Raw genomic sequence first — 288,358 nt, 5'->3', positions numbered from 1 at the left:
GCGTTGGAGAGGGTGCAGAAGAGGTTCACCAGGATGCTGCCTGGATTAGAGGGCAGGTGCTATAAGGAGAGGTTGGACAAATTTTGGTGTTTTCTCTAGAGCGGTGGAGGCTGAGGCGAGACCTGATAGGGGTTTATAAGATTATGAGAGGCATAGATAGAGTAGACAGTATTGTTTCTCAGGGTTGAAGTGTCTAATACTAGAGGATGTGCATTTAAGGTGAGAGGGGTAAGTTCAAAGGAGATATGTGGATCAAGTTTTTTTTACACAGAGAGCGGTGGATGCCTGGAATGTGCTGCCAGGGTTGGTGGTGGAGGTAGATACGATAGAGATGTTTAAGAGACTCTTAGATAGGCACATGAATGTCCAGAGAATGGCGGGATATGGGCATTGAGTAGGCAGGAAGGATTAGTTTAGTTAGGCATTTAATTACTAGTTTAATTAGTTTAGCACAACATGGTGGGCCAAAGGGTCTGTTCTGTGCTGTATTGTTCTATGTTCTGTGTCTCTGTTAGTATTTGGTGACACCAAGATTGTTCCAGAATTGTTACAATGTCAGCTTCCACCTGACAATGCAGAAAATTGCCCAGAAATGTCCTGTCCTGGCTGATTATTGTCCAGTGATACATCCTTGATTATCAGCCAGTGACAGAAGCTGTTGATTCTGCTCTTGTGCCATTTACCACCAACGTTCTCCCTGGAGCTCAGCTTGGCTGTGTCCAGGACCGACCAGCTCCAGACCTCACTGTGGCTTTGGTCCAAACATGGACAGAGGAGCCCACCTGTAGAGGTGAGGTAAGAAAGACTGCACTGCATTTGACCGAATGTAGCGGTAAGGAGGCCTGGTAAGGCTGGTCAATGGGCATCAAAGTGAAAACACTTCAGTGGTTGGAGTCATATCTTGCACAATGCAAGATCATTATGACTGGTGGTCAATCATCCCTGCCCCTGGACATCACCGCAGGAGTCTTTCAGGGCAGAGTCCTGTGCCCAACCATCTGCAGCAGCTTCATCAGTGACCTTCCTTCCATCAAAAGTGGGGATGCTGCACAATGTTCATTTTGATTCAGGCTTCTCAGGAAAAGAAGCAGCCCATGGTTTGTGTGGGCCAATAAGTGCCAAACACATTCATGCCAGTCAACTGCCTGCAATGACCATCTCCAACAAGAAAGAATCCTTGACGTTAATGACATTACCGTTGTGTTCCCCTCGCCAACATCCGGGCGTCACCATCCGTTAAAATATGGATGGTGACGCCACAGAATTACGGTAAGACGTGGCCAGGATCTGGGTGCCCTGCAGCGACGGACTCACCTCCTCATACCCGGCTAATGCAAAGGTCCGTGGTGAGTTGGAGCAGTTTCCTCTTGCTCTGATGAGTTCAGCCCCAACAACGTGTGACTGGACACTGTGGAAGACCAACTGGTTCACTTCGTTGCCGTCCCAACCACTACCCAAATACATCCCATTTACTCCTTCTACCACCAGTGCACAGTCGATATAAAGCACTGTAGATTCACACCAAGGCTTCTCTGACAACACTTTCCAAACCTACAGACTTTACCAGCAAGAAGAACAAAGGAAGCAGGCTCCTGGGAACACCACACCTCCGAGTTCCATCGCTCTAGCAGATCATTGTTACTTCAAATTATATCACTGCTGGGTCTAAGTCCTGCAACTCTCTACCCAATGAACCTCATGGGAGCTCCTTCATTAGACACACTGCACCCGTTCAAGAAGGAAGCTCAGCATCATCTTCTCAAGGGGGCTAGGGCTGGGCAGTAGATGCTGGCCTTGTCTTCAACTCCGAATCCCATTATCTTGGATGGTGATGGAGTTGGGTTCAGCCTAAACTGGCAGAGGGAGCACCATTAGGATGGAGCATGATAGAACATAGACGAAGCTGTGGAGGACAGAGGGACATAAAAAGCATCTCGGTAGAGAAAAGAACAACCACAGGGGAAATGGAGACGGAGCTGTGGCTGGGGAGCTGCAGGGACAAGTTCCCAAATGGGAGTAAGATGTAAATGGCAATAACAGAAACTCAGGGCTGCAGTAATATACTAGGGAGGGTGCCTTTAAGATCAGGAATGTATCACGTGGTACTCTGTCGTACTCAGGCACTGCAGTTGAGAGTTACTGCCTTCAATGAGGGATATTCTGTTTATTGTTACCTCAGTCTCTTTGCTTAAGCATGGAGCCACACAAAAGAAGCCTACGGGCATTACAAAGGGGAGGACTTGGAACTTAATTTTCCCCGTCCACACAGTATTTAGAAGTGGCAGGAAAGGAAAGTGGGAGGGTCAAAGTCGAGTTTATTGCCACATGCACAAGTACGCGTGTGCACGGGTACAGTGAAAAACCCACTTGCAGCAGCATCACATCAGAGCATCACATAAGCACAGTTGTGTGAGAGTTGGCTGGATGCCGTTACAGTCCTGGAGAGGGGTGATGTACTTGAAGGTTCATAGAAATATTCTGCTCAGAATAGAGGAGAGCAGAGGAGCCTTACACTGCTGGATACTGTAGGCCCCAAATAGTGGGGTGATATAGGGCAGGAAATTTACACTCAAATTTCAGAAAAAGCTAATTATACTGATAATGGAGACTTCAATTATCTATAAATAGCCTGGGAAATTACAGTGTTACAGGCAGTGCTTTGGCTGGGTTAGGTTTAGGGTTATGACATAAGGGTCTTTGACCTGAAACATTAATCCTGTTTCTCTCTCCACAGATGCTGCCTTACCTGCTGAGGATCCTTTGTATTTTCTGTTTCATTACAACTTGTAAAGCTTTGCTGTGATGAGGAGCCTCCGACACGAATCACTGACAGTTTCTCTCTCCACAGACGCTGCCTGACCTGCTGAGTGTTTGCAGCATTTTTTGTTTATAGTTGAGCCTTTGCTCAGCTTGTCACTGGCACTTCATCAGAAGCCGGGACTGTGGTTTTGGTGGAGATGGGTCATAAGACCAGAAGCACCGGCCAAATGGCTCTCACTGTAACCAGCAATAATTCAGTTTGAAATGAAGTGAGACTTGAATTTCATTTGTCTTTAAGGACCTGCTCCACGGCCAGTTGACTACTTCTGAAACAAAGTCACGGTTGTGATGCAGGAATTAACACCCTCCCTCGGTCCTGCCTGGAGTCTTGTGCTCCAGGTCACAGAGCCATGTTATACAGTATGGAAACAGGCCCTTCAGCCCAAGTCATTCATGCCAACCAGGTGAACTAGTTCCATTTGCCTGCATTTGGCCCATATCATCTAAACCTTTCCTATTCAAATGTCCTTTGAACATTGTAACTGTACCCGCCTCTATCGCTTCCTTTGGCAGAGTGTTCCACATACTCACCACCCTCTGTGTGAAGAACTTACCCCTCAGGTCCCCTTTCAATCCTTCCCCCTCACCCAAATCCTACCCCCCATCAAGTTTTAGACTCCCCTACTCTGAGACAAAGACCGTGACCATCCATTTTATCCATGTCCCACAGGTGTATCCCATACGAGAGGACAGTGAACACCACAGGTGACCCAGGAAAACAAAGGACTGGATTCTAAATGTTCCCGGTTATAAGGTGTTCAGTGGAGGTGAGGAAGGGAAGGTAGGAGGGAGAGAGGCAGTATTGATTGAGAATATTGTTTTGAGAGAGAGAGAGAGAGAGAGAGAGAGAGAGAGAGAGAATGTCTCAAGGAGAGAATATGTTTGTTTAGAGTTAAGAAACAGAGAACTACTGGAACTGTTCTATAAATCACCTACCTGTGGGAAGGTTATTGAGGAGTAAATTCCCAAGAAAGTTGCAGAGATATTCAAAAGCCATAGAGCGGTGATAATGGGAGACCTCAACAGTGCAAATGTAGACAATGATAGCAATAAGGGCTGAAGAGGGGGAGGAATTTCTCAAGGGTGTTCAGGAGAATTCAGTTGATTGGGTCCAATGAGGAAGGTGGCATTGCAGGACTTGGGGACATCAGCCAAGCCCGGTGGAGCAAGTACCAGTGGGGGAACATCTAGGAAAGAGTGATCATAATATCCTGCTTAGAATATCTGTGGAAAATGGTATAGATCATTCTAATCTAAAAGTAATCAACTGGAGAAGGGACAAATTCAATAGCGTGAGAACAGATCTGGCCCGGAACTATTACTCATCAATGCGAGGTACTTAAGATGGAGATGTTTCAGTTACAGTTTCCCTCGAGGGAAAAGAGCAGGGAAATTAAAGCAGAGCTGACCAAAGAGATAGAGAGTAAGAGAGGAATAAGACAGATGCCAGGCTGTTACTAGAAGTGGGAACCTGAATGATTACAGGAAGTTCCGAGGGGAAGTGAGAAAGGAAATGAGATAAGCAAAGTGAAGATGAGGGATGTCTAACTACAACGATAAAAAGGAATCCAAAAATGTTTCACGAGGCTCATAAACAGAGATGGGGGGACCCAGAAGGAAATCTACACAAGGAGGGCAAGGGCACGGCTGAGGCCCCGACTGAGTACTTTAGTCTGCGCCGAGGAGGAAAATGCTGCAGGAGTCTTGGTGAAGACAAATGTCGTTAAAGTATTGGGTGGGCTAACAACTGATGAAGAGGAGGTACTGGAAAGGCACGCAGCATTGGGGTGGATAAAGCACCTACATATTGTATCTCAAGATTAGTTTAATCTCTGTAATGGGGAAGGTTCTACCAACAATAATCAAGGACAGAATTAGCAGTCACTTGCACAAGCACGGGTTTGTTAAGGGCAAAATTCCATGGGGTGGAGTAGTAGGGATGTGCAGCAGAGAAACAGACCCTTTGGCCCATTATGTCCATGCCAACCCTTTTGACCATCTACACTAATCCCATTTGCCCGCATTAGGACCGTATCTATGCCTTGCCTCGTCATGCGTCTGTTTAAATGTCGTAATTGTATCTGACGCCCCCTCGTCCAGCAGTGCGTTCCAGACATCAACCATTCTGTGTAAACAAAACCTCAAATCCCCTTTAAGACACCTGGCTCTCACCTTAAACCTATGCCCTCTTGTATCTGATATCCCTTCCATGGGGAAAAGATTCTATCTCCATTATCTTTGCCTCTCATAACCTTATATATTTCTCTAAGTCACCCCTCAGCCTCTTTTTCTCCTAGATTCTAGACTGGTTCCCACAGATTGGGAGGTAGGAAAGGCAACACCACTACTAATGAAAGGAGAGGGAGAGAACACAGAACCACAAGCCGGTTAACCTGATATTGACAGCAGGGAAAATGTTACAGTCACTGCTACAGGAAAACAATGACAGGACCAGGCAGAGTTGAAATGGATTCATGAAATTCACGTTTGACAAATCTGTTGGAAATGCTTGAGACTGTAACTTAGGGAGGAGATAGAAGTGATGGGGTGTGGTTGGACTTCCAGAAAACCCTTAGTAACGTGGTTTGCAGAATAAAATCGTCAGCCAAAATTCGCATGCACAGTATTATGGGCAGAAATAGGAGACTAGGAATAATTGGATCAGTTTTGGGTCAGGAGGCTGTGAACGGTGGGATACAAAGGGGTCAATTCTGGGGCCCCAGGTGTTCACAGTCTATATCAGTGATCTGATGAGGGAATCAAGTGTAATATACCCAGGTGTGGTGATGATACTAACCTGGGTGGGGGTGCGGGCTGTGAGGAGGATGCAGCGGGGCTTCGTGGGGATACGGACAGGATAAGTGAATGGGCAAGGACATGGCGGATGGAGTATGTGAGGTGATCCACTTTGGGAGAACAATAGAGAGGTGGAGTATTTTTAAATGGTGAGAGATTGCAAGGTGTTGGTGTTCAGAGGGATCTGGTGTCACTCTGACTCCCCCACCCCCTGCCCCTACCTGTTAAGAGTCTAACCTTTCTCAGTTCTGATGAAAGGGCATTGACCTGAGATAATGAAAGGAACTGAGACAACGAGACCAACTGAAGGGAATGCGCTCCCTGTACTGTGTGGGACTTCACAGACACGTAAAGTATCCAAGATGACTGCAGAAAGAGCCTCCAGCTGCAGCAGCCTGATCTCCAGCCTTTGGAGCTGGAGCAGGAGTTGGAATCATTGTCTGAGATCTACGTGGGTTGCGTGTGAAGGGAGATGATTACACCACAACGTAAGAGTTGTCAGACAGACAGGGAATGGTTCATCACCAGGAAGACTCGGAAGAGCAGGTAGGTAGTCCAAGAGCCCTTCTCACTCACCAGTAGATTTTCCCTGGACCAACAAACCGTCTGCTGGAGGAACTCAGTGGGTCAGTCAGCGTCTGTGGGAGGAAAGGAATTGTCGATGTTTTGGGTTGAAACCCTGCATCAGGAGGATTTCAACCCAAAATGTTGATAATTCACCTCCCCCCACAGATGCTGCTCGACCCACTGAGTTCCTCCAGCAGATGGTTTGTTGCTCCAGGTTTCAGTCTCCTGTGTCTCCATAGACTTTTCCTGTTGGGTTTGGGTGAGGGTGATGATTCCTCATGGAAGTGCAGCCAGAGCCAGGATCATGGCACCACGACAGGCTCCGCTGCACAGGAGGGGAGGGAGAAATGGTGATCATGGATTCAGGAGTTAGGGAGGCAGCTGGGAATTTTGTGGCCATAGATATGACTCCAGGATGGTTTGTTCCCTCCCAGGAGCCAGGGTCAAAGGTTTCAGAGCACCTGAAGGGACAGGGGGTTGCTGGAAGGGAAGAACCAGGAGTGTGGTCCACATTGGTATCACTGGCACAGGTAGAAGGAGGGGTGAGCTCCTGTAATTTCAGCTCAGATGGAAGGTAAAAAGCAGGAGATCAAAGTGGGAAGCTCAGGATTACTCCCTGTGCCACGTGAGAGTACGTACAGAAGTAGGAGGGTAGAGCAGATGAGTGTGTGGTGGGAGAGATTGCGGGAAGGGAGGGGGCTTTTGATTTCTAAGACATTGGGACAGTTTCTGGGGCAGTTGGGATGTGTACAAGTCGGATGGCCACACCTCAGTAGGACTGGGACCAATATCCGCAGGGGGTACAGTCACTAGTTCTTTAAACTAACTTGGCAGGGGGATGGGAACCTGAGGAGAATCAGAAGGTGGGGGGGGGGGGGTGTAGAAGTTAGGAATGTTCTGAGTAAAATAAATAGGCAGCAGAAACTGAGGCAGAGGAGAAATGTTAAACCGCAAATTTAAAGGCATTATATTTAAGTGACGAATTTAACAGCATGGATAATCGTCAATGATCTCAATGGCTTTACAGAGGCGTGACTGCAGATTGACCAAACCCGGGGGCCAAGTATTCCAGGCTGTTTATCATTTATAATGAACAGCAAAAAGGAATTAATCCGATTTTTTTTTCACTTTCCTAGTTCTGGTGAAAGGTCTTTGACCAGTTACAGACACTGCCTGACCTACTGAGTGTTTCCAGCATTTTCTCTTTCTATTTAAGAAAAAGAAAAGGAGCCAGGCAGTGCTTTAATGAGGGATGGCATTTGTACTGTAGTTAGATGGGATCTTGGCTCAGCAGAGGGTGATGTGGAGTTGGAATCAATCTCAGTAGGGTGCAGAAGAGATTGTTGTTACAAACATACGAACAGTAGCAGTGATGCAGGGAATGGTAAGAGTTAGGAAATTAGAGGTGCCTGTAACAAGATAATACAGAGATCATGGGCGACTTTGGTAAATTGGTAAATTTTATTATTGTCACGTGTACTGAGGTACATTGAAAAACCTTGTTTTGCATGCCATCCATACAGATTATTTCATCACATCAGTACATGGTAAAACAATAAGGGAATGCAGAATAAAGTGCTACAGTTACGGAGAAAGTGCAGCGCAGGCAGACAATAAGGTGCAAGGTCATAACGAGGTAGATGGTGAGGTCAAGAATCCATCTTATACTAGGGGACCGTTCATTAGTCTTATAACAGCTGTCGTTGAGCCTGATGGTACGTGCTTTCAGGCTTTTGTATCTTCTGCCCGATGGGAGGGGGGGAGAAGAGACAATGTCTGGGGTGCGTTGTGTCTTTGATTATGCTGGCTGCTTTACCGAGGCAGCGGGAAGTGTAGACAGAGTCCATGGAGGGGAGGCTGGTTTCTGTGATGTGCTGGGCTGTGTCCACAACTCTCTGCAGTTTCTTGTGGTCCCGGGCAGAGCAGTTGCTATACCAAGCCGTGATGCATCCGGATAGGATGCTTTCTATGGTGCATCAGTAAAAATTGGTGAGGGTTAAAGGGGACATGCCAAATCTCTTTAGCCTCCTGAGGAAGAAGAGGCCAGGTGAGCTTTCTTGGCCATGGCGTCTACGTGGTTGGACCAGGGCACGCTATTGGTGATGTTCACTCTACAGCACAGAAACAGGCCCTTCGGCCTGAATTGTCCACGTATGTTTCTCCCCTCTCACCCTAAACTTGTTAAGTTTTAGACTCCCCTACCCTGGGAAAAAGGCTGTGACCATTCACCTTATCAAGGTCCTCATGGTTTTATATTCCGCTATAAGGACAACCCTCAGCTTCCTACGCTCCAGGGAAAAAAGCCCCAACCAATCCAGCCTCTCCTTATAACTCAAGCCCTCCAGTTTCAGTAACATCCTTGGGAATCTTTTCTGCACGCTTTCTAACTTAATGGCATCCTTCCTATAGCTGGGCGATCACAACTACACACAATACTCCAGGTGTGGTCTCACTAACACCTTGTGCAGATGTAACATAATGTCCCAACTCCTGTACTCCGTGCTCTCACCGATGAAGGCTAGCGTGTCAAATGTCTTCTTCAACACCCTGTCTACCTGTGTCATCACTTTCAGGGAACGATGTACCTGTACCTCTGTCTCCCTGTTCTACAACACCCTTCAGGGCCCTCTCACTCACTGTGCATATCCTGCCCTTGTTTAAAATGACCAAAATGCAACACTTTGCATTTGTCCGAGTTAAATTCCATCTGTCATTCCTTGGCCAAATTTCCCGGTTGATCTAGATCCTGTTGTAACGTTGGACAACCTCCTGCACTGCCACTATACCATCAATTTTGGTGTCATCTGCAAACGTACTAACCACGCCACCTACATCCTCGTCCGAATCGTTAATATAGATAACAAACAACAGTGGCCTTGCTGATGTCCATGTCGACAATGTCTACTGCCCTGCCTTCATCAGACCTCTTGGGCACCTCTTCAAAAACCTCAATTCAATTTCTGAGACATGATTTCCCACGCACAAAGCCATGCTGACTGTCCCTAATCAGTCCTTGCCTTTCCAAATGCAGGTAGATCCTGCCTCTCAGAATCCCCTCCAGTAACTTCTCCACCACTGACATTCAGCTCACTGGCCTGTAGTTCCCTGGCTTGTCCTTGCAGCCCTTCTTAAATAAAGGCACAGCATTAGACACCCTCCAGTCTTCCGGTACCTCGCCCTTGACTGATGATGATAAAATATAACTGCAAGGTCCCCAGCAATTTCTTACGTAGCTTCCAACAATGGCCTAGGATACACTTGTTCAGGCCCTGGATATTTATTCACCTTTATGTGCTTTAAGACTGCCATCATCTCCTCTTTTGTAATGTGGATATGTGTCTAGACATCACTGTTCTCTTCCCTGAATTACCTAGCTTCCATGAGCTTCTCCACAGTAAATACAGATGAGAAGTATTCATTTAAGACCTCATCCATCATTGACAACCACAGTTGTCCTTAAGGGACCTAATCTCTCCCTAGTTACCATTTTTCTCTTAACATACTTGTAGAACTCTACAGGTTTTCCTTCACCCGATCTGCCAAGGATATCTTGTGTCCACTTTTTGCCCTCCTGATTTCCTTCTTGTGTACTCCTACATCCCTTGTACCTCAAGGCATTTGCTTGATCCCAGCTGCCTGTACCTGATCCATGCCTCCTTCCTTTTCTTGACCAGAGCCTCCTCGGTGTCCCTCATCAGCCAGGGTTCCCTACCCCTGCCAGCCTCGCCCTTCACTCTAACAGGAACATGGTGGCCCTGAGCTCTCCCCATCTCACTTTTAAAAGCCTCCCATTTGCCAGACATCCCTTTATCTGCAAACGGCCTCTCCCAATCAACCTTTTCAAGTTCATGTCTAATGCCACTAAAATTAGCCTTACCCCAATGTAGAACTTGTGGACCAATTTATCTTTTTCCATAACTATTTTAAAACTAATAGAATTATGATCACTGGTCCCAAAGTGCTCCCCCACTCGCACTTCAGTCACTTGCCCTGCCCCATCTCCCAATAGGAGGTCCAATTTTGCCCCCTCTTTGGTAGGACCATGTATATATTACTAGAGAAAACTTTTATGGACACATTTAACAAATCTAAATATAGAAAGGGAGAATCAGATTTTTACTAACAAAGTAGGGGATGAATGGCTGGAATGCAAGGTGGTATATTGAACAACTGATTGGGGAACCAGCTACTTTAGCTCCAGTACTGAGCAACAAGAAAAAGTTATGAGTGGGAAAGAGTGACAAACGCTTACAGTAAATTCAGTATGAAACCAAGACTTTCAATCTAAAACAAGGGAAGCAATAAGTACTGAGGAGTGTGCCAGATCAGAGCCTTACATCAAAGAGACAAACAATGGCTGGCATTTAAAGACATAATATACGATTTGCAACAAATATACATCCCTTTAAGGTGTAAAAAAAACACAACTGGAAAAGAGATACTACTGTGGATTGCAGAAGAAATTAAAGATCGTGTTGCAATGGTGTGAAATGAAAGGGAAGGGCGTACAAAATGGCAGGAAAACAAAGGATTAGGAGTGTTTTAGGGTTCAGTCAAAGGAGCCCAAGAAATTGAGAAGGAAAGTGAAACTAGAACGTAGGAGTGAACCAGCATGAAAGGGAAAAGCAGGCTGTGAGGTCTGTGAACAGTGAGTGCAAATGTAGGTTTCTGACAGAGAGAGAAGGGGGGGGGGTTTATGATGGGCAACAAGGAAGTGGTGAAGGGGTTGAACAAATCCTTGCTGTCTGTCTTCACCAAGGACACAGTCCCAGGGCTGGGATGAGGAGAGGGGGGAATCTTTGGACGGTGAGGAACCTCAGTCACTGAGTTCATTACAAAAAGTCCCACATTTCTGGATATTGAGGGAACTTTGGGTTTAGTGCGGGGAAGTGGGTCACCCGGGATCCCGATGAGTGGGTCAGCAGGCGAGGGGCCGAATGTCCTCCTGCACCCCCTTCCCCCCCCCGATCCCTCCCGACGGCCCTTTGGATGAGCGATCTGTCAATCACAGAGCCAACCAATGGAAGCAGAGGGCGGGGTAAACGATTGGCCAGTGAGGGACGGCGGGGCCTCACCTGCCCGTACAGGTGAATCAGCAGCGGCCGCTGACACCCGAGCACCTGCGACTGTGTCCCTTCTCCTGCCCGGCCGGCGGAACCGCTGCACTCGGGCTGTTGGATCAACGCGGGGTGGAGTGTCCGCGCTTGAGGCTCTGGGACAGTCCTGGGACACATAGCCGAGGAGTCGCATTCACTGGCTGCAGACCCCGGGGAAGGTAGGACAACACTTTACATGAAGATCGCAGGTGTTCAACCGGAAACCAGGCTCTTCACTCCAGATATAGAAACCCATGAAGGTCTGATGTGTGGGCTGGCTTTGTAGATTAGAAAACTACACTAAAATATCCGACAGTCAGCAAGCAATTGCTGCAGATTCCGGCAGCCTGCAGTGTCGTGCGTCGCCAGCAACAATGGCTAAATCCCCAGTGGGAAAGTGATCAACCCCCAGATCCTGAGATTGGTCGCAGAGAGGGGACGGACGGAGTGTCCAAAATTCCATGAATTCTAGAATGGTTGCCCCAGATGACAAAGGGGTAAATGTAACCCCTCTATTCAAAGGAGGAGGGAGAGAAAACAGGTTAACTACAGGTCAGTTAACCTGATATCAATCAAAGGGAAGCTTCTGGAACGTTCTTAAAGAAGTGGTAACAGGGCACTTAGAAAACAATGACAGAATGGAGCAGAGTCCATCTGGATTAATGAGAGGCAAATTGTGTCTTTTGAGCTTGATGAAGACGAGCCAGTGTATGGGGTATATATTCAAAAGGCCTTTGTTGTGAGATGTTAAACAAATTAGGGCACATGACCTGGGTGTGATACACTAGTACGGATTGTTGCCAATGGGCAAAACCAGAGCAGGTTATTTTGGGTTGGGGAGCTAGGATTAATGAGGCTGCCTCAAGGATTGGTTCCAGGGCTCCAACTCACAACCTGGGTCAGTGATTGGATGAGGGGATCGAATGTAATATATCCGAATGTACCGATGGCACAAAGCTGTGTTTGAGGCATTAGGGGGATAGAGACCCACCAAGTGAACAGGCGGGGACACTGCAGTTTAATGTAACGTGAAAACAGAGTCATAGAGCAATACAGCACAGATACAGGCCCTTCGGCCCAACCAGTCCATGCCGACCACGGTGCCTACCCAGCTAGTCCCAATTTCCTGCGTTCGGCCCATATCCCTCCAGGCCCCACCAAGTGCTTCTTAAATGATACTGTTGTACCTGCCTCACCCACTTCCTCTGGCTGCTCATTTCATACACTCACCACCCTCTGCGTGAAAAAGTTGCCCCCCAAGTCCCTTTTAAATCTTTCCCCTCTCACCCTCAATCTACTACCTGTAGTTTTGTTCTCCCCTACCCTGGGGAACAGACTGTTACCGTCCACCTTATCTATGCCGCTCATAATTTTAAACACTTCTTAAGGTCGCCCCTCATTCTCTTACGTTCCAAGGAATAAAGACCCAGCCTGGCCGACCTCTCCCTATAACTCAGGCCCTCGGCTCCTGGCAACATCCTCATCGATCTTCTCTGCACTCTTTCCAGTTTAACCACGTCTTTCCCATGACAGGGCGACCAAAACTGTACACAGTGCTCCAAGTGCAGCCTTACCAACGACTGATACAACTGCAACATAATGTCCCAACTCCTACGCTCAGTGCCCTGACTGATGAAGGTCAGTGTGCTGAATGCCTTTTTCACCACCCTATCTACCTGTGACGCTGATTTCAACGAAGTATGCACATGTACCCCTGCGTCCTTCTGTTCCATTGCACTAGTGCCCCACCATTCATAGTACAAGTCCTACGCTGGTTTGACTTTCCAAAATGTGTCACCTCACACTTACCTGTATCGAAATCTATTTGCCACTCCTCGGACTATTTCCCTAACTGATCAAGATTGCCCTGTAATCTATAGTAAACTTCTCCATTATCAACAACACCTCCTAATTACATGTCATCTGCAAACTTACTGATCAAGCATTCAAATCATTTGCATAAATAAGGAATAACAAGGATCCCAACACCAACCCCTGCGGCACACCACTAGTCACCGGCCTCCATCCCGAGAAACAACCTTCAACCACCACCCTCTGCTTCCTACCTCCGAGCCAAATTTGAATCCACCTAACTAGCTCTCCCTGGATTCCCAGGGACATAACCTTCCAGAGCAGCTTGCCATGTGGGACCTTGTTGAAGGCCTTGCTAAAGTCCATATAGATAATATCCACTGCCCTACCCTCAGCTACCCTTTTGGTTACCTCTTCAAAAAAAACTAAAAGATTCATCCCACGCGCAAAGCCAAGCTGACTCCTAATAAGACCCTGTCTATCCAAATGCTGGTAGATCCTGTTCCTCAGAATTCCCTCCAGTAACTTCCCCACCACTGACATCAGGCTGACCGGCTGGTAGTTCCCTGGCTTATCCTTGCTACCCTTCTTAAACAACGGAACGACATTAACCACCTTCCAGTGTTCGGGAACTTCACCAGTGGCTAAGGATGAAACAAATATCTCCACAAAGGGCTCCTCAAATTCTTCTCTAGCTTCCCACAAAGTCCGAGGATGCACTCAGTGGGGCCCTGGGGATTTATCCACCTTCATGTGCCATAAGGCTGCAAATATCTCCTCCCTAGTGATATAAAAGTTCTCCAAACCATCTCCACTTGTTTCCCTTATCTCTTGAGCAACCATGATTTCCTCGTCAGTAAACACTGAGGAGAAATATTCGTTAAAAATCCTGTGGCTCAAAGGTGGCCCTGCTGACCTCTAAGGGGACCTACTCTCTCCCTGGCCACTCTTTTAGTACAGCTAATATAGCTGAGAGATCATCCACTTTGGTTCAAAAAATCTTTGTTAATTGGTGAGAGACTGGAAGTTGCTGGTGTTCAGAGAGACCTGGAGGCTCGTTTGTTGTCTGTTCAAACTCAGAGGCTGATAGATTTTTGCAAATTGAAGGATGTGGGTTTGGTGCAGAAAGGCGTGCGGGGCCGAGTGGCCTACTTCTGTTCCTGTCACTAACGTACTCCCGTGATTCTGTGTGGTAGGGAGTGTCAGTTATAATGACTCAGCAATATATTTGTAACTCAGGACCGTGTGTGAGGTGATGGTGGTGACCAGAGAGCTCGGCTGTACCAGGTGGTTTGTCCCTTTCCTAGTGTTGGTGTCATTCTCTGTCAGTGTGCTGAGGTGTGTAGTTGGAAGGCTGTGGGGACACCTTAGTTATGCTGCTGTCTCTCATAATGTTGAGTGACCAATGTTGTGCTCCTTTCCCAGGAGTTCTTTTGGGAACAGTCCCTCTACTGGTCCTGTCCAGTAGTTCTGTTGGGACCCATCTCTGTGCTGGTTTTATCCCTATAGTTCTGTCGGGACCTGTCTCTGTGCTGGTCCTATCCCAGTAGCTCTATTGGGGCCCCTCTCTCTGCTGGTCCTGTCCCAGTAGCTCTGTTGGGACCTGTCTCTGTTCTGGTCCTGTCCCAGTAGTTCTGTCGGAGCCCCTCTCTCTGTTCGTCCTGTCCCGGTAGCTCTGTTGGGACCCATCCCTGTACTGATGTTGTCCCAGTACCTCTGCTGGGACTGTCTGTGAATCTGCCCATTCCTTTGAGTTTCTGAAAGGCAGTGATGCTCTCAGTGGGGAGAATTATTCAGCGACATATTGTTGTGGAGACTCTGTGGGTTCCCCTGTGAGTAATCCAGAGCATCTGCCAAAACCCTTGTGTTAAACCTACACATCTATTACAAATGTGTTTGCTCTGAGGTGGAGTTGCTGTTTTTGGAGCAGCACTGCACTGTGGTGGCTACGTAAGGAGTAGGAGCAGGGCTGGGTCCGTTCACCCTCCATGTCATCCAACAAGTCTACGGCTGATCAGCTACACAGAAACTAGCCTCCTCTCCGTGGACTCTACAATTCCATGGTCTACAATTCCCGCTGCCTCGGGAAAGCAGTCAACATAATCAAAGACCCCTCGCACCCCTGACATTCTCTCTTCTTCCCCCTCCCATTGGGCAGAAGATATAAAAGCTTGAAATCATGTACCACCAGGCTCAAGGACAGCTTCTATCCCGCTGTTATTGGACCATTGAATGGACCTCTTGAATGACAAAGATGAACTCTTCATCTCACAATCTATCTCGTCATGGACCTTGCACCTTATTGTCTGCCTGCACTGCACCTTCTCTGTAACCGTAACACTATATTCTACGTTCTGTTATCGCTTTTCCCTTGTATTTCCCTGAAGCACTGATGTAAGGAATGATCTGTCTGGATGGCACGCAAACAAAGCTTTTCATTGTATCCCGGTACATGTGACAATAATCAACCAACTATCAACTACCTCAACGTTGCCCTGCCCTTTTCCCATCTCGTTGAAACTAATGGGTGTCAGATTTGAATGCAGTCAATGACTGAACGTCCACAGCCCTCTGTGGAAGGGGCCTCAAATGATTCACCACCTCCTGAGTGAATCACTTTCTCTACATCAGTCATAAATGGTCTCTCCTTTGTTCCGTGTCCCACTGGTTCGGGACTCCTCAGTCAGGGGAAGCACCTTCCCCACATCTACCCAGTGATGCCCTCTAACAATGTTCTATTTTCCAACAGGATTGCCTTTCATTTTTCTAAACTCTGGAGAATATGGGTCTTGTTCACTCAATCTCTCCTCACAGGGCAAACCTGCCATCCCTGAAACCCGCTTGGTGGATCTTTGCTGGCCTCACCCATTCACTAAAGGAGATCAGACCGTACACATAACACTCCAGCTGTGGTCTCAGGGCTCTGTATAGTTGTACAAGACATCTTAACTCCTGTAATCAAATCCTCCAGCAATTAAGGTCAACTTGCCTCTCGGTTTCCTAACAGCTGCTGCATCGACACCTCGATAGTCTCAGTGACGTGCAGACAGAAGGAAGGGGGAAATGGTCACTTGAAGAAGGCTCAGACATTTGAATGAGCTGTTATGGCCTGGGATGTCTTCACACCGTGGAGATGTCTACAAATGTATCACAGCATCCCGGGGGCTTCTGGTTAAATGCTCCTGTCTGACACTACAGTGAAGGTTTGGGAGTTGTTCATGTGCTACGGCTGGCGTTTCCAAATGCCCAAAGCATCATAACAATTCACAACCCAGATGGGTGGGCAGGGTGATTCTGCCAATCACAGCCATGCCAACCAAAACACAGCTATTGGGAACAATCCATTCCCAGCTCAGTAACTGTGTAGCATCGTGTCCGTCCAGGAAATTCTGATCTGTGTTGCTTTCTACCTCAACAATGTCCTGTGTAAATCTGTACTTGCTGCTGATTCACCTTTACATGGTGAAGTACGTCCTTTGCATGTCTGTTCTCCAAGGCCACAGCACCTAAACTGGGTCAACTGGGTCAACACACCAGCACATGGGGCTGCCTAGGGTCCTTGGTTACAGGGACACAGGGCAGCATAAATGTCACACAGTGGTTGCTGCCTGAAGGTTTAAGCAGTTGCTGAGTTTAGATTGTATCTGGCAGATCGTGCGGTTAGTAAGCATTAACACTGTGGGCTTGCTGCAGCTGACAAATTGAACTAGGGGCTCAGAGCTCGCTGTGCAAGTGCTGGGGTACATGATGTGGCAGTGCAGCGGGTGGTGCAGCTGCCTCACATCTCCAGCAACCCTTGGGTGCTGTCTGTGTGGAGTTTGCCTGTTCTCCCTGTGACCATGTGGGTTTCCTCTGGGTGCTCCCGTTTCCTCCCACATCCCAGTGATGTGCTGGAAGGTTAATTGGCTGAACGCCAAACCCATTCCTTCCGCTCTGAACCATCTCCTTCCCCCTCCCTACCACAAACACAGGGCTCCCTCCCCCCTCCACCCTCCACCCATTCCCTCCTCCCAGACCCAGGTCCTCACCTACTAATCCCATTGCCACTGCCTCTTCAGGATCTCCATCACTGATCCTTCGGGGATGTCCTGACGGTGATCTGTGTGCTGCACCTTGCTCAACAACTGCTGGGAATCCCAAGTATCGGGACCCTTTGGCCCAACTGGTCCATGCTGACCAAGATGCCCATCCAAGCTCGTCCCATTTGCCAGTGTTTGGGAATACATTAAATACAAAAGAATCAGAATCAGGTTTATTACCACTGACGTATGTCATGAAATTTGTTGTCTTGCGGCAGCAGTACATTGCAAGATGTAAAAATTACTGTAAGTTACCAAAAATAAATAAATAAATAGTGCAAAAGAGGAATAAAGAGGTGGTGTTCATGCTCTGTTCAGAAATCAGAGCAGAAGAAGCTGTTCCTGAATCGTTGGGTATGGGTCTTCAGGCTCCTGTACCTCCTCCCCGACGGTAGTAACGAGAAGAGAGCATGTCCTGGATGGTGAGTATCCTTAGTTATGGATGCCGCCTTCTTGAGGCACCTGCTCTTGAAGATGTCCTCGATGGTGGAGAGCGTTGTGCCCGTGATGGAGCTGGCTGAGTCTACAACCCTCTGCAGCCTCGTGCGATCCTGCGCATTGGAGCCTCCGTACCAGGTGGTGATGCAACCAGTCAGAATGCTCCCCACTGTACATCTATAGAAATTTGCAAGAGCCTTCGGTGACATACCAAATCTCCTCAAACTCCTAATGAAGTAGAGCCGCTGGCATGCCTTCTTCATGATCACATCAATGTGTTGGGCCCAGGATAGCTCGTCTGAGATGTTGATGCCCAGGAACTTGAAGCTGCTCGCCCCTTCCACCGCTGACCCCTCAATGAGGACTGGTGTGTGTTCTGCCGACTTCCCCTTCCTGAAGTCCACAGTCAATTCCTTGTTCTTGCTGACGTCGAGTGCGATGTTGTTGTTGCGACACCACACAACCAGTCGAAGGTGAGAGGAAGTGCAGACGCACTCACTTCCAGTGTCTGCAGAGGGAGGGGCAGAATTAGTCACCAGAGTGCCTGGAGAGCCGTGTGACAGTGAGGGCCAGTTCGATGCTCTTCACTCTGTCAGCAGCTCTGCTCGAGCAACTCGTTCCATCTCAAACCAGCAACAGAAGCACATTGATAGTCTTGCCTTTGACAGGCTGCACGGTAGCAATTGGGCTACTGTTGTACGATCGGAGTGAAAGGGCGATGGTGGAGGGTTGACTCTCAGGCTGGAGACCTGCGACCAGTGGAGACTCGTGCTGCTGGGATCAGTGCCGGGTCCTTCATTGTTCGTTGCATACATTAAAGATTTGGGAAAAAAATGTAAGTGGTCTGATTAATAAGTTTGCAGATGACACCAGAATTGGTGGTATAGTGGACAGTGAAGAAGGTTGTCTAAGAATACAACAGGATCTGGATCAGCCAGGAAAATGGGTAAGGGAATGGCAGCTGGAATTTAACTCGGACAAGTGTGAGGTGATGCATTTTGGGAAGTTAAACCAGGCCAGGACGTAGACAGTGAATGACAGGGCCCTTGGGGGGGTGTTACTGAACAGCGAGACCTTGGAGTACAAGTACATCGTTCAATGAAAGTGGTGAGACAGGTAGATGTGGTGAAGAAGGCGTATGGTCTGTTTGCCTTCATCAGCCGAGACATTGAGTACAGGAGTTGGGAAGGGGTGTTACTGTTGTACAAATCGTTGGTTAGGCCACTCTTGGAGTATTGCATGCAGTTCTGGTCACCACACTATAGGAAGGGTGTGATTAAGGTAGAGAGCATGTAGAAAAGATTCACAGGAATGTTACTGGGACTGGAGGGCTCGAGTTATAAGGGGCGATTGGATGGGCTGGGACTGTTTTCCTTGGAGCGAAGGAGGCTGAGGGGTGACCTTATAGAGGTTTATAAAACCATGAGGGGCACAGATAGGGTAAATAGTCACACTTTTCCCTAGGGTAGGGGGGTCTAAAACTAGAGAGCATAGGTTTAAAGTGTGAGGGGAAAGATTTAAAGGGGGCCTGAGGGGCAAGTTTTTCCACACAGAGGGCGGTGGGTGTGTGGAACGAGCTGCCAGAGGTTGAGGCAGGGACAATTACAACGTTTTAGAGACATTTGGGCAGGTCTATGGATAGGAAAGGTTTGGAGGGATTAGTGTAGTTATCATGGTTGGCATGGACGAGTTGGGCTGAAGTGCCGTATAAGTCTGTGAATCCACATAGGGCAGTGAAGCTCTGTGACGTTTGCTAGCCTGAGCTGTCCAGGCTTAGCCCTGGACCTTGTGTGGGCCAAAGCCCTCTCCCTAGCCCTCCCCTTACCCGTAGCCACAGAGATTGTGGTTGCCCACCCCCTCACTGTCCCAGTGCCGTCCTGTAGATGCCCGCCCCTTCACTGCCCACTATTCTCAGAGCCCCTGCCCACACACCTACCCCTGCACAGAGCCCCAGCCTGTGACATTCACTCCCTGTAGAACCATGCCGAGAATTACAGCAGATTTTTCAGCACAGGAGCAGGCTTGTTGGTATTCTACACCGTCCTCAAACCCCACACCCCCACACCCCTCAGCACTCTCACACCCTCCACCCTCCCTCCCTTTCTCCTGTGCTCATCAAGATTCAAATACATGAAATTAAGCTCAGTGAATTTCACTGAGGGAACTGGCTCCACATTCTCACCACCAGGCAGATAAGAAGTCTCTCCTGACCTTGGATTCATTGTTGGTTTTATTTGTGGCTAGGACACAGGGCTGCCCCCATGTTTAAAGGCTATCTCCAGTTCTTCCCCGTCAAAGAGACCTTTGACAGGGCAAGCCTTGGGAGACAGCATGGGCATCTGGGCCACTCACTGTTGCAAAAACACTCATATATTGCAATTATGAACCTTGTTTTATGAAGTAATTAACAACAAGGGGAAAATACAACTTGCACGTCCCTTCTGCTGCTTGAGACCCCTGGCAATGGCAAATAATGTCTTCAATAGCCCTTAATACCACTCATGACCACATTTCAAAAGGGAAGTCCACTCAATTGATCCAAGAAACAAACAGTTCTCAAGCAAAACGGTGTTCTCACAATTCCTTTTGCTGTTCTGGAGTCCTGGCAACAGCAAATGTAAAGTACCTTTTCTATTTCTGACCCTTGGTACCACTCACAATCCCAGTTCAAAGGTGAAGTCATCTCCGTCAGTGGAAAATCTACTTTTATACACATGACTAAATATCCTTCTGTTATGCAATAAGCTCTGTCACATGACATCTCACGAGCACAACCTTTAAGCTGTTTAGCACATTAACCATTGTCACATAGGTGGCTTTTAACAATGTTAGTTCCACATGTCACAAAGTGTTAATAAAGTGAATAGTCACATTCTTTTCCCCAGGGTAGAGGAAAACTAGAGGGCATTGGTTTAAAGTGAGAGGGGGAAGGTTTAAAAGGGAGCTGAGGAGCAACTTTTTCACACAGAGGGTGGTGAGTGTATGGAACGAGCTGCCAGAGGAAGTGGTTGAGGCGGGTACAATTATGATATTTAAAAGGCATTTGGACAGGTGCATGGATAGGAAAGGTTCGGGGGAATATGGTTCAAATACGGGTAAATGGAATTAGCCTAGATGGGCATCTTGGTGGGGCATGGACAAGTTGGGACGAAGGGCCTGTTTCCTTGCTGTATAGCTCTACAACTCCAGAATTTAGTGGAGTGTGCAATATCACTATCTTAAACCGATGAAAAAGTTCCTGCAAACTTGCCACATCAAAACACACTTACTTATTACAGTGTAAATCCTTCTTCTGCGCCTTTGTCAGGGTTTCCTCATCCTCGTTGTGACACTGAAGCACCCAGAGGTAGTTCTGCAATTATTATTCAGACATATATTAAAAGTGAGGAACTGTTCATATGTCTTCCAGGCTCCCTGAGTACGGACTTGCTGCAGGAACCCACGGACATTTCCAGCCCATAACTGAGGTGCAGGTTGACTTCCACTTTATCTCTGAAGCCTCTTCCTTGAAGCACAGCACTCCTTCTGGTGACAGTGCTCCCACTATACGGGAAGGTAAGGAGTTCCAGATTCAGACCCAGCGACGGAGGACCAGTGATGTATCTCCAAGTCAGGCTGGTGTGTGATTTGGTGTGGGGGGGGGGGGGGGGGGGGGGTGGGTGTGATTCTGCAGGTGGTGGTGTTCCCATGTGCCCACTGCCCTTATCCTTGGTGGGAGAGGTGGTGGGTTTGGGAGGCGCTGTCAGAGTAGCCTGGGTGAGTGACTGCAGTGTAGTTTGTAGACGGTGCATCCTGCCGCCACTAGGTGTTGGTGGTGGAGAAGGTGAGTGTGTAGGGTGCTGGATGGGGTGCCTATCCAGTCGGCTTCTGCGCCCTGGATGGTGTCAAACTACCCGAGAGCTGTTGGAGCAGTTCTCATTCAGGCAAGTCGAGAGTATTCCCTCACACTGCCGAACTGTGCCTTGTCGAGGGTGGAATGGCCCTTGGGATGTCACTCAGCAGGGGATATCACTTTTGTAGCTACACTATTCATTGACTGGTCCAGTTGGCTGCTCCCTCCCCCCACCCCTGAGCAGAGAGCTGGGTCTCTGCAGAGGTGAGACTGGGCCAGCAGTAGCTGGTGAGAATTCTCCCCGTGAGAGAGGGTAGTTTTTGGCACTAAATGTTACTGCTGCTTACCAGCCAGGTCTCTGTCCCAGTGTCTGGAGGCAACAGCTGCTTCAGCTCTGAAGAATGGAACTGAACGTTGCACAGTTGTCGGTCTGATGAAGGGTCTTGTGCTGAAACAGAACCTCTCTGTCACAGCTCCAGACTGACGTCCTGTTTCAGCAACTGTCCTTAGCCCCAGTAATTCAACACCTTAAACTTTGGTACAATTGTTGGTAAACGGAGTGGTCTGCAGTGGGGTGTGTGACGGGGGGTGTACAGTGGGGTGTGTGACGGGTGGATGTACAGTGGGGTGTGTGACGGGGGTGTACAGTGGGGTGTGTGATGGGTGGATGTACAGTGGGGTGTGTGACAGGGGTGTACAGTGGGGTGTGTGACGGGGGTGTACAGTAGTGTGTGTGATGGGTGGATGTACAGTGGGGTGTGTGACGGGGGTGTACAGTGGGGTGTGTGATGGAGGGTGTACAGTGGGGTGTGTGACGGGGTGTACAGTGGGGTGTGTGAGGGGGGTGTACAGTGGGGTGTGTGATGGGTGGATGTACAGTGGGGTGTGTGACGGGTGTACAGTGGGGTGTGTGACGGGTGTACAGTGGGGTGTGTGACGGGGGGTGTACAGTGGGGTGTGTGACGGGGGGTGTACAGTGGGGTGTGTGACGGGGGTGTACAGTGGGGTGTGTGATGGGTGGATGTACAGTGGGGTGTGTGACGGGTGTACAGTGGGGTGTGTGACGGGGGTGTACAGTAGGGTGTGTGATGGGTGGATGTACAGTGGGGTGTGTGATGGGTGGATGTACAGTGGGGTGTGTGACGGGGGTGTACAGTGGGGTGTGTGACGGGGGTGTACAGTAGTGTGTGTGATGGGTGGATGTACAGTGGGGTGTGTGACGGGGGTGTACAGTGGGGTGTGTGACGGGGGTGTACAGTAGGGTGTGTGATGGGTGGATGTACAGTGGGGTGTGTGACGGGGGTGTACAGTGGGGTGTGTGACGGGGGTGTACAGTGGGGTGTGTGACAGGTGGGTGTACAGTGGAGGGTGTGACGGAGCAGTGTACAGTGGGGGGTGTGAAGGGAGTGTGTAAGCAGCAGTGACCAGTAAGGAGTGTGAAAATGGAGCAGTGTGCAGTGGGTTGCATGTGTGAAAGGAATGTGTGTAAACAGTGGGTGGCCCAGTGACACAGCAGGTAGAGCCACTGCCTCACAGCTCCAGCGACCCGGGTTCAATCCCGACCTTGGGTGCTGTCTGTGTGGAGTTTGCACGTTCTCCCTGTGACCGCGGGGGTTTCCCCCGAGTGCTCCACTGTCCTCTCACATCCCAAGGGTAGGTTAATTGGCTGCTATGAATTGGTGAAGGTCAGAATCTGAGGGGGTTGATGGGAATGTGGGAAAAGTATAATGGGATGAATGTTGGATTCATGTCACTGCTGGTCGGTACAGACTCAGTGGGCCGAAGGGCCTGTGCGCGCGCTTCATGACTCTAATAGACCCGTGTGCAGCAGGGAGTGTGAATGGAGGGTGTAAGGAGAGTGTGTGTAAACAGCAGTGTGCAGCAGGGAGTGTGTACAGAGCAGTGAACGGCAGTACTTTCCACTCCAGCAGCGGCACAATGTAACTGTCAGTTCTAGACTGTTCCTTGCTGGTGGCAGCTGTTGGCCCTTCCCTCTGCCTTGGGTGTGCGGTTTACCTTCCTGTAGGATGCCGTCTGTCCGCTCCTCAGTGCACTGCCTGGATCTGCTCCTCTGCAGCGTGTAGCTGACGTTACACGGATGGACTGAGGCTCCAGCCGTGCGGTTGATGTGGTTTGTGTGTTTTCCCCTGCCAGATGTTGCCGGCGCTGGATCAGATCTTCGCTCTGGACCGCAGCTGGATACGCACCTCCCTGTGGAGTGCGGTCATCGGCCTGCTCCTGGCCGCCTTCATCAAGGTCATCTTGGACTTTGCCGCTCTGCTCAGGAACTTCCATGAGAATTCCAACAAGCTGAAGTGCTTCGGCAGCCCTCCAAAGCGCAACTGGTTCATGGGACACCTGGGAATGGTAGGGAGCGTGGAGCTTCGCCACGTCTTGGAATGCCAGAGTAGCAATGATGGATCGTTATCCTTCCCCTCACCACCGGGGACCAGTCAGTGAGGGTTCAGGGGAGCCACCACAGGTCCCAGGCATTGACACACTGCCCGGGACATCGCCTCCTGCCGAGAGTCTCTCTGGGAACGGGCATGGGTCATTGGGTCCGTGATCTAATCTAAGGATATGGTCACCTCTCCGGGCTTGGCTGGGGTGAGTAGGGCATTGCGCCTCCAAGCTAATCCCTGGGATTGCTCCTGTAAACCAGGATGGCTGAGGCACCTCCAAGGTCAGGAGGGAGCAGGAATAACATTCTAGGAAATAACGAGAGGGAGTCCCACCCTCGGGATCTCCAAGAGTTCTTGGTGGGACCCAGCTGCAGGTCAGGGTTGGAAACGTTCCTCACACACACAGTACGGAGCTGGTTAGCACCCCAGTCAATGTGCGCTTCACCCATAAGGCCAACAAACACTCCCTCCTGTTCCGGACATTTTATTCAGATTGTGATCGATTCAAGTGTGAGTGTTCCAATTGATTAAGAATTTGATAGCTATGTGCAGAGATGATTTATCCTGAATGTTCCCCCTCTCTCCATTTGGGATCAGTTTGTTTGAGCAGGGGAAGGGGGGAAGGAATGATGGAGGAAGGGAGGAGGGACTGAGGGATGAGAAGTTTAAAGGGGAAGGAGGATGGGGGAAGGATGGAGGGAGGGAAGGGGAGAAAGACTCTCCTGCCAGGTTTAACCCCCACTTTGCTCTTTCATGATAACCAGAGTCTGCAGTGGATTGTGCCAAAGGCTGCTCACTGATTGGCCTTTGCTCTGCTTCTTGCACCCAATGAAAAGCTCTAGAGAGGGTCACTGTGCTCAGAGGTTCATCATGTTGGAGGTTCAAAGTGCTCGTGAGATTGGGATCGGTGCTGGGGTCAGTTTGGGATGCAGGTGGGGAAGGATGATTGTGGAGTGACATTGAGGTCAGTCACTGCTGGGGCTGTATGTGAAGGTCCTGGACTCTCCGGGTGCTGAACTTCACGTTGACGAGTGGAAGTGACCCTGCGTGCTTTCCTTTAATGCAGGGCAGCTCTTGTACACCAACTCCCACACGATCTTCACAGAGCGAGGTCTTGGTCCAGAGTTACGGGGGCCCCATTCAACAGACTAGACCCTGCTGCAGGGACTCTGGGCACAGTGGGGGGGAGGGGGGGCATTCCCGTAGGTGGGCACAGAAACCAATGTCCTGTCTTCTGCCTTTCCCCACACCCCCAGCCTCTTCCTCAGTGGGAAGAGCAGACAGACAGGAGGGGAGGCATGAGAGTGCCAGCAAGGAGCCTCAGAGGTAAGGCGGATGAACTGAGAGCGTGGATCAGTACGCGGGTTCATCACATTGTGGCATCATGGAAATGAGGGAATGAAGGAAATGGCAGCTGTGTTGTGGGGTACAGGTTACTTCATCCCTCTGAGGTGCAAATGGGGAAGAGAGGAAAAGATGCCATTAAGAGTACAGTAAAGACAGGAAGATGTTGCCAGTTATAGAGACTGAGTTATAGAGAGAGGTTGAACAGGTTGTGATTTTGTTCACTGGAGCATAGGTGGTCTTATACAACTGCATAAGATCATGAGGGGCTTAGATAGGGTGAATGCGCACAGTCTTTTTCCCAAGGTTGGGGAATCGAGAACTAGAGGGCATAGGTTTAAGGTGAGAGGGGAGAGATTTAATAGGAACCTGAGGGGCAACTTTTTCACCCAGAGTGGTCAGTATATGGAATGAGCTGCCAGAGGAAGCGGTTGAGGCAGGTACATGAACAACATTTAAAAGGTACTTGGACAGGAACATGGAAAGGAAAGGTTTAGAGGGATATGGGCCAAACGCGGGTGTATGGGAGTAGCTTGCTGGGGACCATGGTCGGCATGGGCGAGTTGGGCCGAAGGGCCTGTTTCCATGCTGTACGACTCTATGACTCTCCTATGTCTGTGTGCTCTCTGGCCTCTGCGCAGGTTGTTGCTTGCTGTGTCCTGCTTCTAATCTGGCCTCTTGTTTCTTTGCTCTTCCGGAGGTAGGTTAATCCAGATGAGGAAGGAATGCAAACGATTACACAGCTGGTGTTAAAGTTCCCACTCGTCATGAAGACCCGATTTGGACCCCTGATACACTTAATGCATCTGTTTCACCCCGATTACATTAAACCTGTCCTCCTGGCCTCAGGTATTCCAGCAATTTGGGCAGTGTCATCATTGGCTGGTTATTTAGTGGTGAATTTAGACAATTACCTTCCTGCAGTGTGTTTTACTGAAGACACAAATGGTCAAAGGTGCATCCGAAATGGAAACAGAAAATGCTGGGAACACTCAGCAGGTCAGATGGCATCTGTAGAGAGAGAAACGGGGTTAATGATTCAGGTTAAAGGCAGAACCAGGGAAGAGAGGAAGGTTTCGGAAAGGAGGAGCGGTGGATGGACAAAGGGAATGTCTGTGACCGCGTGAGGACAGGGTTGCTGTGGGGATAAGTTATGGAGAACGTCTGGTCAGTGGGTTAATAGGGGCAGTTAGAGTGAGGAACAAAAGCTGCGAGATGTGGGCAGTTAGAGAGAGAGAGAGAGAGAATACCGAGAGAGGAAGAGGGAAGGATGCCACAGGTAGGTCTGTGGGACATACCCAGGAGGTCAGGCTGTGCCAGCAGAGAGGGGGAGGGGGAAAACAGAGAAGGCAGTTACTGTGTAGAGAGAAATGGGGATAATGTTTCAGGGTGAAGACCCTTCATAAGAGCAGGGCTCTGCTGAAAGGTCCAGGACCTGAAAAACTACCACTGTTTCTCTCTCCACAGACGCTGCCTGACCTGCTGAGTGTTTCCAGAATTCTCTCTATTTCTTTCAGATTCCCAGCATGTGCAGTTTTTTGATTTCCAAAGGTCCATCAGTGTGTCTGTCCCAGGGTTACCACTAGACCGATGCCCAGTTCTGTCCACGCACCCAGTGACAGTGATACTTCTGGCCACATGCAGAGGTCAACTCAACTTGTCCAAGGGCATTGGCACAAGAGTAGGGGTGAGCAGGAGGCACAGATAGGTGGCCAGATCAATCGAAGCTGGTGACGGTGACTGGGCTCACAGAGACGCGTGCTTGAAATTGAGACGTCTCTATCTCCAGTCATGGGACCTGATAGGACTGAAGGAGGTCGGTGAGCTCATTGTACCTGGGCAGGTATTGTGCATGCTAATTGGATGTTGCGCTGGATTAGCTGAAGCCCCAGGGACAGATTTTTACTGTGTTGCTCAGGTGAAATCTATCCGACCAGGTCCCTGTTACAGAACCCGTCCAACATTTGTCTGTGGGCTTCTCCTACAGCCTCAGGGCTTTGTTCAGTCACCTTGCCACCTGACCCACACTTACCTCTCTCTCAACTCCATCAAATCCTTTGGAGCTGGAAGCCCCTGCTCCCATGGAGTGACTTTACTGTCGTACTTCTTGAACGTTTACAGAGGGGGACGTGATGATGTCACCCCGGTCTATTGACTAGGAAGAGAACAGAAAGGGCAGAGAGTCAGGGCACTGTCAGACCAAGGGCTCTCACTGCCCAGTGTTACCCTCGTCATTGACCAATTCTGCTGTCTACATTGAAAGGTCATTGTGTGGTCCAGATGTGAGGAAGAGGAGGTGACCTGTCCCCCTTCTCCAGTGACTGAGGCCCCTCTAATGGGCATTGAGGGGAAGGGCCAGTGTAAGGGAGGCATGGATTAGCCCAGGCACAGTGACCGCTCCACACCTTGTGTGTGCCTCCTTGGTCAGGTCTTCTCCCCCTCGCTGTGTCTGCTCACAGCACGGTTCTCCGTGCTCCCGCTGCCTTCCTTGTTGTTAACTGTCTGCCTGCTCTGTTGTCTTTGTGAAAGCAGCCCGTGTTTACATGTGGAGTTCTCCGTACATCTGGGGGGAGGGTAGAGTATTGTCTGATCGTGACCTTTGTTACCCGTGGAGTGGGTCACACCAGGAAGGTAGAGAAAGATCCCACCCAGCTTCCTGCTGCCTCAGAGCCCTCTCTCCTGACTGCGTCACTCCCTCTGTTTCCCTCCTAATTTTCCTCTTTTTCCTTCTCTCTCTCTCTCTTCTCTCCTCCATTCTATCTTGCCTTGTTGCAGTCTTTTTTCTCAATCTGCCTGTCTCTGTTTCCCCTTTATCTCTCTGTGTGACACAGCTGTGGACACTGTGGACATGTCTTTGCCTTGGCATCTTCCTCTAGCCTGTGATCTTCAGTGAAAGGCAGCCCCGGTACGCCCCCGCGTGAATGTTGTCTCTGGCTGGTTTGGGATAACGCTTTAGCGCCGGCTTCTGAATAGGCTGAAGTGGTCACCTCCCACCCCCTCGGTCACCACTCTTCCACCTCTACCCCAACAATATGGTCTTCCTGGATAGTGCAGTCTCTGCCAATACCTTGGGCAGCTCCTCATCACCTCTCCAATCAGCCCTTTAACTGAATATCTTAAAATGGTAATGAGCTCAAAGCTTCTGTTTTATTATCTTTTTTGGTTCTTTAGAGATGAGAGTTAAACTCCCTCATGCCACAGATGGTCTTAATTGACAAACTGGTCAAAGTACAAGCTTGGAATTTGAGAAATGACTTATTTTCAAGAGGGAAGCCAAGATCCAAATATCTTTGGTGACCTTTTGTTACTGGAAATACTTGGAACATTTTATACAATATTTTTTATCTGCAGCTAATCTGCATCTCTGAGGATGATCCTCCTCTTCCCCCAGCCCACGAAGTAAGGATCCCACCCTCACCCTGCCCCCTGCCTGGAGCAGTCGGTCACTGTAGGCGGTTTCCCGTCACTTCCCGCATCCTAGAGCGGTTGTCCCTCTCCTGTTGAAGGGATGTGAGGAAGTTGGTCAGAGTCAGGCCTGGTCTATGGGGCCCGTCAGTGGGTGCAGCTTGTGGGACGATGCTCAGGCGGTCTGGAGCCTGTAAGTGGGTGAGACTCGGCTTCTGGTTCCCCACTCCCACCGTTCACTGCCTGTCACCCACTGCTGTGTGGGTGGGCGCCCGTGCCTCGCAGGGAAAGACTCTGACAGAACTGGTAACCCCTCATACCTACTCTGCCACTCAAACAGGTCAGAGCCGATCTTGTATTTAAGGTATTTATTTATCAGTCACATGTACATCGAAACGCACGTCTTTTTGCGTTACTGAGAATGTGCTGGGGGCAGCCCACAAGTGTCGCCATGCTTCTGGTGCCAACATAGCATGCCCTCAGCTCCTAACCCATACGCCTTTGGAATGTGGGAGGAAACCAGAGCACCCGGAGGAAGCCCACGCAGTCACGGGGAGAATGTACAAACTCCTTACAGACAGCGGTGGAATTTAACCCGGGTCGCTGGCGTTGTAATAATGTCACGTTAACCGCTACACTACCGTGCCTGCATCACTCAGCATCACTCTCCTGTATCCCTAGATTGCCTTCATACTCAGGAATCTACCCACCTCTGCCTTGAATATATTCAATAACTTAGCATCTTGGGTAAAGAATTGCAAAGCTTAACCACCCTCTGGGTGAAGTAATTTCCTCTCATCTGTCCCAAATGGTCGGCCCCTTATTCTGAGTCCGTGACCACCCCCTCCTCTCTCTGTTCTGTGCCAGCCAGGGGAAACCCCAGCTCCACATCTACCCTGTCAAGCCCTGTTAGAACTCTGCGCGTTGGCTCTGAGCACTCTCAATGTGAGATTCATGCCTCAACCATTGGCTGAATAAGGTCACATCTGCACAGGAATTTGCACATTTCACGGCTCAGTCTAAGCTCTGGCCAGTAGCCAAGTAGAGAAACTCCCAACACTCCCCTGTTTGGATGCACTTACATAAACAACTCCTCCCACATTCCAAAGACGTACAGGTTAGGAAGTTGTGGGCGTGCTACGTTGGGGCCGGAAGCGTGGCGACACTTGCGGGCTGCCCCCAGAACACTCTACGCAAAAGATGCATTTCACTGGGTGTTTCGATGTACATGTGACTAATAAAGAAATCTTATCTTATCTCAGTAGGTGGGAACTCCGCCTTATACCTGCAACATCTCTTGTACTAACTTAACAAGTAATCCCATTATCCAACTCATTCCCAAGAGCCTTGAATCAATCTGTTCCCACTCTCTATCCCTGTATCAGTCACAGATTGGCCCATTCTGAACTCTACATAACCAGGAATAAAAACTGATTTCCCTGGGTAGGGTGGGATTGGGAGTTGCGTCTGATCGTTAATCGAGGTGTCAGCGACATGACCCCAGTGCCTCTGTACCCTGTGTCGTTCCACACTCACCCTGCCTTTCTCATTCCAGTTCCTGCATTAAATATTAATCCACTTTCCCTTAAAAGATGCAGCAGTCTCTGCCTGAACCTGTGACAAATCATTCTGTGCTCCACGAAAATCTCTTCCCCTCTGGGTTGTTTAACTTGTGATTTTTACTGACTGTCCAGTGGTCCAACAGGGGAACCTCTTTACCCATTCACTTGTCTGTGAGCAGGGTCTTTGCCTTGGATACAAGCAACATCTCCACCCCAGGACAGTGAGCAGGGAGACCTGGAGACTAACCCAAATACTGCCAGCATTGAATTTTTATTTTAGCACTAACCCCATATCCCATGATTTCCTTAATATTCAAAAATCTATCTCTGTCCAGTAAATACTCAGTAGCTAAACCTTCACAGTCTACTTGCATGGAAAATTCCAAACTTCACTACCCTCTGAGTGAAGCAATCCTTTTCATCTCAGTCCTGAATGGCCGGCCTTGTATTTTGACACCGTAATACCCCAGCCAGAGGAAACATCAAAAACATCAACTCCGTAGCTACCCTGACATTCCCTGAGGAGCAGTCAGCTGGACCTGTGGAATATTGTGAGGTCTATAAGTAATTAGCTTGTTTAGTGAGAGGCACTGAGTGTTGATGGAGGAGTTTGGGATCAGGTACAAGCCTTTGGTAAATATCCTTCTTCTCAACACTTACCTAATCAGTTCCCAGATTCTGATTGAGGCTGGCCTTTCTTAAACTTGGATCAGCACTTCCTAGTCCCAATCGTGCTTTTTGCTGTGGCTTGGTGTTTCTAACTTGTCTCGTGCTTTCTAATCTGGTCCACGTTTTCTGATTGGGTTGGCAGGGCCTAATTAACGTTTCGCAGACCTGTGTCCGCACCTCCTAACTTGGGACATACTTTTCATTTGTCACATTTGATTTTTGACCGCATGCTGAGATTTTCTGTTTGAATTAATTTTATTTTCTGTTGGTTATTTCAGGATTTCACAAAAAGTTCATTCTGAAATATCAGGCCTGTCGTGTTGATTTTATTCTCATTCTTTTATTTCTTCCTGAAGCTTTTCATCAGAATTACCGCCTGCCTTGTGATTATATCTGATCTGTGAACATTACACCATGGTATTAGGTTACCTGTTGTTGATGTTTCACTCTGCAGTAATCAATCCTCCCTGGGATCATTGTGGATTTAACATGCTTGTGATTCTTTGGTTAACTTATCTCTTTCTTACTCCCATTGGCTTTGTTGCATTAGATCCGCAGTACAGAGGAAGGGCTGAACATGGTTAATGAAATCGTCAAACGTTACGTGACCTGTTGTGTCACCTGGTTTGGACCCATCCATCCAATAGTCAGGGTCTTTCATCCAACGTATGTCAAGTGTATCCTGCTAGCATCAGGTAGAGCAGCTTAACACTGAGAAAATCACTGGGTTTAATTTACTTTCTCCTTAAGTGCTGTGTCATTATTTCTGTCCAGGATCATAGGAGCGTAAATCACGTTTCAGGTTGGTCATCCTGCGTCAGTTCTGACGACAGGTCATCGACCTGAAACATTAACCCAGTTTCTCCCTCCACTGACCTGACCCCAGTATTCTGCCTTTTATTTCAGATCTCTGGCATCTGCAGTATTTTGTTTTTCAATTCTCGATTCCGTGAGGGACAGTCAGAGACTGCTCAGCCCGTTGAGATTCAAAGTACTGCTCTCTGCAAAAATTCATTCAGGCAGTCTCGTACTCAAGCTCTTCTCCTGCAATTCGGCAATTTTCTCCTCAAATGTCTGCCCACCTTTTTGAGGGCCACGATTGCATTGATCCTCTTTGATAATGAATTCCAGACCCCAACTACTCACCGAGTGCAGGGGGACGTGGGGGAGGATATTTTCCCCCTATCACCCTTCGTCCTTTTACCTACCTGTAACTTTGTGCCCTCTCTTGCCCCCCAGACATCTCTGTGACAGAGAGAGGCTTGATTGATGATCCAACCCGACCTTCCACAGAGAATCTCCCTTGTGGCGTGTCACACAGGAGGGCACAGGGCACAAGTGTGCAATGAAAACCATCCGGAATGACTATCCGATCTCTCACCCAAAAGTAAAGCTTGCAGGATTTGACCTGGCATGTAAAATATTCATCACCCTAAATCAGATCCAAATGGGGCATGGTTGCTATGATTTGGCAGTTCTACAGGACGACCCTGAAAACCCTGGTCAGGCTGTGGACCTCGGGACTCGGGTACAGAAATTGAACTGTGACTCCACAGAGATGCTCCTGTTCCCTCTCAATAGTGGATAACCAGCCTTGAACTGGATTTGGAATTGTTGCTTTAAGTCAGTCATACAGAAGAGAGCGAATGCACCTCTACACTTCCACCAATTCTGCCTTGAACCCTTTCATCAACCCAAGTGCTACAGGAGCGGTCCCAGCTTCTTCTGCCTATCCCTGATCCCACTCCAGGAAATCCCTCCGGCACCTGGATCCAGGTCCTTCACCCCCACCCACTGCAGCTGCCCAGAACCATGGGCAACGTTCTGCCCTACTTTAATTGCTGAATGTCCTGCCACCTTCAAAGCTTTGTGCAGGGGTGTGTGATCCATCAGCCCATCTAGAGTCGTGCCTTTCCTCACATCTTGGAACGTGTCGCTGCCTCTGGCACACTTCCAGGTTTTGTGACGTCTGCATCACTGAGCTGCACACCCAGGTCCAAGTGCTGATCCTTGGGGACCATCCAAACCTGGATGGAAACAGGTCACCCTCGATCCTGACGCACTGCCTAAGAAGACAGGTGCATATCTTCCTCCAGTCCGAGAAACAACCAGTCACAACTCTCCGTTTCCTGTGTCTGAACTAATTTCAAATCCACACCCTCCTTATTACATGGCGTAGAGGAGGTTGTACGTGAAGAGGCAATTGGAAACACACGTGAAGGGGTTGACATGGAGATGGGGTAGAAACTGATTGGACAGCTTTGAGAGTCAGAGCAAGTACAATGGCCAAAAGCATCACCTCCAGCTGTGTAAATCTACTGAACTACCTTACCTGAGATTTGTGACAGGGAACTAACATTTTTCCATAAAAAGAATTACTGGAGATTTGCAAATAAACTCCTTAACAGTAGCTTAACACACTATCTTAAGAAAATGGCAGCAGCACTCAGCAGGTCAGTCTGCAAGTTTTTTTGATTTTTTTTTCCCCCTTTATTTAATTTCCTTTTGTATTAGCTTATCTCCCCTGCCAGGCTACTGTGTTCCCAGCCAAGGAGAATACTGCCAGGGCAGTGCTGGGGGCAATGTGAATGTGTACTGTCCCTCTATGGAGCAGTTTGCTTTCGGGAAGTTCTGGCCTCGGCAACTAGTAGCTGACAAGTGGCTGGATGCACCAACACGTGATTCAGCTTAGAGAAACATTTACCAGGGCCAACCTGTGGATGCGCAGTAAACATGAATCAAGTAATTCTGCATCAAATTAACAAACTATCTTCTACCAGTGCTTAAAGTTTATTACAAAAGGTAACAACTGAGATGTGAGGTTCAATGTTTAACTAATGCAGAACTGAGCCTCTTAGCCCATTGGTTCATTGAACTCTGGTCCAAGGATCAAAGAATTATTTGCCTGTTTATCTGCAGGATCAGAACTGAGTGTTTATTGAGCATGAATGTCAGGGATCCTACAGTGCAGATATTATCCACCAAATAGCCTCGTGTACTGTGTCATTCTGTGAGACTGAGTTTGAGGCGAGGACACTTGCTCTGACATTATGCCATCTCATTGGTCCTGAACTTCCACGAGAAAACATCTTGCGCAGGACCCGTGACCGGACCTCTTGTAGGCTTTACAGAAGAAACCCTGGCGCCTGTGGGTCTGCGATCTGCTGATCTCACCACTGATCTCACTCCCCTGCCTGCTCTCTGTAGACACTCATCCTCTCTTTCAAGTTTAGTTTGAAAGCCATGATTGAATCCCATTCCTGTGCATTCCCAATGCCAAACACTCGGCATATAAAAAGAAAGAACTTCCTCACGTTGCTTTTGGTTCATGACCCTTCCACCAATGGCAACAGTTTCCCTCTCTGTGCTGTCGAGGCCCATATCTCCTCTCCACCTTCTCTGCTCCGAGGGGAACAATTCTAACCTCGTGATTAAAAATTCCTCATCCCTGGAATGTGTAAACCTTTTCTGCACCCTCTCTGGGACTTTCACATTCTTCTTGAACTCCAGTGACCAGAATTGGATGCAATACTTGGGCTGTGGCCAAACAAATGTTCTGTAGAAGTTATGACCAGCAGAATGTCACACTGGTTAACGCTGGGATTAAATCATTGCAATCGGTAAACATCTTGTCCTTTGTGAATTGAAACTTGGTAGGCAGAATGGGAACAGGCTCTTTGCATCTCAGTCCCATTTCCCATGAACAACTGGACCCATTATGGACTCTATCCCAACTATTTAATCCTCTCAAGAATCCTTACACAAATTTTTCCATGTCCCAGCCCCAAAATATCCAATGCATATCCCAAAATATATCTCACCTCTTGCCCAGGACAAAGCTGCTGTTCTCAGAAGCAGTTCAACTCTGGATGGATGTGACGTCGAGAATTCGATGTCCTGTTACCGGTTCACTGTTGTTGCACCACAGGCTGACTGGTGAGCACTGGATCTGCACTAACAGGGTCGCCCTGCTCTCTCCCACTCCCAACACTGTCACTGCAGCTGAAGGGATATCAGATCGCTGCTCGACGCCAGCCTAATTATCCACCCCACCCAGTCGCTACTTGAGTTTCCCAGTATAACCTCTAAACTTCCCTCCCTGCCGTACCTCTGTAGCCAAGGTGAGAGATTCTGATATAATAAAAGGGATGTGGGAGAGATGATGTTGCTTGTGGGAATGAGACCTCCGCTGCACTGTGGGGAAGCAGTGAGAATGAAAGGTCTGGGGTTGGGACACCAGGAATGTCTCGGTATCGCAGCTGCTGGACAGTGTCTGTTGTGGAAGAGATAAGTCACTAGCATCTGTGGTGATCCCACTTTCCCATCACTCTGACCATTCTCCCTCTGTGGCAGCTTTGGTAGGAGCGACCACCACACAGTCCTGTGGAAGCAAAATCCCGTCAGTTCACCCTCCATAAGGCACGACCATTGTGTTCATTGGGATAGATGGCAAACTGGCTGGAGTCATCCTTGGAGAAGGATGGTGGCTGTGGTTTGTGGAGGGCAATCATCGCAGACCCAGGAACACTGCAGCTCATCCTCAAGGCCCAGCCATCTCCAGCCTCTGCGAGGTAGGGTCAGGCCATGGGTTGTTCTCTGGTGATTGCCTCATTCCTTTTGCAACAGCTCAGACGGTGAAGCACCGAGACCTGAACAACATTGTGTGGTGGGCTGATGGCAAAACGGGTGTCACCTGCCAAGTGCCAGGGAAGGATCATTTATAGTGACTTCTGACAAAGGGTCTTCGATCTGAAACATTAACTCTCTCTCTCCACAGACACTGCCTGACCTGCTGAATGTTTCTGACATTTTCTGTTTTTATTTCAAATTTCCAGCATCTACAGGTTTTTTTTAAACTTTCATCACTGATGAGGGTATAAAACCACCTATCATGTACGTCCTGTACTCACCATGTTGCCCATTACCATTGCCGTATCCCCCACTGTCAACATCGTTTGATGGGTGTGGGTCACCACTGACCAGAAGCTTAACTGGACTGGCCACATCAGTGCCAAGTGCAGGTCAGTGGCTGGGTATCTTCTGGCAAGTGACTTGCCCCCTGACACCACGAGGCCATTCCCCCATCTCTAAGGCACAAGCCTGGAGTCTCCATTGCCGGAATGAGGGCAACACTCAATGAGCTGGAACCATGCAGCCCAAAGCAGCCCATTTGATTGGCTGAACATTCATTGTCTCCCGCAACATGGCTGTAGGGGGCATCGGAAACAAAACACACCTCTGCACCTCCCAAGCCTGCGACCCCGCCCCCCCCTCACTACCACTGATGTGTTGCAGGCTCTTTCCCAAACACACATTGTCCTGACAGCTTGGCGTTCCTTATGGAAGCGTCCAAGCCTGTCAGTGCTGCTGGGACAGGAGGTTCAAGTACTTGCAGCCACTGTTTGGCTGGGAGGCAGGGATTGGTGACGTTTACACACTAGTGGGGATGCCAGTGTGTGAATCAGTGGAGGGTTACAGATCAGCATCGGCTGCCATTGAACCTTCTCTAGCTGATGCATTTCTCACGGGATACTTTAGGACTGATTTTCTCAATGTAACGTCCTTGCTTTGAGCTGCAGGATCTGCTGTTTTGGAATTTCTAAAGCCTGGCTTCACTTCCTCTTTCAGCTTCTGTCGCCCTGAAGGACGAACTCTTCTATGGCTTCCTCAGGCCTTGGTTGGGTAAGCTGCGGCCGTTCTGTGCCTCCGTCTTGTTCACGTGCATTTCCAGCAAGTGGTGACATCATGGCGTTGGGAATGGGATGTCCCTGACCCCTCAGTCTGATCAAACTCCAGTGGGAGGGAGACTTGGCTGCAGGTAGCTCACGGTGTGGAGAGCATTGGGGTAATCCTTTGCAGCAGCTCTGATTGACCATCACCGAGGCCCAGCTCAGCTTCCGGTGATGAGGTTGTGATGTTATCATTCTGGGTGCTGCTCCTCGAACACGGCCAAAGTGCACGGTTGTCTGCACTGAAGCAACCTATCGGCACAGCAGCTCAGTGCTGGCGCTGGCACTCCCTGGGAGCCTCATCAGCATGTTCCCCTCCTCCCTCCCTACCCCCTCCCTGCTAGTCCTTTTTCATGTTAAAAACGTCTCTTTTATCTGCTTCCACCATTTCCTGTGAGAGGGGTTGTTCTCACTGCCCTCTGGGGAATGGAGGACCCCAACAAACCTCGTTTCACTGTCAGGTTTCTCAGCTTCCTCTCCTATCAGATCCCATCATCTGTAGCCCTCTGTCACCTCCACCTCTCACCTCCCAGTTTCTAGCACTGTTCCCACTCTCCCCTCCTCCATCCGCCTGTCACTCCCTCCTCACCTGCATCCACCTACTGCCCTCCAGCTCTCGTTCCACCCCCTCCCTTCACCTTTTTACGCTGGCTCTCTCCCCTCTGTCTTTCAGTCCGGATGAAGGGTCTCGACCCGAAACGTTGACTGTCCATTTCCCTCCACAGATGCTGCCCGACCCGCTGAGTTCCTCCAGCAGTTTGTTGCTCCGGATTCCAGAGTCTGCGGTCTCTTGTGGAACAAACAATCTGCTGGAGAACCCAACGGGTCAGGCGGCATCTGTGGGAGGAAAGGAATAGTCAACATTTCGGGTTGAAAGCCTGCATCAACAGAACCCTGCCTGCAGTCTCTCGTGTCTTAATCAGTAATAACAATCTTGCCTTTGGTTATAACTGTCAGTTCTGCTAATCTTTTCAGTGTAACTGTGTTATTGCAATTCTTAGTAGAGCTCTGCAACTGTAATTCTGAGTATAACTGTGCCACTGAAATTCTCAGTGTAACTATCCTACTGTAATTCTCAGTGTAACTGTGTCACTGTAATTCTCCGTGTAACTGTACTACTGTAATTCTCAGTGTAACTGTGCCTGTCCCTCTGCACAACAGCATGCTGCAATCTTTCACCATTTAAATAATAATCTGCTCTTCTATTTTTCCTTCCAAAGTGGATGACCTTGCATTTACCAACATTGTACTCCATCTGCCAGACCCTTGCCCACTCACTTAACCTATCTATATCTCCCTACAGACTCTCCGCATCCTCTGCTACATCTATTTCTTGGTTTATTGCCTGTGCTGCTGTAATGTTATTATTTGGTGGCCTGTAGACAACTCCCACTAGTTATTTTTTCCCTTTACTATTCCTAAAGGCAGGCACGGTAGCGTAGCCCTTAGCGTAACGCTATCACAGCACCAGTGACCTGGGTTCAATTCCGGCCACTGTCTGTAAGGAGCTTGTACGTTCTCCCCGTGTCTGCGTGGGTTTCCTCCGGGTGCTCCGGTTTCCTCCCACATTCCAAAGACATACAGGTTAGGAAGTTATGGGCATGCTATGTTGGCGCTGGAAGCGTGGCGACACTTGCGGGCTGCCCCCTGAGCACTCTATTGCAAAAGATGCATTTCACTGTGTGCTTTGAAGTACACGTGACTAATAAAGAAATCGTCTTAATTCTCAGTGTAACTCCTGGTTTTGCTGTCATCTCTATAAATATCCAGTGCTTTATCTGTGTCATAGTGTAGGGACTGGTACTGCGAACCTAACCAAATTCCATATAATTTTACCGATGTACCCTCCTGAAACATTACCCCTTTATCTATCTGCATTGCTGCTTTGAATGATCTGATGTCCCAGTGACGTGGGGACCATCACACCCTCACAGCTGTGGACGTATATGCCTGTCCCAAGCTGAACGTTCTACCTTGGTGGGACCACAGATCGCCAGCTCTGTTTGAAACTTGCCCGGGGTTCCGCCCGCTGATTGGCACCTTGTGGTCACTGTTATCATGTGGGACGTAAAGCACGCACAGCAGGATCCCACAGTCATTCGTGTAATAGTGACTATGTTTACCAACGGCTAGAGGCAGGGGCAGTCGGTCTCTGCTTCGGGGATTGGGGTGGTGGTGGTGGGATTGTTGGATTAAGTGAGCAGAGCCTGGGGTGAGGAAGGAACGGTTCACGGGATGGGGTCCGGGAATGATGTCTGGATCCGGAGCGACCCTTGACCCCACAAGTTCCAGGAGTCATGGTGTTAGGGAGGGGGTGGGGAGTGTGGGTGAGGAGTGGTCAGTGTGTGTGGGGGTGTACTGAGTGGGGGAGCAATGTGGGAGGGGTGGTGTTGTGGGGAGTGTGGGGGCAGGGAGTGGTCAGTGGGGGTGTACTGAGGGGAAGGGTGTGGGGGGCAGTGTTGAAATGGGGGTGGGGAGTGCTTGGTGTGGGTGGGATGGACAGGGGGGGGCAGCGGTGTGGGGGGTCAGGGTTGGTGTGGGTTTGGGGGTGGACAATGAGGGGGTGGGGTCAGGGTCCTGGGTTCCGGGCCAGTGTTTGGGACATGAATGGGACACCTCAGGGTACGATCAGCTGTGTGCGGTCTGGGGTGGGGATTTGTCAGTGCCCCAACCCCGGAACGGGAGCCGGAGGGGGGCAGAGGACTCAGTGTTCACCTGTTCCTTCTCTCCCACTACCAGGCGAGGGGCTGCTCATCAGCCAAGGGGAGCGATGGGCTCGACACCGCCGACTGCTCACCCCCGCCTTCCACTTCGACATCCTGAAGCCCTACGTCAAAATCTTCAATCAGTCCGTCAACATCCTGCACGTGAGTCCAGGGCCGGGGAATGGGGCAGGGGTGGGGAGGGCGAGGGGGCAGGACAGGGACTGGGGGAGGGGATGGGACTGGGGTAGGGGGACGGGGGGGGGGGAGATGAGACGAGACACCTGTGTGGGTTTGATCCCTGACTGTGTGTGAGGTTACCTGTACCCCAGCCACAGATGTTTTGAGTAGAGGAGAGAGATTGTCGCGGTCTGTGTGACTGTACAACTGTGTGTATGTGCATGTGTGTGTGTGTATGTCTGTGTGTGTGTGTACGTGCCTGTGTCTGTGTTTGTGTGTGTGCATGTGCACGCACGCGCATGTGTCTGTGTGCGTGTGTGTGTGTGTGTATGTCTGTGTGTGTGTGTACGTGCCTGTGTCTGTGTTTGTGTGTATGCAGGTGCACGCACGTGCATGTGTCTGTGTGTGTATGTGTGTGTGTGTGTGTGTGTGTGTGTGTGTGTGTGTGTGTGTGTCTGTGCGTTTGTATGTCTCTGTGCATGTGAGTATGCGTCTGTGTGTGTGTGTGTGTGTCTGTATGTGTGTGACTGTGTGTGCGTGTCTCTGTGTGTTTGGGTCTGTGTGTGTGCGGGTCTCTGTGTCTATGTGCGTGTGTCTCTGTGTGTGTGCGTTCGTGTGTGTATCTGTGTGTTTGCGCGTCTCTGTGCATGTGAGTGTGTCTGTATCTGTGTGTGTATGTGTCTCTGTGTGTGTGTGTGTGGGTCTGTGTGTGTGTGTTTGCGCGCATCTGTGTGTGTGTGTGTGTGTATGTGTGTGTGTGTGTGTCTGTGTGTGTCTGTGTGTGAGCAGCAGGTGCCTGGGGATGGGACCCCCACCCTATATCACCGGCTCCCTGTGTATCTCCGAGTCCAATCCGGAACCCAGCAGAACACGTGACTGGTGCAGTCTGTGTTCAGACCACTGTGGTGGTTTTCACCAGTGCTGGTGTCAAATGGCTTCCTGAGGGAGGAGGCCACCGCACGGTCTGGTACCACTGACCACTGAGGCTGGACTCACACAATTCACAGGAGCTCCACAAAGGGGAACTTTACCAACTCAGCCACGTGTGGTTTCAGTCTGTGTGAGTCCTGTGCTGGAATGAAGCACAGCGCACATCTAGTGCTGTACCAACAGTCCTGTACCCGGGTTTGTGTGGTGAACAGGAGTTTGTAAGACCGTAAAGATTGCATCAGGAATCTGTCACCCACCCCTCAGTCTGCTCCCCAAACCACCCTCCCTTCACAATTCCCTCAACTTCCAGAAATCTATCAGTGACTGAATGCACAGCATACCCGGGGAGAGAATTCCAAGGATTTGCCACCCCAAGTCAGAAAATATCTTCCTATCTTGGCCCCACGTAACTTCCCCCTTGTTGTGAGACGGTGATCCTTGATTCCATTCCAGTCGTCCAGGGAAACGTCCTCCCCACACCCTGCCTGTCAAACTGTTTGAAAATTTTCAGTGTTTTGATGAGATTTCCTCTCCTTTACCCAAACTCTCGAGAATCCCATGCCTCCTCATGTGGCAAGGTACCAGAAGACTGGAGGGTGGCGAATGCTGTGCCTTGAGAAGGGCTGCAAGGACAACCCAGGGAACTGCAGGTCAGGGAGGCGAACATCAGTGGTGGGAACGTTACTGGAGGGGATTCTGAGGGACAGGATCTACCAGCATTTGGAAAGGACTGATTAGGGATAGTTAGCATGGCTTTGTGTGTGGGAGACCATCTCATGTGAAATCGATTGAGTTTTTTGGGAGGTGTGCAAGAGGATTGACAAGGGCGGGGTGGTAGATGTTGCCTACGTGGACTTTAGCAGGGCCTTTGACAAGGTCTTGCATGGTAGGCTGGTCCAGGAGGTGAGATCTCATGGGATCCAGGGTGAGGTAGCCAATTGGATACACAATTGGCCTGATGGGTTATTTTTCGGATTGGAGACCTGTGACCAGCGGTGTGCCACAGGGTTTGGGGCTGGGTCCCCTGTCGTATGTCATATATATTAATGATGTGGATGAGAATGTAGGTGGTGTGGTTAATAAATTTCTGGATGACACCAACATTGGTGAGGTGGTGGGCAGGGCAGAAGGTTGTCTAAGGTTACACAGGATCTGGATCAACTGGGAAAGTGGGCCAAGGAATGGCTGATGGAATTTAACACAGAGAAGTGCGAAGTGTGGCATTTTGATAAGTTAAACCAGGTCAGAGTGGATATACACAGCAGAACATACACAGTGAACGGCGGGGCCCTCGGGAGTGTTGTAGAACAGAGAGACCTGGGGCTACAGGTACATAGTTCCCTGAAAATGGTGGCACAGGTCAACAGGGTGGTGAAGACGTTTGGCACACTGGCCTTCATTGGTTGAGGCACTGAGTACAGGAGTTGGGATGTCTTCTTACAGCTGTACACAATGTTGGTGAGATGCACTCGGTATTGTGTGAGGTTCTGGTCACTGTGCTAAGGGAAGGATGTGATTCTGGAGAGGGTGCAGAAAAGGTTCACAAGGACGTTGCTGGGACCGGAGGGTTTGAGCTACATAGAGAGAGTGGACAGGCTGGGACTTGTTTTCCCTGGAGCGAAGGAGGCTGAGGGCTGACCTTATAGATGTGTATAAAATCATGAGGGGCATCGATAAGGTGGATGGTCACCATCTTCCCCAGGTAGTCTAAAACTAGAGGGCGTAGATTTACAGTGAGAGGGGAAAAGGTTTAAAGGGGTCCTGAGGGACAACTTTTCACAAAGGGGGTGGTGGGGATATGGAACGAGCTGCCAGAGGAAGTGGGAGAGGCAGGTGCCATAAATAATGTTTAAGAGACACTTGGACAGGTCCATGTTTAGAGGGACATGGGCCAAACGCAGGCAAATGGGACCAGCTTGGGAAGGCACCTTGGTCGGCATGGAGGGGTTGGGCTGAAGGGCCTGTTTCTGTGACGTGTACAAACACACTCAGGTCCCTTTGAACAACGATACCACCCAACATCTCACCATTCAATAACCTAACCTGTCCTGTGCATTGTGGATGACCTCACATTTTCCCACCTTACGTTCCACCTACCATGTTGTTGCCCACTTGGTCAGCTTGTCTGTAGACCCCTGATGGCTCCTGACATCCCCCTCCCTACTCATTCCCCCCGGTTTAGTATCATCACCAAACTGGGCTGGATGACGTCCGGTCCCCACAGCCAAACCGACGATGTCGATCGAGACCAGCTGGGACCGGGTCTGAGGGGACGCAGTGCTGGGCATTTGCCCTCCTCGCCACACACCCCTCACCCTGCACCCCGACAGCCTGTTGGTCCCACTGGCTGCTGTCACCTGCAGGAGGCGTTGTGGGCTGGACCTCAGGAACTCCCTCAGTAGACACTGTGTAACGCACACTGGGTCAGCGCTCCGCGTCCCGACCATGGGTCAGTGCTCCACTTTCCGACTGTGGGTCAGCATTCCGCGTCTGGACCTTGGGTCAGCGCTCCGTGTCCCTACCCCTGGGTCAGCGCACCTCCTCTGTGGGTCAGCCCCTCCTCTGTGGGTCAGCGCCTCCTCTGCTTTCACCTGATGGTCTGGACATGGAGCGGCTCTGTGTTTTGTCCCAGGACAAGTGGGGCCGGCTGATATCGGACGGGGTGCTCTCCCTGGAGATGTTCGATCACATCAGCCTGATGACTCTGGACAGTCTCCTGAAATGCACCTTCAGCTATGACAGCAACTGCCAGCTGTGAGTGGGGGCGTGGGGGTGTGAGTGGGTGGGGAGTGGGGTGAGGGTGAGGGTGGGGAGTGGGTTGGGTGTTCAGGGGGAGTGGGGTAAGGTGATGTGTGAGGGTGGGAGTGTGTGTTGGGGTGGGCTGAGGGGTTGGGGTGGGTTTTGGGGTGAGTGGGGTTAGGTGGTGAGTGCGGGGGTGGGAGTGTGTGCTGGGGGGAGTCGTTGAGCGGCAGCACGGTGGGGTTGGGATGTGGGGCTGCGCACTCAGTAGCGAGCGGTCTCGAGCTGGGACAGGCCAAAGCGAAGCACCACTGGCATCTGTAAAGCCTCACGTCCTCAGTGTGTGCAGAGTGTTCACTCCCCGTGACACACTCCGTCCCAGAGTGTAATTGGTAAATCGGGTTTTATCATCACACGTGCCGAGTTACAGCAAAAAACTCTGCTTTGCAAGCCGCCCACACAGATCATCTCATCACATCAGTACATCCAGGGAAAATAATACAGAGAGCAGAATAGAGTGTTACAGTTACAGAGAAAGTGCAGTGCAGGCAGACAATAAGGTGCAAGGGCCATGTGAAGTGTGAAACATTTGTGCACAGTAAGACCCCACAGGATAATGACCAAATGATCTGTGAATCTTGTTAATAAGTTTGGTTGAGAAATAACTGCTGGCCGCTGCCTCAGGGACAATGTTCCCTCTTCACCGGCCAGGGCCTTGTGATACTGTTCCACCTGGGGGAGGCACCTGCTCTGGGGCAGCTCCCTCGGTTACTGCACTGGCTCTTATGGGTTTTGAACCCACAGCCTCTGACTCAGAAACTTGAGTGACCCAGGGCAAACACTGCGGGTGTTGGCTCGATGCCAGTGACAAGGATGAATCAGTTCCCTGGGGCCCGAGGTGTTCAGGCGAGTGGGGGTGACCCCGGGAGAGCAGTGAGGAGATGGGGGGGTGGAGGGACCTGTCAGCTCCACTACTCACTGCCTTGTATCTCTTGCTCCTTCTGCTGTTTTGCAGGCAGTCCAGTGACTACATCAGTGCCATCTATGAGCTGAGCACGTTGGTGGTGAAGAGGGAACGGTGTTTACTGCATCACATCAACTTCATCTACAAGCTCTCGTCCAACAGCAAGCGGTTCGACCGCGCCTGTGACCTGGTGCACTCCTATTCCATGGGCGTGGTCCAGCATCGCCGGGAGATCCTGAAGGAACAGGGAATGGAGACTTGGCTTAAAGCCAAGCGCAGCAAAGTCATGGATTTCCTGGACATCCTTCTGCTGTCGAAGGTGAGGCCTGCCCCACTATGACCAACCCCCACCCCGACTGCTCTCAGCCTCCGGATACAGACGGGAGTCACCATCTCCTTCTGTCCCACAGTGATTCCTGCCCAGTGTGAGGTGGTCAGGGTGATTCCCCACGGAGCCCCGGCCAAGATATTGAGAGGAGGAAAAGGCTGGCATTGCAGGAACGCCCAATAATGGCTTCAGACCGCAAGGCACCACTGACAGCCAGGGGTTTGTGGGTGAAGAGAGCCGGCAGACATGTTGCACACAGCAACCTCCCTCTCGGGCACTTGAGTGAACGATGTGCTTTGGTGGGAGGTGGGCTTCGCCGGCTGGGCTTCCCACTGCCTCAGGAAGATGTGCTGAGCTGCCTTCTTGAACCGTCGCAATCCTCCTGGTGAAAAATGCAGTGCAATGATAACTGAAAACAGAGGGAGTCAAACCGCTTATCCTTGCCAATCATAAGATCAAAAGGAGCAGAATTAGGCCATTCGGCCCATTGAGTCTGCTCCACCATTTGATCACGGCTGATTTTCTTTTCAACCCCATTCTCCTGCCTTCCCCCTTCACCAATCAAGAACCTATCAATCTCTGCCTTAAATACACCCGATGACTTGGCCTCCACAGCCCTCTGTGGCAACGAATTCCACGGATTCACCGCCCTCTGGCTGCAGAAATTCCTCCTCATCTCAGTTTTAAAAGGACATCCCTTTATTCTGAGGCTGTGCCCTCGGATCCTGGACTCTCCCACTGATGGAATCATCCTCTCCACGTCCACTCTATCCAGGCCTTTCCGTATCTGGTAGGTTTCAATGAGAGCCTCCCTCATCTTTTTGAACTCCATCGAGTTCAGGCCCAGAGATGTCAAGAGCTCCTCAATGTCACTGGGTCCCTCATCACCAACATCCACCATCACCGATCACAAACTCAACATGACCAGCTACATAACTACTCTGGTTACAGGCACAGCTTGGGACGCTGGGTATCCTGCAGCCAGTGACTCATCTCCTTATGCCCCAAACACAAGGCGGGAGTGTGTTGGGACACTCTCCGCTTACCTGGGGGAGTAACACCAACAATTCTCAACAACATCCAGAGCAAAGTCGCTTGATTGATCGGTGCCCCAACAACCACGGTAACGTTGTCCCCCTCCACTAGCGGCACACGGCGGCTGCAGTGGGCACTGTCTACAGAATGCACCACCGTCACACACACTGCTCGCTCCATCAGCACCTCCTAAAGCCTCGGCCTCGACCACCGAGGGCAGCGGGTGCAGGGGAACACCACCGTTTGTGGGTTTATATTGCACTGTGAGGGGGGAGGGGGAGGAGAGGGATGGGAGGGGGAGGGAGGGGAGAGGGAGGCGAAGGGAAGAAGGAGGGGGAGGGAGGGAGGGGAGGGAGATGGGAGGGGAAGGGAGAGGGAGGGAGGGGAGAGGGAGGGGGAAGGGCGGGGAATGGAGGTGTAAGAGAGGGGTGAGGGAGGGGAGGGGGACGGAGGGAGGGAAAGGAGGAGGGGAGAGATGGGAGGGGAAGGGAGAGGGAAGGGGAAGGGAGAAGGATGGGAGGGGAATGGAGGGGTGAGGGAGGGGAGAGGGAGGAGGGGAGGGGGGGAGGGGAGGGGAGGAGGTTTTTGGTGCTAAACACGGGTCAGGGGGGGATTAGGGAGCAGGTCATGAGGAGTCGGGGAGTGGGGCAGCAGGGGCTGGTGTTGTGGGGAAACGGGGTAATTCCGGATGTTCCCGAAGAAGGGACGGATCTAGGGGGAATGCTTTTGGTATTTCCAGGATGAGAACGGCCACGGTCTGACGGATGAGGAGATCCAGTCGGAGGCTGACACCTTCATGTTTGAGGGTGAGTCCGTGACGCTAACCCTGGGACCCTCCACAGTTCCAGCAGGGGCCGGTGCCGGCAGCCTGAGGCGTCACTGCAAATGAAGGCTGCACGTACACTGTTCCTCTCACCACCCTGCACCATCCCAGAGCGCTTCAGAGGACCAGAGGGGACTGGGCTACAACGGCACAGCGAGATCCCACTAGCAGCACATTGAGGATCAGTAGATCGCCTGTTTTCAGTGGTTGGGGGAATTAATGGACTGTGGACAGAATCTGTGCTCCTCTTCCCAAACGTTAGTGACCCTTGGTGGGGTGAGGTGTGGCGGGGGCCTTCTGCTTTGGACTGACCCTGGGCTCAGGATGAGACCTGCAGGGTCCCAGCCATGGTGGGAGCTGCACCTTATCACAGTGTGTACCACGGCTTTTCTGAACGTAGAACGGTATAGCACAGGAACAGGCCCTTCGGCCCACAGTGCCTGTGCTGACCATGACGCCAGACTAAAGCGAACCCACCTGCCTGCACTTGGTCCACATCCCCCCGTACCCAGCCTGTTCACGTACCTGTCTAAAGGCCCGGCAAATATTGCTGCCGTATCTGCCTCCACCACCTCCCTGGCATTGCGTTCCAGGCACCCACCGCTCTCTGTTTTAAGAAAATGCACACCTCCTTTAGACTTTTCCCCATCTCACCTTAAAGCTTTGCCCTCTAGTATTTGACATTTCCACCCTGGAGAAAATATCTCTGTCTCTCATAACTTTACAAACTTCTATCAGGTCTCCCCTCAGCCTCCGACATTCCAGAGAAATCAACCCAAGTTTGTCCAACTTCTCCTTACAGCTGATGCTCTCTAATCCAGGCAGCATCCCGGTGAACCTCTTCTGCATCCTCTCCAAAAGCTTCGCATCCTTCCTGTAATGGGGCGACCAGAACTGCATACAATACTCCAAATGTGGCCCACCCGAAGTTTTATACAGCTGCAACATGGCTTCCTGTCCTTCATACTTGCTGCCCTGACTGATGAATCTGTCCTGAGACGGTGATTTAGCTGCTGTTGCTCTCCAGGGACGAGGGGAGGTGATGCTGGGGTGGTGATGGAGGTGGTGACCTCCGGCTGCCTATGGGACCTTGTGAGGGGTGAGGCCCATGATGACTCCCATCTCCACTGCCCACCAGGGAAACACCAAACAACCCCTGGGCCTGGTCCGGAGGGGCTGGCCAACCTCTGGATCAGCTAGAATTGCTTGTCATACAGCAATGGCCCACATCCTGGGATCCCCCCATCTGGGGCTAAGCCAGGGTAGGACAATCGGGCACCGGGTCCTACTGGGAAATCAACAGGCAGGGAATCGACAGCTGGTTCATCAGGCCTCCTGGCTGCACCGAGACACCCCCTCCCACTCCCCCCGTGGCCTCTGTCACCCTCCGCTCCCTGCCCTCCCACCGCCCTCTCAACCATCCGCGGGACTGGCCCTCCTGAGGTAAAAGATCGGCTGTGATCTCGTCGGGTGGGACAGGCTGTGGGGTCAGATTGCCGCTTTTCGCTCCCAGTCCTTTTGAATCTGGGGCTCAGTGAAGGTTTGCCACAAGCAGGTCGGAGTGTTGGAGTGTCAGCAATTCCCTGAACTGCGACTTCCCCCCCCCCCCCCCCCCCCCCCCCCAGGTCACGATACGACAGCGAGTGGGATCTCCTGGGTGCTGTACAATCTCGCCAGGCATCCTGAGTACCAGAGCAAGTGCAGAGAGGAGATCGAGCTGCTGATGAAGGGGAAAGATGTCGAGGAGCTGGAGTGGTGAGTGACAGAATCCCCTGTCCCCGAGCAAAGTGGGAGTCAGTCAGTCCACCCCAGATCTTCCCCACAACTTCCCGTATTCCACCGCACTCCGACTGGGATTCACAGCCCCAATGGTCCAACTGTGGGGAAATGTTGGAGGATTGCGAATTCTCCCGGAAGGTCCCCGAGGATTGGAAAATGGCAAATGTGACTTCCTTATCCAAAAAGGGAGGGAGACGAAAAGCAGGAAACTATAAGCCAGTTAGTTTAACACCTGTTGGTGGGAAGATGCTGGAGTCTATAATCAAGGAAGAAACAGTCAGTTAGAGATTAGTGTAATCAAATCAGTGTGGTTTTTGAAAGGAAAATCATGTTTGACAAATATGTTTCAAGATGTAGGAGGCAGTGTCTACAGTGGGGAACCTGTTAATGTATATTTGCATTTCCAGAAGGCATTTGGTCAGGTGCCATGGAGGAGGCCGGTGGGAAATGCTTTCGTGTGAATTGAAGACAGAGGGTTGGAATAAATGGGTCATTCTCAGACACGAGGAACGTAACGATCGGAGACCCCCAAGGATCAGTCTGAGCCCCTCAGTTATTTGCCTTTTATATTTGGACTCTGCAATAGGAGAGTGAGTGGACAAACACTTGGCAAACGGAGTTTAATGTGGGAACATGTGAGGTGATGCGCTTTGGCAGAAGAAAGCAAAAGGCAGATTATTATTTAAGTATCAGAGAGCGAGAGTGCAAGTGAGTGACGTACAGAGGGGTCTGGGTGTGCTGTGCATGAAACACTCAGAGTTGCAGCAAGTAGTTAGGCAATGGTACATTGATGTTTATTGGAAGGGACACTGGAGTTTGGTAATGGGGAGGTATTGTTACAGATGTACATGGTGTTGGTGCAGCCACACCCGGAGAACTTTTCTATAAGAGTGCTTATACTAACGTAGGTGGGTGTGCGAAGAGATCCACCAGAGATCTGCGGGTTGACCTGGCAGAGATGTCTTAAAAGGTGAGCAACAAACATTCTGCTGGAGAACTGAGTGGGTCGAGCAGGCATCTGTGGAGGGAAAGAAACTTCAGGTTGAAACCCTGCAACAGGAGGTAGACCGTGTGTCTCCATCTTAAAACGTTAGATCTGTATTTAGAGTTCCAAAGAACGAGGGGTGTTGTTATTGAAGTGTGCACAGTGCTGAGGGAATGCGACGGGGTTGACGTCGAGATGGTTCCACCCGTGGGAGAGTTGCACACAAGGGGACATGGTTACCAGATTAGGGGCAGTTGATTAAACCCGGGCTGTGTAGGAACATTTAAGATAAGGTAAGATATCTTTATTAGTCACATGTACATTTCTCTCGGAGAGTGCTGAATCCCAGAGGGTTGTGAGGGCCTGGTTACTGGGGGCGTTTGAAGAGGAGGTGATAAATTTTTGAAAGATCGTGGGACTGAGGGCTATGGGGAACTGGCACTGAGGAGGAGGTAAGACCTGAGACAGATCACACACGATCATGTTGAATGGCCGGGTAGGTTTGAGGGGCCAAGTGGCCTACACCTGCTCCTATTTTCCTTGTTCTTGTGTTCACTTGAACTGTAACATTGGCTCAGTTCTCTCTCCATTGGCACAGCTTGACCCGCTGGGCATGTCCACAGCCCCGTATTTCACATCTCTTACATCCCTTTGTCTGTGTTCTTTCTCCAACTGCCCTCATTTCAAACCTTCAATGAACAGAGGGCCAAGTTCTCCCTCCCTAACTACCCCCATTAACCCATCACCAGAGAACCTCATATGTAACTTACCCTCAGGACAACCCTGGCCTCACCCTGTCAGAGAGATTCCCTCTGACCTATCCACCCCTCCCTCCCTCTCCGCAGCTGGACACCTCCCTTCCCAGTTTGACCTGAACCATTAACCATTTCTCTCTCCACAGATGCTGCCTGACCTGCTGAGTCTTTCCAGTGGTTTCTGTGTTTGTTTCAGATTTCAGTGTCTGCAGCTTTTTTATTTTACCATTTCAAGTCAATGACACTTCATCAGAATCTTTGAACAAAGATTCTTTGACCTGAAGTGTTGACTCCGTCCCTCCCTCCCTCCCTCCCACCCTCCCTCTCTGTCCCTCCCTCTCTCACTCTCCATCTCTCTCTCTCCCCCTCACTCTCTCCCTCCCCCTCGCTCTCCTGAGGCTGTCGATACTCGATCTCCGGGACAGAGCATTCCTGACCTCACGGCCTGTCTCTTCCCTCAGGGATGACCTCTCACTGATGCCGTTCACCACCATGTGCATCAAGGAATCTCTGCGCCTGCACCCACCAGTCACCACCGTGGCTCGCTGCTGCACTGAGGACATCAAGCTCCCTGACTCCAGGGTCATTCCGAAGGGTGAGGGGGCGCGTTCTGGGGACTCAGAGGGCTAAAAGATGGGGGTGGGTGATGGGCCACAGACCCTTCAGAACCAGGCAATGGGGAAATCGGACCTGTGGTCCAGCGTGAGGTGAGCCCCAGAATCCTTGTGCCTGGCTCCGTATGGGAGTTGTCCAGGGAGAGACTGACACCGGGCACTCGTGGGCCGACCCTCCCATGACCCTCCGACTTCTGACTTCCACACCCACGTTGTCACCTTGGTCTGTGACACCCAGGGTCGGTCTGCAATGGCAGCAACAGTGTGACACACTAGCGGCTCCAGCTAACTCGCTCCGCGGGCTCCCAGCCTAGCATTGACGTGGACGGCGAGGGTGTGATGTTGACGTGGACCGTGAGGGTGTGGCATTGATGGAGCGGGGAGGACGTAACGCGTGCACTTGTTTTACAGGGAACACCTGCCTGATCAGCATTTACGGAACTCACCACAATCCTGCGGTCTGGCCAGATCCTGAGGTAGGAGAGACTCGTGAGGACACGTGGCCCTTCAGCCCATCAGTGCCATGCTCCCAAGTACCAGCACTTGGTCCATAGACCTCTCTGCCCTGGCGATTCACATGGTCATCTAGGTGTTGTGACAGTCTCTGCCTCCACCACCCCATTTGGCAGTGCATTCCAGGCTCCACCACCCCCCCCCCAGTTCTGGGTGAAAATGTTCTCCCTTTACCCGAAACATGCCCTCTAGTTTTAGACCCCTCCGCCGTGGGGAAGAGCTTCTCTTGATACTAAAGCTCCAATAGTGCCCTTTGGAAATCACAGTCGCTGAGCAGCTGGCTCACTGGGTGTGGATTCCTCCACTGCCTTCAACACCCCAGGCCTGGGGTCCCCACACACGCCTCAAACCCACCGCGTCCCCTGACCGCGCCCCTTCCAACTCAGTGGGTCTGTTTCCCATCCTCCCTTTACACTGACGGGGTTCACTGGACAATGTATTACACACACTCCTGTGCAACGCCTAAAACAAAGTGAATTAGAAGTGTGTGGGAGTGTTCCGTGGAAAGACCATCCGATAGCCCGGCAAATGTGCCAGTCCAGCACCACCAAATTCTCCGGTGTGCCGGATTAATGGAGTTTTTCCTGTATCCACTGGTCTGTGCCTCTCATGGTTCTGTACACCTCAATCAGGTCCCTCCTCTGCTCCAAGGAAAATAACCCCAGCCTCTCCAGTCTCTCCTCATAACTGAACACACTCCACCCCAGGCAACATCCTGGGGAATCTCCTCTGCAGCCTTCTGGAATGTTCATGTGTGCCGACCAGGACTGCACCCAGTCCTCCAGCTGTGGCTGAACCAGTGTTTATAAACTTGGACCATCACCTCCCGGATCTTGTATTCTCTGCCCCGGCTAATGAAGGCAAGTGTCCTGCATGCCTTCTTCACCACCCTATCTACCTGTGCCTCCACCTTCAGGGATACATGGACCTGTACATAGTTTCCCCCCCACCCCCCCAATACTGCCTAGATTTCCTTATGCAATAAAGGGAGGCCATTTGGCCCATCAAGCCCAGGCAATCCCTCTAATTTTTCCTGTAACCTATTCTCCCCACACTCCCATCAACTATCCCCAGATTTACCACCCACCTACGCACTAGGGGCAATTTACAACTAACCTACCTACCTGCACGTCTTTGGGACGTGGGAGGAAACTGGAACATCTGGGGGGGTGGGGGGGGAATCCCAAGTAGTCACAGGGACAACGTGCAAACTCCACACAGACAGCACCAGAGGTTAGGATCGAACTCGGGTCCCTGGAGCTGTGAGGCAGCAGCCACTGTGCTGTCCAAGGGCCTTGCAATTCATTGTGTACGTCCTAGCCTTCTCAGTACCCCCCAAAAGGCATCAAGATTAAGTTCCGCCAGTGTTCTGACCATCTTACAACTGATCAATATCATCCTGTAGTCTGAGATCACTCTCCCCCCGTCAACAACACGCCTGATTTTTGTGTCACGTATGAACTTGCTGTCCAGACCACCAAAATTCATATCCAACACGTTAATGTATATAACAAGCAGTAGTGGTCCCAGCACCGACCGCTGTGGTACACCACTGGCCAGAGGCTTCCAATCACAAATACGACCCAACGTCTTCATCCCACCTCCTGTACCAAGCCAGTTTTGGATCCGCTTGCCAACTTGCCCTGGACATTATGGGCTCTAACTTTGTGGACCAGGCTCCCTTATCAGACACCTTATTGAGGTCCATGTAGATGACGTCAATTGGTCAGATGGGATCTCCCCCTACAGGCGCTGAGACCCCTGCCCAGGGAGACCGTGTAGTGAAGGGGTAATGCCTGCCTGCTGTCTGGCTGTCCCTTGTGCTGATGGGATCAAGTAGTGGAGCGATGAGCTGTTGGGAACGTTGGCGTCCGCTCCTGAGCATGGAAGTCTGGTTGACAGTTTCTCCACTTCTACCTGGTCGGAAGTGACGGAACCCTCTCCTTTGAGCAGATGGTGGACCCTTGCAGATGCAACCAAGGAGAATTCCCAGTGGGAGACCCCTACTGCAACACTGGTCTTCCCTGGGAGGGAGAAGGCATTATTCACCCCTCGCGTCCTGCCTGGGGAGATGAGACCTGGGGATCGCAGCACTGAAGTGGGATTAGCAGGAGGGATTTCCCCCAACACCCCCAACCATCCACCCCACCCCACAGGAGGCAGGACAGCACTGAAGAGCCTTGCCTTCGGAGCGGGGCTCGATCCCTGGGCCTCCTGGGTCACAGGCTGGTGAACTGTTGCTGGGACTACCAGCTCATTCCCAGAATTCCTCAACACTGACCTCGTGACTAGACTGGACTGACTCCGTCACTGGGATCCTGCCTTTCCTCTTGCCTCCGAACCTTGGCAGTGTTTAGGAATTGACAGGCTGCCCGCGGTCCCTGTTGTGGAGCTGGGAGACCCTGTGACTCAGCCCCAGTTAACTGCTTCACTGTTGAATCCTCCAGGTGTACGACCCGTCCCGCTTTAACACGGAAAACTCGGACAAGAGAGCTCCGTATGCCTTCATCCCGTTCTCCGCCGGTCCAAGGTGAGGGAATGTCTGTGGCTGGTGAGCCAGATTTTCATCGCTGTGTTTCTGTTGAAGTTTTTTCCCTGTATGTGCAGGAGGTGTGACAATCACTGGGGGCGGGGGGACAGTGTAGCACAGGGACGCACGTTCCCAGTGAGACTCCATCTTCGCCTCAACACAGACCCAACCCCAGGGGTGCTGGTGAACATCTCACATTGGGAAGGTGTGTGAACCCAGTCCAGCCGTCTCCCAGGACTCACAGGTCAAATGGACGGACCTTTACCTGACCGAGCCACCGCCACCTCACTGGTTGCTCCCGGCAACGGGCAGACCAGTGTCTGTACTTTCAGCGGGCAAGAACGTCTGGGCGGAGGAGGAGGGACCTGGGGGATCCGGGGGCTGAGATGGAAGGTGGAGGTTTCAGGGGGAATGGCTGAGGGATGGAGGAGGGGGGAGGGGAGGAGGAAGGTGGGAGAGGGCAGTGGGGGGGCAGGTGAGGGTAATGGTTGGGGAGGGGTTGTGAGGGTGGGGGAGTGTGAGGGGAGGAGGGAGATCAGACGGTCAGGGAGGGATGGGGGGGCAGGAGAGGCAGGGAACGGGTGGTGTGGGATGGGGTTGATACACCGTCCTCTGACTGTCATGCCCACAGCCCAGGGCCTGGCCCAGGTTTCAGGTCTCAGGTTAATGACACAACCTGGCTCCCTCTGGGGGCACCGTTGACCGGCTCCCTCTGCCTGGGCACCGGATCACCTTCACTCCGGGCACAGCATTCCCCGGGGACAGGGGTTGGGGGGGGGGGGGGGGGGGAGCGCTGGTGGAGGTCGGAGATGGTGGCAGAGGGGCAGTGCCCACTGCTCTTCCATTGGTCAAATTCCCGCTGCTCTCCCATTGGGCAACCTCCCGCTGCTCTCCCATTGGTCAATACCTGCTACCCTCCCATTGGTCAACTTTCCACTGCTCTCCCATTGGTCAACTTCCCGCTGCTCTCCCATTGATCAACACCAACTGCCCCCCCATTGATCAATACCCGCTACCCTCCCATTGGTCAACACTCACTGCCTCCCCCCCCCCCCATTGGTCAACATCCTATCCTCCCATTGGTCAACGACTCACTGTCCCATTGACCAATGAGCCAACGGTGTGGTGGTTCCCTCCATCAGTTACATGAGGGCATCAATAACTGGCCATCAGTTCCAGCCTCTCAAAGGGGCAAAAGCAAAATACTGCAGATGCTGGTGATCTGAAATAAAAACTTGGGAGTACTGAGCAGGGTGGGCAGTGTCTGTGGAGGAGGAGAAGAAGGGGATGGCCTGGGAAGGGAATGGTTTGGATTCAAAAGTGGCTTGCCCATCGAAGCCAGAGGGCAGTGGTGGAGGGGTGTTAGTCTGACCGGAGGCCAGGATAGATGGTGGGACCTCTGTTTGTGATGTCTATAAATGAGCTGGATGGAAACATGGATGGGTGGGTTAGTAGGTTCACACATGACACAGGGATTGGTACCGTTGTGGACAGGGCTGTCAAAGGATTTAGCAGAATATAATTACAGAAATGGGTGGAGAAATGGTGTATAATGGGGGCAAGTGTGAGGAATTGCACTTTGGGAGGTCAAACATAAAGGGAAAGAGTACAGTTAATGACGCACTGACGTACAGAGGACCTTGGGGTCCAAGTCCACAGCTCTCTGAAGTAGACTGGTTGGTGAAGAAGGCGTCTGGCATGCCTGCCTTCATTGGTCAGGGCACTGAGTATTAGCGGTAGGAAGGCATGTTGCAGTGAGGATGGTGAGGGGGTGCACTCCAGCGTGGGCTGCCCTGACTGCATCATCTGCCCTGCAGGAACTGCATCGGACAGAACTTTGCCCTGGCTGAAATGAAGGTGACAGTCGCACTGACCCTGTATCGGTTTGAACTGGCGCTGGACACATCCCAGGAGGTGCGCAGGAAACCAGAGCTCATTCTTCGGACCGAGGAGGGGATCTGGCTCAAAATGAGGCAACTGCCGGGGCGAGAAATGCGGACAGGATCCCAGCAACCTGTGGAATGAAAACGGCGGGCAGGATGGGAAGAGGTTCTTTCATTGTTTTTGATCAGCATGGGTGGAAAATGCAGGGGAGTTCTTGTTTTGTGTTGTGATTGAAGGATGAAATGTCACCGGTGTGACTCAAGTTTCTTGCAGCGTTCTTACCCCAGTCTCTGCGGACCAGGTTGTTCCCGAGGACCAACTGCCTTATGGTCACTGACTGGCTTTCTTGAATAATTGTGGAATCAAATAAAATTTCTTTATAGTGTTTCAATGATTTGAACAACTTTCCCTTAACATTGAAGGATTCTCCACCACGCTCGGTGGTGAGAGAATTTCGGCTGCTGAGGTTGAGTTCTGGCCACAGCTGGTTGGAGCCTGGGGTTGGTACCCTGACCACACTCCCAACACGAGCGGGTCCAGAGACCCCACGGGTAGGAAGCGGCTAAGTGGGGAAGTCAGAGCGCTGGATCTGGCGCAAGGTTGTCAGGATGAGGAAGCAGCGATGCTCGAGCATTCACCTGTCCTCGGTAACACTCGTCTCTGCGCAGATGGTGGATGGACGCATTCCCTGGCAGGTTACACTGCCTTGCTCACCTCCGGGTTCAGTACCTTCCACCCGGGCAGTGCCAGGCCCTCTGTTCACCTTGATGAAACAGTCCTTCTACCAGGGTCACCCAATGATGCCCAGTTCCCCATGTACTGGCAAAGCCGCGAGCATTTGTGTGCAGCCTACGACCGTCGTGGAGCAGTCACACGAGGACAGCCGCTTTGTTGCCTCGTTCTGCTCCACCGCCGTTTACTGACCGGATTTGGAACCTCCGGTCAGCCTTTAACACAAAGTAACAGCGTTTCCTCCAACATTTAGCTCCTGAGATATTCATTCCATTGGCACCCATAGCTGGAGGTGCCCGGCAAGGGGGGGCGTCACTGTGGCCACTCACGGTGGGTGGGTGGGAGACCTCGGGGCAGGGGGCCATCAGTGAAGGCACGGAGCCCTCAACCACCCCACCCGGGGATCTACCCAGATCAGGGTCCAGTATCCGGGACATAAGTGACTCCATCCGCAGGTCCCAGCCGGGAGCTCAGCCCAGCGGGATGGAGCCTGGGGGAAAAGACACCACCCCAGTTTAAGCAGCACCTGGATGAAGACTTGGATCGCCAAGGCACAGGAACCTCGGGCCAAATGCGGGTCAATGGGACTAGTAGAGACACATTCACAGTGGGCAGAAGGGGCGACTCTGTGACCCATTCACAGACCGCACACGGGTGCTGACACTGCTCCATACAAGCACCAGGCTCGGAGTGGACCAGGGCGCAGGTCTCTGGCTGACAGGGTTCGACTGCCTTCACGCTTCCAGCAGGCGTGCAGCTGTTGCATGGACTGCGGCAGAGGTGTATAGACCGCTGCACTGTTTCCCACACAACTCAGCTGTCCGAAGAGAGCAGCTGGCGCGGGAGGAGGGGGAGCCCGGGAGAGCCAGAGCTGGGGAGAGGAGCAGGAGGACAAGGAAGGCCAACGGTGAGAGTCAGGCAGGACACTGGCAGCCTCATCCCACCGCCGACAGGGAGACTTCCACTCCCAGTAGACACACTTCTCCTTAGCGGTTGCAACGTGCTAGTTCCCAATCCAGACCTCTTCACACGTCAACACGTTATAGTTCTAGAACAGTGCAGCACAGGCCCTTCGGCCCACCATGTCTGTGCTGAACATGATGCCAAATTAAACCAATCCCACCTGCCAGCACATGGTCCATATCCCTCCATTCCCTGCCCGATCCATGTGTCTAACAGCCTCCTAAATGTTACCCTTGTATCTGCTTCCACCCCCTCCCCTGGCAGCCTGATCCAGCCACTCACCACTCCCTGTGTATAAACTTGCTCCACTGGTCTCCTTTAAACTTTCCCTCTAAATGACCTTAAATGCACGTCCCCCAGTATTTGACCCAAGGGCCCAGATGCTTCTTCATTGACCAGCAGGTAGTCGATACAATCCAGTGGATGCAGAAATTCCTCACATCCAGATGTGGCTCCAGCTGGAATGGGACAGAACACCTCAGTGCGAGGTGCCTGGTCCACACTGCCATCTGTGCTTGGCCAGCCACGCCCGGCAGTGCACTCAGCACTCTGCTGAACCTCAGCCTCCTCACCGAGCTGTCCCAGTCACGGCCCTGACCTGAGATTTCTGGGGCAGCACAGATGCAGGGACCCTCTCACAGGTAAAACCCCGCGCCAGGCCACCCACGGCTAGTGCCAGATGGCAGCCTGCTTGTGTGACCTCCCTCCCTCCCCCCCCACGGTACAGCATCTCCCCCCTGGAGTTCCTGGCTAACACCAGCCGACTCTGAGCTCAGAGCAAAGGCTCCCCTCCCTCACTGTGGGAGTGAGCCAGTGGCTGGTACCACCCACCAGGACCACTGCTCTGGCCGGCAGTGACGTGGATCACAGGCAGGGACTGGGTGCAGCACCGGCAGAGGCACTTCCATCCTGCTGGAAGTGAGAGAGCAGGATGTCTGTCTAACTCTCTCCCCTCTCCAGCCACCTCCGAGTTCCTCCAGCAGATTGTTTGTTGCTCCAGAGTGAATCCTCCATTCATTTTAAGTGACGTTACAAGTGATCTACACACAAGGGCACATTTGGGGTCAGTGGTATTTAATATCATTATACTCTTCGAATATTCACAGCATCACAAAATGATACGACTCCCCTTGCTAGTCAACAATATATTGGTTCATTATCCAATATTATAAATAAATCTCGTTATTTATTTCAAATGAGGTCCACAAAGATGCACGAAATTATCTAATTCCTATCATTGACCAGTGCAAATAGCGTTGTTATGTTAGAAAAGTTCAACTGAAAGTTGCATCGTTAGTGTGGGTGTTTTGGAGGTGAAAGGACAGGTTAGGAACAGTCAGGGTTTGTGCCAGTCTCTCCCCATTCCCCAGGTACCTCACTCCCCACAGCTTTTGATTGAAGCCAGCTGGTGACCAGCACCAACTTCCCCACAGAGGGTGGAATCGCCCTCAGGACCCCAAGCTAATGCCCCACAATCACCCTGGAGTAGCCAGACCAGATCTGGGCTTTGCCACTTTACCCAGCAGGTAACCGTCTTTAGAAAGTGGAAGTGTGATCTTACAGGACCTAGTAGTAGCACTACTCAAATGCTGGAGGTATCTAACTGCAAGCCCATGGAGTAACCACAGTCCGCCATTCATGTAACCAGGTCCACAGAGCAAATCTGCCCACAGCAGTCTCTCTGAATGTCAGTCTCCCTAACTCCACACACCAAAGGACAATTTTATATGTTCCTGTCCAGATTGGAAGCCAGCTGAGTGGGCCGGGAGTGACTAATGAAGTACTGTGTAGGGCCTGCCCACCGTTGTGTGGTTGGAACACCCATCGGCCACTCACACCATTGCCCACCACTCACAGTAGGGAGGTGTCTGTGAGCTCGTGGGTCACAGTCTGTGACAGGATGGATGGAGGCAGTGAATGGGACTGTGCTCCAGTTACAGACCCAAGTGTTTTCTCTGAGGGCCAGATGATACAGCAGTAACAAGGCCAGCTGAGCCTTTGCCTGTCAGGTACAGAGTCCCTCCCTCTGCTCTCCTCAAGCTTACACCTGGGAGAGACCCCTTGCCCTGGCCTGCCAGACAGCACAGATGCAGGCGGAGACTGCAAGCTGGCAGTTCACAGCCGTTAGAAATTGGTTTAGGATTTGGTGTCGGATTCCCAGAAGCAGCAGTAATCCAAGGAACACAAGTGGGAGTTCATCTGTAATATTATTAGCCTGGTAGCAAATAAAGCAACACCTTGAGAAGTCAGGGAGAAGGGTAAGAGAGCCACAGATTAAAAGCAGTGAAGTGATCGAAGAGTTGGAAGCAATAATTTACCATCAAAATTAAACATTCCCACCATATGATCAGTGCTGCAAGATAAATGAATATTACTGCTTTAACACCAGACCCAGACACATTACATGAGTGCCCAGGAAGGAAGGAGGAACAAGTCATTCGGAGCCCCATCCAACCCAGGATGTGAGGCGAAGCTCCCGCCAGTTTTCAGCTCTCAAGCCATTACAGGGGGTGTGGAGCTACTCAGGCGTGTGTTGTTACTGTAATTTTTGAACTACTTGCTTCATTCTTTTTCTCCCACCTCCATAGCTCGTGCATCCTCTCGAGCTGCATGACAGACATCCCAGTGTGCTCAAAGCAGCTGCAGAGAGGCACACCAGGGAGATCTCCACCTTGTGTCCCAGTCTGTATAAATGGGCTGACGTGACTGACGTTTTACATTCAGGCAAGATAGGAAAAGAATGAGAGCGAGAGAGAGAGAGAGAGAGAGTGAGCGAGAGAGAGAGAGAAGAAATGGGTAAGTCACCTGCAGTCATGTGCAGTGTGTCAGAGGTGAATGTAATTCAGAGAAACCAGTGGGTGACTCAATCACCATCCAACCAGACAGCCTACCAAGTGTGGTTCAGTAACACCATAGTCAGCATGGACACTGGCCCTTTGCCCAGGAGTCTGCAGTGTCCATCAGCCACCCACTTACACTCATCTAACACTAATCCGAATTTATTCTTCCCACATTCTCAACTCCAAGATTCTACCACTCATTTACATATTAATGTACAGCAGCCAATTAACCTACCAACCTGCACGTCTTTGGGATGTGGGAGGAAACTACAGTATCCAGAGGAATCCCACACAGTCACAGGGAGAACGTGCAAACTCCACACAGACAGGACCTGAGGTCGGGATTGAGCCTGGGTCTCTGGCACTGCCATGCCAACCACTGCACCTCCCAGGACAACACCAAAGGTACGGTCTCTTTCAGCGAGGACACCAACTCACTGTCTGAGCTGCATTCATGCCATTTTATCCAGAAGCCCCATCTCTGTGGAGCAGTACTGCCAGTCATGGGCCAGATTCCCCGGGGGTTTACAATGGGGTTTCAACAAGGCTGTATCAACCACACCGTACGACTTTTGTAACTCAGCCTCCTTTCCCTGTAAGGGTTCTTGCACCAGAAGCCCAGGTACATGCAGCCCAGCTCAGCCTATACCAGTGGTGGGGCCAGAGAGCAGGGGAGCGAGGAACAGACCCCAGGCAGGTGACCTGATCTCCTCACAGAGTTAAAAAGCTTCGGAAATGAGCAGCACGTTTCCTCCAAGGACGAAACCGATTCAGCAGATCAATTCCAGAGGAAGCAGGAATGTTACCAGTGACCGCAAACTCCACCTACTGCAGTCGGCTGTACCACCTGTACCCTGGGTGCTTCTCAATAACGGCCCTTGTGATGAAAGAGGAGGAAGGAGGTGTAATATAAAAAACAAAGCTCATTCCCAGACCACTCGGAAAGACGCCCCTGGTTCAACTGCGTAATTTTGTAGATTCCTTTGTTTTGCTAAGTTATTGATCTGCGAGTTGGAGGGCAGGGTTAACGTGCAGTGCAGGGCTCCATGAACTGTTTAAGCTTCACTGTCAGGTGGAGAAGGGGATTCCTGGGTGCTGGAGCCTGGCTTACGGTTTCTTACACTGCTTTCTTCATCCTGCAGAGAAAGGGGAAGATTAAAAAATATACTTGATCAAAAATTCCAGGCCCCCAACACTGGACCATGGTTTCTGTGGTCCGTGGATACTGCCCTGAATTGATCAACTCCCTGCTGTTACTTTCCTGACAATATCAATTCTGAAATTTTCCATTTTTACGCAGCCAGTTGAACTTGTGTACAGAGTAGGTCTGGCGATGCAAGCTTGATTTGGTGCCAGATAAACAGTAACCAGTTTACTTGTAGATGCTCTTGCTTGTATGTGACAAGCTCTAGGCAGACCACAGTGTTTTGCAGTAATGAACTGCACTGGTCCATGTAATGAGAAAGGAAGCTAAACACTGATTAAAACTAACCGCCAATCTATATTACCTGAGATATGTAAATAACATAATCTACAAGATAAAATCACTTGGTTTTCTTGTGTATAGCTCACACTGCCCTTACATAGATGAATGTTAGCAAGCAGCAAACTGGCTCCTTTGTAGCAACACTCTTGCCTTTCCCATTGATCTTTTCCAAGCAGATCCAAGGTGGTAGGATCCTGCTCTTTATTTTGCCGCTGGTCCCTGGCTTTTGCACGGGGGAGCAGCTCAGTAGCCAGTCTGTGTGTGTGAGGAGAGTGGTGGTGGTGTGTGGCAGTGTGTAAGTTGGCCCACTCAGTGTCTGGGTGGGGATTACTGCTGAGCAGAACCATGAAACCATATGCTTTCACTCATCAAGGCCCTCAATTGTCCCTCAAACTAAGACCAAAATACTCACTGGATCCTGGGACCCCTTCTCCATGTGGCTAAGTGCTGCTTATAGAACCATAGAACACTACAGCACAGAAAACAGGCCATTCGGCCCTTCTAGTCTGTGCCGAAACGTTATTCCGCTAGTCCCACTTACCTGCACCCAGTCCATAACCCTCCAGACCTCTCCCGTCCATGTATCTATCCAATTTATTCTTAAAACTTAAGAGTGAGCCCGTGTTTACTACGTCAGATGGAATGGATATTTAAAGCCAACTGCTTTAACAGGTTGTGAGTTGGGCTGTCAGGGCTGAGGTAGCTCACATTTCCAACACCAGTCAATGACTTCACTGCAAGACTTTGCAGACACACAAGAGATTCTGCAGATGCTGGAATCTGGAGCAACACACACACACACACACACACACACACACACACACACAATGTGCTCGAGGAACTCAGCAGGTCAGGCAGCATCTGTGGAGGGAAATAAACAGTTGACTATGCAGAGCAGGTTGTTAAATCTGCTGGTCTGTGGGAGTATTCTGTGTGTTTTGTCCCACAAACAGCTGCACTTTCTCTGCGGTTTGGGAAGTGTGGGGAGAGAAATGGTTTGTGTTCCTAATCTGTTTGTTCTGGTCTTCCTCAGGGAACTCGCCAAACCACAGCTCACACTCCAGCACAGTGGTGAAGGACTGTCAATGTCCTGGCTCTGGACACAACAGTCCAACTGCACAACTTCGGTGATGAGGAAACTTAAAGAAAGAAAAATATACTGGAGAATTTGAGTTAATGAAAGACAGCTAGCACTGACGTTAAGGGGAAAGCCTGAGTTTTCCGATGGGGTGGCAGGAAGGTTGATGTAGAGAAAGCAGACAATTCATGGTAATTGACCAAGTTCAACATAAAGGCCGATTAGCACAATTGAACCGCATTGGGGAAAAATCATGAACTTTAAGACAGAAAGAAGTTGTAAACGTTTGATTTTCAGAATGGAGGACTGATTTCCAGAGAGAGCCAAAACTTTAGAACGACTTGGAGTTGTTGACAGTGTGGAGGGTAGTCTTAGGCGACAGGGTGTGTGGGTGTGGGTGTGGGTGAAATGGGCTGAGGAACGGCAGATGGAGTTTAATCCTGATAAATGTGAGGTGATGCATTCTGGGAGCACGAATGAGGCTCGGACACACACCATGAATGGTAGGAACAGAGGGACCAAGGTGTGCAAGTCCAAAGATTCTTGAAGGTGGCAGTGCAGGTCGATAATGTGATTAAGAAGGCATATAGGATACTGGCCTTCATTAGACAGGGCATTTAGTACAACAACTGCTTCAAGTTTGTGAAACATTGCCCAGACCTCAGATGGAGTACTGCGTGCAGTTCTGGTCACTATAGAAAGGACGGAGAGGGTGCAGATGAGGTTCACCAGCATGTTGCCCGGGATGGAGCAGTTCGGGTTCACCAGCATGTTGCCTGGGATGGAGCAGTTCATTTATGAGGAGAGACCAGGTCTGTTTTCCCTGGAGCAGAGGATGTCAAGATGGGACATGATTGAGGTATATAAAATTTTGAGGGGTATAGATAGGGTAGACTGCAAGAAACTTTTCTCTTACCATACGTGAATAAAACTAGAGGGCATAGATTTGGGGTCAGGGGTAAGAGATTTAGAGGGGATTGGAGGGGGACCTTTTTCACTCAGAGAGGTGAGTACCTGGAACACACTGTAGGAGACAGTGGTGGAAGCAGAGTTGCTGACAGCGTTTAAGTGTCTAGATGATCACCTGAACCGCCTAGGGCAAAAAAGGGTATGGACCAAGTGCTGGAAGATGGGATTAATATCTCTCCCCTCCTCCCCTGCACCTGCCTATCACTATCTCTCACCTGCATCTATCTATCACCACCTTGTGCCCACCCCACCTCCCATCTTTTGCCAACCTATCGCTGCTCTGCTTTTCCCTCCCATATATTGGGCTTCCTCTTTTCCTATCTTCAGTCCTGAAGAAGGGTCCTGACCCGAAACGTTGACCGCCTGCTTTTCTCCACAGATGCTGCCTGGCCCGCTGAGTTCCTCCAGCATCATCGTGTTTTACATCTAGATGGGTGCCCCACTGGTCGGTGTGGATGTGGTGGGCTGATGGCCTGTTTCCATGCTGTATGACTATGACTGTAGAGAGGACTGCTCACTGGAGCACTACTGAGAAATATGATAGTCACAAATACAAGGGTCCTGGGACTGTCGCTACACAGAAGTGTTTAACTCTCAACCTGGAGAAATGAATTAAGAAAATCTGATTCCATTGGTGGACAAGTTGAAACCAGAGAGGACCGATTTAAGATGAAGGGCGTAAGAACCAGAGCCGACCTGGACATAGACTTTCATGGTTCAGTACTGAGTGGAAGCAGATCAATTGTTACTTTCAAAATTGATTTGCACATGAAGGCTGCGGGGAAAGAGTGGTCTTGTGCAGAGCCAGTGCAAGCTCAATGCAACAACTGATTTCCACACTTTAAGAGTTCTATGATTCTATCTGAACTTGTCTATTTCCTTTAACAGAAATCTGGAACTTGTTCCCATAAAACAATGGCATTTGAATTTTGGTACAATTTGTAGTCATCACAAGATTTTACATGAAAACACTGAGTTCAGATCAGACATGAGTTAATGGAAATGGCTGAACAGGTTAGAAGGGCTGATGGCCTCTTCCTGTTGCTAACGTGTCACCTCTCAGCTGGGCGTCTGACGTCGGAGGAGCATCACTGGCTGGGAAGTGGACCCATTCCATAACTTTATGCACAACATCTGCAGGTAAGAAACATGGCAAATGTGAGAACTGTATTTTTCACCCACCGGTTCCATGTTCCATTCTGCAGTTGGATGGTCTTGTTCTGAATATTCCTGATCATCCAGCTCCTCGTTCCCATCCTGTTCCTCTTGGTCTTCATCATCATCCCTCATTGCATCCACCGCATCGTCTTCGTACTCAGTCAGATAATCCGACTCTTCTGCCAGGGTCAGACAAGGAAAACACAAAGTACTTCACTGACACTGTGCGAGGTCAGGACAGCACCTCTCTCTCCGGGCCCTGGACACATCACCTCTCACCCTTCTAGGGAAAACTACTCAAGCTTGATCAATCTTTTCTGAGGACCATCAGCTCCCAGTTATCATATAAATCTTCTGAAGTCTTTATTGTACTTTTGTATCTACTACGTTATCAAGGAAATCATTTTCACCAGGTCAACATTAAAACCCCCGAGTACTCTCTTGGTAAGGGTTGGATGTTTGCTGCTCCTCATGCAGAATGTCCTGCAGACCCTGCGGGAGATGGATACGATGGATCCAGTGGAATGGTTTCCTGAGTAGATTGTCAAAACCATTTGGGTGTGGCCAGAGGGGACTCACGTAACTCCAGGACTGGTAGGTGGGTAGTAGATTACATTCAAAGGACGTGGTGTATTCTGATGGGTTACTATAGATTCAATTTATGATCATATGGTTATTCACGGGCTGGCTTCTGTAATCATGCTCTCCTCAGCACCCCCAGCACCACCCCCCCCCCCCCACCCCCGACCAGTCCAACAGCAGAGCTGAAAATGAAGCACCCAGCACAGTCTCAGCCTCCAGCTGATGACTAGAGCTCGTTGCTGTTCAGTAAGCAATTTAAATTAAAGCACGTTACTGCAGAGAAAATATTGTGGACTTAGCAGCCACTTCCGGCTTGGGTCTGCTGGCAGGTAATTAATGGAAACTTGGGTGTGAATTTACTTTGAAATTTAAATAAAATGGACCAGAAATAAAACCTCTGACAAGGGGTTTTGGAAAGTGCCCAGCTTACCATCTGCCACATTGTAGCTCTTTGGAGGCTCGATGCGAGACACTATCTCAGCGAGGTCAGTGAATGCAGCGTTCGAGGACATGAAGGCCTGCAGAAGAAAGGGTTTTGTGGTAAATGGTCTCAGTACAGCACCTTGGCACCTGGTTTGAGTCTGACAGAGGACAGGCAACGTCAGACCAGATACCAGCTATGGGGACTATTCTTACAGGAGGCAACACATTTTACTTCAATAGAAAAGCAGAGACCATGGTGAGCAGTGTACTCCAACAGAAGGCCACTGACACACCCAGAATCAGACGAGGTACAGGGTCAGGCATCGACGAGTATCACAGTGAAATGTCCCAGAGCACTTGGCAGGATCAAAAGGAAAGAACATTTTGGTACTGAGCCATACAAGGAGATAACGAAGGTGATGACTGAAGTTGGCTGAAGAGATACATTTTAAAAGGAGCTTCTTAACAAACAAGAATGACAGAGGTTTAGGGAAGGAATTGCTGAGAGGCGTAGAAAGCGAATATACAGCTGCCAGCAGTGGAATAATTAAAATTATGGAGAGTCTAGAATTGGTGGAGTGTCCTCTTGGAAAGATGGAGATTACAAAGGTGGGGAGGAGCAAGACAGAGGTATGAAATCACGGATGCCTTTATTTATTCATTTTTTGGGTTGGTTATTTCTTATCCATAACTACCCTTCCAAAGGAGGTGGTGAGCCACCTCCTGGAACTACTGGGATGCAACCTGGAGGGGACCTTGTAGGTGGTAATATCCCCACTGCCTTAGTCCCTGGCCCTTGGTGGTAGGGCTTGTAGGTTGGGAGGGTGCTGCTGGAATAGTCTGGGTGAGTAATTGCAGTGCATTTTATAGATTGGAGATGTTGCAGCCACTGTGGGGGAAATGAACGATTAGAATGGTGGGTGGTGTACCAGGCAAGTAGGCTGTTTTCTGGATGGTGTCGAGCTGCTTAAGTATTGTGCAGCTGCACTCATCCAGGCAGGTCATTCCATCACACGCTTGAGGTGGTGGGAAGGTTTTATGGTGTCAGGATGCAAGTTACTCCTCATAGGACACCTAGCTCTGGCCTGATGTTATATTTATGTGGCTGGTCTGGTTGAGCTTCTGGTCAATGGTGACCCCCAGGACATTGATGTTGGGGGACTTGATAATGGGGATACCATTAAACAGCATAGAGAGTTCCTCGGACACTCCCCTGGAGGTGGTTGATGCCTGGCACCTTCACAGCACCAATATTACTTGCCAATTATCAGCCCATGCCCGAATGCTGCCTCAAGTCTTGCTGAATTCAGGCAAGGGCTGTTTCAGTTGCTGAGGAGCTGCAGGTGGCATTGAACATGGTGCAATCCCCACTTCTGATCTGAATGATGGGAGGAAGGTCATTGATGAAACATCTGATGTTAGAGTCAGGCATAAAATACCGCCCTGAGGAATTCCTGCAGTAGTGTTCTGGTGCTGGGATGATTGACAACCACAACCACTCCCCTTGTGTGAGGTATGGTTCCCACCCCGGAGTGCATTTCCTTTGATGGCCATTGACTTCAGGGATCCTTGATGTCACATTTGGTCAAATGCCGATATGATGCCAAGGGCAGTCACTCTCATCTCACCTTGGAATTCAGCTTTTTGGTCTAAAGTGGTGATGAAGTTCTGGTTCTGTGTGCTGGTGAGTAGGTTACTGGTGAGTCAGTGCAGGTTGACAGCACTGCTGACAACACCTTACAGTGGGCAGACTGAGCAGTGATATCAATTTTTAAAGTTGAGGTGCTGCTTAATTTGGAGCTGAGAAAGGTTAATGAGCATAAGTGTGACAGGTCAATAGAACCAGAGCCAGACAGAAGCACAGGTACACCACTGCTGTATTCTCCATGCAGCTCAGCTCACACATGCTAACCACTAGTGCAGCATCCACACATGCATGCTACTGGTACATCGTTCACATAACGGAATTCACATAAACACACATCAACAGTGCGTCGCACACATTACTGCATATACACACACACACAAACCAGTGCACCACTCACACATGCAGAGAGACAGCGTGACCAGACCCACTGTGCTTCTTCCTTGGATAAAGGAGACCACCGAGGACATCTTCAAGAAGCGGTGCCTCGAGAAGGTGGCATCCATCACTAGTGGCTCTCACCATCTGGGACATGCCCTCTTCTCGTTACTACCATCGGGGAGGAGGTACAGGAGCCTGAAGACCCACACTCAATGATTCAGAAACAGCTTCTTCCCCTCCGCCATCAGATTTCTGAACAGTCCATGAACCCATGATCACTACTTTGTTATTCCTTTTTTTTTTGCAGTACTTTATTTATTTTGTGATTTACGGTAATTTTATGTCTTTGCACTGTACTGCCGCCGCAAAACAACAAATTTCAAGACATACAGTGGCATGCAAAAGTTTGGGGACCCCTGGTCAAAATTTCTGTTACTGTGAATAGCTAAGCGAGTAAAAGATGACCCGATTTCCAAAAGGCATAAAGCTAAAGATGACTCATTTCTTTAATATTTTAAGCAAGATTACTTTTTCATTTCCATCTTTTACAGTTTCAAAATAACAAAAAAGGAAAAGGGCCCGAAGCAAAAGTTTGGGCACCCTGCATGGTCAGTACTTAGTAACACCCCCTTTGGCAAGTATCACAGCTTGTAAACATTTTCTGTAGCCAGCTAAGGGTCTTTCAATTCTTGTTTGGGGGATTTTCGCCCATTCTTCCTTGCAAAAGGCTTCTAGTTCTGTGAGATTCTTGGGCCGTCTTGCATCCACTGCTCTTTTGCGGTCTATCCACAGATTTTCCGATGACGTTTAGGTCAGGGGACTGTGACGGCCGTGGCAAAACCTCCAGCTTGTGCCTCTTGAGGTAGTCCATTGCGGATTTTGAGGTGTGTTTAGGATCGTTATCCTGTTGTAGAAGCCATCCTCTTTTCATCTTCAGCTTTTTTTTTTACAGATGGTGTGATGTCTGTTTCCAGAATTTGCTGGTATTTAATTGAATTCATTCTTCGCTCTACCAGTGAAATGTTCCCCGTGCCACTGGCTGCAACATGAGCCCAAAGCATGATCGATCCACCCTCGTGCTTAACAGTTGGAGAGGTGTTCTTTTCATGAAATTCTGCACCCTTTTTTCTCCAAACATACCTTTGCTCATTGCGGCCAAAAAAGTTCTATTTTAACTTTATCAGTCCACAGGACTTGTTTCCAAAATGCATCAGGCTTGTTTAGATGTTCCTTTGCGAACTTCTGACACTGAATTTTGTGGTGAGGACGCATGAAAGGTTTTCTTTTGATGACTCTTCCATGAAGGTCATATTTGTGCAGGTGTCACTGAACAGTAGAACAGCGCACCGCCACGCCAGAGTCTGCTAAATCTTCCTGAAGGTCTCTTGCAGTCAAACGGGGCTTTTGATTTGCCTTTCTAGCAATCCTACGAGCAGTTCTTTCGGAAAGTTTTCTTGGTCTTCCAGACCTCAACTTGACCTCCACCGTTAACTGCCATTTCTTAATTACATTACAAACTGAGGAAACAGCTACCTGAAAATGCTTTGCTATCTTCTTATAGCCTTCTCCTGCTTTGTGGGCATCATTTATTTTAATTTTTAGAGTGCTAGGCAGCTGCTCAGAGGAGCCCATGGCTGCTGATTGTTGGAACAAGGGTTGAGGAGTCAGGGTATTTATAAAGCTTTGAAATTTGCATCACCTGGCCTTTCTTAACGATGACTGTGAGCAAGCCATAGCCCTAACAAGCTAATGAAGGTCTGAGACCTTGGTAAAAGTTATCTGAGAGCTCAAATCCCTTGGGGTGCCCAAACTTTTGCATGGTGCTCCTTTCCTTTATTCACTCTAAAATTGTACAAAACAAAAATAATATACTAATCTTGCTTAAAATGTTGAAAAGAATGTTTCATCTTTAACTTTATGATTTTTAGAGATCAGTTCATCTTCTACTCACTTAACTATTCACAGTAACAGAAATTTTGAGCAGGGGTGCCCAAACTTTTGCATGCCACTGTATAGGTCAGTGATAATAAACCCGATTCTGACTCTAAGTTAGACAGGCAGCTCTAGGCTTGGAAACTCGAGTGGTAGGTGGCTGGAGTTTGGGACCAGCAGTAGCACCGGAGGGGGACAGGAGGGGAGGGAGTGACGTTTCATGTCAGTCATCAGTCTATGGCTTGGATCCATAGACACTGGCTGAGCCACTTGGTGTCTCCTGCAGTTCCAGACTGAGTGCCTGATGTTGGATAAACCTGTTCCCTGCACTGATCACCTTGATCATAAATCGGAAAGTTCTCCCTAACACAGAGATTCAGAGACGTATTTGCCAAGGGCAACTTTTCTTATACTGGCTGCATTCAATGCTTTCTCACTGTGAGATGGACAGACCACCTCGCTGCCTAAAATAAAAACAAAAGATGCTGGAAACACCCAACAGGTCACGCAGCACTCAGTTCCAATGAAGACCATCTTTGACCTGAAACATTAATGGTTTCTCTTTCCGCAGATGTTGCCTGACCCGTTGAGTGTTTCCAGTGTTTAATTCAGATTTCCAGCATCTGAACTTTTTTGATTTTCATTACAGCTGTCTCAGTGCCTTTATCACTGCAGCTTGAAGTAGAGGAGGGACAAGGAGGGAGAGAATGAAACACAGACAGGACAGAGACCACAGTTAGCTGAGAATGGACCTGCTTTCTTAGCTGCACTGAGTACTGCTGGTGTGATCCTGTGAGATGTGGCCACTCACCGCAACAGCAATAGCCGCTGGAGTTAGCAGCATTTTCTCAGCTGCAATCCTAGCTCCAGCGTTGCTCTTGGTGTGAGAGAGATACTATTTATAGTATTCTGGACAGTAGGTTTTACAGCAGTAAACAAGCAGCAGTCTGCTGAGCCAACAGAAGCCAAAAGTTGAATCAGTCACATTGCTGCTAATGGTGACTGCGCTGTGTCTAACAGGGAGTGTTTTATGGGAAGGTTAAGCACTGGGAAGTGTACTTACATTCTTCTTCTTAATTTCGTAATAGTCAACGGACTTTCTGTCCTTCAGCATCTTGTCGATAATGTCCCCCCTGCTCCAGTTACCGAACACCACCTTCCCATACTGGTATCCAAGATTCTGCGGGCAGTCAGGACATGAGCTGTAGGAGGACAACACCAGGCACCGAAGCAGTACACACTCAGTGAGTAACACAGCAGGAAGGAGCCAGCCTTCACGGGGAGACACCAATGGCCCAGAGGCCTGCAGCGAAAGGTGGAGGGCTGACCATCCCAAGTGAGGGTTCCCCTCCCCATCTCCTGTGACGGCTCAAGACACAAAGCTGGTAAAGTGAATCCAAAACGCTGTAAGCCATTTCAGCAAATGAATTTCAGTTAACAGTGCTATTCATCAGCAGTGATCTCCATATGGTAACTGGTTCCCTGTTTTCAGGAATACACTGGGCAAGGTTCCCAAAGCTTAAAGGCAGCAGTAGGATCTTCCTGGCTTCCACTAGCTTTCTGTATCCCCCTCAGAATTTCAGACCCTGAAGATCTGGTTAACACAAAGGAACTGAAACATGCCAACAAACTGTCTGAATCAGAACTGCAGCTGTTGGTATGAAACACTGCTTAGTCTGGACAGTGGCACAGGTCTGGCCTGGGTTGTGGAACCAACTGATTGATTTACCCCACTGATCTGCTCATCACCACTGACTCTGCAAATCACCCCACCACCCCTGTATTGTTCTCTTATTGTTGTAACATAAAGGACAGCTTCCAAATCAAAACACAGCATTTTCTATTCTCCCCTCAGCTATTATTCTTTCACTATTCTCATTCTACCACATCTCCCCTTCTAAGCCACTCATCAGCTAATGGGGGGGGGGGGGGGGGGGGGCAGCAGTGACATGGACGTGAAGGGCTGAATAGTCCCCTTCTGGGCTGGAACCATTTTATGACTGTTTGATGAGACTGCCATCAACAAGTTTCTGCACGCTGCATCTAATGTGCACCATTGAATTATCTCACCATCTCTGTGATAAAGGGCATCACTGGATCAAGTTGAGTTTGAGCAGACTGCTCTGTAGCAACGACCTGGACTGTGGGTGCAAGCCACAGTTTCTACTTTTGCAGACGGTGCAAAACCTGGCAGCAGCACTGAGCATGAAGATTTCAGCAGGTTATAAACAGGCTGGGGGATAGACACACACGTGGCGAGATTATGTTTAAGATGGGGATGCATTTTGTATCTGGCCCCTCAGCCTTGCAGAGTCCACAGCTGGAACACGTACCCATTTATCTGAATACAGTCACCAATCTGATTTGAGGAGTTAAGTGCAGGAATGTGATTTGGTTTTTAATTAGTTTATATCAGTTAAATGTGTTTTAGCTACAATTATTTCCCATTTTTAAAATTTTACAACAATTATTTTAATCTTCTAATAGGTTTTTAAAATATCTCTTAACATAAACTTCTGAAAGTAATTTAATAGGTTAAAAGGCCAAGAGGTCACTCTGTGGGGTAGGGTCACAAGATCCATCACTCAGCTCTAGTTACGTTTAGTGTTTTCATTACTGCCAGCATGATCAGGAGCTTTATATTTTAATTCACGGACTCTGGAGTTTGATTGTTGGAACATCGCAGGGTTCTGGTGTATAGGCCATGCAAAGGAAATGCAACCATCTCTCCGCCTTCCCCCCAGCTGAGCTCGAATGGGCTGGAGTTAACCCACCTTACTTAGTTAGCAGTTTACCAGAACGAAACCTGGAACAGCTGGTTTGTTCCATGAACATTGAATCAGCTAAGCTTGTATCTGCTAGAGTTTGGAAGATTGAGAGGGGACAATAAGAACGTATAAGATGGTAAGCGGTTTGGATTGGAAGTGGAGACATGAGACTCTAGAACTGGAAGTCACAGTTTAATAATAAGGCGTCACTGCTTAAATCAGAGCTGAAGTGAAACTCTCTCTCAGATTGTTGCGAATCTTTGACGGTCTCTTCCTCAAAGAGTGGTGGATGTAGCGACTGAATATTTTCAGGGCAGAGGTCGATAAGCAAAGGCGGAACAAAGGTAGGTGGTAAAATGGATTTGAAGTCACAACTAGATCAGTCGATATTATTAAATGATGGAGCAGACCCGAGGGACCTACACATGGTCCTCGTGTCTGTTCATATGGAACTACAGAGGGTTTGGAACAACAAGGTTATACATTTTATAAATCAAGGCATTTCTTAATTATGAACCAATGTTGCTCAGGAAAAATAGGGGAGAGTGGATTGGTGCAAATCAGGGTAGCAGAAGCAGAGTTCTGGAGGAGTTTGAGTTTTGAGAAGACAGAACAAGAAGTCGGGTGACCAGGTTTCCCAAATGCAAAGGGAAAGTACAGAGATAACAAAGATATGGATGAAGATTTGATCAGCAGAATTTGGCTTCAAGTGGTGGGGGGGGGTGGAGGGAGGGGGGGGAAGAGAAGGAGGGGGAGAGGGAGAGAGAGAGAGAGAGGGGGGGGGAGAGGGAGAGAGGGGGGGGAGGAGAGGGAGAGAGAGAGAGGGGGGGGAGGAGAGGGAGAGAGAGAGAGGGGGGGAGGAGAGGGAGAGAGAGAGAGGGGGGGAGGAGAGGGAGAGAGAGAGAGAGGGGGGAGGAGAAGGAGAGAGAGAGAGGGGGGGAGGAGAGGGAGAGAGAGAGGGGGGGGAGGAGAGGGAGACTGACCAGTGGTCTACCCAGATCGAGTGAATCTGTAGCGTACAGCCCTTGCCCATGGGAGCTATGATGGAGGGTAAATCATGTGACACAATTCAGATAGGAGGCAGCAGGAGCTTTCTGGGGAAAGGCATCAAAGGTGAAGAGATGGTGTGGTCGGGCAAATCCTCTACTCATGGTGTATGGGACTGGTGCACCCGAGCACTGTTCTGATTGGCTATTGTTGTTTCGCCTGGGGACATCAGAAGCGAATAGAACCCAGGTACTGGAGTTATTAACTGACGGGCAGGTGGGAGCTGTTGAAACGGTCTGCTTCCTCACAACGTGCTTTTATGTTCCCAATTACATAGCAATAATCGTAGCCACAAAACGACAGTTCAGTGCAGGAATGATCGTGCATATTCTTGATTGTGTAACATCTGAGGCCACGCCAACCTCATGTGCAGTGCTTCAGGCTGATAGTGATTTGTTGCTGTGGATATGTGAAAAGTTAAAAAAAAACTCGCTCCTGCTCCCAGCTTCTCGTCCTCAACTCCTCCATTGTTTCAATGGAACACAACACAGCGTAGAACAGTACAGCACAATAAAGGCCCTTCAGCCCACCATGTTGTGCTGACCTTTAAACTTCGCCTAAGACTATCTAACCCCTTCCTCCCACATATCCCTCTATTTTAAATTCCTCCATATGCTTATCTAGCAATCTCTTGAATTTGACCAATGTACCTGCCTCCATCACCACCCCAGGCAGCGCATTCCATGCCCCAACCACTCTGGGTAAAAAACCTTCCTCTGACATCTCCCTTGAACTTCCCACCCATTACTTTAAAGCCATGCCCTCTTGTACTGAGCATTGGTGCCCTGGGAAAGAGGCGCTGGCTGTCCACTCTATCTATTCCTCTTAATATTTTGTACACCTGTATCATGTCTCGTCTCATCCTCCTTCTCTCCAAAGAGTAAAGCCCTAGCTCCCTTAGTCTCTCCTCATAATCCATACTCACTAAACCAGGCAGCATCCTGGTAAATCTCCTCTGCACCCTTTCCAACACTTCCACATCCTTCCTATAATGAGGCGACCAGAACTGGACACAGTACTCCAAGTGTGGTCTAACCAGAGTTTTGTAGAGCTGCATCATTACCTCGCAGCTCTTAAACTCGATCCCACGACTTATGAATGCTAACATCCCATAACCTTTCTTAACTACCCTATCCACCTCTGAGGCAACTTTCAGGGATCTGTGGATATAAAACCCCAGATCCCTCTGCTCCTCCACACCACCCAGAATCCTGCCATTAACTTTGTACTTCACCTTGGAATTTGTCCTTCCAAAGTGTACCACCTCACACTTCTCCGGATTGAACTCCATCTGCCACTTCTCAGCCCAGCTCTGCATCCTACCAATGTCCCTCTGCAATCTTTAACAATCCTCTATACTATCCACAACACCACCAACCTTTGTGTCGTCTGCAAACTTGCCAACCCACCCTTCTACCCCCTCATCCAAGTCATTAATAAAAATCATGAAAAGCAGAGGTCCCAGAACCGATCCTTGTGGGACACCACTAGTCACAGCCCTCCAATCTGAATGCACTCCCTCCACCTCAACCCTCTGCTTTCTACAGGTAAGCCAATTCTGAATCCACATGGCCAAGCCTCCCTGGATCCCATGCCCTCTGACCTTCTGAAGAAGCCTACCATGTGGAACCTTGTCAAACACCTTATTAAAATCTATGTAGACCACATCTACTGCACTACCCTCATCAGTCTGCCTGGTCACCAAAGAACCCTCAGGCTTGTGAGACATGATCTTCCCCTCACAAAGCCATGCTGGCTGTTCCTGATCAGACCACGATTCTCCAAATGCCCATAGATCCTATCTCTAAGAATCCTTTCCAACAGCTTGCCCACCAGAGACGTAAGGCTCACTGGTTTGTAATTCCCTGGACTATCCCTACTACCTTTTTTGAATAAGGGGACAACATTTGCCACTCTCTAGTCCTCCAGTCCCATTCCCATGGACAACGAGGACTCAAAGATCCTAGCCAAAGGTTCAGCAATCTCCTCCTTCGCCTAGCAGAGTAGCCTGGGGAATATTCCGTCAGGCCCCAGGGACTTATCTGTCCTAATACTTTCTAACAGCTCCAACACATCCTCTCCCTTGATATCAACATGCTCTAGTACATTAACCTTTCCAACACTGTCCTCAGCATCATCAAGGCCCCTCTCCTTGGTGAATACTGAAGAGAACTATTCATTGAGGACCTCACCCACTTTCATAGCTTCCAGGCACATCTTCCCACCTTTGTCTCTAATCGGTCCTACCTTTACTCTCGTCATCCTTCTGCTCTTCACAAGCGAAAAATGCCTTGGTGTTTTCCTTTACCCTACTCGTCAAGGACTTTTCATGTCCCCTTCTTGCTCTCCTCAGCCCCTTCTTAAGTTCCTTCCTTGCTACCCCATATTCCTCATGAGCCCTATCTGATCCTTGCTGCCTACACCTTATGTATGCTGCCTTCTTCTTCCTAACTATTTGTTCCACCTCTCTTATCACCCATGGTTCCTTCACCCTGCCATTCTTTCTCTGCCTCACCAGGGCAAATTTATCCCTAACATCCTGTATTGGTATTGGTTTATTATTGTCACTTGTACCGAGGTACAGTGAAAAACTTGTACCTGAAAAGCAAGAGATCCCTGAACAACGACCACATCTCCATAGTACATTTCCCTTCAAAAATATCATCCCAATTCACACTCGCAAGTCCTGTCCTCTTTGCTCCTATCCTTGTCCATGACAATGCTAAAGGTTAGGGAGCAGTGGTCACTGTCCCCAAAATGCTCACCCACTGAGAGATCTGTCACCTGACCCGGTTCATTACCTAATACTAGATCTAGTATGGCATTCCCTCTAGTCGACCTGTCAACATACTGTGACAGGAATCCGTCCAGGACACACTTAAACTCTGCCCCGTCTAAACCTTTGGCACTAAGCAGGTGCCAATCAATATTTGGGAAGTTGAAGTCTCCCATGATAACAACCCTGTTATTTTTGCACCTTTCCAAAATCTGCCTCCTGATCTGCTCCTCAGTATCCTTGCTGCTACTGGGGGCCCTATAGAATACTCCCAGTAGAGTAACTGCTCCTTTCTTGATCCTAACTTCCACCCATACTGACTCCAGAGAGGATCCTGCTACATTATCCACCCTTTCTGCAGCTGAAATAGTATCCCTGACCAGTAACGCCACTCTCCTCCTCTTCTTCTCCCACCAACCCCCCCAATCCCTTTTAAAACACTGAAATCCAGGAATACTCAGTATCCATTCCTGCTCTGGTGACAGCCAAGTCTCTGCAAGAGCCACAATATCATAGTTCCATGTATTTATCCAAGCTCTCAGTTCATCACCCTTATTCCTGATGCTTCTTGCGTTTAAGTAAACGCACTTCAGCCCATCCACCTTACTACTTTTATACCCTGTACTCTGCTTCTCCTTCCTCAAAGCCTCTCTGTATGTTAGATCTGACTTTACTCCATGCACTTCTTCCACTGACCTATCCCTCCGGTTCCCATCCCTCTTACAAACTAGTTTAAACCCTCCCGAACCATTACCAGAAAACCTGCCTGCAAGGATATTAGAGCATAGAACAATACAGCACATACAGGCCCTCGGCCCCACCATGTTCTGCCAACCTTTAAACCACACCTAAGACTATCTAACCCCTTCCTACCACATATCCCTCTATTTTAAATTCCTCCATATGCTTATCTAACAATCTCTTGGACTTGTCCAAAGGACCTGCCTCCACCACCACCCCAGGCAGCGCATTCTACGCACCAACCACTCTCTGGGTAAAAAACCTCCCTCTGATATCTTCCTTGAACTTCCCACCCATTACCTTAAAGCCATGGCCTCTTGTATTGCGCATCGGTGCCCTGGGAAAGAGGTGCTGGCTGTGTACTCTATCTATTCCTCTTAATATTTTGTATACCTCTATCAAGTCTCCACTCATCCTCCTCTCCAAAGAGTAAAGCCCTAGCTCGCTTAGTCTCTCTTCATAATCCATACACTCCAATCCAGGAAGCATCCTGGTAAATCTCCTCTGCACCCTTTCCAACACTTCCACATCCTTCCTATAATTAGGTGACCAGAACTGGACACAGTACTCCAAGTGTGGTCTAACCAGAGTTTTGTAGAGCTGCATCATTACCTCGCAGCTCTTAAACTCGATCCCACAATTTATGAAGGCCAACATCCCATAAGCTTTCTTAACTACCCTATCCACCTGTGAGGCAAATTTCAGTGATCTGTGGATATGAACCCCCAGATCCCTCTGCTCCTCCACACTGCCCAGAATCCTGCCATTAACCTTGTACTCCGCCTTGGAGTTTGTCCTTCCAAAGTGCACCACCTCACACTTCTCCGGATTGAACTCCATCTGCCACTTCTCAGCCCAGCTCTGCATCCTATCAATATCCCTCTGCAAGCTTCGACAGCCCTCCACACTATCCACAACACCACCGATCTTTGTGCTGTCTGCAAACTTGCTAACCCACCCTTCTATCCCCTCATCCAAGTCAATAATAAATATCACGAAAAGTAGAGATCCCAGAACAGATCCTTGTGGGATACCATTAGTCACAGCCCTCCAATCCAAATGCACTCCCTCCACCACAACCCTCTGCTTTCCATAGGCAAGCCAATTCTGAATCCACACGGCCAAGCCTCCCTGGATCCCATGCCCTCTGACCTTCTGAAGAAGCCTACCATGTGGAACCTTGTCAAATGCCTTACTAAAATCCATGTAGACCACATCTACTGCACTACCCTCATCAATCCTTCTGGTCACCTCCTCAAAGAACCCTATCAGGGTTGTGAGACATGATCTTCCCTTCACAAAGCCATGCTGGCTGTCCCTAATCCGTCCATAATTCTCTAAACGCTCATAGGTCCTATCTCTTAAAATCCTTTCCAACAGCTTGCCCACCACAGATGCAAGGATCACTGGTCTGTAATTCCCTGGACTATCTCTACTAACTTTTTTGAATAAGGGGACAACATTTGCCACTCTCCAATCCTCTGGTACCATTCCCGTGGACAACGAGGACTCAAAGATCCTTGCCAATGGCTCAGCAATTTCCTCCCTCGCCTCACGGAGCAGCCTGGGGAATATTCCGTCAGGCCCCTGGGACTTATCTGTCCTAATATTTTCTAACAACTCCAACACATCCTCCCTCTTGACATGTACATGCTCCAGAACATTAACCTTACCAACACTACCCTCAGCATTTTCAAGGCCCCTCTCTTTGGTGAATACTAGTCCCCGAGTTCAGGTATAACCCATCCAATCTGTGCAAGTCTCCCCTTCCCCAGAAGAGATCCCAATAATCCAAAACCTAAAACCTTACCCGCTGCACCAACTCCTCAACCACGCATTCATCTGCCATCTCCTCCTATTCTTACCTTCACTATCACGTGGCACTGGCAGCAATCCTGAGATTGCTACCCTTGAGGTCCTGTTCTTCAGCCTTCTGCCTAGCTCCCTAAACTCACTTTTCAGGACCTCATCCCTCTTTCTACCTATGTTGTCGGTACCAACATGCACCACGACTTCTGGCTGCTTTCCCTCCTGCTCAAGAATGCTGTGGACCCGATCAGAGACATCCTGGACCCTGGCACCTGGGAGGCAACATCCCATCCGGGATTCTCGCTCATGTCCACAGAACCTCCTGTCTGTTCCCCTGACCATCGAGTCCCCTATCATTATTGCCTTCCTCTTCTCCTCCTTCCCTTCTGAGCAGCAGGACCAGTCCCAGTGCCCAGAGACCTGGCTACTGCCTCTTGATCCCTGTAGGTCATCCCCCTCAACAGCATCCAAAGCGGAATACCTGTTTTTGAGGGGAACAGCCTCCGGGGTCCTCTCCCCTAACAGTCACCCATCTAACTGCCTCCTGGACCCTACAAGTACCTGCTCTAAGAGGGGGGTGACTGCCTCCCAATGCACAGCATCTACACAGCATCTACATAACAAGGACAAGGAGCAGCACTCTATCTTCATGCTGGGCATGTTACAGGCTTCTGGACTCAGTCAGCTATTTCAGGTAATCACCATTACAGCACTCCTTCCAAACTCCTTCAGTTGTGACAAATATTCATTCTGCATTTTCACTTCCTTTAAATCTTTGTTACCTTGTACTCTACACTCTTTGACATTTAATCCCTCCTGCCCTGTCACAGAGCTCCCTTTTCTACCCTCTCCTTCTCCCTGTGCCTGCAGCCTAACACCTGTGAATCTTTACTTACTTCTGACTCTGATGATAGGTCATCTACCTGAAATGTTAACTCTTTCTGTCTCCACTCATGTACAAGGGATGATGAGATGATATGGACATTGTTCCAGATAGAGTGGAAGGTTGTTTAAGGCTACAGTGTGACATAGGTCAGCTGGAAAGTTGGGCAGAGCCATGGCGGGTGGAATTGAGTTCTAGTAAATGGGAGGTAATGCATTTTAGGATTACAATGGGCAGCGTAGACAGGGTGGGCCATAGGGCCTGTGTGTGCTGTACAACTCTATGAAATGCTCTTTGCTTACTCAGCATCTCCAGGATTTTCTGGATACGATATCAGCACACAAAAACAAACAGCCCCTATCCTAGAAGTAATTAACTAGCTGGAAAGCCCGAGATGTTTAAAGATGTGTCATAAATGCAAGTTTCCTTAACTCTGCCTGCTCATAACATGTACAGTTGAAGCCACAAATGTGTGGTGGGAGTTTTCATTCAGTTTTGGTGATTCTTAGTGACAGGGAATAATGCACTGAATATTATACAAGGTAAACAATACAATCTCCCTGGCGCGAGCATTGGGATGAACTAACCCTTCAGGATTAATAGTGCAGCAAAACCACTGGGAAACTTGGACTCGCAGTGAAAATGGTGCACATCATGTACATGTGGGATCAGCAAATTTCCTCCAGTTAGCCTGTCTTTAGCCATTCTATCCATTATAGGTCCATGATCCTAAAATCAAACTCAACACAAGCAGGAATTGTACCAAACAGAAAAATATATCTTGACAAATTAATGAAAATGGTCAATTGAGACAGAGAGAATCACGCAGTGGCAAGAATGAGCACGTTCTGAAACAGTTAACTGTCACGAAGGGGGGAGAAGACCTCTTTTGAGAGGGTAACACGAACTTTAAATCAAGCTACTGAGAAAAGCGAGGTTCTGGCCTAAGGGCAGGAGAATGGGGTAATCGGGTGGGTTATTCAGACATGACCACAATGGTTCAGACGCCTCCTCCTTGCTGTGTTACTTTGATCCTCTGAAAAGAAATTAACAGAGGTACTCACATAAATTTCATCAAACTTGCCAAAGTCCATGGTTTTAAACCTATCAATAGGTGGGCGGATGTATTCACAGTACGCACTGCTTTTCACCACCTCCAACTGTCGGACACAGGACACGTAGGCCAGTCGTGACTGGATCTCTGCCATATCTGGGACCTAGAAAACATCAGATCAACAGTGCATTACATGGGATTTGCTAACAGCACTGTCTACCACACGTACACCAACTTTCTGAACTGGAAGCATGCTCCCTCTGTGACATACACGATGCTAACAGAAATATTGATCTCTTCATCAATGCACAGTTACAATGTGGGAGAGAGATAGCAAGTGAGGGAAATCAAGAAGATTCATGTGGACACCTTGTGTAGCAAAAGAGGCAGGAGAGTTGATCAGCATGGGGGTGAGAGGATTAGTTAGGTAGTTATCCAGCCACGAACAAGATTACGTTGGTTACACAGGAGACACCAGAGACCGCAGATGCTGGAAATTTGGAGCAAAAAACAAAATGCTGGGAGAACTCAGCAGATCAAGCAACATCTGTGCAGGCAAAGGGATGGTCGATGTTTTGGGTTGAGACCCTGCTTCAGGACTAAGAACGTAGAGGGGAGATAGCCAGTGTAAAGAGGTGAGGAGGAGGGGTGAGATGGAGGCTGTCGATAGATGTTTTGCAGAACACCTGCGTTCTGTCCTCAATTGCCATCTTGAGCTTCTAGTTGCTTGTCGCCTCAGCTTCATTACAGTCTGCCCTTGAGCTTCTCTGCTGCCAGGGTGAAGCCAAATGCAAACTAGAAGAAGAGCACCTCGTATTCCACTAGGGTAGCCTGCAACCCAATGGTATGAACACTGAAGTTTCCAATTTGAGGTAACCCACACCTCCTGCTTTCCTTTAACACTCCGACCAATCCATCTGCTTCTCTCTCCCTTTATTCACCTTTTCCATTCCTTCTCTTCTTGTTACCGAGACACATCACTCACCTCTGCCTGGATCCATCTGCCCATCATCCCTCCCTTAAGGGAAGAAAACCGGTGTAAAGAGGTGAGGGGCAGGGGTGAGATGGGAGGTGGTAGGTGATGTGGAACCAGATATCACCTACCAGCTCCTGTCTCACCCCTGCCCCTCACCTCTTTACACCGGTTTTCTTCCCTTTGCACTCACGCAGGTTCTCAGCCTGAAATGTTGACCATCCCTCTTCCTCCACAGATACTGCCCGACCCGCTGAGTTCTTCCAGTGGTTCGTGTTTTGCTCCACATGGGGTACATTTGCTCTTGTTCAATCAGGAAATTCCTGGATTGTTACTCACTTTAGCCGGCAGAATTAAAGACAGACAAAATTCCGGCAGGGTAGCAATTCATTATCCCTAGCCCTCGATTTTCCTCCACTTTACCACAACTTGTGGGTGAGGGTGGGACACATTTGCTCCATGACTCATACACGGAACTAACATGATAAACGCCTACAGTATTTTCTTAGAAATGCCAGCTCTTTTTAGAACGAGCCAGCCAGTCCTGGTCCACTGTTCCTTCCCCATAGCCCGACAAACTCTTTGCCTTCAAACATTTATCCAATTCCTTCCTGAAGGCCACATATGAACCTGCATCCATCACAATAAGGCAGTACATTTCAGATCACTCGCCAAGGCATTAAAAATCCTCATCTGAAAAGCTCCTGAATCTTTTGTCAACCACTATAAATCTGTGCAGTGGCGCTTGACCCCCCCTCCACTAAAGGGAAATGTTTCATTTACCCCGTGCTAAATCCATCAAGATCTTTTACATTTTTCCCCTTGCCTTACTTGCTTCACAGACTACAAAGACAATCCAACTGTATATTTTGTAAATGAAATCCTTCATCCTTGGAACTACTCATGATTCTTTTCTAGGCCCTCTCTAAGGCCTTCACAAAGTGCACTGACCAGAATTCAATGTAACAGGTAGTCAGTGTTTCATACAGGTTCAACAGACCTGGATGGCTTGTGGTCTGCTTTCATCTGTGAAGTCCAGGATCCCATATATTTTATTAGCTGTTCTTGCAACATGTCCTGCCTGTAAAAGGAACCCAGGTCTCTCAGCTCAGGCACCTGGTCTAGGATTGACCCAGTTAGTCTGTATTGTCTCCATGTTCTGCTTGCTAAAATGAATCACTTTTCTTCAGCCTTGTCCTCTTGATGTTGAATATGATTCTCTCATTCCACAGCACCTGGCCCTCCTCCAATTACATTCTACCCTAGTTTTCTACCTTTTTTTGCCTTTTCCATTGCTGATCTAAAGATTACGTCCATGGAAAATCACCTCCTGCCATTTCTCCCCCAAGCTTTTCTCTATTGACACTTGGTCAATTTTGCCCGTCTTTGCTTTTGCTAATAAGATTCCTTGGAAAGCACACGTCTCATTTAGTTCTGAGGGACAAGTTCTCAGATGTACACAGCTGGAAGCTGGATCTGCCACAGCTTTGATCAGCAAGTGTAACAACTTGGCAAAAGTTGGTGCAAGCCAATTAGTGGCTGTTGCACTGTGATAAATGCAATTATTTAGATATTTGCCCCCAGGGTGCCCGTTATCTTAAGCCAGTTCATCAACTCCTCCTCTTGAAAGCCAAACAACATCAATAATAAATCATGCTTCTATTGTTGAGTGTTTATTCCATCTAACAGAGGGTGATCAAGAGAAAGGTCAAGGAAAAGGAGGCAGCAGGAAGGGGAGAACACAAAGGAGACATACATGCAGACTGAATGATAGAGACACGTGTACGTGTGTGTTTGAGAGAAGGAAAACAGAAAATGAGAGGCAGCAATGGAGAGCAAATGGGTTGGCACTTAACACAATCCACAGGTGTGTGTAAAAGTTCTGAAAGGGAACAATACTTTTGACTCGGATATGGCTCCAAACCCAAAAGAGCAGAAAATCAAGAGAATTTCTGGAGATGGCAGGGACGGGCAAGAGGATAAACCCTGACAGTGTATACCCACACTTCACCAGCGGCAAATTCTCAGAGCAGATGTGTGTATACATTTATTACAGGGCAAAATTTCTCTTCTGGAATTGCAAAGGCACCGAGCACAAGGACTGCAGAGGAAACCACTGAAAAATTCCAACCAACTCTTAACTTCAATGATGCATTCTCCTTCTTGGGCAGTAAGTGGGCATCATCCACTGGGTGATGGACAGGTAGGTGTATTGAAATAATCCCATCATTCAGCTGTGATCTCTGACAGCCCCCAGCACAGAAAGTGAACTATTAAATAAGTAGGTGGCTGCAAATAAGTTTCAAGCAGGGAGGCACTTAATCAGCTCTCCTCTAAATGCAATAGCCAGTCTCTGCAGCTCCTTTACAAAGCTCATTGTGCAATGGATTGAAAAACAGACTTTTCTGTAAAGTTTCCTACTTTAACTTTTTCTGCCCACGGATTTAGGCGTTTCCAAAGCAACCACCATCCCGAAAGGCTGTCTCCATAGTTACACAACTCGGTTTCATCCCTGCTTCCCACATCAATGGCAATGACTGTTTTGGCACCCATAGTTTTGGCGATATCAGCTGCAATTATATGAAAAAAAAGACAATTTATTTAACACTTCAGCTGAACAACCATGAACACTGCAAACTGTGTAAAACAGCATCTGGCCTTCGACAGGTGCTTCCTGAAAACTGCACCCAGAAAACTCTGCAAGTCCTCTGAGAATCACAGCAAAGCTTTTGCACCATTTCCAAAACAAAACATGAAACGTTCCATTCTTTATTACTCTGTAAATGGTCAAAAGCTGCACTGCACTCCATTTGCCACGATCCACTTCAAACAAAATACAAATAACTAATCAAAGGAGCAATTTTAATGATTTTTAGAACAATCAAATTAGTCAACTAATGCTGAACTTAAAAACTCTGTAACAAGTTTCATATTGAACAACATGTTGGGACACGAGTGCAAGGCAGTAATTCCATCCTGCATTTCAGTTCATGCCAAATAAAAGTAGCATAGCTCAATATCAGTTGGGAATATAGTAGTCATCCAACCCTGGGTATGAGATGCTAATGCAGTGTGCAATTGGAAGTGAGGGTATACTGACTCAGTTGATTGCACAGAGTTCAGTTATAAGGTAAACTGACAGCTTGGTGAAAAACCTCACAATATTTGTGATTAACAATAATTTTTGTTTAACAAAGAAAATCATCATATGCAGTTCTGCAGAGGCATCAGCAAAGACCACTGTCCAGCCATTGACCTTGTCCAAGAAGACATTAGGGAAGGTGACCAAATGCTTTCTCCACAGAGGAGGTTTTAAGCTGCATCTTGAGGAGGGATGGAGGAGCAGAGAGCCTGGGGAGAGAATTTCAGAGCTTAGTGGAAGGCACAGGCAACATCACACTGCAATTAAATTCAGGGATGAACAATGACCAGATTTGTAGGAACACAAGCTGGAGAAGGGTGCAGAAAAAAGGGATGTCGCTGGGACTGGTGGGCTTGAGTTATGAGGAGAGACTGGAATGTTTAAGAGACATTGGACAGGCTCATAGATTAGAGGAATATGGGCCAAATGCAGGCAAATGGGACTAGTTCAGAAAGGCACCTTGGTCAGCGTGGACGAGTTGGGTTGAAGGGCCCATTTCCTTGCTGTATAACTCGATGGCTCTACGGATATCATGGAGGGATATGGGATTGGAGGAGGTTCGAGAGATAGCTTAGGTCAAGCTGATGAAAGCATTTGGAAACTATTCACCATGTAAAAAATTACTTGCATAACTGTGTAGCTAGCCTGTGATATCTGTGTGGTCATCATACAGCAAATCTTCAAAACACTGCTGCTGACATAAAATGTGAAGACAGAGCAGTAATATGCCTATCGGGCAGGATTCTGGTTAGCAGATAACATTGTGGTCATCATCTGATTATAATGTAGCATGCAGCAGAATAATGTGGAAGGTACGAAACAGATCTGAATGGAATTGTACGGTTGAAGCCCACAATCTGCCAGGTCAATAAAAGGCCAAGGAAAAGGAAAAGAAGTTATGAAATATTTAAACACGTAAATACACAGGAGAAATGAGTACACACTTGGAGAAGGTAATAAATAGTTCTAAAACTGCTCTAAAACAAATGAAGTTGAATGTGTCAGAAATTGTGATAATGGGAATAAGTGAAAGAAAAACTGAAAGATGCAAAAGTCACCAAGGAGAAGAAGTGTGTGATTAAACATTAGGACAGAAAGACAGCTCAACACTTATCCTTTGTGCAAACACATGCCACAGTATAAACAAATTGAAGCTGCAAATTTGACATGGCAGCCGTTAGCGAGACATGACTAACACAGTCAGGAATGGCAACTAACTATAACAGTTCTGTGAACTTTACACAAGGTCCACAATTAAATATGTGAAATGATACTGGGGGAGATGAAATTTTATTCCTTAACATGAAATCATTCGAATGATCAGAGGAAACATTGATGAGATACAAGCACACTATAAGAACATAGTCAAAAAATTGGAAGGACTGAAGTGGGGGTTGTGTACAAGTCCCCATTAGTATCAATGAAGTGGCAGAATGTATAAATGCAGAGATTAGACTGGTAGCTTTAGAAACATAGAAAAACTACAGCACAATTCAGGCCCTTCGGCCCACAAAGCTGTGCCGAACACGTCCCTACCCTAGAAATTACTAGGCTTACCCATAGCCCTCTATTTTATTCAGCTCCATGTACCTATCAGTCTCTTGAAAGACCCTATCGTATCCGCCCCCACCACCGTTGCCGGCAGCCCATTCCACGCACTCACCACTCTGAGTAAAAAAACTTACCCCTGACATCTCCTCTATATCTACTCCCCAGCACCTTAAACCTATGTCCTCTTGGGGCCACCATTTCAGCCCTGGGGAAAAGCCTCTGACTATCTACCCAATCAATACCTCTCATCATCTTATACACCTCTATCAGGTCCCCCCTCATCCTCTGTCGCTCCAAGGAGAAAAAGCCGAGTTCCCTCAACCTGCTTTCACAAGGCATGCTCCGCATTCCAGGCAGCATCCTTGTAAATCTCCTCTGTACCCTCTCTATGGCTTCCACATCTTTCCTGTAGTGAAACGACCAGAACTGAGCACAACACTCTAAGTGGGGTCTGACCAGGGTCCTATATAGCTACAATAAAACTAAATTCAATTCCCTGATTGATGAAGGACAATACACCATATGCTTTCTTAACCACAGAGTCAACCTGCGCAGCCACTTTGAGCGTCCTATGGACTCAGACCCCAAGATCCCTCTGATCCTCCACACTGCCAAGAGTCTTACCATTAATACTATATTCCGCTAACATACTTGACCTACCAAAATGAACCACTTCATACTTATCTGGGTTGAACTGCATCTGCCACTTCTCAGCCCAACTTTGCATCCTATCTATGTCCCTCTAACCTCTGACAGCCCTCCAAACTATCCACAACACCCCCAACCCTTGTGTCCTCCGCAAACTTACTAACCCACCCCTCCACTTCCTCATCCAGGTCGTTTATAAAAATCACATAGAGTAAGGGTCCCTGTACAGATCCCTGAGGTACACCACTGGTCACCGACCTCCACTCAGAATACGACCCTTCAACAACCACTCTTTGCCTTCTGTGGGTCAGCCAGTTCTGGATCCACACTGCAATGTCCCCTTGGATCCCATGTCTCCTCACCTTCTCCATAAGCCTCGCAAACACCTTGCTGAAATCCATATACACTACATCTACTGCTATAGTCACATCCTCAAAAAATTCAGTCAGGCTCGTAAGACAGGACCTGCCCTTGACAAAGCTATGCTAACTATTCCTAATTATATTATACCTCTCCAAATGTTCATAAATCCTGCCTCTCAGGATCTTCTCCATCAGCTTACCAACCACTGAGGTAAGACTCACCGGTCTATAATTTCCTGGGCTATCCCTACTCCCCTTCTTGAATAAGGGAACAACATCCGCAACCCTCCAATCTTCCGGAACCTCTCCCGTCTCCATGGACGACACAAAGATCATCATCAGAGGCTCCGCAATCTCCTCCCTCGCCTCCCACAGCAACCTGGGGTACATCCCATCCGGTCCCGGCGACTTATCTAACTTGATGTTTTCCAAAAGTTTCAGCACCACCTCTTCTAATCTACATGCTCAAGCTCTTCAGCCCACTGCATGTCCCCACTACAATCCCCTAGATCCTTTTCCGTAGTGAACACTGACATAAAGTATTCATTAAGCACCTCCGCTATTTCTTCCGGATCCATACACACTTTCCCACTGCTGCACTTCATAGGCCCTATCCTTTTGCATCTCATCCTCTTACTCTTCACATACTTGTAGAACGCCTTGGGGCTTTCCTTAATCCTGCCTGCCAAGGCCTTCTCATGTCCCCTTCAGGCTCTCCTAATCTCTTAAGATCCTTCCTTTTAGCCTTGTACTCTTCCAGATCTCTAACATTACCTAGCTCTCTGTACCTTTTGTATGCTTTTCTTTTCCTTTCCTTTTGACTAGATTTATTATAGCCTTCGTACACCATGGTTCCTGTATCCTCTCGTGACTACCCTGTCTCATCGGAACATGTCTATGCAGAACTCCACACAAATACCCCCTGAATATTTGCCACATAACTTCCGTACTTTTCCCAGAGAACATCTGTTCCCAATTTAATCTTCCAATTTCCTGCCTGAGAGCTTCATAATTCCCTTTACTCCAAGTAAACGCCTTTCTAGTCTGTCTGTTCCTATCTCTCTCCAGTGCTAACGTAAAGGAGATAGAATTATGATCACTATCACCAAAATGTTCACCCACTGAGAGATCTGACACCTGACCGGGTTCATTTCCCAATATCAAATCAAGCACAGCCTCTCCTCTTGTAGGTCTATCTACATACTGTGTCAAGAACCCTTCCTGAACACTCCTAACAAACTCCACCCCATCTAAACCCCTCACTGTCTGGAGATGCCAGTTGATGTTTGGGAAATTAAAATCCCCCATCACAACAACTCTGTTGTTCTCACACCTTTCTAGGATCGGCTTCCCTATCTGCTCCTCAATAACCCTGTCACTATTGGGCGGCCTATTAAAAAAACACCCAGTAAAGTTATCGACCCCTTCCTGTTCCTAACCTCCACCCACAGAGACTCAGTAGACAATCCCTCCGCGACGTCCACCTTTACCGCAGCCGTGACACTCTCTGACCAACAGTGCCACTCCCCCACCTCTTTTGCCTCCCTCCCTGTCCTTCCTGAAACATCTAAAACCCGGCACTTGAATCAACCATTCCAGCCCCGGAGCTATCCAAGTCTCCGTAACGGCCACCGCATCATAGCTCCAAGTATCGATCCAAGCTCTGAGCTCATCCGCCTTGTTCACAATACTCCTTGCGTTAAAATAGACGTATCTCAAACCTGTCTGAACACTTCCTTTCTCTATCACCTGCCTACGGTACTTACTCCCAGCTTCCTCTATTTGAGAGCCAAACACCTCTTCCCCAGTCTCTCCAGTACGGATCCCAACCCCCAACAATTCTAGTTTAAACTCAATGGGCAAACTGTAAAGTAGATTGATCGATAATACACTAATCTTAGTAGTGTGTTCAATTCTTTGCAGCAATACATCCAACAACAGGCCAGGTTACATTCAATTTAGAAATGAGTTATCAGCCAAATTTTGTAATCAGCCTACCAATCTGAATACTTATCTAACAGTGATAACAGGCTTAAGGCTGTGTTTGAAAGGGAGAAATATAACACTGCTATTGTGATACAGACTAGTTTATGCTGACAAAAGAAAACTCAACTTGCCAAACATATAACCATGAGTAAGGAAACAAGAGAACAATTAAAAAACAAAAATGTAAGAACTGGAACAAATCCTGGAGAATGGCAGAGATATAAAGAGCGAGCGACGAGGAAACACAGGTATACAGAGCAGCATGAAATGGATCTTGCAAGAGATATCAAAACAAACACACAAATACATTTCTGTTGGTTTAGAGAGATTTGAAAACTGATAATGTTGATATTGTCAAATAGAAAGATGCAAATAATGGGTGTGTTTAATAGTTACATCAGTAGTACTTGGAATAAAGAAGGCAGGAGGCTGAATATCCTGAAGCAATTCATGACAGGGACCCATACAAAACAACATAAACCATAATGAAGAAAATAATGGGCTTAAAAATGACACAAATCCAAGGAGTAGAAGGTTTTTATTGCAGATCTGTTGTGTAAATCCTTTGAAATTTTCTTGATTCAGAAAACATTTCTTAAAATTGGGAAATTGTGCATGAGAGATGGAAATAGGGAATTCAGGGTGTGTTAGTCTAACATCTGCTCTAAGGAAATTGCATCTATAATTAGCCACAGAATGACTGAATGCATTGAAAGCTTTCAGAAAATCTGAGAAAAATAGCATGCATTGAAAGAGGTCACTCACCAAACTTGTTTTGCATTTTTTATTGAAGAGGCAGCTTATGTACTAGATGGCAAAAGTTTGTGGCCGTGAAGTTCCAGCAGCCACTTGATCAGTTAGGAAAGTTAACAAAATGTTATTGTTTATTGCTAGCGGAATGGAATACAAAAATAGGGAGGGTATGCTTCGGCTATGTGTGGGATTGGTGGAATACTGTGTTCAGTGTTGGTCTTTTTTTTAAAGAAAGGAAGGATGTTAATGCATTGAAAGCAGTTCAGAGAAGATTTATGAGACTGATGCCTGGAATGTTTGGGTTGCTTATTGAAGAAAGGTTGGACAGATGAGGTTTGTAATCGTTGCAGACCAGGAGACCTAACTGAAACATGAAAGGTCCTGAGGGATCTCAAAAGGGTGGATTTTGGAGAGAATGTTTCCTCTTGTGGGAGAGTCTGAAAATGAGGGGTCCTTGTTTAAAAATAAAGGGTCATTCATTTAAGAATTTTTTTTCCTCTTTGCCAGTTAGGAGTCTGTGGAACTCTCTGGATCAAAAGACAGTGGAAGCAGAGCCTTTGTATGTTTTTAGGGTGGAATCCGATAGATTCTCGACCATCGCATTCGGGGCGGGTGGGGTGGGGGAAGGAAAACTTATCTGGGGTTGGCCAGAGTGCAGAGTTCAGGTTAAAATCAGATCACATTTGACCTTAACCAATAGTGCAGTGTGCTCAAGGGGTCCAATGGTCAACAGCTGTTCTTAACTCACATCTCTGTATGCACGGTCACGTACACCCCTGTACTTAAATCTGGTTATGGAACTTAAAGCAAATTATTGACTCTGATGGCACATTAACTGATGAACAGGTAACACTGCATGGGAATAAGGCTGGGAATTTAAATCGCACCATAGAGCCACAGGGCCATGGTTGAAGTAACTGCCAGACTGAGATCGCCATCTACTGAAGTGTAGGATGTATTACCACCTTTACACACCGTCCTACTGCTGTAAATATCCAACAGTGGTTTATCATTTTTAAAGATTACTCTTCAGTAATCTGGATCTTTTTCCAATCTGTTATATAGATTTTCACAATTGCATTGATAGGCATCACCAAACAAATTCATTCAAGTTTCAATTATATTTTGGTTACTTCCAAGAAATGAAAACACAAGACAGAAATGCACAATGCAAGGTTCTGTGTATGTACGTGTGTTCCTGATTCCAAGTAACAGTTACACATCTCATCAGTCCTACCCTGGTGACCCAAGAACAACTGCCAGACACCAGCTTACCTTTCGTCCCATGAATACCGTCAACTACGACCGATTGCAGAGAGGATGAATTAAAATCCCAATCTGTGTAATTTGTTTCTGTTCAATTTCACACAAAGACTATCCATATCTAACAAAAGATGTAGCCACCGATTAACTCAGTTATAACCACTCCTGCACTGCCCGGGGTGACCCCCTCCCTGCCCGTCCACCACACAAACATTGCATGTGCACCTCTGTCACTAGGAAGAAGCATTTCTACAACAGATACCGTACCACAGGCTGCATCGTGACAAACTGACATTTCAGATTCCCACCAGCCAATCACGATTACACCTGTGGGTTTGAGGCACTGATTTTTTTTTGCCAAATTCATTCTAATGAGTATATTTTTTATTTAAAATGCCAAACAAATTTGCTTCCATGGGAAACGTTTGATAACACAGCAGGGTAAGTTAAGATTGCCATTACTGAACAGATGGATTGAACTTATTCTGGACCAAGTTAATCTGTGGCATATCATTGGTCCCTGGATTTGTGAATTCTGCAAAGTGACCAGATGCGATTAGGTTTTGCATGTCAAACAAGGTGAGCCCACTGGCTTTCATTAGTTTCTGCGATTGCAATAATTTTGAGAGAAGTGTTTTGACTGAAAATACCCAACGTCTTAACTTGACTTATTTTGCTAACAAGAAGCTTATTCAGATCTCACCTTCGGCCTTTGCTCTCCTATTGTCACATACTTGCCTGGCAGGTTGTTGGTGTATCCTCCATCCATCAGCAAGTGTCCGTCCTTTGGGTCACAGAGTGGCGGCAGGTATCCCGAGAGGGACATGCTAGCTCGCACGTACCGCCACAGCGAGCCTAACCACACGAGGAACAGATGCAGTCAGAGGCCTAGCAGAGCACAGGTGTGCGCGACCCTCCACCCTCCCCCACTTCCTCACAGCAAGGTGTGTGCCTTATGCAGAGGGGTAGAGGAGGGGAGGTCACAGCTTTCTACTCACAGGCCTATGGAAATCTCCACAGCATCACAGCTACTGCAGCACAATGTCTGCTGTACGCCAGATTATTTCTGAGGGGGCAGGTGGAGATGGTGAGAGGCAGGAGAGGGGGAACAAGAGCTCTGCATCAAACCCATGGTGACAAAGGATTTGTATTTTACAAGCAGAATAGCTAAAATTCACCAGCACTGTCAATGATTAATGTTCAGTTAACAATGGAATCACCATATCCCCAATAATCAGTGCAATTGTTTGTTCCTTTAATGGACAATTTCTAATCTTTACATCTTTAAAGAAAGACTTACTCTTGCTAACTTTCTCACCCCTCAAAGATCGAAGACTTCCTCCAACACTGGCCTCCTGTAAGTTCCTCACTTTCCTGGAATTCCTTCCTGAACTTTAACTTTAAAACCAACCTGACAAAGTATTTGGTCACCTGTCCAAGGAAGAACGAGGTTTGATGACAGATCCAATGAAACTTTATGCACCAGTGGTGGTGTTGACAGCAGATGTCTTCTCAAATCGTTTAAAAATGGCACTGCCAATTCCACACCCCTAAAGTTTGAACCCTTTGACTTTCCCCCTACAGCTCTGCATCTGATCTTTACCAATGACATTTACCATACTGAATTCCTTGAATAAATGCAGTTTGCTGCTTCCCTTATAGAGAGGTGTTACTCAACTCCGAATAACCTGAGCAACAAGCTCAGGTCTCTGTTATAAAGAGAAACTGCACAAAAACAGGCCCTTCGGCCCACTGTCTATACCAACCATTAGATACCCAGTTTTACACAAATTCCACCTTAATCTTTTTTTATTCTCCATGACAACTCCCCCCATCTCTCACATTCCACACATCAGAGGCCATTTACAGCAGCCAATTAACCTACCAACCTGCATATTTCTTTGGGACGCGGGACAAAACTGGAGCGCCCGGAGGAAACCCTATTGAACGGTTCCCTTGTACGAGATGGACTATGGCCTCACGATCTACCTTGTTGTGACCTTGCACATTATTGCACGGCACTTTCTCTGTAGCTGCGACACTTTGTACTGTTACTGTTTTTACCTGTACTACATCAATGCACTTTGTACTAGCTCAATGTAACTGCACTGTGTAATGAATTGACCTGTACGATCGGTTTGTAAGATAAGCTTTTCACTGTGCCTCGGTACGTGACAATAATAAACCAATACCAAACCCAGGTGTCTGTGGATGTAATCAGCACTCATCACTTATTTAAAACCATCCCTCTCCCACTTCACCCCCACCCCTCAAATTGTATTCTTTTATCATCACTCGATTCTGTGACTGGAGGATTGCGGGTTGCCAACTCTGCCTGTTCCAGTGATGGGAGGAATGGGATTCCACTGTCAGGTACATTAATGGAGAATTTGATTTATTCAATGACACAGTTTATGAACATTTGGCCAGGATACAACATTTCCAAGTTGATTTAGGTGTGACAGGCTGTTATTACATGCCCAACAAGCAAGTAACAATAAAAATTTGATTAATGAAGACAATGTAAAGAAAAATTAAAGAGTCACCTAGAGATTGGGCAGTTAACCATCTCACGACAATGGAGGATAATAAAACCCAGACTAGTGACCTGCTTGTTAGCTATGAGACCCCTTTGATGCTGTGTAGATTTAGAGTTTTGCAGCACAGCTGCCAATGAGCAAGATGGTTCCACTCGTAAGACTTATCCACCTCCTGCCCTTTCCTGGGCTGAAGGGCAATAAACCTTCATAGAGAGACTTGGTTCAGAAGGAAACAAGGCAGTTTGAGGCATCTGACTGCTGAACATGGAACACCAGTACAGTCCTGTTAGAAAATGTAATGAATATCGGTTCCCAATGTTTAATTACTTTTTCAGTACTTTTAGGATCTATAATATACCCAAATAATTAATTATCAATAGGGTGACAATAGATCCCAAACACTCAAATGCTGTTTCCTTTTGAGCCACAAGTTTCCAATGTCTCCACCTGGCCAGTGTAGATAGGAAGTGATTGTAGTGCTGACCTGGGACATTGTTTACATAGCAGCCATCCACAAGCAAATGCCCGTCCTTGGGGTCACAGAGAGGAGGCAAATAAGGGACGTAAGATGCACTCGCTCTGACGTAACGCCAGATGCTGCCTGCTGGATGAAGATGAAGAGTAAGAAAACGAACAGCAAGGTGGAACAGCATGGGCGGGGAAAGGAAATAAAGGAACACGGGCAAAGAGAAAAAGCATGATTGCAGCATACGGGTCAATTAGGAGAACTCTTTGAAGAGTCAGGAGGGCATCACTGTTCAAGAAAGTTCCTTGCAAGTCTGCTAAACATTTCTGTCATCCTGAGTGGATGATAGATTCACTTTATGTGGTGACTGGTTTGCTTTGGGGTATTATGTAAGCAATACTTGAGTAACCTGCTGTATAATGCAATTGACTACTTGCATTTATATAGTGCCATGAACACAGCAAGAGTTTTCATAACAGTGATATCAATAAAAAAAACATTTTGACAATAAACCACAAAAACAGACTGGTTTTAAAAGAGAGAGATGGAGCGATGTCCAGAATTTCAGGAGGGGTGTCCAGAATTTCATGGTGCAGATATTTTAGTGGATACAAAGTCAAAACAGATTTTACAATGAAACCACACTGCTACGTATGACAAGTTGTAGACACAGGGAGGAGAAGAACTCATGCCCCAGCAGTTTTGTCCTGTTGTTTGTTAATTCTTTCAAATGTTACTTTGAAATATGAAGTGAAAGTCCTATGTTGATGTGGTGAGTCAGTCTGCCTGCAGGAGGAAGGTGTGGTGTGGTTAAACCCACAGCATTCAGCTGTCCTAGTCTCCTGTCAGTTTCCTTCGCCTTTAACATATTCTCTTGGGCAATAATAGCCATTGCCTGTTTAATAGATATGAAGGAAAATAGTTTTATTTATAAGGGGAAATTTCAGTTTGTATGTAAAAACAATTCTTTCTTCCTTATGATCAGAATTTGCCCTCAGGGACTATCACACCTCATTAAAACCTTTGCTCAAAGATGCCCAGTTTAAGTCTCACCAAGACATGGCTCCAGATCTTACTGCAGCCTTGATCCAAACATATACCAGAGAGCCAAGTCCAGAGGTGAGGTGAGAATGTTTGCCGTTGATATCAAGGTGGCACTTGACCAAGTGTGGTGTTAAGGTGCTCTGGTAAAACTGATGTCAATGCTCGAAGGAAAACATTCCAATAGTTGGAGCTGTACTTGTACAAAGGAAGATGGTTGTGTTGTTGGAGGTCAACCTTTCCAGCCTCAGGACATTACTGCAAGAGTTCCTCACAGTAATGTCCGAGGCCCAACCTTCTGCTGTTTCATCAATCATGTTTTTTCCTTTACAAGATCAGAATTACACAATGTTTGATCTGTTTGCAACTCTGCAGCAGATGAAGTAGTCCATGCAGCAAAAGCTGGACAATATTCAGGCATGGGCTGATAAGTTGCAAATAATATTCACACCACAAAAATCTCCAAGTGATGACCATCTCCAACAAGAGTGCCAAACTATCTATCACTGACATTTAACGATGCTACTATCACCAAATCCCCATCATCAACATCCTGGCAGTTGGCACTGACCAGAAACCCAAGTGGACCACCACATAAATACTGAGGCTACAGGAGTAGGTCTGAGTCCGAGTATCCTGTCAGTGACTCAACTTGAAATCCCAAAGTCTTTCCACTATCCATAGGTCAGGAGTCTGTGATGGGATATTCACCATTTGCCTGAACGCACGGCGCTCGACACCATCTAGGACAAGGCAACGCACTTGGCTGGCATCTTATCCACCACCTGAAATACGTTTCTCCTCTACAGCGGTAAACGGTGGCTGAAGTGCGTACCGTCTACAAAATGCACTGCATTTACTTGCTTTGGCTAGTCTGAAAGCAGCTCTATTACCTGAACTTCCATCAGAAATGGATACTAAGATGGGCCATCTTTACTAAGATTGGTAAAGGTGGACCAAATGACCCCTTTCTGAACTATAAATATCTTTACACGGATCTGAAATTTCTTCTCTACTCTCTGTGGCTATATTTTTGCTAAAGAGATTACCTAGGAAAATACACAATGTTCGACTGCACACCTACAGTTGGAGCATCACTTCACTGTTTTTGCATTATGTTCCCAATATTCTCACGTTGAGTAAACTCCAGGCATTATCAATTTATCTTCTCACTTTTTATTCACTTGGATTGCTAAGTTTCTCTTTCCAAATACACACACCCATTCAGTTTCATTCTTCTCTCCTTGTGAAATTTCCTTTGATAAATATCCTGAGGTCTCTACAGTCCTCATCACCTACACGTGTTCCATCCCAATAGATTGTCTGTAAGCATTGATGGTGTCTCCTATTCTAACTCCAGATCATTTTTGTTTACAATGAGAAAATTGTGGTCCTAATATTCAATCCTTCAGCAATAACAGTCTGTAACCCTGCAGTCAGTACACCTCTGTACAACTGCATGGTTTTTGACCCCATTATCCATGCTGTGAACAGAGAAAGGGTCTAGGAAGGAAGGGGGAGAGAGCTGAGAGAGGGAAGGGGCCTGTCATTCCTCTGTGGGCTGTGTCCTGCTCTACTCCTCACAGCAGTACTCACCGGCCCCTAAAATTTAGCTCTTCTCCAACAGATAACCTGATGACCCTAAACCAACAGGAACTTTGCCTAGACTGCTCTAGAGTCCACCATAAGTAGCCCCTCTGTAGAGATGCTAGCTTCTCTAGAGAGCAGCAAGGCTGGTTTGAAGAAAATGACCAAGTAATGCAGGAGCTAATCAACCGCTAAGGTAAGGTATACTTGGATTGTAAACTCCACTATGGCTCAAGGTAAAAGAAATAGCTCTACAGGTTCCTGATGGTGCCTGGAATGTGCTGCCAAGGGTGGTGGTGGAAGCAGACATTGATAGTGGCTTTTAAGGGGCACTTAGACAGACACACGAAGATGAATATGGATCACGTGCAGGCTGATGGGATTAGTTAGTTTTGATGTCATAGTTGAAGTTGACATCATGGGCAGAAGGTCCTGTTCCTGTGCTGTACTGTTCGATATTCTATGGCTGGAGTCCAACAGAAAAGCCATGCAGGAAGGGTGCAGGAGGCTACATTTTTCATAATCATTCTTGTAATAGTGCTGCACCTCGTCTCCAACACATTCCCTGTGGCAGTGCAGCTAACCTGCAGGACGAATGGGAAAACGTTCAACATACATCTCCGCCACACTAGAACCAAAATCACTCCAACTGCAGACATCCAGCCGCATTTTCAAAGGCGATGCTCCATGTCACTGCCAACTTGACAGAGTAGGTATTACCCTTAGTATCTGCAAAACAAGGGTCTTCCGTCAACTGACTCTTGCTGTACAATGCAGACCTCTGACAATAAGGGTCCATGATGAGAGTCTGCGAAATGTGGACATCATCTTCTCTCTCTGGAGACACCTCTTAATGAAGGCAGATGTCTATGAAAATATTCACTGTCACCTTCAGCATGCTCAGAGCCTTTGGTTGATGAGCAAATGGGTGTCTGAAGATCCCAACTTCAAATCCAGCGCAAAGCTTACGGTCTACTAGGCAGTTGGGATCACTGCCCTCCTATATGCTTCTGTGATTTGGACTACATACAGCGGGCACTTGAAAGCACTGGAGAGATACCACCAATGCTGTCTCCGCAAAATCCTCAAATTGACTGGCAGGTTAAGCAGGGAAAAGTCAGTGTCCCCTCCCAGGCCAACATTCCCAGCATCAAACTCAATGGGCAGACCATGTCATCCACACCAGTTTCTTGAAGCAAACACTATTCCACACTGCAAGAGATCACCAGATAGGCAAAGGAAAGATTCAAGGATGTTCTCAAAGCCTCTTTGAAGAACTGTAACATTCCCAATGAAATGAGGGAAACACTAGCCCATCACTACTCAACATGGAGATGGAATGTTTGTTTGGCAGTGAGATTTCATGCACTGGGAGAACACAAGAGCCTGGTGTACATGGGAAAAGGACCATACCATCTCCTAAACTACACTTGACTGCCTTGAAAGAACCAAGAGACTACTCAAGAGACAAGATACTCCCTCTGACTCTGCTTGCTTTATCACGTCTTAATGTATTTTTGCACCTTCCTGCTCTTCCCCAATTTCTCATCCTCCTGCCACCACCCCTACCCCAGGAGGTGGTTTGTCACTGCCAATCACCAACTACTGAGCATTACTGGCAAGCTCTTCTTTGTTTCAGTGGAGTCTCTGTCTTCTATCCAGCATAACTTCAATATTTTTGCAGAATAGCACCAGGAAGTTATGATCTGTTTTCTACTTGGCTTGTAATGTAGGTTAAAAAACCCAGACGTGATGATTGCCTCTCAATAATTATCATGCTGTTACTTGCTCAGAGGTCCATGATATTCTTCAGGCTTATCCCTCACACAATGTGTGCTTGCCCCTTTGCTCTCCAAGTATTTCATCCATTGATGTTGGGTTAACTGATCTACAGTTACTTGCTTTATCCCCTTCTCACTGTTGGACGAGAGATGCCCCATCAGTAACCTGCCAATTTTCTTTTAAATGATTTCTACTCAGTCGGTTAAATGGCAATAAACTACTTGTCCTTGACCGTATGGTTAGATCTTTTGTCTCTGGGTATCACATTCACTCATGTTTTCTGAAAGCAGTCCCCACTTGACCTACATTACAAGAAAGGCAGAGAAATGACTAACTTCTGACGTGGCAGTTCTCGGCAAAACGCATGGGATGCTGCTGAACATTAGACTCAACCCACAGAAATAAACGTGAAGTTGCCAATAAAATTGGGTGGCATTACTGGATGATAAGCCACCTCCCCTGTGTGTAGGAGTGGGGGGAAGGAGAAAGGGTAAGGGCAAGCAGTCAGCATTAAATTGCATGAGAATGTTTAGAAACCCCTCTGCTGGTTCACTCACACACTTGAGAGCCACACTCCTGCTCCTTCTCTGAGCCTTTCACTGCTCTCCCCCATTCTCACAGCATTACAACCCTTCATACTCTGCTTTCCTTTGGTGGCCACCTCCCCCAGTTCCTACTCAGCCATTTCCCCTCTCCTCTGATGAAGCTTCTTTGAAGTTGCACCCTATCCAATAATTATCCCAAACCAACACTAACATTGACAAACTTATTTATACCATATGTATGCACAAGGTGGCCGCCATTTCCTTTTTAGTGCAACAGTGATTGAAGATTTTGGCTGTATGCAACATAATGAGGTGGTGGTGGAGGTCAGGAAAGGCGCCCTTATAAATGCAAGTTCAATCTTTTTAGATAGATGCAATTCTTTAACAAGCAGCTTTCCAGGTAATATTTCAACATTAATGTTTAAGATTGCAAATAGTTATGGAAAGAACTTTATGTTCGCAGCAATGAGACAGATCTACAACCTTTGATTAGTTTCATGTGTGATAGTAAAAAATAATCATTACTGGCTCTGGATCTCCAGATTAAATGCTTCACAAAGACCTGTCCAACTCCTTCCTGTCTATACAGTGCAGAGTGCTCACATTCATTTCCTGCCATAAATTAACCAAGCCAGAAGAACTGGCTTTTATAAATTTCAACTTCCAACAGCGTCTTTGACCTGAAACGTCAATCTGTTTTTCTCTCCACAGATGCTGTCTGACCCGCATTTTCCAGCATTTTCTCTTTTTATTTCAGATTTCTAGCATCTGCTATTTTCTGATAGTTTCAATGTATGCCACAGACTGCAGAGTTATGTACACTGACTGCACTTCACATCTACTGACTGCATATACTTAGAAGCAACGTTCAAATACAGTGTTCCAGGACTTTGACCAGTGACAGTGAAGGAAAAGGGATATATTTCCAAGTCAGAATGGTGTTGGCCTGGAGGGTAACCTCATGGCGATGGTGTTGCCATGCTTTTGCCGCTCTTGTCCTTCTAGCTGGTAGAAGCTGTGGGTTTGGAAGGTGCTGTCTAAGGACACGGTGAGTTGCTGCAGTGCATCCTGTAGAGGGTACAAACTGTTGCTACTGTGAGTCGGTAATGGAGTGAGTGAATGGTAGTGCATGAGTGCCTATCAAGCAGACTACTCTGTCCTGTATGGTATCAAGCTTGAGTATTGTTGAAGCTGCACATATCCAGGCAAGTGGAGAGTGTTCCTGACTTGTGCCTTGTAGATTATGGGCATGCTTAGGAGTTGAGTTAATCACCTCAAGATACCTACCCTTTGACCTACTCTTGTTATCCACACTGTGCATATGGTTATTCCAGTTCAGTTTCTGGTCAATGGTAAGCCCCAGGATAGTGCTAGTAAGGGATTCAGTGATGGTATCAGGGGCATCTTCAGCTTACATTTTGAAATATTGCCAGATTTATTTTCCCTTCCAGGCAACAGTAGAAACTGTGCCATGAACATTCCTGCTATGTCCTTACCCAATCTGAATATCTTTCCCTTCCTAATCAATCCGTCATACCTGCTACATGAAATGCCAGTTTGGTTGTGGGGGACCTAGCTTTTTTTCCCCAAGTCTCTGCTCACCCATTTCAGGCATTGCCCTGGATAGCCAACTGAACCATGGGAGTCAATTTGCAATGGCTGCAAGAGACAATGGAATGGAGCTATCCTCTTGCTCCAATTACTTGGCCAACACACTGGTCTAATCTTTAGGGCTCCATGTCTGCTTGCTTCGCTGGCTGCAGGATCAGCTCCATCTCTGATAATTGGCATCAGCAGAAATTCTGCTAGAAACACAAAAGATCTCCCCATCTGCCCACCAGAATAGACCAACATTGTGTTAGGGTAGAAGCAGCAGGCAGAAGCCTTTCAAATTTTTAAAATTTTATTTACAGCGTGGTAACAGGCCGTTCCGGCCCAACGAATCCATGCCGCCCATATTAACCTACCCGTACGTCTTTGAAATGTGGGAAGAAACCAGAGCACCTGGAGGAAACCCATGCAGACACGGGGAGAACGTACAAACTCCTTATAGACAGCGACGGGAATCGAACCCCGATCGCTGGCGCTGTAATAGTGTCGCGTTAACCACTACGCTATCGTGCCGCCCAAGCCTTGTGGGGTGACATCATGGCTCTCCATCCCCCAGACCTCTGCAACGGTCAAAATGAATTTGAGTTCCATAACGATTTCTCTTATTCACATCACCATCACTCCAGGTAAGCAAAAGCCACCTCGTTGCTAACACAGACTGTGTCACTACATCTGCAGACCTATATTTTCCTGGCAGAGAAACTATAGATTTTGATTTTCAATTTGATATCATGTTCTGTTCAATTATAACTTATGATGATAATACATTTATATGCAGGTGGTTTGTTGAAGGATCAAGTCACTGAACACAAGCAAAAACTGATGACAAGGAACAGAGTTACAACAGATGGTCAAAGAAGTAGGTGCTGACGCTTCTGAATTGCTTTTTCAGACTGGGAAGTGAACACAGCTCCCCAAAAAATAAATCTTTGGAAAACTTCCAAGATTGGTGCAAGGTTTGGTAAAGGGGTTTCAACTTGGAACATTAACACCGTTTCTTTCCAATGGTGTCTGACCTGACCTGCTGGGTGTTTCCACCATTTTGCTTTTGTTTCAGATTTCCAGCATCTGCAACTTTGATTTTCATTTCTATACTAGACTGGTGAATGTAGGACACTTGGGTTATGTCATAATTCCTGCATGTTTAAAAGCAGTTGATGGAATGAAAAATAACATTGATCTCTGACTATAAGAATGCAATCAACTCCTTAATCAACCTACAACCTACCAGGCAATGCTACAGGAATCCTAACACTGACCTCTCAGACTGATGGGCATGCTTTGTAAGAGTAAGAAACTAGGTACCTTTCTTTGGCAGGTTGTTATTAATAGCACTGGACCTGCATGGCAAAGGTTGCATCATGTGAATCAGGATTGCTGTTCTTTGGGATTTATTAATGAACAGGATGAAGGCAGTTGGTAAACTTGTTCAAAATTCACAGACAATACAGATAAAGTGTTAGGACCTTACATGTGAGAAACAGATCATAAGCAGATATGGTTGTGACTGAGATGCCTGACAGATGCTATTAAGGTGATTCACTAGAAACACTGAGACAGGGATAATTTTGAGGGCTACCAGGTTGATATCAGATACAGAGCCACTTATTTATCACAATTGGTATTGAATATTGGAGCTTAATTTCTCTGGAAAATCATCAACTATCATAGATTTACAGTGTATCTAATAAAATGGATGTTTTGTTTGAGGTCACAAGATCATAAGACAAAGGAGCAGAAGTAGGCCATTCGACCCATCAAGTCTGCTCCATGAGCTAAACTCATACTATTCCTATCTAGCCCCAATTTCTGGCCTTATCCCCATATCCCTTGATACCTTAAATAATTAGATACCTATCTATCTCCCCTTTAAATGCCTCCAATGATCGGGCCTCCACAGCTGTACATGGCAAGGTTAGAGGATGATGGGCTAAGTAGATAAGGTATAGCTTTTACTTTGACAAAGCGTAATTAATCTGGAACTACTTTGTCTTCAAAGGCTGGGGACAAATTTTCTAAATTTTTGTTTCCAACCTCCAAAGAAATGTTAACCTCTGGCATTCTGGCTCCAGTGTGACGTTAGAGAAAGCCTATGATGTACTTGGCTAACTTGAGGCTTATTTCCTGCCTGCAGTCACGTGGATGTAAGACACGACATAGAAAGACTGATGATGGCAAGCTACAAAGGAAACTGATTTAGCAAGGGCTCCACATACCACTAGATCATTCTGACATATTGCTTTTGTATATAAAGAGCAAGTTTGCACACTGCAAGCTCCCATAAAGTCAAGTGAATCACTCTGTGGCAAAGCTGGTGAAGGGATAAGCATTCTTGGAACATTTTTACTCATTGTAACTGGGCCCTGCAGTATTTTATTTCCACCCAAGAAGGAAGATTATAGCTTGGTTTAATGCCTTATCTACTTCTGATAACGCCTACACTGCCTCTGGCCCACACTACTCATAGACTTAGATTACACACACCAATCCCTGGTGTGGGGCTTGAACTGATTACCATTGGACTTGGGCAAGACTAGAATTAAGTTAACAAACTAAATAAATAAAACAGGGGAGTGGGAATAAGCAGCCTTTTCGTGTCCTCTGGATACTCCATACTTGCTGAAAAATAGTCCTTTCATATGGTTTCTTTCAAGGTTTTAGGCCAGTTTAACATTTTTTCCATTCATTTCTCAGGGTATGAGCAATGCTGGCAAGGCCAACAGTTATTGCCCTGCTTTGAACTGAGTGGCTTTTCGGTCATTTCAGAGAAAATTTGAAAGTTAAACACATTGATGTTAGTGTGTGTGCAGTGTCTGATGTGAAGGTCCACTCTGATCTCCCTGCAGACCCCACAGCAATAATGTCATTACCCTGCTAATTGGGAAGACAGTGAGCACTGAAAGGGCTTGCCTGGTGGCAGCCACAGTGGTAGCAGAGAAAGCTGTCACTATGGGGATGATGTGCTTCTGTCTGGGCACCTCTCATGGATTGAACTGACCCAAGTCATTCTCATGCCATGAGCAGCCACAGGCCACCATGAGGTGCATCCTGTTCCAGGGACTGGCGATCAAAGCACGCAGTTCACAAGTGATACAAAAAACCTGACTGCCTTCAGCAAAAGGGGCTCAGTGAATTACCTAACTTAACAGTAGCGACCAGAAGGGAGGCCGGGCAATGTGGTGTGCAGGGTGTTGAAGTGACATTGCAGACTATTTAATTGTAATCTCATTCCAGGCCCTGTGTGATGTGCTCCTGGTTCACAGATTGCTCCCTTAAATTCACAAACTTCACAGATTGCTCCCCGAAGCTCCAGTTTGTGCTGACAAGGAGGGAACTTGCACTGCAGGACTAACAGTAGACTATATCTGTGCTGAGGTGAATCACACCTAGAACACCCCAGCTGTACGGTTGGTAATCAACCCAGAAATGACCGCTTGTGCAATTTACACAAAAAGTGTGCAAGTATGCAAATGAGACAACGTTCTATTTAACGATACTGAAAAATGAGAGCTGACTAACCTCTGGTCATTTCAGTAATGTCCATGCCCATTACATTAGTGGTCAACCTGACATAAGTTATAACTATGAATGTGCAATACAACAGATCAGTCTGAAGTTATGTGGTTATGGTTAAGTTTGACTGTTCTAATATCATGACTGATGCAAGGCAAAACCAGCAGAAACGTCTTGCAGTGGAACAGATGTCTGTGAAATACACAGAGGATAAATTGGATGGATTATACTTAAATTCAACCCTGTAACAGGTGTTGTCTGCATTGGGGGATTCATTGCTCAGCATTTGAACCTTGAACAGTAAGTGGGTATTTACAATGCACATTTAATATGAATACAAAACAATTTTCATTACACTCAAACAGATGTGGGGTCAGGCTCAGATTTTCTTAAGATCTTGTGATAGTTTGTCACCACACAGAGTTTAGATCTTGACAGTGAGAAATTGCCCATTTATAATATTTAATTGAGATCCTATAGGATCTGCTATTCATTGCTGAGATTGAACACACAGTAGAGGGGGGATTGGTTTGCTTTCTCAAAATGGGAGAAACAGTTTGAAAGTATTCTGGTTGGAACAAGAACTGCAGAAACCAAGGGAAGACTATTAACTGCTTTGTCAATAGACCCCAAGTACAATTTAACTCTGAAACAACAAACATTCAGGAGGGTGTATTTTCAAACAGGACAAAAAATAAAACTCTTTTGCATTCTTGTCTAATACTCACCACTGCAGTTTTACAGAGCCTGTAAATGGCAGGTAAAGCTAAACATTTGATTCAATGCAAGGAAATGCAAGAACAGAAAAGGTCAAACAGAGAATTAAAAAAAGGAATGGGGAAGGAGGGAAGGAAGATAAAAGAATACAATGTTGGGTGAAAAGTTACCCTTCGATTAACTTTGGGTTAATAAATATAGTTATGAATTGGTGCTGATTTTGGCAGGATGTTATGCAGCAATGCCACCACAATGAGACAGGAAACCAAAGCTTTGGGAATGGTGAGAGGCAAAGACACAAACGAGCATTACACACACAGTACAACCTCCACTCTTAAGGGTAGAACAAGGAATTGTGGATTGCAATGTCCCAAGTACAGCTCAGCTTAGTATCAGTGACAGAATCAGATAGGAGTTTTAACAAAGTAGACCAGCAGGCTCACATCCTCCATTAAAATAAGGATTGTTAGAAAATCTCCCAGAAACTTCAAAAGAAAGTTAAAAAGCCAAGTGAGCAAACCCGATCTAAAGAGAACAGAATGGATTTTCTGTGCTGTTAAGGCTCCATCTGCTTCAGGTCAATAAATGGAAGTTAATGGAAAAAAAATCAATAAAGAGGAACACTGAGTAATATTCTTCTAACTTTCAAATCTTAACTATGAGGCAGCCTGCTAATAATAGATGGCTGTAAATTGCATTATTAAGGATTCTTTCAAGATTAAAAACCATTTTTAAAATTCATCAGTTTCTAGTCAAACTGTTTTACTATGACAGAATTACTTTTGCTGCAGCCTCCTAGTTCTGCTTTACCTTATGTCAGGTGGCCCCTCACATATGCTCATGCACAATGCACAGCAAGTCAATCAGGCTGTTTGGGAGATGCAAAGGTGATGTGGAAGGTACAAGTGCAACTGCAGCCCTTGCTGATCAATTTCAGATGCCACTGGATAGGGGGAATGGGGTGGAGCCACCTCTGACACAACTCTGTTGACATGAAACCTGCTACAAATGTGCTGCTGAAGTTCTGAATGAACAGTAATAATACCCTAATTCAGCAGGAAGTAACCTCCTATAATGAGCAATAAAGCCAATTAAAAAAGGAAAAGCTAACAGTCGGTGATTGGCCACATGATGTCCTAGTCTGGCAGTCATCTGGCACAGACTTCACAGATCCTGGAGATGGGAGTCAACTACCACAAACAAGTCTCTATGGGAATAATAGTCCAATGCTGGCACCAGTCAGGCCAGGAGTCATTGAAAGGGAAGACCATTTTGCTCACTTGATTCATCTTTGAACACAAACCAAGTTCCAGTCACATTGCCCAATTGATTCTGATTTACTAGGTTTTTGTTTTGAAGGCCAGTTAGGGATAAAAATAAAGTATTATTTTTGGAAAAGGAAAAAAGACAAATTAATAAAATTGTGAAAAACCCGAGTGTTCCACTTTAATGATAACTTAATGATCATGCAAGGCTCTTATTAACACAATCAGTAATCCTGGTAATGCTGTTACTGTTACTCATATGCTGCCCACTCTCAAAGCAGAGATGCACTGTTAGACACACTGAATAAATATGTACTTCTGGAAGTACTTCTACTAATCTGGCCACCATTTGTGTGTGTCTGCACACTGCGATTGTTCAGAGCAGACTGCATTTATCTTACAGTGGAAACACAGGGATATAGGGAGGAGGAGCTTAAGACAATCGCTTGATAAAACTACCAGGTAAATTAATGGGGATAAAGTCAGGCAAATCTTCTGGACCTGCTGGTCTCCATCATAGGATCTTAAAAGGCAGCTGCAGAGAGAGTGGATTCGTTGTTCTTGATTTTCCAAAATTCCCTGGATTCTGGAGAGGTCCCAGAGGATTGGAAGACAGCAAATGTAATGCCACTTTGAGAAAGTAGGGAGAAGGCAGAAAACCATAGGCTAGTTACTCTAACATTTGTCATTAGGAAAATCCATTATTGAAGGACAAGATGATCAAGCAGAGTCAACATGGTCTCCTGAAAGGATTAGGAAGAGTGTTTGGTCAATTTGCTGGAGTACTTTGCGGATGTAACAGACAAGGTGGATACAGAGGAACATTAGATGCGGTGTATTTGGATTTCCAAAAGGCATTCGATAAGGCACCACGTAAAAGCTTACTGCACAAGAGCGCCCATGTTGGGAGTGATATATTGGCTTGGATAGGGGAGTGGCAAACTAACTGAAAACAGATTTGGAATAAGGAGATCATTTTCAGATTGGCAGGCAGCAACTTAGTGGGGCGTTGCTGGGGCCTCAACGGTTTACAACCTATATTGATGCCTTGGATGAAGAGACCAAGTCTACTGTAGACAAGTTTGTTGATGCTACAAAGTCAGGTGGGTTAGCAAGCTGTGAGGAGGACACAAAGAACCTGCAAAGACACATAGATGAAGTGAGTGTGCAAGAAGTTGGGAGTATAATGCTGGAAAATTCAAGGTTATCCACTTTAGAGGAAAGAATGGAAAAACAAAATTCTTATTCAGATGGGGTGAGACTATAACATGTTGCAGAACAGAGAGATCTGGGGGAGCCCCAGAATATGAAACAAAGGGATGGCATGCAGGTACTGCAAGTAGTTAGGAAGACTAGTAGAATAGTAGCCTTAATCTCAAGGGATATGGAATATACATGTAGGAAAGACTTGATACAACTTAACCGTCTACTGGCAAGACCACAGCAGGTCTCCATATTAAAAGGAAGGTTGTATTTGTGTAGAGGGTAGCACAGAAAGCTTCACTGGACTGATTCCAGAGATGAAGGGGTTGACGTATGAAGAACAGCTGAGCAGGTTGAATCTGCGTTCACTGAAGTTTAGATGGATGAGAGGTAATGCTGGAGACACAAGAGACTGCAGATGCTGGAATCTGGAGCAAAAAAAAAACTGCTGGAGGAACCCAGCGGGTTGAGCAGCATCTGTGGGGAGAGAGGAACTGCCGCTGTTTCCAGGTTGAGGGTCTGCATCAGGACAGAGTGGGAAGATAGCTGGTATTGGGGGGGGGGGGTGGAAAGAGGTGGTGATACAGAGGTCACTAGGTGATAGGTGGATTAAGGAGGGGTGAAGGATGATGGGCAGAAGAAGCCAGGTGGGTGGGTGGATTTGGGAGACACAGGCAGGTGAGTGATAGGTGGAGGTAGACAAGGAGAAGAAGCAGAGGGAGCTGGTGGGGGGGGGGGGGGGGGAGGGAAGATCTAGAAAGAGGGTGAAGGTGAGGCTGGAGGGTGGGCAATGAGTGGGAACACAAAGGCTACCAGTGCTGGCATCTGATAAGTAAGGAAGGTGATAATGGCAATAATTCAAGGGAGAGATGAAGAGAAGATGGAACCAAATGGAGGAGGGGAGCCAGTGGGTGGATGGAATCAGGAGAGGGAGGTGGCAAGAATGTGTGGGGGGGGGGGGGGGGGGGATGGTGGGGATAGGGAAAAAGGAACAAAAATGGGAAGGACAGAGGGATACCTGACATTGGAAAATTCAATATTCATATCACTGGGTTGCAGACGACCCAGGTGGAAAACGAGGTTACCTTATTGATAGACGAGAACCGAGGGGGTTGGTCCACGTGGACAATGGGAGGATATGTAGAATGAGGGGGCATAGTCTCAGAGTGGGTGCTTGCCCGTTTAATTTGGGGATGAGAAGGAATTCCTTCCCTCAGAGGGTGGTGAATCTCTGGAATTCTCCACTGAGTGGTGTGGGGGTGGTATCACTGAATATATCCAACATGGAAACTGACAGACACTTAAACCATGAGGGAGTTGGGATGCATTGTGAGAGAGTGGGAAACTAGTGCTGAGGTGATTGGATCAGCCGCGATCTTACCAACCGACAGAGCAGCTCGAGGGGCTGAGTGGCTTCTCTTGCTTCTTATATTCTTAATGTGATTCTGCCCTGTGCTGCTGGTCTGGATTTCTACCTATGCGTACTGCTGCCCTGTGCTGCTGACTGCTTAGTGACCACTTATTGCTTCTTGTACATGTTGTGACACTTGTAACGCTTACGGTGCATCAGTATTCACTGGCATTCTTCATTGCTGCCCTGCATTACTGCTTTATGCACATCTGCCTGTACCTACTGTACATCAGTGGATGTGATGACTATACAAAGCTTCACCACAATTATGGTTGGAATTTTTCTTTTACCTGTGAGCACTTTGATTTCCAAAGTCTAATTTTCACCAGTTAAACCCTCACCTTCGGGCTGCTTTTAAAATCCACATGAGTAAAACAGCATTAGCAGGATCACATGTACAGGTTCTTGCCACAGATGCAAAATCACATTCCTGAAAGGTGGATTTAGTAAGTTAAAGCTTAAAGGATCAAATGCTTGCACCATTCAAAAAGGCGATCTCCTACATCAAAAGCAAACACTGATGTAGTGAAAATCCCTTTCCTGACTACTGTGCCTCTGCCATGCCAAGATGCATTACCCGATGAGCAGTTGAGGTGATTGCAGTGCAATCAGGGAATTCCCATACATAGAATTCAAGCAGAAATATAATACAATTGCTGAAATATTCCTCTATCTAACCCCATAACTAGTACAACTGCGCCCTTTGCTTGATGTAATAACTGGTTTGCACAATAAGTTTGGAAATTCCTATAAAATGTTGGATTGGAGCAGATGAAGAATCCACTTGAGGAGGAACAAATGCAGAAACTTTTCATTAAACATCCCATTTACATTGAAATTCCAACCTGCAAATCTTACAGGCAATGGGCATCTGAGACACTGAGTTAAGATTTAAAATCTACTCTGTATTTTCCTTTGGTGCTTCCTCTCTTTTTCTTAAACGAGGCAGCCACTTATTTAAAAACTGAAGCATTACAAAAAGCTTGCTTCTCTCACATTATCAAAGTGGAATTATGCTCAACATGCCATGGAGGTCTTTGCACCCCATCAGGTGACAGTCCAGCTACTGTTTCAGAAGTTTACAGCAAGTTACCAACATGGGGAGCACGAGCAGCAATATCAGTGAAGCATCAATTCACTGCTGCTTCATCGCTGTGATTCAGTTTTCTGGAACTCTCCACAAAGTGTTGTGGGAGCACGATTATGAAAAATAGGGCTTGAAAAACCTGAACGTTTCAGGGCAAAAATGGGCTGGCAGTAAATGCCTGCTGACTGGGGTCACACACACATTCTCAGAGAACGAGACAACAGAGTACAGGCGACCCCAGTGTTAAAGCCGTCCTGGTTATGGAAATAACTACCCAAAAATTTGAGATATGGAAAAAAATGTTGCACTTACAGAAATTAAGTAGGAATAAATAAAAGTCTGTTCACATGTCCTCGGACTAGAGGGTGGCAGAGGAGGGACCCGGCTGTGACTGCCAACCCAATCGATGCAGTGACATCATATCCAAATCTTACTGCCGCACAGTATTAAGTGACTAACGATAAAAATTGACAAAATTTGTTTCTTTTGCAAGAGCCATATCCATCCTGAGTCCAACGTTGGACTCAGCTGTTAAGTAATGGCAGTGGGTCACTTTGTGTTTGCCAATAAAATGGCTTAACATGAGAGAAACACATCTCTGCTTATAACATGGGACTCAATGGGAAATGGAGGTTCACATTAGAAAAAAGGTTGTGATTTGGACGGTTTTCTAGGAACGCAACCCCTTCGTAACAGGGGCGGGGGGGGGGTGGTGGTGGAGGGGTCCTCTGTAACACAGACAACAGTTCCTAGCCTGTAGTTCCACATCTTTTAAACAAATCCTGGGAATGAGTCAATTTAGCACTGAAAACAAAAACAAAAACACATTCGGAGATCATCACTTTCAATTAGAAGGGACTGAAAGCCACAAAAGTCTGCACCAGGTTTCTTACCCTTAGGTGAACCAGTTGGATTTTTGTGTAATTTGGCACCTTCATGAACATGCTAATGATTTTGCTTTACCACGTCTGGATTTTCATGAACTAAAGCTCTCACCCACTGACATGGGTTCCAGGATGTACTCATCGCATTTCATCATGTGAAAGGAACCAAGCTGGGTACCCCTAGCAGCTCCTAGATACCGATCCACAGAAACTGACTCAACTTTAGCTCAGTAAAATCTTTAGAGACTTCCAAAGCGCACAATAACCATGCAAGGGGATTTCTCCCTCTGCGCTGATGAGACCTTTCTTCAATCCTCTTAATCATTCAACTTAGAGGGGAAAATTGACTCTAAGCTGGACGGACATTTAAATGGCCATGAGCATCTTGCTGGCAGGAGGCAGGGTACTCATGGATGGGACGCAAAGCTGTTACACACAGAACCAGAGAACACAGCAAACGTGAACATTCTTACCATCCTTGTGCACCCTCATTGCAGATGCAGTAATATCAGTTGTCACGTTGAAGTATGGGATCCACAGGTCCTGAGGAGCCAAGGAGGGAAGGCAGAGGGGGAAAATGGTCAATTAAAAACTTCCTAGTAGCAAACACTGCCCACTATATGAGCTCCAGTCATGCAGTGAACTTCCACGATTCCAAGTACAAATCAGACTATTGAAAACAACTGCTAGACCAAATTCTAGCAGAAATGTGCTAAACCTGACACTCTAATTGCAGAAACATCAAATTTACACTTCAAGAGAGAACAGAAGACCCAATGGATCGATATCTTCTTAAATGAAGCAATCAGGTGCCCAGTGTGAGCACTAGAATGTTACATAGCACTTATACCACACAGCCAACTTAATTACATTGCTGTGCTACTGCTGATCTTAATCTACAGTTCAATGGTGTGACCAAACTAGCAGTATGGAGCTTTCAGGATTGAAAGATTAGATCTAATGTGAACATTAGGCAGACAGGCTTCCAAAAGTCAAGGTGAAATATCAGTGGAACCACCAGGGCAGTTGACCTACACTCGAGTTCACTTGGAGCTGTCTTACCTTAACGCTGGTCATTGGAATCGTTAACAAACCATCTAAGAGCTAAGTGCATGCATTGTGCTTTATCATACACACCATATTCAAGAGGGACCCAACTGTAGTTTAAAGCTTACCTCAATTTGTTTGTCCTCAAAGACATCAGCAATGCTTGTGTTGAAGGCAGAGCCCGAGAGCATTGATGTGATCGGATAGGTCAGGTCTAATACTGTTTTAAAGACAGAATTCATGGCCTGTAAAAAGGACAGGAAAGGGTGAAAGTTCTCAGCCGGAGCCAAAGAAACCCTTAGTTAATCCCTTCCTCACACAGTACTCCAGAACATATTTGTTGTAACTTCCAGTCTTGCACAGAGCCACAAGGCTCAGTAGTTCTCAGCTCCAGTATTCACTATGACAATAAAACATCCAAAGCTCATCAGCCTTTCGCAGGATGTCTCCAATCAATTAGTGCAGACAGTTGGTGAGAACAAAACTCAAGCTTTCTTTGGGGGTTTAACAGGCATGCAACCATAAATCTACACAAGTGTAGGGTAATACATTTTGGGTCGTCTAATACCGGCCGGACATATACAGTAAACGGCAGGGACCTAAGAAGCATTGATGTACAGAGGGACCTAGAGTGCAAGTTCATAGCTCCCTGAAAATGGCAACACAGGCGGAGAGGGTAGTGAAGGCAGCATTTAGCTTGTTTGCCTTCCAGAAGGGGTATAAGAGCAACTGTACAAGACATCGGTTAGGCCACAGTTGGAATATTGTGTATAGTCCTGGTCATCACACAATAGAAGGGATGTAGCCACACTAGAAAGAGTGCAGAAGAGATTCACCAGGATGTTGCCTGGAGCAGAGGGCATTTGTTACAAGGGGATTGGATAGGCTGGGATTGTTCTCACTGGAGCACAGGATTACCTTTAAATATGTTTATAAAATTATGAGAGGCATAGATAGGGTAGATAATCAGAGTATTTTTCCAAGAGTAAGGGAATCTAAAACACAAACACTGAGATGAGAGTCCCTGGCTGGGGAGCACTGCAGTTCACTCCACCACTCAGTCTGAGCAACTGCCCTGGTAGAATTAATCCATCAGGGAATTATGCAGATCACAGTGCAGTGAGGTGATACCAGTGTCCTGACTGTAGATAGTCCTACACAGCTGAGGGTTAGTAGCAGACTTGCGGGCAGTGCCAGAACTACTGGGTAATTGACTACTTTAACAGGTGCTATTTATGGAAGATAGTTGGTGGGAATAAAATATGCCATGTTCCTTGCCTTACAACCCATAAACAGTCCTTCACTGCTTGTAAAGTTGGAAAAATACCAAATGAGCATGTTCCTTCATTTATTTCTATACTTGAGGATAAATGGAAAGAAGTTTCATAGCTTTAAAGCACTCACAGTTGCCCACTCCCTTGCTCTCTGTTTGGTCCTCACTGCACTCCGCTCTTCTGCGTACAACGCCCCGATAAATGACCCAATGGAGGTTCCACCGATGATATCGACTGGGATTCCAATCTCCTCCATAGCCTTCATTACTCCCACATGTGAGCATCCCCTGTGTGTATGGGGGAGGTGGCAGGGCAGTGGTGAAAGAGGTGGAGGTGGAGGGGGTGGGGGTGGCAGTGATGAAAGAGCGAGAGAGGGGCAGGGGAGGGTTGAGGAGAGATGAGAGGAAGGACAAAAGGAGGGCAGAAGGCAGAGCAGTGTGTGAAGAGACAGGGAGGGCAGATGATGAGAGCATGGAAAGAGATGGAAGGATAAATCAGGAAAGGGGAGGGAGAGGACAGACAGAGGGAGTGGGGAGAGATGGAAGGGGGTGGGGAGACGCAGAGAAAGAAAAGGTGGCCAATCAATGATATAGAAAGGGGTGACCAACTTGATAAAACCCTTTTCACATAATGTAGTAAGGTGAAAAAATTTTCTTTAAATAAATGTTTATAATTTTTAGTAATTGACACTCCCAGATAGGCAAAATGATTTCTTACAATTTTAAAAGGAATGTTAATATCAAATGGTACCAGGTTATTCAGAGGAAAAAGTTCACTCTTGTGCAAGTTCAATTCGTATCTTGAAAAATGACTGAAGCGAGAGAGTAAAGAAAGCATAGGAGATAACAAGGCTTCAACATTAGATATAAAAAGTAATAAGTCATCAGCACATAATGAAACTTTATGGTTAATACCTCTTCTGGAGATACCAATGATATCTCTAGATTCTCAGAGAGAAATAGCCAACGGTTCTAAGGCCAAATCAAAGAGCAAAGGGCTCAAAAGGACAGCCCTGTCTGGTTCCACGTAGAAGTTTAAAAGATTTAGAATTTTGAAAATTAGTAAGAACTCGAGCAGAAGGGGATAAATAAAGTAATTTAGTCCATTGGATAAAATCTAAAGTTTTAAATAAGTAATTCCATTGAATCCGATCAAAGGCCTTCTCAGCATCTAGAGATATCACACATTCCGATATTTCCTTAGAGGGAGAATAGATAATATTCAATAAATGACGAATATTAAAATGAGAATGTCAATTTTTAATAAAACCAGTCCGATCATCGGATATAATTGAAGGTAAAATATTTTCCAATCTACCAGCTAGAACTTTAGATAAAATTTTAACATCCACATTAAGTAACAAAATTGGTCAGGAAGAAGCACATTCCGTTGGGTTCTTATTTTTCTTAAGAATAAGTGAAATAGAGGCTTCATAAAAAGATTGTGGTAATCTACCCAATTTAAAAGAATCCGAAAAAACAGCACATAAATGAGGTATAAGCAAAGAGGAAAAGGCCTTATAGAATTCTCCAGGAAATCCATCAGGACCCGGAGTCTTTCCAGAATGTAAAGATCATACAACCTCGGCAATTTCCTCGTATGTAATAGATTGATCCAACTGTTTTTGGTTTTCAGTAGAAAGTATAGGAACGTTTAATTGGTCAAAGAAATTATTCATTACAGTATTATCTTTAGGAAAATCAGAACTGTAAAGTTTAAAATAGAATTCTCTAAAAGTATCATTTATTTCTAAAAGATCAGTTATCCTCTCAGCATTGGCTTTCGAAATTTCTTTAATTTGCTGTCTAGCTCTGGAGATTTTTAATTGGTTAGCCAGTAATTTTACCTGTTTTATCTCCATGAATATAAAGTTGACTTTCAATTGGATATGTTAAAAGAAGAGCATATTTAGTTTTAATTTCAACTCGCCTTTTATATAAAGCTGGATCTGGATCTAAAGCGTATTTTTGATCTAATAGTTTCAGTTGATTAACTAGATCAGCTCTTTCTCTGTTAGCTTTTTTCCTAATGCTTGCTGTATAAGAAATAATTTGACCTCTAATAAAGGCTTTAAAAACATCCCAAATGATAAGACTAGAAGCCTCTTCTGACGAATTCTCTAAAAAAAAGTAATTTGTTTCTCCATAAATTTTAAAAAGTTTTTAAATCAGATAACAAGGTTACGTTAAAACGCCAAAATCTATTTGTCTGAGGGAACCCAGGGAAATTTAAAGATAGAAGCATGGGAGCATGATCTGAAAGAGCAATCTCTTTATAGTCACAGGATCAAACTGATGAAATCATTTGATTATCAATAAACAGAAGTAGTCAATCCTGGAATATGTATGGCGAACATGACAGAAAAAAAGAATATTCCTTATCCTCTGAGTGCAAAAAAAAACGCCAGGCGTCAATGACACCAGTTTTCATTAAAAGCGATTGAAGAAATAAAGCTGATTTATTAGGAGCAGCTAATTTAGTGGATGACCTCTGGTTTGGGATCTAACCAGCAATTAAAATCTCCTCTTAACACCAAAGAGTAAAAATTCAAATCTGGTAGAAGTGAAAAAATTGTTAAAAAAAAAATCCTGGGTCATCCGTATTTGGAGCATAAATAATAGCCAGTACCATTGGTCTATTATTTACTTTCCCTGATACTATAACGAAACAACCATTAGTATCAGTTATTACCTTATGTTGATCAAATGAAACTGTCTTCTCTATAAGGATGTTACGTCACACCTGAATCTAGAGAAGATTTGTTGTTCAGTTTTTGAATCTAACTTAGACTTTCAAACCCTTTGGGGACCTTTTTTGAATTATTTTCAAAATCTTTGACTTGGTGACTAAAATACAGACATTGGCTGACATTGCTACGTTTCAAGGGTTTTTCCTTTTTTTAATCAAACAGCTTCAGTTTTTGGTAGTGGGAGTAGATTTTTTTAATAATAAAATATTTCAATTTTTCCTTAAGTACGATTTAACACAATGTATTCAGTAGTATTTTTACTCTCCTTTTTGATGCATGTATTTTTTCATGGATTTAATAAAAATAATTGGAAAAAAATCATATTACCATTGGGCTTCCAACAGGCAGCAACACAGAAATTACAATTGTTGAAATTACCTCCAAGCAACAAACAATAAAACTCCATTATGCAACTACTCGGAAATCCTGATGCATCTCACTCACTAGGTAATGTGCTGCAGTCCCTAGCTACTCACCTGGCACCACTTCCCATGATCCCTGTCCACTCAGCAGGGCCCCACCCTCCTTTCAACTCACCTGCTTCTGGTTTCTCACATTCCCTTTAAACTCGCTGGGCTCATTGGAAGAAATACTTACTGCATGACATTTAATTAAATGCATGTTAGAGCATAAATAGAATAACATCCAAAATTCAAGAAAATCTGCTCTTCTGGCACCAAAGTTCCAAGCGAGTCAGATTAACAGAGTTTTACTGTAGTTAATTTTTAAATAAAAACAGAAAATGCTTGAAATACTCAGTAGGCCAGGCAGCAATTCTGAGGAACAGCATTAATGTTTTAATGTTTCAGGTCCACAGAACCATAGAACAGTGCAGCACAATACAGGCCCTTCAGCCCACAATGTGGTCCCCACCTTTAAACCTTGCCTAAGACTATCTAACCCTTTCCTCCCACATATCCCCCTATTTTACATTCCTCCATATGTTTATCTGGCAATCTCTTGAATTTGACCAATGTACCTGCCTCCACCACCGTCCCAGGCAGTGCATTCCATGCCCCAACCACTCTCTGGATAAAAAACCTTCCTCTGATATCTCCCTTGAACTTCCCACCCATTACTTTAAAGCCATGCCCTCTTGTATTGAGCATAGGTGCCCTGGGAAAGAGGCGCTGGCTGTCCACTATCTATTAGTCTTACTATTTTGTACACCTCTATCATGTGTCCTCTCATCCTCCTTCTCTCCAAAGAGTAAAGCCCTAGCTCCCTTAGTCTCTCATAAAGCATACTCTCTAAACCAGGCAGCATCCTGGTAAATCTCCTCTGCACCCTTTCCAATGCTTCCACATCTTTCCTATAATGAGGCATCCAGAAGTCTAACCAGAGTTTTGTAGAGCTGCATCATTACCTCATGGCTCTTAAACTCAATCCCATGACTTATGAAACCTAACATCCCATAAGCTTTCTTAACTACCCTATCCACCTGTGTGGCAACTTTCAGGGATCTGTGGATACGAACCCCCAGATCCCTCTGCTCCTCCATACCACCCAGAATCCTGCCATTAACTTTATACTCTGCCCTGGAGTTTGTCCTTCCAAAGTGTACCACCTCACACTTCTCCGGATTGAACTCCATCTGCCACTTCTCAGCCCAGCTCTGCATCCTATCAATGTCCCTCTGCAATCTTCGCCAATCCGTCACACTATCCACGACACCACCAACCTTTGTGTTGTCTACAAAGTTGTCAACCCACCCTTCTACCCCCTCATCCAAGTCATTAATAAAATCACAAAAGCAGAAGTCCCAGAACCAATCCTTGTGGGACACTGCTAGTCACAGCCCTCCAATCTGAATGCATTCCCTCCACCACAACCCTCTGCTTCCTACAGACAAGCCAATTCTGAATCCACACGGCCAAGCTTCCCTGGATCCCAAGCCCTCTGACCTTCTGAAGGCGGCTACCATGTGGAACCTTGTCAAATGCCTTACTAAAATCCACGTAGACCACATCTACTGCACTACCCTCCTCAATCAGCCTGGTCACCTCCTCAACGAACACTATCAGGTCCATGCCCTTCCATTAGAAGTGCTCTCTCCAAAGATGGTGCCTCACTTGCTGAGTATTTCCAACATTTCTGTTCCCATTTCAAATTTCCAGCACCTTCAGTTTTTAACAGTTTTCTTGACTTACACCCTGGCCCACATTCCACAGAATCAAACAGCAAGGCACGAGCAGGGCAAAGATGCAGGGCAGCACTGAGGTCCCAATGTGGGAGGACAAAGCCCCAGATAAACATGGGAGAAAAGTGCCACATGGCACATGTCACTATTCTCAGTTGTTTGTGCTCAGCCTTAATAATGCATCAAAGTGTGAATTGATAAATCAGTTTATTATTGTCACATGTACCGAGGTACAGTGAAGAACTTTGTTTAGAATGCCATCCATACAGATCATTTCATCACATCAGTAAGTCAAGGTAGTACAGGAAAAAGCAATGACAGACTGCAGAACATAGCTTGCTCCAGTTACCTGGCTCCTCCTCCTCCCAACACCAATGCAATCGTGTTCCCTGTTAGGATCCGGGCCAGTCGGGAGAAGTCACTGTGTCGGTCTGCGGGTTTCTGAAATACTTTCTCATACAACTCTGTCTAAAAAATGAAAGTTACTTCAAGTTTACTCAAGTCCCAACTTCTGTGAGCACTGCTCAACTCAGCAACACCCCCAAAATCCTTAATCCACATCTCCAGCAATTCACTCTCAGCAGATTAATTATCCCATTATCCCCTTCTTACCTAGGCTTCCAGCTAACCACAGGTCCATAGTAGGTCCCACTCTCTCCACTGAATCAGCCTGTCACACTTGCCGACCTAACCCCCTGGGATGTCCTCATCTGCATTCCCACATCCGAGGCTCCCACCCATCCCAAGCAATCATTCCCAACCCTGCAATGCATCCCACTCTTAAAGCTGCACCTTGTCTCTTGCTGGTGGCCTGACCCCACCTTGCCCACCCAGATGTCTGTCCCCATCACCTTCTCCCGCGACCCCCCCCACCGTCCCCAACACTCATGGTCAACTCTCCTTCCCCCACCCAGTTCACCATGGCTTCCCACCACCACCCCCCCCCCAAACCAGCTCTGCTCATGCTTCTGATACCGACATTTAGAACATACTTCAGTCCTGGTCAGCACTAGGGGTGAAGTACATCTTGTGCCCCTTGGTATGTCTAGACTTTTGCTTGAAACTACTTTAGGGGAATTTATCAGCAGTTATGAAGCCCCCCAGCAACATGAGTTGTATTTGGTTTTCTGTGCGACTTCACACTGGGCCAGCAGGCAAGACTAGAGAACAAAATTACCAATTTTTGGAGACTCCTGCGTGAGAAGATCCTGCGAGGACACTTGATATGAAAGTGCCCCGAGCACCAGCTCCTCATGTTCAGCCATTCAACGGTGCGGGAAGGACTGGGGCCATCTTCCTTGTGCAAAAGGATGAGTTGCTTCAGTGCTCGCACTGCCGTGTTCTCCAACATCTGCTCCAGCTGCAGAGACAGGACTCGGGAACATGAGGTTCCAAGACAGGGAAGAGAAAACCTACCAGACGTGTTGAGGTTTGTTGAATTTGAGTGGTCACAGAGTGTCCAGATAACCACTGTATGGGATTGCAAGAGTTCAAAACAAACTAGATATTTTAAGCTCTGAAAAGATTGAACATTTTGCATTTTCCAATTAGCTTTTTATACAATGCCTCAACAAGTCTCAAGCTTGCACTTCTCTTCCATAGCGTGGCTGATTTTAAATTCAAAATGCAATCCCGGGGTTCAATCTACCTCTCTTGACTGAGTCACTCCAAGTACCACCAAACACTGCCTGATTATCGTTTTGGAAACAGCATTTGATGTTTTTCTATGTTAAGATTATTGCACAAGTGCAAATTGCTGCTGTTGTCCAAACTAGCTCCTAATATTGGATAAGGAAAAACTGGTTTGAACATTTAATTTGTTCATTGTGTCATCGCACAAACTCTAAATGTTTAACTACAGAGACTAATGGTTCTTTCATCAATACAGAGTGGGGTCTTGTGCACATTAATAGAATAACCATTAAAGTACACACATGAAATGGAGAGAAACCAATGGCAGGTATCTCCATCCAGATCTAAGGAGTACCCTTTACTTCACTGTCACATTAATTGGCAGCAGTGCGCTTCACTGGAGATGCTTCAAAGCCTATCTGGTAAAACATTAATGGTGTGGGGCGGTGGGCACTGCCCCACTCTGCCTGTGGGAGCTTTACAGCAGAGCTTTTCAATGAGCTCAACTTCCCCAAAATGACTTCACAGATATTTATCCAATTCCCTTTTGCAAGTTACAATTGGATCTGCTTCCACCAGACTTTTAGGCAAATACCTTTCAGATCACAGGAACCCTGGAGAAGAGAAGAGTGCTTCTCAGTTGGTTGAATGAGACATTACAACCAGACCATGTCTGTCCCCTTTGATAGCTGTAATAGATCCCATTACACTATTCAAAAACCAGCAAGGACTTCTCCCCCATCTTGGAGAACATTAAACCTTTGATTAACAATACCAAAAACAGATTAACCAGTTGTTTATAGTAAGACACAAAATGCTGGAGGAACTCAGCAGGATTCCAGCATCTGCAATCTCTTGTGGATCTTGTTTTAATCATGGGATCTCGCTGTGTGCAAACAGGCTGCTATAAAAGAGCCAGACTAATTTCAATCCATTTCACTGGTTGCATGTTTTTTTTAAGCCTGAGGACGTGAAGTGAGGAAGCTGCAAATTCCTCCTTAAACAGGATCCTAAAATAGCAAAAGGAAGAGGCAAAGGGAACATAGATGACAATGATTGATAGCCCAACTAAACCTTACAACTATTAACCAACTTTACTTCCCCATCACAGTGGGATTTCAGAGCTAATGACACAGGTACAGTAAGAGAAGGCATTATAGTGATTCTAACACTACGGTTTGTTAGACAACCCCAAAACCAGCTGGATGTTAGTGGAAAGCCCTCACAGGGGGCACTTCGATGGTGTCAAATGACAGATTGGAAAAAACTGAGGATGAATAGTTTACGCAGTCATAGCCACATATGAAAGGTTGAGCGAGCTAGGGCTTTTCTCTTTCAAGCGACGCAGGATGAGAGGCGACTTGATAGAAGGTGTATAAGATTAGGAGGGGCATAGATAGAGTGGACAGCCAACACCTTTTCCCCAGGAGGTAATGGCCAATACCACAGGGCATCGTTGGGTGCCTGGAATGCACCGCTGGGGGTGGTGGTAGATTTTAGGCACATTTAGGAGACTTTTAGATGGACGCAGGGAAGAAAAATGGACGGTTATGGGTTGTGCAGGAGGGAAAGGTTGGATTGATCAGGGAGTAGGTGTTTATATCAGTTGGCACAACAGCGTGGGCTGAAGGGTCCATACTGCGTTGTACTGTTCTATGATCTACGATGCCCAAAGTAACTTTGATAAGTGTTTCAGTACAGCAGCTGGGGCAGAAACACAAAATGTCAGTAAAGCTAGGCAAGGATATGGGAAGTGACAATTACATTCAAGGCATTATCTGTACCTGCTGAAGAGCTTTACACTCAATGAAACACAGTTACTGATATTGGTTTCACTCCCTCTTGCTCAGGAGGTTAAAATTGACCATGACTTCTCTTAATTTTTATTTCAAATCTTGGCAGCATATTTTTTCCTGCACTGCCACTGTTTGATGAGATGGTGGACCTCACCAAATACTGGTTAACACCTTTTGAAATGTTCTGGTTGCCGAATTACACTGGTCTAAACAGCATGACTATTGTGAAGAATAACAGCATAATGGTCAGATACTGTAAGTGCTGGTCACCTCTCCATTGACCAGACTGTTTGAAACAGCTTGTGAAAATACAAAAACAGAATGGAAAAAATCAGGAATATGAAAATAAAATGCAAAGAAAGCAAAGTGTGAAAGAACTTTGAAAAACCGCATCAAGCACTGCAACAATGGGGTATCAGCTGGGAAATCAGCCAAGGTCAATCTCACTCATCAAGTGACTCAGGACAACCACCCTGCTTACTTCTAAGAGGAAGAATGCCCAGGGAATGGAGACATCACAAAGTTGCACAATTCTGCTGTCTACTGTGCTGCCAGCCAATCTGAGCAAAGACCTGCTAGACTGATTTTTAGTTATATGTCTGACTTTTTTTTCCAATAATGGTGAAAACTAACTGAAGATTTGTTTGTATGTTCTAAAGTTGCAGTTACTGCATGTTCAGGTTAGGGTTACTGGCCATCCTTACAAGTGGAAAGACAGCTGTGGAAATAAAACACCTTTTCAGAAGGCTATTTAATCGCAGCATTCATTTACTGGTCAAAGTAGTCTCAGAGGATGACAATATAGGAGTTTGGTGCAAGCTGAATCTAACCTAACAGCAACATTGCAACTTCTGCCAAATGTACTGGAAGGGCAAGTATCCTCTCTCAGGCCAACATCCTAAGCATTGGTGCCCTGGTTACTCTCAGTCAGCTCCATTGGACAGGCTCATCATTCAGAATAGACACTTTTATTCTGAGCTCTGTCACAGGAAGACATTACCAGATGGAGAGGGAAGATTGGAGGATGTGCTCAAAGCCTTCTTGAAGAAATGCAACATTCCCCTGACCCTTGGGACTCTCTGGCATGTGACTGCTTAGAGTGGAGAAGGAACGCTTGAAATGGTTAGAGCACATTGACGCCATGCATCGGGAGCACAGACACCCTGCATCAGTGGCAGAAGGAGAGCACTAGCTAACAAACCACCCATCTGCCCGTCCTGTCAGTCACCTCCTGCCCCAAGTGTGGGAGAGTCTGTGGTTCCCACATGGGCGTCAGCAGTCACTTCAGAACCTACAGAACCGGAATGGAAGCAAGCCATCCTTAATCCTTACAGAGGTTTATAAAATTATGAAGGGCATAGATAGGATAGATAGAATCACAGGGAAGTCCAGAAGTAGAGGGCACAGGTTTAAGGCAAGAGGGGAGAAATTTAGAGATCTGAGGGGTAAGTTTTTAAACACAGAGGGTGGCGATTACTTGGAACGAGCTGCCAGAGGAGGTGATAGAGGCAGATAAAATTACAATGTTTAAAGGGCATTTGGACTGGTACCTAGACAGTAAAGGTGTAGAGGAACACGGGCCTAATGCACACAAATGGCCTTAGTGTAGACAGGCATCATGGTCGGCTTGGACAAGGTGGGCTATCATTTAGTTTCTGTGGTTTACATTTTTTTGATACTCAATGATCCCCAGGGGCTGCCTAAGATTATAAATTAAACCAAAAACTCTCTGGGACAAATTGGTTCAAATTCATGGCACAACACAGCAGAAAAATCTCTAATTAGATGGTGCCACATTTAATCTCTTTCACACATGGTTATAATGCTACTTTGTTAATCCTGCATCACTTTCCATAGTCCTGTTTCCATATTGTTTCTTAGTCATTAGAGCCAATAAGCTCTCTTCAATTACATTAACCTGTTGATGACAGCAGCACAGTATATTAAACATACACTTCTTTATATGTTAAAGGAAATCAGCCACATTTGATAATTAAGTATTAAGATCTCATGCTACCAGCCCCAAGGAGGGTTCCTGATCTCCAAGTCCAACTATCAAGATGCAATCGGCTTGTCGAATACAGCGTTGGGTCCAAGGAGTCATGCTGTAGTCAGTCTGGTACAACACAATACGATGTATATCCTCTTGCTGGGCCAGCCAAGCTGAGAGACGGTATTCATGGATGCTACAATAGTATACAAAAGACACTAGTTGCTCAGTGTGCAATGTTAGTAAAGCACATGCTCTGCAAACCAACTGTTCAAACCCCATGGATAATACACAGCTAGAGGAGCCTTAGACTCTGATGTTAGATACTGAGTTGAAACTGTCAATAGTGAACACAAAGGGCACCATCATGAGAAACCTTCATCAGTCACTAAGTGGGATGGATTCATGCCCCAGGAGAGGCTCAGAGTGATTCTTATTAACAGGTCTAAACGCAGCAAATAAAATCCACACTGAACATAATAAATCATAATTCATTCAAATGTCACATTTACGGACTTGGATAGGGACAGAATTGGGGGAATTATTGCTCCAGGCGACAGGTATTAGTCCATAAGATTTTTCTAGTTATTGTGCTTTAGATATTATTAGTACATATATTATCACACAACAGTGCTTTAGCAAAGAACATTCATGGGGTTAATCACATATCCCAAACATTGTGCAGATTTTCAGAAAAGAGAAATGGTTGCTGTTTGAGCTTTTTGCACTGAAGTGCAGATACTCAGCAGTGCAACTACAGTTTACACTTTCCATACAATATCATGTCCAGAGCAAGCTTTCAAGCTGAATGAAGTGCATACAACCATTGCGATTGGGAGTGGGAATAAGTTAATAAAACTGCACATGAATCTAGGCAAGCACTGGAATCGCCAAGGCATACAAGTTTACGCACCAAGTGCTGGTAAATGGACAAGTACTCGGCGGTCAGCATGGACACAGTGAATCGATGGGCTCGTTTCTGTGCTGTATGACTCCATGAAGCAGACTGTCTGAAGGGAATTTCTTCCCATGATCTCCCACCATATAAAAATCTCAGTCAAAAGACAACACCTCTGATGATGCAAAACCAAAAACAAAGCCCAATTTTTTGCTCAGCTCTCTGGAGGGGAACTTGGATCCACAACCAGATAAGAATGTTACCAACTTAGCTGCATCATCATAATGATAAAAAATAGAAACCATCAACATTGAAGTAAATGATAAAGTAATTATTAAACACATAAGAATCAAGAGTTAGTTAAAAGCTCAAAAACCATAAACTAAAATAAAATAATTTAAAATATTAAGCTTCCCTTTTCCCTTCTAAACCTCATTGAGAGCTGGAGACACAAGAGAGACTGCAGATGCTGAAAATCTGGAGTAACACACAGAGTGCTGGAGGAACTCAAGCAGGTCAGCAGCATCCATGGAGGGAAATAAACAGTCGATGTTTCAGGACGAGACCCTTCATCAGGACTGGAAAGGAAGAGGGCAGAAGCTAGAATAAAAGGGTGGAGGGAGGGGGGAGGGGGAGGAGCACGCAAGGAGGAGCTTCTTGCATCATTCCCACTCCCCCGCCACACCCCCCCCCCCATCTACCTACCATCCCCCCTCATCTGGATTCACCTATCACCCGCCAGCTTGTGCCCCTGATGAAGGGTCTCAGCCTGAAATGTTGACTGTTCATTTCCCTCCATAAATACTGCCTGACCTGCTAAGTTCTTCCAGCATTTTGTGTGTGTTGCTCATTGAAAGCTGACCTGGTGCAGGATCAGAGAGGTGAAATACTGGGGAATCCCAGGAAGATTGGGCTTTCCCATTGGATTCCATTTGAAGTCCAATGATGGGGCACTGTGCAAATGTGTTGCCATCTGTTACTCAGTAAACCTTGGCTTCTGTATGTGAGTATTGGAACAAGATTCTGAGGCTTTCAACCGCCTACAGTCAGTGATTCCAAACATAACCACTGACTCTAGTCAGCAAGATTCACCCCAATAAGTCTCTTAGGAGAAACCTGGCATGAAGATTGAAGCCCTTCCCAACTGTGCCAAGAGGATACATAATGGGTATGAAGAAGACAATTCAACCAATTGATAGATCTTGTAGAGAATAGCATTTTGTTATGGGTAAATTATGTTGGGTTACACTGTCCACTAATAACCCAATGGGTTTATGATTCTATTGGGTCATTTATACCAAATCTCACTAAACCTCAATTTCTAGCTGCAGTAGCCGGGAGTGTCTTGGTAGTTTATACATATGGCTCTCTTACCTGTCCAATGCCGATGCACCCAGTCGCTGCCTAATGATATCACTGGTCATCAGTAATGTCGGGCCTATCAAGTTATAAAGACAGCAGTTATTGCCTTTGTAAATGGTACAAATGAGCTCTGTGTAAAGCAGTTAGCTGGTAAGGCATTACATCAATTTGTGGTGCTCAAAATTCCCTTCTTATCAATTCCCCTAACCTCTCAGTAGCACAGCACAATCCACATTATAATTAGTTTAACTTTCCTGCAATGTTTTCTCCAGTGAAAGAGCGGAGATCAGAACAATTGCACGTCCAGTCTAAAGTCTGGATAGAATTAGCTGATTGCAGGGCACAGGGAAGCAGTCCCAAGTTAGACACTAGAAAGCTGGCTACAATCCCTGGTTCTGGTTGCTATAACCCCTGCTATGGGGAGGCATTGGATTGTGCACAGTGAGTGTAAAAAGTGGGATATTCAAACCAAGTAGGGAGCAGATTAGTATTTAGTCTTTAATGCTGATCTTTCCTTAATCTGATTGGTTGGCTTGGTGAACTGAAAACTGATGTTCTGAATGGGATTATTCCGAATCAACTGTAAAATAAACTTCCGTGCTAATTTCCACCTTCTGTACTTACCCGCTCATTTTCCCACATACATTGGCTTATTTATCACAGGGGACAGTACAGGTATACATTCTCCATTTCTTTGTGTACAAGCCACAGTGGTCAAAGGACAATCTGCTGCCAAGCTCCCTCAGTGTGGTACTGAGCACCCTGATAAGTAGTGAGAATGCCAACTGGATAGATTCAGCTCTCGAAATGCCTTCTTATAACAAGCAGGAAATGGAAGCCTTGGTTCCAAGAGGCAGATCAGTGTGCCGTCCTGAAAGTACTCACTTCCAGATCTCCGGTCCAGTGAAACTAAGGTTAGGCCCAAAATGATTACTTGACTAAGTCACAGCATTTCTCAAATGTGCTGTTGTTGGTGATCTTCTTTCGGAATCTAAAACCTTGTGAATTTACAAAGCCCAAGATTTCAGTATCCAGCTCCCTACAAGATCTATGTATGGGACTCACACTTACCAATTGCATTGAGTGCATGCATCAGCTCCATGGCAAAGGCAGCAATTGGCACCTCATCACAGACAGGAAGCACAGCCACAGTGGAAAGGTTACTGGTAGGGTTTGTTACATCAGCACTGCTAGCTGTCGAAAGTCCTAAGCTGGACCCTGGAAAGAATTGAGACAAAAACAAGAACCCATTAAGGATATTTAGAGTTGAAATAAACACATGAACGCTCCTCATCACAGGTTGGAGGCACTCTGGTAAGCATATTACTAGCCTGTGCCTTCAGCACTGCATATCAAGAATTCAGACACAGAGACATCTGCTTATATCCGAAGCAATTTCGCCTCCCTTCCATTGTACAAGTGAGAACGTGCTCTCTTACAAGGATTAGAACACGGTATTACAGGTGTTCCCCAGGTTATGACAGGATTCTGTTACTGTGAAATGTTCATAACCCAAACCATTCGCAAATTGGAAATACGGCCAAGAATAGAGTTCGCACATGGCAGAAGATGCCTGCTGCTCCACAGCAGGTGGCAAATCCATCCCGACGGCCTCTTGTTCTACCTGAAAAGATAGCAAGTTTTCCCTATGTCATCTACGTCTACATCTTCAAGGGCGGCACGGTAGCGTCGTGGTTAGCGCGGCGTTATTACGGCGCCAGCAATCGGGGTTCGATTCGCTGTCTGTAAGGAGTTTGTACGTTCTCCCGTGTCTGCGTGGGTTTCCGCCAGGTGCTCTAGTTTCCTCCCACATTCCAAAGACGTACGGGTAGGTTAATTTGGGGTTTAAAATGGGCGGCGCAGACTTGTTGGGCCGGAAGGGCCTGTTACCACGCTGTAAATAAAATTTAAATTTATGTACTTAGAACAGGTCCTTAGACACTTCCCCTTACTGTGTAATACAGGTCCTCCCCAGCTTCATATGTACAGGCTGTAGAGAAACCAAGGACTGCAGATGCTGGAATCTAGATGAAAGGGTCCTGACCCGAAACACTGACTGCCTGCTTTTCTCCACGGATGCTGCCTGGCCTGTATGGGCTGTACACAAGTCGGGCGTTTGGAAGCTGGGCAGGAAGGGGAAGTGTCTAAGGACCTGTTCTACTACGTACAGATCACATAAGGAAAACTTGCTGTCTTTTTGGGTAGAACTGTGATGATTTCAAAAGCAAAGTGCCATGAAATGTTGGAAATATCCAGGTCAGGCAGCAGCTATGGAAACAGAGACAACAGCTAGTGCTTCAGGTCAATGAGCTTTTCATCAGAACCAGGAAAAGGAGAGATAAACAGGTTTAAGATGCAGGGAGAGAGGTGGGTGGAGGGAACAAAAAGGGAAGGTCTGTGATGGAGTGGACAGCAGAAGAAATTAAATAATAAATGGAATGATGATGCAAGCGGAACGAAAGGAATGAAAGATGGAGAAGCAGAAAAATTGTCTGGACTACATGAAGTAAAATAAGTTCTAGAAAACCAAAATAAAAATGCCAGGACTGGCGATTTTCTGAAATTGTTGAACCCAATCCAGAGATAGAGAAAAGGTAAAGTAAGACAGAGAATTAAAGTGACGAGTGATTGGCAGCTTGGGATCATCTGGGAAGGGATGGAGGTGGTGGGGGATGGGGGAGGGAAGGAGAAATGTGGAGGGGTTTAGAGGGAGGGGAGTCTGGGGTGAGGAAGAGGGAGGAGCAGGGGTAGGAGAAAAAGGAAGGGGAGTAGAATGGGGGTAAGAAGTAGGGAGGAGGGATGAGCAAGGTGGCTGAACTGGAATCAAATGTAATCAATTGAGCACAAGTGTTTAAAGTTTAACAAAACTCCGATCCTGTGGGTGAGACACTACCTGGGAACGGTCCATGCACTTGCTGCAGATTGCCCAGGATCTTCTGACCCAGCAGGTGAATCAACCGCGTGACTACCTGCAAATCACACACAAAATAATTAAAAGCACTAATCTCAAAAATGGCTGCAGAATTTGTTATAATTCTGAAGTACTACATACTGCAAAGAAAAAACTTTGCTCAGTAATTGGGCCTATTGGCACCACTTTTAGAGACAAATTGTGCATAAGAAGTGTTGTACTCTAGTTTTGAAGGGATTTGATTAATTTCCTATTGCAATCCTGTGGGACATTGACGGTTCCTGTCAAGATACACCCTAACATTTTCCTCTTGTACTTTATGCACTCAGTGAGGTTATTAACTTTTGTAGCACCGTTTAATTACTAAACAACAAAGAAATTGGAGTAAAAGATCCTGACTTCTGACCGTTGAATAATTCCAAAATAAAATGAACACATCATGCTGAAAATAGTAAACATCGTGTGAACTGAAATGACCAGGATACGAATGTGTATTATCCTGTGTAATTTTTATTCCAGGAATCCCACCTCTGTAATGATTGAGGGGTCTGTAGCTCAGACACTCCTGGATGTGTGGCCCAACGACATGGCTGACTGCAGGCATGGGTCTGATGGATTCATCCCACTGTTGGCTGGGGTCTACACCAGGAGACCCAGGTGCCCTCAGCTCTCTCCCTACCCATCCCACGAACTGCTATAGACAGATCTCCTCAAAAAATCAGAATCAGGTTTATTATCGCTGACATATGTCATGAAATTTGTTGTTTTGTGGCAGCAGTACAGTGCACGACATAAAGACGTAAAATTTACTATAAGTTACAAAAATAGATTAAAGTGCAGAAGGCAATGGCTGCCTGTTCAGAAAGCGGCAGCATCTGTGAGATGTGCAATTTGGGATTAATGCTATTAAAGTAGTAAATTACAGTAACAATTTCTTGAAGCAAGGAAGTCCTAATTTAGTTCTGTGGTTTCGAAATTGGTGTCATTGCTACCCACAGTGCTAATTTAGCGCATCAAAAATGCCTGGTCCAATTTCCAGGCATCGGCCAATTTCTCACCCACCTGAGGATACCTCCTCTTGATGTTGTTCAGTGTTCCCTCGGGTAACTTGGCCAGTTCCGAGTCACGAACAGCATGCATCGTGGTGGCTCGGGGCTGACGTGTCAGGGCTTCCACCTAAACCAGAATAAAAGTGTCCCTATGAAATGATTCTTAAATTACAAAACAGATGAATGACGAACGACAAGAAACAACCCCCTAATCTGTTTAGCCTGTCTCTCGCAACAATATCTTGTGTGTCGTAATGTATATACCCTGGAAGAAAGCCATGTGATTGCACTAGGAATGAAATGCAATTTCCACCGTGTAGTTACAAACTGTGCATCCAAAAGATACCACCTCCTTGAACTGGCCTTTAGAATTTTCATCCTAGTATCATACAAGATGTAAAAGCATTAATTCTAGCAGCTAGACCATCAAACCCAGATGTTGACTCCAAATAAAGGGACATTCATTTCACGTGTTCAGTCTCTGGTATTTCACATATGACATTCAAGCCTGATGTAGCTTTATTTCTGGCATTAACAACACGATGTGCTTCACAATTTCCCAGACTTTATTTTTCAGCGGGCACCAGCTCTTCCCGTAAAGGTCAGAACCAACATAGCTTCATTCCCGTTTTTGCAACTTCCCAACTCAAAGGCGCTTTCAGCACGTCGTCTGGTTGCAGCACAATGGGAGTGGCACGTTGAGCACAAAAGGTGAAATGGGTCAGGAGGAAGTTAAGAGACGTGTTAGCAACTTCCTCATAGCCATTTGTGCTGTGCACTGGTGCAAGCAGGAGACCAGCTCGACTGTCTTTGTTCAGCTGGGGATGGTGAAAAGCAATGGCATTTAGTGAGATTGTCTGATCTAGGATATCCTGACCTGCAAGAACACAGAGAGGTCACCTGACAGCTGCATTTATTAGTGCTTCCTGATGCAATTACAAACAAGTCCATTAAACCGGAATATAGTGGCAACCCTGTGCAGGTGTGGGGAGGGAGGAAAGGAAGAGAAATTATTACCACTCCAATCAGATCCCCACGTCCATACTCTCCTACGAGCTCCTTTTTGCCGTTAGCCTTTCGGATCACAGATCGCAGGCGCCCATTCAGCACAATGTAGGTGCAGTCCGATCGGTCAGCCTGCCTGCAAAACAAACCAAAAGACTTTGGGAGAATTGGTCTCTGCAGTTCTCTCAATGGTAGGTTCTCATTACAATTCATCTCCTATTTGATGTGGGAAAAAGCATGAACAATGGTAGTTCTCACTTGGTATTGGTATATTATTGTCACTTGTACCGAGGTACAGTGAAAAACTTGTCTTACAAACCGATCGTACAGATCAATTCATTACACAGTGCAGTTACACTGAGTTAGTACAAAGTCTGTTGATGCAGTACAGGTAAAAACAGTAACAGTACAGAGTAAAGTGTCACAGCTACAGAGAAAGTGCAGTGCAATAAGGTGCAAGGTCACAACAAGTGACGTAAGGTCATAGTCCATCTCATTGTACAAGGGAACCGTTCAATAGTCTTATCACAGTGGGGTAGAAGCTGTCCTTAAGTCTGGTGGTACGTGCCCTCAGGCTCCTGTATCTTCTACCCCATGGAAGAGGAGAGAAGAGAGAATGTCCCAGGTGGGTAGGGTCTTTGATTATGCTGGCTGCTACACCAAGACAACGAGAGGTAAAAGGAGGGGAGGCTGGTGTCAGTGATACGCTGGGCTGTGTCCACAACTCTCTGCAGCTTCTTGCGGTCCTGGGTGGAGCAGTTGCCATACCAAGCCGTGATACATCCAGATAGGATGCTTTCTATGGTGCATCAGTAAAAGTTAGTGAGAGCCAAAGGGGACAAACCAAATTTCTCATTCATTGAATGACATTTACACCTGCAGGTGCTTACATGGTGATCTTCAACAACCTATCAAGAACTAGTTGCAACACATTTGGTTAGATTAGTAAATAAGAACATTGCTAGGAACATGATTGCTCTCCTCGCCAGTGTTCTTCTGCGATCTTTGTAAATGAAGTGAACTTTAAATTAACTAACTGACCCCAAGATGATAGACAAATTCAACATGCACATCAGGTATCGATTACGACTGTCAGAGTGCATGTGGTGTCGGCAGCTGATGGCGGAACAAGCTGAAGAGTACTGGAACCAGATCATGAGTGTGGTAATCCAGGGAAGAGAATGTAAAAAGAAGGCTTAGTGCCAGAGAGAAGCAGCAGCTGGGAGTGGACAGTGGAAAATAATGTGGAAGTATACCAGGCGGTATCAATTTCAGTCTTTAAATGCTCTTTAAGCTTTCTTTCAACAGTCCATGGAATATGCAAACCAACTGCTGGTCTTGCACTGCAGTTGTATAAACACTACCAAGATTAGTCGAGCTGTTGATGGTGTGGAGGGTAGTCTTAGGTTGAAGGGTGATATCAATGTGTTAGTGAAATGGTCTGACAAATGGCAGACAGAGTTTAATGGAGATAAATGTGAGTTGATTCATTTTGGGAGTATGAATGAAGCTAGGCTATACACCATGAATGGTAGGACATACTGAGGAGCAGAGGGACTTTGGTGTACCAGTCCAAAGGTCATTGAAGTTGGCAGCACAGGTAGATAATGTAGTTAAGAAACCATATGGGATACTGGCCTTCAATAGTTGCAGTACTGAATACGAGAGCAGCAAGGTTATGTTCCAATTTTATAAAAGCTTGATCAAACTTCAGCTGGAGTGCTGCATACAATTTTGGTCACCACACTATAGGAAGGATATGACAGCACTGGAGAGGGTGCAGAAGAGATTCACCAGAACGTTGCCCAGGATGGAGAGTTTCAGTCCTGAGGAGAGACAGTTGGTTTTCCCTGGAGTAGAGGTGGTTAAGGTTCATAATTATTTAAAATTATGAGTGATAGGGCAGATTGCAGGGACTATTCACCATGTCACAAGTGAATAAAACTAGACGATGTAGATTTAGGGTTGGGGTAAGAAATTTAAAGGAGATCTGAAGGGGGACCTTTTTCACCCAGAGAGTCATCAGTACCTGGAGTGCACTGCCGGAGAGAGTGGTGGAAGCAGAGTTGCTGACAGCATTAAGAAGTGTCTAGACAAGCACTTGAATTGCCTGTCTTTATGCCTTGCACTGTACTGCTGCCACAAAACAACAGATTTCACGACCTATGTCAGTGATAATAAACCTGATTCTGGAATTCACTGTCATAATTCACTGTCCAATGATTCAGAAGTCCCTGAAGTTCAGGCTCATCAAGTGATGTTTACCACGTTCCCTTCCCACTCACTGGGGCTCCAGTTCTTGCGTTTCCTTCCCACTCACTGGGGCACAGTCCTTGTGCTCCATTTAAACATGCTGGCTACACAGTGTTTATTAAAATGTATAACACCTTAAAGGTAAATTTAAAGTATGTTGGAATATTAACAGAAATGACATTGTCCTTTCCATTAATAGTTCCAAGTGTGCCAGATTGGAGTTTCACTGAAGTTATCTTCAGAAGCTGGTGTGAATTGAGAAGGTTCATCTACGGCAGAAAGAGAATGAAAATAATACATATTAAAGCATGAGATTAAAAAAATGTGATTGACTGTAGGAATCCAATTTATTTTCTGATTAATTGTTTCTTGTTGTTGACAGGTTGGATAAACTTGGATTGTTTTCTTTGGAGTATTGGAGGTTGGGGGGCAACCTGTTAGAAGTATATAAAATAGTGTGAGGCATAGATAGGATGAATAGTCTTTTTCTGCGGGGTGGAAATGTTAAATACTAAAGGCATAGTTTTAAGGTGTGATGGAGAAAATTTAAAGGAGATTTATGAGACAAGGTTTGTTTTAGAAGCACAGAGAGTTAGGTGCCTGGAACACAGTGCCAGGGGAAGTGGTAGAAGCAGATACAATAGCAATGTTCAAGAAGCACTTAGGCAGGGAATAGAGTGAGGTAGACAGGCTGATGTGCAGCATAAATTGGCATCATGGTCAGTACAGACACCATTGGCCGAAGAGCCTGTTCCAATGACGTACTGTTCTCTGTTTAATCAGATTGCGAAACCAAAACCAGAAAGCAAACATGACGCCTGTTTGGGGAAAACATCTCCGCACACTGGCACACAAAGCTGTTCTTACAGTAACAAGAGTGGGTGGCAATCGGGCAAACAGCCCAATAGTAGATGAGGCAGAGACCAGTGGTAGCCAGAACTAGGGTATATATGCCACCATTAAATTAACATTGATTTCAGGAGAGACTAGTTTAATTAAATAGCGAACAGATTTTGGAATAAAATCAGAAAATGCTGCAAGTACTAAGTCACGAGGCACATTTGGAGAAAGAAAATCAGTCAACATCTCAGATCACTGATCTTTCATTAGAACTGAAAGTCATTAGCAGATAAACTATGGAACTTGCTATTCAAAATGAGCAACAGTGATAAATTGATTGCATTTAAACGGTCTTTGGATAAGTACATGAAAGAGAAAGGAGTGGAAAAAATAAATGGACAGGGTAGATTCTGTAGGGTGGGAGGAGTCTCGTGCCGAGCTACACATGTGTGCAGACCAGCTGGGCCAATGGCGTGCCCCTGTACTGTAAATTCCATGCAGCTCAATAAACAAGGCAAGTCACAGCACGTTAACAGGAAACTGGAGAGAAGCTGAAGTTTGCCACCTTACCTGTAGAGGGCGCGGCCTGCTTCCACTGCCATCCAGTCAATTGCAAAGTCCATCTGACGGACAAATGGAGACATTCTAACAGCCACATTGTGTGCGGTACTGAGGACAACATTGGGCTGTTCACGCATTATCCTGCAAAAATAAACAATTGGCATAAATTAGACAGTGGACCACTGTCACTACCAATTATCAGAATCATGATTACCGTCTATTTTCTACCCTCAGCCAATGAAGCTTTCTGACTAAATGCCGATGAACTGATTGTAAGACGACAACTGCCCTCTGGGTCAAGGGCTAGGGTGGAGAATTTCAAAGAATGGCATGGTAGCACCACCACTGATGAGCTGCCATAAAAGAGGCAAGAGTTAGACTGGGCAAGGGAGAGCTCAGAGACCCAACTCAGTGATGCCTCCCAGACCAAAATACCCGTTGCATGTACGTTTGTTCAGACCAGTACTCGTATGAGTGACCAATCCACAATCCTTAAAGTGCCCAAAGTCCCACCTTCATATGGAGGAGAACCTTCAATGTGTTTTGTGGCACCATCACAGAGCTAAATGAAAATGATTCAGATCAATTCTCAGGGATGGAAGCTGGGTATCCATGAGATACCACGGGCCAACAGCAGCCACAAAACAAAAATTTCACCTCAAGCTATAGTATTGTTGACTCCCTCAAGTCAAGAAACCAATATCTTATCAAAGAGGCGCACAGGAGAACATGCCAGAAGCAGCATCTAAGAATGGAGTCCCAACATGAACTAGCTACAACACAGGACTCTGTGCCTGCTAACTAGAAAAGGAACATGCTATAATGGAGCAAGCTGATGCCACAGACAACCGCTCCAATCAAATATTGGGAGTACTGCCACATCTAGTCATGAATGACAGTAGGTAATTGAACAACTAATGGAGGCGGCTCTAAGAGCATCCTTCATCTCAAGGATGTGGAGACTAGCATGAAGGCTAGAATACCAAGGCTAAAGAGTTTGTTGGGGTGGATTCATCTCACCTTCCACTCAAGGTGTATTACAATGCTGGTCCTTGAGCAATTCAATTAACTCGACATATCAAGAAATGGCCGAGTACACTAGATGTAGCAAAGGCTATGGATCTGACAACATCCCAACAATTAGCCATGCCTCTAGTCACAGTGTTCCCATTAAGCTGCAAGCTGATAATTTGGAAAATTGTCCAGGCACATAGTGACAAATGTGATCAAAGGAGCTAGTTATCTTAATGGAGAGGTCAAAGATCAGTGGTGATAGATTTAACGTAGAAAGGTTATGGAAGAATGGAGAAAAATGGTTCACCCCAAACATGTTGGGGGTCTGAACTCACTATCTAGATAGCAAGAGTGGCTGAAACCTCCACCACATTGGAAGTATGTGGATGAACGTCTGACATGTTGTGAAAAGTAGAATTAGAGTCAATTGTTCTTTTTGAACCAGCATGGATCCAATAGGACAAGTTACTTCCTCCTCTGCTTTAAATTTCTGGTTCCGCTCACACAAAAAAAAAGCAAGACAATTTGAATTTAGCATCACTGAGCATACTATCAAGCAGCACTTACTCACAGTGATCTGTTTAATGATACAGAGTTTGGGTTTTGCCAGTAAGTCGCAACTTTAAGCCACATTACACTCATTGGTCAGATAACCCCCGAGCTTATCCCCATGGTCACCCTAGTTTTACCCTGTCAGACCAGCCCCTCCCCCACCCATCTCTGCAGCTTAACAAGCTGTTTCTGTTTCCTTCTCAGTTCTGACAAAAGGACTTCAATCTGAAACATTAACAGTTTCTCTTCCCACAGATGTGGCCTGACCTGCTGAGTATTTCCAGCATTTCCTATTTTTATTTTAGATTTCCAGTATCTGCAGTTTTATTGATTTTTACATTACACTCTTGATTGAAACATGGCAAATGAGTTGGATTCCAGTAGGTGTGGAGAGAGTGACTGCACTTGGTACAAAACCAGATCTGAGGCTGCCCTGATGTCAAGGATTTCAGGTAAAACTGCATGGGACATGGAGCAAAACTCTGTCCTGGCTGGTTATACCCACAACACGGGATAGCTGTGGCTTTGGTTATCAGAGCTCAGTAAGCTCACCTCATGATATTGCTGCTGGACATTTTCTGGTGGTACTTTATGCTTAATCATCTTCATTTAATTGTCTCGTCAACAACCATTATAAAAGATTAGTAATAAGGATTTCACCAACAACTACACGAATTTCAGTTCCATCTTCCATTCTTCACATAATGAAACAGACTACAAACTGCAAGACCTGTACAGCCTTCAGCTTTGGGCTGAGACACGGCAAGTAACATTTGCACTGCTCAAGCATCATCTCCAACCAACCCTACCTCACCTCGCACATCAGCTGTGTTAGCAACTCCCACCTCCAACTCACTGTGTATCAATACTGACCAGAAACTTATCTGGATCGGCAATACAAATGTGGCTGCAGAGCAAGTCAGAAGTCTGAATATTCCACAGCGAGCGACTCGCCGAAACTGGTCACTATCCAGGTCAGGAGCATGATGGAATGCTTTCCCCTTAGTGGAGTGAAGCTCCAATGACAATCAAACAGTTTGACAACATCCAGGTCAAAGCAGTCCATTTGACTGAAAGTGTATACGTTTAAAACATCATTACTGAGTTCAGTCCTTTGAGTTCTCCCCGCACACACTGCAGTAACTCAACAAAGACCTTAAAGATCCACAACCTTTATCACATGGAAGAACAAGGGCATCAGGTCAGGGGCATGAAAACATCATTCTATTTTCTTCGCAAGTCACAAATCATCCTGCCTTGGAAGTTTATTGCTGCCATAACACTGCCACTGGATCAAAATCCTGGAATTCCCTCCTGACAGCACTTCAGGAGCTCCTTCACCACATGGAGCAGTGCAGCTGAAGTCAGTGACTCAAGACCAATCAGAGGTTTTGTCAGTGGCACCTCCAACCCACAGAAGAATAAATAAAAAGAAAATTAGTTATCACACCTAACGAGAACCCAAATTACATGGTGCAGGTGCATTTCAACAGCTGCACAATGACAGTTCCACCAAATAAATTAAATTTTAAATTTAAATTTTATTTACAGCGTGGTAACAGGCCCTTCTGGCCCAACAAGTCTGCACCGCCCATTTTAAACCCAAATTAACCTACCCATACGTCTTTGCAATGTGGGAGGAAACCGGAGCACCCGGAGGAAACCCCACGCAGACACGGGAGAACGTACAAACTCCTTACAGACAGCGACGGGAATTGAACCCCGATCGCTGGCACTGTAATAGCGTCGCACTAACTGCTACACTACCGTACCGCCCCTCATGGACCATGAAATGGCAAGGCTTGAATGATGAGAATTTGGTTAAAGTTGTTAAGCTGGAAATACATCTCAAATCTATTCAGAAAAGAAATTTAATCCAAGTCCAAATGTTGCCAAATACTTCGTCAAAGAGTGGGTTTTATGGAAATTCTTATTCAGGATCAAGGGAGTTGGCAAGGAGGCACAGGAACAGCCCACAACATTGTGCCAAACTATTAAACTAGGTATTAAATGCTTAACTAATCCCTTCTGTCCACATTCATCCTTTCTCTGCACATTCATGTGCCTAAGAGCCTCTTATATGCCTCCATCATATCTGCCTCCACCAACACCCCTGGCAGCGCATCCACCACGCGCTATGTAAAAAAGCTTGCCATGCACATCTCCTTCAACCCCCCCCCCCCCCTTTAAATGCATGCCCTGTAGTATTAGGCATTTCAACCCAGGGAAAAAGATACCGGCTGTCTACTCTACCCATTTTGCTCAATCTCATAATATCCTCAGCCTCTGCCACACCAGAGAAAATAACCCAAGTTTAACCAACCTCTCCTTATAGCACATGTTCTGTAATCCAGGCAGCATCCTGGTAAACCTCTTCTGCACCCTCTCCAAAGCCTCCACATTCTTCCCATAAAAGGGAGACCAGAATTGAATGCAATACTCCAGATGCAGCCTAACCAGAGTTTTATAAACCTGCTACATAATTTCCCGATGCTTGAACTCCACACCTCGACTGAGAAAGGCAAGCATACCATACGCCTTCTCTACCACCGTCAACCTGTGCAGCCACTTTCAGCGAGCTATGGACTTAGACCCCGAGATCCCTCTGTACATCAACACCGTTAAGGGTCCTGCCATTAACCGTGTATTGTCCCTTTACTTTTGATCTCCCAAAGAGCAGCACCTCACATTTGGCCGGATTAAACTCCATCTGCTATTTCTCCGCCCATATCTGCAACTGATCTATATACCACTGTATTCTTTGGCAATCTTTTACACTATCCACAATACCACCAATCTTTGACCTTTCGGGTTGGGCCCCTTCAAGCAGCATCTATGGAGGGAAATCTTGAAGGGTCTTGACCCAAAACGTTAACGTCCACTTCCCTCCGCAGATGCTGCCTGTCCTGTTGAGTTCCTCCAGCGTTTTGTGTGTTGCTCCATATTTCAACATCTGCAGTCTCCTGTGTCTCCAGTTGGCAAAGACAGACAGGAATGCTCACAAAACCAGAATCAGTGTCAGAGTAATGGAGATTTTGAGCAGGGCAAGATTTTGGGGTGGGAGAATTAAAGGCAGTAAAAGGAATGAATGAAATTGAACAAAGATGAAAACGTTAAAGCTGTTTGACTGTGAAAGCTGTCAGGTACCACAGCTTAACGAGAAGAGGAGCAAAAACAAAATGCTGCAAACACCCTGCAGGCGAAGCAACATACGTAGAGATGGAAACAGAGTTACGGCTTTAGTCCAATGATCACCAGAAGTAGGCAATGGTTAGAAAACAAGCACGGTTAACACCGCAAAGAGACAGAGGTGGAGAGAACAAAAGGAAATGCCAGTGATGGGATGGAAGCCAAGAGAGATTGTGAAGCAAATGGTAGTGGTGTCTGAGGGAGGATGGTGAAGGTTTGCCATTGCAGTTGATCTGTCTGGAAGAGACGAAAGAGAACAGAGGAGAGAGGAAAAAAAAAAGAATGCTGGAATTGAAATACAAAGCACTGTAGCTGCTAGAAATCTGAAATAAAAGACAATGTTGGGAATACTCAACAGGTCAGATAGCACGCGTGTTCTAACGATCAGCTGTTGAACTAAAGTAGTATCTCTATTCCTCCCCACCCACCCACGTAGCCTAACTGCTGGGTACTTCCAACATTTTCTGCTTTTATACTAAGCAAAATAGCACAGATTTCTATCCAGTAGCTTGCTGGTTACGTATCTGAAGAAATGAGCATACAACGATTGCAGGCATCTCCAATCAAATTCTAAATTGTGAAACAAAACGGAACCTTTTCCCATCATCAGTATTCCCATGATAATCAGAGACTGGGGAATGGGGGGGGGGGGGGTGGGGGGAGGATGGTGAAGAGTTAGGCACTTGGTCTGGCTCCATTAGTCACTATGCCTTCTGTTCACACTGCATCCTCTCTGCTAATAACTACACAACTGTCTGCTGTGTGCTGGTGGGGTCAGAGAGTGTTGCAGGGCGAGGTATGCGGCTTCGGCCAGTGGCCTGCCCCTTCCCCCAACCCTTTGTACAAGCAGTCCTCTCAGGAAGCTTTGGACCTTCATTTAAACTATTTGACTTTGACACATCAGGACACCACAGAGTGAGGAAGACATGCCATCAACAACATGACGCAACACTTCATTTTGCAGTCAGCATAGTCACATCACGCAGAGTCCCTACAACGCATGGAATTAACAGTACATCAATAGAAGGAACATTTACAGAAAACTGGAGGAAGGAAATGGACAAACAACATGTGTACATAATGAATAAGATGAAAATACTCACTCGTAGAAGTCGGATTTGGAGATCTTGAGGAAGATGCAGTCGCGGTTTGCTTTGATGGTGAAGATCAGCGGTTCCCCTGTCAGGACAGCCAGCTGGCCCACCATTTCACCAGGGTAGGTCACAAATAGGCACACGTCGTCCTCCTTATCGATCATTCGCTGGTAAATGTGCAAGCAGCCAGACAACACAAAATGTAAACTGACATCCTGAGGTGGAGAGAGAGAGATCACAGCACATATGTCACAAAACTGACAGCGAGGACAGAGACTAGATCACATTGTATATGACTCATTAAGCAAGATGAAGTTTACAATCCATCTACCTGCATTGCACATTCACTGTAACTGTAACTCTATATTCTGTATTGTTTTTCCTTTTTACTACCTTGATGTACTCAAGTATTGGTTGATGTGTCTGTATGGCATGCAAACAAAAGCTCTTCACTGTACCTCGGTATAGGTGACAATAATAAACCAATACCAATTGTCCAGAAATATTAAATTATTTCACTTTTTGAAAAACAGATTAAGTTCATGAGGTTCAAGAACAACCCTCTCTAAAACTGATAGGTGGAATGGTCATGGTAATCATCTAATCAAGGTTATGGGATCAAATCTTACTCCAGAGACCGGAGTCCACAATCCAAAGTGGCACTCAACTGCACTGACATACCCTCTTTTAAACCATAGCCACACTTCTCCCTTCAAATGAATGTAAAAGTTTCAGAGACCCTATAATGAAGAAGAACAGGCTGTTCACTCAGTGCCCTTTTAGCCCAATGGACAAAAACACAAGAAAACAGGAGTAGGCCACTTGGCCCCTCAAGACACAATTCCTTGATCTTTGAAATATTTATCCATCTCCACCTTAGCTATATCTAATGATCTGGCCTCCACTACCCTCAGAAGCAGAAAATTCCAGAGGTTCACTAACCTCTGAGAAAAGTTTCTATGCATCTCAGTTTTAAATGATGTCCCCTTGTTCGTGACTCTCCCGCTAGTGGAAACATGTCAACACCGACCCCATCAACCCCTTATGTTTGAATCTAAACTCCAAGGAATGCAGGCCGAAACTGTCTAGCCTCTCTTGATAGGACAACCCTCTCATCCCAGGAATTAGCTAGGTAAATCTCCTTTGGACTTCCTCCAATAGTTCTATATTCTTTTTGATAAGGGGACCAAAAATGGGTGCTGTGTTGTGGTTTCACCAACACCCTGTACAACTGCAACAAAACCTCCCTATTCTTAAATACCAACCCCTTTGCAATAAAGGCCAATCTCAATTTGTCTTCTTAACTACTTGTTGGACCTGCCTGCTAGCTTTTAGCGAATCATGGACTAAAACACTTAGATCCCTCTGTACTTCACTCATTTACAGTCTCTCTCCATTTTGATGATAAGCTGCCTTTTGAATACTCTTACTGAAGTGCATGATCTCACACTTCCCCACATTAAACTCAATTTGCCAGATTTTCACCCAATTACTCAATGTATTGATATCCCATTGCAGAATCACAATGCCCTCATCACAACATGCTCTTCCACCCATTTTTGTATCTTGGCAATCTTGGAAACCCTACATTTTGTTCCCTCCTCCAGATCCTTAATGTAAATTAAGGGCCAAGAATTGATCCCTGGGGTACTCAACTAGTTGCATCCCACCAGCCTGAAGGACCCATTTATTCCAATTTTGTCTTCTATGTGACAGCCAGTTCTCAGTCCATGCTGACACACTTCCTCCAAAACTTGGGGCTCTTAATTTATGCATCAGCTCTTCATGTGGCACCTTGTCAAATGCCTTTTGGAAATCTAAATACACTACATAAACATGTTTCCCTCTTTCAACTGTCCCTGTCATATCCTCAAAGAATTTGAGGAAATTTGTCAAACATGCTTTACCTTTCATTAAACCATGTTGACTCTGTATGGTTATATTCAGCTTTCCTAAGTGATTTTTATATCCACTCTGATTATTGACTCTAGCATCTTGCCAATAATAGATGCTAAACTAACTGGTCTATAGTTTCCCACCTTCTGTCTTCCTGCCTTTTTGAAGAAAGAAATCACATGAGCTGTTTTCCAATTATCTGGTACCATCCCTGAATTTAGTGAGATACGAAAAAAAGTGGGTCCATCTCTGCAACCACTTCCTTTAAAACCCTTGGGTGCAAGCCATCGGGTCCCGGTGATTTATCTGCCTTTAGACCTGTGAGTTTCTCTAATATATTCCTTGTGATTGGGACTTTTACAAGTTCCTCCCTGTAATTTCAAATTAAAAAGTTGTGGACACAGCCCAGCACATCACGGACACCAGCTTCCCCTCCTTGGACTCTGTCCTTGCCTCTCTGTCTTGGTGAAGCAGCCAGCATAATCAAAGACCCCACCCACCCGGGTCATTCTCTCTTCTCTCCTCTTCCATTGGGTAGAAGATACAGGAGTCTGAGGGCATGTACCACCAGACTTAAGGGCAGCTTCTACCCCACTGTGATAAGACTATTGAACGGTTACCTTATACAATGAGACGGACCTCACGATCTACCTTGTTGTGACCTTGCACCTTATTGCACTGCACTTTATCTGTAGCTGTGACACTTTACTCTGTACTGTTCTACCTCAATGCACTCTGTACTAACTCAATGTAACTGCACTGTGTAATGAATTGACCTGTACGATCTGTATGCAAGACAAGTTCTTCACTGTGCCTCGGTACAAGTGACAATAATAAACCAATACCATCTGTTATCTTAGGGATATTTGCAGTATCCTCATGGTGGAGATTGATGCAAAAAACTGATTTAACATATCTACCATTTCTTTGTCTCCTGTGATTAATTCAGCAGCCAATGCAATTTTAATCCCACAAAGCAGATCATCTAGTCATACGTCTTCCTGCTAGCAGTGGCAACCCGCTGTATATAACCTTGCTGCCCATGGTCCTTAGATTACAATAGTACCTACTCTTCAAAAGTGCATCATTGGTAATAAGGATCTGTGAAATATGTTATGGTCATTGCCAGATGATTTTGCCATTACAGATCCTAGCTGGCAAGAATATCAGTGCACTCACCTGGTCTCCTTGACGGGCTAGCAAGGTCCCAGATTTGGCATGGTGCAGTGTTACGCGATTGTTGAGAAGTGATGGATCCTAGGTCAAAAAGGAAAGTGATTAATCATACTTCTGCATTTCTCGATCACTATACTTGAGGTAAAAGTACGTGCATTGACAGAACAGGGTGAGTAATGAGGTTTTTGCAAAGTTGGAAGTGACCAAGCCTGTTGGTACATTGTAATAAAGCGTCCACACTTCTGAGCCAAGCCTTGAGGTGGTAACGGGGCAGCGGGGTAAGCATTGTGTTTGTGGGAACAAAGAGGACAATTTTAGTATCGCTGCCATTAAGCACAAAGGATCTTTGGAGCACGTCAAGCATCATCAAATCCCGTACTTAGAATCAGTGTTTTTGTTAGCATTAAGGAGGTCAACAAAGATGACCTGGGGCGCAGCAAAGGTGACGTATTAGAGAAAACATTTGAGAAAATGTACTAGCATGAGAAGTGAAAGAGCACAATGGAACCAAGAAAGAGCATGGAGCTGAACATGCAGGGGAGTTGCACAACTCTGTTTAGCAGAGTCAAGTGGAGCAATGTAACTCTGTACTGTTGTTGTTTTTACCTGTTCTACCTCAATGCACTCTGTACTAACTCAATGTAACTGCACTGTGTAATGAATTGACCTGTACGATCGGTTTGTAAGATGAGCTTTTCACTGAACCTCGGTACAAGTGACAATAATAAACCAATACCAGTGAAGAGAACAGAGCGTTAAAGACAGCCTGCAAAAGATTCATTTGCCTAAATAACTGATGACAATTCTTCTTTAGAAATGGAGAAGTTATCCAAAACAGAATTTCTTAAGATAAGGATTACCAAAAGGGATTAGAAGGAATCAAGGCAGCATCAAGCGGAACCAAATATCTGCAGCTGCAATCCTGTAGGTAAGGGAGCTAAAGCCAGAACCCCTAGATGACAAAGGAGATAAATCTGATCAAATTAAAAAAGTCTATGTTGCGTGATTGAGAACCAGGTCGAATGCAGTCAGCTGAGAGAGGAAATGAAAAGGCAAATAAAACTGGTAAGAGAGAATGAGAGAAAGACTGGCAGTTAACATGAAAAGGAACCCAAATGTCTCCAGCAGGCTTATAAATAATAAAAGGGATAATACAAACAGGCGAGGCCAATTAATGGCCAGGAAGGTAATCTAAGAGACACAACATGGTTGGAAACTACAATTCAATCTTGTCATTAGATAACATTTTAGGAACAGAAATCAGGGAAATAATTAACAGCACTTGGAGCAATATACAAAAAGTGCTGGAGGAACTCAGCAGGTCAGGCAGCATCCACGGAGGGAAATAAACAGTCGACTTTACCGGCCGAGACCCTTCATCAGGACTGGAAAGGAAGAGGGCAGAAGCCAGAATAAGAAGGTGGGGGGAGGGGGAGGAGCACACGCAGGCAGGGGATGGGTGAGATCAGGTGATGGGGGAAGGTAATGTGGGTGGGGGAGGGGGAGAAGATGTAATAAGCTGAGAGGTGATAGGTAGAAGAGGCAAAGGGCTGAAGGAGAAGGAATCCAGTAGGAGAGGGCAGTGGACCACAGAATAAAGGATGGGGGAGGGGAGGAGGGGAAATGGGCATGTCATCAAGGCAGGGGAAGGGAGCCATAGGAGTAAGAGAAGACAAAGGAATTGGTGGAGGGGGGTGGTGGTGGTAGGTTACTGGAAATTAGAGAAATTGATGTTAAGGCCATCAGGTTGGAGACTCCAATGCGGAATATGAGGTGTTATTCCTCCAACCTGCGCCTGGCCTCAACGTGGCAGTAGAGGAGGCCATGGACAGACATGTCAGTATGGGAATGGGATGTGGAATTGAAGGGGGAGGCCACTGGGAGGTCCTGGCTGTTGTGGCAGACGGAGAGAAGGTGCTCAAAGACAGACAGCGGCGGGAATTCAAGACTGCTCCACCATTCAATGCAATCACGGGCTAATCCTCTATCTCAATACCATATTCCCATTTTCTCCCAGCACCATTTGTTGCCTTTTACAAGTTGAAATTTGTCTGCCTCCTTTTTAAACACGTTGAGCAACTTGGTCTCTATGTAATGGGCCCAGGGAAGAAGTATTTCAGCAACAAAGTCTGAATGAAGCTGGATTTGATTTCAACAGAGCAAAGATCAAGAGGAGATTTGATAGAGGTGGACACCATCATTATTAATTTAGAAAGGGCAATTAAAGGGAAAGTGTTCCCATTAGCAGATGGGTTAAGGACCAAGGGTCACATTTGAAGTGATGGACAAAATATACAGTGTGGGAGGTGGTGGTAGGAAATAATGGGCCATTTTCTCATTGACACAATGGTTATGATCTTCTAGCCTGTGGAAACAACCAGGGCTTTCAATAGAAACTTGAGGAAAAATGATCTGCAGGGGAATGTGACTAACAGGCTTACTTTGCGAAGAGGTGATATGTTCTCACTGGACCAAATGGCTAATGGCCTTCTCCTGTTACATTATATTTCTACGGCTGGAGCTCCTTTCTGTGTTGCTCAAGATTTCCAGCATCTGCAGTCTCTTGTGTCTCCATTACATTTCTGTGGTTGTGTTCAATAAGTTTGGATCAATGCCACTGGAACTACAATGATCAGAAATGTGCTTAAACAGCCAGAACTGTGTCCCACAGCCAATTCAGGGGTACCGTGCTCAACAGCTGATTAAACAACTTATTTTAAATTTACAGAATGTGGGCAGCACTTATTGCACAATTCTTAGTGCTACTAAGAAAGGTTTGGTGACAACCAAGTGTCTCACTACACCATTTCAGAGGGCCAGCCAGGGAGGGAACTGGGTAATTCCCACATCAATCAAGTACAGTGACCCCAGCACCATTAGGGATCAACTTTGACTCAATGCACATAATTAATATGCAACTATAATCACTCTGGATAACACTTCTGGATATATTACTCATTTTTAATGAGCCGTTGCCCTCAGGGATGAAAATGCAGAGCAGCAGAATGAGAGATAGGTACATTTCCTGCATGAATGTGGGTGGGCCTTTGTTTTAATTCTCGGATTTGTACCTACATTTATTGCGAAAATCCTTCATAAGATTGCATCATCATTCACAGACATACAAACATACAAGTATCTGGAGAAATGAGAACTCCGTACAAGAATGCATGAGGTAACCAACAAGCAAAATGTCTACCTCGATCCGCATCAACTTCAAGAGCTCCTGCTTTGCCTCCTCAAAAATCGTTCCAACGGGTTTCACCTGTTCTGCTCCATAGATGTCATCTGGTTCATCCTCTGGATAAAGGAACACAGATGATGGCTGTCCCTCCACAGTCACAGACTTGCGCTCCCTAGTATCTTGTGATGCTGTCTAGTATAGACAAAACTAGTTATTCAGGGAATCAGAGCCTTTATAGTTTATTCACGTCCCCTTCTCCAATACCCCTTCTTTCTGGACCTTTGAGCAAAGAGGTCCAGAACCCCTGAGCAGTGCCAACTATGAGCAACTTTCAGAGAGCCACAGAATTGCTTGGTTTTCCAATACTTGCTCTTTCTTCACAAGCTTGCAAGGGCAATGTTGGGCAGAGAGCTACGTGGGCTCACTACGTACAACTGCACTGCTATATCTCCAAGGCCATTCCAGTTTCATAGTGTTCTTTCCTTTTAAGATTTCTGGGAACATTTTAACACTTAAAATGAAAATAAGATGCAATATACAACATTATTTCTGTAAATACTCAAGAGAAGTGCACAGTCTCCATCAAATCATGACTATTTATTCAACCCACGACACAAATAACAGACCAGAGCACCAGCTGAGATGTATCAATTGGTTGCAGAACATTCAGGGAGGGGAGAATAGGAAAACAGGCTGCTTGGGCTCCACTCCACTAACAGTGAGCCTGCCAAAACTGGTCTAAACTGTCTCATAAATAATAGACTTAAGTACCAGAGGATAACTTATATTTGAAATAGTGACAGTTTAAAAGTTACTATATTTGATAAAGTGGTGCACTGGAGAAGGAAAGGAGGCAAAAAACAAATAAAGATCACAGATCAGTGAAGCGCCAGCCTAGCAGGGCAGCACTCTGAACTCTGTTCAGGGACACAACCTTTGGTCTCTTGAAACAAGCCCACTGAAGTGGAGGCGGTGCCAGAACCTCTGTTCCCAACAGCTCCCATTTCCCTCATGTGGCCCTGTACAATGCTGGAGACAATTATTCCCAGTGAGATGGGGCACTCAGTTTCTGGTCAGGACCTCAGTTTGGGGAGGAGTCCCCAAAGGCTCTGTGCAGTTATATATTTCTGGAAGGAGGAAAACTTGACCAGCTGAGTGCACCATCATCTCATTAGCATTGTCTTCCTGTTGACACGCTAACATTGGAAGGATCAGCTCTGGAGGTCACATTCTTAGCCTGGCTACCGGGACTACTGCTGTGCAATATCAGCACCTTAAATTCAACCTGCACTTATAAATGAAGGTAGGGATGTATCTCAGATGCCACGTCTGTGATTTGGCACCATTCAGCATCAGCAATGCACCTGCAAGTGAAGTTCACCTTCATACCAAATCTCAAATAATGATGTCAGAGTACAGGAAGGAGATAGAGAGCCTAGTGACATGGTGTCATGACAACAATCTTTCCCTCAATGTCAGCAAAACAAAAGAGCTGAACACTGACTTCAGGAAGGGGAGTGGTGCACACATGCTTCTGTTTACATTAACGGTGCTGAGATCGAGAGGGTTGAGAACTTCAAGTTCCTAGGATTGAACATCACCAATAGCCTCTCCTGGTTCAACCACGCAGATGCCACGGCCAAGAAAGCTCACCAGTACCTCTACTTCCTCAGGAGGCTAAAGAAATTTGGCATATCCCCTTTGACCCTCACCAATTTTTTATCGATGCACCACAGAAAGCATCCTATCATGGCTTGGTATGGCAACTGCAACATGACCACAAGAAACTTCAAAGAGAGTTGTGGACACAGTACAGCACATCACGTAAACCAGCCTCCCCTTCATGGACTCTGTCTACACTTCTCACTGCCTTGGTAAAGCAGCCAACATAATCAAAGACCCCACCCACCCCAGACGTTCTCTATTCTCACCAACACCCCCACCCCATCGGGTAGAAGATGCAAAAGCCTGAAAGCACGTACCACCAGGCTCAAGGACAGCTTCTATCCCACTGTTATAAGACTATTGAACAGTATTCTAGTATGACAAGATGGAATCATCTACCTGCACTGCACTCTGTAACTGTAACACTTTATTCTGCATTCTGTCATTATTTTACCTTGTGCTACCTCAGTGCACTGTTGTAATGAAATGATTTGTAGGGGCGGTATCCAAGACAAGTGTTTCTCTGTACCTCAGTACTTGTGACAATAATAAACCAATTTAAGAATAATTCGGCCAGTTTATATTCGGCACAATTGATGGGGATATCTGAACAAAAGCCCTTGAGGTGTAAATGACCAATCTCTGCCATAAGTAATTACAGGGCTAACATGGTAGTTCCCAGGTGCACCTTTAACTCTACGAGTTGGAACAGTGTTACACTTACTCTGCTAAATGAAGAAGGATAAAATGGTATTTCCTCTTGCAGGGACACTGAAATCCTCCCTCTTTCATATGCCATATCAAAATCTGAACACATTCCTTTCTGTATTCCTAAAATGGAAGCGACAACAGTTTTTTCATCCTCTATTAGAAAAGTATAATACTAACCCTGATTTTCACAGCAGTTCATTTGTGAGATTGTGACCTGCAGCCTCTTATTACCAGTGTCACTGCTCTTTCCAATACATTGGTGAATTAACATTAATAACATAGGAACCAGAAGGAAAAGAATACTACTAATCCTCATAGCTGAGAGGATTTAGCACAAACTAATAAAATTTGCAACTTCTCATGTTTTAGTTATAATTTCTTATGCTTTTCAGGCATTAGCCATTTAAGATGTGACACTATGTTGGCCACAACACACAGCTTGTATTTCCCAAAGCTCAGTATTATTACACAAGATATGTGCAGCCACATGCACATGTAATTGTTCCATGCATGCACACACATTCGTTCACAGGTATATGCACTCAGTCAAAATGGTTCTGTGCTCTGAAAGCTAGAGCATCCAAAATACAGAGAAGCTTTCGTTGGGTAATCCCATTTTTACTGCTAACCCCTCCATCTCAAGGGCTACTTGGCCCAATGTACTTTGTGTAAAGAATGGTTTCTGGGGAAATGCTGTGTCTATGAAAATGGACCCTCAGTTTGTTACAGGAAAAGGCAAAGAAAACATTTATAGAGAAAATATAAAATAAATAATATTATTCCCCTTCAACTCTTACATTTAGATGCATGAGAACTACACGTAGAGTAAATGGTGCTGTTCAGAATTTTATCTGCTATTTCTTATCTGAGAGCTTCAAATTTTAGTCTGAGCAGTGTCTGATGGCTGACACCTTAAGATCTATGCTCCAAGTATATAAGTGGTCCAATTTTCAACATGCCAAAAGATAGCATCCAGGCTCACCTGAAATGTCCACTGGCATGGATATACACCGGCTCAGCAACGCAGCCCGATTGTTCTCCGAAGTCTGTGCCTTTGGTCCCTCAGTCCCTACAGAAAGAGACAGAGCTGATGAATAGTTGCACTTGCAGGGTCAACATTCCACTCTGGCTGTCTCAGCATAGAGCTCCCAGTTGTTCCCGTATGTGGAGTTACAAGGAGAGGAAATTTTGAGATAATCCCAAATGAGGCAGCATGACTGGAGCACCCAAATCCAGTCTCAAAGTCTGCATGGGAACAGCTGCAAGGGGGCATTCCTGGTGAGATGGATGGTAGACGCCCCTGATGGAGGAAAGCCACGTCACACCACTGGAACGCGAGTTTCAGTCAGCTTTTAGAATGACATCGAGCCTAGAAGAGAAAAGCGCAAGCCAACCATGCAGAGAGGTGCACATAAAGAACATGCAAAGAGATATAGATAGGCTATGCAAGGCAGCAAAAATTTAGCAGATGTGGGGAAATGTGAGGCTATGCACCTTTCAAGGGAGAACAGAAACTACAAGGATGTACAGAGGGTTTGGGTTTCCTTGTACCTGGCCCATGAAAAGTTAACATGCAGCTACAGCAAACAACTGGAAAGGCAAGTGGAATGTTGCCCTTTATTGCAAAAAGTAGAAAAACAGGAAGCCTTGCTACAAATGTACAGTGCACTGGTGGGATCACATCTGATGTAATGCTGTAATTTTCATCCCCTTATTTAAGGAGAGAAGGTTCATTAGGATGATTGGCAAGTTGACTTCTAAGGATAGGTCGGGCAGGGTAGCCTATACTCAGTGGGAATTTTGAAGAATGAAGGTAATTTTAATCAAACATTCTGAGAGGACGTATGAAAGATACTGAGGGGAGATGACAAGGTAGATGCTGAGAGGATGTTTGTCTCATGGGGTAAATCTAAAACTAGGGTGCTGTTTCAGAATAAGGAATTAGTCAGAACTTCGGCCCATCACATCCACGCTGACCTTTTTGCCCATCTACATCAAACCTTACACTGAATTTTATATACCTGTTTCGGGCCACTCTTCAGCATTTGACATGAGAATTGCTCACTTAACATGGAGACGAGGAGACATTTCTTCTCTCAGTGTTGCGAATCTTTGAAATTGTCTCAAAATTACTTAGTGCAATTTTTATGTCTGTACTGTACTACTGCCACAAAACAACAAATATTACGACATATGTCAGTGATAATAAACCTGATTCTGATCCCATGGAATTGTGCAAGTTTTGTTCTAAAGGAGAGTAAAAGGGTTACGGGGAACCAGCAGAAAAACAAAGCCAGGCTCAGACCATCCAGGATCTTCACGAATGGTCTAGCAGGCTGGAGAGGCCACAAGGCCTCCTTCAGCTCCTACTTAAGTTCCCAGCAGATAAATACTGCAATCAATGTCCCTGTGACCGCTGAAGCCCGTCTCCATCTCACACTTTGCTTTCTCCCAAGCACAATCGCTGTGCAGAGACTGGCTGTACAAGTTACTTGTAAAGAAGTAGTCTAAAAGCCATTATTCAGTGTTCACCCCTTGCATTCACATCCAATATCTCCATCTCTTCCCCACCATGTTCCCTTAACATCAGCACAATGCTATCTCCATTCCCCACCCCCATACCCAAGCAGAGAATAAAAGGAACATGGACTCCTCTGTGCTACAAATCTAGAAACAAGACCTGCCAGGGCTATCCAAATATGGAAGGGGTGGTGGGGGAAGTGGGCTATGCTTTGTGGGTGTATTTTCTCCCAACCCGATGACACGGAGGTGAACTGTAAAACCCCATGTGCGATCCTGGATGGGATCTCATAACTCAGCCAAGGCCAGTATAGGTTAGGGTGTTCTAGACAGCATGGGTGAGGGTGTTCCATGCTGCTGCCTTCATTTACCTGTTCATTCATAAACTGTAGATAAAGTATCAGAGATATTCTCTGCCATTCTATACTCATTTAATGTGTATTGTCACAATTTTCTCAATTAGAAAAAGGTAATTTTATACAGCACGAAATTCAAAATATTCAACTTTAAATGGAGAGTGGCTTATATCCAATGCTTTGGATAAAGATTTGAAATTTGTGCTTAGTAGCATTTAAAAATGTCAATGTTTCCTTAGCAGAACCAGTTAAGTGGCTGCCTCATGGCTTTCCCAACTCAGTTATAAAGTATGTTACTGACCTACGTCGGCTGTCTGGGCTTCATCACTGGGACCTAGGCTTGCTTCCTTCCTTTGCCTCTGTAATAGCAGATCTATATTTTCCTCACTCGAACTTTTAGCTACGTCCTGCTGAAATACTTCAACAGGAGGTGGTTGAACAGTCGCAATCGTGACTCGTCTTGCTGGCTTTTTTTTTGCCCGTTTCTTTTTGCTGATTTCCTTGCCTGATAGATCCTCTGTTTTTGATTTTTCTCTGCATTGGGATCCATCTCGATTACCTGAATCTGTACACGCCTGCCTCTCCTTAGCCACCTTGGAGCGCTCTCCCTTCGCCGAGGAACGGCGTCTTGTGGCTTTCCTGCTCTCTAAGCTATCTGCACCATTGCACTCATAGTTGATTTTAAACACTGCTACGTAGAGGAAGTCAGGGGGCTCCTTTAAAGCAGGGTCCATGGCTATACCTTTACAGAAGAGAAAGTAATAGGTGAAACACTCCATCATCACCATGCCACCCTAACATTGTATTCTGCAATCAAATTTAAACCGCAGCTGGGTGGGAGAAGCTTCACAAATTGAACATCTCAAATCATAGAGTAAATACAGCACAGAAACAGGCCCTTTGGCCCAACTCATCCATGCTGAGACCAAGGTGTCCACCTAAGCCAGTCCAATTTGCCCGAGTTTGGCCTGTATCCCTCTAAACCTTTCCTATCCATATACTTATGTAGATGTCTCTTAAATGACATTATTGTACCTGCCTCAACTACTCTCTCTGGCAGCTCGTTCCATAAACACACCACGTTCTGCATGAAGTTGTCGTCCCTGGGAAAAAGATTGTGGGCACTCACCCCATCTATGCCCCTCAATTTTATACACCTCTATAAGGTCACCCCTCAGTCTCTTAAGCACCAGGGAATGAAGTCCAAGCCTGTCCAACCTCTCCCTACAACTCAGACCCTCGAATCCTGGCAACGTTCTCATAATCATCTTTGCACTCTTTCCAGCTTAATAACGTGACCAAAACTGTACACAATATTTGCAAGTATAGCCTCACCAATGTCTTGTACAACTGCAAAATAATGTGCCAACTCTTATACTCAATGCCCTAATGAAGGCCAGAATGCCAAACACATTCTTCACCACTCTATCTAACTATGACACCATTTTCAGTGAACTGCATATCTGCACTCCTGGGTCCCTCGGTTCCACAACACTCAAGGCCCTAGCATTCACTGTACAAGTCCTGCCCTGGTTTGACTCCCCAAAATGCAACACCTCACTCTTAACTGGATTGAATGCCATTTGCCAATCCTCAGCCCATTTACCATAGAACAATACAGGCCCTTCAGCCCACCATGTTGTGCCGACCTTCAAACCATGCCTAAGATCTAACTCCTTCCTCCCACATATCCCTCTATTTTAAATTCCTCCATATGCTTATCTAACAATCCTTCTGTAATTTTTGATAACTTTCTTCACTGTCTAACACACGACCTATTTTAGGTATGATCCACGAACTTAACCTTGCCTTGTACAATCTTATCCAAATCATTTATACAAATAATGAACAACAAAGGCCCCAGCACTGATCCCTGTGGCACACCACTAGTCACAGCCTCCAGTCCAAGAAATAATCTTCCACCATCACGCCAATTATGAATCCAGTTGGCTAGCTCTCCCTGGATCCCTTGTGATCTAACCTTCCAGATTAGTCTTCCATGGGACCCTGTCAAAGGCCTTGCTAAAGTCCGTGTAGACAATGTTCGCTGCCCTGCCATCATCAGCCCTGCCTTGCCCTCTTAGTCACCTCTTTGAAAAACTAACAGATTTGTTAGAAGATTTCCCATGCACAAAGCCATGCTAACTATCTCTAATCAGACCTCGTCTATCCAAATACTGGTAGATCCTGTCCGTCAGAATTTCCTCCAGTAACTTACTGATGTCAGACTCATTGGCCTGTAATTCCCAGATTCATTTTGCAGAATGCTACTCTGTAATCTGAAAATGTATATTACAGATTACTATAAACATACATTTTCTACTGTGCTAACAGGAGGTTATTTAAATATAGGAAACTAGAGTTTGACCACAGATACTGGGATGACTCAATTAAGGACTGGGTGGCAAAGGGAAGTGAAGAGGGGTGCACTACGAGGTAGGTGATGGAGACCACCTTGCTATAGGTTCAAGAAAGTAAGCGGACTGTAATAAATTAGACAAAACATTTATATTAAAATAATTTACAATTTTCTTTCATATCCTCAGGATGTCCCAAAGCTCTACACCGCTGTATTATATGGAATTCAGCGGGCAATTAGCTGAAAGACAAGTGTTGCCAACATTAGGAAAGCCTTTGCTCTTCTTCAAATAGTCCCATGGGATCGTTTACCTTAGAAGGCAAAGCGGGCTTCGATTTATCATCGAGAGGAGGCAGCGTTTCAGTCAGTGCATCACTCCTTCAGTACTGGTACCCAGTTAACCCAGATAACAGGCTCAAGCTGAGGCTGCATCCAGAACCAGAGTAAGAGACAAGAGCCAATCTAACATGACAAGGCTGATGCCTAAAGTTAGGAACATTAAAATTGAGCATTGAATTTAAAACTTCAGGTTTATTAGGAATATTTTCCATTTTTACTTCACTTTTTTTTTGCAATAATAAAAAAAACAGGAGAAGAGCTCAAGAAAAGAATAAATTTGGAGATAAATGAATAAAAATATATCATTAAACAAATATACAAAGCATGAATAAGTGGGCTAAATTGCTGCCAAATAGTCAAAGAAACAAAAAAATCTTCCTATTTAAAATCAGGCATTGGAAACTTAAAAGAAACATCCACAAAGCCAATGAACCGGTCCTTATCCACCCACCAATGTACGAGATTTCCCATAATTGTGCACTAACATCTAATGCAACGGGCGAACAAACTTGTATCTGTAAAGTAACTTTCAGGATTACAGGACTTCACAAGCCTTCTGCACAGTAGAAAATGTGACAACCACCTTGTGCAGCTGAGGGAAACATCATGGCACAGCTGGTAGAGCTGCTGCCTCACAGTGCCAGAGACCAGAGTTCAATCCCGACCTTGGGTGATATCTATGTGGAATTTGCACACTCTCTCTGTCATTGTGTGGGTTTCCTCCCACATCCCAAGGATGAGCAGGTTGGTAGGTTAATAGGCCACTGTAAATTACTCCCAGTGAGTGATAGAATTTGAGAAAACTTGTTGAGAATGTGGGGGGCAATTAAAAAAATGGGAATAATATAACGTTAATAATATAACTGTACCTGCCCACTTGGATCATTTTGTGTATGAAAGGATTAGACAGAGTGGAATTTTTAAAGTGCATTCAGGAGAATGTGTTGTGCCAGTATGTAGGCAGGCCTACCAAGGATGGAACAGTGCTAGGGTCTAATCCTAGGGAATGGAGATGGCCAAGTGGATGAAGTGTCAGTGGGCAAACACTTTGGGTGGGGATAGTGACCATAACTTGGCAAGTTTTAAAGCAATTATGGAAGGGGATAAGGATCATCCAGAAATTAAATGTCTGAATAATCGGGGAGGGGGAGGGGGAGGGGTCAGGGTCATGGACTGTTTCTCACTGCCTCAGTAAAGCAGCCAACATAATCAAAGACCCCACCCACCCAGAACATTCTCTCTGCTCCCCCCTCCCATCAGGCAGAAGATACAAAAGCCTGAAAGCACGTACCACCAGGCTCAAGGACAGCTTCTATCCCACTGTCATAAAACTATTGTATGGTCCCCTACTACGATACGATGGACTCTTGGGTTCACAATCTCAATATGGCCTTGCACCTTATTGTCTGCCTGCACTGCACTTTCTCTGCAACTGTTATGCTTTATTCTGCATTCTGTTATTGTTTTACCTTGTACCACTTCAATGCACTGATGTGATGAAATGATCTGTATGGATGGCATCCAAAACAAAGTTTTTCCTCTGTACCTTGGAATATCTGACAATAGTAAACCAATTTACCGATTTTCTACTAAGTTACCAGTTTCAATATCATTAGACAGGACCTGGCAAACAGACTGGGAACAGCTACTTGTAAGCCTACATTTGTGGGAGTCTTTTAAAAGTGAAGTAGTGAGTTCAGAGCAAACATGACATGTCAAAGGATACCAAGAATTGATTAACAAACAAAAAAAGCAAGCATATAGTAGGTATAGAGAACTGAAAACAGGAGAGCCCTTTGTGTGTATAGAGGGGGTGCTTAAAGAGGAAATTAGGAGGGCAAAAAGGGGCACAAAATATCACTGGCAGAGAGGATTAAGGAAAATACCAAGGTACTGCACAAGTACATTAAGAGCAGAAGGGTAACCAGGGAGAGAATGGGACCCATTATAGACCAAAGATGCAGTCTGTGTACGGGACCAGAGGATGTGGGGAAGGACTTAAATAAATACTTCTCATTTCTATTCACAAAGGAGAAAGACAGTGGGAGATTTCGGTTGGGCTTGTGAAATTCTACAGCATTATTAATTCTTTAAAAATGTCTTAGTGGACATAAAGGTTGATAAATCCCTGGGCCCTGATGAGATGTATCCCAGAATGCTGTAGGTACCTTTATTGAATATGGACACGAGGGATAAGCCAGGTAATTATAGGCCAGTTAGTCTAAACTCTGTGGTAAGGAAATTACTGGAAAAAAGTTTGGAGAAATAGGATTAATCTAAACCTGAACAGGCAGAGACTGACCAGGGACAGTCAGCACAGTTAGTGGGAGATCCTGTCTGACTAATATAATTGGAGTTTTTTTTGAGGAGGTAATTAAATACATGTACAAGGGCATTGTAGCTGGTGTGGTTTATATGGACCAGGAAGACATTCCGGTTCAAAGCCTTTGTTGAGGGATAACATATAGGTGGATGCAAGGGATTTCACCATATACCTTATTTGGCTGTCTCCTCTCTTGGCACACCCAAACTTCACCACTGATCTTCACCTCTGATTTCCACCACTTGTGCTGGGCCTGAAAATTGGTTTCTTTGAAAAAGTCAACCACAGCACACTATAAACAAGATTTTTGCTGACTATTCCCAGTAATTTCTGTTTTTATTTTAAGTAATAATTAGCTGGGCTGCCAGCAACCCATTCATTATAATTAAACAGCCTCATGCACTGCCTAGAATTCTGTGAACAACCAGCCTGAATAAGTATCTGACAGAACTGTTGCCCAGAACAAAAGCCCCGAGATCCCTGGAGATAGCTACCAAAGGCAATTGGAGGACTGATTGCAGTCCGCTCAGGGCCGAGGAATAAAATTGACCCAATTTGCCTGCTCCCTTTCCAAGGGCAGGAGAAATATCAAGAGCAAACCATTTGGCCTTGTGTGCCTGCTCCACCACTCAATACAATCATTTACCTAGCACCACTTTCTGCACCAATTCCACATCTTGATTTCCTTAATATCTAAAAACTTAATCACAAAAACCAGGACAACAGTCTCCTATGAGATGGAAGGGCTGAAGCACAGTCACAACTGAAATTATAAATCAGAGAACAGTTGCCTTTTCCAGCTGATTTTCAGAAACTTAATTAGCATTTAAATAAAATAGTAAAGCAATTCCGCTTCTTCACTTGGGGAGAAAATAGAAGCCAGTCCTTTAACAACTGTTGTTGATGACTGCTGTTAGAAGTAACTGTGTGATCAGAAAACACAATGAAAGATGAATCCAGATGACGTTATTCAAACATTGCGGGTAACACACCAATGCAAATTGTTCTTTAATCCCCTCCGCAGCTTTCACACAGTTCCGAACTAGAATCGATTCAGACATGCCCGAGTTTTGGATTTGAGAGGGAGTGGTGCATCGGTCATGGTCTCTAAAGTAATGCAACTTTGACATCTAGAGGCAGTTCACTGTCACTGCACCAAATGAACAAAAAGGGGAGGGGCTGTCAATCAAGAGCTGCCTGGGCTCCAGGTGGGTAACGAGGAAGGGAAAGGCATGAAAAGACACAGTATCCCTCATCTAGAGAGCTCAATTTTGAAGAAACAGTACAAAATTAAAAAGTGCAGAGAAGAAATTAAAACAAACATTACAAAGACACAGAGGACATGAGAAAAATACTGTCATTAAATAACGTGCGAGAAAGGGCACAACTTTGAATTATCTTTAACGTTTTTACATCTTTTCTCTGGAGCGTCAAAGGCTGAGGGGAGACCTGATAGAAATGATGAGAGGCATAGATAGGGTAGAAAGTCGGAATCTTTTTCTCAGGGTTCAGAGTAAAATACTAGAGGTTATGCATTTAAGGTGAGAAGGGGAAAGTTTAAAAGAAGTTTAAAAGATGTGCAGGGCAAGTTTTTTTAAAAAGCACATAAAGTGGTAGTTGCCTTGAACAGGCTGCCAGGGGTGGTGGAAGCAGATACGACAGTGGTGTTTAAGAGGCTTTTAGATAGACACTTGAATATGCAGGGAATCGAGGGATATGGATCATGTGCAGACAGAAGAGATTTGGTTTAATTTGGCATCGTGTTTGGCACAGACATCATGGGCTGAAGGTACTGTTCTAAGATTAACTTGTGGTCCACCCAAAAAGTACTTCCAAGACACATGACGAAAGGGTTGGAAGTTAGGACTATGGTTCCTAATGAATATTTTGTGTCTACCTTTGTAACAGAGGGAGATGGCACAAATATTGCAACTGGTATTGGTTTACTATTGTCACTTGTACCAAGGTTCAGTGAAAACCTTGTCTTGCAAATCGATCGTACGGGTCAATTCATCACACAGTGCGGTTACATTGGGTTAGTACAGAGTGCATTGATGTAGTACAGGTAAAAACAATAACAATACAGAGTAAAGTGTCACAGCTACAGAGAAAGTACAGTGCAATAAGGTGCAAGGTCAGGAATTGTGTGAAATGTTGGGCAAGGTGAACTCAGATTAAGCATCTTTGAAAGTAGATTACTAGACTTGAATGAAGTGTTTTCCTGGTTAGGGGAACTAAATGAGGAAGTCACAAGGCTCTGACCCTCATTTTCAGAATTCAGGCATTGCTATCAAGACCAACATTTATTACCCAGCCCCAATTGCCCTTGGGAAGATGATGAGCAACTTTCTGAACCCTGGCACTGCTTCTGGTGAAGGTACTCTCTCAATATTGTTGGACAGGAATTTCCTGGATTTAGACCCACCAAAGATTTACATTTCCATCAGGTTGGTGTGCATCTTGGAGGGATCCTGCAGGTGGTGGTGGTGTTCCCTTGCACTCATGATAGAATCGTGGGATTAGGAGGTGCTGTTTGAGTAGTATATTTTGGATACGGTGTGCGGTAAGGCCACGGTATGTGGTGGATGGAAGGCAAAAAACAAGTCAGATTGTTTTGCCCCTAGATGGTGTTAAATCTTTTTGAAAGTTATTGGAGCTTCACTCATCCAAAGAAGAAAGCATTACATCAAACTCCTGCCTTGTAGATGGAGGAAACTTCTGAGGTGTCAGGAGGCGACTCACTTGCCACAAAGTAATTAGTCTCTGATGTGCTCTTGTAGACACAGTATTTTTCTGGTGATCCAGTTGCTTTTCCGACCCCACCCCCCACCACCACCCAGCCCCAACCAGGATGTTGATGGTAGGGGACATGGCATAGGTAATGCCATTGTATCTGTTACTGAAAATGGTCACTACATTCTAAACTTGGTGGTCATTTCTCGATCTTGCTGGTCTACCTAAAGTGGCAAGAGATTTACATAAGATTTTCCACAAGACCATCTCACTAGAGTAGGGAATGATTCAAATTGGGTGGCAAATGCATGAAAGCAGCCTTCAAAATAGAATAAAAAATGCAGTCCAGCCTTCCTCTGCAACCGCAGACTGGTGAGGAATCACACAGTAAAGGAGCCATCCTCAGATCCCTTGCAGAACTCCACTGCACATCTCAAACTTTACTGCAACAGTAAGAACCACAACAGCAAGAACCACATGAACAGAAATCAGACAGGAAACTCAGACCTATAATGCCTTTGTTAGTGAAGTTCCAGACCCAACGTATCTCTGACCCTGGACTGGATGCATTCCAGGAGGGAGGTTCATGGATACCAAGTATTCTCAACTGCCCAGCAGTGCCACAGAATGCTCGACTGGATAACACACTGCCCCTTTCTATGTTCACCCTTGAACACCACACCCTTGTGCAACAACCAACAATCTGTAATGCATACTGGCATAGGGCAATATAAACACCAGACTGTGTACGACTACCCAGCCTCACTAATTGCGATTACTTACATTATAATCAGCGGTAACCACAGCCAAAATGAGAAACTGTTGAGAAATCCTCCCATGTTTCAGAGAACCAGAGTTGCTGCGCAGTAATAATAGGTTATGCAAAATGTTAAAAGGAAATGTTGCTGTAAATGATACTTTTCATAGCATGCCTCTGTAGCATTCAGTGAAAGGGTCATAATATTAGGCAAAGCAGGATAATAATCCCTTGTATTCAATGTTACTGCTTCTGCTTTTCAACTGCAATATTTACAAAACAAATAACGGGAATTTAACGTGTTTCTTTAAGGCATATTTACTTAATTTCTGATGCAGTGTGCTATCCTTTGCAGCAAACAGTATCACAGATGGACATTAGAATCACAGCATCTGCAATACAGTGCCACTTAGATAGTCTGTTGTTCAGCAGCCCTTCACTGCTTCCCCAGGCTTCATCTGTCTTGCCTTGAACTCTCATCTTTCCCTGGCTCCACGCATATTTCCCATCTCCCCTCATTTCCTCTCTGAGCGCAACTTGCCCTTTAGAAACAGCTACATAGGTGCTCTGGAGAGGGAGGGAACAAAGCAAGTGGATGGAAGGCAGCAAACTCTAATGACTAAATTATAAACTCCCATTTTATACGATTGAAGCAGCATAATGTTCTGAGGTATTTGACTTCAGAACTAGTATTTCTCATTTTCTCCATTTCAAAATTTTTTCTTTATTTCTAATTTCCTTGAGCAGCAACACTCCACCACAAGTATTACAGTATACCAAACGCTAGAATCAAAAAGCACCAATTTTTTCAGGAAATAAGAAGAGTGCCAGTGGTGGGATATACAGCTGTCTTTAACACCCAGAAGTAATACAATTGTGGAAAAACAAACTGCTGATGCTGGAAATCTGAAATAAAAACAGAAAATGCTGGAAATATTCAACAGGTTAGGCAGCATCTATGGAGAAACAGAGTTAGTGCTTAAGCTCGATGATGTTTTAGCAGCAGTGATTGAATTGTAATCAGTCTACAATGAAATGAAGTCTCCTGTGTATCTGATGATTTAGCTCAGTCAAGGATGAGGATATAAACTTCCATAGCACTGTAATAAAGATCATAAACGTGCACTTCAGTGTAGGATGTGTGTTATGTATTCATGTTTAAGACACAAGATGTCTGAAAATCATACATACTTCTACAGTAACATAAACGTATGATTAGCAAAATGACCCCTAGGCCAGAGGTCCAGATTTTGCAGGAAAATGCAGTTGTATGCAGAATTATTTACAGTTTACATACAAGTGCCAACAAACTTGGAATTCCCACAAACGTATGTAGGAATGCTGAAGTCCAGTGGTGGGAGTGAAGTTTGGTAAATGAAATAACAGTGTCAGCAGGGGAATGGACAGGGACACCTGGGAGAGACAAAAGGTTTCAGCAGCCTTTATTTTTTGAAAAATATTTAATAAAATTCCATTAATTATTCCTAAGCTTTTCTTTATAGGTGATGTGCTTGGCACTTCTGAATCCCAGCTATTGAGCACACAACAGCTAATTTTAAAAATCCACACCTGTTCACCATCAGGTATAGGGGCATTCTGTAAACTGTTGATCTAAGGGTCTGTATACAATCTGTATCTGGCCCTACAGCTGTTCATTTGAATGAGTTCACCAGTTTTCATTTAAAAAGGCAAGGTTAGTTTTTTTTCTATTTTGATGTATTTGAGGTTTTAAATGAATAAATAGCAATTCTGTGCACTTTAAATTAAACATCAATATTTATTAAAATAATTTCACTTTTCCAATTTAATGTTTCTCAAACTAATTTCAAAAACCTCTGACCATCAGATATGTTTGGAAACAATGAGAAAGGCACAAGCTCTCAGAAGACCATTGCGAAGTCCATGGACAGGGCACAGACAGAGCCAGGCAGCCCAGTCGCCACCCTGGCTCACTGCACCTCACAGAAGGGTCGCAGGACTCTGGGCATCACATAGCTGCAAACAAATTTAATGCCACCACAGGGCTAACGCAGACAGTGACCAGCGTGATCCGACCCACCACAATCATGGAAAGGGCTGACACAACTGGATAAGCCACTGGTAGGAAATTGCGTAATAATTTAGAATTGAGCAACTACTTTTGTAGTCGCCTTCCAGTTTTCCTAAGCCCACCAGCCATTTTGGTATCCTTGGGGATTCAACAGGGCACCGGGCTGATGTGTTGATGCTCATGGTATTTTGTGGACCTGCCCTCCAAGCTACAATTCCAGAATAAATCTGGTGACAAAGGTGAATCTGATGAACTGCACAGCAGAAAGAAAAGGGAGACCTTGTGGCTGGGGGTGCCAGTGACTAGGATGTGGCCCAGACTGTAGCTGTGGACGTTGTGGGAGGTTGATGATGGAGAGCACTGGGCAAGACAAATACTGATGATTATTAAATAATAACCCATTAAACTGCACAAAAATGAAACATTTAAACTGTCTTCTACATTAGCAAACGGTTGCCCAAGACTGCTTTGGGCATAGTTAAGTATGACTGACAAATGTGGCACCAAACGGCAGTGGAGTTGGGAGGCGGTGGGCATGGTATAAAATGTGAGGGCAGGAAAGGGGCATTCAGCAATGATTGTATTGAAAGGTGGAGCAGATCCAAGAGATCATGGATCTGTTTGGCTCCAAATCTTATTTTCTTATCTATGCGCTTCCAGGTACAAGTAGAGACGAAGTTCAAAGCTGTCCATGCAGTATGAACAATTCAAAAGGCAAATTCCAATGTGGATAAAGAATTTCAAAGTGGAGAGATTGGCACGTCAAATGACGCAAACAGACTGCTGACACAAAACTGCTGTCTACCTTGCGACAGACAAGAACCAACTGATTGTGGCCACCCACCTACATCTGAACTCGATTTCCCAGCTGCATCCTTCTGATCATCGGCAACCGACGTACTTATGAACCGTCTGTGTCGCACAGGGCTCATCCGAGTGGCAGAGTTCGGCTGAGGAAGCAGACGTGAAGGCTGGTTCTCCTACCATTAAACACAGAACATGCTTCCTGTCAGTAAGTGTTAGAGAAGCCGACACCCCCACATACACAGTCCACCGGTTCCTGCATCTGTCATGCAGTTATAAAATCAGCACAGCCATCAGTGAATTTGGTCACACCAGCTGACAATCACACTCATGAAATGTTTCTCGGCTGGACAAACGGACCATTACATCAGGCCTTTCTGCAGTCAGTTTCTTACCTCTGCACTGTGGTGACCTAGAGGAGGTTCATCTTTACCCACCACAAGGTCTCCTAAAGTGGGCAGTCACAGCCAAAGGTAAATGGAATTGACTGAGAGGAGAGGAAAGGAAGAGGAAATATGCAGATACCACCTTAAAAAGGGAAATACTCAGTGGATCAAATTGCACGAGTGGAAAGAGATACATTTGGTGTTGATGATCTTTCATCAGAGAGTTCCAATGAAAGACCGCCAATCTGAATATTAGCCATTTTTTGTCTTTTCATAAACTGATCAACTTGAAAATTTCTGGCTTTTTGACTTAGTAATTCAGATTTCCAGCATCCACAATATCTTGCCATTAAAAGGGTGAGATTTCCACCCAGGACCTTGATTCAACGTCATGCACTACTGGCTTGGCTATCTTCCACAATTACAGATGCCAAAAAATGGTCTGAGCCACCTCCAGCCCCACTCCTTGTCATCCACCATGGCCAGTCGCTGCCATGACCCGACTTTTCATCGGTGGTTCTACACATTGTTAAGTCACAACATGTGGATTGCATTGGAATGATCGACCTCTTACATTCTGCACACTTGTGTTATCCACATCACTGATCCATTTTGTGCATGTTAGAATAGCCTCGAATGAACGCAACTCTACAGTGAATACTAGTCCAAAGCAACCCGCAGACACGCCGGTACTAACAGCAGACGGCACAGCACACATTTGCTCCTGCCTTCATCAACCATCAGAGGCTCCATGATCTGCAGGAATCAGAATTATCACTGATACATGATGTCAATTTGTTGTTTTGCAGCAGCAGTACAGTGCAAAGACATAAAAATCTATAAATTACAAAAGTAAATAAATAATGCCAAGAAGGAAAATGAATAGTGAGGTAGTGCTCATGGACAATTCAGAAATCTGATGGCAGAGGGGAAGAAGCTGTTCCTGAATTGTTGAGTGTGGGTCTTCAGGCTCTTCTACCTCCTCTCTGATGGTAGTAACGAGAAAAGGGCACATCCCAGATGGTGACAGTCCTTAATGATGGATGCTGCCTTCTTGAGACACCACCTCTAGAAGATGTCCTCGATGGTGGGGAGGGTTGTGACCGTGATGGAGCTAGCTGAGTCTATAACCTTCTGCAGCCTCTTGTGATCCTGTGCATTGGAGGCTCCATACCAGGCGGTGATGCAACCAGTCAGAATGCTCTGCACCATATACCTAGAGAAATTTGAGAGAGCCTTTGGTGACATAACGAAGTAGAGCCACTGGCGTGCCATCTTTGTGACTGCATCAATGTGTTGGGCCCAGGAACTTGAAGCTGCTCACCCTTTCCGCCACTGACCCCTCAATGAGGACTGGTGTGTGTTCTCCCGACTTCCCCTTCCTGATATCCACAATCAGCTCCTTGGTCTGGCTGACATCGAGTGCAAGGTTGTTGTTGTGACACCACTCAACTACCTGATCTATCTCAATCCTGTACCCCTCATCGCCAGCTGACATCCTACCAACAACAGTGGGTCATCGTCAAATTCATAGATGGTGTTTGAGCTGTGCTTAGCCACAGTCATGTGTAGAGAGAGCAGAGCAGTGAGCTAAGCACTCATCCTTGAGGTGCGCTTGTGTTGATAGTCAGCGAGGAGATGTTATTGCCAATCCGCACTGATTGTGGTCTCCCAATAAGGGGGTCGAGGATCCAGTTGCAGAGGGAGGTACAGAGGCCCTGGTTTTGAAGCTTAGTTATTAGTACTGAGCAGATGGTGGTGTTGAACGCCGAGCTGGAATTGATAAACAGTAGCCTGACGTATGTCTTGCGGTTGTCGAGATGCTCCATTGTGGACAACCAGTGAGATTGTGTCTGCTGTAGACTTATTGTGGCAGTCAGCGAATTGCAGTGGATCCAGGTCCTTGCTCAGGCAGGAGTTAATTCTAGCTATAACCAACCTCTCAAAGCACTTTGTCACAGTAGATGTGAGTGCTACCAGGTGATAGTTGTTGAGGCAGCTCACCCTGCTCTTCTTGGGCACCAGAATGATTGCTGTCCTCTTGAAGCAGCTGGGAACCTCTGACTGCAGCAGTGAGAGGTTGAAGATGTCCTTGAACACTCCAGCCAGTTGGTCGGCACAGGTTTTTGGTAACCGGCCAGGTACACCGTCGGGGCCTGACGCCTTGTGAGGGTTCACCCTCTTGAAGGATGTTCGGACATCGGCCTCCGAGACAGAGGTCACAGGATCGCTGGATGCTGAGGGGATTTGCACAGATGTAGTGTTATTCTCTCTTTCAAAGGCATTGAGCTTGTCAGGGAGTGAAGCACCACTGTCATTTATGCTGTTAGGTTTTGCCTTATAGGAACCAATGGGATGCAAACCCCTGTTACAGTTGTCACACATCCAATTGTGTTTCTAGGTTCGCTCGGAATTGCCTTCCATAGTTCATACTTGGATTTCTTGAAGGATTCTGGATCGCTGGTCTTGAATGCCACAGATCTAGCCCTCAGCAGGATTATCCAGGGCTTCTGGTTTGGGAAAACTTGGTATGTTCTCGAAGGCACACACGCGTCTACACAGGTCTTCATGAAGTCAGTGACGGCTGTGGCATATTCATTCAGGTCCGAAGATGAATCCCTGAATATGGTCCAGTCCACTGATTCAAAGCAGTCCTGTAAATGGTCCTCTGCCTCCCTTGACCAGACCTTCGCGGTCCTGACCACTGGTGCTGCAGTCTTCAGTCTCTGCCTACATGCCAGGAGTAGAAGTACAGCCAGGTGATCGGACTTGCCAAAGTCTGGGCATGGGATGGCACAGCAGGCATTCTTGATGGTGGTGTAACAGTGACTGAATGTGCTGGCTCCGCAGGGCCACAGTGTGGCTGAAACCTTCCAATCTATCCCCAGTGTGGCCAGCTTAGGAGAGTGGGTTACATCTGACCACCAGAGAGATGATGACTGAGGAAATTCCTACATGGATAGGGGCTCTGCAAATCCCACTACAAGAGATGGGAAGTGCAGAAGACAGATCCTGCCGCAAGACAACAAATTTCACGACATGCAAGTCAGTGATAATAAACCTGATTCTGAGTTACAATAGGAGATAAGAATTCCTGCAAGTGCAGGCACCTTGCTGCGGGCTCCTGAACAGATAACAGCAGGAGAGTCACCTGATTGAACAGCTCGTTAGTCAGGCCCAGGTAGTTGTGTAAAGCCACGAAAGTCACCCTCTGCAGCCTCACCATGATGATCTGGGAGAGATACACAAAGTGAAAAGAAGTTAATTAATTGCACCATAGGTTAAGACGTAGCTGGACAGCTGTTTGTTGTGTCTATTGATTACAGTTCTACTGAAACCTCAAAAGATAAAAGAAAAAATCCATCCATAGATTTTTTAGATCCACTGCTCAACCTTTCACCCCTCTCTCAAACTTTCTCCTTCCATCAATGCTGCTTGATCTACTGAGCATTTCCAAAAACATGTTTTATAGGCTCACACCTCTTGCTTATCAAGTTTTTTCCTTAAAAATACTCATGAACTCTGCTTGCACTGCTCTGAGGTAGAGAGTTGCAAAGACTTGTAACCCTCAGAGAAAAACAAAATCATCTTGATCTTAAATGAGCAACTCTTCATTCTTGACCAGTTTCTAGATATTCCCCCCAATGGAAACATTTTCTCCATATCTACCATGTCAAGAACAACCTCCCCCCCACCCCACCCCTAACAAAAAGGATCTTTTACATTTCAGTAAAGGCCCCTTTCACTCTAAGTTCCAGTGGATACACAACCAATCTTTCCTCACAAGGCAACTGCCTCAAGTTCCTCATCCTTTCATCCCAAAGCTTCCTTGGCTTCAATGCTCAGAAATATTTCTTTTCTATGTCACTCCTGATGCTCTTCCAATCTCTGCAACCTCCTTCAAACTCTTCTATTCCTCTCCTCACTCTGCTTCATCTTCTGTCAATGGATCCTTTACTTACCTCATCTCTACACTCTGCTAAAGTTATAACCCGCTCCATACTACATCAATGGACTCTGTACTAACCCAATGTAACTGCACTGTGTAATGAAATCACCTGTATGATCGGTATGCACGACAAGTTTTTCACTGTACTCGGTACAAGTGACAATAATAAACTATACCAATATTACCACTCACCATCTCCTACTGCCTTCAAGGTTTGATCATCATCCCTCATTCCCTTGCCACTCTATACCTTTCTAACACCTCAACATATTAAAAATCTCATAACTGTGAACTGTAATAGCCAACTCAGATTAGAATATATAACTGATTTGATGAAGTATTCAGTTTGCTATATTTGAATAACTAGAATGGGCTTGGCAGTAATATGAAGTCTGGACAGTTTAAAAGACCTACATTCAGTTCTGACAAGATTATGAAACACAAGATGCTTATTCTTATATAAATACCTTTCAAATTATGCAACAATTAATGTAAGTGTCCGTGCCTCTGTGTATAGCTGTGGTTGTAGGGGTGGATGTCTGGAGTGAGAGAGATAACCCAATTCAAAAATGCTCTCACCTGCACCACCCTGACCAGACTTTCAGGATACTTCTCAAAGATTGTCTGGAATGCCTCCACGGGTAAGCAAAGTACAGTTGATACTTCAGTAGCTCGAGCTGACACAGTTTTGTATGGTCGTTGGTGACCCTGGAACAAGTAAATATTGACATCCTTACATTTGATCATCCTGTGGAAGATGAACCCCTGAAAGAACTTCCACATAAAAGCCAACTGCAAATCTGGGTCAGGACACAGAACACTCACCATTTAACAATCAAAGATGTGAGCTCAGATTTTCAATAGGTAGCCCTGGATCCATTGTTATAGAGACATACTGCACAGAAACTGGCCCCTTGGCCCTTCGAGTCTGAGGAGAGTACCACACACCCATTTATACTAATCTCATTTTATTTTCCCCAGACTAGGGCTAATTTATAGTGGCCAAGTGACCTACTAACCCACGTCTTTGGGATCTGGGAGGAAACTGGAGCACCTAGGGAAAACACGCAGGGTCATAGTAAGAATGCAAATTCCACATGGACAGCACCTGAGGGTAGGATTGAACCTGGGTCACTGGAACCATGAAGCAGTGTTCTTCCAGCTGCACCACAGCACCTCCCCAATTGCTCAGTTTCACTGGATAAAGCTGCTTTTGCAGAGATAGGCTTATATGCAAAACATACAATCCAAATACATGCAAGTATCAGAATGGCAATTTGTATAAACATTGCCAAAGGTTTCCTGAGACAGCTTCCGCTCATCTACACCATCAAAAAACTGTGCATACCTGCCAATGAACACACTTCTTTCTTTCTACTTTCTGGCACATTTCTGGTCTCTCAGTCATGTTATTAAGTAGGCTATTCTTCACATCGGGTAGTGGAGAAGACACTCACTCGGCATGCTTGCCTTCATAGGACAAGGCAGTGAGTACCGGAGTTGTGATGCCAAACTGCAGCTGTACAAAGCATTGCTCAGGTTGCACTTGAAGTGCAGGTGATCCCACGTTACAGCCATTTACATAACGGAAATTCGACCTTATAGAATTCATAAATCACTACCCAAATATCTGAGATGCGGAATAAACTTCACTCTCATGGACTTTATTTGAAAAAAGTAAGTAACATTTATTTTATTTCCCCCCAATTCTTGTTTCTTGATGAACGTGCAGGCACAGCTTCACGTTATGGAAAACTGTGATACAGGCCATTTTCTCAGCACTCAACTCCCCCAAAACGCAGAGGTCACTCTTATCGTGTACAATTCTGGCTGGCATGAAGAAAGTGGTAGCAATAGAGATAGTGCAGATAAGGTTGTTGTAACCCAGACAATGAGAGATTGGACAGGTTGGGTCTAATCTCACTGGAACCTAGGAGGCTGAGGGGTGACTTTATACAGGTTTATAAAATTACGAGGGCATAGACAGGGTAGATAGCTGGTCTTTATTCTAGGGTGGGAGAGTCTAAACCTGGAGGACAGGTTTAAGGTGAGAGGGGAGAAATTTAAAGGAGGTCTGAGAGGCAAGTTTTTCCACAGGAGGTGGTGGTTATATGGAACAAGCAGCCAGAGGAAATGATAGAGGCAAATACAATTACAATGTTTAAAAGGTATTTTGACACATACTTGGATCGAAAAGGACTAGGAGGGATGCCCAGTGGGATTAGCATAGGTAGGCATCATGGTTGGCATGGGTGAGCTGGGCTGAAGGGCCAGTTTTGTGCTTTACAACTCTATGAAGCGTCTTGACGGCTGGCTTGTGGCTCCTCACATCCTGCCTCTACCTGGCACATACAGCCCCAGAGATCGGAGAATGTGTAGGTATAGGAGGCAAAAACAAGTTTCTCAATGTTCTACACCCTACCCTCCTGAACACACACCACCCCCAAAAAACATGAAAAAGCATGGGTAGATGTGGCCCCTTGAACCCAGTCCACTATTCACTGGGATCATGGCTGATCCTTTAACTCAAAGCATTTTCTACACTTGTCGAGTCCTTTAGTATCTACAAATACATTAATCTGCAACTTGATGGCATTCTTGCCTGGGTGAAGGAACTTCTCATCTTTATCCAGAATGACCAACCCCTTATTGCGAGAGACTGCAACACCTGGTTGTGAACATCACATACCTACACTTACCCCATCAGGCTCTGAAGGAAGTCTGTACACTTCAATGAGATCACCTCACATTTTTCTAAACCTCAATCCCAGTTATCGATCTGGTGAACCTTAGCTGCAGTCCCTCCATCTCAAGTACATCTTACCCGAGACCAACACACAATATTCCAATGCATTAAATCGAGCCCTGGAGCATTATCACCAGGAATCTACATAACTGGAGCAATACTTCTCTACTCTTATACATGAATCTCTTGCAATAAAGGTACTGTTTACCTGCCTAATTGCTCACAGTCTTCACATCTGCACTTTCAGTGTACATTTGTCTCTCTAAACATCAATTAAGTTCTCACCATTTAAAATATTCCATTTTTCTATTTTGTTTTACTACAAAAGACAATGCCCCCACATTATATCCCATCTGCCATGTCCTTGTCTCCACACTTATTCTGTGTATATTCCCATGAAGCCCCTCTGCATCCTTCTCAGCCACACTGCCACCCAGCTCTGGATCAAGCTGAAGATTCCTTCTCTAACAGTTACTGCGAATCAAGTCTGGGCAGTCACTGATTTGAAACACTTTAAGACCGCAAGATTCATTTACCAACCATGCTTGTGGGGCACATTTTAAAACGTGGAAGCAAGATATCAAATGCAGTTACTTACAGTAATGACATCAAGAATGCTGAGCAAACTATGTACACTATCACCAGGGAAAACCTCCTTTACCACACATTCTTTACCTTCCTGCAGGAAAATAAAATAGTTGAGTTACATTGATATAATTATGGTTTTGATACAGATACATTTACAACAACAACTTCAAGCACGAGCTCAGTGTCTCCATTCTCACAGTCACACTATGACAAACACCTTCACGCTGAAAAACCTGATCTTCAGCATGGCCTCTCCACCCCTAATATCACAATGAATAAACATTGGCACAAGGCCATATTTCGGAGAAGGCCAATGGGATCAACAGGACTTGCAAACTGGAAATTACCCAGTTTTTCACATCTGCGAACATTTCTAAAATCACACAAAAAGATTTTAAATTTTAAAAAGTTCCCTTAAAGCCTTTAAAAAAATGAACATTCCACATTACTAAGGTGTGTTAATCTTCATGGAGGTAGATGATAGTTATGTACAGAAATGGGTTATTCTATCCTTCCTCAGCGAAAAACACTGATCTGTACCTTTGCAAATTTTGTTTTTAATGAAGGAACTCTGCTGTGGCTTCGTTTTTCCTTCTTATCTTAATCAACTTTCAATAATCCAGACTGGGGTTGTAATTCCTTAACACTATGCCTGCATCCAGCCTGATAGCACACTACCCTCCACACACCTACCTAACAACTGCACGCACCCTTTCCCCAGTCCTGATGGAGGGTCTTGACTCAAAGCGTCGACAACTCCTTCACCCCGCAGCCCCATCCCCCCCCCCCCCCCAACAGTTGCTGCTCAACCCGCCGAGGTCCTCCAGCAGTTTGCTTTTTGTCCTTTCCCCAATGGTCTGTTATTTCCCACAGTTTATAATTCAAACAACTTTAACATAGGAGGTACAAATTATTTGAGAATCTTCAGATCAAACCAACTTCATTAGTGCTTTCTACTGAAGTGGAAGAAATACTTTAAACTTTATGGTGGAAAATCCTGCACAGATCTCTCCCTGGAATTTGAATCCACAAGTTTTGCTTTTAATGTTTTACTGAAAGCTTACAGCCATAAGTAGAGGGAAATAGGATTAGAAATAAAAGATGGATGGAAATTGGAATCAAAGAACAGAAGAATCTTTGATGGAGAGCATGACTCATTGTGGCAAAATTCAATTTCTGGAAGCTGTCTTGTATGAATTAATGGTGTCGTTTCCTGGGCAACAATCCAGGTTCTTCAGATGACAAGAATGAGCTAAACAATTCAAGCTGAGGACCAAATGGGAAACCAAATGCCTACTCCCCATGGAAAGATGAGCAATCACTGCTAGTCAGAGACTAAACAGTGCAGCAGGCGCTCAGGGACAATACCTAGGAGATCAAACACAACTTAAATGGGAGAGGAAGCAAAATACTGCCGGTCAGAAAGGAATGTGTTGTGCAGCTAAGATTCTGGAGTTTGTGACATAGCAGGGTGATCAACGTGTTAAAAGAGATCTGGGACCAAAGACAGAACTCTAATCTCAGCCCACAGTCACCCATGTCAAGGTGAAACCATTGGTGCTCAATGGCACCCCAATCTTAAGTCAAAAATCATATTGCGTCCATAATATCCAAGAGCACTATTGATTGAGGAATGTGTGCTCAAATTCCATCACAGCAAATGGGAAATCTTAATTCAAATAATGAAATAAAGTATTAAAAAAGACTGGTGTCAGTAATGACCATGAAATTCAGACTGTTACTAATCTATTTCATCCACTAATGTCCTTCAGGGGAGAAAATCTGCCATTCTTACCTGGTCTGGCCTATATGAGACTCCAGACCAATTACGTGTTTTAATTTTTAACTGCCCTCTGAAATGGCCCAGCCAGCAATTGTTTTAGGGAGCCATTCAGTATGGGTAATCTGTTAGTCTCACCAGGGCCACCCATGTCCCAGGAAAGAATAAAACAAAAATACAAGTTAACTTTATCCAGCAGCATAGGAGGCAATGTAACTGGTGGAAAATGAAGAGCAGAACCAGCTCCTTGAAGGGAACATTGAAAACAATAACTGAGAGAGAATATTTCCCAGGCAATTAATGTGAAGATTGAACTTACAGGCCCCATCAGGCTGAGCTCCAGTTTGCCATCCTGTACCACATAGATGCTGTTGTCCGCCTGCCCCAGTTTAAAGACATATTCTCCTTGCTGAAATTGCTGGAAGACCATGTGTTTACACAGCTCCAGAAACAGAGGCTTCTCAAAGTGGCCCAGAACTCTGTGGGGACAAGATTCAATAGAATGACCAAAAATTAAACCAGTATTTGGCAATAAAATTAGACAGTCCTATATAAAGTACATTTAGCTGGTACAAGATACATGGCCTATGCTGTTGTAATGAAAGATGTAGGCAGCTTGAAGAATAGCTCTTCATCTTTTGATTAGATACTTTACAATGCATTACTGAAAGACCAACTTCTCACGTGAACAGACAGAACAGATCTGTATGAACATGCATCTAGATGTACATGAATTAATCTTCCTCTAACATGGAGCAGACCTTTCCTTAATTCACCATTTTTCATCACTTAGTCAACTTGAAAGTTGAATACTTACACACTTGCGGCACTCTCTCGTTTTGTACGGATGCTGGAAAACTAAACTTTTAGTTTTTACCATCATTCTATCCCTTGTCCCCAACTCAAAATGTTCTAACCCTGGTCATGAGGCTACCACATCACTCAGTCCTCTGCATCATTCTTGCCTATTTTGTTGCTTCTTCAATGAATTCAGTAAGATTTGACAAGCACATTACTCCCCATCAGAAAAACATGCTGACTATACAATATTTTCAGTTTTAGATGTTTTCCTCTAAAAGTAGAGTCCAATAAACATGGCTTCAATCCATTCAAAACAAGGTTTCATCAACTCTATACTTGTCTACTTTATCAGTTTCCTACACCACTTTCGAACCAGCTTCTCCAGCAACTTACAGAAATAATCGCTGAGCCCTGATTTCAGATAGAACTGCAGCTTACTGCTGAAGGGCCCAACCTCAGAACTGCCTGCTAGGGCTCACCAATCCCTGGCACTTCAGAGCACATGGGAGCATCTGAACACCACTGCACAGCTGCAATCAGGCACATTGGTCCATGAATACAGGAAGCACAGAGATGTGTAGTGACTCCCCAAAGCCCATATTTTGCTGCTGTAAATATGCAGGTAAGCTTGCAAATCTACAAATGGGTCTGTGAAACAGCCCAGGTGGGGCCCCGGCTACAACAAGTATTTATTTTGCCTCAACATTTGTCGGAGGGAAAACAGCAACATTCCACAGGAGTCTTTGGCCTGGTCTCCAGCAGCATGAACAAGTGTCCACATCATTTCGTACCATATCTCAAAATCAAACATGGACTCCTGCAGACCCCAACCTGAGCAAATGCCCACCCCCAAATGCCTTTTAGGTGGTGATGTGTTGCTTTCTTCAACAGCCTTCCCATACTTGGGTACTGAATTCAGGATTTAGACCCAGCCATAATGAAGCAACAATACATTTCCAGCTCAGTTTAGCGTGCGACTTGCAGGTGGTAGTGTTCCCTCTGCCCCCGAGTTTATAGGTGGTAAAAATTGTGGGCTTGCGAGGTTCTGACAAGTAGCCTTGGCAAGATGCTTCAATATATTTAAAGCTGAACCATGTCGCAGCCATGGTGCACTGGCAGTGGGTGGGTGCCAATAGAGCAGTCTGCTTCATTCTTATTCTCCTATGGAAAAGCTGCACCCTAAAGTTTGAAGTCAGATGAATGCATCTACAGATATAATGTGACAATTATATGCTGCTATTCTTTTCCAATTCCAACACAATACCCAAATCTGTATATAAAGAATCACTGCTGATTAGTAACTGGGGGGGGGAAGAAAAGTTAAGGCTTGCAAGATTTACCTGACATTTTTCAGCATATACAGTACTTCCAAAGGCAAGTGTGAGCTGGCAACGTCAAATTCAGTTAAATCAGCCTCAAGAACAGAGGGTGGGGGCTCCTTCGGTTGTAGGGTTGGAACTTCCTTATTAATGTGCAAGAACCTGTGGAAATGACAGAAGTCCTTAAACAAATGGAGAGATGTATGCAGAAGAAGAGATTTAGACTCAAAGGGGCAATTGTAGATGCAGGGAGACAAAGCACATCAACTTACTTAACAATGCAATGATGTACATCACTTACACACAAAATACAGTAGTATTAAACATACTAAACATTGTTCAATCATTCATAATTTCCATATCTATATTGATGCCAATTCTCTGAAGCAGGTACAAGGTGATTTTCTACAAAAACAATGATATTCAGCAAGTCATTAAAGGAACCGCTGGCACTGGAAGAAAGACCAACTATCCAATATCCTAGCTCACGTGAAAGGCATCCTCCATAAACTGTCCCGGCACCCAAGGGAGGGAGGCAAGAGGGAATGGGGAGATCACAGAGAAAGCTTCCAACCAATAAAACTGTCCTTGGTGCAGGGTTACCAGCCAAGCAAATCACTGACAATTCACGTCAGGTATTATACTAAGCTCACTGATCTTCTGCCAATCAAGATGCAGAACCAGAGTCACGAGTGGCATACTGTGCTTTAATCAAAATCCCTAATAGTCAGAATGCTGCGCGGTTACTTCTGGTCAATGCTAGATTATCACTAGCACCACTGAGCATCCCTAGCTCGGTGGTATTAACCCAACTGGATTTAAGCACAAGAAGCCCTTACACCTAGTTATAAAGTGCTTCATGCAAAATGACAAAAGGAAACAAAGATATGTGCTTGAGAAAACACAAGGTAGACACCTTCAAGGAACTATGAACAAGAAAATACTGTTATTTAATACTATTTATAGGAAAGTATTTTAACATTACTGTAGGTATTTTGGAATTTAATTTAAAGGGAACTGATGTCTCTTTTAACAGTGTCAATATTACCACAGGAATCCTGTACATTTACTGTAATTTTCTTAATACAAATCAGAGGCAGCAGCTCACTACAAATTGCAGTAAAACAGAACTACTGCAAAACTTCACTAAGTCTCCTGAGCAATGGTCCTGGACCATGTACATCATTGCATTTAAGAGGATGAATAGTCGACACAGGGTCAAACAAACCCCATAGGATCTTGACGAGAGATGTCAACAATTCCTTCCCCTACCCCCGCCACAGATGCTGTTTGACCCACTGAGATCTTCCAACTGATTGGTTGTTGCTCCAGATTCCAGCATCTGCAGACTCTCGTGTCTCTTATTCGTTTAACACCCACAATGCAACAAACATTCGTGAAGCAACATAAACACTAAAACATTCAGAATACAAATCAACCAAAGCAGCAAGTCAACATATAAAATTAATGATCACATAAAATTATGATCACACTTATCAGGAGCTGGCTAAAATTACAGATTAAAAACCCTCACAGACAATGCATTTCTTAAATTGAAGTGAGATCCTGACTGGCATTTCAAAATTTCTTATCCTATGCTTCTAACAACACAGGAGGCTGCCATATGGCCCACTGGGTCCATGTCAGTTCCAAAGGGAGCAATCCTCTGCTCTGAAAAATTTCAGCCGATTCCTGCCCAGCAACACAAAGTGGCCATAGTTGCAACACAGCTCATTCACAACTGGATGCCGAAGAGTCGGCTCCTTGATGAAAAAGCTAAAGGTCTGAAAATCTCTTCTGTTGCACACCGGTGCTGAAGAATCTCAACAACCAAGTCATCTCTGGTTCTAATGTGATCTAATGAACACACACCTCAAAAGGCAGAAGCTTCAGCAGAACTTTTTCCACACTAATGTAATACAAGTTATCACTGGAGTTGGAAAACTGGGTGCCTGCTATATGCAACAACTATTTTATGTTATTTCTTCAAAAGAAAAACATCCCCATCTAGTGCATGCTGAACAAAGAAAAGCTGAGTTAAAAGATACTGCAAGGCAATTTTGATGAAGGTGGTGTAGCTTTTGGAAGGAATTTCAGAGCATGGAACTGGATGCTTAAAGGCACACTAACCATTGATAAACCAAAGGGAATGAGTGAGCGGGTCACCAGAAGACAGTGAGGAGTGGAGAATGCTATCATGCAAGAGGTAGATGGAGGGATGAACAGCACTTAAGATATTTAGATACAAGTGTGAGAATTTTAAATTTAGGATATTGGGTGACCGGAAGCCAACAGAGTCAACGAGGGCAAGACTTGATGTGGGGTGGAACACAAATGGAGGCCACCCTTCATTGCTTTTTTGAGACAAATAGTGAAGGTGGAGTGGCAGATGCTCAGAAGCAGGAGTGAAGCCTGATGATGTCAGAGTTTCATGTACTTCTGATAGAGAAGACAAGCAGTTAATAACTCAAGTGGTATGTGAAGAATCCAGTTCGGTCACTTAGGGCAGTTGTGGAGTTTTCTGTAAAGGTAAAGATTTACAATTTTGCAAAAGTTCATCTGTAGGATGATACGTCTCATGGAAGATTAAATACGAGACAAGCAGTGCAATCATACAGGGATGGTAAAGGGTTGAAGAGAGCAGTCATCAGTGGACATGTGGCAAATGACCCATTTGTGGAGCTTATAATCTAAGGTAACAGTGAAAGGCTGGAAGAAAGGGCATTTCCTCAGAAACTGAAAATTAAGGGGGAAAACAAGTGTGCGATTGGCTGTATGACCCTTATCACCATGGCTTGGATGGAGTAATGGAACATATAGACAGGTGGGAGGGTGAAATGCCCTTATCTAGTAGCCAAGTTATACTCAAACTCAGGGCATCACAAACTGGAAATTAGTGCCTGGATTGTGTTTCCAGGTGGCAATGTGGAGGAGGGCACCAAGAGCTGAACTGTGACAGAAGACGGGAAGAGTTGGATGGGAAGCAGCTCAGTAATGTCAACCACCACAGACATAACAGATGGGAAGGTCAGCATCTGAGGACACGGGGAGTTGGTGCTGCACCTCAGAAGATGGCGACAAATACCATCGTATGCCTCTGAATAACGTCACAAGATGTTGTCATACAGGTCCTTATAGTTGGGATAGTAGAGTGACTAATCCTCAGTACAAATCAACAAGCTTCAAAACCAGGGCCTCTGTACCTCCCTCTGCAACTGGATCTTCGACTTCCTTATCAGGAGACCAGTCAGTGCAGCTCTGTGGTAACAGCTCCTTCTCGCTGACAATCAACACAGGCACACCGCAAGGATGTGTGCTTAACCCACTGCCCTACTCTCTACACTCATGACTGTGGCTAGGCACAGCTCAAACACCATCTATAAATTCGCTAATGACACCACTTGTTTGAAGAATCTCAGATGGTGATGAGGAAGTGTACAGAAGTGAGATTAGATCAGCTGGTTGAGTGGTGTCGCAACAACAACCTTGCACCCAACATCAGCAAGACCAAGGAATTGATTGTGGACTTCAGGAAGGGGAAGTCAGGAGAACACACACCAGTCCTCATCGAGGGGTCAGCGGTGGAAAGGGTGAGCAGCTTCATGTTCCTGGGTGTCAACATTTCAGAGGATCTACCTTGGGCCCAAGATAGATCAATCATGAAGAAGGCATGCCATTTTAGGAGTTTGAGCAGATTTGGTATGTCACCAAAGACTCTTGCAAATTTCTACAGATGTACAATGGAGAGCATTCTGGTATAGAGGCTTCAATGTGCATCGAAAGAGGCTGCAGAGGGTTGTAGACTCAGCCAGCTCCATCAAGGGCATAACCCTCCCGCTATTGAAGACATCTTCAAGAGGCGGCGCCTCAAGATGGCGGCATCTGTCCTTAAGGCCCCTCACCACCCAGGATGTGCCCTCTTCACGTCACTACCATCAGGGAGGTGGTACAGGAGCCTGAAGACCCCCACTCAATGTCTCAGGAACAGCTTCTTCCCCTCCACTATCATATTTCTGAATGGTCCATGAACACTACCTCGTCATTCCTCTTTTGAACTACTTATTTTTGTAACTTATAGTAATTTTTTACGTCTTTATGTCTTGCACTGTACTGCTGCCACAAAACAATAAATTTCACAACATACGTCAGTGATAATAAACCTGATTCTGACTGGGGTAGGAAATCTTAGAAAATTTACTGTGCAGGAGCCAAACATTTTGCCCGGCTGAAGCTACCCAATGCTATTCCATCTTCCAGTGCCTGGTCCACAGTCCTGCAGGTCACGACTCTTCAAGTACACATCTAACTACTTTTTAAATATGAAGAGGGTTTCTGCCTTGTCCACTCCAGGCAGTGAGTTCCAGTTTTCCATTACTTTCTGGGTGAGATAAAATCTCATCTCCCCTCTAATCCTTCTAAACAAAAATACTGAGATCTCTTTCCTCTGTTGTGACCCCTCTACCAAGGAAAACACATTATTTTTACTTACTCTATTTAGCCCCCTCATAATTTTACACCCCTCAATCAATTCTCTCCTCAGCATCTCCTGTTCCAATTAAAACAGTCCTAGCTTATCCCACCCTCACCTTTCCTCATTAAAATGTTCTGCTCCTGACAACATTTTCCAATCTCTGTGGCATCCTTTTCAGTGTACTGAGGCTTCAAGAGGGAAGGAAGAGAGGTAGAAATGGATTAGGTTGGACCAGCAGCCTCAGGAACATCAATATTTAGGGGAAAAGGTCAAATGATTGATTCAACTTCTAGCCCAGCCTTTATTTAATTTTATCTCAACATTGGAAAATGCTGGTAAGGATACATTTACTGCCCATGTTACTTGACATTAGAGAACCAATTAGGTTGAGATGAACATGAAGCTTCTTATTCTTTTTTGCTATCCAGTCACAAGTGAACAGGTTTCTTAAATTTAGCTTCACAACTTGTCATGCTGCATCACAATTCCATTAAATACGTTGTAACCCAGTGTCATTATCATGCCTTTAATGCACAGTTATTGAGCAATGTTACCCCTTCCTTGGTAATCAGCATTCCACATACTGACAGAATAGATTTGAGGCTGTACCGTTTTGCAATGATCAGCATTTTTTGTTTCCTTTTTGCTCTTGGTCTTATCGAAGTTCCAACAAAGGAAGATGTGGATTGGGACACCTAGAAAAAGGCGACCAGAAGCCAAACTTTAATGCATCATAGATTATATTGATAGAGTGAAACTAAATCTAAACACTAAGTACTCACATATTTTAAAACCTGAACAGCCAATCTTCAGGTTTAATGGATTTTAGGAACTGGTGAAGAGGCAACCATTTTACTATAACCACGCACAAAAGAACATTACTCTGCTATTGTATGACAACATTATTATGGCTCTCCTTGGTGAGGTCAACTTAAAAACAAGTCTTGCAATGTAGTTCAACACAGGTAGAGATGAACTTACCACATAATGGTTGACTGAACACAATGGTCCAGAATCTGCGACTGCAGTAACAGGAAAACTGCCAGCTTATTACAGTGCAAAAGTGAATGAAACTTCTGGAGTGTGCACATGTCCAGGGAAATGCAACAAGCTTCAAGCTGCTGTCAATGATTCTGTGCTTTTCCATTGGATGTGCTGTCTGTAATCTTTACTAACAAAACCTTCAGCAATCAGTGAACTAATGAGAATTTACACCTACTTATACAGAAATTTTACCATTGAAAAAACAAGGCCCTTAAAATGTCAAGTTTCAGATCATGAGGTACACATTTTTAATGGTGTACTAAACCATAACTACTGTACAACAACCTCTTACCATAAATCTCACATTGTATTGTACAGATTGCAATAATGTCAGGTAAACATTTCAAAATACTGATTTAAACAAAAACATTATTATGCTTCATCTTCTACCTTTATAGAACGTTTGTGAGGGGCAAGGGAACTGGAGGAGTAGGTCAGAGGAAGAAGGGGATGGGGAAAAGTTAGATCAAACAGGTAGAGAGGCTTTGGGGAAGGAGAAGCAGAGTACAGGCTATAAAAGTAGTAAGGTAGATGGACTGGTGTGTTTACTTAAATATAAGTGTCAGGAATAAGGGAGATGAACTGAGGGCTTGGATAAGTATGGGGGACTATGATATTGTGGCTATTACTGAGACATGGCTGACGTCAGGGCAGGAGTGGATAGTGAATATTCCTGGTTTTCGGTGTTTTAAGAGGAATAGGGAAGGGGGGAGAAGAGGAGGAGAGGTGGCGATACTGGTCAGGGACACTCTGTCTTGGCTGTGGAAAGGATGGATGTCGTAGAAGGATCAGCTCTAGAGTCTGTATGGGTGGAAGTAAGGAACAAGAAAGGAGCAGTTACTCTACTAGGAGTATTCTATAGGCCCCCCGGTAGCGGTAGAGATATAGAGGAGCAGATTGGCAGGCAGTGTTTGGAGAGAAGCAAAAATAACAGGGTTGTTATAATGGGAGACTTCAACTTCCCAAATATAGACTGGAACCTGCTTAGTGCCAAAGGTTTAGATGGGACGGAATTTGTTAAATGTGTCCAGGAGGGATTCCTGATGCAGTGTGTTGACAGGCCAACTAGAGGGAATGCCATGTTAGATCTAGTTTTAGGAAATGAACCGGGACAGGTGAAGGATCTATTGGTGGGTGAGCATTTGGGGGACAGTGACCATTGCTCCATAACCTTTAAAATTGTCATGGACAGGGACAGGTGCAGAGAGGACAAGAAGATATTTAACTGGGGAAGGGCAAACTATGAGGCTATAAGGAGAGAACTTGGGAATGTAAAGTGGGATGTCCTTTTTGAAGGGAAATGTACCATGGAGATGTGGTCGATGTTCAGGGATCTTATGCAGGATGTTAGGGATAAATATGTCCCGGTGAGGCAGAGAAGGAATGGCAGGGTGAAGGAGCCGTGGGTGAAGAGAGAGGTTGAACGACTAGTTAGGGAGAAGAAGGTAGCATACATAAGGTATGAGCAGCAAAGTTCGACAGGGCCTGTGAGGAATATAGGGTAGCGAGGAAGGAACTTAAGAAAGGGCTGAGGAGAGCTAGAAGGGGACATGAAAAGGCATTGGCTAGTAAGGTTAAGGAAAATCCCAAGGCTTTTTTCACCTACGTGAAGTGAAGGGTAGGAGGATGGCTAGGGTAAAGGTAGGTCCGATTAAAGACAAAGGTGGGAGAATGTGCCTGGAGGCGGCGGAAGTGGGAGAAGTTCTCAATGAAGACTTCTCTTCGGTATTCACCAAGGAGAGGGGTCTTGAGGACTTGGAAGGGAGTGCTGGTAAGGGTAATGTTCTCGAGGTTGTAGATATCGAGAGAGAGGATGTGTTGAAGTTGTTAAATAATATCAAGACAGATAAATCTCCGGGGCCTGACGGGATTTTCCCCAGGCTGCTTCGAGAGGCGAGGGAGGAGATTGCTGAACCGCTGGTAAGGATTTTCGAGTCCTTGTTGTCCACGGGGATGGTGCCGGAGGATTGGAGGGTGGCGAGTATTGTCCCCTTGTTCAAAAAAGGTAGTAGGGATAGTCCAGGGAATTACAGACTGGTGAGCCTTAAATCTGTGGTGGGTAAGCTGTTAGAAAGGATTCTAAGGGATAGGATCTATGAACACCTGGAGAATAATGGACTGATTAGGGACAGCCAGCATGGCCTTGTGAAGGGAAGATCTTGCCTCACAAGCCTGATAGAGTTCTTTGAGGAGGTGACGAGGAAGATCGATGAGGGTAGTGCAGTGGATGTGGTCTATATGGATTTTAGTAAGGCGTTTGATAAGGTACCTCATGGTAGGCTTCTTCAGAAGGTCAGAGGCCAAGGGATCCAGGGAAGCTTGGCTGTGTGGATTAGGAATTGGCTTGCCTGTAGAAAGCAGAGGGTTGTGGTGGAAGGAGTGCCCTCGGATTGGAGGGCAGTGACTAGTGGTGTCCCGCAGGGATCGGTTCTGGGACCTCTACTTTTTGTGATATTTATTGATGACTTAGATGAGGGGGTGGAAGGCTGGGTTAGCAAGTTTGCGGACGACACTTAGATTGGCGGTGTTGTGGATAGTGTGGAGGGCTGTCAGAACTTACAGAGGGATATTGATAGGATGCAGAGCTGTGCTGAGAAGTGGCAGATGGAGTTCAATCCGGAGAAGTGTGAGGTGGTACACTTTGGAAGGACAAACTCCAGGGCAGAGTACAGGGTAAATGGCAAGGTACTTGGCAGTGTAGAGGAGCAGAGGGATCTGGGGGTTCATATTCACAGTTCACTGAAAGTTGCCTCACAGGTGGATAGAGCAGTTAAGAAGGCCTATGAGACGTTAGCTTTCATAAATCGTGGGATTGAGTTTAAGAGCCGCAAAGTGATGATGCAGCTTTACAAAACTCTAGTTAGACCACACTTAGAGTACTGTGTTCAGTTCTGGTCGCTGCATTATAGGAAGGATGTGGAGGCATTGGAGAGGGTGCAGAGGAGATTTACCAGGATGCTGCCTGGATTAGAGCGTATGGAATATGAGGAGAGGCTTAAGGTGCTAGGGCTTTATTCACTGGAAAGGAGGAGGATGAGGGGAGACATGATAGAGGTATATAAAATATTGAGAGGAATAGATAGAGTAGACAGCCAGCGCCTCCTTCCCAGGGCACCAATGCTCAAGACGAGAGGGCATAGCTTTAAGGTTATGGGTGGGAGGTTCAGGGGAGATATCAGGGGGAGGTTTTTCACCCAGAGAGTGGTTGGTGCATGGAATGCACTGCCTGGGGTGGTGGTGGAGGCAGATACATTGGACAGGTTCAAGAGTTTGTTGGATAGGCACATGGAGGAATATGAGATAGAGGGATATGCGGGAGGAAAGGTTTAGATAGTGTGAGAGTGGTTTGACAGACGGCACAACATGGTGGGCCGAAGGGCCTGTTTTTGTGCTGTATGGTTCTATGGTAACAATTTTAGCTAAAAATCTCATATTAAAATGTGTGTCTTCATTGTGCAGTTTGAGAATTCTTCATTGTCACAGCATCTAACCTCACTCAATGACACCCCTGTTGCTGAATATCACGACCCCTTAGAGCTGACACCTGGCAATAGAAGACACTCAGAAGAGAGATATCCATGTCACAGAATGCTAGACTATTGTGGGCAACTTTCTGCTGATTGCAAAATCTTGACTTGCAAAATGGAATAATATTAGCAGTTAGATACTAAATGAAATGCTTATTCTTAAGGCACTGAAAAATGAAGGATCCTGATAGGATAACTTGGAATTTGATTTATTTCAAGATTTTAGAAACAAAAGTTTGGCCATAAATTTTACAATGTCACTCAGTTTATCCAGCAGGTCCCTGGTCCATAACGCACACAAGTGGCTTCAAGTACCATCTGGCAATTTAGTTAGGTTAGGGGAGGGTGACAGTGGTGTCAACTAGCACTGTTCTGTAGTGTACATTCTATATTGATTGATGATAGGATCAGGCTCAGTTCTGATACCCTGGCTGATGAGCACGTTCCTGTTAAGAGTGAAGGGCAAGGCTGGCAGGACTAGGGAACGCTAGTCGATGAGGGTTATTGAAGCTTTGGTCAGGAAAAAGAAGGCATGTGTCAGGTATAGGCTGCTGGGATCAAGTAAATCTCTTGAGTACAAGGGATGCAGGAGTACACTCAAGGAGGAAAATCGGGGGAGGGGGGTGGGGGCAGAAAGGGGACACGAAATATCCTTGGCAGATAAAAGGTAAAGAAGAATTCTAAAAGATTCAACAGGTATAATAAGAGCAAAAGAGCAACAAGGGTGAGAATAGGTCCTCTTTAAGGATCTGTGTGGTCATCTATGTGTGGATTCAAGGGAGATGGGAGAGATCTTAAATAAATACTTCTCATCTGTATTTACCGTGGAGAAGGTCATGGCAGCTGGGGAATTCACAGAAGAGAACAGTGGTGCCCTGAAACGTAACATCACAAAAGAGGTATTGGTGGTCTTGAAGCACAAAAGGTGGATAAATCCCCAGGGTCTGACCAGAGGTATCCTAGGACCTTGTGGGAAGCTAGGAAATAGCTTCCTGGCAGAAATGCTCGTCTCATCATTAGCCATGGGTGAGGAACTGGAAGATGGCAAATGTTGTGCCTTTAAGGGCTACAAAGACAAGCAAGGGAACTAAAGACCAGTGAGCCTAACATCAGTGGTGGGAAAGTTACTGGAGGGGATTCTGAGAGACCAGATCTACTTGCATTTGGAAAGGCAAAGACTGATCAGGGATAGTCAGCATAGCTTTGTGCATGGTAAATCTCTCATGAATTTAATTGAGTATTTTTGAAGAGGTGGCCAAGAGGATTAATGAGGGCAGGGCAGTAGATGTTGTCTATGTAGACTTGAGCAAGGCTTTTGACAAGGTTGTACATGTTAGGCTGGTCCAGAAAGTTAGATCCAGGGCAATCTAACCAAGTGGATACAAAATTGGCGGTGGTAGGAGAGAGGGTGGCTTTTCAGATTGGAGGCCTGTGACCAGTGGTGTGCCTCAGGGATCAGTGCTGGATCCCTGGTTGTTTGTCACATAAATACAAACAATTTGGTTGAGAAGGTAGGTGGCATACATAGGACAGCACAAGGACAGGTCCTTCGGCTCACAATGTCTGTGCCCACCATGCCAATTTAAACTAAACCCATCTGCCTGCACATGGTCCATATCCCTCCGTCCCCTGTCTGGACGAGTGCCTCTTAAATGTTATTACTATATCTGCTTCCACCACTTCCCTTGGCAGTATGCTCCAGGCACGTACCACAGCGTTTAAAAAAATCTTGCCTTGCAAATCTCCTTTAAACTTTCCCCCTCTCACCTTAAATCGACACCCTCTAGTATCTGACATTTACACTCTGGGGAAAAAGACAGACTTTCTACCCTATGTCTCTGATAATTTTATACACTCCTATCAGGTTGCCCTTCAGCCTCCGAGCTCCAGAGAAAACAATTCGAGTTTGTCCACTGTCTCCTTGTAGCTAATATTCTCTAATCCAGGCAACATCCTGGTGAACCCCTTTTGCACCCTCTCCGAAGTCTCCACATCCTTTCTGTAACGTGGTGATCACAAACGCACACCATACTCCACACATGGCCTAACCAAAGTTTTATACAATTGCAACATGACTTCTCAACTTTTACATTCAATACCCCAACCGGTAAAGGCAACCATGCTATATGCTTTGTTTACCACCCTATCTACTTGGGGTGCAAGTCCATAGATCCCTGAAAGTAGCAACACAAGATCCCACTGTACATCAATGCTCCCAAGGGTCCTGCCATTTACCTGCTACTTCTGACCTCTCAAAGTTCAACACTTCACACTTGTCCAGATTAAACTCCAATTACCATGTTCCACCCATATTTCCAACTGGTCTGTATCCTGCTGAATCCTTTTGACAACCTTCCTCACTATCCACAACTCTGCCAAATTTTGCATTATCTGCAAACTTACTAATGAGCCCACCTTCAATTTTATTCAATTCATTTATGTACATCACAGAGGTCCCAGAACTGATGCCCAAGAATCAGAATAACACCCCTCTAGTCAGAATAACACCCCTCCACCACTACCCTCTGCCTTCTATGGCCAAGTCAAATTCTAATCTAATATGCGAAGTCTCTGTGGATCCCATGTGCCTTCGTCTTCTAGATCAGCCCATCCTGAGGGACCTTGTGGAACGCTTTACTGAAGTCCATGCACAACCTCATCATCACCAACTGAAATTAATGCTGAACTTGGAGGCAAATCTTCCAGCAGATACCAGTTGCCATGGTCTGGGTCCAGTGCAGCCATTCAGCCAGGCAAAAGTAAAGCACCAGCAGAGTCCATGCTATGCTGCAACCTCTGACACTGGGTAAAGGGTTAAAAATGATGTGTGGGCAGCTCGACACAGAAGCCCAAATCTCTCCAAGCCCCATGAATGGCCTCTATTGAAACAGAGGCGGCTTCAGCAGACCCTTCCTGAGTGTAAATAAGATGGATAAGTTAATTTAGTCACATATATTTACAGTGCAGGAAGAGGCCATTCAGCTCAGACAAGTTTTTAGGATCATCTCAGCTCCAGTCACACTTATCTCCGTTGAATCCTGAACAATGGGGATAAGTACCATTCAGCTCAGACAAGTTTTTAGGATCATCTCAGCTCCAGTCACACTTATCTCCGTTGAATCCTGAACAATGGGGATAAGTAATATCTGGCAGATTCACTCACTGATAGACTACGGATTAACCATGTCCTTAGACCATGCCTTCATACCTTTCTCATGATCTTGCGGCCGTAGAACATTACTTTGTCACGTTTTCGGAATCTGTATTTGGGAGTTTCCTGAGCTTGAATTTCTAAGCAGTAGCAACAAATACACAAGAACAATTAATTGCTGTACACACAAATTAATTACAGAATGAAACTAGTTTTTCCAAGAACAATGATTTGCTCCCGTACTCTGAGAGCATATCCATTAGGGACCACTCACTCTTCATTGTAGCAGTTCTCCTATCTTGATGTATGTTCAATAATTAATCAATACTTCAGGGGATCTCTGAACCAGGACTATTTCATACACTGATTTTTTTTAAGCAGCGAGTCAACCCTGCAACCAATATTTCTCCAAAGTGGTTTACCATCACGAGACAGGCTTGGTTAGCCAAGTTCAATGAACCTTGGCAAATGAACTTGATCCTAAAAAAATTACGTGTGTGGTATTACATGTTCCACAATGGTAGAACATGAATTTCCAGAGTTTGCAGTGAATTTGTAGGACTCTGCTGAAGTAAAAAATAATAGATTGTCCAAACAAACACAGGAATTAGGTTAATTTGAATTTACGTAGTACCACATTGAACCTCTGAAATGTCCCAAAGCAGCTCATGAATTAGTTCATTCATAAATTAAGGAGACTAGTGTGGCAGCCATTTTCAAACATCTGTGGGACTTTTAACATCCTTCTGAAGAGATAGGGAGGGGTATCAATTCACCACCTCATCTGAAGAATGGAAAGTGCAATAAAAATCAGTAAAAGAAGTCAAATCAGTCCAGACAGGATGAACCACTAAAATAGAAAAGTCAGAGGACAAATGGGCATACAATATCTCAAAGCCCTTCTCAAAAGTTTGAGCATTTAAAATCAGCCCTGCCTCCATTTTGGACCTCCCGAAGGAGTTAGTGACATTCACTCTTCCAAAACCAAAGACAGACTTTGAGGTAATGTTTCAGGTCCCTTACCTCATCCCATTCATACCTCAATACACAATTTCAGTTTCTACTTTTTTTCCCCTTTTCTATTACAACCCCAACTTTTGTTTTTAAGGGACTCCACGTTATACCAGTTTGAACATAGACATAAAACTATTTCCTCCCCATCACTTGAAATTTGTTAAACTTCCTGTTTACATGCTTTATTCTTTACATAACTGAACAAGCACATTATTTTATTTGCACAGTTTTGAGCCTACCCTTCTAGCTTTCATAAACCCTTCCCACTTTCTGCAGTGAGCCTTGATTCAATTTTGGTTTCCTTACAAGAAGCCCAAGGTTCACCATGTCCCAAATTTCTAGAACGCTGAGCAAATCCAGTTTTGACTCAAAGACAAGGGAACCAACCCTGAGCCAAAACCAAGGAACAGATATCTTTTTCCCCCTTCATCCAAGTACAAATCCCTTTACTTCCACAATTATTCTGGATACATAATACCAGAGAATGGGTGGTCAATCTGCAGCTGGGGATATTAAAGCACATGACATGGCCCTGGATTCTCAGTTCTAATGATTAGCCTCCCCTAGTTGCTTTTTTATAAATTCATTTAAAGGACGTTTGCTTTGCAGGCTTGCCAGCATTTAATTGCCCATTGTTAATCGCCCTCAAGAAGATGGTGGTGGAGCTGTAGGTGGTAGATGGTACAAACTGTTGCTACTGTCTGTCAGTGGTGCTTTGACGGTTGTGGATGGGGTGTCTCTGAAGTGGGCTGTTAAGTCCTGTACGGTGTTAATCTTCTTGACTGTTGTTGAAGCTGCACTTATCCAGGCAAGTGGAGAATATTCCATCACACTCCTGACTTGATACTTGTAGATGGTGGACGGGCTTTGGTAGTTAGAGGCGAGTTACTTGCCGCTGGATTCCTAGCCTCTGACCTGCTTTTATAGCCACATCGTGTACATGGCTACTCCAGTTCAGTTTGTGTCAATGATAACCCACAAGATATTGATAGTACGGAATTCAGTGATGGTAACACCATTGAATGTAAGGGGATGATAGATGGACTTTCTCTTGTTGGATACAGTCACTGCCTGGCACTTGTGTGACGCAAATATTATTTGCTACCTATTAGTCCGGACCTGGATAGTGTCCAGGTCTTGCTGCATTCGGATATGGACTGCTTAGTTATCCTGACTCCCATCAACTCCATTTTAGCCAGGCTTCCTTGATAGAAAGTCTTCTGGATACGTTGTACATAAATGAAGGCTCTGGCCACTTAACTTGTATTGCTTAACGAGCCAGCAAAAATGAGTTTAAATTCAACATGGGGGAGACAGTGCACTACTACAAAATGACACTGAACTGTTCAATCAGGATAGTAAGTGGACTGAGAGTACATGGGGTAACAGTCATAGAACACGTTGGAACTGCAGTCATACTTACTTCTCTCTTGCAGCCGCCTATGTACAATGAGAATGGTGGTGGCAATCAGCACCACTGCCACACCAGCCCCCAAAATTACTCCTATCATCTGAAAAACAGAAGAATTGACTCTTTTAATAAAGGTAAAAGATAAAATTATAAAGCGATCATCTCTTTTACAAGCTTCGATCTAAAGCAGTATTATGAAATGATACAAAGTATCACAAAGATTTATACTTTGCTTAGCATGGACGTGAAATTATCCTGAACCATAGCTTCCGTCCTGCTATAGGGGACATCCTCCTTGACTGCATCACATCTATTTCCAACACCGTTGCTCTCAACCCCTTCCCTCCTGGAAGCAGCAAGGAGAGAGAGCCCTGGTCCTCATCCACCTCACCAGCCTCCACATCCAACCAATTATCGTTCACATTTTCTGCTGGCAACAACAATATTCCACTGTCAGACACATCTTCCTCTCCTGACATTTTGAAAAGACTGTCCACTCCCAACTCTCTCATGCACTCTTCTGTCACTCTGTACCATTCCCCATCCTACAACACTTTCCCATACAAACGCAGGAGTTACAATACTATGTTTTCACCTCTTCCATTCCCACCATGCAGGAATGGAAGCTGTCTTTCCAAGCGAAGCAGTGATTCACTTGCACTCCTTCCAATCATTTGGTGTTCACAAAATGGCCTGCATTACGTTGGAGAAACCAAGCACAGATTGGGTGAGCACCATGTCCAGTCCACAGGAGTACCCCTGAGCTTCTGGTTGCCTGCCACTTTAATTCTCCATCCCACTCCAGCCTCTGTGGCCTCTTGCACTCCTACAACATGGCCCAATGCACGCTTGAATAACAGCATCACACTTTCTGTCTGGACATGTTGCACACTTCTGGAAGCAATATCAAATTCTCCACCTTCTGATAATTCATTATCTCGGTCTATATCAGCACTGGCTATTTTTGCTGTAGGTCATAATTGTATGTGATATTGGTTCTGTTTTTTTGGTTTTTTCTCCCCCCCTCTTCATTAGCCCATCGTAACCTGCTATTTGCAACACATCAGGATCTCTAACTGCTCCACCGATAACTCAGCCCCATAACACTGGGTTCACACTATTATAGATATCTCCTCCATCCTATTCATCCCTCCTGCCAGCAATTTAAAACTAAGGTTTGTTTTTTCTCTTCCCCAGTCTGACAAAGGGTTTTCAACCTGAAATGTTAACTCAGGTTCACTTTCTATGGAAGCTGTAACCTGCTGAGTACTTCCCGCAGTTTGTTTGATTCAGAATTCCACCATCTACGGTATTTTTATTTTCATGAAATTTTTTCTGCCATACTGTAATGTTTCTTGAGCACAAACTGAAGTGGAGGATCGATTCCCATGCGAGTGTGCTTTGAAGTAGGGCAAGAATTTCCACTACAGACAGATCTTCGTGCTGATAATGGCTACTGCATTTCCAGGCTCAAACTTTAGGAGTGAGGGAATTCTATGACTTCGTGGGAGGGAACTGGAGATTATCTAATGTGCTTAGTCTTGCTTCTCCTCCTGCTTTTGCACAGCTTTCTATTTCTTGGCTCATGCCAAGTTAGTTCAGGTGTAGGAGCATCAGTAAAAACCTCACTCTCCACAGGTGGCTGGGGAAGGTGTTGTTAAACAGACCTGAACTCTCATTCTTATTCAGTGAATAAGGGAGAAAACAGGATTACAGTCAGAGACAATTAGGGACGGACAGTAAATCTGGATGTGGATGCTGTCAGCAGCATCCGCATTCACGTACAGATAACTAATGGAAATAAAGCTACTTTATATTGTAGATAGGTTGAGCACTAATCCAAGACACCTGACTTGTTACTACTTGCTAACTTGAAACTGAATTGTTTAAGTCTTTCTGTTCTGCCAGTTAACCAATCCACTATCCATGCTAAACATAATAGGCTCGGTCCTACAAGCCCTCATCTTCTGCAATAACATTGGTGTGGCATTTTATCTAATGCCATTTGAAAAGCTAACTACACTGCACCTACTGGCTCCCCTTCATAGAGTCAATGTTGTACAGCACAGAAACAGGCCCTTCGGCCCACCACGTCCATGCTGACCTTTTTGCCCATTTACACTAATCCCATTTTCCCCACAACAGGACTGTATCCTTCTGTGCCTTGTCCATTTAAGTGTCTGTTTAAATGCCTCCTAATTATATCTGATTCCACCATCTCCACCAGCAGCACGTTCCAGATGTCAACCACTCTTTAAAAAAAAGGAAACATTCCATGCATTTTTAATCATTCCCTGCAATGTCAACTGTGTTTCTCATACAAGAACACTAAAATGTTTAATGTCATTGCCATTTCCTTATTCAGCATTTTCGTCTCTAATATCCTAGCTTCTTAAACCCTCAAAAGTTTTGTCACTCTTTTTATATGCAGAATGTTCTCTTTTCCAGGTAGCAAGGGCCATGACTTGCAGCAAGAAGCAGGACTCTCAGTGCAAGAAGTGGAAGCCATATAATGAGGCGAGTGTCAGGACCCAGTTCTCTTCCAGGTATTTCCAGACAAAATAAAAGAGCCACAGCTGCAAGTTGTTAGGTGATAATTGGATGGGAAATTAGCCAATTGGCAACAACCAATAAAAAGAAGGTAGGGGGCAAGCAGAGAGGCTATTTTAGAGTGGACCAGTGCTAGAGCAGGGGAGCTGAGGCTTCGGCAAGAAGCGGTTAAGTTTCATTCTTTATCTATTAGTGCCTAGCTAAAGTAGTGATAATGGATCCAGGATCAATGATGTGTTCTTCCTGCCAGATGTGAGAGATCTCAAGTCTCCCTGATAGCTACACCTGCAGAAGGTGCATCCAGCTGCAGCTCCTTACAGATCATGTTAGGGAACTGGAGCTGCAGCTGGATGACTCAGCTCATACGGGAGAATGAGGTGATAGATAAAAGCTGCAGGGAGGTAACCACACCTAGGTTGCAGGAGGCAGGTAGCTGGGTGACTATCAGGAGAGGGGAAAGGAATAGGCAGATGGTGCAGACCACCCCTATGGCTGTTCCCCTCAATAACTGGTATACTGCTTTGGACACTGTTGGGGGGAACAACCTACCAGGGGAAATTTGCAGTGGTCAGGTCGCTGGCACTTAGCTCTGTGGCTCAGAAGGGAAGTGGGTAGAAGAGCAGAGCAATAGTGATAGCTGACCTTGTAGTTAGGGGAGCAGACAGGAGATTCTGGACGTGAAAGAGACTCCCGGATGGTACGTTGCCTCCCAGGTGCCAGGGTCAGGGATGTCTCAGATCGGATCAACTGCATTCTAAAGGGGGAGGGTGAGAAGCCAGAAGTCGTGGTACATATTGGTACCAATGATGTAGGTAGGAAAAAGGATGAGGTCCTGTAAAGTGAATATGGGGAACTAGGTAGGAAGCTGAAAAGTAGGACCTCCAGGGTAGGAATCTCTGGATTGCTGCCTGTGCCATGGGCCAGTGAGGGTAAGAATAGGTTGATTTGGCAGATGACTGTGTGGCTGAGAAATTGGTGCAGGGGGCAGGGTTTCAGATTTGTGGATCACTGGGATTTCTTCTGGGGAATGTGTGACCTGTACAAAAGGGACAGGTTGCACCTGAACTGCAGGGGGACGAATATCCTTGCGGGCAGGTTTGCTAGAGCTGTTGCGGAGGGTTTATACTAGTTTGGCAGGGGGATGGGAACCTGAGTGATAGGTCAGAGGATGGGGCAGTTGGTGTACAGGTTGATGCAGCATGTAGAGAGACTAAGGATAGGCAGTTGATAAGACAAAATTACAGTCAGTTGGATGGGTTGAAGTGTGCCTATTTTTAATGCAAGTAGTATCAGGAACAATGGTGATGAACTTGGAGTATGCGTCAGTACATGGAATTAATATTGTGGCCACTACAGAGACTTGGCTGTCACAAGGGCAGGAATGGCTGCTTGATATTCCAGGGTTTAGATGTTTCAAAAGAGACAGGGAGGGAGGTAAAATAGATGGGGAGTAGCATTGATACTCACGGATAGTTTCACAGCTGCAGAAAGGGAAGATGCCCTGTGTGGATGGAGGTCAGAAACAGGAAGGGAGCAATCACTCTATTGGGAACATTCTATAGAATGCCCCCCCCACCACCTGACAACAGACACTGAGGAACAGATCGGGAGGCAGATTTTGGAAAGGTGCAAAAATAACAGGGTTGTCCACATGGGTGATTTCAACTTCCCAATATTGATTAGAAACCTCCTTAGTGCAAAAGGTTTGGATGGGGCAGAATTTGTTAGGTGTGTCCAGGAAGGATTCCTGGCAATATGTAGACAGGCTGACTAGAGGAGAGACCATTCTGGATCTGGTACTAGGCAATGAACCTGGTCAGGTGTCAAATCTCACAGTAGGTGACCATTTCAGAGATGATGACCACAACTCCCTGACCTTTACTCTCTCCTTGATGAAGGATAGGAGCAGACCATATGGGAAAGTATTTAATTGGGGGAGGGGAAATTATGATGCTATTAGGCAGGAACTTGGGAGTGTAAATTGGGAGCAGATGGTCTCTGGGAAATGCACAATGGAAATGTGAAAGTTGTTTAGAAATCACTTGCATGGGGTTTTGAATAGGTTTGTCCCATTGAAGCAGGAAAAGGATGGTAGGGTGAAGGAACCATGGTTGACAAGAGATGTGGAATATCTAACTAAGAGGAAGAAGCAAGCTTGCTTAAGGTTTAGGAAGCAAGGATCAGACAGGGCTCTAGAGAGTTACAAGGTAGCCAGGAAGGAGCTTAAGAATGGATTTAGAGCTAGAAGGGGGCATGAGAAGGCCTTGGCAAGTAGGATTAAGGAAAACCCCAAGGCATTCTACTCTTATCTGAAGAACAGGAGGATGACTAGAGTGAAGGCATGATCAATTAGGGATAGAGGAGGAAACATGTGCCTGGAGTTGGAGGAGGTCCTTGATGAATACTTTGCTTCAATATTTGCCTGTGAGAGACACCTTGATGTTTGTGAGAACAGCATAAAACGGGCTGATAAGCTAGAACACGTCGATGTTAAGGAGGAGGATGTGCTGGAACTTTTGGAAAAACATTAGGACAAGTCCCTGGGGCCAGATGGGATATATCCCTGGATATTACAGGAAGTAAGGGAAGAGATTTCTGAGACCTTGGCGATGATCTTTCTGCCTGGAGGTCTGTGAACAATGGTGTTCCGCAGGGATCTGTTCTGGGACCCTTGCTCTTTGATTTTTATAAATAACTTGGATGAAGATGTGGAAGGGTGGGTTAGTAAGTTTGCAGATGACATGAAGGTTGGTGGTGTTGTGGATAGTGTAGAAGGCTGTTGAGGGTTACAATGGGACATTGATAGGATGCAGAGATGGGTTGAGAAGTAGCAGGTGGAGTTCAACCTGGAAAAGTGTGAAGTGATTCACTTTGGAAGGTTGAATTTGAAGGTAGAATACAGGGTTAATGGCAGGATTCTTAGCACTGCGGAGGAACAGAGTGATTTTGGGGTCCAAGTCCATAATACCTCAAAGTTGCTGCACAAGTTGATAGGGTTGTTAAAAGGGTGTATGGTGTGTTGGCCTTCGTTAGTCAGGGGATTGAGTTCAAGAGCCACGAAGTAATGTTGCAACTCTAGAAAACCCTGATTAGACCACAGTTCTGGTCACCTCACTATAGGAAGCATATGGAAGCTTTAGAAACTGTGCAGGAGATTTACTAGGATGCCACCTGGATTGGACAGTATGTCTTGAGGATAGGTTAAGTAAGCTAGGGCTTTTCTCTTTGGAGCAAAGGAGGATGAGAGGACACCCAACAGAGGAGTACAAGACAAGAGGCATTGATCAAGGGACAGCCAGAAGTTTTCCCAGGGCAGAAATGGCTAACATGAGGGGGCATAATTTTAAGGTGACTGGACAGAGTACAGGGGGATATCATAAGTTTTTTTTTACACAAAGTGGTTGGTACATGGAACATGCTGCTGGGAGAGGCAGAGACACTAGGGACATTTGAGACTCTTAGATAGCCTTTCATTTTCCTATCATCCATGTATCTATGTAGGAGGGTTTAAAAAGTAGGTTAAAAATTCGGCACAACATTGTGGGCCAAAGGGCCTGTGCTGTGCTGTAATGTTCTTATGTTTTGTCTTTTTATTTCTTGCTCATTTTACATTTGTGATTTTAAAAATATAGTGTCCTTTGCTGGCTAAAATGTCCTTTCAAAACTCCAAATCCTCAGGCCTACAACTAATCTTTAACTTAATCTTTTCATTTAATCTAATACCATCCTCGACTTTAGTGTGCCATAGAGAGAATACTTTTCCCATATCAACAATGTGAGAACCATGAATCATTTCACTATGTCTCCCAAGTTTACATTTTTACCATGGTTTTAATTTAATTTCACAAATTTATCCAACTCAATACTCAGGTTTAATTTAACCTTAAATTTGTCAATGTGGATGCAGTTTGTTTATAACTATCGCTCTTCCCCAGAGGATGCTCTACCACTAAATTCAAGTTCATGAAGTTCAAAGAGCCATCACCGTAGACACAATCCATAGTAGCTCACAGAGGTTCCCTAGTCATTTAACCTTAAGGTATCAAACTCATCTAGAAGGAAGTGTTTACTCACCGGTGATCTGGTTGGTGAATGTTGAAGCATCCCAAACTCTGGTTGGGTAAACTAACAGAAGATCTTTCACTTCTCTGCTAAGGTGTCCACATTGTCTGACTGCCTCGATAATGTTCTGTGTAATAGCTAAGGTTGTAAATATCAACTCACTTCTTCTTGTCCAAGCTATTTCTAAGCCAGCCTTCCTGGCAGTAGCCTGAAATCTGGAGGGAATTGGCATTCTATTTAGTCCAAAGTTATCATGTTTACTGTTGCAGGAAACCACTTAACTTTATATTAAATAATTCATTTTATGGTTCTCCTCCATTTCTAATTAGCATTGTCAGTTTTGACTAAACTATGTAGACGCAGAAGTACAAATTTAAAACCAGGCAAAGTGCATTTAGAATCTACAATAAGCTCCCATGAAAATCAAACCTCTGAATCCACAGACAGTTAAGGACAAGAAGATTCAGAAAATAGAACCACAAGTAAAAACACAAATTATCCAGATTTAGGAACAGAAACAATCACAAAAATTATTAAACTAATCTGGGAAAGTCTCCTAACCTGCCTGCTAGACTGAGACCACAGGCAGACAAGGATGGGTCAGCCAAATGGGGAGTAAATGGCGTGTTCAGAAAAAGGAATAGTTCATCTTGGATTCAGAGTCACACAATCATCACATGGTATCAGGTGACTATGCAACATATAGAATCAGTACCAGCTCTTTGCATAAGCAATCTACTCACCCTGGCTCTTTTGCCCTTTCCTCGTAGCCCTGCAATTTCTCATGTCCCTCACTTATCTATCTACTTCCCTTTCGAAAGGCAAGATTATATCCACTTCCACTGTTTCACAACGTCACTGCCTTGAATTTGTGGCCTTGGTTCTCAACTCTTCTGACAATTTGTTTTATTCTGTCTTGACACATCCTGATTTTGAATATGTCAGCAAAATTACCTCTCTACTTTCTCAGTTCTGTAGAGAACAGTCCAATATTCATAATCTGTCCACGTAATTAAAGTTACTTACCTTTAGGATCATTGTACTGATTTTTTTAACCCCCTGTACTCTTTCCCCTAAGGCCATCAACAATCTTTCACACAGATGATCAGAACTGGACACTATATTTTTACTTTAGCTGCAACTGAATCATTGTTTTGTATAGATTCAACATAATCTCTTTGCCTTTATCCACTTGTAAAGCCCAGGCACCATATTTCTAATTGTTTTCTCAACCCGTCCTGTTATCTACAAATAATACCTGCATCTCTCAGTTCCTGCATCCTCTTTAGAACTGTATACTTTCTTCTATTGCCTTCCTAGTTTTCTTCAACAAAATGGACCAGTTTGCAGCTGAGGTCATCTGTCATACATTCACCCATTTCACCAGCTTGTCTATACTCTTAGTCCATTTGCATCCTTCCTATTGTTTACCACCCTCCCAGGGGAGTGTAAATTCCCGAGTTCTGCACATTTTGAAATGGCTCCCTGTGCACCCAATTAGTAATATGTATTTAGTAAGCTGTGGTCCTAGTACCTGCACCACTGCTCATCATTCCTGCCCAAGAATCAACTATTCACCACACTGTTTAATGTCCATAAGCCATTTCTGTATCAAGTTACTATTATCCTTTTTAGTGAAAGGGTTTCAATTTTGAGTGAGTCTATTAGGCTGTATTTTATCAAATTACTAATTTAAATCATGACATTTAGTAGGTAACATGAGAACAAATCGCAAATTACTTTGGACATGGAGCTAGAAATTTGTCTTCAATGTTTTGCTGGTTTTAAGTAGTGTTAACAATCTCCCTAATGCTGCTTCAAAAATCTCAAAAATATTGCAAAAGTCATTAGTGCTGGGTTGAAAATACTTCTATTAGTGCAGCCCTATTCTGTTTCAGGAGTAGCAGACATTAAGGGTCAAGCTTCCCATGTTAGTAGCATCTTTGTTCACAGCTCTGACTTCACCAAAAGGATCACAACACAATTCAGCTAGCACATGTTCAGTACTGGGGAGTGTTGGCAAGGCACCAGTGCATGCTGCAGTGATAGGAAGAGGCTGGCAAATTCCTCAAGGAGACAGAGGAACACACAAGCTTTGGAACAACAGTGCATGCAAAAGGCATTGAAAATAGGGTTCAATGGATTTAAGGGAATTAAGGGATATGGGGATGGTGCAGGAAAGTGGTGCTGATGTAGTAGATCAGCCTGGTGCAGGTTCAGTGAACAGATTTCTGTGTCAGAGAACAATGGTGATGACCTCCCAGGAAAGTTTCAGCTCGAATGAGTTTGTGTCTCTTGGTGTTTCAGATCATCAATCTAGCCCTTCTGGGGAAAAAAAAATGTGCACCTTTATTTCATCTCCACTCCAATGTCATTACCACTTGTGAGGAGCGGTAGAGTAGGCTTGAAGGGCCACGTGACTTTTCATCCCTTGACAACATTGAATAAGGCCATTTCAGTGCATGGGATTTGTGCTGCTCATGCAGCAATCCTACTCCATTCATTTTTCCTGTAACCTACCCCCCACATTTCCCTCAGTTGCCCCCACCTTCTACCACTCACCTACACACAAGGGGCAAATTATAGCAGCTGGCTATCTTAACAACCCTCAGCTCTGGGATGTGGGAGGAAACAGAAGTGCCCATGTTGTCACAGGAAGTTCGTGCAAACTCCACACAGACAGCAACAGGATTCAAAACTGAACCAGGGTTGTTGGAGCTGTGAGGCAGGCAGCCACTATCTGTGCCACTACTCCTGCTCTTAGTTCTTATTTTCAATGTTGAGAACAATATATTGACAGGCTAGCCTACATGCATGTGATTTCACGTAAACATCAATGTGCTGCTAGTCAAGTTAATGCTTTGCAAAAGTTGCAATTGGTCTCTCTCTCTACCTCACACACACCTACCACCTTTAAGATGCATTTTTTAAAAAAAAATGTACCTCTTTGACCAAACTTTAGATTATTATCCCAGTAAGATTTTATGTGTCTCAATATCAATGTTTCTGCATGATAATACTCCAGTTAAATGACCTCTAGATGTTTTTAACCACATTAAAAGACATCATATAAATGGAAGTGGTTAGGAGAGGAGATATTATCAAAGCATACAAAATTCTGATAGAGAAGAGGGTGAGAAGTGGTTAGTGAAACTAGAATTCTGCACCCCACCTCAAAATAAAGGGTACGCACAATTAGGATTGAGATAGAAATTTCTTCATATGGAATTTTCCATTCTAAAGAGCTCTGGATGGCAAATATATTCAAGGAATTTTCAAATATCTGCTGATCTCCAAGAAACTTTAGTTTAAGAATAGTGCAGGACATTGGAGTGGAGGTGAAATAAAGGTGCAAAATTTTGTTTCCCCCCTAGAAGGGCCAGACTGACAATCTGAAACACCAGGAGAGAAACTCAGTCAAGCTGAAACTTTCCGAGGAGGTCATCACCATTATTCTCTGACACCATTATTCTCTGCTCGCTGAACCTGCACCAGGTTAGATCTAGTGCAAGCTCAGCAACCCCATTCCTTTTAGATGACAGTATTTGGTTCCAAGAGCACTGGCGTATTAAATATTTGACTGCATTGAATAGTGTTTTTGGTGTTTTAAGTATTTCAATTTACATTGAAATTCTCATTATTTAAAACAATTATTTTTGGTTTTAAAAGCACTAATTTTTTTGATAGTTTGCAAAACTCCAACAGTCAAAAACCTCTGTCAGTTTTGACAGCTGGTAAATTGGTATTGCAGCCTGTCTGGCTGTCTAGGATGCAAGGGATCCACATGTCAGGAGCTGGGAACCAAGTTGCTGCCACAGATTGGTAATTGGTTTATTATTGTCACATGTATCGAGGTACAGCAAAAAAAAATTTTGTTTTGCATACCATCCATTCAGATCATTTCACACCTCAGTACATCAAGGGAAATGCAATAACAATGTACAATATAGTATTACAGTCACAGAAAATGCGGTGCAGGCACACAACAAGGTGCAAGGTCATGATGAGGTAGATTGTAAGGTGAAGAGTTCATCCCATCACACCACAGGTCCATTCAATAGTCTTCTAACAGTGGGACAGAAGCTGTCCTTGAGCTTGGTGGTATGTGTTTTCAGACTTTTGCATCTTCTACCCAATGGGAGGGGGAGGGGGAAGGTGGAGAGAAGAGAGAATGTCTGGGTGGGATGGGTCTTTGATTATGTTGGCTGCTTTTCCGAGGCAGCAAAGTGTAGACAGAGGGGAAGCTGGTTTTCGTGATGTGCTGGGTTGTGTTCACAGCTCCCTGCTGTTTCTTGCAGTCTTGGGCAGAGCAGTTGCCATACCAAGCTGTGATGCATCCAGATAGAATGCTTTCTGTGGTGCATTGATAAAAATTGCCAAGGGGCAACAGGGACAGTCGGTTAGAGAAATAAGGAACATTTACCCTTAATGGCTCTTTGAATTGTGAAGTTGTAACAGAATGCAACTTTTAATCTGCATTGCTGTGTGTAGGCAGCAAGAGCAGTGAGCATGGGGTAGATTATTGCTCACCCAAGTAAGTCAGATGGAACTGGGCCTTGGGGGTTTCATAGGGCTCAGTACTCAGTCCCTTGATTTTTGTAGTACTTATTAATGATTCAGATTTAAATATAGGCAAAATTTTAAAGAAATATCCAGGCAATACAACAAATTGCTCGTGTGTGTCTGACAACAAGGATGAATGCTCTAGAGTGCAGTAAGACAAAAGACAATCTAGTCAGTCAGGTGGAACACTAGCAAATACAATTTAATCTGGAGCAGAGAGAGGTAATATATTTCTCGAGGTGCAAGACAATAAATGAGACATTTATTGACATGAAGGAACAGAGGGACATTGGAATGTATGTCAACAGATTCTTTTAAGTAGCAGCTACTCTTTCAAGTAGCTCCTTAATCAGCTACAGTTTAGAACAGTAGGGAAGTTGTGCTAGAGCTGTGTAGAGCACTGGTTTGACCACAGTTTGATTACTGTGCACAGTTCTGGGCATGAGAGAAAAGATGGGATGGTACTGGAGAGGATATAGAGGACGTATACAATGATAATGGCAGGATTGGAAAATTTTAGTTCCTTGAAAAAAAAAATCAGACAAGCTGGATTGTTTCCTTTGGAACAGAGGAGATGAAGCAGAATTATGACAGGTCTAGATATAGGAAGAACCGTTTCCTTTTGCAGAGGGGCCAAAGATTTAAAGTAATTAGATTAGAGGTCAGGAAAAATGTTTTCACCCATATTCTGGTGGGGGTCTGGAAGTCACTAACTGAAGCGGCAGTAGAGGCAGAAATTTATATTTTAAGAAGTACTTAGAAACGTATGTGAAGAGTCAAGGCCTACAAAGCTACAGTCCTAATGCAGGACAGTGGGATTAGGGTAGGCAACTTTCTTTGCAATGAGATGATTGGCCTTCTTCCATCTCATGATTTTCCACAATCAGTTGAGTGGAGCACATCCACAAGAGATCCTTTTTAATTATCCACAAGGAGGGAATAACTTGTTAATAGACCCTTCAATCTTGCTCAGAATACCATTTTAAGCCAGATACATTCTGTCAGTGACTCACTATATACACTCTGGAATCTATAAACTTGGGCTCTTGTTAATATACATTCAGGACTTGCTCATCCTGAACCCAAGGTGTCACTGTGGAACACAAAAGCTTTACAAGGTGTTTTATTTTCTGCAGTTTAGTTTGAAGAACTTTAAGTACGGTTTCATTGGTCTAATTATCAGATGTCAAGCCACCCAAAGGGAAATAAATACCACTTACCATGGTTGTTTGTAACTGGTTTTCAACCAGAGTCTTCAGATCTAATAAACTGCCATCAGATTCATTCTATGAAAAATTGCAAAGAAATATTACTGCACTCTACTTTGCAGTTAAGATAAAGCTTAAATGTTTAATTGATATCATCTTATCACAGCAACTTAATGTGGTCACCGTTACACAGTTTTGAAGAGTAAACAACCTTATCTCATATTAAAGTGCTGAGCTATTTATCTCTATCACACCTCCCAAAAAGCTTTCCTCACTGAACAAAGATGCCAAGAGTGAGCACATGCTGGCTGGTGAAAGAACCAATGGGTAGAGAACCATATCAAATTCTTGAAGGTCCCGGCAAGGCAGTGAGAGCAAACATTTCACTGGTTGGAGTGATTAGAAAATTTGTCAACATCATAGAATAAAGGTATGGTCACTTTGGATGCAGCAGAGATTATAATAACACCCCACCCCACCCCCAAGTAAAGGGATTGTGAACCTTTAGAATTTTCTACGACAAGAGAGCTGTGGATGCTTTGTTGTTAAATATATTCAAAGCAAAGATCAATGGGGATATTTAGGGAAAAGGGGATAGTATGTTGAAATTGAGGAAGGTCATCCAGAATCTTATTGCATGACAGAGCAGGCTTGAAGGACCAAAAACAATCTATCCTTGATCCTTTTTAATCATCAAACATCATCCATCCTAATCGTCACAAAGTGCTGCAGATGCACCTGTCAAAGGACAACCTTTGAGGAATACAGCACGAGCACTGTGCTAATTGAAATAGATTCGAAACAGGCACAGCAGGTCAAAATTGAGCATCCATGAAGCTCAAGAACTGTACACCACCACAACCTGCAACTGCAAGGCCCAACATATACCTCACTCAACTGTTAGCAAGTCACCTAACCAATTCTAGTTCCTGCTGTCAAGGAGTATGCCTGAAACAGGCATAACTAAAAACTGAGGCGCCAACATAGTGAAGCTGCAACACGAGGCTGACAGGAAGCTAAATAACAGAAGCAGCATACTACATTCTGAGTCAAGTTCACTCTGTAGGACATCAAGAAATAGAGAAGCACATTGGAGTTAAAGGCCATGATAATATGCTAGTTGTAAACTGAAGGTGGTCTCCAGATCTAACTATGCCTTGACCCAAGCTATCCAAGCACTGTTACAACATTAGCATTCACAAGAGTGGGGAAAAAAAAGCTGGGATAAAACCAATCCAAGCAAAATGCCCAAATTGTTTAACCACAATATTCAGCAATGATGGAAAGTGGCAATGCTATCAAGTGACACTTAGTCATTAATGACCTGCTAAATGACAATCCATTTGTATTCTGCCAGGACTTCTCGCTCTGGACACTATTATAATCTTGGTCCAACGATGGACAAAGGAGCCAAGTTCCAGAGGCAAAGAAAGAGTCAGGGCCTTTGAGTTCAAGACAACATTTGTATGTATGAGACACCAATGATCTCTAATAGGTTTAATAGACTCAGGAGGAAAGGTCTTCACTGGCTGCACTTGTACCTCAGCCCTAAAATATCACTACAGGAGTCTCTCAGGGAACTGCTTTAAGATCAGTAAACCTCAACTACTTGAAGCATTACCTCTGTCACGAGATCACAGTTAGGGATGGTCACTTATGATTGCACAATGTTCAGGTCTGGTCACAACTTCTCAGATAATGAAGCAGTCTGCCCCAGCACACAATGAAACTTCAGCAATAGACAGGTTAAAGTTCATTCAGAAGAAAGTGTGACCACTTTCCCAGGAGAATCAATGGAATTTACTGAACCATAAGAACACAAGAAATGAAATGCAAGCAGCGGTCATCCATCCAGCCCTTCACACCTGCTCCCCATTTATTATCATCTACCTATAAGAATCCATCACCATTCTAGGGGTTCTCCATTGACCATAAACCTAATTGGATTGATATAAAATATCTGTGACTAAAACTGAAACGGAGACTTGGTACCATTGCAAGAATAGAAGCAAAGCATTTGGTCTTTCTGCCATTCAAAAAAAATAATAACCAGTCTTCAACCTTCTGCTCTTTTGTCATATCCCTTGACCCAAAAAAAATAGCAAATTTTCTTTTTTCCTGAATATATCCAAATGTGGACCCATAGCTCGCTAAAGGATTTCAATGATTCCTCACAATGAGTGAAGCAATTTTTTACATCAGTTCCAAATAGACAGCTGCTAATTCCAAAACGATGATGCTAGCTTTAGTCTCCCCTACCAGACTTCCACCATGTATTGTCCTCTCCCCGAGCTTTCAATGTTTCAAGATATCAGCTCGCATTCATCTGAACTCTTGGGTTTGACTAAACAGGCTCAATTCCTCCCAACTCTGTAATCATTATGGAATCTTCCCATCCAGATATTATCTTCTTAGGTAAAAAGAGACCAAAACAGTCCACCTCTTCAGACATGGTCTCACAAAAAGCCTCACCTAACTTCTGCAATTTCTGTACAAGGACACCAGACCCTTCTGCAAACTTTTCCCAATTTCAGCTTTTGTGGATGTCTTGCTTTTCTTGTTTTTATATTGAAGTGGATAACTTAACATTTCTTCATATTATAACCTATTTGTTGAATTCAGTCTCTTGTGTATCAACTTGCAGCCTCGTGTCCTCCTCAATGTACTGTTTAACCAGGCTTTGTATCATGAAAAATCTTATACACATTACTCTCAATTCTTTCATTCATATCAATGATGTACATTCTAAATAGTCAAGGACAAAGAACTGATCTTTGCAGTAGCAACATGAAAAAGGCACGGTAGCATTGTGGTTAGCATAATGCTTTACAGCGCCAGTGCCCCGGGTTCAAATCCGGCCACTGTCTGTAAGGAGTTTGTACGTTCTCCCCGTGTCTGTGTGGGTTTCCTCCGGGTGCTCCGGTTTCCTCCCACATTCCAAAGACATACAGGTTAGGAAGTTATGGGCATGCTATGTTGGCGCCGGAAGCGTGGCGACACTGGCGGGCTGCCTCCCAAAATCACTACGCAAAAGATGTATTTCACTGTGTTTCGATGTACATGTGACTAATAAAGATCTTATGACTATTTCTGCTCAGCCATATGTTCTTTGAACATGTCAACTATTCCTCAATCCAGTACATGACCCCTATTCCCTTAGCCCCAAGTTTTGTTACAACCCAAACACTGTTCAAAAACCTAATTACAGTACCTGCTACTGGCTCCCTTTTAACTACCATGCAAACTAGAACTTTAAAAAAATCTCTTCATTTTATTATCTTGCCATGCTCTTAAAAAATGGGTTCCAAGATTTTATTCTCTATTGATGTAGGCTAATTGGTCTACAGTTCTGACAAGGGTTTTGGACCTCAAGCATTAACTCTATTTCACTTTTAACAGATACTGACCTGGTAAGTATTTACAGCATCTGCAGTTTCTTTTTGACTTTCATTGGCCTAAACTTCTGTTTTCTCTCCCCTTCCTTACACAGTGGAGTTGTCTTTACTGACTTCAAATTCCCAAGGATCATTCTGAAATATAGGGAAGTCCAGAAGATCAAAACTAAAGCACCCACAACTTAAAAGCTCAATTTAACTCTTCAGCTCCAAGGGAGATTTGTTGCCTTGTATGCTAATTAGTTTTTCAGTAATGTTCCTTTAGTGATACTAATCTCTTTACATGTTCCTCATTCTCACTGTACCTCAGTTTATCACTATTTCCATATCATTTTCACATTCTACCACTTAAACAAATATTCTGTGTCTAATGATCAATTCCTTATTCCCTGTTACAATTCACTTTCCTGCCTGTTCCCATTATCCTCGACTGGCCCATAATTCTATCCATTAGTTCATAAATCTGTCTTCTCAGCTTTGAATATATTCAGTGCATCCACCTCCACAGCTGTCAGAGGTCGAGAATTCTAAAGTTTCTTCCCCTCCGCCATCAGATTTCTGAACGGTCCATGAACACTACCTTGTTATTTCCTCTTTTGCACTATTTATTTTTGTAACTTATAGTAATTTTTATGGTCTTTGCACTGTACTGCTGCAGCAAAACAACAAACATTACCACATATGTTGGTGACAATAAACCCAATTCTGATTCTGTCAACACATGGAACAGATACTGCCAGTCTCCAGCAACAGTCACACACACCATACTGACCAGGGTGCAGCCTCGAGCCCCAGGCTCAGCACCAAGTGCATGCACTGCTTACCCAGCCCCGCTTCCCCCGCGCCCCCCCCCCCCCCCACCAGACTGATCCTCACAGGCAGCCTCTTCACATCCAGCCTTGGCCAAATCATTGGTGGAGTCGCATCAGGTTCCTGGCACAGCAGCACATCATACAAGGGAGGGCAGGAGATCACGTCAGGTTCCTGACACCCAGACACCCAAAGCAGCAATGTGCAGCACTGGGGAGGGCAGGAACTCCTGCCAGGGCCTGCCCAGCAGCGTTGTCATAAGCACATCTATGTGTATAAAATACCCTAACAACCCCTTTACAGAATCTATTCCATTGGCGCTGTTGTTCCTTGGAACGTATGCATGGTGCTGAGCAAGGTATCACTGTACTCCAATGATACAAGTTCATACACTGCAGTAATCTTCTATGTGGCATATTACCAAGTGCCTTTTGAAAATCCAAATACACTGTACCCACTGGCTTCCCCTTCACACCCAGCTCATTATATCCTAAAAGGATTCTTGATCTTCAAACACCATTTCCCTTTCATACAATTGTGTTGACAGCTTAATTGTATTATGATTTTCTAAATGTCTGGTTCCTTTAATAATGAAGTAATATGACAGATGTCCATTTAACTGGTCTGTAGCTCCTGCTTTCTGTGATGAGATTGCAGTGGAGAGGGTTCAGAGGTGATTCACCAGGTTGTTGCCTGGGATGGAGTAATTCAGTTATGAGGAGAGACTGGAGAGGTTATTGTTTTCCCTGGAGTGGAGGCAGTTAATAGGGGACGTGACTGAGGTATATAAAATTGAGAGATATAGATAGGGTAAACTAGATGAAATTATTCCCCATATTAGAGGTAGATAAAACTAACAGACAGGTTTATGGTAAGGTGTGAGAAATTTAGAGGGGATCCGAGAGCGGCAAAGTACACTCCCAGAGGGTAGTGGGAGCAGAGTTGCGGACAGCATGCAAGTGTCCAGACAAGCACTTGAATTGCCGTGCGCAGAAGACTGGAAGATGGGATTAATTATGAATGGATCGCCATGAGTCAGCATGGATGTAGTGGGCCAAATGGCTGTTTCCATGTTCCAAGACACTATGGCTGCTTTCTTAAATAGGGGAGTTATACTTGCATTTTTCCAGTCTGCTGGAATCCTTCCAAAATCTTGGAAATTTTTAAAGTCTTTGAATATTTTTATTGGGTCTAGATATATGGCAAGCAAGGGAGATGAACGGTTACTGGTGGTAAGTGGGAATGAAGATTTCAAGTTACAATCAGATCAGCTACAAGGACAAGACTGGCCTACTCCTGCTCCCAATTCTTATTTGGTTTATTACATTATCTAGTGATAATGACTGTTTTAAGTTCCTTCCTCACTTCTGACCCCAATCTTCAACTATCCCTGGGATGCTTTACATGTCTTTGACTGTGAAGATGTGTACAAAATATTTGTTCGGAATCTCGACCATTTCCTTCTCTATTATTAATTCCTCCATCTTATCTTTTGGAGGACACAGATTTTATCTATTTTCTTCTTCACTAGATATTTGCAGAAGTTCTGACTGGCGGCTTTGATATTTCTTGCTAGCTTATTTTCATAATCTACTTGCTTCCATTTTTTTTTCCAGTCATCCTTTGCTGGTTTCTAAATGTTTACCCAATATTCTGACCACGAATTTTCATAACACTGCATGCCTCAGTCATGCAGCATGGAAACAGGCCCTTCAGCCCACTGAGTCTGTGCAATCAAGCACCCATCTACACTAATCTTTCAATGTTAACTTCAGTTAGCTACAAGTTCATCTTCCTTCTCAGTTTTAATATCACATTTGAGTATGACATTTCCTTAAATGCCTGCTGCTACTTATCTCGCCTCTTGCATCTTAATGTTTTTCAATGCACATTAACTAACTTTACCTTCCTGCTTTTGTGAATCTCTTTAAAGTTTAGATCTGAGTTTTTGATCCAAGTTTTGCACTCAGATTGATCCTACTGCATTTCGCATGACCCAATCGAAAATAGGTTGTTCCTTGGTTGCTTCCACAACAGTGTCTGAAGAAAATCTCCAAATACACTCTACACAAACCTATCCTCAACATTTTCTTTGCCTCTTTAATCTATCCAGTCATATCCATTTACTTCTACTTGTGCTATTGTGTAACTTGTTATAAATGCAACATATAAAGAGCCATTAAACGTTTTATTAACCGTTTTCTCTAGTCTACCTTTGCAGATAGGGTCAGTCTTATGTTTGTACATTGTCACTTCCTATCACACTTATTAACTGTTACCGATATTGCAACCAATCACTATTGTCTTGATCTTTTGCTAACCTGCCCCTCCCCTGCCCCACCCCAATTCCAAATATGTAATTTAAAGCTCTTCCTGCAACCAAATTATTCAACCATCAATTAACCAAGTTATTCAATTCACCAGTTTCGTTCCAATTTAAGTAAAATCCACCCCAACAGAAACCTATTTCCCAGTTCTGGTGCCAGTGCCCCTTGAACTGAAATGCATTCTGCAATGAATGCCCCATCTCCTGACTTCCCAAAATCTATCAACAAGGAACACAAGAGGAGTGTAATGGAATTCTCTCCACCTTGCAATAGCCAACAGGCTTTACACCATTCAGAACAATGCAGTCCACCTGATCAGCACCCCAACCACTGCCCCAAACCATTGATTAGCACCTTCCCACCACTCATCAGCTGCAGTGTGTACCTCCTTCAGGCACTTTCCTCTTCTTTCCCAGCTGATTGCCCATTTAAAATTCTAGTTCTCTACCACCTACTTGCATGTTAATTTATTCTCACTCAGACACCTTCAGTTCTTTCCTCCCTCACCTTCTACACCATGCATCTTTCCATCTTCAGTGATTTCAACATCTTGATTTGTATCGTTCACTGCCCTCCTATACTCCTTCAATTCTTCCCTTCAAGGTCACTCCTCCGAACCCTTCATCTTCTTACTTGCACCTCGTCACTTCCTTATACTGTTCTCTATCCAATTCCTTCCCTCCCCAACCCAAATAAACCTCCTTCCTCTGTATGTGCCTCCAGAAATAACTCCCTCTTTCATTACTTTTGATACCCTTGTCCCAATTAAAACAATTACTTTCTAACTTGGGCTGGTTCCCCAACTCCAGCCTCCCAGACAATCTCGACCCACTGCAATTCACCTGTCGCTGAAACAGGTCTACAGTAGACACCATCTCCCTGGCCCTACACTCAGCTCTGGAGCATCTGGACGGTAAAGACACCTACGTTAGACTATTGTTTATTGACTACAGCTCCACCTTCAATACTATAAACCCAAGCAAACTTGTCACCAAACTCCGAGACCTAGGACTCAACACCTCCCTGTGTAACTGGATCCTTGACTTTCTAACCAACTGACTGCAATCAGTGAGGATAGGCAGCAATACCTCTAGCATGATTATTCTCAACACTGGTGCCCCACAAGGCTGCGTCCTCAGCCCTCTACTCCCGAAACACTCATGACTGTGTAGCCAGATTCTGCTCTAACTCCATCTACAAGTTTGCAGATGATACCACCGTTGTAGGCCGTATCTCAAACAGCAATGAGTCGGAGTACAGGAAGGAGAGAGAGAGCTTAGCGAAATGGTGTCACGACAACAACCTCTCTGTCAATGTCAACAAAAGAGCTGGTCATTGACTTCAGGAAAGGGGGTGGTGTACATGCACCTGTCTACATCAATGGTGCTGAGGTCAAGACGGTTGAGAGCTTCAAGTTCCTGGGAGTGAACATTACTAACAGCCTGTCCTGGTCAAATCGCATAGATGCCACGGCCAAGAAAGCTCACTAGCGCGTCTACTTCCTCAGGAGGCTAAAGAAATTCGGTTTGTCCCCTTTGACTCTCACCAACTTTTATCAATGCACCATAGAAAGCATCCTATCTGGATGCATCGCGGCTTGGTACAGCAACTGCTCTACCCAGGACCGCAAGAAACTGCAGAGAGCTGTGGAAACCAGCCTTCCCTCCTTGGACTAAACCTCTAGCTGCCTTGGTGAAGCAGCCAGCATAATCAAAGACCCCACCCACCCAGGACATTCTCTCTTCTCTCCTCTTCCGTCAGGTGGAAGATACAGGAGCCTGAGGGCATGTACCGCCAGACTTAAGGACAGCTTCTACCCCACTGTGATAGGACTATTGAATGGTTCCCTTATACGATGAGATGGACTCTGACCTCATGATCTACCTTGTTGTGACCTTGCACCTTATTGCACTGCACTTTCTCTGTAGCTGTGACACTTTACTCTGTACTGTTATTGTTTTTACCTGTACTACATCAATGCACTCTGTACTAACTCAATGTAACTGCACCGTGTAATGAATTGACCTCTACGATCGGTATGCAAGACAAGATTTTCACTGTACCTTGGTACAAGTGATAATAATAAACCAATACCAACATGACCCTCACCTTCATTTCCTTAATTTCAAGGAGCTGTACCTTTAAAGACCATGCAGGGCAGTTAATGGAGACAAGAAATTCTGCAGATGCTGGAATCTGGAGCAATACACAAAAAGTGCTGGAGGAACCTAGCAGGTCAGGCAGCGTCTATGGAGGGAAATAAACAGTTGACGTTTCAGGCCGAGACCCTTCATCAGGACTGGAAAGGAAGAGGGCGGAAGCCAGAATAAAAAGGTAGGGGGAGGAGCGCACGCAGGCAGGGGATAGGCCAGTTAAGATGATATGCGAGTCCACCAGGTGAGAGGGGAAAGGTGGGGGTGGGGGAGAGGGATGGGGGAAGATGTAATAAGCTGAGAGGTGATAGGTAGAAGAGGCAAAGGGCTGAAGAAGGAATCCAGTAGGAGAGGGCAGTGGGCCATGGAATAAAGGATGGAGGAGGGAAGGAGAGGAGATGGGCAGGTCATCGAGGCAGGGGAAGGGAGCCACAGGAATAAGGGAAGACAAAGGAGTGCGGGGGGGGGGGGGTGGGGGTGGTGGTGGTTAAGAAACAGAAGGGGTGGGGTTACCGGAAGTTAGAGAAATTGATGTTGAGACCATCAGGTTGGAGACTCTCAAGGCGGAATATGAGGTGTTGTTCCTCCAACCTGCGCCTGGCCTCAACATGGCAGTAGAGGGGGCCATGGATGGACATGTCAGTATGGGAGTGGGATGTGGAATTGAAGTGGGTGGTCACCAGGAGGTCCTGGCTGTTGCAGCAGATGGAGCAACGGTGCTCGACAAAGCGGTCACTCAATCTGTGTCAGGTCTCACTGGTGTACAGGAGGCTGCACCAGATGCAAGAAATGATACCCTCGGACTCTCAGGTGAAGCGCTGCCTCACCTGGAAGGATTGTCTGGGACCCTGAATGGCGAGAGAGATGGTGTAGGGACAGGTGTAGCACTTGGTGCGGTTGCAGGCATAAGTGTTAGGGGGGTTATCAGTAGTGAGGGACGAGTGGACAAGAGTCACTGTTAATGTACCTGTTCACCACTAAATCTGGTTTGATCACCAAGACAGAAAGACAAGCCGTTGCAGATGATTCTCTGGCTGCAATGAGTGGAAATGAGTGTGGAGGGACTGGAGGTGAAGGCAAACCAACTGCTCAAACATAGTAGAGAGGGAGAAGAGGACAGGTCACTATTGTCACAGTCACACAGGATGGAATTTCTAGCTGATAGGAACTGATTTGGTCATCTGACAGAATACCTTTTGATCCATTTCAGACAGAGTTTTGTGAAAGATCACTACAGCTTTAGCAATGACAGCATATTTAATGACTTGGGAGCAAAGGAATGACCACAGACACAGGAGCAGAATTAGGCCATTCGGCCCATCGAGTCTGCTCCACCATTTGATCATGGCTGATTTATTTTTCCCTTTCAACCTTATTCTCCTGCCTTCTCCCTGTAACCTTTGACACCCTTACTAATCAAGAACCTATCAGCCTCCATTTTAAATATACCCAATGACTTGGCCTCCACAGCCATATGTGGCAATGAATTCCACAGATTCACCACCCTCTGACTAAAGAAATTCCTCCTCATCTCAGTTCTAAAGGGAAATCCTTTTATTCCGAGACCTTCTGGTCCTAGACTCTTCCACTACTGGAAATATCCTCTCCACATCCACTCTATTCAGGCCTTTCAATATTCGGTAGGTTTCAATGAGATCCCCCCTCATCCTTCTAAACTCCAGCGAGTACAGGCCAAAGGATCCTCTTACGTTAACCTTTTCATCCCTGGGATCATTCTTGCAAACCTCCTCTGGACCCTCTCCAAAACCAGCACATCCTTCCTTAGATATGGGGCTCAAAACTGCTCACAGTATTCCAAATGTGGTCTGACCAATGCCTTTTAAAGCCTCGGCGTAACATCCTTACTCTTATACTCTAATCCTCTTGAAATGAATGCTAACATTACATTTGCTTTCCTTACTACAAACTCAACCTCCAAGTTAACCTCTAGGGAATCCTGCACTAGGACTCCCAAGTCCCTTTGCACTGGATTTCTGAATTCTCTCCCCGTTTAGAAAATAGTCTACACCTTTATTTCTTCTACCAAAGTGCATGACCGTACACTTCCCTACGCTGTATTCCATCTGCCGCTTCTTTGCTCATTCTCCCAACGTGTCCAAGTCCTTCTGCAGACTCCCTGCTTCCTCAACACTACCTGCCCCTCCACCTGTCATTGTATCATTCGCAAATTGGCCACAAAGCCATCAATTCCATCATCCAGATCATTAATATAAATGAAAATATAGGGTGTTTGCTGATTATGTCCAAATCACACTGTGCCTTTCCACACTCACCAATGAACTAACCAAGCTTCAAAGACTCACAATAAGATCCACCTCAATTTCAGAATTCTATTATAAATCCCTTTGTGTCTTTACTGCTGTCTCCGATCTCCTCCCAACATATAATCCTTCCAGATATCCACACTCCTCCAGTTCTGGCCTCTGCAAATTCAACCATTTCAGTTGCTAAAGCTTTGCTGTCCACTACCAAGACCACATGTTTTGGAATTCTCTCCTGAAACCACTCCAGTTCCCCTTGAGGACACTTAAATCAAGGAGCATAAACAAAAGAGGACTAATGGTAGAGCCATTCAAGGTCAATGTTAAATGCCTCATTGTAATAAGACTCCTGCTTGCTTGGTGACACAGAAAAGAATGGCGAACTGATCTTTAGAAGATTAAATGAGCACATTGTACTAAGAGAATCCATGACCCTACACTGCAAGGAGCTACCAACAGCCTACACTCACATTACTCAGTTACAGTAGTGACGGAATTCAGTTCCAGGAACCTCAGCTGGAATGTCAGAAATTGATCTCATTACTGAAGTCAATTCATTCCTAGTTCCAGGAGCTAGAGGACAGTAACTGAAGATAGCTTCCAACAGTTCAATTGTAATCTTCTCCACAGCTGTCTTTAGAGTCAGTTCCCATGTGATTTCAAGAGAAAACAATGAATCAGTACTGCCTGCTCTTGCTGACTTTAACTTTGCACAGGAGCCTTCCAAGAATGATTAGAAACCACACGAGGTGAGGGCCTTATGCCAGTTAGCAAAGAGGGAAGGGAGGTGCAAGATCAAGGTGGGATACTCAGTCTCCAGCTAAATATGCTTGGTTGAGTGATATTAATTCAGCAAAGGAGGACAGAAATATGGAGAGTTAGGAATAAATAAATAAAATGTGAATGGCTCAAAAGCTAACTGGATCATTCAAGCAACACATTTGCTGCTAAGTCATACACAGAAATGACACTTCCAAGTGAGGACATCCACTTCCCTAAACAGTCACATAACTTGAGTCTCAAAGCTAGATAAACCCTATAGATTTCCATAATGCCAATTCTCAGTCAAACCCTCTAAAACCCGGCAAAAATATGCAAGCTTCAAAACATCTCATTTAAAAGCCATTGCATCATTTTCAATGAGGTACCTCTAAATCCTCCGCATGGCGAGCTTCATTCTGCCCCATTCTTTTCAGTTCACTTTGTCAAATCCTCCCATAAGGCAGGGCGCTTGTCCAGAGTACAAGGGTGGAAAGTGAAAAGAAAAACAAAAGCCACAAATAATTCAAAGTTCTCAGTCTTTAGGTTAAATTCCAATCTCTTACACAGTTTGGAAATGTGCCAGGCACGCCCAGCTTCAAGCAGCAGCTTTTTACTTTTCTCTGAAAACATGCAACGTCGTGAGGTATGGATTGTTCCCAACTTTTCACACAACTCACTTCTACTTTTATATGTAAATACTGCAGGGAGCCTCTCTTCTAGCAGAAGCACAAGGCACAGGTAAGAACAGTCGTATGCAGTCTTCGCCATTGGTTGCTGTTGCAAGTACATGAGCCATTTTTAAACATGATTCTACAAATCTTGAACTCACCTGTACTGTCATTTCTCTACAAGTTAATGCAGGAACTCTACGTAAAGCAACAATGCTTTGTACATTCCTTGAATTTTCTGACATCCCACTTGCTGAGCACAAACTCAATGGAGCATTTTTTGCTTCAGCTTTCTGCATGGCTGCCTTGTATGAGCTTCAATTTCTTCTAAATTAACAATGAAAATCCAATGTCTTTGGTCTGTCTCAAACTTTTGTCCCTCATTAACGATTCTACTTGACCACTGTTCCAGCTAAATCAGCTGTTCACTACCTGGAGATGAGTTTCCACCCCAATATCCCATCTATCACCAAGGCCTCCTACTTCTATCTCCAGAACAGTTCTCATCTCCACTACACCTCAATTTATCTGCTGCTCACCCTGAAATCCTCAAACATACTTCAGCTACTTTCAAATCTGACTCTGCTCAGCTAAACGGCCACCCATCTTCCTCTCACCATTGAGAGAATTTTGCACTCCTGCCACTCTGACTTCTACCATCCATTTCCTTTACCTTACTCTTAGTAGCAGAACCTCCAGTTGTCTAGCTCCTAATTTCCCCTTAAACTTTCCGGCTCTTCCTGTTCCTTACAAATAACTGACAAGTAAGTGCCACTCAATGGCACTACAAGCACCTTTCATCATTCTTGTTTAATTTATATATTCTTTGGGATGGGCGAGTCACTGACAAAGTTGGCACATATTGCCTATGGTGATGCGAGCTGTCTTTAGGGATCACAGCAATCCTTTTGGAGGAGGTATCTCCAGAATACTATTTGGTAGCCGACAATTGGTGGATAGGAATACTACTAGTACCAAGAGTTTTATTTTCCTTGCCACCTGAAAGGCATGTGGGGACAATTAGGGAAAGGCGACAAATGCTGGCTTTGCCAGTAATGATCACATCCTAAAAAATGAATAAATTTAAAAATTGATGAAAGGTCTTAACAGTGCATCAAGTGACACTTATTCACCAGTTATCTGGTTATCACTGCTACCCTTTGGGTTTTGCCTGGACCATGCAACTCCAGATCTCAATACAATGTTGGTCAAATATAGATAATAGAGTTCAATCTAAGGAAATATGGGAACAACTTCCCTTGACTTCAAGGCAACATTTAATGATGTGCGGCATCAAGGAGCCCAGGCAAAACCAAAGCATGGTAAATTGCTTCACTGGCTAGATTTGTGCCTTGCACAAAGAATGATAGTTGTGCTCACTGGAGGTGACTCATTGCAAACACTAGTACATCTAAAAGAATTCCTCAGCATGGTATCCTAGGTGCGCCAATGTTAAGCTGCTTCATCAACAGCCTTCCCTCATGATAAAGGTGGAAGTGGTATGGCAGCCGGTGATTGCAGTGTTGGATTCTAGTCACAGTTCCTCAGATAATGAAAGATTCACAACAGTCAGGGATGTCAAATTAAAGACCCCACCCACCCAGGACATTCTCTCTTCTCCCCTCTCCCATCAGGCAGAAGGTACAAGAGCCTGAGGGCACATACCACCAGGCTCAAGGACAGCTTCTATCCCACTGCAATAAGACTATTGAACGGTTCCCTTATACACTAAGATGGACTCTGACCTCACAATCTACCTTGTTATGACCTTGCACCTTATTGTTTACCTGCACTGCACCTCCTCTGTAGCTGTGACACTTTACTCTGTATTTTGTTATTGTTTTTACTCTGTACTACCTCAATGCACTGTGTAATGAATTGATCTATATGAACGGTATGCAAGACAAGTTTTTCACTGTACCTTGGTACACATGACAATAATAAACCAATATCATAAATGGCAAGCAACATTCATGTCACACCATCAGGCAGATTTCATCTCCAACAAGAAAGCCTCATCACAATGCTTGACAATCAATTGCATTACTATTGCCGAATACCAACTGCATTACCATTTCTCCACTTACCAAAATACTCAAGAACTTGACATCACCCAGGTGGATTGGTACACCATCTGCTAACCAAAATATTCTTTACCTATAGCAGACAATCTAGTCAATCTGGCAAGTGCATCCTTTCTTGGCAAGGAAACCAAAATTGTACACAATACTCCAGGTGTAGTTTCACTTCCAAGGCCCGAAACAGTTGCAATAAGACTCCCTTACTCCGATATTCAAATCTCCTTGTAATAAAAGCTACCATACCATTTACCCTCCTAATCACTTGCTTCACTTGCACATTGACCTTCAGTGACTTGTGGACCAACACATGGAGATCCTTTTGAACAACATTACCTAATCTCTTACCATTTAAGACAAAAATTTTACTTTTCTGATTATGTGCAAAGAGGGTAACTTCACTTTCCACCCACCAAACACTGTATTCTATCTACCATATTTGGAGATTATGGATTATGAGGAGAGACTCAGGGAGCTAGGGCTTTACTCTTTGGAAAGGAGGAGGATGAGGGGGAGACATGATAGAGGTATACAAAATATTAAGAGGAATAGATAGAGTAGACAGCTAGCACCTGTTTCCCAGGGCACCAATGCTCAATACAAGAGAGCATGGCTTTAAAGTAATGGATGGGAAGTTCAAGGGAGATATCAGAGGGAGGTTTTTCCACCCAGAGAGTGGTTGGTGCATGGAATGCACTGCCTGGGGTGGTGGTGGAGGCAGGAACATTAGTCGAGTTCAAGATTGTTAGATAAGCATGTGGAGGAATTTAAAATAGGGGAATGTGGGAGGAAGGGGTTAGATAGTTTTAGGTGTGGTTTAAAGGTTGGCACAACATGGTGGGCCGGAGGGCCTGTATTGTGCTGTACTGTTCTATGGTTATGTTCTCACCCACTCATTCGGTTCATCCAAATCCCCTTGAAGCCTCTTTACATCCTCTTCTGTACTCTTAAATCCATCTGATTTAGTCCTGTCAACAAGCTTGGAAATAATGACATTTGGTCCCTCGGCCAAATTATTGACAGATTATGAAAAGCTGGGGTCCAAGGACTGATCTGTGGTATCCCACTAACCCACTTTTATTCCTGCTCTTGTTTACTGTCTGATAACCAATTCTCAATCCATGTCAGTATACTACTCCAAAATCCACGTGTTCCAACATTGTTGATGAACTCCTGTGCAGGACCTTATCGAGAACCTTCAGAAAACTCAAACATGAACACACCTCACTCATCGGTTCTCCCTTAACTACTCGTCACATCCTCAGAAAACTCTAGATCAGTAAAACACACGTTTCTTAAGTCCATGCTGATTCTGTTCAATCCTATTATTCTTTTCAAAGTGCTCAGTTATTAGATGGCACAGCAGTTAGAGCTGCTGTCTCACAGCCCCAGTGACTTGCGTTCAATCCTGACTTCCTGTCTGTGTGGAGTTTGCACAGGAACCCATGGGTCCCCTGGTGTCCTCCCATATCCCAGTGATGTGTAGGTTAATGGTAAATTGCCCCTACTGTTGCGGGGAGGAAGGGTGGCAGGAGAACTGGGGGGGAAATTAATGGGTACATTAGGTTACAAGGAAATGTGGGATAGTGGGATTGATGGGAATGCTCTAAGTATTGGAAATATGGGAGTGGCATAGATGGGTACCTGATAGTCAGTGCAGACATGGTGGGCTGAAAGGCCTGCTTCCTTGCTCTATGACTATTTCTCCATATGCACAGTTTTATTCAAAATTGTATGTCATCTTTGACAACTTTTAAAAATATTAATTCCAAGAAGCACCTCCATATATGTTACATTCGGACGTCCTGATCACAGTAAGCAGCTTATTGGTTGCTCCCTTCTATATAACACTTGACTACACTTCAATGGTACTTCAATGGCACAGAAAAACTTTGAGTACTAGGAGAGATGCTATTATGTGCAAGCTTCTTTAACACTATTAGCAAAAATAGTGTTCATGCAAAGCATTAATAAAACATGAACACTGAGGTGCCGTCTCCCTGTTCCACTATGACAACTTGTGCGATTACCCATCTGCACTATATTGGTTGACCTCTGCCACAATTCTTCACGGAAGGAGTGTAGTGCTACAAATCCACAGAAGTTCTATAATCTGTGCTATCTTAATGAGTTCATTATCCACAATTACGTGCATTCTGCAACTTGCAAAAGGAGAAAATGGAGTCCCTTTCGCAATCGTGGAACCAATGCTCCAGCTTAAAGAACATACAGCACACATTTAGGCAAATCTGCTGCTACTTCAGCACAAGCAGAAGGTCAATGACTACTTATTTAAGCCTGGATTAACTCCAGTAAAAAGTAGCCACAGTTGAAAACAACAAAGCGACACCAGAGAGCACAATGCAGGCAACTAAACATGCTGGTCATATGCTGACAGAAAGCAATAGGACAGCAATGTAGAGTATAACTGCCACTGCCGTAAACACACCCAGCTCTCCTAGCAAGGGCAAATCCTACTGAGCTTCATATCACTAGGCTATTTCCATTTCTGCTCTTCCAGAACCATATTTATATTAATGACACTGGGGGAAGGAGCTTTGACCAAAGAGGATACACAGTAAAGAACCTGAAATCTGGGTGATGTACTGTTCCATTCAAAAAGTTTGCAATTCAAATTGCCAGCATATTTGTCTTTATCCCTCTAATAGACTAATGCAAGTAAAGCACCTCTCTACAGGTAAATGTAACATCAGCTCATGCTAACACATAAATACAATCCATCAAATACAAGCTGGTAATAGAAGATATAGAAAGAAAAGGGTGGGGGGAGGGAAGGGGGGTGGTGGAATTTCCTTCTAGGGCTTGCATTCACCACACCACAGCATTTGTCTCAACATTCAAGACTAGATTGGACAGGTGGATGAAAAAGTGAGATAAATGGAAGTAAAGCAGTAAAAACCAGTGTGAGGGAAAATGATTGGATTAATAATCCAGAGCCATAATCTATGATTTGCAAATTCAGCTCTGAACTCGTCAACCTGAAGGGGATAAATCTGGTAATTTGTGAATGGTAACACACAAAAACCACCATGACATTCTTCTGAGAAGAGGGATCTGCCACCATTACTTGCTTTGGATTACATAGAATTCTAATTCCACACTTAGTTGTCATTTAAATATCCCAATTTCTTTTGGAAAGTACAGACATACAATTCACTATGCCCTGCCATCCCAGGAACAAGGTATGCATTGCCCCACCAAAATTAAACAGTTTCCATTTTGAAACAACTGTTATAAATGAATTGAGAAACCACAAATGCAAACAGATTTAAATAATATATGCAAAGGGTGAAAACAGAGGAATTATCTTAAAACCTTGCCATGCTAAGCCCAGAATTCACACTGCTGCAAACAATGCAAGTTCAGTTCTTCATGCAAGTCATGTACTCATTGGGACTGCTCAAAAAAATATCAAGTATAACTCAATATAGCCCAAGCAGCTTCATATCAGGTCCTCTGTTGCACTACACATATGCAAAGATGTGACACCAATACAGTAAATACCAGAAAAAAATAAAACTCAAATTGAAAAGTAAAACTGTAGATGCTGGAAATCTGAAATAAAAGCAGAATATGCTAAATTTGCTGATGACACAAAGCTAGGTAGGGAAGTAAGTGTTAGTGAAAAGGACATAAGCAAGACACAATGGGATACAGGTAAGGATAAGTCAGTGAACAAAAAAAAAAATCAGCAAATGAAATACAATGTGGGAAAACATAAAAATTGTCCACTGGGCAGGAAAAATAAATGTGTATTATCTGAACAGTGAGAGTTTGAAAAGCTCTGTAATGCAGAGGGATCTGCGTATCCTACAGCACGATTCACAAAAGGCTAGCATACAGATACAGTATGCAATTAGGAAAGCTGACCATGTTGATGCAGGAAGGTGATGCCATGGGGCACTGGCAAGACCACACCTGAAGTACCGTGTAAAGCTCTGGTCTCCTGATTTAAAGGAAGGATGCTAATGAATTGACAGCAGTTCAGAGAGGTTTACTAGACCAACACCTGGAATGGATGTATTGTTTTATGAGAATTTGGACAAGCAAGGCTTACATTCAAAAGCAAGAGGGGACTTAATTGAAGCATACAAAGATCTGAGATGTCTTCAAAAGGTGGATGTGGAGACGGTGTTTCCTCTTGTGGGAAAACATAGAACTAGGAGTTCTAATTTAAAACTTTTGATACTTATGAAAAACAGCCATGATCTGAAGTGTCAATTCAATTCCTCTTTCCATTGATGCTGCCTGACCTGCAGACAATTTCCAACATTTTGGGTTGATAACCTTTAACGAGCAACAAAGCTCAAACTTTGAGAACTTGTGTCAGTGAAGCAGCTATTAAATAACCAAAGGGGCACTGATTGATCTCTTATTTCCAATAGTGCGTTGCAAGCCTAAAGCTGCCACACAGCAATTCATCAACAACATCTCTAAGGAAATTAGGAATAGCAAACAAATGCTGGCTGTGCTTCTGAAGTCTAATAAACAACCTGCTCCACGATACAGGTGAATGGAGGGGTCACCAATAATACTTTGCCTGTTTAACAATTTTTGATGGTGCATAGTCACGTGAAGTCCAAAGCTGCTTGGCTGTTATTTATGCAAGCTTTACAGATACATGCTGTTTAAGTATTTAACTAGTCCTGGCCTTCAAGCCAAACGCTACAGAAACTTTGTTCTTTGGTAATTATGATCACAGACAAAGTTTTCTATCTATTCATATGTTGGCAATTATAAGCACTTGCAGTTGCTTTTGGTTGGATATCAGCTTGACCAGCTGCATTAAACAGTAGCACAATCCTCTCGATTCCCTGCTGACACGGAGTTAAAGCAGTATTCTGACGATTCAGCCTTTTCTTCACATTCTCTATGCAAACACAACCACATTGTAAAATTATATGCACCTCAGCTGAAAGACCAAAAAGGTGACTCTTCACTAATGTAGGCACAGCTACCTACTCTAATTCTCTGCCTGTTCTCAGCGTATTCTCAAAAACTGTTCAACAAACTCAGCCACAGTTCACCTCCTCTGCCTAAACCGTCTAGAGGTTGAGCTCATCCTCAACTCACTTTTTCAACTCCAAACTCATCTTCTGATCATGACTTTTCATCTGATCCTCACTAATACAAGCAGCACCTGAAATAGAAGTGTATAACGTCTGCACAGAAATAGCTCAAATCCCAGAAATAAAGATAAGGGAACAACATATGGCTCATTTGCTTTATAATGAACAACTATAGACCATCTGGCTGAGTCCCAGCTTCAAACAGCCATTTAAATGCAGAGTCCTGCATATTCTGCAGAATCCAACAATGACATGAGCACAATTGCACCATCACGTGGGGGTGCATGGTGGAAAGACAGGGGATGAATGAAAGGGTCAGGAGTATAAATTGGGAGAGCAGAGAGTTGGGATTCTGTGGTGGGGGTGGGAGGGTGAAGGGGAGCAGAGGCATACAGTGACAGACACTGAGATCAAACAAGAGAAAACGTCAAGAGGCTGTGGCCAAAGGGCAGAGAGAAACAATGTCTGAAGCCAGGGGGTCAGAGTGTGATGGGCTTGGGTCAAAGGACAGAGGGGGACAGGTAGGCTGGGCTCAGAAGGTGCTGGGCTAAGGTCAAGGGGCAGTGACAGGGATATGGGTCAAAGGGTAGAAAGCAACAGAGACTGCAGTTAGGAGCAGTCAGAACGTGACAGGGGCTGGGGCCAAAGGGCAAAGGGAAAAGGGAGACAGGGGCAGTTTTGTGGGTTACTACTGAGGGTGCCCAGGCTGGTGGGGTGGGGCAGCAAAGTGGGAGGGAGGGGGATGTATGGTGGTGCTGGTGCGGGAGGGCTGGGAAAGGGCTGAGTGGGGTGGGTGCTGGGGTTGGGGAGGCATTGGGGTGGGTGCTGGGGTTGGAGTGGGTTGTGGCTGGGGATGGGGATGGGTTGGGGAGGCACTGGGGTGAGTGCTGGGGTTGGGGGGGCATTGGGGTGAGTGCTGGGGTTGGGGGGGCATTGGGGTGGGTGCTGGGGTTGGAGTGGGTTGTGGCTGAGGATGGGTTGGGTTGAGGAGGCATTGGGGTGGGTGCTGGGGTTGGGGGGGTATTGGGGTGGGTGCTGGGGTTGGGGGGGTATTGGGGTGGGTGCTGGGGTTGGGGGGGTATTGGGGTGGGTGCTGGGGTTGGGGGGCATTGGGGTGGGTGCTGGGGTTGGGGGGGTATTGGGGTGGGTGCTGGGGTTGGGGGGGCATTGGGGTGGGTGCTGGGGTTGGGGGGGTATTGGGGTGGGTGCTGGGGTTGGGGGGGCATTGGGGTGGGTGCTGGGGTTGGGGGGGTATTGGGGTGGGTGCTGGGGTTGGGGGGGCATTGGGGTGGGTGCTGGGGTTGGGGGGGTATTGGGGTGGGTGCTGGGGTTGGGGGGGCATTGGGGTGGGTGCTGGGGTTGGGGGGGTATTGGGGTGGGTGCTGGGGTTGGGGGGGCATTGGGGTGGGTGCTGGGGTTGGGGGGGTATTGGGGTGGGTGCTGGGGTTGGGGGGGCATTGGGGTGGGTGCTGGGGTTGGGGGGGTATTGGGGTGGGTGCTGGGGTTGGGGGGGCATTGGGGTGGGTGCTGGGGTTGGGGGGGTATTGGGGTGGGTGCTGGGGTTGGGGGGGCATTGGGGTGGGTGCTGGGGTTGGGGGGGCATTGGGGTGGGTGCTGGGGTTGGGGGGGTATTGGGGTGGGTGCTGGGGTTGGAGTGGGTTGTGGCTGGGGATGGGTTGGGATCAGAACCCGCCCCTAGCCGGCCTCCGGGTGATCCCGGAGCTCCAGGTCCTCCCCCGCCCCGCCGCTCGCTGCACCTACCAGACTGCCGTCGCCGCCGCAATGCTCTCCGCAGCCTCTTGTCACATCACCGAGCCAACGCACCGGAAACACACGCCCCAATACCTGCCCATCAGCCAGAGCAGCCAATAGAAAAACAGCAAACGCCAGTGATTAGCAGATGGTTCACCAATGAAAATACAAAGTAACATTCAATTGACAGCTTAATTCGCCAATAGAAATAAGGAATGTCCACGCACGCCATCCAATGAGGGTGGAGAGTGGGCGGGATTCTGTTTGAGTGACAGGCCGTGTGCCCGGGATGCTGCGCTGGGCGAGGTTGGCACCGTGCCGCTGTCCTGGTTCATCCCCGCACCGAGCGCGGCGCGTCCAACACAGGTCGCAGGCACGGTTCAAATCTAGAAACCGCTGGAGGCAGAGACGGGGTATTCTGGATATCAGAACCTGCAATTAAAAGGGGTAGGGAGTCACAACAGACTGCAGATGCTGGAATCTGCAACAAGTGATCTGCCGGAAGAAGTCAGTGGGTCGAGCAGCGTCTGTGGGGACAGGCATTGTCGACGTTTCGGACCGAGCACTGGTGATGCTCCAGTCCAGTCCCTCCAGCAGATTGGTTATTGCATTAAAACGGAGAGTGCTCGAACTATTCCGGAGGGTCTGGCGGAGACAGTGAAGAGTTTGGGCAGCAGAGTGGGTACAGCTGGTAGAAGCGCTGCCTCACAGCGCCAGTGAGCCGGGTTCGATCCCAACCTCTGGTGCTGCCTGTGTGGAGTTTGTCCATTCTCCCTGTCACCACCGTGGGTTCTCCCCGGGTGCTCTAGATTCCTCCGCCGCCCTAGTCGTAAGTTGCCCCTAGTGTTATGGGTGAGTGGTAGAATCTGGAAGGAGTTGATGAGAATATGGGGAGAATAGAATGGGAATAACGTAAATGGGTGGTTGATGGCCAGTGAGGATTTGATGGGCCGAAGGGCCTGTTTCCCTGCTGCATGGCTCTATCATTTATCGGACCAATTTGTTTCTCTGTGAAAATTAATGTCAGAGTATGGCGAGGAGTGGGATAGCTTTTGTTTTTGTTTTGAAGGGTGGTCCCAACACCTGCGCTCTGATTATGTCCCCTGTGAAAAACTCCTCGGAGCTAAAACAATCAGTGCAGAAGTTGACCTCAGTGCTTATTTAGAATTTTATTTACCTATTTTTATTTTAATTCAGAACTATGATTCTAAAGCTTAATAAGGGACACAATATGATCAAGGTGCTTAAAATAAGTTTGGGAAGGAGAGAGATGAGAGGGGTACCCTTAAACGAGGGAACTAATGATAATGGAAATCTGGAAACATCTGCCCCCAAAAGACAGTGGAATATGAGGTTTAAAGCAATATTATTAGAAAATGCTGGAAAATCTCAGGTCAGGCAGTATCTGTGGAAAGTGAAACAGAGCCACTTTAATTCTCCATTTCATTCCCACTGTGACCTTCATGTCTGTGACTTATTGCACTGATATAACGGGGCCCAACACAAGCTTGAGGAGCAACGTCTAATCTTCCGTCTGAGCCTGTTGCAAGCTTCTGGACCCAATATTGAATTCCCCAACTTCAGGTAACTTTCTGCCAGTCATCCATCTGTGATTTTGGACTCCCATTTGTGATATTTATAGATGACTTAGATGAGGGGGTGGAGGGCTGGGTTAGTAAGTTTGCAGACGATAGGCAGTGTTGTGGATAGTGTGGAGGGCTGTCGGAGCTTACAGAGGGATATTGATAGGATGCAGAGCTGGGCTGACAAGTGGCAGATGGAGTTCAATCCGGAGAAGTGTGAGGTGGTACACTTTGGAAGGACAAACTCCAGGGCAGAGTACAGGGTAAACGGCAAGGTACTTGGCAGTGTAGAGGAGCAGAGGGATCTGGGGCTTCATATTCACAGTTCATTGAAAGTTGCCTCACAGGTGGAAAGACCAGTTAAGAAGGCCAATGGGATGTTGGCTTTCATAAATCGCGGGATTGAGTTTAAGAGCCGCGAGGTTATGATGCAGCTTTACAAAACTCTAGTTAGGCCACACTTAGAGTACTGTGTTCAGTTCTGGTCGCCTCATTATAGGAAGGATGTGGAGGCATTGGAGAGGGTGCAGAGGAGATTTACCAGGATGCTGCCTGGATTGGAGGGTATTGAATATGAGGAGAGGCTTAAGGTGCTAGGGCTTTATTCACTGGAAAGGAGAAGGATGAGAGGAGACATGATAGAGGTATATAAAATATTGAGAGGAATAGATAGAGTAGACAGTCAGTGCCTCCTTCCCAGGGCACCAATGCTCAAGACGAGAGGTCATGGCTTTAAGATTATGGGTGGGAGGTTCAGGGGAGATGTCAGAGGGAGGTTTTTCACCCAAAGAGTGGTTGGTGCATGGAATGCACTGCCTGGGGTGGTGGTGGAGGCAGATACATTGAACAGGTTCAAGAGCTTGTTGGATAGGCATATGGAGGAACGTGAGATAGAGGGATATGCGGGAGGAAGGGGTTAGGTAGTGTGAGGGTGGTCTGATGGACGGCACAACACGGTGGGCCGAAGGGCCTGTTTTGTGCTGTATGATTCTATGGTTCTATGGTTCTGTGGTTCCATTCGTACAGCCTCACCTACTGAGCATGTCCCACAGCCCTGTCAATAGCACGACGTAACACAGACAAAGAAGCTTAAAGTGCTTCAAACTGCCAAATTAACTCTTTGGTCCCACACTCTCGCAGATATTCCCTTTGTTCTACCCATCTTCCTTCACCTTCTCTGCTACTAAAAACTAACATTTTTCTCTCTTTCCCAGTTCTGACGAAGGGCCTCAGCCTTGAAACATTAACTGTTTCTCTCTCCACAGATGCTGCCTGATCTGCTGAGTATTTCCAACATTGTTTATTTTACAGATTTCCACCTATTGCATTTTCTTTTATCTTCAAAGAATATTACAATAATTCTTATGTTTCCTTCCAACATAGAAAGGCCCATTCAGCCTTTCAAGTCCATGCCAGCTCTCAGAATAACTCCATCAACCCCATCCTCCACTTAATTCACGGTAACCTACTCTCTCTCCATGTGCCCATTAACACCCCTTGGTTCTCCCACCAGTCACCTAAACTCGGGGTAATTTGCAGAAGCCAACTAACTTAACGACCAGCAGTATTTGGGATGTGAGACAAAACCAGAGCACCTGGGGGAAACCTTCACAGTTACGGGGAGTACGTGCAAACTCTGCACATACAGTACTGGCCTTCAGAATTGAACCCAGGTCACTGGAGTTATGAGACGGCATTACTACCCACCAGACCTCTGTGTTGGAGAATTAAAGTGAAGCACAAAATAATGCTTAGAGACACAAGGGACTGCAGATGCTGTAATCTGGAGCAACAAACAACCTGCTGGAGGAACTCGGTGGGTTGAGCAGCAAACGCCAACCATTTCTTTTCCCACGCAGATGCTGTTCGACCCGCTGAGTTCCTCCAGCAGATGGTTTGTTGCTCAAAATAAGGAGAGATCTGCTGCAAAGCTATCACGCAATCTCATTTATTGCCCAAATGTGAGTAGCAAATTGAAAAGTATAAACCTTTTGACTTCAAAGAAGTATTTTGTGCCCTGGAGATTGGGAATGAAAAAGGTAAAAGTACAGCATCTCCTGTGATATCTCAGGAAGGTGCCATGGGAAGGGAAGTGGATGGTGATTGAGGAATGAATAGTTCCGTTGGAGTCCTGGGAGGGGGGAATGTGTGGTAATTTTATCTACTTGTGTCAGAAATGGGGGAGATTGTTGATATTTGGCTGATATATGAGGACAAGGGGGCCTCCATCCTGGTTCTTGGGGGGAGAAGAAGGGGTGAGAGCCGAAGTGCAGGAAATGGAACAGACATGATGGTGGGAGGGAAGCCATGGTTGAAGAAGAAGGAAGACATTTTGGAAGAGGAGCATGACACAGCATCATCGGGAAAGATGTAATGGAGACAAAAAGGTGAATGGAATGGAGTCCCTACAGGAAGTAGAGTTGGAGGAGAACATTGCAATAGCTGTGGGAGGCTGTGGACATGGTGGATCCTGTTTATTAGGTGAGGGTAAGGGTGGGGTGGAGATTGTCAGCCATGGGCAGGTTGAACGGTGGAGGACACTTGGGGAACTGAATGCTCCTGTTCTTGTCCTTTGATCATTCAATGGACATGAAAATTGGGTGAGCTATTAGAGAGACTGCTGACCTCCTTGACACTAACACAGTCTGAATGACCCTTTGCTTTTAGTCATACCCAAGATGAAGGCCTTCTGAGGATTTTGTCTATTTCATTGACACTCGGTCTTTAGTGATTAATTACAACTAAATTCTTGAGGAAACAACGTACATGAAACAACAGTATTTTGTTGTATTTTGATTTGTTTTATTGAAGTGGTCTGATCCACAGTGTAAACATTCACAAAAGGCAATAGTTACATTCTTCCAAACATCAATGGCGACTAATCACAGAGAGATTAAACCGCATTTGAAACAAAAAGTATGTAAGTTTAGATGTCAGGGAGAATTTGCTATGCTGACTGCTGATGCCTCACTTCAGCATGTCCTTCATTTGCAGCCTGTGCATATCTGATCCGCAGGATACAAAACAACTGATCCATTGAAAGGCAATCTTTCTAACATCGGAGCACAATCCCGTCACTGGGAATGAACGTGTGATCTGTGTCATGTGATTACTGTGGGCATAACCACTCCACACGGCTGAACAGTTCAGCAACTTGATAAATATAATGGGAGCAGGGTGAATGTCGCTGTAAGGTGGACTGTGCCACAAGGAGGAAAGTGCAAATCAGCTCTTGCACTAACTTATATCAGGAAGACTCTGTGTCCTTTGATAAAGTGGACACCTAGTAGGTACTGTTACGTTCTCACTGAAGAGGAATGGACATGGAAACCCACTGCTACCATCTGGGTTGAAATCATCAGAGGGAGTATTGCAACAAGACACAAAGCACAATAAAGGAAACGTTAAATATTCTCAAGTTAGAAGAAGCACTCTAGCTGCAGAATTAAATCCCATCAATGGGCATTAAGCAGTCTGGAAATGTCAGCTTTTTTGCTAAATTTGACAGAGCGAAGTTCAAGACAGCAATTTTATCTGGTGGTTAGGCCATGGTTGCAACACAGCTTATAACAGGATCAGAAAATATGTTTACTAACAAAAGATTTGGGTCTTTAACTAAGTGAAGAGTTATTTAAAACGACAGAACACAGGGCGTTCACAGATGAAATTCATTTTTTCACTACATGAATACACAACCCAATTCCCATCACGATTTGTACCAACACAGGGTTCGTAACTTCCAATACTTCTGGGCTCACCAGAGGACCAAAACCTAAACAATAGAATAACATCAGTAAGAATGATTGCACCTTTCGTGACTTCAGGATGAATCAAAACAGTTCGGTACTTCTGGAGAGTAACTATTGGCATCATGGAGGGAACATTAGCTGAGTATCCATCGACTAGAATAGTGTTTCTCTCCCCTCAGATGCCACCTGACTGGTGAGTACTTCTTCTATTCCAAATTTCCACTACTATAGCAGAACTCGTGAACTATTAAAGCCTTTACGGAATGTTTAATCCATGGAAATGTTGCTAGTGAATTTGTATTGGACTTCTACTGGAACTTCCAAACTGGTTCTTTGGCAGGAACTACCCTGGAGAAATAGATATCATTTATATTTCTCCAGGGTTTTCGTTAACTATCAGCTGATGTAATGGAATGAGGTTGGGACGGCCTCACGGAAATCCAGCCATGAGGTTTTGACCCAATTACATCACAGAAGCCAGTGCAGGTCACTGCCTGCCCACCTCCTCCCAATCGATGGGAAGTACTCCAGCCGTTGGCAGAAGTGACTCCCCTGGCAGCTGTAAGTGGAATGTCAGACTTTCTTCACAGCAGTACCTTACACAAAGCAGTTCGAAAAGGTCACTCAGATTCATCAGGTGTGACACACCTTTTGTGAATGCACTCTTGTCTCGCTCTGATCAAATGGCAGTTTTCAAGATCTTTAGTCATTCTCGTTAACTATAGACAGATTAATTCCCCAGCAGTGAACCAGCCTGTATTTTCCTGGGACTCGCTCCTTCAGCTTCCTTAAATAGTGGAGTGGCATGTGGAAATCTCCAACCTAAAGGATTGTTCCTGAGTTGACAGAACTCTGGAAGATTATGTGGAAAATAAAACTGCAGGTACTGGAAATCTGAAATAAAAAAAGAGTATACTGGCAGAACTCAGCAGGGCAGGCGGCGTCTGTGGGGGAAGAAACAGGGTTAATGCTTCAGGTTTTTGTCAAATGAGTATTTACAGCATTTTCTGTTTTCCTATAGAAAATTATAGTTAGGTCAACCGAGATCTTCTTTTCTCCTTTTAAAAACTTTCAACAGAATCTGTCTGAGACATTGTAAAGCAGTTGGTGGCAGCGGTGAGAGGGGAGGACTTGGGAGAGATCGCATGAAGGAGGGGCCTGGACATGAATAGAGTGGGAGGGTGCAGTGTGGCCTACACTTGGCAGCAGTGGCAAGCGAGGAAGACCTGGGAGAGAGCAGGAAGGAGGGACCAGGCCCTCCGCATCTCATGGAGACCACAGCAGGATTCAAACTGACGTCACTCTTCAGAAAGTGAGAGGCAGCAGTAGAGAAGGCTGATTGGTGAGCATCAAAGCTACTTTCTATGTTTCTCTAACTATTTCAGGTTCTTAGATTGCAGCAGCTGGTGCTTAAAATCGGAGAAGGTCCCTTGTGCCTTAAAGTCTACATTAAAGGGGATAACTAAGTGCCGAGTCCAAGAGTATGGCAGGAAACCAGTACCAATACCAAAAGCTCCTCCTGCAATATGTGGGAATCAGGGAGACTTCCAGTGTACCCGGTGACCGTCTAGCTGCAGCTCCTGACTGACCGTATTGCACAGCTGGAGCTGCGATGGACTTGTTATGGAGCTTTTAAGATGCTGAGGACTTTGTGGACAGCATGTCTAATAAGTTGGTCACTCTATAACCAGGCAGAAAGAGTAGCGAGAGTAGTAAATGTAGGAGCACTGATGTAAGAGGGACAAATCCACAGGCCCCTGACAGTGGATGGGATGGTGAAGAAGGCATACAGCATGCTTACCTTCATTGGTTGGGACACTGAGTATAAAAGTTGGGATGTCACTTTGCAACTGTATAAAACTTTGGTCAGGCCACATTTGGAGAATTGTGTGCAGTTCTGGTCGCCCCATTACAGGAAGGATGTGGACACTATGGAGTGGGTGCAGAAGAGGTTCACCAGGACGTTGTCTGGACTTGAGAGTAATAGTTGGACAGATCTGGGTTGTTTTCTCTGGAGCATCAGAGACTGGGGTGAGACCTGATAGAAGTTTATAAAATTATGGCAGGAATAGATGGGGTAGACAGTCAGAGACTCTTCCCCAGGGTGGCAATGTCAAATACTAGAAGGAATAGGTTTAAGGTGAAAGGGAGAACATTTAAAGGAGCTTTGCGATGCAAGTCTTTTACACAGAGAGTGATAGGGGAGGTGATGGAAGTAGGTCTGAGAGCAATGTGTGAGAGGCATTTAGACAAGTACATCAGCAGGCAGAGAATGGAGGGATACAGACCGTGTCCAGGCAAATGGGATTAGTTAGGTTGGCATCATGGTCGGCACAGACACGGTGGGCCAAAGGGCCTGTTCCTGTGCTGTACTGTTCTGTGTTCTGTGACCCCTTGTGACCATCCCCCTCTCAAACAGATATACCATGTTGGATACTGCTGGGGGATGGCCTCTCGGTGGAAAGCAGCAGAAGCCAAGTTAGTGGTAAGACAATCAGGAGGGGAGTGAAGAGACCAGGTGACCTACAGCGATAGGGAAGGCAGTTCTGAGGACGGCAGCGGGCGTTTCTGTGGCTGTGAGCGAGACTCTTGAATGGTATGTCCCCTTCCTAGTTCCAGGGTCAGTCATGTCTCAGAGTGGCAGAGATTCTGAAAGGAGAGGGCGATCAGCCAGAAGTCATGGTCCACATTGGCCCCAATGACATGGGCAGAGAAAGGGATGAGGTCCTGCAAACATGAATTTAGGGAGTTTGGTAGCAGATTAAAGAGAAGGGTCTCTAAGGTTGTAGCGTCTGGATTATTTCCAGTGCCACACGTCACAGGAATAGGAGAATGGGTTGGATGAATATGTGACTAAAGGAATATTCCTGCAACATGTGGGGATCAGGGAGACTTCCAGTGTCCTTAGTGACCACGTGTGCTGGAAGTGTGTCCAGCTGCAGCACGTTCCTCCTCCCTGTACCCTAACTGATTGCATCATGGTCTGGTACGCCAACTCGAATGCACAGGCATGTAAGAAGCTGCAGAAAGTAGTGGACTCGGCCCAATACATCACAGGCATATTCCTCCCCACCATTGGTAGTATCTACAGGAGGCGCTGCCTCAAGAGGGCAACATCTATCATCAAAGATCCCCACCATCTGAGCCATGCCATCTTCTCGCAGCTACCATCGGGCAGGAGGTACAGAAGCCTGAAGTCCCACACCACCAGGTTCAAGAACAGCTACTTCTCTTCAACCATTCGGTTCTTGAACCAACCTGTACAACCCCAATCACTACCTCAGTATAGCAACACTATGACCACTTTCACCACTTTGCATTACTTCACTTTTTTTTTGTTTGAATTGTGTTCTTTCTTGCATAATTTTGTATAACATGTTTAATTTACGTTTATCTTGTGAATGCTGTATCTCTAATGCTCTGTGCCTGTGATGCTGCTGCAAGTAAGTTTTTCATTGCACCTGTGCCCACATGTACTTGTGCATAGGACAATAAACTCAACTTTGACACATACCCAGGCCTAGGCGCCAACACCAGCAAGACCCCAAACATCCTCTGATCTCATCTCCCCCACCTCCACCTTCACTTGCCTGGACAAGTACAGCGCCACAACACTTAACATCATCCAGGGCAAATCAGCCCATTGTTTGATACCCCATCCACCATTCTAAACATTCACTCCCTCCACTGTCAGCACAGTGTTTCTGCAGTGCATTACTGTCTACTAGATGCACAGCAGTTATTTGCACAAGCTACTCCGACAGCACCTCCCAGACCTGGGACATCCACCACCAAGGACAAGAGCTTCAGGCACAGGGGAATGAAAATCAAAAGCAAACTGCAGATGGTGGAGATCGAATAGAAACAGAAAATGCTGGAAACACTCAGCAGGTCAGGCGGCATCTGTGGAGAGAGAAACAGAGTTAACGTTTTGGGTCAGTGACCCTTTGTCAGAACTGGGCAAGTGTAATTATTTCAGGCGTGGGGGAGCCCCACCAACTGCAAGTTCTCCTCTTCGGCACAAGCCTGACCTGGAAGTATGTCGTTGTTCCTTCATCGTGGCTGAGCCTAAGTCCTGGAACTCCCTCCCAATACAGTGTGGAAGCACCTACCCCACATGGATGGCAGTGGTTCACCACCACCTTCACAAAGGCAGTCAGAAACAGGCAATCAACACTGGTCTTGCCAATGTTGCTCTCATCTCCATTTATGTATTGGTCTAAACCCGAGTTAAACTTTGCTAAGTTGATTAAGCAGGGAGGAAATCTTCTATTGTAATGCAGAGAGATAAGGTTTCCCTTTGCCCTACATTCTAATTAATTTTAAGACTGCACCTTCCTGTCAAAAGACAGTTTCCCTTTTCCCGTTCAAAGTTCTTTCAAAGAGTCAAAGTGCATCTCAGAGCTCCCCTAGTGCAACAATCCAACTCACAACCAACCAAAGGAAATGAGGAGGGAGCAGGGGTGCCGATGGAGGCCTCCCACCCTGAGCCTGGGGGTCAGGGGTCCAGGGCAAGGTCCGCAGGTCCTGGAAGCTGCAGGTAGGGAGCTGCACGGGTTTCATGCAAAAATCGGCAGAGCTCTCTGTTCCCCTCAAAGGACCTTGTGGATGGGAAACCTTGGGCTCCTTCCCCAGCAGTATGGTTAAAATCACCCCAGTATATTTCTCCTGGTTTCAGACATACAGGCTGGGCAGTGGGTGGGATGGAGGTGGTCATCATGGTTGGTCAAATCACATAAAATCTGCTGGAGGAGCTCAGCAGGTCGAGAAGCATCTGTGGGGAGAGGGGGAACGAATTGTGGACATCTTGGATCAAATCCCTGGATCAAGTCATGTTGGTCAGATGCCTTTTCAAGGCAAGACACGTTCCCGCTTTTACAAAAAACTCATCTCCATTCAGTCCCAGTGGTGTTTGGAATTGATTACACAAAATCCCATCTAACAACAGAGGATCACATTAATGTACCAATCAGCCCATTCCACTGTAAAGAGAACTTACTTCTGTGAGGAAGGATAATCGGTACCATCCACCCAGAGCCAGGTTCCGCCCGTGCTTGACTCATTCAGGCCGATCCAATGCCGTGTTGACTTGATCTCATTTACAACAAATGCCTGTGGTATAAAGAAATGTACAAATATGTGAGGCATCCAATGGTGCCATAGAATGATTCAGTAAAACCACTGGAACCTCGGCAACCCCCACCTCTTGCCATGGCGGATTCTCCGCCTACTCACAAGCGGAGTGTGGGACGCTGAGCCTCGGACTTTACTGGGAAGAGCGTGGAGATGACCGAGGGATTAGGGTTCAATGAGGAGTCAGTATCACAGGCAGGGAAAATCAATAGCTTGGGGCAGATAACTGGTACCTGGGAAGAATCTGGGATGGGTGAGGGGGGGATTGGGGGGAGAGAGGGGTAAAGGGAGGAGGAATCTGCTGGTTTTGAGGTAGGGATGGAAGGGTTGGGGTGGGGAGAAGGAGCCAGGAATTGGTAGGGACTTAACTCCAACGTACAAAAGTTAAAGTTTCGTACGTTGCCTTTTCCCTTTCCTTTTCTCATTCTCGTGGTGCTTCGGGGTCCAAACATCCTGACCATTGTCCTGTGAGGGTCACCACCCCCGAGCCAGAGTATGAGCAAAACCTTCTCACTCACCACAAGTCTGGCCTTTGGCCTTCAATGTTGCCTTCTCTGTCTCTGTTGCGTAGGGACTACTCTGCACTTTTCCTTCCCATTCCTCCTGAACACAAGGTCACAGGCATCATCCATGTACAACCACAGTGCTGAGGTCAGGATTTCTAACATCTGCATTTTTGTTTCTTCAAACAATTGAACTGATTACTTTGCAGTTTTGAATTCCTCCTACAATCTACAAATGTTAACGTCTCCTCAGTAAATGAAAGTCAAAAACACTTCAGATGCTGGGGATCAGAAATAAAATCAGAAAATCCTGGAAAAGCTCACCAGGTCAGGCAGCATCTGTGGAAAGGCAAACAGTTCACGTTAGCAGATTCTGAGGAAGAGTCTCAGACCTGAAATGTTAACTGCTTCTCTCTCCACAGATGCTGTCTGACCTGCTGAGTACAGGAAGGAGATAGAGTGCCTCGTGACATGGTGTCATGACAACAAGCTTTCCTTCAATGTCAGCAAAACAAAGGCGCTGGCCATTGACTTCAGGAAGTGGGCCAGAGTACGTGCTGCTGTCTGTATCAATGGTGAGAACCTCAGGTTCCTGGGTGTAAATATCACCAACAATTTGGATGGGGTTCCTGGTGAAGGGCAAGGTGTTCCAAGGACTTGCATTGAGGTGAAGTCATACCTGTTTGTCAGAACGGTCAATCACAGCCAAGTTGGCCATGTTTGAAGCACAAAACCTCTGGGACGACAACCAATCTTCCACGCGTGGTGAGAAGTAGTAACACTTCTGACCAAATAACGTCCACTGGTCAGGGCACTCGAACCGGGGCCGACCTGTGAAGAGCAATCAGTCACCAATCTCCCCAGCAGAACCGCAGCAATGTACGCCAGAACACAGGCTACACAAACCACTCCACAGGTGTCAGGGACTCCTCACCCACAGAGAATCCCTCCTTGCCTTGGTCAAATGCCCCATGGGCAGCTGTGAAGTGAGAGAAGTCTACGGTGCGGGGAATGATTGAGCAGTGCTGGGAGTTAAGGATCGCTCCCTTTCCTCTGGTGCCTCTCTCATTTCACCTGTGAAAGGGAATTTTGACCTCCATGGGAACCGAGAACAACCCCACCGTTAGCCTTGAATCTTGCACAAAAGTTCTCTGAAGGACTTCCGTTTGCACGGTAACACAGCCTGCCTGCTATTACCAAACCTTCGTAAGTTGCTGGTTACCTCCCAGCGGGAATACCAGTTCTGGGCACCCCTTCCCAGGAAGCTGCTGGAACGGTATGAGGGTGGGGAACTTCAGTGGTGTGCAGAGACCGGAGAGACTTTGATTCGTGCAGCAGAGAGGGTCAGGGGGAGATTTAATGGAAACACTGACAGTTTTGAAGGACTGATGGGATAACTCAGGGGAAACCCTGTCCAGTGGAGAAATGGTCGCTGACAACAGAGTCAGGGGCAAGGTGAGGGGGACTTCCTCTCACTGTGCCAGTTCCTGCAGTCTGGGGTATGTTGACTGAAAGATGCTGAACGCAGATTCAGTAACTCAAATTAACCTAAATTGAGACGGTGACATTTGCAGAGTCTGGGGAAAGAGCAGGAAGGTGGGATGATCTGGACTGGCTCCCACGGATACACCCAGACATGGGATTCAAGTTTTGAAGAGATGGGGAGTGGAGCAGAAGCAACTGAGAGGGTGTTGTGCCTGGTGGGTGGGATGAAAGGGGATTAGAGATAGGACAGGGAGTAAGGCTCAGGGTCTTAATGGATGTAGGAAGATGCCTGTCTGGCCTTGGGCAGCTGCTGGAGGGTGCTTGTGCCGTGATAGCCAAAGGGGAATGTCTCTGGGAATACGTCCAATCAAAAGGTCGAACCCCTCTAAGTGTGGCCAGTGCCTGCTGGCTTTGTGAGTTAACCTTGAGCTTTGGACTTCCATGGTTAAAAGTGATGACGTCGTTGGGTCCGCTCAGTGAGTTGGGAATCTCGCAAACCAGTCAGCACGGCACAGGTCAGCAAGTTGGAGGGTGTCTCCAAATTCCACACCTCGACACAGTGGGCGAAGGGGGTTGGGGGTGGGATGGTGAGGAGATAAAATGTGCAGGTGGATGTCACAGACTCCACGTGAATCCTCAGCCGGATCCCCTCGACGCTTGGCCCTGTGGTCCACTCTCAACACAACGTCCTGCCTGAATTGTCTAATGCCCTGACAGAGTGTATGAGATACTTCAGGAGATGTAAGGATGGCTCCCCAACACTCACAGTTGTTCTTCATGTCTGCTATCTGAGCCCGCAGGTCACTGTGCCATTTGCGTATCAGATCAGTCAAACTCGAAACTGCAAAAGAAACTCAGGTTTACTGTGGTGCTGGGATGTTTTGGTCACACCGGCCGGTTTCACCTCAGCTTCCATGTGACAAGATCAGTGGCAGGACAAGGCTGAACAATCAAAGGCCAGGGAAACCAGGAAACCTCTCACATGGGCAATGCCCAGTGTCCCTGGTGAACGCTGGGAATATAGAGACATATAGATACCATAGACCCCACAGTCTAGAAGGCTTGAAGCCTACGAGCCAAGCAGTCAGGAGAGGGTTAACCGTGAGCTGGTCGACACCCCGCACACCACCACCCCCCCCCCCACCCCCATCTCTGAGTCTGAACTTCGCAGGCTCAATCCAAAGACTTGGACACAAAATGGTGAACAGTGACACACAGACGGGCCGGTGTCAGTGTGGCTCATTGAACAGCACGATCCCCTCTGAGTCGGGGGTAGGTGTCCGCAGTGCAGCCACGTGGCCAGCTCTGCTGAGGGACGGCTGCACTGGAGGTGCCAGCAGCTGACCTGAGCTGCCAGCAATCCTTGCAGGTGGATTTTGAAGAGCTGTGCGGAGATATTCCTAGTGTTCTGGCCAGTATTTAATCCTTTATGCAATATCTCAAATTATAATGATACAGAAAGAGGCCATTCAGCCCATTGGGTCCATTCTGTCTTCCAGAGCATTAATCCTATCAGTTCATTTGCCCCTGTCATTGGCCTGTTTCCGTGCTGCACAACTCTAGGACTCCTTAATTCCATTTATCCCTGTAACTTATTCTCTCCCACACATGTCTGTCAACTCCCATTTGATTCTTTCTGAGGTTAGCCTGCACTAAGGGATAATTTAAAGCAGTCAATTAACGACTCAGCATGTCTTTGGTATGCAGCACCTGGGAGAAACCCATGGTGTCACAGGGGGAACGTACAAACTCCACACAGACAGTGCCCGAGGTCAGGATTGAACCAGGTCCCGGGAGCTGTGAGGCAGCAGCAATACCTAATGCACCACTGTGCCATTATCTTTCCGTGATCAGACTGCAACGTGTGGCATCTTGCTGTGTACACATCGGTACTGCACTTCCCACACTCTACCACAGACAACAGTTCAAACAAGCTTCACTGAAAGATAGACCTGTGATTATGTAGCACCTGTCGAAAGCTCGGGATATGGGAGTGCCCCTCACAGCCAGAAACAGCGGTGCCCCACTCTCAGGGTGCATCACTGCCACCTTCTCCTTCCTCTAACCATTACTGGCTCTACACTATGGCAACAAACGTAGAACATAGAACAGTACAGCACAGCAACAGGCCCTTCAGCCCACGATGTCTGTGTTGAACACAATGCCGTATCCCTCTATTCCCTGTACATTCGTGTGTCTGTCTAAAGCCTCTCAAACACCACCATTGTATTTGCTTACACCACTGCCTCTGGCAGCCCGTTCCAGGCACCCACCACCCTCTGTGTAAAATATTTGCCTCGCACATCTCCTTCAAATGTTCCCCCTCTCACCTTAAATGCATGTCCTCTGGTATTTGACATTTCTACCCTGGGAAAAAAGATTCTGATCTATGCCTCTCATGATTTTATAAATGTATGCTCTGTATTTGTTTATGGAGTCTACTGCAATGAGCATACACTGATTTAGTTATCAGGGAGCTGCTCAGGCAATAGAGAGGTTGGCTTTGATCAAACTGACTGCCAGGATAGGTTCGAGAAGCTGAATGGCCTCCTACATTCCCATCACCATTGTCTATTACAGCACATAATGATCGGTTAAAGCCGGCCATTTGCAGATGTGCTTTGTCTTGGATGTGCCCAGCTCCCCCTGCCACTGAGAGTACTTGACGTACAGCTCTGGTGAGACCATGGCACGGGACCATACTGGGCAAGGATGCAGCAGAAGGGATAGCACCGCCCCCTGCTGGAATGTACAGCCTGCTGCAACGATCCACAGCAGGGTGGTGAGTGGACGGATGCATACACAAGTGAATCATTTGTCTCTCTCATCACAGAAAGACAGAGGGCAGAGTGAAAGGCTCACTTACTCTTGTTCTCAATGTTTCCGTGTCCCGCCAACAGGGTATGTCCCATCTGGTTTATAGCGGTCAGCTCTGTAATGGACATGAAACATTAGTTAAAGAATTCAGGGGTACTGAACTTGGCACAGAGTAACCCACACTAAGGTGACACAGCAACCATACACACTCTACAGCGCAGTCCAAATACACACCACACAGTGCAGTCAAACACAAACTACACAATACAATCAAAACCCATTGCAGAGTGTGGTCTGTACATGCACTGCGCGATCCAAACACACTTCACAGTACAATCCAAACAAATGCTCCACAGTGAGGTGCAAACACACTCATCACAGTGCAATCCAAACACACTCAGCGCAGTCCAATCCAAACACACTCTGCACTGTGCAATCCAAACACAAACTCCATGGTATAATCAAAACCCACTGCACAGTGCAATACATGCACACACTGCACAGTACAATCCATGCACACACTGCACAGTGCGATGCATGCACACACTGCACAGTGCAATACATGCACACACTGCACAGCGAAAGGCAAATACACTCTATACAGTGATTCAAACAGTTTACACCGTGCGTTCCAAACACACTGCAGAGTGTAATCCAATTATACAAGTACAGTACGATCAAAACCCATTGTGCCGTGTGGTCCATGCACACAATGCATCGTGCAATCCAAGCACACAGTTTACAGTGAGTTCCATTTACTGCACAGTGTGATCCAAACTCATTCTGCAGAGTGCGATCCAAACACAACCTCAACCATAAGGTCCAAACACAGTTGCTGGGAGGTGTTACTGGCTGATGGTCCTTTCTGTCTGCTGAATGCACTTGTGCTCCCTGGAGCTCTCTGCATACTTCCTGCTCTCTGGAACTCTCTGCACACTCCCTGCTCTCTGGAAACCTCTGCCTGCTCATTGGAACTCTCTGCACACTCCCTGCTCTCTGGAACTCTCTGCACGCTCCCTGCTCACTGGAGGTTAATGCAGAAGTTTTTAGCAGCACAGACGGAGGCCAGTCAGCCCATTAAGTCAATGTTGGTTCCCAGTGAGCAATCCCAACCAGTTCTTTGCCCTGCACTCTCCCCACAGCCCCGAAAATGATTCCCTCTTAATACACACCCAGTTTCCTTTCGAGACCCTGCCTGACTGGGCTGGAAGCCAAGGTCCTCACTGCTTCCTGTATAGAAGTAGATCTCCCATTACATAGAACATAGAACACTACAGCACAGTACAGGCCCTTTGGCCCACAATGTTGTGCCGACATTTTATCCTGCTCTAAGATCTATCTAACCCTTCCCTCCCACATAGCCCCCCATTTCTCAATCATTCATGTGTCTACCTAAGAGTCTCTTAAATGTCCCTAATGTATCTGCCCCCACAACCTCTGCTGGCAGTGTGTTCCACGCACCCACCACTCTCTGTGTAAAAAAACTCACCCCTGACATCCCCCTTATACCTTCCTCCAATCACCTTAAAATTATGCCCCCTCGTGTGAGCCATTGTCATCCTGGGAAAAAGTCTCTGACTGTCCACTTAATCTATGCCTCTTATCATCTTGTACACATTTGTCAAGTCACCTCTCCTCCTCCTTCGCTCCAAAGAGAAAAGCCCTAGCTCACTCAACCTATCCTCATAAGACATGCTCTCCAATCCAGGCAGCATCCTGGTAAATCTCCTCTGTATCCTCTCTGAAGCTTCCACATCCTTCCTACAATAAGACGACCAGAACTGAACACAATTACATCCTCCTTGTGGCCCTTGGCACTCAAGCTGTGCCTTGAACCATCACTAATGTGAACAACTCCCCTCCGTTTACCCTGCCTAATGTGGTCACCATCAGTCCCCCTCTCGGCTGTCTCACTTCCCAGCAGAATGATCCCGGCCCTTCCCGCCTGACCTTGCAGCTGAAATCCCTCCTCCCTGGGACAGTTCCAGGAACTCTTGTCACTGCGCCAGGAGCTGCCCTTCCATCCTGAACTGGGCTGGCCAGGTTTGGATGCAGTCTCCATTCGCGCCTTGCCAGTCCTCGATACTCTCTGCCCACGGGCTCTCGTGGTGAGTTCCCTCACTACAGGGAGCTCCCTCACGCATTACAAGGAGCTCCTCCATCACCGAGTGCTCCCTCCCTCCACAAGTGACATCCCCTATCAAACCCTCTCAGCTGTGGTCTGCTGTCCAGGTAATGGTGTCCTGTCCTGGTGGAGCTGGCTAACGAACCACAGTCCCACTCTCTGGCCCCCACCATATCTGGCCTGTGGTGCTGGCAGCTTTGTTGGGGACCCTCGGCTGGATTACCCTGGGACCTTTCACTTGGTTTGAGGAGCTGCACAGATGCAAATTATTCCTGTCAATCCGTGAGAGGCCCACCCAGCAGAGAGGATGGGAAGCTGAAGGTGCACGCAACAAACCGAAAACTCAGCCGCCTGTGACCTCAGGCCTCTGCTGATTAACCAGTCACGGCACACTCCAGCTTGGGACAGTGAGGGTGGGTTCAGGGAAGGGGTGTAGCTGGGAGGGATGAGGAAGGTGACCAGTCCTGCTCCCTCTACACCCAACCTCCATGGGGAATTGAGTCTGAGCACACTGCAGGTGCACAGGAAGAGGTTGCACCTCAGTCCACACCACAGTTATAGAGGCATAGATTAATACAGCACAGAGGAAGGCCCTTCGGCCCAACTCATCCATGCCGGCCATTTGCCCATGTTTGGCCCATATCTGTCTGTCCTATGGGTGTACCTACCCAAATGTCTTTTAAATGTTGTTACTGTACCTGCTTCAACCACCCCCTCTGCAGCTCGTCCCACACATACATCAAAACACACAGTGAAGTGCAACTTTTGCGTAGAGTGTTCTGGTGGCAGCCCGCAAGTGTCAGCACGCTTCTAGTGCCAATGTAGCACGCCCACAACTTCCTAACCTGTACGTCTTTGGAGTGTGGAAGGAAACCCATGCAGACACGGGGAGAACGTACAAACAGGCAGCGGCAGGAAATGAACCCAGGTTGCTGGCACTGTAATAGCATCATGCTACACTACCATATACACACTGGCCTCCACGTGAAGAAGTTGCCCCTTGGGTTCCTCTTAATTTTCTCCCCTCTCACCTTATTCCTGTGCCTTCCAGTTCTTGATTCCCTGTCCCTGGGAAAAAGACTATGTGTTCACCCTATCTATGCCCCTCATGATTTTACACACCTCGATAAGGTCACCCCGCAATCTATGCTCCAAGGAATGAAGTCTGAGCCTTCCCAACCTCTCCCTGCAGCGCTGACCGTACCGCGGCCTACGCGCATCATGTGGCAGGTTTTGCTGCTGGAGGTTGGCCACTTGGCAGAGGTCCCGAGGTCCTGCACCTCTGGGGACCACGGCTCAGTGAAGGAGATGGAGAGTCTGGTGAGGAGGTGTTGGGAAGCCCAGGGAAGGGGGGAGAGGAGGTTACCCCCTGTCAGCGATGGACAAGCCTGAGGTGACAGGAGGCTGGCAAGTGAAGGGAAAATGAACCCGGCATGGAGCGATTTACTGCCCAGAGGAACGACGTCAGCCAGTGAAACCGCCGAAGGAGTGAAGGGAAGGGAGAGGCCAAAATTGGGCCTGAAGTGTTGCCAGAGGCTGCAGTCTGTGACTCACAGAGACCGTCCATCTGCAAATCGTCCTTCTGCTTCTTCAACCCAGTTCCTGTTCAATGTTCATAGCTTCTGAGAAATGCCATTGGGACCAGGGAGCAACCACTTGCTGGGTGATCACTGCACAAGAGGCCACTGGACCTATTCCGCCCCATTCCAACTGCCCCCGTCTACCCTGCCCCCAGATTCCTCTGTCACCGCCCCCCCCCCCCCGCTCACCCCTCAGATGTGTCCTTGCTTCATCCAACACCAGTGCCAAGGGATTTCCCTCAGAATGTTGCTGCTCAGCAACATGTGCTGTAGGCAAAGAGGCCATTCGACCCATTGCTTGTGTGCTGGCTCTCTCGAACAACCCATTCCATTCGCCATCTCCTTGCTTCCCAATTAATTGTGATCTTCCTTTCAGATATCCTGGACCCACTTCCTGTTTCTGGTTCTGATCGCATTTCCCAAAATGCCTGAGGGGGCAACATTTCCCAGAAACACTGCCTCTGTTCCTCTGGGATTTAATTCCAACTTCTCTTCATCCCCAATAATTCAATTACTCAGGCACCACTTTCCCCTGAATAAACTTCTCAGAGATTTGGCACCCCTTTCAGATAGACGGAGCCAACGAAAGGACCTTCGGTCTCTCCTCACTGTGGGAGTTTTCAGTTATTTGTTTTTCCAGATCTGGTCATCGCTGGCGAGACCAGCATTTCTTGCCCATCCCTAACTGCCCTGGAAACATGCAAACTTCTCAGAGAGCTCGACATGTTACATACAGGGAGGATGCATCCTTGTCTGAGGAGCCACGGCCCCAGAATAAGGGCCAGGCTGTTTGGGACTAAACTGAGGAGAAATTTCTTCACTCGGAGAGTGGTGAGACTTGGAAATCCTTTACCCTGGAGCGCTGTGGAGGGCCAGTCTCTGAGTACATACAGCATGATCGATAGATTTTTGGATGTGAAGAGTCCAAGTTTGTGAGGATAAGGATAGAAAGTGTTGAGACAGGCAGGAGATTGGCCATCGTTTTGTCGAGGGATGGAGGCAGGTTTGAGGGGCCAAATGACCTTGGGCCGACTAGGTTTGCATTCTTATGGAAAGCTGGTGGTGAGCTGTCTTAAACCGCTGCAGTCCTGGTGAAGGGGCTCCCACAGCACCATTGGGGAGGGAGATAGAGCCAAGGGCAATGAAGGAATGGTGTCGGTGGGTGACGTGAAGGGGAACCTACGGCTGGTGGGGCCCCATGTGCCTGGTGCTCTGGTCCTTCGTGGTGATAGAGGTGGTGGGTTTGGGAGGTGCTGTTCAAGCAGCCCGAGTGAGTGACTGCAGTGTATTTTGTAGATAGAACACAGAACAGTACGGCACAGGAACGGGCCCTTCGGCCCACCATGTCTGTGCTGAACACGATGCCAAATTAAACTAAACCCCTACTGCCTGCACAATCCATATCCCTCCATCCCTGCATGTTCATGTGTCTCTCTAAAAGCCTCTTAAATGCCACCATCATAGAACATAGAAAGAACATAGAAAACCTACAGCACAATTCAGGCCCTTCGGCCCACAAAGCTGTGCCGAACATGTCCCTACCAAAGAAATTACTAGGCTTACCCATAGCCCTCTATTTTACTCAGCTCCATGTACCTATCAACAGTCTCTTAAAAGACCCTATCGTATCCGCCTCCACCACCGTTGCCAGCAGCCCATTCCACGCATTCACCACTCTCTGAGTAAAAAACTTACCCCTGACATCTCTGTACCTATTCCCCAGCACCTTAAACCTATGTCCTCTTGTGGCCACCATTTCAGCCCTGGGAAAAAATCTCTGACTATCTACCCAATCAATACCTCTCATCATCTTATACACCTCTATCAGGTCCCCCCTCATCCTCTGTCGCTCCAAGGAGAAAAGGCCGAGTTCCCTCAACCTGCTTTCATAAGGCATGCTCTGCATTCCAGGCAGCATCCTTGTAAATCTCCTCTGCACCCTTTCTATGGCTTTCACATCCTTCCTGTAGTGAGGCGACCAGAACTGAGCACAGTACTCCAAGTGGGGTCTGACCAGGGTCCTATATAGCTGCAACAATACCTCTCGGCTCCTAAGTTCAATTCCACGATTGATGAAGGACAATACACCATATGCCTTCTTAACCACAGAGTCAACCTAAGCAGCTGCTTTGAGTATATTCTGCCATCATATTTGACCTACCAAAATGAACCACTTCACACTTATCTGGGTTGAACTGCATCTGCCACTTCTCAGCCCAGCTTTGCATCCTATCTATGTCCAGCTGTAACCTCTGACAGCCCTCTATACTATCCACAACACCTCCAACCTTTGTGTCATCCGCAAACTTACTAACCCGTCCCTCCACTTCCTCATCCAGGTCATTTATAAAAATCACAAACAGTAAAAGTCCCAGTACAGAACCCTGAGGTACACCGCTGGTCACCAACCTCCATGCAGAATACGACTCTTCAACAACTACTCTTTGCCTTCTGTGGGGCAGCCAGTTCTGGATCCACACTGCAATGTCCCCTTGGATCCCATGCCTCCTTACTTTCTCAATAAGCCTTGCATGGGGTACCTTATCAAATGCCTTGCTGAAATCCATATACACTACATCTACTGCTCTCCCTTCATCAATGTGTTTAGTCACATCCTCAAAAAATTCAATCAGGCTCGTAAGGCAGGACCTACCCTTGACAAAGCCATGCTGACTATTCCTAATCATATTATACCTCTCCAAATGTTCATAAATCCTGCCTCTCAGGATCTTCTCCATCAGCTTACCAACCATCGTATCTGCTTCCACCCCCTACCACCCCTAGCAGTGCGTTCCAGGCACCCACCACTCTCCGTGTAAAATTCCTGTCTCGCACATCTCCTTTGAACTTTCCCCCTCTCACCTTACATGCATGCCCTCTGGTATTCAACGTTTCTACCCTGGGAAAAAGATACCAGCTGTCCACCCTATCTATGCCTCTCAGAATCTTATAAACATCTATCAGGTCTCACCGTTCCAGAGAAAACAATGCAAGGCTGGTACACACTGTGGTCCCGGTGGAGAGAATGGATGTTCAGGTGGTCAAGTGAGTTGTTTTATCCTGTGTGGCGGTTAGTTTCTTGATTCCAACAAGAGAGTGTTCTATCACTGTGTCAACTGGTGCTTTGCAGATGGTCCGAGGGCATTGGGGTGTCAGGGGATGGGTCACTTACTACAGAATACACAGCCTTTGACTTGCTCTTGTAGACACGATATTTATGTGGCCGGACCAGTTGAGTTTCTGAGCAACGCATGGGCTGTTTCATTTGCTGAGGAGTTGTGAATGGAATTGAACGTTGTGCAGCCATCCATCCTTCTGATGGAAGGAAACGGCTGAGGATGGTCGGACCAAGGACTCTGCCCTGGGGAACACCTGCCCTGATGTCCTGGGGCTCCAATTCCTTTGCGCACGGTCTGACCCAATCCGTGGAGTTTTCCCCCTTGATGCCCATTGATTTCCATTTCAGAGGGCTCCTTGGTCAAATACTGCCTTGATGTGAAGAGTAACCTCACTACACAAGTTCAGCCCTTTGGTCCATGTTTGGACCAAGGTTGGGATGAGATCTGAAGCTGAGTGAACCAGGCATCGACGAGCAGGTTATTGGTAAGTAAATGCCATCCTTTGGTGACCATCCTATCAGTTTTGCTGGTGATTGACAGTCCACTGATTAACTGGTGACTGGACAGATTGCATTTGAGAACAAGACATACCCGAGCAACTTTCCACATTGTAGGTAACATTTTGGAGTTATAACTGCACTGGAGCACTACCAGAGCTGGAGTTTGGGTCTTCAGTACAACAGCCAAGTTGATGTCTGATCCCAAATCCTTTGCTGTATCTGGTGCTTTCATTTGTTTCCTGAGATCCCCTGGGATGAATGAAATTGGTTTCTGATCTGGTGGGGATCCTGGGATGGAGCTACACTCCACATCCCCGGCTAAGCACAACACTGAGAACAACTGAGTGCTGGTCCCCTCCATCGTTGGGGGTGGGGATGTTACTGGAGTTTCCACCTGCTGCTAGCGGTGTAGTTGTCCACCACCATTCACTGAATGTGGTCGATTCTCAACCTGAGCCACTGAGGGATCGCAAGGCTCTGTCCAGTGCCACTGTTCTTGTTGTTTAACGTACAGTGGTCCTGTGTTACAGCTTCACCAGCTGGGTACTGCAGCCAGAGGTAGGCCTGGTGCTGCTCCCAGTCAATCAACCGGGTTGATGTAACAGTGGAGTGCGGACGTCCTGGGTGGCAGAGGTGACACATCGCCAAGGTGGACATGTCCTCTGCTGCTGATGGTCCACAGTGCCTCTGGAATGACTTGTTTTGATCTGCGAGGTTTGTTTTGCTTCCGTCCCACTGAGAATAATGTTTGTCAGACACCACAATGGAGGGTGCTCTCCATGTGAAGATGAGGCTCTGCCAATGCCAATGGACAGGTGCATCTGCCACAGGTAGAGGTGAGGATAACCCAAGGAGGTTTAAGATAAGATATAAGAAATCTTTATTAGTCACATGTACATCGAAACACACAGTGAAATGCATCTTTTTGTGCAGAGTGTTCTGGGGGCAGCCCGCAAGTGTCGCCACACTTCCGGCGCCAACATAGCATGCCCACAACTTCCTAACTCGTACGTCTTTGGAATGTGGGAGGAAACCGGAGCACCCCGAGGAAACCCACGCAGTCACAGGGAGAACGTACAAACTCCTTACAGACAACGGCGGGAATCGATACCCTCTGTATTGGTCCCCTCCTCCTCCCTTGAACTCTGTCTTTACTTCTTGTTATCTTGGTGAAGCAGTCAGTATAATCAAAGACCCCACCCACCCGGGACATTCTCTCTTCTCTCCTCTTCCATTGGGTAGAAGATATAGGAGCCTGAGGGCACGTACCACCAGACTTAAGGACAGCTTCTACCCCACTGTGATAAGACTATTGAACGGTTCCCTTATACAATGAGATGGACTCTGACCTCACGATCTACCTTGTTGTGACCTTGCATCTTATTGCACTGCACTTTCTCTGTAGCTGTGACGCTTTACTCCGTACTGTTATTGTTTTTACCTGTACTAACTCAATGCACTCTGTACTAACTCAATGTAACTGCACTGTGTAATGAATTGACCTGTATGATCAATTTGCAAGACAAGTTTTTCACCAATACCTCCCTTTCTGCCTTGTTCCTGGTCCTTCAGGAGTCAGCCAGCACCATCAGTGAAGGGGCTCCCAAAGCTACCCTGGTGATGGGCACTGACGACCCCACCCAGAGCCTTCGCTTACTTTCATCACTTCTTCAGCGCGTTGTCCAACATGGAGGAGCACTGATTCCTCAGCTGAGAGAGGACGGTGGTGGGAATCAGGAGGAGGTTTCCTTGTCAAATTTCATCTAATGCCATGAACCTTCTTGGGACCTGGAGCCAATGTTCTGGGATGACGTGCACACCACTGTGGAACGGGAGGCACTCAGCGATTATGATCGAGTCTGACACGATGCTTGTGAGGTTGATTCTGTGAGGATGACTGTGTCAGGCTGTTGCTTGACTGCTCTGTATTTAGCTGCTCCTCTCCAGATGTGCGTGAGGAGAACTTTGCAAGGTTGGCTGAGCTGGGAGCATCTCTACCATGTCCAGACTGGGTGGCAGGCTCACAGCTGGGTGATCTGTCTGGTTTTATCCTTTCTCCATCCTAACACAGCACTTTGAAACTACAAATGGTTTGCTGGCCAGTTCAGAGGGTAATTAAGAGGCAGCCACATTGTTCTAACCCCAGGTATCCTCCTCGGAAGGACATTCGGGCAGCATGGTAGTGTAGCGGTTAGCATAATGGTATTACAGCGCCAGCAACCAGGGTTCAATTCCCGCCGCTGTCTGTAAGGAGTTTGTACGTTCTCCACGTGTCTGTGTGGGTTTCCTCCGGGTGCTCCGGTTTCCTCCCACATTCTAAAGACGCACAGGTTAGGAGCTGAGGGCATGCCATGTTGGTGCCGGCACAGTGGCGACACTTGCGGGCTGCCCCCAGCACATTCTCAGTAACTCAGAAAGACTCACTTTACTATGTGTTTCGATGTACATGTGACTAATAAATAAATATCTTATCAACCAAGCAGATTTTAGTGACATATGGTAGCCGTGCAGTCGCCATTACTGAGACCACGTCCTGGAGTTGCTATGGTGGGATCTGAATTCACACTTCTGGATATTTAGTCTGGTTTTCAGATTTTTTTTCCAAAATTGAACCATTGTTACCCAGTGTGGCTGTTGTTGGCTGTGAGCTCAGACTCCAGAGGTTTGACCATTGGGTCGAGGCAGACACCAGAGGGCAGCACTGAGGCTGTTGTGCTCTTGGGGGCCTTGCCTCTGGATAAGGCCCATCTCAGGTGGACGCGGACAACCCCAGGGAGCTATTCCGAATTTCCTGGGGGTCTATGCAGGCTTCAGCAGGACAAGGTTCAGTTCCATTCACAACTCTTTAGATGAGGAGGCGTTCGATCCCAGCACGCAGCAAGGTGCAGACAGCTTGGGCTGATTGTGGTAACAAACGTTGACAGATAGTTGAGGAGAGTCAACCTACTCCTACCTCCCTGTTGTCAGTACCCTGGGATCGTCATTAACCAGAGCAGCCATGAAGAGACAGTAACTACAGGAGCAGGTCAGAAGCTGGGTCTCTGCAGTGAAGGGCTCACTAAAGCCTTTGTACCAGGCAGGTCAAGGACATGATGGAACAGCTCCCAAAACCACAGTATCAACCGCCTAGGAGATCCTGAACATTCCCCACGTTAAAAGGCTGCAGTCAGAGACGCTGCCCACTGTGCTTTGAGCTCGGTCCATGTTCTGAGATTAAACCCAGAGAGCCCAATAGTTCACCACAGTGAGACGCATCCAGACACAGACACAGACTCGCTCTGGGGTACGCAGAGATATACACAATCCCACCTACCTTCAGTACCATCCCATTCACTTTATTACTGTCAGAACCCTAACACCCTGGCAGTGCACCCACCACAGGGACAGAGTGGTAACAGCGGGTCCCTCACCAGCGGCAGTAAATGCTGTCCTTGCCAACAGTGCCCACACCCCAGGAATGAACAAGAAAAAGACAAGGAGACACCGAGCCTTCAGCTGCTGGAATCTGGAGCAAAGACAAACTACTGGAGAAACTCAGTGGGTCAGGCAGCATCTGTGGAGGGAGATGCACGACATTCATTTGGACCGCTGAGCTCATCCAGTAGTTTGTTTTTTGCTCAAGTAAAAGACAGGAATGGTGAAAAGGGCCCTGTAAGTAGAAAACTGTGAAGCAATTGATTTTCAGAGGAAAAATCTTGCAAGGTAATATGAACTGACGTGCTCATGTCTCGAGGAGTTGAGATACAAGGGAGCGTGTGAAGTGGAACTCCTCGAGGGTGGTTGTGAATGATGAATACACGGTAATGATAGAAGCCCGAGGACTTATTTCATGATATGTTAAACATTTATAAGATACTGGTTTGGCCAGTAGTGCTGTGACCAACTACGGGATGATGTTTTAGTGTGCAGAGGATATTTATTGGGAAGGTACAAGATGAAGGGAGCAGTGAGATGGAGAGGGAGAGCAGCCGGGGATGGGTGGGGCAGGTTGAGAGCTGGTTTGATGGAAGGGTTCAGAATAACGAGTAGTTTTGATAGAATGAATCACAGAATCACAGAATGGTTTCAAGCAAAGGAGGCATTTTAGCCCAATGCGTCTCCAGCAGAGGCACAGAAACAGACCCTTCGGCCCACTGAGTCCATGCCAGCCATCAGCCACCCATTTACACTGATCATACATCAGTCTCGTTTCATTATTCACCCCACAAGCCCATCAACTCCCCCAGATTCTAGCACATTGGGGGCAATTTACAGCGGCCAATTTCCTCACCAACTCACATGTCTTTGGGATGTGGGAGGAAACTGGAGAACCTGGAGAAAACCCACACAGTCACAGGGAGAACGTGCAAACTCCACACTGACAGCACCCGAGGTCAGGACTGAACAATGGTTGTTCACACTCTGAGGCAGCGGCTCTCCCAGCTGCACCACTGTGTGCTCTAATTCCAAACCCCAGCTCTTTATCCGGAGCCTTACACATTTCTTCCAACATGTATGTCTCCAGTTGTCTGCAGACCACAACACTGGAACCTGCCCCACCAGTTCTACAGGCAGTGTATTCCTGTCTCACCACACCTACAGGTGGTGTATTCTTGTCTCACCACATCTACAGGTGGTGTATTCTTGTCTCACCACATCTACAGGTGGTGTATTCTTGTCTCACCATGTCTACAGGCAGTGTATTCCTGTCTCACCACATCTACAGGTGGTGTATTCCTGCCTCGCCACATCTACAGGCGGTGTATTCCTGGTCCACCATGTCTACAGGCAGTGTATTCCTGGTTCACATGTCTACAGGCAGTGTATTCCTGGTTCACCCCCTCTACAGGAGGAGTATTCCTGGTTCACATGTCTACAGGCAGTGTATTCCTCGTTTCAACCACATGCGGCATGAGAAAGTTTGCGCTCTTGAGGAAGCCATTTGTTCTGGCGGAAGGGCCGCGAGTCAGGGATTTAACGTGAGTGGCTGCTTTCAGGAAAATACTTTGACGCAGTGTGTCACTGTGACGTGGAGTGCGTCACTGTGACGTGGAGTTCGTTACTGTGACGTGGAGGGTGTCACTGTGACGTGGAGTTAGTCACTGTGACGTGGAGGGTGTCACTGTGACGTGGAGTGCGTCACTGTGACGTGGAGTTCGTCACTGTGACGTGGAGGGTGTCACTGTGACGTGGAGTGCGTCACTGTGACGTGGAGTTTGTTACTGTGACGTGGAGTGTGTCACTGTGACGTGGAGTTCGTCACTGTGACGTGGAGGGTGTCACTGTGACGTGGAGTTCGTTACTGTGACGTGGAGGGTGTCACTGTGACGTGGAGTGCGTCACTGTGACGTGGAGTTCGTTACTGTGACGTGGAGTGTGTCACTGTGACGTGGAGTTCGTTACTGTGACGTGGAGTGTGTCACTGTGACGTGGAGTTCGTTACTGTGACGTGGAGTGTGTCACTGTGACGTGGAGTTCGTTACTGTGACGTGGAGTGTGTCACTGTGACGTGGAGTTCGTTACTGTGACGTGGAGTTCGTTACTGTGACGTGGAGGGTGTCACTGTGACGTGGAGGGTGTCACTGTGACGTGGAGGATACCTCCTGTAAGGTTGGTGTTGAACTAATGCACAGAAGGGATATGGAACTATCTGACAGTGAAATGTTGCCAGGACAATGGGAGAGGGGAAGGGGAGTGGGACGGAGTGTGTTGTCCTCAAACAGCATGGACAGCCTCAATGGACTGAATGGCCTTATCCATGCAGGATCATTCCATGACCTTTGATTCCATGAATACATCACTGTATGTGGGATCTTGCTGTGCACCAGTGGGTTTAATTGCTTCAGTGTACTGCAGGCTGTGAAGAGGCAATAACAAGATTTTTTTTCATTTCCCTCTGATGTTACCAACTACATGGGTGGGCCAGCGGCTGGTGTTACAGCAGAAATCCTGCATGGAAAATGTTGTTCCTCCCACGTCCAAGGATGTTTAAAACTGTAGTCAGAGCCACTGCTCACTGAGCTCAGTCTGTGACCCAGAGCAACAGCCAGCAGAGCCCAATGATTCACCACCTACCTGGGGTGAGATGATCCCAGACAGACACAGACTCACCCTGAGTACACAGAGATATGCGCAAGCTCACCTGTACGCACGGGCACAGTACAGATTAACGCACATCCACATAGAGGTACAGGGACACACACACACACACACACACACACACACACACACACACACACACACACACACACGCCTATCCATTTACACACACACACAAACATACACACAGACTCACATCCACACCTACTCATACACACACACCCCTACCCCCCCCCCCACACACACACACACACACACACACACACGCACACACACACACACACACACACACAGAGGTATTTTGTGGGTATTTTCCCAGCTGAGGTTGGGCTGATCCCAGCTTCTGACCCAAGGACCCTGGGACCATTGGAACCCACACACGGAGCATCCTCTGAATCCTTGGCCGGTCACAGTCACATAGTACAGTCAGTGCCCTTGAATCCTCCTGCTCACACAGAACAGGAGTGAAGTTTGGAGCCAATGCTGACCTTCAGTGGTTCTGCTGACCCTGATTGGAAAGTCTAACAGTACTTTTGGCAACTGTGCCAGAAAGAACTTGTGGAAAATTGGGAGGCCTCCTGTGGGACCACCCCCATCATCAGGACCATGGGGCGGGACAGGGGAGCACAAATGAATCAGTGCACTCCCACAAAGTGTCAATGTTTCAGTCCTTTATAAACACTCCGACTGCTTTATGGGAAACCATTTCATAAAAAAATGAAAAAAAGTGGTTAAAATACTTAACAAACTAAAACACTTTTGAATGTTTCCAAATATTTTCAAACATAGTTAAAAACTTTAAGATGATCCATATTAATAAGGAATTTAAAGAAAAAGTTTTGCAAAGATTTAAAGAAGTATTTTTAAACCAATAACCGTTCTGAAAGTCTTTTCCATGACTAACTCTCAGCTGCGACCAGCAGAACGTGATTCCAGTCAGCAGAACGTCTCTCACTGTGTGGAGTTCCCCGGACAGCTTGTGGTGTTAAGTGCAGGGGCATTCAGCCCCGGTCCCTCTGACCTCACACAAACTGCCAGAGGGACTCACCGGGTCAAGCAGCATCTGTGGAGGGAAAGGAGTAGTTGTCGTTTCGGTTCAAAACCCTACACCAGGACTGAGAGTGGAGAGGCGAGATATCTGGTATAAAGAGGAGAAGGAAAGGGGTGAGACAGGGGCCAGTTGTTGAACCGAGGAGGGGGAAAGATGACGGGCAGATGCAGCCAGGTAGGGGAGGAGGAGGGGAGGAGTTGGGAGACAGAGGCAGGTGAATGGTAGGTGGAGGCAGAGAAACAAAAAGTAGATGGAGCCAGATTGGCAGATGGACCGATTTGCCGAACGCAGGTGACATCAGTTCTGATGCAGGGTTTCAACCTGAAATGTCAACAATTCCTTTCCTGTCCCCGAGGCTGCTCGACCCGCTGAGTTCCTCCAGCAGATTGTTTATTGCTGCAGATTCCAGCATCGGCAGTCTCTTGCGTCTCCCCGTTACAGTGGAGAGTCAGAGCCAGCTTCTCAATCTCACACCGTGCACTTCCTGGACCCACTGTGTCACCGGGAATCCCCGAGAGCATTCCTGAGATGTACCGATGCTGATGCTTCCAGCAGTAGCTGGGTGCAGGCAGAGTTTGGGCATTTTACCAAAGACTCACCGTCCTTCATTCTTGCAAGTTTCTCCGTCATGTCGTCCTTCAGATCTTTAATTTCACCGGATATCTGTCGAACTGAAAGTGAGGAAATTACTACCAGTGTCGTTGGGTCCCACCTCTGACCTTCTCAAGCAGCAGGTTGGGGGCTGTCGGAGCCCAGGGTGGATGAACAGTAGGGGGTGAATTTGGGATCTGGGAAGCAGCAGATCTTTCCACGTTGCCCAGCTCAGCAGCTGTATCACAACCGTCCATTTATCTACTCTTGCTCCATAACTAACACACACCCAGCAATCTCACATTCCATATTTTTGGAGAATAACCTCAGCATTTTTTCTACAAGGAATCTCTAGCACCGTGAGGGAGAGTTTTCGGACATTTTCTCTGACCGACTTCCATCATCAGTCTCTGAGGAAATCCATACCTGATCCATACAACCTTTCTTTATTTAACCCATTCCTCCCCCGTATCATTCTGGTAACTTTTTAACGAGGTTCTTCAGTAGGTGGAAGGGTGAGCACTGATCAGGGACGGAGAGTGCAGGGTGTGCCTTCCCCCGCTGTGGCCTGTTCTTTCTGTCAAGACGTGAGGCAAGGTTGAGGAAGTCGGGGCGGTCCTGTAGAACCGGTCCCTCGGGCCTGTCCTGGATCTCCCACACATGCCAATCCGTCGTGCCTGCTGACTCCCTTCTTTCCCCGGTCCACCACAGTTCAACTGGCTGCTGCTTCCCCATGTCCCTGGTCCAGAATTGGTGCCACCTCCAACATATTATCAGGGACCGACTGCCCAGATCCTCGAAGGGTCCGTGGTTAAATAATCACTCCCTTTTGCAGACTATCCCTGACCGTCCCTCCCACAGCTCATCAAAGGAGGAGACCATTTGGCTCAACATGCCTGTGCTGGGCCAAAAATGGCCATAAGGTTAATCCTCTATCCCACTCTTGCTCACAGCCTTGTCAATGGTGGCACTTTGGTGGTTGATCTCGGATATTGTTTAACTGTAATGGAAGCTTCTGTCTGCCCCACTCTTCAGCCCCAGACATTGCACTCCTTCAATCCCTCTACCAATTAATGATCTACTGCACTTTCTGCTGAGGGAGAGGCCCTTCCTGCTAACCTTCCCGGCTTCTTATCATTTTATTCCCCTCAATTAAACTTCCTTTCAGTATCTTCTGTTCTAAAGAAATCTCCCTCGGCCTCTTCATAACTATAACTAACTCTCCTTCGCACCCTCTGCAGTGCTACCACGTCCCCTGTAGTGTGATGACCCAGAACATCCACAGTACAGGCAACCCCCGCGTTATGAGGAGTTGCGTTCCTCGAAAACGGTCTGTATCGCAATCTTCTTTAATGCAAAGCCAAGTTACCTGCACACATGCCAAGAAGCGTGAGTTGAAAAGAAAATTTTTACCTTGATTTATTCACACAGATTCTGTCAGAGCAAATCTTATTCCATATCTCAGATTTCTGGGCAGTGATCTGTGGATTCGGTGGGGGTGAATGTCCATAAGCTGAATGGCAGTAATGCATGGGGGTGCCTGTATCATTCAGCCCATTGATTCTATGCCAGCCCTTAAGGCAATCCCACTCCCCAGTCATTTCCTTGTAACCTATTCTCTCTCCCCCTGATTCTCCTGACACACATTTACATGGTGGGGGGAGGGAGTAATTTAACCTACCAACCCGCACATCTTTGTGATGTGGGAAGAAGCCGGAGCACCCATAGGAAACTCACACGGTCACAGGGAGAACATGCAAACTCCACACAGACAGCTCCCGAGGTCGGGACCGAACCCGGGTTGTTGGAACTGTGAGACAGCAGCACTACCTGCTGTACCACCACTTGGCCCAATATGTTTATTCCAGATCTACTGCAGCATCCTTGCTCTTGTATTGCACGCCCAGCCAATAAAGGCAAGTATCCTGCAAGTCTTTTAACCACTCGGCACTCAGCCGTCAGGGATCCATGGGGATGGACTCAGCTCCTTCCCACTCAGTGTCCCACCACTCCCTGCCTTGTCTGTCCCTCCCATTACTCTGCCTCACACTTCCCTGGACCACAATCCACCTAATGGGACCAAAGCTCCCATCCATCATCGCTTTCTCCCAAGTTCCAGTGATGAGAGGGAAGTGACATGGAAGAGAATCACTGGCAGTTTTCAGACTTCTGTAGAAATCTATAAAATCGTCTTAGTGGGTGTTAAACGAGCTGGTCACTAGTTACCTTGAATATTGCTGTTGGGTGAATATAGAACATAGAACAGTACAGCACAGGAACAGGTCCATCAGCCCATGACGTTGTGCTGAACTAATTAAGCTAATGAAGCCTAATTCTTTCTGTATGCACATGGTCCATAGCCCTCCATTCCCTGCACACCCATGGGCCTACCTAAGAGCCTCTTAAAATGCTACAATCATATCTGCCTCCACCACCACCCCTGGCAGCACATTCCAGGCACCCACCACCCTCTGTGTATATAAACTTGCCCTGCACACCTCCTTTGAACGTACCCTCCTCACCTTAAATGTATGCCCTCTAGTATTAGACATTTTGACTCTGGGAAAGAGATACCAGCTGTCTACTCTATCTATGCCTCTCATAATCTATCAGGTCTCCCCTCACCCTCTGCCGCTCCAGAGAAAACAACCCAAGTTTGTCCAACCTCTCATTATAGCACGTGCCCTCTAATCCAGGCAGCATCCTGGTAAACCTATTCTGCTTTCTCTCCAAAGCCTCCACATCCTTCCTGTAATAGGGAGACCAGAATTGAATGCAATACTCCAGATGCAGCCTAACCAGAGTTTTATAAGGCTGCTCTATGGATTCCTGACAAACTGAATATATTTAGACATGGGTGAAACCTTGTGACCTGGGCCTTTCTGACCTCTCTCACTTCCTTCGGCACATGGTGACTGACCGTCTGCTGACCTTTTGGGAATGATTCCTCCACAACACTTCCACAAAGCAGCAAACAAACCCTTGCTCCGTCCCTGTCATCACACAGCCCTCGCACACTGTTAGTGACTTACACTTCAGCAGCTCCACAACGAACATTACAGTCAGTAGGACGAACAGACCCAGGAGAATGCAGGTCACAATCCCGAAGGGTTTCCTTGATGCTGCTCCCGGCGTCCCTTTTGCAGGATCTGGAAGGAGGGGAGGAGGTGATGAATCCACTGACCGGGGTTGTCAGCAGCTGATCGAAGGCTGATTGAAGCCCTGTTCACCAGTGACCTTCACATCATTCAAAGTGGAAGCCTGATATGACAATCCAGGTGACAGCCTCTGCACTCAGTATTGAAGTGTCCAAATCCCAGCTCGCTTCCCCCCTTGACAGAAGGACTGGCCATTTTTGCTGTAAGTCTTGTCTGTGATATTGCCTCAGAGATTTCTCCCCCTCTCCATTAGACCACCCTGCCCTGTGATTTGCTTCAATCACACCCCTTCGTCACCCTCAAACTGCCCCAGTAATAAGCATGCCCACAGCCTATCACAGGCATTCTCTTTGTCCTGTCCATCCCCTCCCCTCACCCTCTCTGAAACTAACATAGCTTTTTCTTTCCCAGTTCTCATATAGAGTCTTTGACCTGAAACGTTAACTCTTGTTTCTCTCTCTGCGGTTGCTGCCTGACCTGCTGAGTGTTTGCAGCGGTTTCTGTTTTTGTGTCAGGATCCAGGTGATAGTTTTGGACGTGCCAGGTGTTCAGATGGCAGGTGGCAGGAGCTGCGAATGGACAGATTTAGCCAAGCGCCAGGATCTTCCAGCTGTTGGGATTTGCCAGGTGTTGGGGATTTTCCAGCTGTTGGAATTTGTAGCTGTTGGGGATTTTCCAGATGTTGGGGATTTGCCAAGTGTTTGGATTTTCCAAGTGTTTGGATTTTCCAGGTGTCCTGATGCCAGTGACAGGTTTATACTACCCCTGGCACAGGTCTCCATGGGCAACTGTTTTGGGACTGATTTAGGAACCTGTGACTCAGGAGCCAGACCCCAAGAGCATTAATGGAGAGAACGGCTTCTGAACCTGCCCCAGCCCAACAGTTGAAGGACTAATCCTCGTTCTAGCTCTGATAACACTGGACAAATTGGGTGGAGTCTTTGATTATGTTGGCTGCTTTACTGAGCCAACGAGAAAATAAATAGACAGAGTCAATTTGTTTTCCAAAGATTGCATTAGCCAGGAGGAAGGTAGGGAGGGAAGGGGACCAGTTTCACCTGCAGCCCTGCCCTGCAGCCACATTTCCTGAGACAATGGAGATGTTCCCTGAGCTTCTGGCTGCTGCCCTCACCCCCGGGGTGGTCTGGAGTCCCAAGTCTGTCAGGTCTTAAGATCGCTAGTTTTTTTTAAATGACTTGAAACAATGTCGCTTAGCGCAGTCTCTGTGGCTGCAGATTCCGCTGTAGTGCTTGTAACCGGGAGTATTTTATAATTCCCTTGGGAGCTGCACACAAAAAGTCGCTTCTCTCCAGCTCCATCTTTCACATATGAAACGGGGAATAAGCTCGTTATTCCTCTTACCTCGTTATTCCTCTTTTGCAATATTTAATTATTTTTGTAACTTATAGTAAATTTTATGTCTTGCACTGTACTGCTGCTGCAAAACAATGAATTTCATGACACGTGTCAGTGATAATAAACCTGATTCTGATTCTGAATTCAGAGTCTATGGAGGGGAGGCTGGTTTCATGATGTGCTGAGCTGTGTCTGCAACTCTCTGCAGTTTCTTGTGGTCCCAGGTAGAGCAGCTGCTGTATCAAGCCGAGATGCATCCAGATAGGATGCTTCCTATGGTGCATTGGTAAAAATTGGTGAGGGTCAAAGTGGACGTGCCACATTTCTTTAGGCTCCTAAGGAAGTAGAGGCGCTGGTGAGCTTTCTTGGCCGCGGCATCTATGTGACTGCAAAGAACATAGAACAGTACAGCATAGAACAGGTCTTTCGGCCCACAATGTTGTGCCAACATAGCTCCTTGTTTACACTACCTAGTTCCTGCCTTATGCCTTCATAATTAGCCCTGCTCCAATTTAAAACCCTCCCACTAGCCCCACACCTATCCTTACCTATAGCTATCCTGAAAGTTAATGAGCTGTGGTCACTGTTCTCCAATTGCTCACCCACAGACAGGTGAATCACCTGGCCGGGCTCATTACCCAACACCAGGTCCAGAATAACCTCTCCCCTTGTTGGACTGCCAACATATTGATTTAAGAACCCCTCCTGGATACACCTAACAAATTCTGTCCTGGTCCGACCAGGACAGGTTATTGGTGATGGTCACTCTTTGAACTTGAAGCTCTCAACCCCCTCTCGACCTCAGCACCACTGACATAGACAGGAGAATGTGCACCGCCCCCCTTCCTGAAGTCGATGACCAGCTCTTTTGTTTTGCTGACAGTGAGGGAAAGGTTGTTGTCATGACACCATTTTACTAAACTCTCTATTTCTTTCCTGTACTCTGAGATCATTATTTGAGATACAGCCCAGTACGGAGGTATCATCTACAAACTTGCAGATGGAGTTAGAGCAGAATTTGACCACACAGTCGTGAGTGTATAGGGAGTAGAGCAGGGGGCTGAAGACGCAGCCTTGTGGGGCACCAGTGTTGAGGATAATCGTGGCAGAGGTGTTGCTGCCTGTCCTCACTGACTGCGGTCTGTTGGTCAGACTGTTGGTCAGGGAGTCAAGGATCCAGATGCAAAGTGAAGGAACATGGACTGTGTTTCTCCAGAATAACTGGGAGGATTGTGTTGGTCAATCCCCAGAGCACCAGGTAGATCTTTGAAAGGTGGGTACTGAGGCTGGCATTTGCCAGCTGCTCAGTCACAGTGCAGCACTGGCCCAGGGATCCTGGCAAAGGTACTGCAGTGAGTTACTCTGGGCAAAGCACAGTGTGAGAGTGTGTATGTATGTCTGTGTATACATGTGTGTGTGTGTGTGTGTGTGTGTGAGTGAATACATGAGTGCATGTTTCTGTGTGTATGTGTGCACATGAATATGTGTATTTGTGGGATCATGTGCGTGTGCGTGTGCCTGAGTGGGTTTGTCTGTGTGTGTGTGTGTGTGTGTGTATGACTCTGTTTGCATGATTGTGCGTGTGTGTGTGTGTGCATGTTTGCATGTATGTGTGTTTGTGACTGTGTGTGCACACGTTTACATGCGTGCATGTGTTTCCATAAGTATGTGTTTGTCTGTGTGTGAGTCTTTGTTTGTTTGTGTTTGTGTGTGTGTGTGTGTGAGTCTGTGTATGTGTGTTTGTGTTTGTGTGTGTGTGTGTGTGTGTGTGAGTCTGTGTATGTGTTTGTGTTAGTGTGTGTGTGTGTGAATGTGTATGTGTGTTTGTGTATGTGTGTGTGTGTGTGTGTGTTAGTTAGTTAGTTAGTGCTCAGCCAGTTGTAGACACAGTGACACAGCTGGATACTTTGTAGACCACCTCAGAGGGAACCAAGTTGGTGTGAGTCTGGAGTCACATCATGGCCCCCACAGCAGTTTCCCCTCCCTAAGGGATATTGGTGTGTGGACTGGGTACTTTCATCCATCCCAACTTATATCGCTGGATTCTAAAAACTGAATTCAGCCTGTGTTACACGGTGAATTATGATTTCCTGCTGCCTGGTTCACTGCCCCGGCCCTCAGATTATTGTTGGAGTGTGATCCCACGCCCCCACGATATGAGTCAGTCTAATCTTTGTGGGGACATTCCGCAGCTCTGTAGATGGACATTGGTTTTGACGCAGCCACTTCTGGTAGTTAAGCAGCTATTCTTGGGGAGTGAGTGCGTGTGTGTAATGTGTTCCAGATGGTCAGTTCAGGAAGAAAGTTCTGAATAACGAGAAACATTTGTAAAATGAGTAACTGCTGAGTGAGTCACAGAACATTCTGCTGATTTTATAGAGCATCCATTTAAAGCTGAAAGAGAGACCGAGTGGGGTGGGGAGAGGGGTGGGGATGGGAGAGGGGTGTGGATGCATAGAGGAGGGAGTGGGGAGGGAGTGGCGGGAGTGGGGAGGGAGTAGGGAGGGAATGGGGAGGGTGGGGAGGGAGTGGGGAGGGAATGGGGAGTGAGTGAGGAGGGAATGGGGAGGGAGTGAGGAGGGAATGGGGAGGGAGTGAGGAGGGAGTGGGGAGTAGAGAGGGAGTGGGGAGGGAGTGGGGAGTGGGGAGCGAGTAGGGAGGGAGTGGGGAGGGAGTGTGGGAGTGGGGAGGGAGTAGGGAGGGGAGTGGGGGGAGTGGGGAGGGAGTAGGGAGGGAGTGGGGGAGTGGGGAGGGAGTAGGGAGGGGAGTGGGGAGAGTGGGGAGGGAGTAGGGAGGGAGTGGGGGAGTGGGGAGGGAGTAGGGAGGGGAGTGGGGGGAGTGGGGAGGGAGTAGGGAGGGAGTGGGGGAGTGGGGAGGGAGTAGGGAGGGAGTGGGGAGGGAGCGCGGGAGTGGGGAGGGAGTAGGGAGGGAGTGGGGAGAGTGGGGAGAGTGGGGAGGGAGTGGGGAGGGAGCGCGGGAGTGGGGAGGGAGTAGGGAGGGAGTGGGGAGAGTGGGGAGGGAGTAGGGAGGGAGTGGGGAGAGTGGGGAGGGAGTAGGGAGGGAGTGGGGAGGGAGTGAGAAGTGGGGGAGTGGGATGCAAGGGATGGGGGTCTGAGTTGGAGAGAGTTTGGTCAGGGTATGAAGGGTTAGGAGCTCAGGTGGAACAAGAGGGCAGCGAATCAGACTCAAGGGGCCGAATGGTCTCCCCCCGTAATGGATTCCTGTGGGAGATGTGGGGCATGTTTCTCCACGTTCTCCAGCCTCCCCCCAGACACAGGGAGCAGTGTGTAGTGTACCTGTGCTCCGCACATCCTTCTGGCTCTCGTCCTTACCCTGTGGGTCTCCGGTGCTGTCCTTCATCACTCTCCACGCCAGCGATCCTTACACCTGCCCGAGAGGAGAGGGTCAGAGGTGAAGCGGAGCTTTACGTCATTCCAGGGCCCCTCTCCCACCCATCTCAGAGCCCCTCTCCCACACCTGTGTGCTAAGCTTAGTCACGGAGTTAAACAGGCCCTTCAGCCCAACTGGTCCATACCGACCACGATGTCCATTCAAGCTAGTCCCATTTGCCCTCATCTGGCCCATATCCCTCTGAGCCTTTCCTATCCATGCACCTGTACAAGTACCTTTTAAATGTTGTTAATGTACCTGCCTCAACCACTTCCTCTGGCAGCTTGTTCCATATACGGACCACCCTCTGGGTGAAAAAGTTGCCCCTCAGGTTCCTATTAAATCTTTTCCCTCTCACCTTAAACCTATGTCTTTTAGTTCCTAATTCCCCTTCCCTGAGGAAAAAAAAACTACACTCACTCTATCTATGCCCCTTGATTTTATACACCTCTATCAAGTCACCCCTACTCTCCAATGAATAAGGTCCCAACCTGCTCAACCTCCCCCTATAACTCAGTCCCTCGAGTCCTAGCAATATCCTCGTAGATCTCCTCTGTACTCGTCCCACCTCAGTGGCATCTTTCCTATAGCAGGGTGACAAAAGCTGAACACAATATTCCAAATGTGGCCTCACCAACGCCTTGTACGACTGCAACATAACATCACTACTTCTGTACTGATGTCTGCTCAGCACAATTCCAAGTGGGTGTAACTCTGCAGGCTGGACACTGAAGTCAGCATGTGATCACCCTTCCCCACTCCCACCCCTGAATCTCCTGAATCTTCCATTCTGTCCTGAACAACTCTAATTTTAAATCAAAATCAAAAAACCTGCAGACAGTGGATATCTGAAATAAAGTATATCGGTATAATCAGGGAATGCTGGAAACACTCAACAGGTCAGGCAGTGTCTGTGGGAGGAGAAACAGTGTTGCAGTCAGAATAGATCTGACGAAGGGCCTTTAACCTCATACACTGACCTTATTTCTCTCCACAGATGCTGCCTGATCTATATTTTCTGTTTTTATTATCTTTAACTTTAACCTTCTTCAGACTGGGCGACGGAGGAGTAATTTGAACTTTGGGTTGTGTGGGGAACACACCTCCGCGGGTCACTCCCTGCACTCTGAGTGGATTCAGACTCCACTGCAGAGCCCCAGGAAGGAAACCTCAGTTGACTCACCCATCTCCCTACCAAGGGGGCACTGCTTCTTGCCCTTACCCCTTGGTCAATAACCGTGCAGATACACTGTCGTCCTGACCTCTCTCCCTCCATGTCACCTGTCCCATCTCAACCTGGGCCGTAGGTCAGCTGACTGCTGAAGAAAAATGCAAAGAGCATCTTTCTCAGCCGTCCCTGCTTGGTAGTGGTGGAGCAGCCATAGAGCGGGGATGAAGCTAAGGCTAACTTCTCTTCCCGGGCTGATCCTATGGGAGTGGGTGACCAGTGATTTTATACTCTGTCTCTGGTTAGCATTGGCAGCTGGTACCCATGGAGCTACTTAAGGGGAAAGGTGAGGACTATCCCCATCTCCTGTGCAATAATTGTCTGAGTCAACAACACACGCAGGTGATCCGTATGAATTGCAATCTGATTGGGAAAGGGGGAGATGCAATGAGAGCTGGTGTCCTTGTACACTGGCTGCTGGGGGTAAGCAGTGGGCAATTACGAAGCTAAATGGTGCGTTGGCCTTGACAATGAGATCATTCAAGTACAAAAGCAAGGGAGTCTTGTTGCAAGGTACTGGGACCTTGCAACAAACAATCTGCTGGAGAAACTCAGCCGGTCGAGCAGTATCTGTGGGGGGGAAAGGAACCATCAAGGTTTCAGGTCGAATCCCTGCATCAGGATTGCACCAGGTTTGGATTAAGATTTCTTTATTAGTCAAATGTACATCGAAACACACAGTGAAATACATCTTTTGCGTAGAGTGTTCTGGGGGCAGCCCGCAAGTGTCGCCACACTTCCGGCGCCAACATAGTATGCCCACAACTTCCTAACCCGTAGGTCTTTGGAATGTGGGAGGAAACCAGAGCACCTGGAGGAAACCCACACAAACACGGGGAGAACGTACAAACTCCTTACAGACAGTGGCCGGAATTGAACCCAGGTCGCTGGCGCTGTAATAGTGTTACGCTAACCGCTACACTACTGAGCTGAGAGTGTGAGAGGGTGTGGAGTGTGTGGTCTGGGGTAACACAGAATCCAGGGAATTTTTGGAGTCTTGCATTATAATCGCCTAGAACTTGGAACCTTCTGCAGTTCAACCACTTTGGCCGGAACCATTCCTTGTTGCTGTTGATACTGGTTCTTTAAACAATAGAAGGAAATGTGGGGTCTGGTTCTCAACCAAACGTTACTGGGCCTTTTTCTGTGCTGTATGACTCTATGACCACTACAAGGCATAGCACAGGAGTTGTAGGGTGGGGGGAAGGAGATACGGAGAGGGTTTGACTGAGGGATGTATGGAGGTGGTTATTGAAGGCAGGTGACCAAAGGCCTGGCTGACAGAATTGGCTTAAAGTTTCCATCCTGAATGAGCAGTGGAGTGGTTTCAGGAGGAAGTTCAAGTCTGGTCAGCCGAGGGTCCCAGCCGCAGAGGTGGGGCGGATTGACATCAGGGACGCTCAAGCAGATGAAACTGGAGGGGTCCACATACGTCAACAGATGTGGGACAGCAGGAGATGAGGGAGGTATGGAGGGAGATGGCAGAGGAGGTGAGGGGATATGGAGGGGGGAGAGGTAACAAGGGCTAAGGGAGATTTGGAGGAGGGGTTGTGTCAGAGTCACAAGGGCAGATTTCTCCACCACTCCAACTGATATTTGCAAACCTCCGTTGGGGGTTGAGTCGAAAAGTCAGGGATATTGTAGAGAGAATTCCAGAGCTTTGGGCCGGGAGAGCCGAGGACCCCGCCCCCAGCACTGGGGCGGCTGAAATCGGGGAGGCTCCAGCAGCTGGAATGGGTGACTTAGTGGAAGTCATGTTGATGGAGCAGCTGGGAGAATTGGATCCCCCGGGAGCAGGGCTCCATGGTGGGAAATCCAATCGAGGGCAATTGTCGGGAAGGTTAACGGGAGGTGAGAAATGATTTGATGCAAGTTGTGATCCAGAATGGAGCAGTGGAAGATGGAGTGGGGAGGGTGTGAGGGAGGGTGTGAGGGTGGGGGGGAAGGTGTGAGGGTTTGGGGGAAGCTGTGAGGGTGTGGGGAGAGGGAGTGGGTGAGGGTGTGGGGAGGGTGTGAGGGAGGGTGTGAGGGAGGGTGTGAGGCAGGGAGTGGGGAGGGTGTGGAGGAGAGTGTAGGGGAGGGTGTGAGGGTGTGGGTAGAGGGAGTGAAGGAGGGTGAGGGTGTGAGGGAGGGACTGGGGAGGACGTGAGGGTGTGGGGAGGGTGTGAGGGAGGGAGTGGGGGAGGGAAAGGGCAAGGGAGTGGGCGATGGTGTGGGGGACTGTGAGGGAGTGGAGGAGGGAGTGGGGGGTGTGGGGGGAGGGAGTGGAGAAGGGAGCTGGGGGAAGAGGGAGGGAGTGGGGGGCTGGGGGAGGGGCAACACATAAGCAACTGGAGACCAGCAGCGGACACTGGGGCAGCTCTGTGCCTGCACTGGGCCCGACTGCATCTGATCCAGTCCACTCAATTCCATAACTCTGACCGAGCCTGTCAGACAGGTGCCGTCTGCAAGCACAGCTCTCCCACACAAACCCGGCCGGGAGGACCAAGGTGTGGGTTCGCTTCATGCTTTTAAACTTCGATTTACGGTTTTTGCAAATGAGGTTAAGTTTGGCAGGGGAGGTTGATATTAAACAGAAGTGCCTCGTGAATGGCTGGCAGCACAGCTGCCCTGCTCCAGGGAACCAGCTTCCTGCGCCTTTTATACAGTGTAACTGGGAAGTTGTGACTTTGGATCCTTCTGTGCTTGTGTACGGCTCCAGAGTCACTCAGAGCAGGAGGTTTTGCAGACCATTCATCCTGTTGGTCACTCAATAGCTGTGGCCTGTTGGTCACTCAATAGCTGTAGCACTCAGCTCTGAGACACCAGATTATGGGCTTCAAACACACCCCAGTAAATCCCCTCCAGAGACTACAGCTGCCATCTCAGGTGACTTTGAGAGATACCTGGCCCAACTTCAAATCCTGGCACACACAAGCTCCTCGCAGGTTTAAAAGTAGAAAATTATCAGGACATCAATTTTACAGTTGTTTATGGGATCTTGCTGTGCAGATTGGCTTCAGTGTTTCTTACATTTCACTAGTGACTGCACGTTAAAGGCCCCTGATGGGTAATTTCCTTTTATTTCTGAATGTTCACCAGCCGTTTTTCACAGGAGCGCGATCAAACAAAGATCTGGCATCAGGCCTTTTAAGGACATATGAATCCTGATGATCCGAGGCTCCGTGGAAGAGCTCGGCTTCAGGAAACGCCTTAAATTAAGAAAGAGAACGGAAAGGCTCGGGGAGGCTGGGCAGCTGAAGGCATGGCAGCCAGTGGTGCAGCAAGGAACATCTGTATGCTGCAAAGGTCAGAGTGCAGGAGCACACAAATCTCGGAGAATTAACCGAGGTGGACAGGATTCCAGAACAAGAGGAAAATAATGCAGGATCACAGCTTGGCTTGACTGAGAACCAGTGTAGGTCAACGGTCATGGCAGTGATGATCAGAAGTTCTTTCTCTATGTCTCTCTCCTTTATTTCTCACCTCTCTTTGTCCTGTTTCTCTCCCATTTGTCCTCTCTCCCTTCTCTCTCTCTCTCCCCTTCTCTCCCTCTCTTTCCCCTTCTCTCCCTCTCTCCTCTCTCTAGATTCCTTCCCTTTATCTCTCTCTCTTTCTCTCCCTTTCCCCTCTCCAGCTCTCTCCCCTCAATCCCCCGCCCCCACACTCTCGTTCTCTCCCACTCACTCTCCGGACAGGTGGGGGGGGGGGGGGGGGGGGGGTCAGGAAATGGTCGACAGCTCATGTGAGAGCTGAGTTTCGGAAGATTTGGGGAAGAGAGCTCAAAAGTTCGAACTGGAAGCTCCGGCTGTGGGAGGGATCCCAGTCAGTCTCCCCCCTGCCACCCACCCCCCGCCCCCCCCATACAAAGAGGGGGTGAGGGGAAGAGATAAGTGAGAAAGGAAGAAGATAAGAGGGGAGAGAGAGAAGGAGGGGGGAGAGATTGAGTTAGAGGAAGAAAGGACGAACATTTCGTTACTCATTCCTGTGACCATTGACCTACTTTGGTTCTAAGTAAAGCCGAGCTGTGATCTCACACTTCCATCCCTGTTCGGGAGTCCTGTTACAGCTTTGTAACTCTGTTAATCCTTGGAGATTTCTGTGCTCCTCCACCTCTGACCTCTGCAGCATCTAATTTCTCCTCACCCCACCAGTGGTTGCCATGGCTTCAGCTGCCCAACCAGCCTTAGACTCGACGGGCCAAATGGGCTCCTTTGCCATTGTAAGGAGATACAAGAAATTCATATGGCTTTGTGGTTGGTCCGTTGACATGCTCTCCGTCCCAGTGCAACTCTCCATAGCTCTGCCGTATCTGCCTGACACACACCACATCCCCACCCACTCTGTGTAGGGCAGAGCTGCGCTTCAAATGTTCAAACAATTATATCCTGAGAGACTTTCTCCCTGAGAAGAAATTGTTCAAATTTAGTTTCTCAATTATTTGCTCAATTAGTTCAAAGTGGTCACCCAGACTGTGCCTGGTTTTACAATGTTCACAATCTTCTATAGTGGAGAAATAATGCAGATCGGGTGACCACCTCCGCTCAGACCACAGGGTGACCCTGAGCTACCTGTTACTGCCACCATAGTTGTCCATCCCATTCCCACTCGGACCTTCAGTCTGTGGTTCCTGCACAGTTACAGTGAGGCCCAGTGTGAGCTTGAGGAACAGCACTTCACCTTCCGTCAGGGCACCTCACTGCTGCTGGGTAATGCCTCACTGGTGAGACTTAACTCCTGACTGCTGTGGGTTAACTCCTCACTGCTGCCGGTTAACTCCCCACTTCTACTGGTTAACTCCTCACTGCTGCTGGTTAACTCCTCACTTCTACCGGTTAACTCCTCACTGCTGCTGGTTAATTCCTCACTGCTACTGGTTAACTTCTCACTTCTACTGGTTAACTCCTCACTGCTGCTGGTTAACTCCTCACTTCTACCGGTTAACTCCTCACTGCTGCTGGTTAATTCCTCACTGCTACTGGTTAACTTCTCACTTCTACTGGTTAACTCCTCACTTCTACCGGTTAACTCCTCACTGCTGCTGGTTAATTCCTCACTGCTACTGGTTAACTTCTCACTTCTACTGGTTAACTCCTCACTTCTACTGGTTAACTCCTCACTGCTGCCGGTTAACTCCTCACTGCTGCTGGTTAATTCCTCACTGCTACTGGTTAACTTCTCACTTCTACTGGTTAACTCCTCACTTCTACCGGTTAACTCCTCACTGCTGCTGGTTAATTCCTCACTGCTACTGGTTAACTTCTCACTTCTACTGGTTAACTCCTCACTTCTACTGGTTAACTCCTCACTGCTGCTGGTTAACTCCTCACTGCTGCCGGTTAATTCCCCACTGCTGCCAGTTAACTCCCCACTTCTACTGGTTAACTCCTCACTGTTGCCGATTAATTCCCCACTGCTGCCGGTTAATTCCCCACTTCTACTGGTTAACTCCTCACTGCTGCTGGTTAACTCCTCACTTCTACCAGTTAACTCCTCACTGCTGCTGGTTAATTCCTCACTGCTACTGGTTAACTTCTCACTTCTACTGGTTAACTCCTCACTGCTGCTGGTTAACTCCTCACTTCTACCGGTTAACTCCTCACTGCTGCTGGTTAATTCCTCACTGCTACTGGTTAACTTCTCACTTCTACTGGTTAACTCCTCACTGCTGCTGGTTAGTTCCTCACTGCTTCTGGTTAACTCCTCACTTCTACCGGTTAACTCCTCACTGCTGCTGGTTAATTCCTCACTGCTTCTGGTTAACTCCTCACTTCTACTGGTTAACTCCTCACTTCTACTGGTTAACTTCTCACTGCTGCTGGTTAACTCCTCACTGCTGCTGGTTAACTCCTCACACACTTTCATTTCACAACTTCCACACTCTTTTGTCTCTGTTCTCACTCTCTAACAGCTTCCATTCACTCACTAACCAGATAATATGTTTATTGCTTATCCCTGTGGTCACCGCGGTTTCACCCTCTCAGAGACACGCTCCCCACCCTCCCTGCAGCTTTTTGTTTGTCCCCTTCCCAGTTCTGATGAAGAGTCTTCAACCTGAAACGTTAACTCTGTTTCTCCCACTACAGAGGCAGCCTGACCTGCTGAGTGTTCCCAGCACGTTCTGTTTATACATTACAGTGGGGAAACTGCCAAGCTCCCAATGCAGAAGTCACTAAAAGTGGCAAAATTCTGCAGATGCTGGAAACCCGAAGTAGAACAGAAACTGCTGGAGACTTGGACCTCCTCCCTGCTCAGGGTGGGGTTGTGTTTTGGGCAGTGGAAGGAAATAATCCTCCGCACCTTCTCAGGAAGAGCTGAATGCAGCAATGGTTCCGAATATCGCAGCAGGAAAAGGCCGAGAAGCAAAATGAGAATGGAGCTTGTGATCCTGAGCTTCAGGTGCCCGTCTCTTTGATTCTCCAACATCCTTGTCTCTCAGGTCTCTGCCTCTGGCCTCCTCCAGTGAAGCCCAGTGTAAATTCAGGGCACTTGCACCTCCTCCTCTCTCTGGGCATGGTAGGGGCCTCTTGAGCTTCACCATCAAGTTCAACAAGCTCAGATAATCAGCAAGTCATAGGAACGCCGGAAACAGGAACAGCAGGAGACCATTCAGCCCCTCGAGCCTGCTCTGTCATTGGTTAAGATCATGGCTGATCTGCTACTTCAGCACCATTGTGAATGAACTCAGTGGTTGCCTTCACTAGTCGGGGCATTGAGTATAAGAGTCAAGGAGTCATGATGTAGCTGTATAAATTGGTGGGCTGCACTTGGAGTACTGTGTGCAGTTCTGGTCGCCCCATTACAGGAAGGATGTGGAGACTGTGGAGAGGGTGCAGAAGAGATTTACCAGGTTGCTGCCTGGGTTCGAGGGTATGAGCTATAAGGAGAGGTTGGACTAAGTTGGGTTGTTTTCACTGGAGCATTGGAGGCTGAGGGGAGACCTGATAGAAGTTTATAAAATTATGAGAGGCATAGCCAGGGTAAAGAGTTAGAATCTTTTTCCCAGGGTAGAAATGTCAAGTACTAGAGGACGTGCATTTACGGTGAGAGGGGGAGAGTTTAAAGGAGGTGTGCGGGGCAAGATTTTTACACAGTGAGTGGTGGGTGCCTGGAACAGGCTGCCAGGGATAGTGGTGGAAGCAGATACGATAGTGGTGGATAAGAGGCTCCTAGATAGACACATGAATACACAGGGAATGGAGGGATATGGATCACGTGCGGGCAGACGTGTTTCAGTTTAATTTGGCATCATGGTCGGCACAGACATGGTGGGCCGAAGGGCCTGTTCCTGTGCTGTACTGTTCTGCATTCTGTGTACTTATTTCAGTCTTCAACAGCCAACTCCTTATTTTGAGACGGTGACCCCTGGTCGTAGACTCTTCAGCCGAGGGAAACACCTTCCCTGCGCCCAGCCTATGGGGATTTTGTACGTCTCAATAAGATTTCTCTCATTCTTCTCAACACCAGGGAGAATGGGCTTGATTGTTGTAAGTTACCCCTTACTGAAAGTTAATGATAAGTAGAACCAAAGAGTTGATGGGTGTGTGTGAGAGAGAATAAGGAGGGGTAATGAGATTGATGGGATTGTTCTCCCTGGGAGCTAGCATGAGCCCAGTGGGCTGAATAGCCTTCTGATTTGTTACAGGAACATAAGGTGCTGTCTCATTTGTTGAGAATTTCCAGCACTTTCTGTTTTTTAAGAAAAGCCAGTACTTAGATATAAAAGTAATCGAAGTGAATGGAATTGTTTGGTGGTGCTGAATACCGAAGGAAGGTTTGTGTTTGAACATGGGCTCCATGCATCATGAACGCAACAGAAGTTCACAAATTAATCCACTGACTTGTTCAAGGAAGGTGAGGGAGAGGATCTTCCTGTATTGTTTAGGATGTTTAAAGGAGGTTGGTAAGGCTGCATCTGGAGTACTGTGTACGGTTTAGGTCACCCTATTGGAGGAAAGACACCGCTATGCTGGAAAGAGTGAAAGAAGATTTACAGGAATGTTGCCAGGACTTGAGAACCTGAGTTATAAGGAGAGGTTGGGCAGGCTAGGACTTTATTCCTTGGAGTGTAAGAGATTGAGAGGTGTATAAAATCATGAGGGGCATGGATAGGGTGAATGCACATTATCTTTTTCCCCAGGGAAAGGGAATTTAAAAAAAGTTCAAATTAAAGTTTAAGTTTATTTTCGTAGACATGCACACACAGGGTAGGCCAGAGGACATAGGCTTAAGGTGAGAGGGGAAAGGTTTAAAAGGGACCTAAGGGGTAACTCCTTCACCCAGAGGGTGGTACATATATGAAACGAGCTGCCAGAGGAAGTCATTGAGGCAGCTTCAATAATTACATTTAAAAGACATTTGGATAAATAAGATATTAGATATTTAAGATATTTATTTATTGGTCACATGTACATCGCAGCACACAGTGAAATGCGTCGCACTCTGCCGGCGCCAACATAGCATGCCCACAGCTCCTAATCTGTAGGTCTTTGGGATGTTGGAGGAAACCGGAGCACCCGGAGGAAACCCACGCTGATATGGGAAGAATGTACAAACTCCTTACAGACAGCAGCCAGAATTGAACCCGGGTCGCTGGCGCTGTAATAGTGTTACACTAACCGTTACGCTATTTAGAGGGATTTGGGCCAAACATGGGCAAATGGGACCAGCTGGGATGGGCATCTTGGTCGGCATGGACCAGTTGGCTGTAGGGTCTGTTTCTGTGCTGGATGACTCCATGATTCAATTGGGTAGGTGACGAAACTGGTCTGGAAATTGCCTTACTACATTTAATGTCCTTAGAAGTGTGTTGTGAGTCACCTTAACACTATTTACAGAAGTTCAATAAACAATGCAATCTTCTGTTTCAAGTTCCCCTGTGAAGATTCCCAGGAAGTCTCCCCATGTAATGCTGCTCTCTGGCACTTTCAACGTGCACGGTTGTCTTGGGCCACTGCAAGTTCTTGCAGCTGCTACACTTAGCCTAGCAGCTGCATCCGAGGCAGCCAGCTCTTTCAAGCAGCATCATCCAGTCAATGGGGAGCGCTGCTTCTTGAAGGATGGAAGCTGCAGTAATGAGAGAGGGAGTAGGAGGTGGTGCAGGAGGTCTGAAGAGGCTGGTGAACAGTATAGAACATAGAACACTACAGCACAGTACAGGCCCTTTGGCCCACAATGTTGTGCCGACATTTTATCCTGCTCGAAGATCTATCTAACCCTTCCCTCCCACATAGCCCCCTATTTTTCTATCATTCATGTGTCTATCAAAGAGTCTCTTAAATGTTCCTAATGTATCTGTCCCCACAACCTCTGCCGGCGGTGTGTTCCACACACCCACCACTCTCTGTGTAAAGAACTCACCCCTGACATCCCCCTTATACCTCCCTCCAATTGCCTTAAAATTATGCCCCCTAATGTTAGCCATTGTCATCCTGGGAAAAAGTCTCTGACTGTCCACTCGATCTCTGCCTCTTATCATCTTGTGCACCTCTATCAAGTCTCCTCTCATCCTCCCTCTCTCCAAAGACAAAAGCCCCAGCTCACTCAACCTATCCTCATAAGACATGCAACATCCTGGTAAATCTCCTCTACATCTTCTCTAAAGCTTCCACATCCTTTCTATAATGAGGCGACCAGAACTGAACACAATACTCCAAGTGTTGTCTGACCAGAGTTCTATAGAGCTGCAACATCACCTCGCCGCTCTTGAACTCAATACCCCGACTAATAAAGGCCAACACTCCATACGCCTTCCTAACAACCCTATCGACCTGCACGGCAACCTTGAGGGATCTACGGACACAAACCCCAAGATCCCTCTGTTCCTCCACAGTATGCGCAGGGGGCATGGTCCTTGTGTATGGGAGCATCTTCCTGGGCTACAGGCAGGTGCTTCAGGCAGTGGTTTGCTGGGAGCTCTCTTTACCAAGCAATATTACACGGGTGTCATCTCTACTTGCCTCCAGATCCCCACGGACACGCTGCTCAAACCTTTGGACTAGAGGAGAAGCCGATTCGGTGTGTGAGTTGGGCGACCTCGGTAAAGCAGCAGTGAGCAGCGGACTGTGAGGTGAGGCAGAGGTCCGAGATGCGGTGAGAGTGACCGTCGGGGAAAGCAGTCCCGGCGCAGTCGTTAGGCTGGAGGTGACAGGAGTGTTGGGTCCTTGAAATAACTTTTTCTGTCTCAGTCACAGGGAGAGACTGGACCGGCTGGGTTTGTTTCCCTTCGAGGAGGAAAGCTGAGGGGTGAGCTGTTGGAGGCATATAGGATTATGAGAACGGTAGATAGGGTAGATATTTTTCCTCTTAGCAGAGGTGAGTGCAACCAGAGGCGGTGGGTTTAAGGTAAGCAGTAAGATTAGAGAGGATGGAAGGAAGATTTTATTTTCACTGAGAGGGTGGTGGGACTCTGAAACAGACTGCCTGAGAAGGTGGCGGATGCAGAGACTCTCGCAACATTTAGGAAACATCTGGGCAAACACTTGAATCACCCAGGCACTGCAAGCTACGGAACAAGTGCTGGTGAATGGGATCAGTACGGATGGGTACTGGATGGTCAGCATGTACATAGTGGGCCGAAGGGCCTACTTCTGTGCTGTTTGACTCAGCGATGGCTTCTTCTAAGGCGGTCCCTGGGGATCGATGATGCCTTGTTTCTACTCTGGTTTTGCAGGAGTTGAGGCTGACGCGGGAACTGCCGACCCTTCTACGGAGGTACTGACGGGCTGGACACAAGCCACGAGGTTGTGAGGCGGTGCACTCCCTCTGCCTCTCACACAGCTCTCTGTCTGCACCTGATGCATCGACCTGGGGCTCTCCCTCCCACCTGAATGCTCGTCGTCCACTTTGAGCAATCGTGGACCAGGGATTCGCAGTGGGGACGTTACACTCTTTAAGCAGGCTCTGGGGCACTTCCTGAATCATGTCTTCTGTCCGCTGGTAATGTCTTCCCCTGATGGAGCTTGGAATAGAGTGTCTACTTCAGGAGTCTGGTGTCAGGCATGTGAAGGATGTGGCCTACCCGTCGGAGCTGACTGAGTATAATTAGAACTTGTCCTGTGAGAGGAGACTAACATTGGCAAGCCTGGCTGGCTCAGTCAGTAGATCATTTGCCCCAGCCTCAGGGCCGTGGGTTCAACACCCGGGTTGGGTGATGATTTTCTAAGTTACAGGATTTCAGGGGAAAGAGGTTGAGTGAAACCTGGTTGATCAGCGAGCAATTGTTTACATGTGTGATTGAATATCACACAGGAGATGAATTCTGGGAGCTGTTGACATAAATTGGGAAAGTTTTGTGTTGGAAATAAGACACTAGAGCAAACAAAAATCCTGTCTTAAAGTCAGGAGTCAAAGTTTGTACCACTGCTATTGTGTGATGTTACTCCATAAATAGAGCTCCTCAGCATCCTCTTGCCTGAGATGTGGCCAGTATTGTTCTGTTTTGGGACAGGCCTGTTTTCTACCACAGGTTGCTTTCCCCTGAGGTGTGTGAAGGAATTTTGGGTCTGCGTTTTCCTTCTGTGGGGAAATGTCAAGGGGGTGGGTTAGGTCTCGGTCTGGTGTGTAATCAAGAAACTTGTTCTCAAACAAAAGCTGCTGGAACTCGAGACCTCTCCACCTGAAGTGCATGGGTGTTGGGTTGGAAGGAACTTTGAAGGTTTTTGTTGGGTGGAGGGTGAGAATGGACAATGACCTCCCGTTCCCGGTGGCCCTGGATCCTGAGCAAAGTGCTGGGATCAGTGACAAACATCTCCCCATTAATCACCTTGTGCTGAGCATCCAGTGAGCTCAAAAGCTCTGATCATTGGCAACAAGTTAGTTACTGAGCAAGTAGCTGAAATGACCCTGCTCCAAAAACTACGACTATATTCCGGCGTGTGAGGTATGATTCCTGCCTATGTTGATTTATTCTTCTCAACCCTAATGACCAGCTTCACCAGGGCACTTTGAGGCCATACTCAGTCAAATGCTGCCCTGTTGTCAAGGGCAGTCACTCTCACCTCCTCTCTGGGTCCCTGGACTGACTGGGCTGTACTTAACTAGATCGGGTTGTCCTGCTTCTCGTGGGCAGGATGTCCCTGGGCAAATTCCACATTACCAAACAGATACCAGTGATGGGGCTGGAGCAGACAGTCCTGGAGTGATGGTCTTCAGCACTGCAGTGAGGACAGAGTTTGCCCCTTGAAGCCTTTGCTGTCTCTGGTAGTCTCGGCCATTTCCTGCCAGTCAGGGCTGGTTCCGTGATGGTGGAATGTCAGGAGAGGGCTAAGGTGGATCACCCACTTGGCACCTCTGGTGAAGGGGACGGTGAGTGCAGAGTTTTGATTTGACTCATTGGTCGTGGGGTCACCTCCCTCTGCTCACGGCGCGCTGTGTGTGTGTGTGTGTGTGTGTGTGTGTGTGTGTGTGTGTGTGTGTGTCAGATCCTGTGTTGCTGCTTCACCAGCTTGGCACCTGAGTTAGCTGCTCCCAGCATGCCCCTCTGCTCTCCTCATTGACCCAGGATTGTTCCCCTGTGTTCACGGTAACGGTGGGGTGGGAGATGTGCCGGGAACATTGTGCTGCTGCATATTTCTACTGCTGGGTGCCCAATTTTGAGCCTGACTCTATCCCATTCTGCGGAGTGTAATGGTCACACAACATATTAACGCGTGGTCTCAGTGGGACCTTGTCCCAAAAGGACTGTGCTGTAGTCACCCTGTAATGGAAGAGTCTGGTTGTGGCTGGGAGTATGAATGGGTCACGCTGTTACCTGACCAACCCGAGGGACAGCTCTCCAAATTTAAGCACCAGCCCCTCACCAACCCTGAGGAGGACTTTGGCAGGTTGACTGAGTGAGAGCCTCTTCACTGTGACTGCTGCTGGCACCTGGTTGAAACCTGGTTCTATTACTGTCGCTTCACACTGCAGTTTGATACAAATGAATGGATTGGCGGGTGATACTGGTTAGAGGTTAACCACACCCAGTAGTGGGCCTGAAGTCACACACAGACCGGAGCAGGCGAGGGTCCCTGAAGGATCTGACGTCCTACTCCCTGTTTATAAACTTTCCAATGGGCATGCCTTCCTTTCTAGCTGATCCTGGGCAGATCAGCTGGCGGGGGTATTAATCTCTCTCTGCTTCAATCTGAGGTTCCCACCTGCTTTAAGAAGACCACTATCAACCCGTACCTAAGAAAAACAAGGTAACATGCCTTAATGACTACTGCCCGGTGGCTCTGACATCCACCATCATGAAGTGCTTCGAGAGGCTGGTCATGGCACGCAGACAACCTCAACCCACTGCAATCTGCCTACTGCCGACACAGATCTACGATGGATGCCATCTCCCTGGCCCTACACTCATCTCTGGAGCATCTGGACAGTAAAGGCACCAAGACAGACTATTGTTTATTGACTACAGCTCTGTCTTCAATACTATAATTCCAAGCAAACTTGCCACCAAACTCCTAGATGGGACTCAACACCTCCCTTTACATGTGGATCCTTGAGTCCCCGACCAACCGACCACAATCAGTAAGGACAGGCAACAACACCTCCGGCATGATTATTCTCAACACTGGTGCCCCATGAGGCTGCGTTCTCAGCCCCCTACTCTACTCCCTATACACTGATGACGTTGTGGCCAGATTCTGCTCTAACTCCATCTACAAGTTTGCAGATGACACCACTGTAGTGGGCCGAATCTCAAATAACAATGTCAGAGTATAGGAAGGAGATAAGACAGCCTAGTGACATGGTGTCATAACAACAGCCTTTCCCTCAATGTCAGCAAAACAAAGAGCTGGTCATTGACTTCAGGAAGGGGGCCGGTGCACACACTCCTGTTTACATCAACGAGGCTGAGAAGTTTGAAAGCTTCAGGTTCGCAGGAGTGAACATCACCAATAGCCTGCCCTGGTCCAACTACGCAGATGCCACGGCCAAGGAAGCTCACCAGCACCTCTACTTCCTCAGGAGGCTGAAGAAATTTGGAATGTCCCCTTTGACCGTCACCAATTTTTATCGATACACCATAGAAAGCATCCCATCCAGATGCATCACAGCTTGGTACGGCAACTGCTCTGCCGCTGATCGCAAGAAACTGCAGAGGGTTGCGGACACAGCTCAGCACATCATGGAAACCAGCCTCCCCTCCATGGACTCTGTCTACATTTCTCACTGCCTCAGTAAAGCAGCCAACATAATCAAAGACCCCACCCACCCCGGACATTCACTCTTCTCCCCACTGCCATCAGGTTCTTGAACCGACCTGAAAAACCCTAACACTACTTCAGACTTCACTTTCTCTCAATTTGCACTAGTGGACAATTAGGAAGGTTGTCAGAAACTACAGGGGGATCTTAATCAGCTGAGTAAGTGGGCCGAGGAATGTCAAATGAAGTTTAATGTGGATAAGTGCGAGGTGTTGCATTTTGGAAAGTCAAATCCAGGTAGGGCTTTCACAGGTAGGGAGTGTTGTGGAACAGAAGGACCTCGGAGTACAAGTACATGGTTCACTGAAAGTGGAGTCACAGGTAGACAGGCTGGTGAAGGCTTTTGGCATGTTGGCCTTCATAAGTCAGGGCATTGAGTATAAAAGTTGGGAGGTCATGGTGTGGTTGTACAGTACGCTGGTGAGGCCACACTTGGATTATTGTGTTCAGTTTTGGTCACCCTGCTACAGGAAAGATGTGATTAAACTGGAAAAGATGCAGAAAGGATTTACAAGGATATTGCCAGGACTTGAGCGACTGAGTTATAGGGAGAGGTGGGTAGGCTAGGACTTCATTCCTTCGAGCCTAGGAGATTGAGAGGTGATCTTATAGAGGTGTATAAAATCATGAGAGGCATAGATTGAGAGAATGCACTCAGCCTTTTTCCCAGAATTGGGGTATCACGAACTGGGGGGCATAGGTTTGTGAAAGGGGAAAGATTTAAGAGGAACTTGAGGGTGGTATCCATGTGCAATGAGCTGCCAGAGGAAGTGGTTGATGCAGATACAATAACGACTTTTAAAAGACAGCTACATGGATTGGAAAGGTTTAGAAGGTTATGGGCCAAACACTGGCAGATGGGACTAGTTTGGATGGGGCATCTCTGTCGGCATGGACCAGTTGGGCCGAAGGTCCTGTTTCTGTGCTGTGTGACTCTGTGACTCTGGTGTCATCAGGTTTATCTTGTCGTGCAAGTTATGTATAATTTATGTTAACTTAAGTCTATGTTAACTTGTGTGTGTACTGTACGGTGCTGCTGCTGCAAAGAGTTAATTTTCACTGGCATTTATACCCTGGGTATGTACGCCTGTGACAATAAAGTCAAACTTGAACTTGAACTTGGAGGCACTGGAGAAGGTGCAGAGGAGATTCCCCAGAATGTTGCCTGGGGTGGAGTGTTTCAGCTGTGAGGAGAGACTGGAGAGGCTGGGGTTGTTTCCCTGGAGCGGAGGAGGCTGAGAGAGGTGTACCGAATTACCTAGATAGGGTAGACAGAAGGAAACCTCTTCATAATGAATCCCTCTAAAATCAGAGGACATAGGTTTAATGTGAGGGGTGAAAGGTTTAGAGGGATCTGATGAAATGTTTTTCACCCAGAGGGTGGCTGGGATCTGGAATGCACAGGCGCAGACAGAGGCTCTCACATTATTGGAATTGGTATTGGTATTGGCTTATTATTGTCACTTGTACCGGGGTACAGTGAAAAACTTGTCTTGCAATGCCGATCGTTCAGGTCAATTCATTACACAGTGCAGTTACATTGAGTTAGTACAGAGCGCATTTATGTAGTACAGGTAAAAACAATAACAGTACAGAGTAAAGTGTCACAGCCACAGAGAAAGTGCAGTGCAATGAGGTGCAAGGTCACAACAAGGTAGATTGTGAGGTCAGAGTCCATCTCATTGTATAAAGGAACCGTTCAATGGTCATTAAATATTAAAAAAGTATCTGGGTGGGCACGTGAATGGCCAAGGCACAGTAAGCTATGTGCGAGTAAATGGGATTACTACGGATAGATCCTTGATGGTCCACATGGACATGATGGTCTGAAAGGCCTGTTTCTGCGCTGTATGACTCTGTGACTCTATGAGGAGGATGATACACCTGTGACAGGTGGAGGGCATCCAGGATGAGACTGAGGTCTCGAGGTGGTGGATTGATGAAGTGTAGAGGCCCAATGTAACTGCTGGAAGGAGAGGATCACCTCGTAAAGATCCCACCCACCCGTCCTGCCAGTCCCCCTCACTCCATCTGGGGAAGAGTCTGTGGGTCCACATTGGGCCCATTCAGACACCTCAGAACACTCAAGAACTGTAGTGGACATATCCAGTCTGCAATGGGCAGGTTGAGTATGACACACACATAATGGGTCAGGGGATCAACTTGTCTGTAATGAGTGTGGGTCAACCCTGTAATGAGTATGGGTCGTGCTCGTCGTGAGTGTGGGTGATGCCTGAGAGGGAAAGTTGAAGGAAGGTAATGAAATGGGTGCAATGGTTGTCGAGGTGACGTACATGTAATGGTTGGAGAAATGTCCCCAAAGGTTGGAGTGACGTGTATGTGATGGTTGAGAGGGTGATACCTATGTGATTGTTGGAGGAGGGGAAGGAATGATTCAACTGTAATGGTGGGGGAGGCGCATACCACTTCCGGAGTGGATAAGAGGGCTGGTGCACAGTTGGTGGGCGAGACCACTGACCCCTGTTTAATGGGTGACAGGTCATGACACGTCTGGAATGGCTGGGGGTATGAGGTCTGTGGAACGAGTGAAGGGGAGGGACTGCTCACAACTGGCTGGAATGAATGACTTCTCTGCAATGGAAGGAAGGAAATGAGAGACTGCAATTGCGGAAACACTGAGTGCTTGCAATCACACCCCGCCCCGTGCAGAGCATGTCATTCCCTTCCACCCATTACAGGTGTGTACTGGATGGCAGGGAAACAATGAAATGTTTTAAAAAGGTTGGGGGTGGGTTGTAGAGCAGGAGCCAGTGAAATATCCAGTCTGCAATGGGCAGGTTGAGTATGACACACATAATGGGTCAGGGGATCAACTTGTCTGTAGTGAGTGTGGGTGAACCCCGTAATGAGTATGGGTCGTGCTCGTCATGAGCGTGGGTGATGCCTGTAGTGAGTGTGGGTCATGCCTGTAATGCCTGTGGGTGACCCATTTTGAGTGTGGGTGACCCCTGTAACGAGTGTGGGTCATGCCTGTAATGAGTGTGGGTGACCACTGTTATGATTTTGGGTGACGTCTGTAATTAATGTGGGCGACCGCTGTAACGAGTGTGGGTCATGCCTGTAGTGAGCGTGGGTGATACCTGTAATGAGTATGGGTGACATCTGTAATGACTTTGGGTGACCCCTATAATGAGTGTGGATGATGCCTGTAATGAGTGTGGGTGACTCCTGCAATGAGTCTGGGTGATGCCTGTAATGAGTTTGTGTGACCCCTGTAATGAGTGTGGGTGACGCCTGTAATGAGTGTGGGTGATGCCTGTAACATGGCGATGACCCAGCTGTTGGTGTTGGGTGTGTGACATGTGCACTGTACTGGGTTTGTGGTACTGTTGGGTGTATCAGACGGTCAGTGTATTGTGTCTGGCACTGACATCTGTGACTCTCCCCACCCCAGTGGAACTGGAGGCGTCTCTCGATCGAGCCTGTTTGGGGAACTTTCCTGCCTGCTCACAAAGGGTTAACGTGCAGGCGCCGGCCCATTCAGCTGTTCCAACCTCGGTGGTGATCTCTCTCCTTACACAGAGCAGTGCTCACGTTGCCTTGCGTTGGGGGTTATGGAGGCTGCTGGGCTGGGCCTGCCGCCACTCACTGTGTTGCCAGGTGTTGATTGTGTTGGGAAACATGCAGCGAGAGTCCTGCTCTGGAACAGGAAGGTGCCCCCTCCCAGGCCTCTGGCATCAGAACCACAGGCACTGAATGTGGTGACAGGCGGCTCCTGGAACCGAGCTCCCCCCGCCCGTGTTTGGAGGCCAGTCACCCCACACCCACAGGCTTTCTCTTCAGAGCTCAGAGGCCCCTGAACCCTAACCTTGACCCCCAAACTCTCACACTGACCCCTGAACCCCAACCCTGACCCCTGAACATATCCTGACCCCTGAACCCTAACATTGAACCCCTGAACCTCAATCTGACCCCTCAACCCTAACCCTGACCCCCAAACATTCACCCTGACCCCTGAACCCTAACCATGACTTCGGAACCTCACCCTGACTCCTTGAAAATCACCCTGAACCTTGACCTTCCTGAACATTGATCCTGACCCTCTAATGCCCACTCTAAACTTAACCCCTCACCGAGCCCTTGAATCTCACTCTGAACCCTGAACAGTGACCCTGAACATTGGCCCTGACCCTGATCATCACCTTGACCCTCTGAATCTCACCCTGACCCTAAATTTCACTGTGAACCCCTTCCCCACTCCTCCCCAACCACTCTGCAGCCTGACCTGAGCCAACGCCCCTTTGTAAAGTGAAGCCCGGTGTCCCGAGTGGGGCGGCGCTGGGAGCGTGCACAGACACGCACACACACACACACACACACACACACACACACGTACACACACACGTACACACACACACGTACACACACAGACACACATACAGACACAAATGAACATACAGACACATACATGCACATAGACACACAGAAACATGCACACACATACATACACATACACACTCACGCACGCACATGTACGCACATACAGACACACACACATACAGACACGCTCACAGACACAAACACACAGACACATACACATGCATAGACATATACCCACACAGACACACACACACACAGTACAGGCACATACAGGCACATGCACACAGACACACACGGACACAGACAAAGATACAGACAAGTACACACACACAGGCACACACAGAGACACACATACTCACACACAGACACACACACAGTCACACACACAGACACACCCCCACGCACACACAGATACACACAGAGACACACAGGCAGACACACACACACACAAACACCGAGACCCACACAAACACACAGAAACATACACACAAAAACATATACACACAGACACACAAACACAGTCACACACCCACGCACACACAGAGGCACACGCAGACACACACAGGCAGACACACAGACACACACAAACACTGAGACACACACAGGCACACAGAAACATACACACCCAGACACACAGACACACACAGACATAGAGACACAGAGACACACACACATGAACACACACACCACAGACACAGACACACAGAGACACACAGAAACATAAACACACACACACACACAGACACACACCCACGCACACACAGACACACACAAAGACACACAGGCAGACACACACACACACACAAACACCGAGACACAGAAACATACACACACAGATACACACACAGAGACACACACACACATAGAGACACACACGCACACACACAGACACGCAGAGACACACAGAAACACACACACACACACACACACACGGTGCCCCGCCCTGCCCCGGGCAACGAGTCCGCAGTCTCTCCCGCATCTCGGGCTCAGTCCCAGTGCGACCGCAGCCCCCGTGCCGTTGGTGTGGAGTTAGCGGAGCTCCCATACCGCCAGTGTCAGCCGTCAACCTACCTAACCCCCGAGGTGTGAGACACAGAGCACAGCCACTGTCGCGCCAGTCTTAACATAACATCCAGAGCTGCGATAGGAATTCATGAAGTAACTGTTTAACTCACTGGCAGCTTGCAATCTCCAGACTAACCGACCATGGGATACCTTTCAGTGCAAAGAATAAGATGCATTTTGCATTTGAAGGTTTGCAGTAATCAGATCACACTTACAGCTCTGTGCCGAGTGTCCAAGCACGCTGTCACCCAGAGACTGACCGATGTCCCGCCGTTAATTTCTCTCTGCAGCGGGAGGTGCAGGTCCGTTCACACAGGAACACTTCCAACCAACTTCGACAAAGAACCTTCACCCGGCGCTTTCCACGCAACCTGACTCCCCAAGCCCTGCCTCTCGCCACTCCCACCAGGCAGTTCCCCACCCGCACCCACTCACTATTTAACTGTTGCAAACTCTTTGACTTTTCTACCCAGCGGCCGGCACCTCTTTTAAGGTGAGCGCCTTCCTATGTATCCTGATGTGGCCAGGAGGCAGGCTCCCTGGGTGTGAACATCCAACGCCTCCTTCCCTCCGGGTCTGCAACCCTCAGCTGTAGACCACAGCAACTGGCCAATGCTGAGGAAGTTCAGCATGTCCTGGATGACCCTCACCAATTTTTACTGATGCACCATAGAAAGCATCCTATCTGGATGCATCGCAACTTGGTAAGGCAACTGTTCTACTCAAGACAGCAAGAAACTGCAGAGAGTTGTGGACACAGCTCAGTGCATAATGGAAACCAGCCTCCCCTACATGGACTTCCTCTACACTTCCTGCTGCTTGGGGAAAGCAGCCAACATAATCAAAGACCTCACCCTGTCATTCTCTTTTCTCCCCTCTTCCATTAGGCAGAAGATACAAACGCTTTAGAACACATACCACCAGATAAGTGAAAAGCTTTTATGTGCAGGCCATCCAGATAAACCATTTCATCATATCAGTACATTGAGGCAGTACAAGGGAAAACAATAACAGAATGCAGAATAAAGTGTTACAGTTATACAGAAAGTGCAGTGTAGGTAGACAATAAGGTGCAAGGGCCATGATGAGGTAAGTTGGGAGATCAGGAGTTCATCTTTATCAAGGTCCATTCAATAGTTTTACAATAGTGAGGTAGAAGCTGTTAAAGATGAACTCTTGACTTCTCAATCTACCACATCATGGCCCTTGCACTTTACTTGTCTGCCTGCACTGCACTTTCTCTGTAACTGAATATTCTGTATTCTGTTATTACTTTCCTTCTGCATTTCCTCGACATTAGATAAGATAAGATATCTTTATTCATCACAGGTACATCAAAACACACAACGAAATGCACCTTTTGTGTAGGGTGTTCTGGGGGCAGCCCGCAAGTGTCGCCACGCTTCCGGTGCCAACATAGCACGCCCACAACTTCCTAACCTGCACGTCTTTGGAATGTGGGAGGAAACTGGAGCACCCGGAGGAAACTCACGCAGACATGGGGAGAACATACAGACTCCTTACAGACAGCGGCTGGAATTGAACCTGGATTGTTAGCTCTGTAATAGCGTTACGCTAACTTATGTACTTATGTATGGAACAATCTGTCAGGATGACATGCATACAAAAGCTTCTCACTGTATCTCAGTACATGTGACAATAATGAACCAATCACCAATGACCAGTGTCACTGGAAACCTGGGGCCTCTGCTGTGGAGACGGACAAAGGCAGCAATGTAGCAGGCATCCTTTCACTTTGGGATCCCCTGTGCCATTCTCACCCACGTGGTGCAGTCGACTAACACTGCCACCCTTCTCATTCTGCTGTGGGACTGGGCCCAGCCAAGGCCGAGGAGGTGCTGGTGACTCCTGCTGTGTTGCTTCCGTCCTGATGCCATGAGTTTGGGGCAGAACTCGCTGACTGTCCCCTCACTGTGGGGTGGTTGGTTCAATGAGTAGCAGTGCTCAGTGACCCGGACCAGTGAGGTCCAAGAGGGTCAGGATTACACCGTAGGTAGAAGAAGGGAGATGGTTAGTCCGGGGCAGATTGGACCCGGGACCCAGACCCAACTCCAGCCCGGCAGCTGGAGCATGTGTGAGCAGAGAGACGTCCTTGACGTTATTCGACTTCCGGCAGTGGGTGACATCTATGTACGGTGGGCGTAGGGTCACACAGGATCTAGGGTTTGTTCCAATTCCTTCTCAACATACAGGACATCCAGTAACTTCCTGTAGGAGCACAGTTTGTGGAGAAGATCTCCCCTGGATCCAGCTTCCCCATATCCCAGGCAATCCATGTGGGATCTGCCCTCCCAGTGGGTTCTGTGATCTGCTGGGCCCAGGTGTAGAATCCGGGACCTTTCTCCCTCCACAGGACCCAGGGTGACGCATTTACCCATCGATTCATTGGGGCTTCCCACCTCCAGCACTCCGGCTAGATCGAGACACCGGAGACCGCGGATGCCGGAATCCGGAGCAACAAACAGTCTGCTGGAGGAACTCAACGGGTCGAGCAGCGTCTGTGAGGGGAAAGGAAATGTCGACGTTTCAGGTCGAAACCCTGCATCAGGACTGAGAGTGGAGAGGGGAGATGGCCGGTATAAAGATGGGCAGTGGTGAGACAGGGGCTCGAGGTGATTGGTGGACTGAGGAAGGGTGTAAGATGACGGGCAGGCTGCGCCAGGACGGGGAGGAGCTGGGAGACAGTGGCAGGTGGAGGTAGATGGAAACAGCTGCGGGAGGGAGATAAGCAGGAACACGAAGGGCTTTTAGCGCTGGACGCCAATAAGTAAAGGAGGTGGGAATGGGGACCATTAGGGGAGAGGTGTATGGCAGATGCAACTAGAACCAGATAGGAGTGTAGGGGAGGGGGGTGGGGGAGTCTGTGGGTGAACTTTGTGTGTGTAGTGGTGGATGGAACCAGAAATGGGAGGGGGTGAAAATGGATCTGGTTGGATCACACTTTACCCAAATTCTCTGGACGCACCATGGAATATTCCAGTATCCACACATTATTCTACAGAGTTGCCAGCACCATTGAGGCATTCCAGAATGAAAGAGTTAATCCACAGCTCTCACACCAGCACCAGGAATGCTCTGTAATCAAAGGGTTAACCTACAGGTCTCACACTGGCATGGTAGTGTAGCGATTAGCATAACGCTATCACAGCGCCAGCGTCCCGGGTTCAATTCCGGCCGCTGTCTGTAAGGAGTTTGTACATTCTCCCCGTGACCATGTGGGTTTCCTCCGGGTGCTCCGGTTTCTTCCCACATTCCGAAGACGTACGGATTAGGAAGTTGTGGGCGTGCTGTGCTGGAAGCTGCCGCCAGAACGCTCTACGCAAAAGATACATTTCACTGTGTGTTTCGATGTACATGTGACTAATAAAGATATCTTAAAAAAATGTTCTGGATTCAAGGAATCCAGACTTCACACTAGCATTGTTTAAATGTACAGCCACACCCACCGTGGAAGCCAAGTCCCATTAATAATTGGGAAATAGAACAAAACACGCCTGTCATTGGTACTGATGGCCACAGGGCCACGGGCTTGTCACAGAGAAATTCCTGTTCAGTAATCCCGGAGAAGGGAGGTCAGCTGTCTTCACCCGGCCTGCGTGAGACTCCAGACCCACCCGTGTGATGGATTCCCTCTCACTTGACCGAGTAGGTCACACAGTTCAGAAGGGATAGGCAACCAACCCAACCTCACCACTGAAAAATACACGTCAAGAGTGAAGGCCTCGTCCTAGGTCAGGGGTGTCTCGCAACCTGTCATCCGAGGCTGTCTGCTGTCCAGCTCTTCGGTCTGCGAGCAGTCACAGAGGTGATGAATTTCGTGGCACTGAAGGCTGTCTGGCCGATCACACCCATGCTGACTGAGAAAGAGCTGATACCAGCTCCCAGTCCGTCCCCCTGTCGTTTACCCTCGTCCCTCCTGGATGTGACGTCTATTTCTGCATCCACCCAATGCACCCTGGGTGAAGTATCTCCCCTTTCCTCTCAAATTCTGCCACCAGTTACCTTACATCAGTAATTATTACCCTCTGCTAAGGGAAATAGGCCCTTTTTGTACATCTTATCCAGGCATCCCATAATATTGATTACATTTCCCTTCAGTCTCCCCTGCTCCACAGAGGTTCATCCTACACCATCTGTCCCCGAGTTAAACCACCAGTATCCTGTACATCCCTTCTACATCCTCTCCAGCCAATGAGATCCTGTTGTGTGGCGACCAGAACTGTGCAAGTCCTCCAACTGCAACCTAACCAGTGTGTCCAGCTGATGAAACGTCACCTCCCTGGTCCTGTATTTGGTACCTTGGCCACTGTCCTGTATACCTCCTTAACCAACTGCCCCGCTCCCTTCCACAGCCTTTCGACATTCATTCCTACATCCCTCTGTTTCTTTGCAATTGTGTTTGTTTTCTACTTCACAATATCGAGAAATGCCTGTGAACTGATGCACCAAGAGCCCAGAGGAGACACGAGAGACCGCACTTGCCGCAATCTGGAGCAACACACAAAACACCAGAGGAACTCAGTCGGTCGGGCAGCATGTGTGGAAGGAAATGGACAGTCGACGCTTCGGGTTGAGACACTTCATTTGAAATTTGGCGTGTCCCCTTTGACACTCACCAACTTTTACCAATGCATCATAGAAAGCATCCTATCTGGATGCATCACGGCTTGGTATGGCAACTGCTCTGCCCAGGACTGCAAGAAACTGCGGAGAGTTGTGGACACAGCCCAGCGCGTCAATGACACCAGCCTCCCCTCATTGGACTCTTTACCTCTCGCTGCCTCAGTGAAGCAACCAGCATAATCAAAGACCCCACCCACCCGGGTCATTCTCTCTTCTCTCCTCTCGCATCAGGCAGAAGATACAGGAGTCTGAGGGCACGTACCACAAGGACAGCTTCTATCCCACTGTGATAAGACTATTGAACAGTTCCCTTATACGATAAGATGGACTCTGACCTCACAATCTACCTTGTTGTGACCTTGCACCTTATTGTCTACCTGCACTGTACTTCCTCTGTAGTTGTGACACTTTACTCTGTACTGTTATTGTTTTTACCTGTATGACCTCAATGCACTGTGTAATGAATTGACCTGTATGATCGGTATGCAAGACGCTGTTTTTCACTGTACCTCGGTACACGTGATAATAATAAACCAATACCAATACTGACTTTGGACTGGTGAAGTCCAGATGACCGGTAGCAGGGAAGGTGGGCGAAGGGGATGGGTGAAAGAGGGAACATCCCTGATGGGCCCACAAGAGATTCTGCGGATGCTGGAAATCTGGAACAACACGCACAAAATGCTAGAGGGATTCAGCAGGTCAGGCAGCATCTATGGAGGGAAATGAACATTTCCCAGTCCTGATGAAGGGTCTCAGCCCGAAACGTCTGTTAATTTCCCTCCATAGATGCTGCCTGACCTGCTGAGTTCCTCCAGCATATTGTGTGTGTTTTTCCCTGATGGATCATCCAGCTTCACCCTAATGTGACAGGTAAGGGGCAGATAAGCTCTGGTTCGGCTTCATTATCTGTATAATGTGTTGCTAATGGTGAGGCAGTGGGGCAAATCCATCAGGCCAGATTATACAAAAAAGTAGAAAAAAAAGGGAAGGACTCAGCAAAAGTGATGGCCAGTCCTCACACAGACATAAAGAACGAGTTATCTACACATGGAGAATTTGAAGGCTGCAACGTGCCCAGACAGAAGATGAGGCGTTGTTCCTCAAGCTTGTGTTGGGTCTTGTCTGACAGTACAGGAGGCCACAGACCGGAAGGTCACATGGGAGTGGGGTGGGGAATTAAAGTGGCAGGCAAGGGAGAGCTCAGGGTGCCCCTGTGGACTGAGCACAGGTGCTCTGCAAACAAGGTTCTGTGTGGGGACCTTGCAGCCTAATGGGATGAACACTGAATTCTCCCACTTTAAGTAATTCCCACCCCACCCCACCCCCCACCACACACCCAACCACGCCTCTTCTTTTCTTCTCTTAGCCTATCTCTATTTTTTCAAACCCCCCCCCTAACTTCCTCCTTACCTTTGACCCTTCCCTCGATGGATCTGCTCTCCCCTCCTCCCCCACACCTGTCTATCACTATCTCTTACCTGCATCTACCTTGTGCGCACCCCACCTCCCGTCTTTTGTCCACCTATCACTGCTCTGCTTTCCCCCCCTATATATCGGGCTTCCCCCTTTTCCTATCTTCAGTCCTGAAGAAGGGTCCTGACCCGAACCGTTGACCGCCTGCTTTTCTCCACAGATGCTGCCTGGCCTGCTGAGTTCCTCC

At 46.5% G+C, this 288,358-nt stretch overlaps 3 protein-coding genes across 14 annotated transcripts; 1 reads left to right on the top strand and 2 right to left on the bottom strand.

Moving 5' to 3' along the window:
• The first annotated feature begins 11,321 nt into the window (after positions 1-11,321).
• Positions 11,322-55,703, top strand: LOC127584994 (ultra-long-chain fatty acid omega-hydroxylase-like). 3 transcript variants are annotated; one of them, XM_052042091.1, is made up of 14 exons: positions 11,322-11,458; positions 21,018-21,163; positions 23,595-23,807; positions 25,891-26,035; positions 36,451-36,504; positions 39,291-39,418; positions 42,996-43,117; positions 44,118-44,385; positions 46,169-46,235; positions 47,878-48,007; positions 50,233-50,366; positions 50,797-50,861; positions 53,346-53,428; positions 55,246-55,703. In XM_052042091.1, exons 3-14 carry the CDS (start codon positions 23,595-23,597, stop codon positions 55,451-55,453), a joined length of 1,617 nt encoding a protein of 538 aa, XP_051898051.1. In that variant the 5' UTR covers positions 11,322-11,458; positions 21,018-21,163; the 3' UTR covers positions 55,454-55,703. The 3 variants fall into 3 exon arrangements, with proteins under 3 accessions (XP_051898051.1, XP_051898050.1, XP_051898052.1); XM_052042090.1 differs by lacking the exons at positions 11,322-11,458; positions 25,891-26,035 and adding an exon at positions 31,373-31,517; XM_052042092.1 differs by lacking the exons at positions 11,322-11,458; positions 21,018-21,163 and having other exon boundaries at positions 23,661-23,807; positions 25,887-26,035.
• A 2,377-nt stretch (positions 55,704-58,080) lies between these two features.
• On the bottom strand, positions 58,081-223,073 carry pnpla6 (patatin-like phospholipase domain containing 6). 9 transcript variants are annotated; one of them, XM_052042011.1, is made up of 37 exons: positions 223,035-223,062; positions 213,824-213,905; positions 201,721-201,786; positions 189,338-189,425; positions 186,958-187,040; positions 179,788-179,873; positions 174,729-174,869; positions 172,907-173,066; positions 170,818-170,898; positions 168,053-168,181; positions 166,676-166,756; positions 163,179-163,314; positions 149,880-149,966; positions 148,911-149,017; positions 146,537-146,713; positions 143,341-143,418; positions 140,275-140,480; positions 134,426-134,557; positions 130,775-130,898; positions 129,771-129,884; positions 128,691-128,766; positions 126,869-127,015; positions 125,810-125,873; positions 123,565-123,733; positions 119,297-119,479; positions 118,469-118,587; positions 113,361-113,517; positions 112,085-112,201; positions 111,383-111,452; positions 94,282-94,401; positions 91,996-92,112; positions 83,974-84,122; positions 80,590-80,742; positions 70,565-70,681; positions 65,551-65,638; positions 64,563-64,717; positions 58,081-60,983 (listed from the first exon to the last, which is right to left on the bottom strand). In XM_052042011.1, exons 2-37 carry the CDS (start codon positions 213,860-213,862, stop codon positions 60,903-60,905), a joined length of 4,197 nt encoding a protein of 1,398 aa, XP_051897971.1. In that variant the 5' UTR covers positions 213,863-213,905; positions 223,035-223,062; the 3' UTR covers positions 58,081-60,902. The 9 variants fall into 9 exon arrangements, with proteins under 9 accessions (XP_051897971.1, XP_051897972.1, XP_051897975.1 ...); XM_052042012.1 differs by having other exon boundaries at positions 94,282-94,398; XM_052042015.1 differs by lacking the exon at positions 223,035-223,062 and adding an exon at positions 205,116-205,238 and having other exon boundaries at positions 213,824-213,893.
• Positions 223,074-227,388: 4,315 nt separating this feature from the next.
• Positions 227,389-282,754, bottom strand: LOC127585015 (asialoglycoprotein receptor 1-like). Of its 2 annotated transcripts, none has more exons than XM_052042123.1 (9): positions 282,267-282,754; positions 261,150-261,240; positions 256,372-256,488; positions 253,348-253,419; positions 238,345-238,410; positions 236,245-236,319; positions 234,673-234,824; positions 233,357-233,469; positions 227,389-228,380 (listed from the first exon to the last, which is right to left on the bottom strand). In XM_052042123.1, the coding sequence occupies exons 2-9, from the start codon at positions 261,211-261,213 to the stop codon at positions 228,236-228,238; spliced, it is 804 nt and encodes a 267-aa protein (XP_051898083.1). In that variant the 5' UTR covers positions 261,214-261,240; positions 282,267-282,754; the 3' UTR covers positions 227,389-228,235. The 2 variants fall into 2 exon arrangements, with proteins under 2 accessions (XP_051898083.1, XP_051898084.1); XM_052042124.1 differs by having other exon boundaries at positions 261,186-261,240; positions 282,267-282,745.
• Between the last annotated feature and the right edge of the window lie 5,604 nt (positions 282,755-288,358).

This window comes from Pristis pectinata, chromosome 31, assembly GCF_009764475.1.
Source record: "Pristis pectinata isolate sPriPec2 chromosome 31, sPriPec2.1.pri, whole genome shotgun sequence".
Lineage (NCBI taxonomy): Eukaryota > Metazoa > Chordata > Chondrichthyes > Rhinopristiformes > Pristidae > Pristis > Pristis pectinata.
The sequence above is the reverse complement of the archived record's forward strand: the minus strand, read 5'-3'. Positions and strand labels throughout refer to the sequence as shown.

Coding starts and splice junctions, on each gene's coding strand:
- LOC127584994 (XM_052042091.1), top strand. CDS start 23,595: ATGTTGCCGGCGCTGGATCAGATCTTCGCTCTGGACCGCAGCTGGATA. Junction 50,367..50,796: donor CTCCAGGGTCATTCCGAAGG/GTGAGGGGGCGC, acceptor CTTGTTTTACAG/GGAACACCTGCCTGATCAGC. Junction 50,862..53,345: donor CGGTCTGGCCAGATCCTGAG/GTAGGAGAGACT, acceptor TGAATCCTCCAG/GTGTACGACCCGTCCCGCTT.
- LOC127585015 (XM_052042123.1), bottom strand. CDS start 261,213: ATGAAGGACAGCACCGGAGACCCACAGGGTAAGGACGAGAGCCAGAAG. Junction 233,470..234,672: donor TTGACCGTTCTGACAAACAG/GTATGACTTCAC, acceptor TTTATACCACAG/GCATTTGTTGTAAATGAGAT. Junction 228,381..233,356: donor GATTATCCTTCCTCACAGAA/GTAAGTTCTCTT, acceptor TCTATTGTTTAG/GTTTTGGTCCTCTGGTGAGC.
- pnpla6 (XM_052042011.1), bottom strand. CDS start 213,862: ATGGGGCAGAATGAAGCTCGCCATGCGGAGGATTTAGAG. Junction 163,315..166,675: donor CTAACGAGCTGTTCAATCAG/GTGACTCTCCTG, acceptor GTTTAATGGTAG/GAGAACCAGCCTTCACGTCT. Junction 125,874..126,868: donor GCATGCACTCAATGCAATTG/GTAAGTGTGAGT, acceptor ATAACTTGATAG/GCCCGACATTACTGATGACC.